The sequence below is a fragment of the Aythya ferina genome (assembly GCF_964211825.1).
Source record: "Aythya ferina genome assembly, chromosome: 13".
NCBI lineage: Eukaryota > Metazoa > Chordata > Aves > Anseriformes > Anatidae > Aythya > Aythya ferina.
In genome coordinates, this window is record NC_140311.1 from 14,532,802 (window position 1) to 14,754,640 (window position 221,839).

Here is a 221,839-nt window from a genome sequence, read left to right on the forward strand (position 1 = left end):
ACCTGTTTTCTCCAAACCTGCACCGGTGTCCCTCTTCCAGCAGTCTCATAACAACTCCCAAGAGCACAGCCCTCCCCAAAGTTAGCCAGCAGTACTGAAAGATCTCCAGCCAGAACGTGCTGCAAGAAAACAGGCACTTCTGCAGGCTTCTTTGTTGTTGGTAAGCGGGAAAAGCTTAGAGAGGCACACAGCACGCTCCCCTTTCAAAACCAGTAATGCACATGTGCAGGAAGAAGACATTTAAGTTAGAAGAATCTGATTTTATTGGTGCAAACATTAGAATTCTAGGTGATGGGAAATATTAACAAGTGCTCAGAGCAAGTTCTCCAAGATGAAGGGGTACACACAGTCAGCAAGAACCTGCTGCCCTACTCCTATTGCAGCAATTAAATTCTGGAGCTCAGTCTTCGTGGATGTTGAAAAGCTTTGCTACTTCATTGAGATCAGCATGCTCCTCCCCATCTTTGATGATCTGGAAGAAGGAAGCTTGCATTAAAACCTGTATATGCTATAAAAAAAAAAACAGCACTGCAAGCCCTACACAGTCACCCAGCCAATGCCACACATTTTAGATCCTCTCTAAAAGCCTCCTGGTGACAATATATTGTCTGTGACAATAACTGGAGAGTGATCTCCCTGTCCTTATCTTAAACCTTGAGCCATTTTTTCATTACATTTTCTCCCCCTCTCCCTTTGAGGAGGGGGAGTGAGAGAGCAGCTGTGTTGGAGTTTGGCTGCCCAGTAGGATAAAACCACAACCACCACATGACAACAGTATTTACTACAGCCAAATTGAAATGTAGCAATATCTGTCTACAACACAGACTTCACCAGCTTCTTTGTGAAGATCTTAATGGGACACGGTGTCAAAGACCTTCCTGAAGTCCACGAAGACGATATCCACTGCTCTGCTTTCATCTGCCAGACTTGACATTTCATTACAGAAGTTTATCTGCATTCAGTCAGTCTCATTTCGCTTCATTTGGCAGATTGGTTTTTCGACAAGCAAATCCCAGATCTAAGCACGCTGAAAGCAACAGTCCCCCTGTTCAGCATACTAGTCCTGTACTAACCTTGCGAGCTATAGGCATCCTGTTGAAGATATTCCATAACACAATTCCCACCACAACTTTGTCCCTGAGGTAGAAAACGACACCTTTGCCATAATCTTCTCCTTCCTTTGGAACGCGAGGCGTTGGTGAAGCACTTGGAGAAGTGGGAACTTCTGAAGCTTCTGCTTCGGTTTCACTTTCCGATCGGATACCTGTCCCTAATGTAAAGATGTCACGTCAAAGAACCAGTGCAGAAAAAGGCAGCAGCTCTCTACCTGCGGTGATAAAGGCAGGCTAAAGAGAAGGCTTCTCTAAGAGACTGAGGGGTGTTTTTCTTTGACTTGACGCCAGCAAAAGTTAGGATTCTTTAACACAATAACGAAGCAATCCTAACACAAAGCATAACGCTGACAACTCCTGGCTTCCGTCACCAAACACGCTGTAGACTCACCAAACGGTTTGGGTTGGAAGAGGCCTTCAAGATGGTTTGGGTTGGAAGAGGCCTTAATTCTGAACCCCTGCCACGGGCAAGGACACGAGATGCACTACATCAGGTTGCTCAAATTCCCATCCAGCCTGACCTTGAGCGCTTCCAGGGAGGGGGCATCCACAACTGCCTTGGACAACTCTGTCCAGGTATCTAACCATCATTGTAAGTAATTTATTCTTTCTATCATCTAAATCTACTCTCTCCTAGTTTAAAACTGTTACTTCTTTTTGTATCACTACACACCCTGGTAAAGAATCTCTTCCCCATCTTTCTTGTAGTCCCCCTTTAAGTAGCTTTCTGGGCTGCAGGCACACATTGCTAGCTCATGCCAAGTATTTCATCCACCAATACCCCCCTAAGTCCTTCTCCACATGGTTGCTCTCAATCCATGCATCACCCTATCTGTACTGATGTTTGGGATTGCCCCAACCCTTACAGGATCTTAGATTGGGACCTTGAACAGTCTCCTTCTTGCAGACTGTATATGCAAAATAAATATGCTTAGATTTGCACAATTTCTTTTGTGCATACCCTGATGAGTTTATTGCTGTGGAGGAAATTAATCTTGACTGGGAAAATAAAGTGTTTAATCTGGTAAATTAGTTACATGATGTGGTCTTGGTGAACACTGTTTTAATCATGTTTTAACATTAAAACCAGCATTCAAAGCTTGGTCTAGAAAAGAAGCTTACAGACGATGTGTCTTAGAGTGCTCTGCCATGAGATCAGACTGACTGTTGCCACTACACAGAACAAGACACAAAAACCTGCATGCACACAAACAGCTCCCAAGGAAGGCTGTACACCTACCTGATTGCTCCGTTGCAGATTTTGGTGTGTCCTTTGCTGTTGCTTTAGCAAAAACCCCTACTGTTGGTAAAGTACTGTCAACAAGTCCAATGGCTTCATACCCTACATCAGGGCCCAGATCGCTCCTAGGAATGAACCAAAAAAAAAAAAAAAAAAAGTCATTTATAGGATTAGCATTACAAATGTAGGGCAAGTCTAACCCAAGCCCTAATGACAGTGTCATGCAGGAGGGATCATGGCACACACACTGACTAACACCACCTCTGATGCACATGTAGTGCGTTTATGTGGCAAGGTTTTGGTATGGGGTGGAGGGCATAGGGGAGGCTTCTGTGAGAAGAATCCAGAAGCTGCCCAATGTTAGATAAGGGCCCCGCCGCTGGCCAGAGCTGAGCCAATAAGAGATGTTGTTTGCACCTCTGTGAGAGCATATTTAAGAAAGGGGAAAAAACTGCTGAGGAACAGCAGCTGGGAGAGAGAGGAGTGAGGATGAGCCCTGCAGACCCCACGGTCCGTGAAGGAGTGGGAGGTGCTCCAGGCACCGGAGCAGAAGTCCCCTGTGGCCTGTGGTGAGGACCATGGTGGAGCAGGCCGTGCCCCTGCAGCCCGTGAAGGAGACCACAGTGGAGCAGGTGGATGTGGCCTAGAGGAGGCTGCAACCTGTGGAGAACCCCTGCTGGAGCAGATTCCAGGCTGGACCTGTAGCCCATGGAAAAGAGCCCACGCAAGGTGTTTTTGGTTTCTTTCCTTTGTTTCTCACTTCTCTAGCTTGTTAGTAATAATAGATCTTCCCATCTTCCTACTGTTTTGCCTGTTATAATAATTGTTGAGCGATCCTTATGTCAACCCTTAATCCCTTTTCATTGTATTTTCTCCCTCTTTCTCTTCGAGGAGGGGGAGTGAGAGCGGCTGTGGTGGAGCTTGGCTGCCCACCTGAGTAAAACCACCACAGCATACATCAGTGTGAAAGAAGTAATCAAGATAGAGCAAATCTAAGGTCACCAGTTTCAGAAGAAACCAGCTTAGCGAATAAAAACTTAAAAACTACTCCTTTGGAGGAAATTTAACTAATTCCAAGAGCTGTGTATCTTGACCCTTTCGAAAAATTAAACATCTGACCTCAGGATATGGATATGAACACTGGTAGACAGTTACTTGCCTGTAATTACTAGTTGTACTAAATTGTAATTAGTCATAAGTACTTGCACTAAATTGTAATTAGTCATAAGTACTTGCACTAAATTGTAATTAGTCATAAGTACTTGCAGAAGTCTTCCGTGTTGCTTGCTAAGTACTAATGTCACTTGAGACAGGGTCAAGGCAGAAGCAAGTATTCCTCCAGGTTCTACTTAAGGCCATTTGACTAAATTTCTGGCACATTTGTTTTATAACCACTAGACTTAGCAGCACAGACAATTATTTAGTGCATATTTGAGAGAGTGCATTTAAAGAAGATTGAAGAGAACTGCATGTTGCTTTAACACCTCCTTGAACTGGGCACCAGCTGAATTTGAATGTGCTTATAGTAGTCGATTCAGCCGTAGTTTGGGACTTAGTAAGCACAGTCTGTCAGAAGTGTTCCCAACTATGCTGAGGACAAAGATGCATTACACAAAACAATATGGGTATCTCTGTATGTGCATTTCTAAATTACTGGTCATAAATCTCAAATACAGACTGGTGAGAATGAAAGAAATACCAATAACATGCCAGCCAACCGTACAAGGAACCCAGCTCAGCTGTAGCTTCACTGCAGTCAGAAAACAGAACGTTTACAAGGCATATTTTGTCATAGCTCCTACAACATGGCCAAATAAGAAATACCAAAAGAAGAACTGAACATTACCAGAACATGGACTGATGCCAGTAGGGCTTTGCAGCTCCCGTCATGTTTTCTCCAGCTAGTCTTCCACTCACAACAGCATGATCGTGGTGCTCTACACGTCTCCTACCTAGTTTGATATCATAGAAGCAGGCAGCATCCCCAGCCTTAAAGAGAGATTCATTCAGTGAGGACTGAACACAGACATCAAAAACTCAAACTAATGCACGAAAGAAAAAAGGCATTGGGAGGAGAACCAACTCAAATAATGAACTGAGTTTTCCTAACAACCCAACTCAGACCTGCTCCCGCTCCCCAAGGCGCAGAAGCTCCACCTTCTCAACATTTTTCACTGATCTTCAGAAAATTAAGACAGTATCAAGTACGCGTTTTTCAGAGGAGCCAGAGTCATGACTCCCACCAAAAAGACTCTAAATACTCCCATGAAACAGCGTAATTTGTGCTACATTTTAATTTACCCCAACTCCTCTTACATATTCAAAAATATTCAAAAATATGCATTCATTACCACAGTAACAAAACATGCTGTAGTGCATGAACAGGCTCCAAGGCTGCTGGCAGGGTATGCACTACAAGTGGCCTCACTAACTTGCTGTTATTCACTTAATTGAGGTACGTCAGACCCCACAATTCTGTGTGTTTTGACTGCATCAGCTTAACTAGCAGACAGAAAACTCCTCCACATACTCACCACCCAGATATTGGAGCGTGCCTGCAGCTCTGCATTGACCCGGAATCCTCCAAAGTCAGAATCTACCTCCAGACCAGCAGATTTCGCTAATTCCACATTAGGCTCCAGCCCTACTGCAGCCACAATGTGATCAGTCTCCACCTGTTTGAGAATTTATAATTACTATTCTAATTCTCTCAGTGGCCTCTCTGCAAACTTACCCACCCTTTGCATTTAAATTTACCTTTCGGCCATCTTTTAGTTTAATCACCAGTCGATTTCCAGAGACAGAGACAGACTTGACCACGGCGTTAGGCATAACATTAACACCCTCTGGAAACAAACGTAAGAAATGTAATTACTTCCTCAGCAATAGTCTTCACGTGAAGCAGATGTCCTTAGTGCAAACTAAGATGGAGGCAGTGCAAGAACCAGCTTAAGAACCGAGAGGGAGACTACCTTATCTTTACTGAAGCACAAGGAGAAAGAAATCCAGACAATAAGTCAGAAAGAGCTAATTAAATTACAGTTGAAAGTATATCTCATATGATGGCAAAGTCACATCCAGAAGAACTCCCTAAGACAGGTTCTCAGGCCATAAGGATATTTAATTACCTACTGTTCTGTTACAGCCAGACCCAGAGGTTCTACGAGGAAAGCTTCCACAAGGAGAAGAAAGTAAATCGGACCCATCAGTTACTGGGTCCTGTAGCTTGCAGCCCCAGTTTCCCTCCTTCCTCTGTCCCCACTCTACTGATCAATCCAGAGGAACAGATTCTGCAGTACATATAGGAAATGGGGAAAAAAAAGGTGTCTCAGATCTTACAGATCAATTTAACACTACACTAAAGGTGAATGCATAAGGCATGGGGCTACACAATCCTTCTCTCAAACTGATTCTAGGCCAACTAGATTAGGCTGTAAGAAGGAAAATTACATGAGGCTTAGAGCAACTCAGAACTTGCAAGCTGTATTGGCAGTAGGGATCACTCTCTGTAGTGATATTCCAGGTGTATCACTGGCATCACCATGCATATTTGTTTGCCCTTGCCAGACGAACAACTAAGAAGTGAGAGCCCTGGCAGCTCTGTGCTACCCAAACTGCTCAAGGGCAAGCCTGAAACACAACTTGTTCTGTTCTGCACTTGGGCTGCCTTGCAACGGACCCAGTTTTCCTGAGACTCCACAGGCTGAACAAGCAGAGATCTGTGTTGTACAAAGAAGAGTTACACAACAGCCACTGATCTAAGCATCACAGCTCAGCCACTTGCAGAGGAGGAGCACTAAGACACAGCTTTACCTCTTCTGACTTTCTCTGTGGTCCAGTTGCTCAGATATTCAGGCAAGATTTTGCCCATATTGCCATTTTCTGGAAACAGCTGAATCACCTCCAGGCCTCTGGTTCGCGCTGAGAGGAAAGCAAAGAGCAGACTTCTTACATCTCATCAATAAAGAGCAGTAGCACAGATTTCAGGACACAAGCTTCACTTTGCTTTACACAAGGAGCTTGGCAGAGGTCTCCAAAACTGGGAGTTCTGGCCCCCACATTTTCCACAGGAATCAAAAAGTGACCATCCACTTTGTCACATACACCTGAAAACTCTAGGATAACAGACAGCAAACTTCAAAGTAAAATGCTTAACATCTTGGTTTCTTATTGAAATCCTGCAGAAATTAACAGTAAAAGTTTATTCAGAAAGCTGTAGGCATTTGACAATTAAAAAAAAAAAAAAGTTCAGTGTTCAGTTTGAAGTAATTTTATGATGCCTTTTAGTATGAGAGCACAAATATATTACTTTTTACAGGGTGGAATGACTTCGCGACATGCACTGGTCTGCAAAGCTTACAGAAAGCCCAACTTACAAAAACATTTGTAGTCAGGGTCTGCTTGACAGCTAATGAGAGAATTGAAAACCAGGCCAGCCCATATAGCCAACAAAAGGCACGTGCATTAAGGTTATTTCAGACAAATCAAAAATCCGTGTGAAAATTCAGCAGCTGGGGAATGAAAAGGAAGCTTAAAATATCAGGCTGCTTGCACTCAGTGTCTGTCACTTCTGTAAAGGTGCCAGATAAAGCAAGCTGCCTGCAGAGGCACACTTACCTCTTCTTCCCAGAGCACAGGCCAGCTCACTACCAAGAAAGCCACCACCAATAACTGTGATGGATTTGACTTGTCTTGAAATCTTCTCCAGACTTTTGAAGTCCTCGACCTGAAAGATGTATTCCCATTTCAAATATCCTCAAATAGGAAAGGCAGCAGGGTAAATTCTTCAATTTCTCCCTTTGAAATAAGAGTAGCCCTCTCCTCAGCTTAGAAAATGGAAGAAGCACATCTCCCTTGTTCCTCTATCATACAAAGAAAAACAACCTCTGGCTTCCCAGTCTTGGTGCAAACTTTTCCCTGTCCAGACAGCCTCAGATTCCTAAGTTTCCCCCCCCAGCTGTCAAGAGAAAATTAGAAGGAAATTTCCAGACACAAATGATCTGAAGTACATGCAGTATTGTAAGCACACCACAGATCACAACACAACTTTCCTGTGCCACTGTTGATCAAACCAAACCTGACAACAACTAGACCACAGTGCAAGTCCAGCACAGAGCAGCAAGATTCCATGGGACTCATAGGTACCTTAAAGGAGGCTGTAGCGAGGTGGGGGTTGGTCTGTTCTCCCACGTGCCTGGTGACAGGACGAGGGGGAATGGGCTAAAGTTGCGCCAGGGGAGGTTTAGGTTGGATATTAGGAAGAACTTCTTTAATGAAAGGGTTGTGAGGCATTGGAATGGGCTGCCCAGGGAAGTGGTGGAGTCACCATCCCTAGAGGTCTTTAAAAGCTGTTTCGATGTTGAACTTAGTGATATGGTTTAGTGGAGGACTTGTTAGTGTTAGGTCAGAGTTTGGACTCTGTGATCTTGGAGGTCTCTTCCAACCTAGACGATTCTGTAATTCTTATTATTGATTCATTCCCTGAACTAGACTGAGGAGAAACCTGTATATCTGTTCTAAACCCCACATTTTCAAGAAACGTGGAGCTTGTCAAGAAGAAGAATCTCTACTGTGAAAACAGAAGTCCACCAACCAACTTCTGTGTCTTTTATTCACTTTCTCCCAAGGCACAGGATGAAGGTGAAGAAATGCCATGAAGAAGACACATGCATTAGTTTATAAGCTCATCAGAAAACTACCCAAGCCAATCCCAGAGCTAACACAAACACTCGACTTCATACTCCACTAAAAATTCAACATATGAGAGCAATTTCTGTTCCGTTTCAGACTAAAGGCTGACCTCTTACCCATATGATGCAGAAATACGGCATACACTTATTCAGGAGCGGTGTCAGGCTGGAGCACTAACCTAACTTACACCATCTGATCATTGTCCTGAAGGCACACGATGCTTACAGTCCAAACTGACTTGCAGTCTTAGATGAAAACCATAGATCTAATACTGCTCATGCGTTTAAAAATGCTTGGAAGGTACAACAAAGCCATACAGGAAAGAGACTAAAACCAACACCATAACACAGCTCTCAGGCCTGAGGTAAGGGCGAAGGTGGTGTCTGAGACTCTTAACTTGTTCACCCACCCAGAGAAAGGAATACACAGCAAACACACTCCTGTTTTTATCAGCTGAGGGAAGCTGCTGCCATGGCAAGGCTGTCCTAGACCCAAAGCAGAAGAGTGAACAAGCTGAAAATCATGGTAGTGGTTTTAATTTCTTCAACCTCACCACAGGACTAGCAGAGACTGGAGCTTACCTTTCGGAAGAGTGTCAGCCTTTGCTGGACATCTTTTCCTGCTCTTTCAATGGCGGGAAGATTCCTTGGGGAACCACCTGAAGGGGAGGGTATAAATAGAAAGAGAGACTAGTGACTGCTGGCCCTGTCACTGTTTATCTAGTCAATGCAGAGCTAACTTCAGTCTGGACTGTGATTTTCAAGCTGTTACAGTATGTTCTATTCACTGTTGTGCTCCGGGTTTTTACCATGAAAGATTTCCTGTGCAAGCAGCAGGTGACCCAAGTAACACAGAAGAAAAATAAATAGAAATCCAATGCTATACACTTCGTTCCACTAACTGGAGACAGTCAGTCCCACTCCATAGGGCTGCAGAACTGCTAGGGGTAGATGCTAGAGCAGTGTTCTGCCAAGGTAAAAGTTGGTTCTCCTTGCTACTGCCACAGGCAGGATTTGAAAGTGTTGAGCTATACAGGAGTTCCTTTACCCAGCTGCTGGGGAAGTCACCTTTTCCTCCTTTCCTACCGATTTTCAGAGTAAAGCTTTGAACGTCCCAGAGAATCTGACTCATGCAAGGCAAGTGAAAAATCCCATGGCACATTTGTTGGTCTGACTGTCCTTCATGTGACTGCTCGGCGAAGAGTTTGATACGCATGGCAGGAACTTCCTTGCCAAGTAAATGTCACTGACATAAAAAGCCTGACACAACACAGAGTAAGGAGGAGATGAGAACAAAACACACACAAAAAACCCTTACCGGTGGCAATCAAACATTTATCATAGGATATCTGGGAACCATCACTGAGTTTCACCATGTTGCCTCTAACATCCATATGCACAACCTGCAAAATTAAACAAGCAGGAGAGCTCAGGCTTCTGCCCACTGTAATTCCATCCATTTGAGTTAAAATTGCACAGACTACTGATTAGAAAACTTGTAACATTCTCGCACCTTTAAGTGGCTACTATTTTTCTACTGGGAGGCAGAAGGGGGAGGGCGGGGCAGGCAGGGAAGGGAGAAGACTGGAAGGAGAAATTCAAAGAGCTTCTTTTGGCAGCAATAACAGATCGGGCCGATCTTCCCAGGATCTGAATCTAGAAGTGATTCAGCAGTAAGAAGACTGAAATCACTGAAGTCTTATTTTAGCAATATACAGAAAATTGAGGAGACAAATACAGTAGAAGCCTCACCATGAATTCTTTTTCACCTTTCTGCTGCCTCTGTACAATGCTCATGCTATGATCCGCAACTCAGATGACACTCTACTCTCTTTACCTCTCCTTCTAGTTGATACATAGCCTAGTTCCAATTTTGCCACACCTTGTTTGTAAACTGTATATATTCTCATCCCATGCACATACTCCAATCTCATCCTTCCTGCTTCAACTTCCCTCAGATCACTACTATTTTTCATAGCTTTTCCTGCTTTCAAGCTTCACACATGCTGTTCTTAAGATTAGGGTAGTCCCAGATTCACTGTATAAATTTTTCACATTTTTCATATTCTCCTTCTCAGCCAACCCCCCACAAGGGTTTACAGCTGCTACTTTTAAGCTTAGACCATGGGTTTTGCTTGGTAAGAGCTGTATGATGATAGAACAACAGCTAGTGATGCACTCACCTTCTTGCCACAGAGAACTGCTACTCCACCATTTTCTACAAAAGGCAGATCGCGAGCAGGCACATAGAATGACGGCGGCTGGAAATATATGCTGAAAAAAGCTCAATTATCAAATGAGTTCCAGTTTCTCTCTGACACCAGCTATCTGGAAATTACCAATGATATGAAGACAACTCTGTGCACCTGTAACAAGCTCCAGAATTTATTTATTTTTAAAAACTAGCAGCTTCACACTGTTAAGTTCATGTATTTACTTCAGTATGGGTTTATATCATAAATGTCACAAGGATCCAGTGGGATCCTAGGTTTCTTGAGCTCTGCTCTGAACTGTGAAGCTATACCCTCACCTATACCACTAACTTATTTCACAGGATTTCTCCCAGCAGCATATGATTAAGGGAATCACAGCAAGTTTCAAGTGATGTTTAGCACTAAGCTAACACAACGTACTAAGCAGCACGTAACTGCCACCTCTGGAACATCTCAGCATCTCTGAGAAGCCCCTTTCCACATGCCTGCAGCCTCTTATTGTGGAGTCTCTTGGACTCCACAACTCAGATGGTCCAATGCAAAATATCACACAGGTTCTGACCACAACATGCAACGATCTGTTCCTTCTTCAGTCACTCTACTGACAATGAACACATCCATGCACAACCCACGGCTCTCTTCATCACAGGGAAACATGAAGTCTACTCAGTGATCTGTTTAAACAGCATTGCTGCTGTGTTCCTCAGAGCTCTCCAGTAGCTCTCTCACAAGAACGCTTTTATCCTCATAAACACTTTCATAAACACTCTTCTTCGTCTTTGCTAAGCGACATACCTCCTCTCCTTGCCATTCCACTGTTTGAATCGCAGAGTCTCCGTCACATTTGGATCATCTGAGAACCACAGTTCTTTGGAAAGGGGTGGACGCATGTAGGGCAATGCAGGATCTTCAGACACAATCAGCACCTTTAATTGGTCATTAAACTTGTCAGTTGAACTGATGCAGGCAATGCCAACACACACAAGGGCTCCGAAGCAAGCATGGTATTCAGCCATCCACCCAACTCTGCTCTAGAACAGGGCATCTCTTACCCGGGCACCAGGGTCACGAGCCCGAATGGACCGGGCAGCAGCAAAAGCAGCAGTTCCTCCACCGATTAGCAGGAAAGGAACATGAGATGGGACCTCAGGGTGAGCTTCTGGAGCTGCAGGTGACATATTAGACATTTTACTACAAATACAACATGAAAAACTGCCCAGCAGCAAAGAACAGAGTACACCACCAGACATCTTTCACATACAAATTTCCTTTGTCAGACTGCCCTTCAAATACTTTCTCCTCCCTTCCCTTCCAGCCCAATATAGTTCCCATGAACCATGCTGCTGCTTCACTAAAAGCAGGCTCCCCACATAACTCAAACTGGCATATTTTATCAAACAGTTTTTCTAAGCTAGATCTGCACAGCTGAGCTCAAGGACTACTGAGAGTTTTAGAACAGGCCAGCAGCACAGCTTACATCATTTAGCTCATCTGTTATAAATCTACTTTTCTCTGGTTTAAGAGTTTGGGAGGAGTAAGAACGATCTACATAGCAAGTTTGAATACTAACATTTGGACAGCCTGTTAAATGCTTGTCCAGCAGACTCTCAAAGAGTTTCATTTTACTAACTGATCTATTTAAGAATGCTGCTTATGTTTGCACAGCTCAGTGAAGAGGCTGCAAAGTCAAGACCCCCAAAGTTTGTTTCTGGCATTGAACATGCAATTTCAGAAGCTTCAGATATCATCAGGACATTCTCTGTAGAGTATACTCAGGATAATGAAAACATGCTCAGCCTCTACTTTGGCCAAATATTGTACTAGAAATCCAACAGTCAGGTTTTATAGTAAATCTGTTGAGTTAGCAAGAGAGACAGCCAAAAAAAGTATTCAGGAGAAAAGACCTCAGAATTCTACATGACAGGGTTGCCATTCAAATCAGGAACCAACGTCAAAATTATTTGGGAAATACAATCTGCTGAGTGTTTGATCTAGCTACATTTCCTCAGCACCTTTATGGACATAAATCAAGACCAAAACTCTGCACTGGACAATCAGTTTATAAGAAAACAAAATTCTCAAAACCATACCAGAAATCCTAAGGTATATTATTCTTTAATTGCATTCCAAAAGGAGTCCAGCTTTTGAATTCCTACCAGAATACCTTTCCCCTCACACACAGGTACTGTTTCTAAACAACATGCAGTTAAATTGTATGTAGGAATAAGTCAAACATTACCATTAAGACCTCACCTGCTGAGCCCTGAGAAGCAGCACCTGTATGTGAAAAAAAAAAAGTCAACACTGACTTAATGCAACAAAACACAATCTAACAAGGATAACTTTAGGAAGCTGCAGTTCAGAGCTGATTCAAGACCACGTTATTAACAGACTCATCACCATAAAGGGGCAGAGACTCCAGAAACATTGACTTACAGACCTCTGCTTCAACACCTAACCTCTCACTCTCTTTTCCAGCCTCAACCCTGATAAACATGCTTTATCCTCTTCTTCAGACCAAAGCAATTAATTTGCTGTCCTGTTTCCAGGATAATATGTTGGTTTCATAACCAAGTGACATAGAACATGCTATTTTTTACGACCTGAAGCCACTCTTACTATGAAATACACCGTTCTTTGGCCCAACAGCTTAGACAGGGCCACACAGTCTGCCAGGCATCAAGAGCTTCACTAATTGTCAAGATTCCTCCATTTATACATGGCCCAAGCATGGTACTCATTGCAGCCCCAGCCTACTATGCATGGAACAGGGACATGGCACAGCACTGAGGGTTTAGTGTTGGCAGACCATACTGTTCCCTTGGAATGTCTTTGCCAGACCAGGTAAGGGTGAAAACCCAAAGCAGGACCTTTTCTCCTTTCATCATGAAAGGTGTAAACTGCAGAAAGAAACCCCGAGAGACACACTACTTTTATCTGTAGGGATGTGTGTAAGGATACTTCATCTGTAACACAGAAGTTATGCATCAGGGGAAGCTAGCACCACATTCCATGCTGAGCAGACAAGTGAATTCACAAAAAAACAAAACAAAACAAAAACAAACAAACAAACAAACAAAAAAACAGAATGCACTAAGAAGCATCAATGCTGTGAAGGCACAATTTATGCTAATCTGTGGTCTGAGAAGGGCTCTGTTCTATTTGTTTTAGGAGTCTCAAGTTAAGAGCTTATGGAAAATAAATCTAAACACAGAAATAACAAGCTAGTACCCACCAGGAGATGATGCATTTTCTTGGGATCGTGCTGTTATTGTTGTGACACGGCTGGTGAAACGCTCTTTGTTTTCTCTTAACGTTTTGTACACCTAGAGATAGACAAGAAAACACCTTGTACGTGTTACAGCGTCAAGGCATCATTCGGCTTCCCGCACCTGTAAACTTCTGTTTTGGATTATTAAATGTTGAAAAGTTTATTGTAAGGCAACTTTTCCCTTAAGAACTACATTATTTCAGAACAATAAATCTGTAAAATTATTTGTCAATGTCCCTTGAAATTATTTGAGGCCAGGGAGCACAAGGATGGCTTAACTGAAGTAAATAACTAACTTGGTATGGCATTAAGGTACCCTCCCTCCACCCGCTCACCCAATAAAAACACATTTATTTAAGCATCTTACATAAGCTCCTGCCCCTGTGACTGTTCCTCCTACAATTAAGTAGAACAGTAGGTTGCTGCCAGCTTTGCCAGGAACACCTGAAGACATTAGTGATCTAGAAGGGTATCTTAGATGATGACACTGCAAAACTGTAGGTGAAGACAGGCAATGAGAGAAAAGAGAGGGAAAGTGCTGAGTATTAAGAAGAACTCTTGATTAAACAGATCTTGGGAGAAAGAGAGTATGTTTTCAGTTACCTTGTCTGTCAAAAATGAAACAAAAAAGAAAAAAAAAAAAAAAGAAACATTGGTGCTACAGGTAGAAGTACATATACTTACAGTTTTGGACTCAGAAGATAAAGACCTCTTAATTATTTAAGTCATCTTTCATGTTCAAAACAAAAGGTCTGGCTCAGATGAAGCACTGATTTTCCAGTGTGGACTAGGGGAGGGAGCTGGGAACACACATCTCTCAAGACTATCTAATAATGTTTTCCCTATTACAAGTAACAAAGATTTTGCTTTTTTAGCTTTTAGCAGATGATGAGTGGAGTTTAAATTAAATGTTTGTGTGTATATATATATATATATATATATATATATATAGTGACAGGTCACAGCTGCCCATGGTTTCTGGCCCTTCTCCAGAATTTTTACCCCAACCTTCTTTCCAGCTAGACAATAACCACAGATGTTCACACCACTAAAATGCTGCTCTATTTCACAAAGAAGCTTTTCACACTCAGAGGTGTATCTCCTCCTGAATGACAGAGCAAAGCTTCTTCTCCTTTCAAGTCCATCAAGACATTTATTTGGCTTCTTAATCAGTTTTTCCTATAGCTGCTGTCTTCAGCTCAGGCAAGACTGCTGCTGCTACTCAGTATGAGTTGGCAGATGGAAGAAGCACAAAAGGACAATAAGGGCACATGAAGGAATATTTAATAGGAAAACATACTTTTCTTCCATGCACTGTTTTGAAATTCTATTTATTTCTCAGAAGTCTTCTGCATGGGGAAATTTCATTAGGAGAAAAATCACAACTCAAACCTTTTAAATAAATATGATCTTCAAAGAGGAAAAAATCTTAACAAAGATTTGTATAATGTAATCTTAGGGCCTGTCCCCTTCTAGGTAATGCTTTCACTCTTCAGCTGTCGGGGAATGTGTTTTACTCTCTAGGTTAGGCTGGAAAGGTTTACTCTTTTGAATCTTTGAGTCAGACATAAACGTGTGCTTCTCAACACTGTGTTGATTTGGTATACTTACACAAGCTAAACACTAATGTTCTGAATTGAAATCTGTCAAATAAAGGTGTGCTTTGGTATTAGCAGCATATACCATCAAATTCTCACCAAACCATATGCTACTGTCACATACAAGACAACAGATAGAGCTGTAGTTAGTAAAAATGTGTGCCTTTATAATTAATAAAAACAAAAAACCACCACCACCACAAAAGTAAGTTAATTTCCAGATAGTTCAGTTAGCTCCCCTCTATCAAGTTGACCAAAGGAAGAAATAGCTAGAAAGATAAAAAGCTAAGGAAAGTTAGCTGAAATACAACAAGCACTTGATAGGAGAGCATAGCTTTTTTCTATGAACTACCTTTCTACTTACATATACACCCGCTCCTAACGTTGACAAGCCCATAATAAGGGCAAAAACAGAACTACTGCCTTTGCCCCCAGGCACATCAGAGCTAGCCACTTGTCTGCTCATCTGTAGTCCTATGGGCACATTCCAGCGCTGCAACAAGTTGCCTAAGGAATACAATTTATTAGACAAAAACATAAAAAGATTGTCAATACAGAGTTGTGTTTTAAAATTAGAGCCCAAGTCATTTCTGAAAATTAGTAAATAAGCTATTTGTTTGAAAAGCACAGTATCATGTCACCGCAGTGATTTATTCTATGCCAGAACAGCTACAAGACTGCTCCAGGCACCTGTGGATACCACAAATACAAGCAAGATCAAAAACTACTACAAGCCAATTAATAGCAAGACCATCTGCAGTGAAGATCCACGGACTACCTCCTGCTGAAGGAGCCTTCCAGCCATGTATCACTGGGAGAGTACATCAGAGATATGTGTGTACTGTGCATTTGCTTTTCTTACTCCCTGCTCTTCTGTCAGGAGCAGGTGCTGGTCTAAAGAATCATTTTCTCATATTCAGCCAGAACTTGCTGCAGTTTGTACCCATTGCCTCTTGTCCTCTTGCTGGGCTCCACTGAAAAGAGTCTGGCCCATCCTCTTGACACCCTCCCTTTGGGTATTTGCACACGCTTACAAGATCCCCTCTGTCTTCTCCAAGCTAAACAGGCCCAGCTCTCTCAGCCTCTCCTCGCATGAGAGATGCTCCAGTCCCCTCATCATCTTCATAGCCCTCCACTGGACTTGCTCCAGGAGCTCCCTGTCCCTTTGGTACTGGGGAGCCCAGAACTGGACACAGGACTCCAGGTGAGGCCTCACCAGGGCTGGATGGATGGGCAGGATCCCCTCCCTCGGCCTGCTCACAGCACTCTTCTGAATGCACCCAGGAGACCGATGGCCACGAGGGCATAGTGCTGGCTCACAGTTAACGTGCTGTCCACCAGGACTCCCAGGTCCTTCCCCGCAGGGCTGCTTTCCAGCAGGTCAGCTCCCAAGCTGTACAGGTGCAGGGGGTTATTCTGCTGCAGGACTCAGCACTTGCCTTTGTTCAACTCCATGAAGTTCCTCGCTACCCAAGGCTTGAGCCTGCCCAGGTCTCTCTGGCTGGCAGCACAGCCCACACGGTATCGGACACTCCTCCCAGTTTTGTGTCATCTGCAAACCAGCTGAGGGCGCGCTCAGCTCCACCGTCCAGGTCATTGATGGATAAGCTGAACAGGACTGGGCCCAGTACGGCCCCGCTGGGGGACACCGCTGGCTGCAGGCCTCCAGCCAGACTGAGCGCTGCTGATCACAGCCCTCCGAGCTCTGCCCTGCAGCCACTGCTCCAACACCGAGACACTAACATAGCCGCGTTAGGACAAGCAGTAGGTACGGTTATACCAACAAAAAGTCAATTTGCCACCAGTTTTCTGAGGAACTACCACCAGGAGGAGGCTTTTGCTGATAGCAAAGGCATCCCAAACGAAGGGCAGCAGCAAGGGCTGCCAATCCAAATGCAGCCCAGTAAACCCTACAAGCAAGACAACAAGCACATCTACTTGAACAGCCACATACCGTTTTATTTTAGGCTGAAGTATGAGATTGAACTTCAGTATTTCAATTAGACCTTTACCAGCGTCACAGCGACGGCTGAGCACTGCTTTAACACCGCCGGCCAGCTGTGCCCGGGCTTCTCTGCAGAACACGTTCCCCCTGACACAGAAAGCACCTTCTGCCTGCTTCAGTGCTCGTAACACACAAACCGCTACACCCGCTTCATTTCCTCGCATATATCAGCGAGACAGAGCTGATTTGGAAGCTGTGAGCATCCAAATGGATGCGAGTAAACCAACCCCAGCTACACTACGGCTTCCTTGAACACTCCTTGGGAACTAATGCACCTCAGCAGCTCCCTTGGGGCACGCCAGCCCCGCAGGCGCCGCTCGCAGCTCCAGCACCACATTTATTTTATTTTATTTTTTTCCCTGACAGGGTTCGCAGCGCCCACCTCGCGCCGCTTCCCCTGCCGCAACCCTTTATCTTCCCAACGCCTCCCTGCGCGGCAGCACCGAGCAGCTCTCCCCTCCCACCCCACCTTCCCGGAGCAGCCCCCTCACGCCTCAGCTCCCCCCGCTCACCTGCGGCGGGGCCGAGGGGCCGCAGCGGCCGCCGCGCCCCGAGGGCTGCCAGGCGGCAGCACAACATGGCGCCCGCCGCCTCGCCGCCAGCCGGCCCCGAGCAGCCGCCCCGACCCCCGCCGCCCCCACGGCGCACGCGCGGCCGCCCGGCTCCCCATTGGCCGCCGCCGCCTCCCCCCCTTCCCGCGCGCCCGCTCCGCGCCGCCGCCGCCATGTTGCGGCCGCTCCGCCGCCGCCTCAGCGTCCCGCAGCCGCCGCTCCGCCGCTCCTCCTCCTCCGCCTCAGGGCCCGGCCACCGCTGCCGCCCCCTGCTGCTGTCGACGCCCATCTTCTACGCCAACGGGCCTCCGCACCTCGGGCACCTCTACTCCGCGCTGCTGGCCGACGCGCTGCACCGCCAGCGAGGGCTGCGCGGCGCCGGGCCCGGCCGCTTCTCCACAGGTGAGCCCCGGCCCTAACCTCCCGCTGCTGGGCGCTGCCGGCTCCTCACGGGGCTCCCCTGAGGTGCCCGGTCGCCGCGGCTCCCCCCCCGCCTCCGTGTGTGTCCCCTCACGGCCCTGTGGCGTTTCAGGTACCGACGAGCACGGGCTGAAGATCCAGCAGGCCGCGGCTGCGGCAGGGACGTCGCCCCCGGAGCTCTGCGCCCGCGTTTCGGCTCTGTTCCGCCAGGCCTTGACCCAGGCAGCGGTCTCCTTCACGGATTTCATCCGCACCAGCAAGCCCCACCACCAGCGAGCCGTGTGTCACTTCTGGGGTGCCCTGCAGGAGCGTGGGGCGCTCTACAAAGGGTCTTACGAGGGCTGGTACTGCACTCCAGATGAGTGCTTCCTGCCCGAAAGCCAGCTCGCTGAGCGTACGGACAGCCAGGGGCGCACGTACAAGGTGTCTTCGGAGACTGGCCATGAGGTAACCATAGTGCATCTGCATAAGCACTGCATAACTGTCTGGTACTTTGTTCTAGGAAAATCTGAGGACATTTAGTGCTTCCCGTGGGCTTTGTAATTCGTGTCAGTTGAGATTTGCCTATGCCTCAAAGAATGTCTCTCTGCTGCGTCTTATAGCCGTGTATGGCTGCATAAGGGAGAGATACCAATGGGATTCTAAACCCCAAGTGAATTTTAAATTTCAGCCATGTGGCAGGCATGTGGATTCACCCGCTGCTGAGTTTCACAGGCCATTGGCTTGGAAACAATGTTCTGAAGCGGTGATGAAAGATGTTAGATGTGAGGAAGGATAAAGCTGTTTATAACTGAGCTGTTTGTTGGGTGCCCAGATTTTCAGATGACCTAGTTAGTGAGGCAGTTTCATTTGGCCTCTAGATATTTTTAATTAGTCATGTGTCATTACACGGGGTTTGGACCTAAATTAAACACAATAAGAGTACCTGCCTGTGGTTTAGTCTCACAATTGAATGGTGCAGCCAGGAGTATGGGACCTGACCTAGAGTGTCTCTGCCACTGCAATTTCTATAAGGTATCAGGAACGTGATTTAATACAATTGTGGCAGATAATCATGCTTCAGAGCTAAGCAGAGGTTATGCTCCTCTGATATTTGTACTAGATTGGGGCACGTGAGCATTGGTTCACACAGAAAGGAGTATGTTATGAAATAATCTCTTGTTAGGCACCTAATGTAGTTGGGGCCACGGAGAACGAGCTTTCAGGCAAATAAATCATTCCTTAGATCTAAAATACAGGCAGCAGGCTTCCACACCCTGAGAACAAGCTCCCTGAAGCTCCCTGTACCTATGAAGAGATCATCAAGGGGATGGAGCCAGGTTCTTCCAGTGGTACATGACAGGAGGGTGGGAGAGAATGGTCACAGGCTGAAACCAGAGGTTCAGACTGGGTCTAAGGAGAAGTTTTTCCCCATGAGGACAGTAGAACAGGCTGCCTGGAAAGGTTCTGTGACCTTCATCTGTGGTGGTTTTCAGGATGCACAGGTGACTGCTGGAAGCAGGAGGCTGAACTACCCTGTGTTCCTCAGACCAGGGCTGGATGGAAGACGACAGGGAATATCAGCTCTGTGCACAGTGCTACTCCTGGGCAGTGCTGAGAGCTGATACCCCAGAGTTGAAGAAGCTTATGGAAAATGATAAAGAATTCAGAATTTAAAGAAAAAAAAAGTTTGTGTAACTTGTTTATGATTTATGCAGGGAATAATATGTCTTTTGGGGTAACCTTTTAATGAAGTAAGCAAAGGTAGTAGCAGCTACAGACTGAAATTAGATAAACTGAAGTGCAACATACCACTAGGGTGGTGTGTTCTTTACTGGTCATATTGAGAGTGAGGCACTTTCTGGCTCAGCCAAAAATTGTTGGATTCAGCGCTAGAAAATTAAACTCTCCTGCATGATGCTGTCTTATTTTAGAGCCTTAGTCAGCTTTAAAAAATAAGAATCCTGACCTTCCCACAGATCTCTTGAGTATCTTTACACAATTCACTTGTATCTTAGGTACCCACAAAGTTGTCATTGTTTCAGCTATGTTACATAATTTAAATCTGTGAGAGAAGAGCTGTCAGTACTTAGACATAATTATAGGCTAAAGTTGGCAACTAAAATGCATTAAATCTTAAATGGAGGAAAAAGAGTAGAAGCACCTAGGAGAAAAGCAAGAGCACCCACCAGGAATGTTATTTTGTCTTTTTATGATTTTCTCCCGTAATCACAAAACTACATTTCTAAGAAAGTGTATTCTTGTCTCCGTTGTTCTTGCCTGATGACACACGAAGGCAGCTTGTAGAAAGGTATTCCTTCCCTGGGGGCATGAGGATCCTTCAAAGCAGAATCCCGGGTGCCTCAGTTCTTGGGTGTTGCTTTGGGGAACCTCGGGAGGTGGTGTCTTTGGAGAGGAGGTCCCTCTAGGCATAGAACTATACCAGGGCTTTACGTGGTAGGGAGCACACCCAAACACAAAGGGAGCATGTGACAAAATCCCCGCTGAGAGTGCTGTGTGCAAATTTTAAAACCATTTGCAGTGCATTTGGACTGTAATTCTTTTCTCTCCTGTTTTTTTCAGGTGCACTGGACCAAAGAGGAGAATTACATGTTCAGGCTCTCTGCATTCCGGGACCCATTGCAGAAGTGGCTCCGTGACAACCCCCGTGCCGTTTTTCCCGACCCTTTCTACCAGCGTGTGCTTCACTGGCTGGGAGACGACTTGCCAGACTTGTCTGTCTCTCGTGAGAGAAGCCGGTTGCAGTGGGGTATCCCTGTCCCCGGTGACTCCACGCAAACCATTTATGTGTGGGTAGATGCTTTGGTGAACTACCTGAGTGTCGTGGGCTACCCTGAGACACATGGCGAGTGGTGGCCCGCTGCGCACCACGTCGTGGGCAAGGACATCCTCAAGTTCCACGCTGTCTACTGGCCAGCGCTGCTGATGGCAGCGGGGCTGCCACCCCCCGAGCAAATTCTTGTGCACTCCCACTGGACTGTCCGTGGGCAGAAGATGTCCAAAAGCCTGGGCAACGTGATCGACCCTTCCGCTTGCATTGGACAGTACACGGTAGATGGATTTCGGTACTTCCTGCTAAGGCAGGGTGTACCCGAGCGGGATTGTGACTATTATGATGAGAAGGTTGTTAAGGTACTGAATTCAGAACTGGCAGATGCGCTTGGGGGACTTCTGAATCGGTCAACAGCCCTTAGCATTAACCCCAGCAACACTTACCCTTATTTCTCAGAGTCTTGTTTCCCAAAGATCTTGGATTACAGGGAGACAAAAGCCTTGGGTAGGGCTTCTGCTGAAGACTATGAGTTTGTGGTGTCTGTGGCTTCTCTGCCGCTGCAGGTGGCTAGCTATTTTGAAGATTTCCAGATCTACAAGGCTTTAGAATGCATTGCTCTGTGTGTAAGGCAGACCAATGGTTTCTTCCAGAGACACAGGCCTTGGAAACTCAACAGAAATCACCCTGCAGAGAAGCTGTGGCTTGACACCATCATCCATGTTACACTGGAATGCCTGCGGGTCTTTGGGACTCTCCTGCAGCCAGTGATCCCATGCACTGCAGACAAGTTGCTTTCCAGGCTGGCTGTTGAGCCAGAAGAGAGAGGTCTCTCAAATTTGACGTTTCTTCCACGTTACAATGGGAAGCCGTGTCCCTTTGAGGGGAGACAGCTTGGACCTGACACCGGCGTCTTATTTCACAGACTTGAGAAGTCAAGTCAGCATCAGATAGAGAACAAGAGGCTATAGTCTCTCACAAATAGCTTTTGTAAATAACAGCCTCCAGGAATGCCCAGAAAACGTGATCTATATTGGAGCATGTCCCTCCCATCTCTTGGTGGTAAAGCAAATTAGATAAAACAAAACTGAGCAAGGCTGCGCTGCCCCCCTCTGGTCCTTTGTAGGTGATTGCCAGAGGCATCTGCCTGAACTGGTGTGGTTGTACGCAGCTGGGCAGCTGAGCTCCACCACAACTCTGCTCTCACTCCCCCTTCTCAAAGGGAAAGGGGGAGGAAATATGAAAAGGGCTCAAGGGTTAAGGAGATAAGGAGATGGAGATCACTCAACAATTATCGTCACAGGCAAAACAGACTCAGCAGAGGGAGAAACTAAAAACGCCTTCCTCCCATCCACCCTCTTCTACCTCCCCCCAAGTGGCACAGGGGAAGGGGAGCTGTGGTCAGTCCCGAACACTTTGTCTATGCCACTCTTTCAGTCGCTCACTTTGTAGAATCACAGAATGGCCCTAGTTGGAAGGGACCTGAAATCATCTAATTCCAACCTCCCTGCTACAGGCAGGAGTGCCACTCACTAGGTCAGGTACGCCAATGCCCCGTCCAGCCTGACCTTGAACACTTCCAGGGATAGGGCATCCACAGCCTCTCTGGGCAACCTGTTCCAGTGCCTCACTAACCTTAGAGTGAAGAATTTCCTCTTAATATCTAATCTGAATCTATCCCCTTCTAGTTTAAGACCATCATTCCCCCTTGTTCTATATTTATCTGCCTCAGTAAAGAGTCCTTACCCATCCTTTTTATAGGACCCTGCTGAGTATTGAAAGGCCTCAGTGAGGTCTTGGAGCATTCTCCAGGCTGAACATCCCCAGCTCTCAGCCTTTCTTCATAGAAGAAGTGCTCTAACCCTCTGATTATCTTTGTAGCCCTCTGGACTCACTCTAACAGGTCGACATCTTTCTTGTGCTGGGGACACCATGCCTGGATGCAGTACTCCAGGTGGGGCCTCACAAGGGCCTCCTCCAGGCCACATCCACCTGCTCCACCGGGGGCTCCTCCACGGGCAGCAGCGTGGAGATCTGCTCCATGTGGGACCCATGGGCTGCAGGGGGACAGCCTGCTCTACCAGGGACCTCTCCACAGGCCTCGGGAACTGCTGCTATGTGCCTGGAGCGCCTCCTGCTGCATTCACCTTGGTATTTGCAGGGCTGTTTCTCACTCCTCTCTCCCAGCTGCTGTGGTGCAGCAGTTTTTTTTTTTTTTTTTCCCTTTCTTAAATCTGCTGTCACAGGGGCACACACAATGTCACATATTTGCTTGGCTCTGGGCAGCGGTGAGTCCATTTGGAGGTGACTGGAACTGGCTCTTAGCTGACATGGGGCAGTTTCTGGAGTCTTCTCCCAAAGGTTACTCCTGCAGCCCCCCCACTACCAAAGCCTTGCCATGTAAATCTAATACAACGGGGAAGCAGACACACTCAAACTACCTGTATCAGCTGGGCTGACAGCTAGGGAGGTTTCTGGGGTAACACCTTGGGGGTACACCTAAGCAGTGCAGTTGGTAGCAGAGAATAAACTGAAGGCACTGCCTAGGGTTTGAATATGGCTGCTTTGTTTCCTGGTGTACTTTAAGGGACATGAAAATGGGTTGAGGCAAAATGCTTACCCCTTAAAACAGGGCGTGCTATGTGCACTGCCTTGAGGTTCTGTTAGAGAGCCCTTTTTCCTACGCATATCTTTACAAGGCAAATAACCTGGGACGCAAATGGCAGGAATGCCAGACCTCCTGCAGGAGTAGAGATGGCAAATGACAGCTAGAAACAACCCTTTACCTTAAGACCCTAAGGCTATTGGCAGATATGACCACCTAGTCCAGAAAGGGGTTATTTGGTCATGATCTCCCATTCAGACTGATGCTGTTACAGAGCTGTGATGCACATTTCCAGTAGCTATGTGCTGCTGAGAGCAGGCCAGTGTTCAGACTGAATCTGTAGGAGGATTAGTGTCCCTGAGAAAGGGCTCTTTCCGTGGGCACTCTCGGCAATGACTGTCTCTGCTCACACGGGGAGCTGATGTCTTGGTGTCCCCTTGACTTTGCCCTAGAGGTTTTTGGCTAGGCCAGGACTGAAATGTCTGGAGGTAATCAGAAATTATTTCCTGACAACACCTCTGGGGTGTACTCCAACTGTTGAGTCCATCAGCTGAATTTCCTTTATGGGCCAAAACCTTCGATCAGCTGATGTCTGCGTGAAATCTGTCCCAGCTTTTGGCTCCTTCACTTCTCACCAAGTACCTCTGCTGCAGCAGACTCGTGTCCTGGGCCAATTTTACCAGGCTCTGACCTCTCCTGGAGGTGTCTGGGCTGCGTTATGAGACAGCAGGTGTACCCTCCCTCTCCCCTCAGAGCACCGTGGGTGTCTGCAGACAGATCAGGGCAGGGCTGGCTGCTTCCCCCTCGCATTGCTCTTGTGTTTTATTTTTTTGCACAGAGCATCCCATCGCAGACAGAGAAACCGTGCAGGACAGGGAAAAGCGAGACCCCGTCCACATCGCCTCACGGGCTCGCCTCACGGGCTCGCCTCACGGGCTCGCCTCACGGGCTCGCCTCACGGGCTCGCCTCACGGGCTCGCCTCACGGGCTCGCCTCACGGGCTCGCCTCACGGGCTCGCCTCACGGGCTCGCCTCACGGGCTCGCCTCACGGGCTCGCCTCACGGGCTCGCCTCACGGGCTCGCCTCACGGGCTCGCCTCACGGGCTCGCCTCACGGGCTCGCCTCACGGGCTCGCCTCACGGGCTCGCCTCACGGGCTCGCCTCACGGGCTCGCCTCACGGGCTCGCCTCACGGGCTCGCCTCACGGGCTCGCCTCACGGGCTCGCCTCACGGGCTCGCCTCACGGGCTCGCCTCACGGGCTCGCCTCACGGGCTCGCCTCACGGGCTCCGCTCGGCGCCCGTGACGCGGGGCGGAGCCACCTCAGCGCTGGTGCTCGGTGCCGCCGCTCGGTGCCGCCGCCCCCCGGCCGCACCGACCACCTGATCCCGCTCCGCCCGCCGCAGCCGCAGCCTTTGTGTGAGGAGCGGGGCTGCGCGGGGCGGCCCCATGAGGCGGTGAGGGATGGCGGCGGCGGCGGGCGGCGGCGGCGGGCGGCCGCCGGGCCCCGACTCGTCGCTGGAGCCCTACGTGCAGACCCGCATCTTCAAGATCATCGTGATCGGCGACTCCAACGTGGGCAAGACGTGCCTGACCTTCCGCTTCTGCGGGGGCACCTTCCCCGACAAGACTGAGGCCACCATCGGCGTGGACTTCCGCGAGAAGACGGTGGAGATCGAGGGCGAGCGCATCAAGGTGGGCCGCGGCGGCACCCGCACCCGCACCGCACCCGCAGCGCACCCGCAGCCGGGGCTGGCGGCGGCCCCGCTCCCTGTCACGGGGCCGAATCTGTGCCTGCCGGACACCCCTCGGGGCTCTCCCGTTCCCATTCCATCCTGAGGGAGGGCCACGGGAAGGTTTTCCCTCCCCGCGCTGTGGAGACGTCCTCCCAACACACCGCTGCTGTTAATAAATAGCCACGTTGCTTTTTTTTTTGCTATTTATATGCTGTTTGCTTGAGTCTGCAGGGGGGCTGAAACAATAGCTCGGAGCGAGACGCTGCAAGCATCTGGCGTAACGGGGTCCTCACAGCGCCAGGCCGGCCCCGGCTTCAGAGGCTCGACCACAGCAGCAAAGGGGTGAAGCTGTAGGGAGCTGGAGGAAGGAGCTGTGTGCAGAAACCAGAGCACAGCTCACACAGAAACCACGAGAGCATATGGCTGTAGGCTGGCTAGAGGCTTGCTGGAAAGCCAGGAGCTTGCACTAGCTGGTTGCAGCGGGCCTGACAGCTCTGATGTTAATGCACAGAAATGTTAGCAGGCAATCGGAGGATGCAGTTTCAAGGGAACTAAAATAGAACTAATTTGCTGTATGTACACCAGCAACAGTAAAGAAATGCATTAGCTCAGAGCTGAGGAGATCTGCAGATCAACGAGCAGTGGGTAGAAAACAGCTTGGGAAGCGCAGTTTGCAGCAGATCTTGGCCTACCTGGTTAGGTGGATCAGTACAAGCAGCAGTCTGTGTGAAAGACTGACTTCTGGAATAAGCCCATACTGCTATATTTTGCAGACAGATGGAGAATCAAAAGTTGAGGGGCTGATCACAGCGAATGTAGGGCTAATGTTGGATGATAAGAACTTTAGTTGTGCTTTTAAACTGACCATGATTTTTTTTCCTCTCTTTAAGACGAAAGGTGTTCATTTCCCCACCGTGCCTTGCCCAGCTCCATCCAGTGTCCCCTGTCTGTGTTACAAGCTATAGTGCAGGCTGGCATGAAGCTGTCCTATGGCCACTAGCTTGGAAATATTGCCATGCTTTCTACCTTTGGATATTACTTCTGCTCCAGCAAGCAGGACTGGGAGGCAGGGCAGCAAATTGCCCTTCTCCTAGGACCGTGCATCCAAATGGGGAGGTGGGATCAGTTCCTTTAAGTCGCACTTGTTCCCAGCAAGCACCTTGGTGACAAGGGGCCTGGGGCTCCTGCTGCTGCTCTGCCCAGAACTAAACAGCCTGGGATAAAGTGGCATGGAGATGAACGAGAGGTATCTCTTTGTTGCCAACATTTTTACTCTCTGAAAGATTGTGGGGCAGGCACTGTCACAATTCAGGGTGGTTCAGGTAAATCACAGTAATTTAGAAATTGCCAGCTTGCAGCTTACAGAAGTTCTTACAGAAGAGCAAGGTGCGGGTTGGAAGGGACCTCTGGAAGCCATCTGGTCCAATCCCCCTGCTGAAGGAAGACCACCCAGAGCAGGCTGCCCAGCACCATGTCCAGGTGGCTGTTTAAGATCTCTAAGGAGGGAGACTCTGTAACCTCTCTGGGCAACCTGCTCCAGTGCTCTGTCACCCACACAGTAAAGAAGTGCTTCCTGAGGTTTAGAAGGAACTTCTGCTGTTGCTGGGCAATGCTGAAAGAGCCAGGCTGCTTCTTTGCACCCTCTGTCCAGGTATTTATACATATTGATAAGATTGATTTATCACATTTATATATATACATATTTATAACACTGGTGAGATATGCCCTGGACCTTCTCCATGCTGAACAGCCCCAGCTCTCTTAGTTTCTGATACAAGAGCTGTTCCAACCTCTTTATCATTTTGAAGGCCCTTTTCATTTCCATGTCTCTCTTGCACTGGGGAACTCAGAACTGGACATGGTACTCCAGATGCCACCCCAACAGTGCTGAACAGAGGGGAAGGATCACTTTCCTCAACATGCTGGCGATACTTTGCCTGGCACACCGTTATCCTTCTTTGTGGCAAGGGCACGCTGTTGGCTCATGTTCAAGCTGGTGTCCACCTGTACACCCAGGTCCTTTTCTTCAAGGCTGCTTCCCAGCTGGGCAGCCCCCAGCATGTCCTGGGGTTGTTCCTCCCCATGAGCAGGACTCTGCACCTCTCCTTGCTGAACTTCAGAGGGTTCCTGTCAGCCCGTTTCTCCAGCCTGTCCAGATCCCTCTGGAGGGCAGCACGGCCCTCTGGTGAATCAGCCCCACACCCCACTTTCGTGTTGTTTGCAAATTTACTGAGGGTGCAGTCTGCCTCCTCACCCAGACCATTAACAGAAATGTTGAGCGGGAATGGACACGGTTTTGACTGCTGGGGTACTACGTTCATTACTGGCCTCCACCTACACTTTGTACCACCGACTGCTACCCTCCAGGCCTGGATGATCAGCCAGTGTTTGATCCACCCCACTGCTCATCCAGACAGACTTCATCAGCTTCTCTGTGAGTATCTTATGGCAGACAAGTGTTGAAAGCTTTTGTTGAAAGCGCACGTAGGCAATATCCACTGCTCTTACCTTGTCTAGCAATGCCTCTAGGCCTGTTTGCCTGACTACCTGTTCACTGGGATGCTTTTTTTGAATATTAGCCAGCTTTCTTGGGCCCATCTTCTGTCTTTCCTTTTCAAAATTCATCATTGTGGTCTGAAATTTTGCCCTACTCCTTCCTCTTGGGATCCTGAGTTCCACCATCTCATGGTCAATGAGATGGCTTCGACCATGACAGCCCTTCCTTGTTGGTATGACGCCCAGCAGAGCACCTCCTCGTCTCCTCTGCCACTTGGGTCAGGAATTTGCCACCAACGCTCTCCAGGAACCTCAACAGCTCTTTAATCCTAACCCTTAAGTTCTCATTTGGCTCTTTATCCATCCCCTGGCAGAGCACCACGTGGGAACATTGCTCTTTTCTTTGCCCTGCCTCTTCTGTACTGTTGCAATTCTGTCGGGTTCTTTTTTATGGCCTAGGGTTAGGTGGGCCAATGTCCTGATCTGGTGCAAAAATGTTTCTGAAATGGGAAGCATTTTGTGGCATTTGTTTTGGTGGTGGGGCTGATGGTGAAGTGCATTAGGAAGAGGAGGGCTGTCTGGCAAGGCGTTTCAGTCAGGTAAGTCATCACGCAGGGATTTTTCTCACTTAGAGCACACACAATTAAAGGGCACTGTCAATTCTTTTGAATATAATGGACCATTTGCAATGACTGAGAAATGGGATATGCCATGTAGAGCCTAGCCCTTGTCTGAGAGTATTGAAAATGAAGGAAAGTGCTGATGTGATCGCTCTTACTAGATGAGCTAGGCTTACTGTTTGAATTACACAAGCATACACACTGTCATACACAGCCTTGGACACTGCCAGCATATGCCCCCAAACCTGTAACTCATCCAACAACCCTGCTTCATCTAGATAAGAACTTGCCCCTCTCAGTGTGCTGGCCTTGCCCGTGTCCTGGAGATGGCTCAGTGCTGTTGCTCCATGATGCACTGTCAAAGGTGGAACAGCAGGAAGCCCTCCTGCTTTCCGCAGCAAGTTAAACACACCGACGTACTCGTGAAGCAGCAAGCCCTGCCTCAGGGTGCGCACTCGGTGCTCTGTGAGCCTCCTTTCCGTGCGTGCCTCAAGGACACTGTGCTTTGCTTCCTAGGTGCAAGTGTGGGACACGGCTGGCCAGGAGAGGTTTCGGAAGAGCATGGTAGAGCACTACTATCGCAACGTGCATGCCGTCGTCTTCGTTTACGACGTCACGAAGATGACTTCCTTCACCAACCTCAAGATGTGGATCGAGGAGTGCAACGGGCACGCGGTGCCCCCCCTCGTCCCCAAGGTGCTGGTGGGGAACAAGTGTGACTTGAAGGACCTGATCCAGGTGCCGTCCAGCATGGCCCTGAAGTTCGCTGACGCTCACAACATGCTGTTGTTCGAGACCTCAGCCAAGGACCCTAAGGAGAGCCAGAACGTGGAGTCCATCTTCATGTGCCTGGCCTGCCGGCTCAAGGCGCAGAAATCGCTGCTCTACCGCGATGTGGAGAGGCGGCCGGGCCGGGGGCACCGCCTGGAGCTGACGCGCGACGCCAACGGTAAAAACGCCTGCCCGTGCTGAGCCGGGCGGCCCCGCCGCTGCTACCAATAAAGTCTGTGAGGCTGCACTGCGCCCCGCCTCTTGCTTTGCGCGGCCCGGTACGGCCCGGTACGGCCCGGTACGGCCCGGTACGGCTCAGCCCGGCCCGGTACGGCCCGGCCCGGCCCGCGGGAGCGCGCATGCGCGGGGGTGGGCGGGCTCCCGCGCCCCGCCGCCGCCATGAAGTAGGTTGTGGGGATGATGGCGGGGGGAGGGAGGGAGGAAAGAGGACACGGGGGTAAGGCCGGGTGCTCCCGGTGCCCACCGGTGCTCACCGTGCCCTCGCCCCCAGCCCGCTGACGAAGGTGAAGCTGATCAACGAGCTGAACGCGCGGGAGGCGGAGCTGGGCGTGCAGGAGGCGGTGTCGTGGCACGCCGAGTACAAGGACAGCGCCTGGGTCTTCGTCGGTACGGGCAGCGGGGGGGGAAAGGGGGAGGGGGGGGGGCGGCTGTGGCAACTCTCAGATCCCGGTCCCGGTCCCGGTCCCGGTCCCGGTGCCCGTCCCGGTGCCGCAGCGCCGCTGCTCTCCCCGCAGGTGGGCTGCCCTACGAGCTGACGGAGGGGGATGTGATCTGCGTGTTCTCACAGTAAGTGCCTCGGCCCCGGCCCCACAGCGATGGGGCCGTGCCCGTGCGGCTGCTCGGGGCGCTCACGGTGTGTTTCAGGTACGGGGAGGTGGTGAACATCAATCTGGTGCGGGACAAGAAGACCGGGAAGTCCAAAGGCTTCTGCTTCCTGTGCTATGAAGACCAGAGGAGCACCATTCTCGCTGTCGACAACTTCAATGGAATCAAGGTGAGTGAAGCTGCCTGCGATGCGGCTGCTTTTACTCCTGACGAGTGGTTTGAGCTGGCCCTGCGGTTCTCTGGTGTCCCACGGGGCGCAGGGAGTGGGTCCATAGCTTTGCTAACTACGTGACTCCTGTTGCAGATCAAAGGAAGGACAATCCGAGTGGACCACGTGGCCAACTATCGGCCTCCCAAGGACTCCGATGATTTAGATGAGGTCACAAAAACACTCCACGCAAAGGGCTGTGGAGTTAAAACGCCGCCTCATTCATCGTCTGATTCTTTGTCAGAAGATGATGATGTGCCAGCAAAAAAGCAAAAAGGTGAAACATGTTCCTGCCAGTCTTTACTGTGGATGGGTGGGACTGCATGGGTCTCCAGGGCCCTTAGCTCATGGAAGCAGCATCAGTGGGAACAGCAGGAATAGGTGTCTGAAATGGCTTCTGGCCTGAAGTGGCTTCTGGCTTCCAGGATGAGCTGATTTGGCACGGTGATGTTGGCGTGGGGTGGGGGTGTTGGTTATTCTGAAATCAGCCTGGTGCTTGCAGCGTGCAGAGGAAGCTTCTGTCACACACCTGGGCTGTCTCTGTGACAGGCAGTTATGTCGTCTGGGTTTGAGACCTGTCTTTACCGCATCCTATTCCCCTATCAGTACAGTAGTTCAGTACTGTGCTGCACAGATTGAGGACACGGGATGGGGCCTTAGTATGGGGGAGAGGGTGGTATAAGTCAGGTAGAGTCCTAGTTTGAGAAAAGTGGGTTGAAGGAAAGAAAATAAGCGCAAAACTAAGGCTGGAGACAAGATGTTACACAGCTGAAGAGATGTGTGAAAATGAGAGAGGCAAAGGGGAGTGAAGAGGGAAGAGAATCATTGTCAACTCTGTTGACAATCTGACAATGGATCTCCAGATCCAATGACATTCTTGTCGTGTGTACATTGCTTAGAAAACAATTTACAGTAGATGCTAAGCATTGCAAAAAGTGCTCAAATTCATGAGAGCAACCTAGCTGGAGATAACACAAGGTGACAAATGTTAAAGAAGGACTTAGGGTGACTCACATTGGAGAAGAAAGGTGTCAGGTTTGGCAGTAGAATAGGATATCTGGGGTGATAAAGAGGCTGTGAAGTATGAAGCTTGGGCCAAGGGTGGGAGGAACTCAAAATGGGAGTGGAGTTGGAAAGGTGCTGTGGTGCTAGGTAGCAGAGCTTGAGGAGCTGAGCTAATGCTTGCAAGACTGCCCACCCCTGAAGATGAATCTTTTGTTTCAGATAAAGAGAAGAGTAGACAAGAAAGGCAAAAGCAGAGCTCGCAGTCTGTGAAGAGGGCAGCGTCTGCTGAGGAGGCACATCCTAGAATCAAGATTAAAAAGGAGAAGGAGGATCCTGCTTATGACCGATATGCCAGTGGGAGTCATCAGTCCTGGAATGGGTCTGAGAGGAAACATGCGAGCAGGATGCAACGAGAAGAGGAAGAGCAGAGGCATCAGAGGCAGTCGGAGAGAAGAGGAGAAAAGAGCTCCCAGGAACACAGGGGACAAAACAGTTTGCGGGAAGAGAGAGAAGAGACTGGCAGGAAGAGTGAAAGGCACAGCAGCAGGCGAGAAGAGTCCGAGGGGACCAGATCCAGGGACCAGCGGGAGAGTAGCACCAGAGAGCCCCATTCCAGGCACAGGGAGCGGGGTTCCACTAGAGATTCCAGCCACTACTGAGCTCTCATGTGAGCACCCCTTAGGGCTATGGCTGCTCCCCCTGAGACAGCTGTGCTCCTTGAGCCTGGACAAAAACCTGTGCAGGGCTTCCTGACACCTCTGTGTGGATACCCCAGCTGGTGCTTTCGCCTCCCACAGCTTCGACTTTGTTTCTCATTTCACTTCTCAGACAGGGGTCTCCTTGCTGTCTGTGCTGGCAGGCACCCTGCAGAGCAAAAGTGGTTGCTGAGGGTGGCAGGGTGCTGCTCTCCAAACTGCCCGGCACCATCCTGGTGGGAGCATCCCCTGTGTCTGCAGTGAGAGGCTGCTGGGTGCCTGCAAGCCTGACACGCTGCCTGTGTGTCCTGGGTGCACCCAGCGCATCTTCCTCGTGTGATGAACCCCAAGAGACGTGCTGTTGAGTTAGGGTGCTTTATTTTTGTGTTTATTTTTTTAAACTCTTCTTAATAAAACTGATCGTTAACCAGAAGAGAGAACTGAAGCAGCACTCTCATTTCCCGGTGTGCTTTGTTTTTTTTGTCGTACTGTGTTCAGGATGGGGGAAGGGGGGGGTGCACGGCGGGGCCGCGGCCTCAGCCCGGTGCCGCCAGGGGGCGCCGGCCGCCGGCTGCGCGCGCCGCCCGTGCCGGGGCGGTTCCCGGTTCCCGTTCCGTGCCCGTTCCCGTTCCCGTCGCCGCTCCCGTTCCCGTTCCGCTCTCGGCTCCGGTTCCGGCGGCGGGGCGGCCCGCGGCCATGCCATGTCCGCGCTGAGCTGGAAACCCTTCGTGTACGGCGGGCTCGCCTCCATCGTGGCCGAGTTCGGTGAGGAGGGGTTCGGTGGCGGGTACCGGTGATCCCGGTACCGCTCCCGGTTCGCTGACGGGCGCTCTCCCCGCAGGCACCTTCCCCGTGGACCTGACCAAGACGCGGCTGCAGGTGCAGGGGCAGAGCGCCGACGCCCGGTTCCGCGAGGTGCGCTACCGGGGCATGTTCCACGCCCTGTTCCGCATCTGCCGCGAGGAGGGCGGCCGCGCCCTCTACTCGGGGTAAGCGGCGGGGCCCGGGGCCGAGAGGAACCGGGAAGGGGGCGTGGGGGCGAGCATCGGGGTACCGGGGCCTCTGGCGGGTTGGGGCCGCGGGGGGGTCACCGGCGTGTGGGGCCTGCGAGAGCAGCGTGCACGGCCCAGAGTCGTCTGGGTGGGAAGGGACCTCCGAGATCACCCCGTGCAGCCTGACCTAGCGCTAACCAGGCCTCCACTGAACCACATCACGCAGTTCTACATCTACACGGCTTTTAAAGACCTCCAGGGATGGGGACTCCACCACTTCCCTGGGCAGCCCATCCCAATGCCTCACAACCCTCTCAGTAAAGAAGTTCTTCCTAATATCCAACCTAAACCTCCCCTGGTGCAACTTTAGCCCATTCCCCCTCGTCCTGTCACCAGGCACGTGGGAGAACAGACCAACCCCCACCTCGCTACAGCCTCCTTTAAGGTATCTGTAGAGAGCGATAAGGTCGCCCCTGAGCCTCCTCTTCTCCAGGCTGAACAAGCCCAGCTCCCTCAGCCGCTCCTTGTAGGACTTGGTCTCCAGGCCCCTCACCAGCTTCATTGCCCTTCTCTGGACTCTTTCAAGCACCTCAATGTCCTTCTTGTAGCGAGGGGCCCAAAACTGAACACAGGACTCGAGGTGCAGCCTCACCAGAGGGGACAATCACTTCCCTAGCCCTGCTGGCCACACTGCTTCTTGTACAAGCCAGGATGCTGTTGGCCTTCGTGGCCACCTCAGCACACTGCTGAATTCGGTTCAGCCGGGTCTCGTTTGTTCCCCTGCTCAGGATCGCCCCGGCGCTGCTGAGACAGGCGTCCTACGGCACCATCAAGATCGGCATTTACCAGAGCCTGAAGCGGCTGTTCGTGGATCGCCTGGAAGGTCGGTGTCGGTGCAGGCAGGTCTCTTCCCGCAGGAGGTGCATCACGGAGCTGTGCGCTTTCTGCTCTGTGTGGTCTGGCTCCTTCCTTTCTCTGCCACCTTTCCCAGCTACAAATTGTCAAAGAAATTGAGTTGTTTTCATCTTCTGCTGCGCCTTTTATTTGTATAATAACAGCAAGGACAGCTTTCAACATAGATTTGAGCCTCACTGTGCTTGGCACTGCCCACAGTCGCAGAAATGACCCTTAAGCCAAACACCTGCCCCTCCAGACAGACCTTTACTTTCCCCAGCGTTTATCTCTGTTTTGTGGTTTCAGAGCCCCCCACCCCAAAACAAAAACAAAAACAAAACAAACAAACAAACAACAAAAAACAACAACAACAACCCACCCTCTTCCTGTGTATGGCTCTACACCCATACACAGGGCTGCACACCCCTCCTCACTCGCTGTTGCAGCGTTTCCAGTTGTGAGTACTGTTGTTTGAATATTTGTCTTCCTACAGGCCTGGGGCAGCCAGTGGCCTGGTCTCCGCTGGAAAGTGCGGTGGTCAGTACCAGCAAAGGGCCATACCTTCTTCCAACATAACTATCGCTCTAATACTGGGCCTGGAAGTCTTAGATTATTTTTTTCCTCTTCTGGGACTAATTGCATCTAACTTTCTCTGCCTGGGTCACCTATTCTCTGTTTTCTCAAGGCAGCCACATATTCAGAGTGTGGCCAGCTGGTGCTCCAGGTTAAAAGTAATTTGTATCAGGTTGCCTTCAGAAATGTTTAGCTGCCCCACTTTGTCTACCTCTGTCTTGCCGTTCTCTACTGTGAGAGATGTGTCACTGGGCACTGAAATCAGATAATTGTTTAGAATTTTCATGTGTAGAGGCATTTTCCTTGTCTGCTCAGCTAGAATCATCAGTCAGACCTGCTTCTCTCTGACAGCGTGTTGCTGTTTCAGCTTCTACTTTTTACCTCTGGCAGCTGAGGCAGTTGTGGGGACAGCTCTGCCTTGATCTGATTACAAGTTGCCAGTTTCTGCTTGTGCAGCTTCACCATGTGATTTGAGAGCTTACCTTTTCTGTTCTTTCCAGAGCTTCTTGCTTGTTCAGTACAATCTATACACCTTCCCTTTAGACCTTCAGAATCTGACATTCTTTTCTTGGTTGCAGATGAAACGTTGTTAATCAATGTAATCTGTGGAGTGGTTTCAGGGGTGATCTCCTCTGCGCTTGCCAATCCAACAGATGTGCTGAAGGTAAGAAGTATATGTGGCCAGAGACAGCTTCCTTGTTTTGCTGTGTGCTCCTGCCTTCCAGTGAAGATGCATCTTTCCCAGCTGCGGTGACATGTTCTCTAAGCCACTACTGGCATTATTTTTGCTAATTTGGGCTTGTTGAGAATGGGAGTAGAAGCCCAGAGCCGATAAAAAAGAGTAAAAAAAAAAAAAAAAAAAAAAAAAGGCAGCTCCTAAAAATCAAGAAATCTGTAAATCTTTAAGGGGTCCAGGCTGTGTTACCTTAGCTGGGAAAGGTGAGTGGGGTGGCAGCCAGCCATCAGAACTTCTCAGCTCCATTCCCTTTGATGACTATGCTTAGCTTTGTTGATACAGTTCAGCCCTACCTGTTGTGTAGAGAGTCTGGAGAACTTTCCCATACTTCCCCCTTGTGTGGTTCAACCTTCTCGGGCTGCCTTCAGAAGGGAAAGACCATGCCTGTCACTCTGTGTTGCTTGAATTTTTCACTGCCCTTCCACCCTGTTGCTGTCCCTCTGCTTGCCTGCCCTCATCTGCTGCATGGTTTGCAGGGAGAGATTGTGTGGGTAGTGGGAGAGCAGTGTCTGCTGTAAGTTTCCCCATTATTCCTTACCACCAGAAAGTCGCTGAGCTGCTGTCCTTGTCCCCCTTGTAGCAGACACTGATGCTATCCCACTGACTTGTGCATTTCTTTCAGATTCGAATGCAGGCTCAAGGCAGTTTATTCCAGGGTGGCATGATTGGCAGCTTCATCGATATCTACCAGCAGGAGGGTACCCGAGGCCTCTGGAGGGTGAGCACCACCTGATGGATAGTTGTGTTGAGGTTATTCTGCTCTTTAGACAAACACGCAAGAGGGGAAAATAGAATAGAGAAGAAATGGAGCCCTCTTTGTTGCTGGTGTGTGCTGCAGACAGGTTGCAGTGCAGAGACAGGTCCAGTTCAAATTGGATTCCACTGATCAAGCTAGTCTTGTTTCTCTCTGGTTTGGGATAACCACTAGGTAGATCGTGGCTCATAATTTGGCACACTGAAGAGTTGTTCCTGGTTCCAGTGACTGGGAAGCTTTGTCATGATAACATGGGTTTCCCTGAATTACTCGGGTGATGTTAGAGTTCCTGTGAAATGGCCAAGCTCTGCATTGCTGCTGTGTTCTCTGTGACCTGGTACTCAGTGGAATTGTAGGTGCTTTTACCTGTTTCCTGAGGGGGTGGTTGCTAGGTTATTTCCCAGATGGAACATAGCACTTACCTAAGCTCATGCTTGTTCTTTCCAGTAATTGTTTTGTCAGTTCCCAGATCAATGTCCTGCCACTGACAACTTTTGTAATACACGATCATCTCCTAAATCAACAGTGCTAGCAAAGCAAAATCTAGTTGCTGGCATGTAGCAAGGAGGACCTGGTCCTGGGAGGACTCCATCTGGTTCTCTAAACAGCTGCTGGTTTTGTGGTGCAGGATCTCTTTTGGTGTTGAATCCCCTGGGTACTGTTGGGTGAGGGAAGATGAGTAAATTGTAGCCTAATTCCTGTGTGTTAGTGGCTGAGAGGAGAGAAGCAACATCTGGTTAATCTAGCTGGAGTAAAACTGTCATGGTGCAGGATGGAAGAATCCTTCTTAGCTTTGGAGTTAATGCTGGGAGACAGGGAGCTGGTCCACCTCAAAAGCTGCAGCTGTAAGACAGGGTGAGGAGGATTCCGGGTAGATTGTCAGAGAAAGGCTCCTGACAGGGGAGTGGGAAGAAATGTTATACTAGCTGCAGGCCTTCGGGCAGCAAACTGTGCTTGTGACTGATGTTTGTGCCCTGCAGGGTGTCGTCCCAACAGCCCAGAGAGCTGCCATCGTGGTTGGGGTGGAACTGCCAGTCTATGACATTACCAAGAAGCACTTAATTCTATCAGGCCTGATGGGCGATACAATCTTTGCCCACTTCGTGTGAGTATTTGCTGCAGCTGCTGGACTCTCCAGGCTTGGCAGGGTGTGTGGAGCAGAGGAGCAAGCTGGGATTTGGAGTGAGATCTGTTTGTAGAGCCAAGTGCTCTGGAGCTGCCAAGAACAAGCTCAATACTTCTGAGAGATCTGGTGTGTTGATTGGAGCAGCTCAGGATGCCCAGCAAGTGTCCCTAGAGAGATCTCCCCAGAGAAAGGAACCTAATGAACCCTTTTGGTGAAGCTACAGCTTGAATTTAGCTCACTGAAGACCAGACATGCTGTTGCTCCATGTCTCTGCCCTGGTACAAACCGGGCAGGAGTTTTGGTTGTGTAGCAATCAGTTAAAAGAGCTGCTCCAGTCCTAGGTGCTCATCTCGGCAGACAATGTCAGCTTGCAGCCATTGCTGCAAGAGTTTTGTGAAACAGAAGTTTGCAAAACTGACCAAGAGAACGCCCTGAGCAACCTGACCTAGTTTTAAAGTCAGCCCTGCTCTAAACAAGGGGTGGATTAGAGACCTCCCAAAATCTTTCTTCACCTACATTTTCCTATTATTCTTCTAGTGGACACTTTAGCTGGAGGTGCTGCAGTGCTTCTGTTGGGTTTGCCTGCTGTGGGCTGAAGGTGACAAGCACTAGACCATATGTGCAGGGAGGAGACTAGCAGCTGCATGCTCCCTCTTGCTGTCTTTGGTCTTCCTCCCTCCTTCCCTGCCATGAAGAAATGTTTGCTCTGGGGAGAAGGATGTGCACTTCCAAGAGGCTGCCTTCAGGTCTGTGTCACCTTGTCAGCACGAAGAAACCCTTGCTGGACTGCAGAATGCAGACCTGGCAGTGGGCTCTGACAGGGACTTAATCAGACGAAACTGAGCTTTTACTTTCCTTAGCTCTCTGGGGTCTCAGAGTGGTGTGATTCCTTTTTCTGGGTGGGAACAGAGAGTACAGCTAATGTTTATTGCTAAATACCCATCATAACATTCAGTGAAAGATACTCTTGTGCTTCTGTCACGGCCTTTCTGAGCCAGATTGGCCATACTCAGCTATTCCTCTCTGATGTTTTGGTGTATGTATAGTTCCAGTTTTACGTGTGGGCTGGCTGGGGCCATTGCTTCCAACCCTGTGGACGTGGTGCGGACACGGATGATGAACCAGCGAGCAATTGTGGGCAGCGTGGAGCTCTATAAGGGCACTCTGGATGGTCTCGTGAAGGTAAGGAGGTAACAGGTGGGCAAATTCCTGTTTTTTAGAAGCTGGCCAAATTCAAGCTGTTGAAATATGGGCTGGATGAGCAGACAGTGAGGTGGATCAAACCCTGGCTGATCATCCAGGCCTGGAGGGTAGCAGTTGGTGGTACAAAGTGTAGGTGGAGGCCAGTAATGAGCGTAGTACCCCAGCAGTCAAAACCATGTCCATTCCCATTCAATATTTCTGTTAACGGTCTGGGTGAGGAGGCAGACTGCACCCTCAGTAAATTTGCAAACAACACGAAAGTGGGGTGTGGGGCTGATTCACCAGAGGGCCGTGCTGCCCTCCAGAGGGATCTGGACAGGCTGGAGAAACGGGCTGACAGGAACCCTCTGAAGTTCAGCAAGGAGAGGTGCAGAGTCCTGTTCATGGGGAGGAACAACCGCAGGACATGCTGGGGGCTGCCCAGCTGGGAAGCAGCCTTGAAGAAAAGGACCTGGGTGTACAGGTGGACACCAGCTTGAACATGTGCTCAGTGATAGCATAAGAGGCAATGGGCAGAAACTGGATCAAAAGAGGTTCCTTCTAAACATCAGGAAGGAATTCCATACTGTGTGGGTGATGAAGCACTGGCATATGTTTTCCAGAGGTTTTGGAGTCTCCTTCCTTGGAGGTCTTGAGCAGCCATCAACCTTCTCTGGGTGGTCTTGCTTGAGCAGGGGGATTGGACCAGATGGCCTCCAGACATCCCTATCAGCCTCAGCTGTTCTGTGATTTCCTACAAGATACACCACTGTTCTGAGCAGTTAGATTGCACTGTGAGAGAACAGACTTGTCAGTGTTCCAAACAAGAAAAGGGTCTAGAGTCACTTTCCTGGGATCTCCTTTGCCAGCTTGAGCATTCTTCCAACCTTACGGGAGAAAGCTTTGTTAGTGAATGCTGTGGTTTAACCCGGCAGGCAGCTAAGCACCACACAACCTCAGGAAATGTTTGCTCACACCCCTCTACCACAGTGGGATGGGGGAGAGAATAGAGAGGGGAGGGAAAAAAGTAAAAACTTGTGGGTTGAGTAGTGTCTCATAACTGATACCTCCTCTCTCTTCGCAGACATGGAAGAGCGAGGGATTCTTTGCACTCTATAAAGGCTTCTGGCCAAACTGGCTTCGGCTCGGTCCCTGGAACATCATTGTATCCTTCAGTGTGCTGCTGGGAGGCCATGAACATGGACAGGCAGGGGAGGACAAGCTGTAAGTAGAAGTTCAGAGCAGACACGCTGACGGTGTACCTCTTTGTCTTCCTCGCAGTAGCCCAAAGTGAACTCCCTGTTCTGCTTGGACAGATGTAAACCGATGTGGCTGCAGATGGTTCAAGTGCCAAAAAATGCCACCGTTGGCGACTGCTACTTCTAAAAGCTCTGTAGGTGGTTAGTGCAGGGACTGCCAGTGCAGCAGCGTGGATACTTTCCTGTAAAGTAAGTGCTCTCAAGTGTTTGGCTTTAAACTTTCCATTTGGCTTGAGCTGCTAGAGGTGCAGCAGTTTCTGGATTGGCTCCCATTTTTTGGGGAAAGCCTGGTGAATTTCTGCCCTTAGGACAGGTGCTGATCTGCTCTGCAGAATCAGCACTTCCGGATTGCTGTAATGGTCCTTCTGGCCCTCTGAAATTGTGTATACAGCTTATTTTAAAGAATTCAAAATTTAGGAAGTCCCAGTCTGGGGTTAGAGTCGCCTCCCATTCTCAGTGGTCTTGGCAAGCCTGGCCCAGCTTGCTTCTGGGTCAGTCTCTTCCCTCTTGGTAGCTCTCCTGCAGCTCTCTTCCACCTCTACAGATCACTTTATGCTGCCTGGAAGAGGGACTTTCCCACGGGCTTTCTGTGCTGATCTACCTGCCTTGCCTTGTCAGGTATGGCCTGGTTATGAGGGAGGTTCAGTGCAGCTGCTATATATATATTTGTCTGTCCCAATTCCTTAACTTTCTCTTCAGTTTTTTATCACATATGAGCAGTTGAAGCGACTTCCGTTCTGAGAGCTGGCTGCATTCCGTGGGTGTCATCTTCAAGACTTGCAGCAGTATTTTGCTGCAGCCTTCCTCTTCATTTCACCATCCCCGTCTTTTGATGTGTTGGTACATGTGGGTCTGGACTCTCCCCCTCCCCCAAATGCATGGTCCCTGGAGCATGTTCTGGCTGAAGTATAACTGAGAGGCTGATTGCAGGTACTGCATGTTGTTTTTTTTCACACAGAAGCAAGTATTAACTGTGTACAAGTGTCTGGGCCTGAAGCAATATCTTCTGTGAAGATCTGTGCATTCCAGTGGCCTTTTGATGCAGCTGTGGTTAGTTGTTTGGCTCATGTGCATTGTTCTGCCGTGCCTGTGGGGTGAGGCTGGAGGCTGGAAAAAGGGTGCTGTCATGTTTTCTTGCAGATCTGTAACCTCATTAAATTATTTATTGACTGGATGGTATGAGTTTGTGTTTGTGCAGACTTACAGTAGGTATATTTTCCAGAGCAGATGGTGTGTCTGCCTTTGGGGAGAACATGAAGTATTTTTTTCTGCACGATGTGTATCTTTTTTTTCCCCCAAATATATATTTTTTTCTTATCAATTTTTACGTTTTGTTGTAATATAAAAGTTTCTAAAACACAGTTTGTTACTGTCAGGAAATTGTTACCTTAGTTTTGCAAAACCTCAGTCTCTCATAACCTTATTGTTTATATTATTTTAAAGCAAAGTAAATTGATTTAAAACTGAACTCAGATGCCCCACTTTAAGATGATGGTCTAACATTTCCAGTGTGAAGCAGAACATCAGGTTATTTTCATCATTCTCTTCTGTGTTGTTTTGTTTTGTTTTGTTTTGTTTTAATGCATATGTCTGTGAAAGCAAACAGCTTAGGTTTTCCTATTTCCTTCCTTCTTTATGGGGAAGCTTTAGTTTGGATGAAGGTCTCTTGTGACATACAGCAATGCTTCCTGTTCACGAGCGCTGTAAACCGCGATTTTCTGTGCAAATTGCATAAGGAATGTTCAGCTGAACTGAGGGAATTGTTTGCTGTGGTTTTGCAAAGACCTAGGTGTACTGTACTAGCTGAATGCATAAGGAATTTGACTCCAGTAAACTCCTGAACTTAAATCATGCCATGAACAGAGTAGCAGCCTGTAGGTATTCCTACAGGGCCACAGCTCCTTCTCGTAGGGCTGGGAGGATTGTTTTCAGAGTTAAACCACAATATACCAGAGACTGGGAACAGTGGATTGAAAGAAATGGACAACATGCATATGCTTCACCTTGCTTTACTCTTCAAGAGAATTTCTAAACATTACAAGTAAATAAATAGTTACGTGGTGGATGAATATGAGTCCATTTGAGAGATGTAATTTAACTTCAGTTCCATATATTCTTTCGGTTTTCTTTGGTGTTCCTGTATCTTCAGTTCTGGAGCAGTTTCTTCTGTGCAACTCCATGCTATATTGCTGTTGTTAATTTTTGGACTGCTCATGTGACAGTTCTTTGCTATCGGCTGTTGCTAACCTGTTTTGTTCTTCAGGCTGCCACAAGGAGCTCCTCAGAAATGCATAAAGAATGTATCCATGGCCACTTTGTTGTTTGTATTTTTCAATGCGAGGTGCTGATGAGAGACTCTTCTTTCCTCCATCTTTCCTTTGGGTCAGCTTCCCCACATGGCTTTGGAGATGCTCCTTCCACTTGCTTGAGTGGTCTTCAGCCCCTTGTGGTATCCCTTAGCTGAGCTTTCACAGAATGTTAGGGATTGGAAGGGACCTTAAAAGATCATCTAGTCCAATCCCCCTGCTGGAGTAGGAACACCTAGATCAAGTCACAAAGAAACGCCTCCAGGTGGGTTTTGAATGTCTCCAAAGAAGGAGACTCCACAATGCCCCTGGGCAGCCTGTTGCAGTGCTCTGTCACCTCACCATGAAAAAGTTTCATCTTGTATTTAAGTGGAACCTCCTATGTTCCATTGCACCGTCTGTCAAAAATGTGGCCATGTGTCACCCTGCCTCACTTTGTCAATAGTAACTGCAAGTAAATGTGTGGTGGTGGTGATCTCTGCAGATGTGGCACTGAGGTGAAGGCTGGTTGTGAGCTCTGCCTCACGTTACGTGCCTTACCACGGTGCTAGCTGTCTTCTGAAGGTGCTCATGAAGCCCTTCATCCCCAAAGCATCTTGCCTTTGCAGCCAACAGGGAAGAGAAGCTGAGTCCCTTTGGGTTTCTCAGTTGGTGAAAGACGAGTATGTGGCCAGGTATTTCAAAAACAAAAAAGAAACCAAAAATCCCAACCCTTAAACCTCGGTGGTAACTGCTTGTGCAAGTGACTAGCACTGTCAGAAATGTGGCATTTTCGAAGGAGGTTCGTTGCCTCAGGTTGTTCTTCCTGGAAAAACTCCCTAAATGGGTCTTATTCTCTCAAGCGTGTGTGTTGTTGTTTTTTAGTGTTTTCTTAGCCGTACCAAGTACTACGTGAGAGCATGGCTGAGTAGTCTGTGTACCCAGTTAGTCAAACATGTTGATGCAGATCCTACAATTGCCTCAGGAAGCAGGGGTACCTGAGCTACCAGGGCCACAGCTGCCCCCCTCTGTGTTGGCCATGTTCATGCCCTGAAGGCGTTACCATCTCTGCCTTCAGTGGCTGTGCCATTCTGCAGTGTGCCTGTGTGCCGAGGCATCTTCCTAGAGCATTCAAGGTCATAACAGGGGCAGTGGGTGGTGGTGGGCTGCGTGGGCTATTCTGCAGCAGAAATGTGAACTGGCACTATGGGAAGGAGGAATTGCTGCCTGTGGTACCTGCTGGGCCAGCTGTGGTCTCACAACTTGAGGTCTGTGCTGAAGTGATGGTCTCGTGAAAACACCTGCTGAGTCCTGAAATGGGGTGGAGGAGCCCCTGCGGAGCAGGCTTGCCCTCTCACCAGGAGTTATGTATGGGACAGAGCAAAGATACGTCCACAGGGAGGGAGCAGCTCTGGTTTCTGTTTGTGCTTTGTCCCCAAGCTGTCCTGCCATTTCTCTAACTTCCTGCCCGCCTTGATCCCACGCTGTGGAATTTGGACTTTCCCCCATCAGGACTAAGGCACCCCAAATGTTTCTTTATATGAGACTCCCCAAGGTCCAGGCCCACAAAGGCTGGGCAGGGGTAACAAGGTGGCTCTGAAGCACTCCTGCCACCCTATTGTCCATGGAATTACAGCACCATGCTGGGGACTGGCTGCACCTCTCAGCTCAAACCTACTGTTACCTCTTCCCAAGTGTCTAGCCCTCCCTCTCTGGGGTGACCCCAAGGGCTCTGGGGAAGGTGATCAAGGAAAGAAGTAACCACCATCTATACAAGGTGTCAGGAGGGGTCCTGCAGCCTGGTGGGAGAGAGGCTGGGGAGAATAAATTCACCTGGACAGGAAAAAAGAGGAGGCTCTAAGGACACCAAAGTTCTTCCCCATGGCTTTTTGTGCTGTGCAGACCCAGGGTCTTCACAGGCCCATGGTTCTGTTCACAGTGGCCTCAATTTATGTTTGCTGCATCCTTCCTCCCTGCTGCAGTATCTACAACCTGCCCTGTACCATGCTCTGCCCTTGGCTGTGTCCTGCCCTTGGTTCTACTCTCAGCCTCTCCCCAGCAGCCTGCTCTCCTCAGATTGCTATTTGACAGAGGAAGTCTTTACCCTTCCCTGTTTCCTCGCAGCTTTATTTTTTCCAGCTCACGTGGCAGGAGAGGTGGCTTGCGGCCCTTTGTGTAAAGGGATCAGTATTGTCTCCTTGGCCTCACGGGAAGAGGCTGCCCTCGGTCTGGCAGTGACCCTGCGGAAAGGAAGGCCTGTGAGCTGTGCCACCTCTGCATCCCGTGAGGGTTGTACAGTTGTTACTGCTTGTTCTCCTTCATTAGCACTTGGGTCAAAGCAGGGCATCGTCTCTGCTCAGGTCTTTGGTGCTTGGCTGGAGGTGCCCACCTCCCGATGTGCCATCACAGCAGCACTGCTGGACAGGGAGGAGCGACCAGGGTACGATCCTAGTGCCAGAGTGGACTGTGGCCTCTGAGCAGGTCTCACGGTCATGCTGCAGGAGATGTTAGGAAGGCCAGTGACAGCATGGGCAGCCCTGGGGCAGGAGATGCTGAAGAAACCTGTGCAGGGGCTGCTGTGCTGCCAGTGGGGCAGGGAGCCAGGGGAGCATGAGTGGGCTGTTTGTGAGAGCAGCGTCAGCCTGGCCTTGCTCGGGCTTCCTGCCCAGGTGCTCTCTGCTCACCCTCCTGCTCCAGGGTTGTCTGGAAACGTGGCTGAAGGGGAGGGACCTGCGTGGGCACAGCGGGTGCCGTGAGTGCACCAGTCCCTTCCAGCAGGCAGCTGCACAGCAGAGCTCTGCTCCTCGGCCTGCGACACCACTGCACCCGGTGCTCTCACGGCACTACCTGGAGAGTGAGGGGCTGCGCCCGCTGCTGCCTGCTTGCTGAGCTGTACGTACCAAGAAGTACCAGGTGAGGGATGCTCTAGGATCGTGGTGGAGACACACAACCTTCAGGCTGTGCCCCACAGTGGACAGATATGGCTAGCTCGGCACTGGGAACCATCCTGGCTGTTCTGGCCTCGCTCATCATCACTGCCAACGTACTGGTGGCCATCGTCCTTCTTCGCCTTATCCAGAAGAGCGGCTACAAGGGACACTATTTTGTCCTTAATCTCGCTGTCGCAGATGCCATGGTTGGCTTCACGGTCATGGGTCTGGTCATGGATGAGTTTTCTGAGCCCTTTTATCCACCGCAGATCTTCTGTGTCCTGCGAATGGCTTTTGTGACTTTCTCTTCTGCTGCTTCTATCCTGTCCCTGACTCTGGTTGCGTGTGACAGGCACTTGGCAATCAGAAAGCCTTTCCACTATCTCCAGTTGGTCACGGGCTTGAGGGTTGGGGTGCAGCTGGTGGGGCTCTGGCTGCTTGCCACTATCATTGGCTTCCTCCCAGTGTTTGCCCCAGTCTTTCAGAGGATCTCTGCCCAGGAAAAGTGTTCCTTCTTTGGAGTCTTCCAACCCACCTACATGCTCACTGTCTCCTGCATCGGCTTCTTTCCAGCACTGTTTCTCTTCATTTACCTCTACTGTGACATGTTGAAAATTGCCTCTGTGCATGTGCAGCATATCCGTGAAGTAGAACACGCGGGGCTGGCAGGGAGCTGCCCCCCACCCCACACCACTAGCGACATGAAGGCCTTGCGCACCGTGGCTATCCTCATCGGGTGCTTCGCGCTGTCCTGGTTGCCATTCTTCATCGCCAGCATCGTGCAAACTGTGTGTACCAACTGCTTAACCTACAAAGTCATTGAGAGCTACCTCTGGCTTCTGGGACTGTGCAACTCCCTCCTGAACCCCCTGCTCTACTCCTGCTGGCAGAAGGATGTGCGGCTTCAGTTCTCCCAGCTAGCTGCCGGTATAAAGAGGAGGGTCCTCCTTCACTTGGGCAATCGCCACCGTTTCCCCGGCAGAGGCACCAAATCCCTTCCTACCGTGTCCTGCTTGCGGCTCCAGGACTGACGTGGTAAGGAGTAGCAATCACTGGCTTTCTGGGTTATCTCCTCCGCCACAACCATGAACTTGGGGTCCGCCAGCTGTGGAGGAGATCCTGGACAGGGTGGGACAGGACTGGATGCTAATTCCCAGACATCAGCATGGCCAGCATGGCTGGTTTTGCAGCAGCTCCAGGGCAGCCCAAATTGCAGGTGCACAGCGCGTGTTAAATTTTGCTTGGAGAGCACTCAGCAAGAACAGCCTCGTGTCTGCTGGGACCAAGCCCTTGGCACCTACTCCATAGGTTGAGATCCTTCACCTTTTGCTGTCTAGGTTCCCCAGTCCATACCTGGGGTCCTTCTGCACTCCCCTCTGCCTGCAGAGTCAGCTGTCAGGGTCAGGTCCCCCGGCACCTGGGGCAGGGCTGCTCTCACTGTGTTGGCTTTGTCACCCTTGGCCAGATGCAGTAGAGACTGGGAGATGTGTGCACATCTGTCCAGGACCACATGTGCTCCCAATCACTGCCCTACTTAAATCAAACTCAAAATCCTACAGATGCAGTCAGGGCTGTCCCCCAAACCTGTCCCCTGACTGCAATCAATCCTGCATCTGGAGAGGTGGCAGGTTCATCCCTCCCCCAGGCTGCACCCGCCTCAGGCAGAGGTGAGGGGTATGGGCCTGGGGTCTCTGCTGTGGTGCAGGGGATGCAGTCAGGGCTCTGCTGTTCTTCAGCAGCAGCTGTACCTGCACCAGAGCAAGTGCTGAACAACCCCAGGCACTGCATGCCTGGGAGAACTGCAGGGCAGCACAGGTTGTGCTGTCACTGTTTGGCTTGAGCTGTAAAGTGAGTTAATGAGTAACCACCTGAATGCTGAGCTTTAACAAAGGAGCAGGAAGAAGACCTTGGAGACAGGGAAAAACCTGTGCAGAAGGGCTGCTTTGTCCCACCAAGGCTGTAGGATTGGTAATGGGACTGCAAAGGTCCCTCTATACTGACGCACAAGGTGGGTGCACACAGCATTTGTTCATGTTGTCTCACACTGTGGTGATGGCCAGACTGCTGGCCCTGCCAGAGGCTATGGTAACATTTAATTGCTTTTTGTTAAATCACATCCATTTAATCCACATAGTAATAATTTTTCCCTTAAAACTGGTTTCTTAGCTAAGAACTCACTCTTCATCTGAAGATGAGGATGCTATGCATAAAATAGCAGCTGCTTCTACCTCTGTCACTTGCCCTTCTAATAGATATGAAGGCTCAAGGCCATATCCTGTATGCGTGCAGAACCTGCCTTGGTTCTGAGGCCATCCCCATACCAGAGGAAGAGAAAAAAATAAAAGTGCTCTATTAAAAACAAACAAAAATCAGTGGGCACTCTGGCACTCATCTCTCTGCCTGGGAAAGGCCTGAGACCAAACAGCATTAATCAGATCCTGTGCCTGGCTGTGTGTTAGGGGAAGAACCTGAGATAAGGCTCATGTAGGATAGACCTGGCTCTGTGTCTGTGAACTGGTGCCTTGCAGGTGGATTTAGTGGGTGGAACCAGTCTGACTCAGTTCTGGGGATCAGTGCATCATCTGTTTGCATGATGTGTTTGCTGCGTGAACTCCAACAGCTGTTGCTTTGCAAAGCTGACCTGTCCTTGCTAAGCATCTGACGATGCTGAAGCCATCCTCTGCCTCCCTCACGCGTGCTTCACATGCGAATACCCACTGTGAATGGAGATGCTTTGCAAGCAGGCCTCTTGCTGCTTTCCAAGCTTGCTGACTGCTGCATCCACTGCTGTTCTGCTGCCCACAGCGGGCCCAGCCACAGATAGGGTTTGTGCCTGGCACAGATCTGGAATGGGTGGCTGTCACGCTGGGTGCCCAGCAGCAGTACCCCTGGATGTGTGGGCCTGCAGCCACCAGGGAGCCCCTGTCTGCTGCTGGGATTACAAGCTCTGACCACCTCCTCAGTGCCAGAAATGCCGTTGAGACCCAGGGTGGTGGCTGGATGGGGAGATAATGCCCTTCTGCTGATTGTGGGGCTGGAGAATGTAGTCATGCTGGAAACAGAGCATCTAGAAGAGGATCCCTCGCTGTGCCCTGGCGCTGACCTGCCTGTCCTCCCTCTTCTTGTTCCTGGGCTGGAGGTGGTGCTCTCAGGAGACACCTCAGGACCTGACGGGGCTGTTTGTGGTGTGAAACAGTGCCTGCCTCTGCACAACCATCCAGGTTGGAAGAGACGTCCAAGACCACACAGCCCAACCTCTGCCCTAACACTACCAAGCCCTGCCCTGAACCACATCGCTATCCCGTGTCCCAGAGAGCGCCCGTCCCCAGCTCTGCCTCATGGTGACCGGGCACCGAGCCCTGGGCGTGCGGGGAGGCCGCGGGGTGAGGGGGGCCCGGCCGTGCTGCCCCGGCACCATGGGGAAGGAGGCGAGGAGCGGCTGCCCTGCCCGCTGTCCCCCCGCCTGGATGAAGCCCGTGCCTGCGCTATAAATAAACAAACAAACAAACAAATAAATAAATAAATAAGTTTATTAAGTTTATAAGTTTATTAATTAATTCAGTGGAGAACGAGGAGGAGGAAGAGGAGGAAGAGGGGAGGTGCCTCCATCCCCGCCCCTCCCGTGGCGCAGCCGCCATGGGGCCGGGCCGGGTCCCTCAGAGCCGCCCGCGGATTCCGCCGCTATCCCGGCGTGCCGTGCGCGCGCGGCCCCTCCCCGCCCCCTAGCGACGCGGCAGCCAATGGGAGGCCTGGGAGAGCCGCGCGGAGGGGCCGCGGCGCGGATGTTCGCTGAGGGCGGCCGCGGCGGGGCCGGGCGAGGGCCGGGGCCGGGAGCGGGGCCGGGATCGGGATCTGGATCAGGATCAGGATCGGGATCCGGATCCGGATCGGGGCCGGGCGGTGAGTAAATGCGGTCAGGGCCGGGCCGGGAGCGCGGAGCCGTGTCCCTGGCGGCCGGCGGGCGGCCTGCGCTGCGTCCGGGCTCGAGTCGGGCCTCGGGAGGGCCCCGGAGGCAGCCGGGGGGGCTGTGGGGGGCTTTAGGCCCGTGGGCGGCCGCCGAGCGCTCGGTCTCGGCCGGTTCGGGCGCGGCTGCGGGGCGCAAACGCGTCCCCAGCGGCACGGAGCGCCCCGCCCCACGGAGCGCCAGGAGGCCGGCATGTACAGCTGTGTACATGTACACAGACGGCTGCACACGTGTTGATTTGGTGCTTTACGCATTATACTCCAGCTTTATGCTTCTGTGCTTCTTGCTGTCTTATTTGTTTTACTCCTATTTTGGTACATACCTCGAGGTCCATCTATTAGCAGCAGACACTCAGATCATGCTGTACATAAATGCTTTTGTTCTTTAATGCCGTGTTTCTTACACGAACACGTCAGTCCTTGGATAGATTGCTCGTTACTCCACACGCTTCAGTCATTTTTTATCTCCCCTGTACTTGTGCAGCTGCAGTAGGTGAGCACCACGTTTTCCTGACCTGCAGAGCGTTGCTGCACAGCAGTGGAATGACAGGTAAAATGCGAAGGCGACCTGAGGTAGCTGTTTGTCCAGTAAACCTGAATTCCTTCCCTGCTACTCCAGCTTTTCATCACTTACCAGGGAGTGTAGTGATAAGATGAGCATAATGACTTTAAACTAAAAGTGGATAGGTTTAGATTAGGTATGAGGAGAAAAAAATACTGTGATGGTGATGAAGCCCTGGCACAGGTTGTCCAGAGAAGCTGTGGGTGCCCCATCTCTGGCAGTGCCCAAGGCCAGGCTGGATGGGGACTGGAGCAACCTGGGCTGGGGGCAGGGGGTTGGAACTGGGTGATCTTTAAGGTCCCTTCCATCCCAAGCTGTTCAGTGATTCTATCTTCTGCCGTCTCTGGAAGCTGAGGAGTTGTTTCCTCTGTTTCTTGTTATTACATTTGGGGCACTCCGTGATATCTAACTGCAAAGCTCTCTGTGTTAAGTTGTTGAAAGCTCCGTCTGAGCCACTGTAAGGTCAGGTTTCTTAGCTTAAGGTCATGTTTTTGGTATCAGTGACTTCAGCTCGTAGAAGGGGTGAAGTTCAATCTCCAAGTAATTTCAAAGATAAGGTGTTGCTAGAGAGGCATTCTGAATACCTTCCAAAGATGGTGTGAGATTTCTCACCTAATCCCCAACTTTTCTGGTGACATTCTTCCAGTGCCAACGTGTTCATCCCAAAGCAGTGTTCTCCTACAACACCCAGCTGCTCTGCTCTCAGCTGAGGCTGCAGTTCTGGTCCTCATGCTGGTGCTATAGCTGTCCTGTGGCCTCTGGTCTGCTTCTATCTCTCTGCAGATGCCTTGTTTGGGGAGCAGCAGCCATCCCTATAGGCCAGGTTTGTGCAGGATTTGTGATGCTCCTGGCTGCTGGCTCTGCTGGAAGCTGAGTGGCTGTTCTCCTGCAGAAGGGAAAGCTCTGGGGAGATGTTACAGCAGCCTTCCAGTACCTAACGGGGGGCTACAAGAAAGCTGGAGAGGCACTCTATCAAGGATTGTGGCAGCAGGACAAGAGGTTATGGCTTTAAACTAAAAGAGGGCAGGTGTAGGTTAGGTATAAGGAAGACATTCTATGCTGTGAGTGTGGTGAGGCACTGGGACAGGTTGCACAGAGAAGCTGTGGATGCCCCATCCCTGGAGGTGCTCAGGGGCAGGCTGGATGGGGCTTTGGCAGCCTGGGTTGGTGGGAGGTGTCCCTGCACCCCCTGCAGCGGATTGGGGCTGGCTGGTGTGTAAGGTCCCTTCCAACCCAAACTATTCTGAGTGTGAATTTTCCAGGGGAATTCACTCTCCTGCTCCACCCCAGTAGGTTGGTGTCAGAGGGTCAGTTATTCCTGCATCCCTTCACTTGTAGAAACACATTTCATCTGCTTGTGTGTATAATTCTGCAGAGGTGATAGAAATGTAAAACTGCTCTTGACAGGGATGAGTCTCTGAGCCTTTCACAGTGGCATTTTAGATTGTGCAAGTGTGAGTTTGTGTGTTTGTGCAAAGGTGCACGTATTCATTTCCGGAAATACTGGGAGTGAGGTTGGCAGGGTGGCTTCTGGAGAGCTTTGTATCCCAGCTGGACGATGAGCTGTCTGGGATTAGGCGTGTTCCTCTCCGTGGGCTGCAGCTACACGCTGCACACCTCTGCTTCCAGAGTATGTCTGCACATTGCCTGGAAGTGCAGGTGTCAGCGTGGAACAACTTCTGGATGCTGTGTCACGGGAAAAGTGGTTTGGCAGAGCGATGTGGGCATCCTAAAAATACTCCTTGCTGTGAAATATTTGGAAATTTGTCGTGGTGAAGCCATGTAAGCTTTGTGAGGACTGTTGAGGGCTTGCCACAGGGAAGCAAAGAGCAGGCGATGGTGGATGTACATGTGTAGGTATGTCGTGTTTCCCTTTCTCTGTTTATAACAGGAAACAGAAAGCACGTCACACACAACTTGATCAAGTCTCCGTGTTTTTGCTGCTGTGTTGGCAGTGGTTTGTGAATACGTGCCACTTGAAAACACTGCAGGTGGACCTTTAGTGTTACGAATGTTGTGTCTTTGGAGGCAAAGAAGAGAGTAAGTCCTTACATCTCCTTTTTTACAGTGTCCTGCTAGAATAAGCTTGCCTGAAGTTATTTCTTTTCCACTACAAGCTTCCAGAATCCAGAAGTGGGCTGTGTGCCTTTTATCTTCAAGTATTACCAGGACTTAATCTTTTGTGCAAAGGCAACTAACTTCAGGCATGCAGATGGGGTTCGTTTAGCTGCATGCCAGTGCTTAGAGCATTGATGTATGAAATCCCTCACGGATTCAGATTTATTACTGTTAATCAGTTCTCCAGCTGCTCTTTCACCTCCTTGCCCCACGCCCAAGAATCAGCCCATTGGTGTCAGTCACTGGAGACTGATGGTGACACATGCGGCTGCAGTCTGTAAACTGTCCTAACCTGTGCTCTTGATGCCTGGGCTGTCGTTGCCTGCTGGTGGGGAAGTGCAGCGCTGGTTTTACTGACCCACCTTCCTTTCGTGCTCAGTGGCTTTTGTGGGGCTGTACTAAGACAGGAGCCTTGTGTGGGAGCTGAACCATCCGCCTTTCAAACAAACAGATAAGCAAACTGGAAGGGGCAGGAGAACTGGCTGAAACACTGAAGTATTATCAATATCTTGCCATGTTCCTTGTGCAGTATGCAGGTACCGTGTGCGTTTCGTGGCATTCTCTTGAGTGTGCGTTTCTCTGAGGCTGTCTGGATGAGAGTTGTTAGAATAAAGGATTATGTGGAATTGACAGGAGTAACTATCAAAAGCATGTTGGTCTCTTCAGTGTGCTTAGGCAGCTTCTCTATCAAATGTGTGTCTGCTAAACTAATTGTTATAAAGCTCCAGCTGTTCACACAGGAGTACAGCAGAAAAGAGTTCACAAGCCCAACAGTAGATTTTAAACCTGGGAACTATTTCAGAAAGCAAATGTTTGGTGTTGAAATGTGACTTCAAAGCCTTGGTATCTTGATTCTCTCCTTTCCTTTTCTTGTTGTTTTCTTTTCTCTGTGTTTTCTAATTGGTTACTGTCGGTGTTCCATACTTTTTCTTCCCAAATTTATTTCTTTAGATGTGAAAACAAGTAGTATGTAAGCAGACGGGAGTTTGTATTCTGCAATTCTGTTTGTTTCTGGGTAAGAAAAGGGACCACTGCCCAGGTTGAGAAATACGTACTTCCAACATTTGCCAATGTTGGCAAAAGGTAGGTCCGTATTTATAGCAAAGCCTGCGTCAGCCCATTTCTGTTCTTCCTTCTTTATGCTGAGGCAAGTGGGAAGCTTGGTGAACGGTATAAACTTTTATAGACCTTCTAAGTGTGCGATTAAAATACTTTTAGGTATATGAAGGTGTCAGGGTACTCATTACTACTTTTTTTTTGAGTTACAGGGGATGAATTTGTGCACCTGCTTTTCGTTAACTAATTGGATGTCAAGACATTGGAGTGCCTAAACGGCGGTAGCATGAGGTTGCTGCTAGGGCGTGCATCCTGGGTGAACTGCTCTGCCTCTAAAGCAGTGCTAGGCTTGTGCACAGAGCTTGTGCTGTCATTTAATCAAATGTTAGCGAATCCAGCAGGTAAGATTTTTGCACAAATGTTAAGTGGAAGCCCCGTTGAGGTACTGTTTTAAGGAATACAGTTTTAAAGCACACCCAGCTGTGCGCAGTTGCGTTTTGGGTAGAATTGTTGCTGGCATTTCCAGCTGTCAGTAATAAGAATGATCTGTAAAACAATGCTTTTCAGTTCAAACGAAGTTGGTTCTCTCTTTTTTTGCTGGTCATTAAGCCCAATGGCCAAGTTCTGTTAGCAGGAACGACTGGTTGGAAAATGAAATCTTGTCGAGGGGCTGGCATGAGACCCAGTGAGGATAGATCATTCTGTTCATTTATGCCTGGAACATCATGATCTTCCCTATCTCTATTCAGGCTCCTTCTAAACGTGTGCTGTGAGAGCTGCAGCTTCCATCTGTGCATGTATTTGTGTCTGAGGGGATACGGATTGGAGCTAAAGCTCAGTGTTAGTTCACAGACAGTATAACAGGGAATTGTTCCTGAAAGTGGCTGCTGGGCACAGCATTCACCAGTTGTAGGGTGAAAATTTTGGTATAACGAGGTTTTCCCATAATGCGTGATTTCATTATGTGAGCAACAGAGAAATGGACTCTGAAGCACACTGAAAATCTTCTCCCTGGCTTGGTTTGTTCTGGGAACAGAACCCATGCTGCAGGAGCGCAGCAGCAATGTGCTCACTGTGCTGCTTCTGTTCTCGGTAATGCTGCCTCTGTTGCCTCTTGGCCTCTGCCTTTCTTCGTCTTGGGCAAGCAAGTGACAGCTTTCCCAAGCTGGAAACTTGGGAACTTCTCAATATTTAGTGTGTTGTAACAGCAATACTGTGGGCAGGGAGGCCGCAGTAGGACAAGGGAGATGATCGTCCCCCTGCACTCAGCCCCGGTGAGGCTGTGCCTCGAGTGCTGCGTTCAGCTTTGGGCCCCGCAGTACCACAAGGACACTGAGGTGCTGGAGCATGTCCAGAGAAGGGCTACGAAGCTGGTGAAGGGTCTAGAGAACAAGTCAAGGAATGGTTGAGGGAACTGGGGCTGTGTAGTCTGGAGGAGTCTCAGGGGAGCCCGTATTGCTCTCTCCAACTGCCTCAGAGGACGTAGGAGTGGGACGTGGGGGTCAGTCTCTGCTCCAAAGCAACAAGTGATGGGAAGAGGAAAAAGGTGCGCCAGGGGAGGTTTAGGTTGGATATTAGGAAAAAAAAATAATCTCAGAAAGGGTTGTGAAGCGTCGGGACAGGCTGCCCAGGGAAGTAGCTGAGTCACCATCCCTAGAGGTATTCAGAAGCCCTGTAGATACGGTGCACAGGGACGTGGTGCAGGGGTAGACTTGACAGAGCTAGAATAAAGCTTGGATACAATGATCTTAGAGGCCTTTCCCAACCTCAGTGATTCTGTGACTCATCAGCTCCCGGCTTCTTCAGCTTCTGAATATTTCTGGCTTGTGGGATTCTTGTCAGAGTCTATTGAAAGAGGACAGTGGGCTTCTCTTCCAGAGCACTTGGACCACGTGGCAAGTAGGTTGTAAGTGCAAAGGGTTAGCTTTCAAACCAAGGAAGTCCTTTCTTTCTATTTTCATCTTTTGAAGAGGTTTAGGCTGTGTGGAAGAGCACATACAATGAGAAGGGCAGCTCTAAAACAGTTCTGACATTGAGAAATAATTTGTTTGGCATAAAGCAATTAACTGGAGTGAGTTTTATGACAAGAGTGCAAACTTACAGTAATATTTTCAGACACAAAGCATGATTTGAAGCCATAATGTTTTCGCTCTTTAAATCTTAGCTTCTAATTCACAGTAAGGAATCTTTGCTGCCTCAGCACTGCCTCAAAGTGCATCCTATGCCTGTGAAATACCAGTTGAAAAAATGTTATAGAGAAGTCAGTCTCTTGTGCTGGAAATCTCTGAGCTATGTACTAGTTCTGGGTTTTATTCCTACTCTTGTCCCCTCGTTGTACTGGTATTGCCGTTTTATGATTGCTCTGTAAGACGTGTCAGCTGTTGTATGGCTTGAGGTTAAAAACAAACCAAAATCCTCCAGCGGGGGGAAAATGAGGATTTTAAACCTGACCTCTTCACTGATTTACTCCCAGTGTGGTCTCACAAATATTGCAGTGGCGTGACCTCAGCCATGGCTTGATGAGGCGGTGAATCTGGAGCTGAATTCCTGGTACCAGTGCCCCCTTAATCATGCCCTGTGGGGTTATCGCTGAGCATTAATCTGACACCATGAATTTGTGCTAGTGCAAAAAATGCTGCTGCATTCACGTCTGGGGATCATGTGTTGCATCTGTTACGGATCATATCAGATTATATTTAATGGGGAGCCCATAAATAATATTTTTTTTGGGAGTGGGCTATTCGTGTGATGTCTGGAGCAAGTCCATGGTCCGTTCTCCAAGGACCGTGGTGTCTCTGGTTGTCCTTATAATGCTTTTGTTGTGTTGTGCCCACGTTGCTCACAGCCAGCGCCTGGACCTTGATATTTGGAAATGTGTTTCGTTAGGTGATGCTGAGCTGGGTGCATCCTCATCTTTTAGACAGTCATTGAGTTCAAACTGAACTTCGTTTGCTTCCCCCTTCCTCCCAAAAAGCATACAAACAAAAAAACAAACAAAACCCACCTCCATTGAACTTTAATTCGTGTTACTGTTGCCTTTAGTCTCCCACCTACCCTTCGTACAGCTTGTGAAGGTGGGTTTAGGTCATTTTGTGAGCACGAGGTAGCCTGTGATAGCCAGGGATGAGCAACCTCATTCCTAACATCTTCTGGTGGCATGGGATGGTGTTTTGTTTGCTTGTTTTGTGTCGTGTCTGTCTTCCCCCTTACAGAGACCACAGTGCTGTGGTGCCTGGTGCTAGCTGCTGGAGGCTTGCCCTTCACCAGGAGAGAGGGGTTTCATTCTGTCAGTTCCTGCCTTCCTCTCCTTCCCTGCTTCAGACCCTCTCTGCTTTGGCACAGGCTGCTAAGATGCTCAGAGCTCTCCCTGCTTCTCTGGCCACAGCTGTTGGAAGCTGCTTCCTGCCTGGTGGTATGAGTGAGCAGGTCAGTTTAGCTTCATATTGGTGTCTTATTCCATCTTCCAGTTTTGAGTGAATTCCCAAATTGTGAATCCCTTTGTCTTCACATTGAGAAAACCGAAAAGTTCAGCCATCATCCGTGTCTGCCTGAGCATTTATGTGATGCTGTCTGGCTATGGCTAAGCAATAGCCTCATTTGCTGTGTTTTTTTTAAACATCTGGCAGTTCTGCACTTGATCCAACTAAAACCTAGTGCTCAGGACTGGACGGGATACCTTGTTGGTGCCTTACAGCTTGGGTTTTAGAAAAACGGTTTAGGAGATGGTGCTGGGAACCTAATGCTGCCACAGGAGGTTTCCTCTTGGGGGGAGGGAAACCCCAATCTGTAGCATGGTGGAAAAGACTGGGGTAATGCTTACGGTTGGTGTGGCGTACCTGGGGTGTTGTGTCCAGCTCTGCGAGGCACTTGTGGATGTAGTAGAGTGAGCCCAGTGAAGGGCCGTTAGATGGGATCGTAGATGTTAGTGAGATATGAGAACTGGGGTTGTTTAACCTGGAGAAGAGGCTTGGGGTGGGGAAGATATCTCTTATCTCTTGATAAAAAGGTAATATCTCATTTATCTCTTATCTCTTGATAAGAGAGGTAAATTTCACAGTTGCTCTTTTTATTTTCTATTTCTTTCCTGTGCACAGCCTCTCTATTTTTAACCTGCTGCATTCGTGATTTGTTTTCCTGAAGCCTTGTGACCTCCGTGATATTTTGACTTTGGAGTATTGAAGAAACAGCATTGTAGGCATCTCGCATAGTCGTGCGTGACTATTGTTGGCTGGTGCCAGCTGAACAGTGCTTGTTTTCTTGGCTGCTTCTTGCATTCTCACCTTTCAGTAGCTAAGAGAAGAGCCCCCTTAGACTCTCTGTACCCACTCTCTTGTCTATTTACAGCCATACACAGCAACTGTATTTATTAGCAAGTTCTTGGAAGTGGAATCCTCTAGAATAGAAGTCACGGCGCTGCCTGCAGCTTGCAGTGTGTCCAGGGAAAGGTTCGTATAAATGAAGCTGTTGCCGTGTTTCAGCCTATCAGTGCACTGAGGCAGCATAATTGTCATCTTTGATACTCTTGCAGTTTTGCTGGGTTCTCCCAGGAACATATGGCTTAGCAGAAATGCAGCTATTTTTATCACTTCATGTTAGTCCAGATTTTTTTTTCGCATTGCCTCTGTGTTCACGGTGAGTTTGCTGAGATGAAGATAAATAAAACTGAATATTTTAGTGTCCCTTCAGTCTTGCATCCCTGCAAGTGCTAGATGAAACAAAAGGTGGAACAATGAACTCAGAGCTCAGTTAAGGGCAGTATACCTCTCTAAAACTTGCTGTGATTGTTTACAAAATACTTTTGTACCTTTTTTTTTTTTTTTTTTGAGAAAAAGGCCATGGTAAAGAGGCAGAAAGGGTTAGGGACATGTTCTTTAGGCACATAAATGACACATAGTTGACCATCACATCATTTTTCCATAACAGATCTGTGGAGAGCGATAATTGAAGCTCAGAATTACTCTGGAATGGTTGTAATGCCTTGAACTAGGAAACACACTGCAAGCTGCAAAGCAATATTTCTTCAATCACCTTTGGTTCAAATTTGCATAATTAGCTTTTCTTCATGTATATAGTGGCTGGATGTGGTTTGTCTTTTTGTTCTGTTTCCTGATATCCCCTAGAGGGCTGTAGATGTTGCTGAGTTGATGAGGTCTCTGTCCATACTGGAGGGTAGACATCTTAGAAGTATGCACATAAATAACTGCATTGATGTTGGTGTCCTGTCCTGAACTGGGTGCTGTCCTGCTGTCCTCTGGATCTGGCGTTTGCATGCTCCGGGTGTGCAGGTGGAAGCTTGAGTGGGCAGAGAAACTGAAGCAGAGCCCTCTGTATGTGCAGCCTGATCTGAAGTAGCTGGTTGCCTGCTGGGGCTGTGTGAGCACAGGTGGAGGACTTCAGCTGCGAGTCCCTGAAGCGCTTGGACATCTGTGGTGGATGGGGGGAAATGCACAAGCTGTCCCGCCAGCGAGCGTTTACTTTCCTTCTGGCAGCTTTTGTTCTGCTTGATCATATTACTCTTCCTTAACTGTTGCTCCTTCTTCACGTGTAGCGTGGTAAACACAGCATTGGGTATTTCTTGGGAAAGCCAGACTCAGCACTGAAATAACTTGTCCTGCCTGGAAACGGGGATGTTTGTGAGTGAGGAAAAACTCAAAACTTTCAGGAAGCACAACAAACATGGTGCTGAGTGATCAGCAAAGTAATTTTTAAGTAATATTCAGACTATTTGTTTCTTGGTATTTCAGAACGTGCTTTATGGCTAGAGAATATTTAAGAAGTTACCCTATTTTTAACACCTTATTCTGGTCTTTATGGGTCTGTTCGGGCCTTGACATCTCCTTCAGTTGGGAACCATCCTGGAAAGCTGGGTAACGTCCTCCAAGGATCATGGCGTAACTCCGCTTGTAAGGTGGATGATGGGCAGCTCAGTCTAAAACTGGCATCGTGTGCTATCAGAGTTTGTGTTTACAGTAAATTTTGTGTGTGGATCTAAGCCTGCCACGGTTCCATACTATGTGCTGTGTCAAGCATGTCTTAAATAGCTGTAGAGCTTTTGCTCAGTACCCTCTCACTGCAAAGTAGAAGAGGAGGCATCAGTTCCCCTGATGGAGCTTTTAGGGTGGAGTGGAGGTTAGAGCAAGGGAAGCAGATGGGAGTTTTCTGTGGCACAGAAGCAGGCGAAGGAGGTCTCAATTGTTCACACCATCTTAACTGTTCTGGTTTTATATCTTACGGGGCCTGTAGGGTACCAGTTGTATCTGGGACTGGGCATTATCTTTTATTACTGTGATCCCGAAGCATCACAAACCATAACAACTGTATCTGAATGTGTTTTTGTCTTTCAGGCTTAAACCATCTGTCCTTTGATCCTGCCAGCAACAGCAAATCTTTGCAGTTCAGCAGCACGAGTGGTGCACGGGTGTTGGAAAGCCCAACTGAGAATGGAAATGATCCGGGCAAGAAGAGGAAGAGAACAAACATTCCTCCAGGTGAGCTATGTAGCAGCTCAATATTTGGCAATGGACAAGACATCTGCTTAAGTGCAGACCAAAACCAGCTGCTGTGCTAAGACGTCAATGCAGAAATTGTTCTGTATTGGATAGACGGAAATAAAGTTGTGGTCTGGTGCTGTTTGCAGTCAGACCAGTGTTTGTGTTTCCATTCTTACATGGCTTTGAATCAGTCATCTTTAGTATTTCTGTGTAAAAATGAAAGCAGTTTTGTATTTTTTAAAAACCATTGTGGAATCACTATACCTGTCCCAATAGATTTTTTTTTTTTCTAATTCAACAATATCTCAGTATTAAAATCATGACTATAATGAAAAGTAGTCACTTAGAAGGCAGAACGGTCTGAATGAATGGAGATATTCATGGTTAAGAGAATGTAATAAAACCAAACTTGTTGAAGCTATTATTGTCTATTTAATACTTTCCCTTGTCTGTTTTGCCCTAAGACATCTCTTTTCAGCCAAAGTAAGGCTCCTTTTCCTTTTCAGAGTTATTAAAGAAGATAGCTTTCTCATCTTCTTGGAGACATTTTCTCCAATTGTAGAACAAGACATAGCTTTAATTTCAGTTTTGCAGTGCATAGTGTGATGTGTTATAAAATCATTACCTGCCTCTATTACCAAGAAGCTACGAACATCAGGAGTTCTTTGGAGGTGTGAGAGCCTGATTGTTCTGCTTTCGAGTTCAGTTAACATATTGATGGCATGTGAGTGTCTTTCACTCCAAATGTACCTTGCAGTTGCACACCTCTCCCAGGTGTGTTACATGCAGCAAGTGTGAGACCTGTCTAGCGTGACAAAAAGAGAACTGGAGGGAATTTGCTTTTTCCCTCTGGAAAGGAGGTGATGGCTTCCACTTTTGTGCTATCAAATATATCTCAGGTGAAGTGAGACTTTGGTCAATTTGCAAGTACAGGTAATGTAAATGTAGCCAGTAGGACTGTCCCCTGTCCAAAAGCAGTCCTAAAGGACTGGCTCAAGTGGGTGGCATCAGGATTTTTTGTTCTTTTCATTATTTCTCTGGACCTTTTGCCTGTAAATAAAGAAGGACTTCTGGGTGATGTGAAGATTGGAGGCCCTCTTGGACATAGCGATCACTAATTAATAGAGTTTTTGATCCTTGGAAAAGTAAGGAGGAGGCTTAGCAAAGCTGCCACCTTGGACTTCCAGAGGGCTGACTTTGGCGTCTTTAGGAGACTGGTTGGCAGAGGCCCTTCTTCTCACAGATAACTAGTGACAGCACTAGAGGGGATGGCCTCAAGTTGCGCCAGGGGAGGTTCAGGTTGGAAATTTGGAGACATTTCTTCTCAGAAAGAGCAGTCAGGCATTGGAATGGGTTGCCCAGGGAGGTGATGGAGTCACTTTATTGGATGTGGAGGGAAACAGGGTGACAAGACATGAGGCAAAGGCTGAGGTACTTATTGCCTTCTTTGCCTCGGTCTTTAGCAGCAAGACCAGTTGTTCTCTGTGTACTCAGCCCCCGGAGCTGGTAGATAGGGACAGGGAGCAGAATAAAGTCCTCATAATCCATGAGGAAATGGTTAGTGAACTAGTACAATAAACTTTTCTGTGCAAACAGAAAGAAAAGCATTTTGTCTTGGTGGTGGTACATGGAAGTAATCAGCTAAAGGCATGGTTGACCCCACTAAATCACTGCACATCTGAGTACTTAACATGAAGCCAGATATTTGTATAATGCTAATGGTTCCACCCGGTTCCCCAGGTAACTTTGCTAGATGTTGAGTAAATAACAGTGGAACTGCTGCTGCCAGAAACATTGTTCTCTGCTTCATTTCTCCTTTTAGAAAGGAAGATATGTCTTCAAATGGGAGTGGAAATATTCTCTGCTTGAGCAGACTGGCAATCTCCAAATTCAGTGCGATTATGGCAGTTTATGCCTGCTGAACATTTGTCCCTTCTTCATAAATTCTTATTTTTAATCAGTGTTCCTTCAAGGTCCCTTAGAGCTGTGCACTGTAACAGACAAAACATAATTTATGTGCTTTTGGAAGTCAGTTCTTCCATAGACTTGCTTCCCTGAAATGTCATCTACTTGATTTTTTTTTCAGTTGGCCCTTTTCTATATGTTAGGGTCAAATCTATTTTTGTATGCTGATACCTCACAGCCTTCTTGAGTAACATATGTCCAGCAGAAAATTTAAGATATGCACTGAGCTCTTCATCACCTTTTTTCTCTCAGCAGATAGTGGCAGAAATCTAAGCCTAGACTCCATTCCGATGGGTTTGCCAATGTCAGACCCAACTGCCTGGGCCACTGCGATGAACAATCTAGGGATGGCTCCCATGGGAATGACAGGACAGCCCCTCCTGCCTGGTACGTGAGTTATCCAGACTGTGTCCATCTTTCCTTTCAAACAAGTCTTTGGGAAGAACCTATTTCACCTTAGTTAATGTTTTTTATATGCAGTAGGCATTTAATGCATTTCACACACAGCTTATAATGTCTACAAGTGATTTATTCAAAGGTCAGTGTTTTAAAACTGATGCTTTTATGTCTTTTTCTCCTGCTCATGTGCATGTGCCAAGTGAAAGTCAGTAGAAGTCTGTACTGGGAGTGTATACAAGTTTGAGGCCAATTTCCCATTCCCTGATGTAAGAATGGGGAAGGCTTTTGGTCTTCTGAGTAGTGTTCATCCTGATCCTTTTGAGAGAAGACTTTGGGATCAGGAGTTCTGCAGCCAGCACAAATGACTGAGAATGTTTTAGAAGGAGCACAATGTTTTTTCTGATCTGATTGCAAGAGCAGAATGCTCTGGTGAATGTGGATCAGTTCTCAAGCCTGATGATAGTTTGAGGTTTAGACCAGTCATATTTGTAGTATCTATATAAAAATAAAAAGAAGAGAGAGACAGTGGAAGCTTGAAATGCTGTGGACCATCTTTGTTTAAAGCCAGGAGAGATTAAAGTTTCAGGTGACAGTAAGCAAAAAAAATGGCTAAAAATGCTTAAGAACTTACTAGCTTAATACTGTTTCTACGGATGAAGTAAAGCATGTAGTTGGGAGATGCTTTGACAGGATTGCAGTATCTAAAATGAATATACAGCATCTTTCATGACATCCAGGTAAAGCCAGTCTTTGTATTAAAGGTTATCAGTTTTCACCAAACAAAACAGCACCTTCCAGGCCTGTTTCTGAACTTGTTAGACTCCTTGAAGACTTTTTTCCTCCTTTTTTATTTTTTCTTACAAATGGAGCCTGACTCTTCTGATTTTGCTTCTTAAGCCTCTCAGGTGCTGGTCTGTAGCCACAGGCTTAGCTTCTTAACAGGAAAAGCAGACCTCTAGGCAAGATGGCAAGTTGTCCAGCATTTGAATATTGCTGGTTGAGCAATAAACAGTGGGGGTCACCACAGATCCAAAGATCACAGGTTCTGTTTCCCTCTGTGTACACGCTTTCTACCTTTCTTTACAGTGTGGTTGTTCACTACCCCACCAGTTCTTCTGCTTCTGATAATCCTATCAATTCACACTTTTTAGGAAGCTGTAGGTGGAGGTTAATCAGGGAAACACCTGCCCGTCCTAGATTTCTTCTCCTTCCAATTCCTCAAGCTCCTCTGCTACTGTGTTCCTCCATTAGAGATTTTCTCTGATTGGCATCAATTTCCATTACTGTTAACTGACCTTGAAGGAATAACAAATTATCAGGACAATAGGAGACTGCATGCTCACATTGGTATGAAGAATTACAGAATATGAAAAAATTAATTTAGAGGCTTACAAAAGCAGTAGCAGCGAATTTACTTGTCTGTTCTGGATATGTGGCAGGTAGCCCAGAGTAGGGCTGGGAGGAAGAGCCACCGTCCTTGCCAAGGATGGTGAGCAGGTGGCTGAAGCACACCATGTTTTGCACCTTTTGCTGCCAGCTAGTGTGATTTCCCTGCAATAGCATTGTGAACCTTGCTTCCCAAAGACGGAAGACTTGGCTGTCATCAGTTCTGATGTTTAACGACACACTCTATTCCTGTTTTTTTTCCTTTGTTCTGTGTCTATTTTCTGCTGGCCAGCAGTGAAATACTCTTGATCTCATAGGTGTACGTATGCCAAACTGTGCAGAGATGACAAGCAGGACCTTTAGATTCTAACACATGGGCATTTCAGCAGCCTGCATTTTGCAGCAGATCACGGCTGCTCCCTATCCCCCATCCTCCCTACTGTCTCAGCAGTGTGAGCTGTGGCCATTCCTCCTCCTTGCAGATGCTTTTTATGGTTAGTAGTGGGCAAGGGCCAGATTCTCCCTGCTGATGTTTCGGAGTACAGCTCCAAGAAAATAATGAGTTTCTTTGCCATTTCAACAATGATTTCTGTGGGAAGATACCAAAGCTGTGTTTATCATAGCACACGCTGTGAAGAAGTGATGGGCTGTGGGCGTGTGCCAAAATGGCATGGCTTCATCTGTGCTTCTTAGAGGGGTACCTCAGGACCTGCTCCATTACCTGCACCATGGGCAGGGTGTGGTTGAGATAGGCAGTATTTGTGAGAATGGCTTAAAACTTCACAGCTGGGATTGAGTTTGCTGGCATAGGTGTCACTTCTCTCCTTTTTGGCAACAAGCATCCCATTGTAAACCTTTGAAATCTGAAAGAATTATTGCTACTCCAAGCCTGTGAGCCAAACCCCAGCCCAAAGAACGCTTGCGTGGAGGATTGCAGTAGAAGAAGCAAATCCTACCCCACGATAGCAGACATACAGGTATGTCATTGATCATTCAGCCCCAGCCTAACCCTAGATCTGAAAGTCGTACCTTGCAATCTATTTCCTCTGTAAACTAATAACCAGTGTATGTTTCAGGGGAGTTGTGTGGCACCAGCATATGTGCTGATCCTTTTTTTAGACAAGTGAAAATACTGTTTAAAATAGCTGCAAACAGTGCTGTCTGCCTGGTCTTTTCAGCAGCATAATTTCTCAAATCTACATGGAAGTTTAAATACTAAAATTCTGTAACTTCAATGTCACACATTGCAAGCCAGGTATCACAGATTAGATACCTCATCGTTAAGTGATTGTGAATAAACCAGTGTATCTCATAAGGATAAAATTCACATGTATCTTTAAATGCATTTTTTCCACAACTGGCTTCAGGAAAGTTTATTTTCCCTTCTCTGAAAAGTCTGTTTCATGGCAGAGGATTTGCTTCATGGCAGAGGATTTGGGTTTGTGCGATGACACTGTTCATGTGTGGTGTGAAATGGTGATGCTTGTACTGCGAACAAAACAATGTACATAAACTGTGTAGAAATGCAGCCCCAGATAAAATATTTTAAAATACAAAGGAAAATAAAATTCAGCTACCAAACTCAGACATCCCATTTGTACGCTAAAAGCTGTCTTGCATTCAGATTATTGTTCAGCCAAAGCTTTTTCTAAGTAGTATTTGCAAAGAGAAGAATACAAAGCTGCTTGCCTGCCTAATGGATACGAATAGAATCTGAAACGATGCCAGCTTAGGATCAAAGGAGAGTGCTGCCTTGCACCACTCAGTTCTGCCTATTTGTAATTTTCATCTGTGCCTTGCAAAACAAATCTTATCTGCCTACATCTGAAAAAAGCAGCCAGATTCAGAGGTTCCGTAGTACTCAGGATAATATATTCGGTGGTAGTGTTTTGTGGTATTTTGGGGATTGCCTAGATCCTCAGAGTTTCTTCTGCTACAGAGAGAGGAATGGTGGTAGACAGTAGAGAAGATGATGTGCACCTGCAAGAGGAAATTATTCGTGAGATCTCAACCTGATAGTACCAGCTGGCCCTGGTGGTGTCGGTTGTCTTTACAGTTTAGCTGCTGACATTCTCAAACTCGTGAGCTTTCTTTCTAAGGAATTTATGTATATGGTTTCTATTTTTGTTGCATGCAAGTATTGCTTCCCCAGGGCTCACAGCTTCAGAACAGATAAAATACCTCTTGTTTGATAATTCTCTTTAGCTTTAGTTAGCATTGGAAGTTAAATGTAAGAGCAAAGTCAGAATAAAATGCTACTTATTCAGATATAGTCAGAATACTAAATAAAGCCTAGAAACAAGTTAAGCAGAGTAAAATGTGTGTTACCATCGCAGGTTACACTTAATGGTAAAGTATTTCCTTAAATGCTCCTGTGCCTTTTACCCAGATTTCTTCTGGCACATTCTTAGCTGCTGAAATTCCTACACTTGTCTAGTGCACCATGTCACAAGCTGTCTGCACTACTTAGCTACTTAATAAAATTGAGCTGAGTTTGCTTTTACACTGTTTCCATACATCATAGATTTTTTTGCATGGGCAATATAATACTTACTGGGAAAGGCTTTGATGCTAGATAAGAGATGGTATCTATGGAGTAGAAAGGGAAATAGTTTATTTAACTGAGAAAGTCTATTTGGCTGAGGCAATTGACATAGTTGTTTTTTTTTTTATTTTTTCTAAGGGTATAAATGTAATTTTCTGGTGAATTATATGAATTATATCCCTCTGTGTTGTTGTTTATTCGGTTAATTTTCACTGATGCATGTGGGTGGAGTACTTAATTTGCTGTCTGAATGAACAATTGCTGTATAAGTCCAAAACTGACTCCCTAATTCTCTCCCCTGTTTAGATTTTGATCCTGCTCTTGGGATGATGACTGGAATCCCTCCAATCAACCCCATGATGCCAGGCTTGGGGATAGTCCCTCCTCCCATTCCTCCAGATATGCCTGCTGTGAAGGAGATCATTCACTGCAAAAGCTGCACTCTCTTCCCACCTAACCCACGTAAGTGTCTATTTATGTTTTATCTTCTTTCTGTCTGTATATGAATATGTGTGTGTAAAAATATGTATATAAAAATGTGAGAATATGAGAGAAGAGCCCTTGCACTGCCTGGACGTAGCTGCTGTGGGGTGAGTCACCATGCTCAAAAGCATGATGCTGGAAAACAGGTGACAGAGCTGCAGGAAAAATCTGCTTTTGTCCTTGAGTGTTTGTAATTTCAATAAATAGTGTTTACAGTTCAGTTAGATTAATAAGGATTGGGATGGAAAATATTTCAGTCCCCAGAACTGGAAACTACACAGCTGAATAGTGGTGGGACATAAGTGCCAGCAGCAATATTAATAGCTCTTGTCTGCTGGGGAAAGTGTTGCTTGGCCTTATCCCATGCTTGCAGCCATATGCCTCTGGGGGAGCGTTGCTGTTGCAGTTTTTTTCTGCCACATGCTGGTGCACGTGCATTAGTGTGAAGACATGCTCATGAGCTCTGTCTCCCGATCCTGAAAAATCTAAATAACAGGTGATTTCTGATCTCAGTGGTTTTGTCTCATGGAATTAAAGGAATGTTTCCTCCTTTTTTTAGGGTTCAGAAAAAAAGTCATTGATGCTAATGCTATGGTTGTTTTGCTTTCCACAACTATGTAGTGGCTGATTCAGAAAACAAAGCTCGTTTGACAAATAATGTTCAGTGTGGACTGCATGCTGCAGCAGAAACTCAAGAGCAGCCTTAACCAGAACTGCAGTTACCCAGCTGTGTTCCACATGAGCATGGTGGGAGCCTGAGATAGTGAGCTCTAGGTGGTGTTCTGCAGGAATCTGCCTTCTAATGCACAGTAGACCTTAAATCCCCATAATGCTTACCATCTGGGCTCCATTGGCTATCTTCCTCATCAGAAGAAAATGAGGAGCAGACTTCCCTTTTTTCCCCTGAGATTTATTACAGGGCTATCACGATTGTGGATTCCATCTGGATAACTTGAAATTGTTCTTGAACCTGACTGAACATCTAATGACAGCTTTCAGCACTTCTTAGTGGAGGCTACCATGTTGGCATGTACTATAATGGGTGTATCAGATTCCTCTTCCTATTAGTGTTGCTCCTGAGGAAGGAGCTTTCCTACCTGACTTCTTTCTGTGGTCCTTATTCTGTAGTGGGAATCAAAGAATGTTCCTGCTGGGAACATGTCATTCTTGTTTTCTGAGTTCTAACCTAAATCACATAGGTAATTACATAAACATCACTTTTATAGGTGGTATCGATCTGTGTGTGCAGGTGTAGCTCGAGTAGGTAAGTGTGAAATGTGTACAGCTGCAGTACAGAGTTTACATGTAGTTTAGTTTTGCCAAATGATGGTGTGAAGCTAGTTCCTGGTCTGCTAATTAGTAATAAAGTGTTGTGGCCATGAGAATCTATTAGAACTTTTAAGAGTGCTAAGTCCAGCAGACAGCTGGGTGGTAACCTGGAGCTGGTCAGTATCCTGCCAAATACCACAGTGAGACCTGTTGCTGCTCTGGGGAGAGTGGGCTTACATTCTTTGCCAGAAAGCAACCTCAGAGACCATGTCTTCATGCAAAAATAAAATGCAGGTCTGCATCTTTCTGAGTGTTTTGGTGGCCTCTCTTTCTGGGGTCTAGGTTGCAATCTTACCTATTCAAACATTTTTCCTCTGCTAAAGCTAGTTATCACATGAGGGAGGATATCATAACGAGCAGACCACTTTCTTCAAGCTTCTGTAATTAATGTTTCTTGAGTTTGGCTTGCATTCCTGCTTGTAGGCTTTATAATGCTTCCTTTTGTTGTATATGTAATGAAAAACATGAACTGTGCAAGCTGCTCTCAGAGTGCATCATGTACATCTTGCCATAATTTTGTATTGGGCCTACATGACATCTAAGCAACACTGTTGAGGCTGTTACATACTCAGGAGGGACCTTCTCAATACTGGGTACTCCTGTTAGACATGGAGCAAGGTTTGGTATGTTCCATGGAAGTGCACAGCACACTTGGACACCTAGGAGACTGGGAGGACAAGGCTGTAGTTACAAAAGGCACACTGGGCAAATGTTCCTCAACACCTTAACTGTATTAATTACACCAGTGATCAGCTCTGTCTCCTCACTGGAAAGAACATATGAACTCCATGGGGATGTTTTATTCTCCTTTGATCTTTTTGACTGGTGCTGGGGCCTTGGTCACTCCTTGTTACGTGACTGTCTGCAATACAATTAGTTTTTGACTTGAAAAATCAGAAATATGTGACCTAAAGTGATTAACGTCGTCCATAGAGCACTGTTGAGCTGTGGCACTGCCGTGCTGTATTCTTACTCTGAGCAGACCAGTAGCAGTGGGAGGCTGTTGGCAGTTGAGCAAGGACATAGTTCTTGGCCAAATCAAGATTCAGGAATGCATCTCACGTTTGCAGGAGCCTGTACCTGCTGTCAGCAAAGTTCATGTCAAGATGTAACAGTTGCTTTTGAATCCTCCTTACTTGTAGCCAGCTTAGCAGGAGCAGAGGTTGCAGATCTACTACAGCATTATCAGTGGGATGCTGCTTGTACTGCTTCATTTATCACTTCACTAAACTGACTCTGATTTCAACAGGAAGGTGCTATTGCAGAGGGAGAGGGCAGGCCTTAGAAGTCTTAGTTTTCCCTTCAAAGAAAATAGGAAAAATACTGAACACTCAGTAGTGTAGCCATTTTGATGTGCTTGCCATGAGACTGGATTTCCCACACAAGGTACTTATTTGCAAGATGTGTGAAATGAGTTAACAGCTTTTAATGGCCCCTTTGCCACCCTGTGGTTGAAATGGGGCACCTCCACTTGGTTCACGTTACTGGGGTTGACAGGAGCTGCACATGATCACGTTCCCTTTTTCTGCTTTCTGCGGTGGGTACCAACATATGGCAGAGCCTGGCGTGAGCCCTCATGTTAATGCAAGCAACTTGGCAGCAAGCACTCCCCCAGTCTTCCTGAGATTGCTGTGTGCCAGGTAGCCAGAGCTTTGCCTGCAAGCAGGGCTTTGCTTGCCTTGTTTTCAGAGAAGGTGCCAGATCCTGTGAGCTGTGCTTACTGCCAGGCCAGCAGCGAGTGAGAAGGACACCCAGTAAAGCATCAACAATAAATTTTCAAGTAGAAAAATAAACAAAAGTTATGAACTGGGAGAGAGAAGTACGAAGTGCAATCTCAGGCATACTTCTCCCCTGAGCCTGTGTAGCTCAGCCACAGTGTTGGGGCCCTGCAGAAGTCTGTGGGGCTGTTCCAGGTAGGAGAGCCTTGAAATTCTTGATTGGAAAGAGAGGAATTTACCTAATCTTTTCAGAAAAATGATGTTCCCTGGAAATATGATGCTAACTATGTGGAGAAGATGCAGATTTTTTTTTAGCTGCATGTCACTATATAATTCACAAGAAGGTGCCACCAGATGGCACCCAAATCTGATGGGCTCCCAGGAGTGAGAGTCTGTGATGTTCCCGTGCCCAGCATTTTAAGTAAAACTCTGGTAATGCCTAGTCTTGTGATATATCAATTAGTATACCATTCCCTCAAAACAAAGAACAAAAAAAAAAAGAGAAAACTAATATCTAACTGTCCTGGAAACAGCTTTTTATTTGTAAGTAATGCAGAAAGTGGTGTTCAAGGATCATCCTACTGTGGAAGGATGAAAAGCTGACAGCTCCCTCACTGTCTGGGCAGTGCCTGTCTGTAAGAGACCACAGCAGGGTAATTAAGCACAGCACGGATTATCTTACCTATCCCAAGCATACCCGTCCCTTAGCACACTGGCCACAGTCCAGTACCATACACGTTATTCAACCAATAGATCATGGAATGTTGTTCAAGGCTCTAGTCTTGCATCTCTGCATCCAGTGAAAGATACCTAAATAAAAATAATATCGGATTTGGGGATCACAGTGTGGGCAACTGAAGGTTGTTTCAAAACAATCCGCAGCGCTTTGCAAGGCTTTCCCTGACTGCAGAAATCCTGCCAGCACACTCTCAGGGCACAGACTTTACAGCCTGCAGTACAGCTTTAGAATCCTCTGTATATGTTTTCTACTTACTCTGTATGTTTGGACAGTCCCTGAAGCTGTGTTTGTGTAACACCTCCTGTGATAACTTTTTGAGGTCCTAGCTGCTGCTCAAGTTTTATGATAGGAACCAGTGAGCCTTAGGCAAAGTGTTTGGAGAGCTTCACACTCCTGAGATCGTTTGTTTGGAAACAGGATGGTAAATGTGTTTGCTCTTGTTGAGCACCTCAGCAATGCTTGTACAACTCTTTGTTAATCAAGTCAAATACAACTAATCATACATGTGCTAGTATGGTTTGCGAGTATTTGCTAATCATACATTTGAAGGAATCCAGGACCCCTGTTAGGGCACATGGGCAAATGAATAGAAAGTGTTCTGACAAACCTAACCTGGCCTCTTTTCTTTCTGTTGCTGTTTTCAGATCTGCCCCCTCCAGCAACAAGAGAGAGGCCCCCAGGCTGTAAGACGGTGTTTGTTGGAGGACTGCCAGAAAATGGGACTGAGCAGATCATTATGGAAGTGTTTGAACAGTGTGGAGAAGTCATAGCTATTCGGAAGAGTAAGAAGAATTTCTGTCATATCCGCTTTGCTGAGGAATTCATGGTGGACAAAGCACTTTATCTTTCTGGTAGGTGTATTTTTGTCTTATCCGGTTGGCTTTCTGGGCTGCAAGTGCACGTTGCCAGCTCATGTTGATCTTGTCAACCAACACCCCCAGGTTCTTCTCATCAGGGCTGCTCTCAATCCATTCTCCACCCAGCCTGTGTTTGGCCTTGGGATTGCCCAAATTTTTTTTGATTCACCTCCCTGTCTATCTAGCCCATATTTTAACAGCCTCTCTCTGAGAATCACCTCCAGAGTTCCACTTCCAGAGTCACTCTGTGCACTAAGCTCTTCAATAAACTCTTCTGTTCAGGGACTTGCTGGCCTTGTGGGAGTTGCAGGTGGGTCCTGCTAGGTTTATGGAGCCTGAGATACTGCCCTGTGCGAGCCACCTGTCTTACCTGAACGCTGTTGTCATCACCACCAGGCTATCGCATCAGGCTGGGCTCCAGCACTGACAAGAAGGACACTGGGCGCCTGCATGTGGATTTTGCACAGGCTCGGGATGACCTGTATGAGTGGGAATGTAAGCAGCGGATGCTGGCAAGAGAGGAGCGCCATCGTAGGAGGCTGGAAGAGGAACGCTTCCGTCCGCCCTCCCCGCCTCCTGTCGTCCATTACTCTGACCACGAGTGCAGCATCATTGCTGAGAAACTAAAAGGTAGGTGGTTCTGTGGGCATGCACGTGTCTGCACGGGTACTGAAGTAGGGAGTTGTATTCTCCAGTGGTATTCTTACTGAACTGAGGTGATGGTGTAGTTTTGTAACTTTCCTCGTGCTTCACATTGTATGTTAAAAGTTTACACAAAGAACAGCTGGTGGTGATTACTTATAATATTAAGGAAATAGAAAATATAGGGGGAAAAATGCTGTTGGACTGTTATAGAGATGGATTTAAAAATCTCATCACTTATATTCTGGAAGAGGTGGCATAGACTTCCCTTTTGTGACCCTGTAACAGCTAATACAAGGATGTGTGCTGCTGGACTTTTTTTGTTTTAATATCAAGAATACATCTCTTTCTCCCCATCTGCAGTTGTGACAGCTGCCACATTTGTTGTGTATTTCTTTATCATCTACCCTCATCTAATTTACTGGCTCTATGATGATCCTGATTTTTTAGTGTTTAATATAAATTAATTAACTGCCTGGGCGGAAGTTTTTATTTGTTGGTCTTTATTAGAATATGAATTTTGGCAGTGAGACAGGATGGATAATACTTTTTTTTTTTTGCTTTCCCAAGAAAGACCATTCAAACTGAGCCCTCAGGCTGCACACAAGCTGCTCAGTGTTGCCTGTGGCTTCTGAGTATAAACAGAAGATTCTTATAAGCCTTACTGCACCAGTGCGTCTCCTGTGCCTAGCTCTCAGCTCTGTGCCATGAGCTGCTCTCCCAGCTATCTCTTTTTCAGAATTGTCTTTTTGTAAAAACGAAGGTATATTTTAGTACAATGGTTTCTTCCAAAATTTATGTATGTTAAAATGACTGGCCTAAGTCCCAAGACCTTTTATGAAGCCTAAACCGAATCTGTAGCCTGACTCTTCCAGTGAGAGAATATTTGCTGTCATGAAAGAATATGTCTAAATAGGCATATGGAGTTTTCCAGTAGGTTGTTAGCAGTTAATTTTCTCCTCTTTTTGTGCCTCGAAAGACAGTTTGCTGTCAGCTTGGTATTAGACTTGCATTCCTTTGTGTAGTCTTGTGTTTGGATAATACTGCGCTTTCAAGAATCCAGATTTGCCACTATAAGACGACCTTTGAAAGAGAGTAGTTCAGTGACATCAGGGAAAGGATCTGAAATCTATACAGGCAAACTTGCACTTCCATGGTCTAAAGATGTCCTTTCTTGCTGCAGATGACACAAAGTTCTCAGAAGCTGTACAGACCTTGCTAACCTGGATAGAGCGTGGAGAAGTGAACAGAAGGACTGCGAACAACTTCTACTCTATGATTCAGTCGGCCAACAGCCACATTCGCAGACTGGTAAATGAGAAGGCAGCTCATGAGAAGGAGATGGAAGAAGCTAAAGAGAAATTCAAACTTGCTCTCTCAGGGATTCTGGTTCAGTGTGAGTAGTATTTTTGCACTGAATGTTGGTTGTCTGTTGTTGTAGAGAAGACACTTAATTTCTAGAGTCTGGTGAGGTCATACTGAAAAAGTTCCAGGAAAAAGAAATGGCAATCCTTTTTACTCAGCTACAGTTAATTTATAAGCATATGTCATTAACTAATCAGAACTTTGTTGTGGAACTTTTCATTGACGTCAGAGTCCACATCTTGGGGGAGGAGAGCATGAATTCCTAATTTTTTTCCTCTTTTAATTATAGTCTATTAGAAATTCTATCATCTTTTCAACATTGCACTTCTGTATACAGACAAGGTAAGTTCCTGGTAATCTGATGCCTCAGCGAAATGTACAGGATTTATTCACCAAAGGTAGGATGCAGTAGAGTGTTCTCAACACTCTGTTCTCAGTCACAATGTAAGAAGTTAGTGTAAACGTGTTGCAGAGTAGAATTTTGAACCTGGGTCTTTCAAGTCCCAGTACTTTATTAAATCATGAAATCAAGGAAGAGTCATTGGGTCTGTTCCAGAATGTGATTTATAACAGTTCCTCAAATCACTCATTGCCTCTTACACATCCCTTCTTTAAGTAAGTCTGATTATTTTAAGAGTACTTTTTCCATAACTGTACTAAGTCTCCTTGAGCCCCTTGGCTAGCATATGAACGGTATTAATTTTGGTTTTATATTCAGTAATTTTGGCTGTTACTTATCTGACACTTGATTTTTATTATTATTATTTTTTTTAATTCTGTAAAAAATATGGGCATGTGGTCCAGAAGACAATACAGTAAGCACTGCACAGTAAGTAGTAATAGACAGCAGCATGCAACTCATCTCTACAAAACAGCTAGTGGTATCTGAGACACTTTCAGATTTATTAGTTAATCTAAATAGCAGAGAGATAATTTTATTTCATTAGAGTTATGCCTACTACAAGATTACATTTGTGGGGGGAAAAAAACAGCTAGGTGTGCTTTCTGCTGTTGGGTGAATTCTCATCCTAAGAGAGGCACTTCATATTTCCAAAATACCTCTGCAACTTTTTTAGAAAAATATTTTAGAAGGAAACCTAAGGAAACAAAATATTTTAGGAGGAAACCTAAGGAAACAAAAAAGTTGATGGCTGATGGATTGGATACAGTTTTCAGGCTGGTGCAGTGTTCTTTAGGACTGGACCCCTTGGGCGAAAGAACATCCAAAGTGCTAGCTTTCACAGTTGTGAGAGGAAATGTTAGAGAGCGCATGCTACCTAGGTGTATCTGTTGCACTCACAAGCAGTGTTGCTCAGTGTGTTTGAGTGTTTTGTTTTTTTCAGTGCAACATCTGCCTTCATTTTTTCCACTTGAGTGCAGATGAAGTTTTCCCAGTTGATCGTGGCCTGGTGAAGTCCATACTTTCCTTTCCAGGCACAGAGTCCTGAGCATGGCTTCAGCACAGTACAGTGTTATGACAAAAGGTTAGCCAAACCACCTGCCTGATTCCACTCTTTTACTCCTTTACTCCTTTGTTCGCCCTCTCTGGATGATATTCTGGCCTGATTTGACTGCTGATTTGATACTACAGTCGAGCAGATAGTGGCCGTGTACCATTCTGCCTCCAAACAAAAGGCTTGGGACCATTTCACGAAAGCTCAGCGTAAGAACATCAGCGTGTGGTGCAAACAAGCAGAGGTTGGTAATTTTCTATTGTGTTAGATTCTGCAGCCAGTCTCTTTCATGTCAGGATATTGATTTTATGTTTGCACAATGCTCACATGGGTAATGACGTCTTAATTCACAGTGTAAGATGGGAATTACTCAGTCATCTCTTGTGTTGCAGGTAATAAATTTGCTCATTGTACTTCTGATACTAGAAGCAATATATTGATCTGTATGCCAATTGCAGTTGTGCACAATAATAATAAATATAGATCTGTTTTCTACTGTTTTTAATGTTAAAGCAAGAAGTATTTCTAGAGAGATACTAAAGAAAACAAGTATCATCACTGAGATCAGCTTTTTTCATGTTTTTCTTGAAAGATTTGAGAGATTGAAATAATTGCAGCTGGACAGTCTTGAAAACTCGAGGCAAGTTGTTCTCATATTCATATATTTATGTCATGCAGCAACATTGTTAGTGAAAAAAGGATTTAAAAATGGTGGCAAGGGTGGGGATAATGGAAGAAGGAATGTTATTCAAACTGCTGTTCCTGCAAGAGGAAGAATAGTCTTCAGTCCCTTATTTGATCTTCTGTGATTCAGATACAACATCAGAAAAAATAAACCTAAGATAAAGAAAGATTGTCTCTGCAAAGTGATGATTTTGTCAGATATTTTTCCTGGAGTCTGAGATGAAATATGTGCTGCCTTCTGTCACCTGTGTAGTAGGGATGTCCCGTTGCTTGGCTGCACCTGGCAGTGGAGCACATCTTGATGCTCTGTGTCCGGCCTGAGGAAGGCTGGAGGAGATTGTTATGCTCCTGGGAACGTGGAGGGCTTCCAAGAGGAACAGAAGAGCCCCATGGTAGGTTAGAGCTCTTCTTCCATAGAATCTCATTTTTGTGTTCCTTCCTAAGAAAGGTTAATGCTCAAAGTGGTAACCGAAGTGTTGTCACCTTGGGGTATGAATAGTTTTAAAAGAAAAAGCAAGAAGTTGTATTTTTCTTGCTCATTAACCTTTTTAAGTTGGATGAGGCTTGAATCAGTTTTTACTTCTGGCAGCACACAGATGTCTTCTAAGTGGCAGGAAAAAGCAAATGACAACAAAACAAAAACCTGCTATGAAAATTACCTGCCTTTTAAAGTAACCCTGCTGTGTTTAGATAGTAATTTTTTATTCACTGTGAAAACGCCAGCAATTTAGAGATGATGTTGTCATTTATGTTTCGAAAATTTGGCAAAGCATATGCTTTCTCATCTCAGCATAACCTTAAGATGATTTACAGCCCAGTTGGTTTCCAGTGTTCTCCAAACCGAGCTGAGAAGAATATCAGCCTGAATGCATGAGGTAGTGTCCTTGGCTGAGGGACTTGGGAAATGGATGTTTAGCACTATTGTCTAAGTGTTCCCATGACAGATGTGTAAATAGGTGATGGTGTCTTGTCTCCATACACTGCTGAGTAGTCAGGTTTGGGTGAGAAATCCTAGTCTGCTTGATGGCTTTGGATTTTCTTCTTTCTTTGTTTTGGTTTTGTTGCTTGGAAAGCAAAGGTTGCTGACTGCTGGACCTCATTGCATGACTTCTCAGTGCCCTGTGCAGTCATTAGTGGATTTATCCTCTTGAGATGGGGATAGGAGAGGTAGTGGATGAAGAAGCGTTTGCCTGATGTTGCCCAATAATTCTCTGGAAGACCAGATGTTTTGACTGCCTGTTGTGGATCAGACTCAGTATTTCTAGCAGTATTTTCTCAATATTTCTAGTTTGTCTGTATAGATCAGGTAGAACTGAAAGTCTGGAGACACTTCATGACACCCACCCCAGTGCAGGCCGTGGTAAAAGATGTGCATTCTGAAGTGTTTGTTTATTCACAGTAAAAAGAACTCAAATATATAAGCAGTAAAATAGCAATTAAAGAGGAAGGATAGCTTTTTAACCACAGCTTCTTGTTCAGTTGGTCTTTCAGTGTGACGTTGAAATCCTGTTCTGCAATGTTGTGGTGTCTGTCGCAGAGGTCTCTCCTGGTGGAGCACCAAGCCAGAGAGCACATAAATTCTACTCAGATCCCAGGAGCATGCCAGTCTAGGCATGTAGCTTTCTGCAGGACACTTGTGCACCTTTCATGCACTTTGGATCTTGCTGAATGTTGTAGAACAGAACTCATATGTTGATTTCTTTCAGGCATTTGAAGGTTAGGCTGTACTAAAGTCCCCTGTGTGGTTAGAGCACCCCAGTGCTATGTAGTATGTTCTGAGGGATATGGAAGGAACGACTTCCATCATCACTTCTTTACTGATAGTGTTCATAACAGGGAAGAAATGGCACGCAAATATTTTAAATATTTTTTTAAATACTCCGTTTTTTGTATTAAAAAGCTACAGTATTAAATGAGTTCACTGATTATGTTAGGTAGCTACAACTCCGCAAGAACACCGTAGTTACCAGCCATGACCTGTGATAGCTCCAGAGCTGTTCTGTAGCTTATCACCTCATGAAGTCCTAAACCCGTCTCAGACCTGTGTGGATCTGCCTGGCCTTGTTTCAGTGTAAAGCAAAACAGCTTTGATTAAACCACCTCTGAAAATGTTACTCTGTGTTTTCAGTCTTAACTGTATTAAGATCACATCTTTTTTTAACTAAGCCTGTAATAATGAGCGTCTAAGGGGAAAGCTTTTATTTTCTAAAGGATGATAATTTCTGTGAAAGATGTGTGTTTACTCTAGGGCATGTGAAAGAAGTAGATGAGTGTATACTTTCATATAGGACAGATTTTGCAGGGTTGCTTTGGTGAAATGGTGCTTAATCCAGCACTCTCAGGTGCAAGTGCAAAGCACTTGTGACATACATCATCCTTATTTTCTAGTGAAGTCAAATTTAACATTTAATAACCATTGATATTCCAATTTATATGTAATATTACCAACAGAAGAAGTGCATCAAGTATCTGATTAAACCTCTCTACACATATCCCATCTGCGCATGCATAAATAAACGATAGATCTGAGCTAAGAACATGATTTGTCTGCCAAGCAGAAACATGATAAAGTTTTCTATTTGGGTTCTGTTTATTTCTGTTAGGAACATTCCTATGACTTCTAAGATTTGTCTTCCACACTACTCATGCACTGTGGGTAGTACAGAATTAGTGACACAATATCTTCTCTGTACATTCTCCTTACAAGACTATAACACTGTAGAAATTGTATACTAAAGGAGAATTGTTTGGGGATGTGGACATATCCATCGCCTTGCTGCTCTTTACTCATCATCATATGGGATGTTGGAGAATAAATTATGATAATTTTCAGTAAGGTCGAGCAATCATTTATTTATTTATGTGGATAGAGATCAGGAAATTCATAACAATGAGACTGATCAGTGGAAAAGACCAGAGCCTTTATTTGCTTGGAGGTTAAGCAGCAACTATGTAACAATTCCTTGGTTATTAAAAGGAGTGTATTAAAGAATGTAGCTCACTGAACAGACTAAGTTTTTGTAGGAGAGAGGCTCTTTAAAAGGAAGTGCACTTAACCAACCTGTGTTTGAGCAATGGGATTGGGCTTGATTCTTTTCCCCTGCTTGGCACCAGGGAAACCACAGTTGCATTGCTCTGTCTGGCTTTGCCCCCCTCTCTTGTCTCCAGCCACCCATATGAGAAAGATGACAGTGAATCAGTGGCAGCCCAGCAGGTATCTGCCAGGATGTTAAAGGAGCTGGGCTTTTGTAACCTGGGGAAGAAGAAGCTGAAGGGCCACCACCAGCAGCTTTCCACTATTTAAAGTGGAATGGCCTGAAGCTGCAACAACGGACAGTTCAGGATGGATATCAGGAGACAGTTCTTCACCCAGAGGTGGTCGGGGACTGGGACAGGCTCCCCAGGGAAGTAAGTGGTCCTGGCACTGAGCCTGCTGGAGTTCATGAAGCATTTGGACAACACTTGATCTGGGATTGCAGGGAGCACTTCTTTGAACAGGGCAGGGATTAATTTAGATACTTTGGGAGGGACTGTTTACAGCATAAATCTTCCTGTGATTCTGTGTTTTTCTGATGTATTGAGTTCCTTATTACAAACTGAGAAAACAAGTTTATTCCAAAAAAGCCAGAAGTCATCTTTCACCGTAAAGATCTTTTAACATCAAACTTAAATTTGTTCTAGGCAAAGTTGACAAGTTGGTGGTAACTGTTTATCCAGAAGTCATTTGTGACGGTGGGGTAGGTATGTGCAGGCCGCCTTTCAGGATAGCTGCAACCTGAGAAAAATCTAAATATCTGTAGAGCTGGATAATATCCCACTTTGGTAAAAACAAAAAACAAACAAAAACAAACAAACAAACAAAAAAAAAACTGGTGATTGATCCTCCACAATGACTGTTTTCCTGGGAATTTTGCATCTGTGAACCTCCCCATGAGACTGCACTTCTGAGACTTCCTTTCCAAATCCCACTTAGTCAATCTTTTCTTAGCAGATGTAAAGGAGGAGCTAATGTTTTGTTTTATACCAAAAAAAAGATAGTTGGAGAGTCTTGATTCAGGTTATGCCTCCTCTTTGAGCCCTAGCACTTCTGTTTTGTGCTTGCCTGAGATTGCTTACCGTGACTGGGGTGGGAGTGCTCTCTCCATTTGGAGTGGTCTTTTGTTCCAAGGTAAGTTCTCCTAGTGCGAAGAAGCAGTGAGACCAGTGGTGAGGCCTCTTGCAGAGACACTTGCTACTAGGCTCAGCTTTCTTTCCCTTATCAGGGTCTTTTCTTGAAGGAAGGTGGACCCCTAATATGCATCTTCTTGCTACAGCTTTTGTTGGAATTAATCCTGTGGGTGATAGCATCAGAGGAAAGCCCAGGGCAGGCAGCAGGTGTTTTGGAGCTGCAGCCAGCCCTGTCCCTCCTGCTTTGGTCTGCCTTGTTCTTACCCTCTTCCCAATTCAGTCTCCAGGGTATCCACACACCCAAACTGAAAGGATGTGCATTTCACCTGTTGGCTGAGCTTGGTTGAGGTGTGTTTGGTGCTAGCAAGCAGAGTTTTTGAAAGCTTCAGGCCGTTAGAGTAAAATCTGCAAAGAGCTGAACATTGATTTTATTTCAAAAGTAGGTCTTCTGTGTCTTTTCTCCTACAGCTGTTTCTGGGATGTGTAATCTGAGTGAAGTTTGGGTAAACTGACATCAGGTAGGGAGACTTGGCCAGCTGTGCTAGCCTCTAGTGAGTATTTTTGGCACCTCTGTTGTCTTGAATACTGGCCATCGCTTTCTGAATATCTCTTGTGCTGCCTTTGTGCAGGGGGGTAAGTCTGGCTAAGTATTTCCATGTATTGCCAACAGGGCAGTGTGGGTCTGTGCAGTTCTCTCCAGCCTGAGTAGGGGACAGAGCTGAGGGATGGGTGAGTTTGGCTGGCTCTGCCTGGACAAGGTGAAAGGCATGGAAAGGACCCGTGAGCAGGAGCTGGGGTCTCTCAGAGGGCACTGTCGCAGTTCCTTTCTGATCCCTAAGGTGGAACAAGGCTGCGACAGAGGAGAGAGGATCTCAGCAACTGCAGAGGGAGTCACTGTGGTGCAGGCTGAGCCCTGCTAGTTGGCACGGATGCAGAAGGGAGAGAAGCTTCAAAGCTCACCAGGGTTGATATGAGTTACGAGGTGGCTGGGCAGTGTCTGGCCTCTACCTGTGTACTTGCAATTCCATCGTCTAACTGGCACGATCTCCATCTCAGGTAGGTTTTGTTGTAGCCATGCGGCAGCACAGAGGAACAGAGTGAGGCAGCACTGTGGATCACAGCTATGATCACACTGCAGCATGGCAAGGTTCATGGCACCGGGCACCGTGTAGGCCAGTGCTCAGGAAGGTGCAGAGTACGTTGTATGGGAGGAGAAAGAAATGCCAGGGAGGTGTGTCAGGTTGCATACTGTGTATGTGAGGAGGGGATGGCACTAGCTGCAGGACAGTTGTACAGTTTTCAAGCAGGGCATGTGGGGAACAAAGTTCACCAAGAAAGAACCCTGCAGACAAGGCTAGTTGCCTGCCCTGGGGTGAAGAATAGAAGGAAGGTGGAGGAATCAGTAATGCCAGTAGTGCCGACAGATTGTCTCATGCTAGACATCGTTCTAGATTTAGTAGTCAGTGCCAAAAATTTCTATCGTTTCCCTTTTCTTGTATCATGGAGTTGCAGTTTGCAGACTTAGATTTCAGCATTTCTGTATCCATCTGGTTGGTTCCTTATAATCTGTATTGAAAAAAATCTGCTTTCTGAACCTTAGGAAATCCGTAACATTCATAATGATGAACTAATGGGTATTCGAAGAGAGGAGGAAATGGAAATGTCTGATGAAGAAATAGAAGATCCATCAGAGATGAAAGAAACAGAAGAATCAGGTAAAAGCACTTTTTGCAGCTCTTCCATAAAACACATGTCTCTTCAGTGGAGTCTTTTATTAGCCTCACCCAGATCTGTTTATCTGCTGCTGAGGTTTAAAATTTTGCGTACAGTCTAATACACGTTCTGCCTTGTATTAACCTCGTTAAACTTGTGTGTATTCATGCAAATTCTGAAGGACAAAGAAAAGGTCATAACACTGTGCCAGGACTTTAGAAGAAACTAAGAAACCTGCTGCAGACAAGCCTGGTACTGATGGACTTCAATATTTAAGCAGTGGGTTTTATAGCTATTTATGTTCGTATCAGATGCTTTACCTTGGCTATTACTGCTGTTCTTCAAACCCCTGATGTCTTTTTGAATTTGCTGCTATATGTTCTGTTGCAGCAAACCCTACAATCATAGATATAAAACATACAAAATGCTCTTCCTTTTGCATTTGAAGGTTATGTTATGAGAGAGAGCAGAGGGCTGTTTCTCCCAGCCAGCTGTTATTTTACATCATTTATCGTGGCTCCATTTGGTGCCTGGCTTCTCATTCATTCCTTTCACATAGATTTTGCATTATCGTAATGCTCGAAATACCTGTCACTTCTTGATTGTTTCTTGTCATATCCTACTTAGTTGAAGTGAAGCAGCAAGGTAACGGCTGCAGATATGTATGTGAAATATTAGAATATTTGATATTTTCTACTAAGGAGTTGTTCTTTGTCCAGAGCAGCTTCTTTCCTAAAGAGACATCAGGAACAGTGGTTGCGATAAATTTATTTTGTTTATTTGGGTTTGTAACTGGTAGCTGTGAGCCACAGAGCTGCCTACACACTGTGGGGAGAACACATCATGACTTCTTGTTCCCAACTCTGCTTTGTCCTCCAGCACTGGTGTCACAGGTGGAAGCCCTAAAAGAAGAAAATGACAGCCTGCGCTGGCAGCTGGATGCCTACCGGAATGAGGTGGAACTGCTGAAGCAGGAGCATGGCAAAGCAAGCAGGGATGAAGACACAACCAAAGAGCAGCAGCTGAAACTTCTCCAGCAGGCTCTGCAAGGAATGCAGCAGGTGGGCCTAGCTTTTTCTATAGCTGTGGCCTTGCTAGAAAGGCAAAGGGGCTGTCATGCAAAGCATGGGCACAAACAAAGGCATTTTGTTAACTTCAGTGGTAAATGAGAGCAACTTTCTGTCATTTCTGGTATTGCCAAAAAATAAAACAAAAATCTCAAAACAGTGATTCGAAATGAGCTGATAACAGTTGCATGAAAACAATCCATAGTTATGGATTCCTTGTGTGCTGTTTGCCTGACCACATTGTGACTTTTGAAATACTGAGTCTGTGCCTACCTTCCCTTGTAACCCTGTAAATCCTGCCTGCAAGCACGAACAACACAGGGGGAAATCCAAAGCTTGGTTTATTGCCATTTCTAAAGTTTACTGGATTTTCATTCTCTCAGAAACTGTAGGATGTGTTGTTCTTTGCTGTTTTCCTTATCTAAGTATCAAGTGTTTTGGGTCCCTATACACGTTAACAGTTTTGTCTCACGTATTAAGCCAGACAGATAACCAAAACACAGAGTTCAGCTAATAGTTCAGTTAAGCACGTTATTAAAATTAGAACTTGAAGAGATATTGTGAAGGTTGTGATTGTTTACTGGATGCACCTGTGGTAGGAACTAATTGCATTGGCATTTGTAACACTGGAGGTGGCAGAAGCTTTCTTTGGTCACTGTCAGCTATCCATGTGGGAGGAAATGGCAGGGGCTGCAGGACATAATAGATTTTCCTTTGTGCAGGTGTCAGGGAATTAAGGCTTCTCTAGGTACCACTGCCAGGATAAGTAATCATTCTGGAAGAGCACTCTGGAGGACCTACCCTGAGGAAAAAAGATGTTTGTTGTAAATATTAGCAAATAGTGTTTTATTACAAATAATTTTATATATTTTTTTCTAGATGAGATAGTACTTTTCTGAGCTTGAAAGAAAGGATTAACTGAAATACCTATGTCTGTATCCTGGTTTGACCTTGGAAGGCTGCTAACCTAAAGACTTAGCCATATTAGTGTTTAATCTTCTCTCATCCTGGTGCCATGATCTTGCCCATCTCTGAAAGGCCCAGTGGTAGTAGCAGTTTTCTGAGAATCATTTTCTTCTAGCTCTGTTGGGGAATCAATCATTTTTTTTCCTCTGTTGCCCCTATCAGATTCTTGGTTTGTTCAGTAAGGTCTTTGTACTCATGTGCGTTCAATACAGACACATTCGAGACTACAAGTTTGTTCTCAGAGCAGACCATTGTATCCACAACCACAGCCTGGTTATCCTTGATAGGAAAATCATTCTGCTCATCTCTGAGATGCGGTTTGTGATTCACTACACCATCTTTCTTCTTAGCTTTGCGTGTCAAGGGAGTGCACGATGTGTTGTGGCAGCTGCTGCAAGCATGCTGAACTGCTGGACTGATGTCGAGTGTGGGAGCACTCATCACATTTTTCTGCTATGCTGAATTGTGCAAATAATAGCACAAATTTTATTAACAGTCATGCTTTTTGTGTATGCTAATAAGCAAAGAAATTGCTTGGGTATAGAAAAGATTTCTTCTTTTTGTGTACCTAACCTTTTAATTGTTACAAATATGATCTGTCAGGTCTGCATGGAAGAGTGTTTATTCATTTTATATTCTTTAAATAATAGGAGGTGAAAGGCTATGAACTGTGTTTAACTTTTCTTTTCCAGCATCTTTTGAAAGTACAAGATGAATACAAAAAGAGAGAAGCTGAGCTAGAAAAAGTGAGAGAAGACAAACTAAAGATAGAAACATTGCTAGAAACCCTTAAGGAGCAGGTATGTGACTTCCCAGTCCTTCCTTATTCTCAGTAGTAAATGCAGTCCTTGGATTTCATGGCCTATGGCAGGTGCAGGGAAAAGCAGAGTGTAGGAGATGCCTAGACCTGACTTAGAAGCAGTCTTTAGAAAGCTGGAAAAACTTTCTGCTTAATTGGAGGTTGCGTATTAGTAGTGAACTTGCTGATTGATCCATAAAATAGCGAGAGAATCAACAGAAGCAACTATATAAACAAAAGACTGACTTTCATTTTGTAGGGTACAGTGGTATTGTAGCTGAAATGTTTTTTTATGCAAACTAAATTTTAAAAGATAAGAAAAAAACCTCAATTATCAAACATCAATATTAGAGACATGTTTTGATCTGACCTTCATAAAACACCAATGAATTTAAAGTTTTTGTCAGTGTTATAATATTCTTATACTTGCTGCATTTATTCTGAACATAAATGCATACTGTTTATTCTCAGGTATGATCCATTCTGTATTTTGTGGGCCCACATGTGAATCTAACCTTTTTGGATCCTCTCCTCTGTAGCATGGACTCAATTATATGTGTACCTACAGAATAGATGAGAAACATTCCAAGGCACTTCTCGTTAAGGACCGTAGAGCCAAGTGCTAGGTCCTTCCTCTGAATTTCTATCTTTTGCCCCACCATTCGGTGCCACGAGCTAGGGAATATAATAAATACTTGTCTTTCCATTAATTAAAACAGAGTTTGAATACCAGTAACCTTCAGTGCAGGAGCTTTGGTGACTTTTTGTATCAAAGAACAAAAATAACAGACTGTCATCAGTAATCTTTCCTTTTTCTTAAACTCTGTGTAGCAAAGCACAGTAGACGAAGAGGACAAGGAGAGAGATGCTATTGATGGCCAAGGGAATGTAAGTCTAAGTTTCTTTTCTGCTGCTTTAGTCAGAGTATTTTACTGAGGGAAGTAGTGACACCTCATTGTAAATTGAGCAATCGTTTAGCATTTGATTTCTTCTGAAGTGTACAAGCATAGTACATATGGACTGTCTATGTATGTACAAATGAAACAAGTTAAACTATCCATAGCAGCTTCTAGATGGAAGAGCAGTAGGTATTTCCAATGCTCTGGTGTAGAAATGGGCTTTTGTGTGCAAGGTAATTTTTTGCATTGTCTTTTCAACTAGTCTTTCCAAGAGAAAGGAGGCCATGCATTTTCAGTATGACATTACTGGCTGAATTACGGTTCCTATATCAATCGGAAGCTAGCTTTGTTTCCACAAAGTGCACACCATTACTTTCTGCTGCAGAAGCAAATTATAGCCTGTTTAGGCTAGGACTGCGCAGTTTCAGTCCTGTGTAATTCACAATTGCTCTAGAGTAAGAAGCTAATCAAATCCGAGGAGCCATTTAATTCTATCTTTGTTATTGGCTCATGTCCAGTTCATTTTACTAGTGACTGAAGGCTATTTCCAATTATAGCTGCCTGTATCTCTCAGACCACTGGAATTCAGGCTATAATTTAGGAATAAAAGTCAGTCATGCTTTTAGTGCAAAAAACAAGTATTTGCTTCATGTGTAGTCTTACATTTATTTGGGGGATAATAAATTATGCAAAATTCTGTTTGATTCCAGTACCACAAACTCAAGTCAAGGACAGTCTGATCCCAAATCCTTTGCATCCAATAGGCGCTTGCTTAATCATACTGCCACTGTTAAGGCATTTGAAAAATGAACATCTGTGTCTCAAGTAGTCACTGCAAGACTTCCTTTCTAGTCTTTTTGTTTGACTGGTTGAGGAGTTTGTTTGTTTTTGTGTTTTTAAGGCTCTTGCAGAGTAGACATCATACCAGTGAAACAGGGACAATGAAAGTGCATGTTATGGCATCTTACTTTTACTTTATGGGCTTTAATCTAGTTTGGTAGCTCAGACACGCAGTTTCCAACAGCAAAATAAACATCAGTGTGTTTTGTTGGAAGCATTTTGCGGAATAAACAATAGATAAAGCAATGCAGTGACTCACAGAAACAGGAAGACAAAAATACAAACACCGTCAAGTCTTACTGAGCTGCTGTAAGAGTGTGTAAGAGTGACTGCTGTGCTGTCAGTGTTTGAAATGGGTCCTCTGTGTTTGTTTTTTTTCTTCAGGAGAGCAGTATGTCCAGAGTTTGTGCGTGCAGTCAGGAGAAGGAAGGTCCAGTTGAGAAGACACTGAACAATAGTCCTGTGAAATCTGAACGAGAAGCTCTTTTAGTTGGTAAGGCCTTTTGATGGACTTGGTGACAATGTTAGAGACCGGGACTGAATGGGAGTTGCTTCAAATGGCCTCACAGCTTCCGCTGGCCACCTTTTGTTCCTTGGGTTATGCCAGTAGAGGTGGGAGTTCTCACAGCCTTTAGTCTTGGTGGTGCTCAGGGTTTCACTTGGTGCATTGCTCACATGGAAATCTTGTGCCATGCACTTTTCAGTCACGACCACGGTTATTATTGAAAAATAACCTAATAACCTAACACTGCATGCTACAAATATTCAACCAAAAGCCAGTAGATGAAAAAAAATTTTGAAGCACTGAGTGGGAGGAAAAGAAGTTCTCTTCTTGATGGGACAAGATAGCTTCTTTCTTGTCACTCATCCTAGTTCTCTTTGGCCATCCTTCCACATATGATTTGAGAACAACAAAAAATCATTTACTGATATTCAGATGGGTCTGTTTGTGCCAGATCATGGTCTGATGTCTGCACAGAAAAAAAGGGGACTTTCAGGAAAAGATCATAGGCACTACCTTTTACTTCAGATGATGGTCAGAACTACAAGTTAGTATTTTGGATTTACAGTTCTGCCTGTGAGCTGGAAAAGAGTCTCTGTGGGACAGGTTACAAACTTGTGCTGCTCTGTTTAACTGAATGCTGCAGGACTTGTGAGATGGGACACACATATCACTGCTTGATCTCTCCATTTGCCTTTTCCTGCTCCTTGAAGTGATACATCTGGAGCACAGCTTTCCCTCTTCTTTAGCCTTGAATCCCCACATTTATGATAACCTCTTGCTGAATTTTGACAAGGATCATCATGGGGCACGTTACCATTACTCAACAGGCATCGAGAGCAGTGAGGTCTGTTTTAAGTGCTAACCAATTGCATCAATTAGCTGTTGTTTCCTTTGCAGCCTATGGGCCAAACTTCACTGTATTTAAAAGCAAAAATGCCTGATAAGATCCCTGTGTTCTGTACTAGCAGTGGCAGGGAGCTGGGGTTCCTAACTAACTCTTCTCAAGAGAATGATGTTTGTGGTGTTCCTTTTTTCCAGGAATAATTTCAACGTTTCTTCATGTGCACCCATTTGGAGCAAGTATAGAGTACATCTGTTCCTACCTGCAGCGCCTGGACAGCAAAGTAGGTGTACCAATATCTCCATTTCCCCGAGCAAGCCTAGGCAGCACGTTTGTGTTCTGAGTGTGTAATTTTATTCCTGGGTATGATGCTGGTTGGGAGTGAGGACTGTAAGAGCTCGTGTCCATTACCTGGAATAATTTGTTGGAAGAGGACAAGGGTAGGGGGTGAACTTTCTTCATAGCTTCTGGCTTAGCCCTTATAATTATCCCAGCTTAATGTTAACCTAAATACGGAGCTGAAGGTGATGTTATTGTTAATGTTTGTGTGTGATCCTGCTCGTAAGTCAAGAAAACCCTTTGACACTAAGTGTATTTTGCAACAGTGAATCCCATGTTTAAAATCTGCATCTGAAATGTATTTGTGTTTATTCTGTTTGTTTACTGCCTTTGTTTCCCTTATCCCTACGACTTCCAAGATAAAAGAGAAAATAACTTGCCCCGTTCATACTGTTCATTATACTGCTATGCCACTGTATATATTCTATCTAAATTGAACATACTTAATGTCTTTGTGTCTCTGTGCAAAGTTTTTCCATGTTTCTGATCACGTGGCTCTTCATCAACCCTTTTCTGTCTTTGTTTTGACACTTAGAAGTGAAGTCATTTTTAGGAGGATGCTGTGCCTTACACTCTGAGAGCATAAGGATTGAACCACAGCCCCTGGTACAGAGGTCTGTGCAAAGTGGAGGGATCAAGTTCTTGGTGCAGAGCTCAAAAAGGGCAATAACAAGATGAGCACTTATGCGTTTTCCTTAGTACAAGGAGAAGCTGCTGTTTCCTGCATTGTTTCTCTATATTGCTGGCTTCAGACTCCTTATCAGAGTAAATGGGGAGGGACTGACCTCCCAATTAGAGGGGTTGACCTGACCTCATGGCGGCCTGCAGCTATCACGAGGAGAGCGGAAGGGCAGGCGCTGAGCTCTGCTCTCTGGGGACAGCGACAGGACCCGAGCGAACGGCATGGAGCTGGGACAGGGGAGGGTCAGGCTGAGGGTTAGGGAAAGGGTCTGCACCCAGAGGGTGGTCGGGCACTGAGACAGGCTCCCCAGGGACGTGGTCATGGCACCGAGGCTGCTGGAGTTCATGAAGTGTTTGGTCAACACTCTCAGACATAGGGTCTGATTTTTGGGTGGTCCTATGTGGGACCAGGAGTAAAACTCTGATTCTTGTGGGTCCCTTCCTGCTCAGGATATTCTGTTACTGTGTAAAAAGTTTTGAAGGTACTAGCAAATTGCATCTTGCTATTCTACTCTACTGATTTACTTTGATCGTCTTCCTTAAAGTGCTCCATGAACAGGATAGTTACCAACAGGGGAATCATCTCTTGTGCCTGGAACTTTCTCGGGCTGCTTTTGTTTATAACTTAGTGCTTAATTTTCCCCATTCTAAGAAAGTGATCAGGCTCACTCCATCCCTTTAATGACATACATAATAGTTCATCTTCTCGTGCAAGATCTGAATTTGTCTGAGAGGCAAACAGCTACCTTTGTTTTCCTTTGGAGCTCCTAAAGGAATGCTGCCATGTATTTCATCAGACTTCTGACATTTCCTGTTTGTGATTTAAAATGTAGGAAAGTGCTTCACTTCATTGGAAATTTCTGCTTAGCAGCATTTCTGCTTAGCTTAGCAGAAAACTACAGTGAAAAGCGCATCCTTTAGTCTCTGCAATGCTCTCAGTCCTTTTTATTGCTTGCTGATGCTTGGGTAACCTGCTAACTTCAACAGGATTTGTGTGTGTGATCTCTTAGAAGGTCTTCCCATTTCTTCCTCAGGGTACATCTTAATGTTCTTGTCTTCATTACTGTGAAAGCTAGGTAGTAGTTGTGGTTTTTGTTTTTAAAGTCTACCTGGTTTTGGCTTGAGGTTGGGCAGGTCTAAAGAGAGCACCTCCCCACTTCTGGGCAACACCTGTTTTGTTTTTTTTGAAGCCTCCAGCAAGGAATAAAGGAATATCTTTCCCCTGTTCACTGCCTATCAGTCTCACCAAGTAAGCCACCAGGTTAGCAGACAGTGCAGAGGTTAAAAGGGCAGTTTGGAGCCTTGAAATAATCCCAACAGAACTTCTCCAATACTACAGTGAGCACTGCAAGTGCTGATGAATAAAATAGATGATGGCTATCTTGGGGTGTCTCCTATCTGCTCCATGTTTTAGGTTGAACTTCTTCTTTACCAAACCCACTGTCAGCCTGAGCTTGTGCTTTTTCTGTGTCTTAAAACTTTAAAACTGTCGTTTCTACCTGATTGGAAAACAGAATGATGACAGAAGTGCACCTCCCAAACACAAACCCATCTTGCAAAGCAGGTGCTCTTGATCTTTATCACATGTTGAAGAGTTTTCATGCATTCGCACACTAATGAAGCCTTAAAAGTGAATATACATTCTGCTACTTCGTTTTCTCAGTGGTAAATGGTAGCCTGCCCTCTTGAAAATAAAGAACTTTTCGGCCTAGCTGAGTCCTACCTGAAAACTGTGATTCTTGCTGGCATACGGTGAAAACGACTGAGTCAAAAGAACTTCTTTGAGAGGGTCAGAGTCAAACATGACTTTGAAGGACGGTAGGAGAAATGACTCAAGATTATCTGTTGGAAAATCCAGTTATGCATTGTATTAGACAGCATGAAGTGGGATCAGACTTGACATTACAGAATTGTTGCACTGAAACCACTGTGTTGGAGGTGGAAATGAAGCAGCAGCAGGAGGCATTGCTGAAGTGTGTGGTCCATACACACCAAGCTTGAAGCACAGCCCCTGAAAACTGACAGTACTGCAACAGTAGGACTACAAACTATGCAAGCTCTAAAGGGAATTAAAACCAAAAACAGTTACTGCGGTAGATCAGCAGAATATGTAAAAAGATGTCACATTCCCTGCAGTCTTGGAAAATACCCACATTTTCATCCAAAAATGTATCCTAATGTTTCACCTATCCAACAGGAGGATGAGGTTATTGTGCAGAGGTAGCTCTGAACATGTGTCAGAGCAGTCTCAAACACACAACAGAAACAAACTTGAATTGTTATTAATACAATAAATAAATTTTTAATGGTTCTGCTGCAGTAAGAAAACAGGTGCAGGCAATTGGACATAAGGTGGACACAGCCTTTGCAGTTTTTATATATCCTGAAACTTGCAGCATCTTACAGGTTTTTTTTACTTGCTGAACTTTAATTGTATCTAGTAAATGCCAGAACAGTCAAATTTGTTAATTAAAAGTCTCCATAAGTTCCCAATTTCCTCGATTTCTGTATGCACTAGCTGAGAACTCTTTCTCAAAGCAGTGGTAGTAGTATTTACTGTTCAGTTACATAAATGCTTGGGAGTTTTTAATCCATTATCTTGCATTTAACAGTGAAAAACACTGGACGTTCTTTTTACCCTTTATTTATTTTTTAGTATTATAGCTGCAGCCATCTCACCCTGAAGTGTGACAGTAGCACAACTCATGCCATCCCAAAGATGTCACCATTAGTATTTGGACAAGAGATCTAGGGAAATCCTAGATGTTCCTTAGCAATTAAATGTTCTTGAGTTCGATTGTAACCAGTCATTTCAGGGCTTCTGTAACCAAAAGTATCCTCTTTTTTTAGTGAAATTTTCCTTTTGTTTTCACAGATTTGCACCACTGAAGTGGAAGTTCTCATGACCAGACTTCAAACTACGTTCAAACAGGAGCTGAGTGGGGTTGGGGCCAGTTTAGAGAAAAAATGGAAGTTTTGTGGTTTTGATGGGTTGAAAACAACTTGAGCTTCAGTTGAACTGACTTAACACTGAAAGCAACAGCAGGATGTGTGTGTCAAGAAAACTTAGGATGCCTCTTACCTCTGTTTATGACGATTATCTTGCACGCATGGGATAATATATAAGTGAAATTTTAAGTCCAGAGAAGCTCTAGAAGAAACTTGAACTGCTGGAGCTTCTTTGATCAGATATTTTGTTAAGAAGCAAAGTGCTGTTTGATACATTTTGTGTACAAAGTTCATCTGATATTTTTAAGCCCATTGTGTTGACCACATGTTTTGCCAATGTTGTATGTGCTGTGTGTGCCTAAATCTCTCATCCTGTACCTTCTTTTTACTGGTAGGAACAGCCATAGACTGTCCACTAAAGCACCAACAACAAAAAAAATAACTTTCTGGTTTCTAGAACCACCCAGAGGGAAAAAAATGACATTTTTTTTAGACATTTATATGACAAAAAATGAGGTATGTTTAAACAGAAGACGACTTAGTTGGCTCAGAGTCGCTATGAGCCTAAGTCAGATCTTTTTCAATGCTCTTTTCTCTACTGAAGATTTAACTGTTAAGCTAATGTGAAGGCAGTGTCACTAGGAGTGTGATTATGGTGGTTTCTCTGAGGGTTTGTGCATTGCAGAACCAGTCTGTAAATAATTTTCGATGTAGGAGGTGTATTGAATTTTCTACTGATCTGGGTAGAACAAAGGGCCTACGTCAGACCTGTATTTTTCTAACAGCTTACCATCAAATTTCTCCATCCGCTTCGTTTTTGAGACTGAGCTTCAGAAGGTGCTAGAAAACAGCACAGACTTTTCTCCTCCTGAATCTTCCCCAAGGCTGTACCTCACATTCTCAGTAAACATCAGCCTCCCCAGCCCTCTGCAGAAGGTTGGTAAGATATAGGGTAAAATGCTTTAAAAAAACAAACAAAAAATCTAAAACCAACCAAACAAACAAAACCGTACTCTGTCATCAGAGAGAGCTCTGGCAGTGGATGCCTCCTGGAGCTTTCGAACCTAGTGAGAGATCTGCATGTAGCTCATTTTGGCACAGGCAGCAGAAATGGGTGGAACAAACCTTTCTGTTGGGACCAGGCTTCCCATGGGGGGTGAGGGGGGAAACTATCTGCTCACTTTTGTTCCTGACACTGAAGGACTGCTACACTGGAAGCATATGAAAATCCTTTTTAATAACTCTATTTGTGTCACTACAGGTGAACATTGTATTTTTAAGGAATAAACATTTTTAATGTTCAAATCTTGGCTTTGTTGCTTTTTTTTTTTTTCCTTCACCCAACTTGCATTGTCTGCTATAGGAAAGGGAGTGCTCCATCATTAAAATGAAAGGTTTGAGGCCAAGCCCTCTGAACATGGGGCTTCACTGTCCTTGCAGACATCTGCTCTTCAGCTTCTGCCCCATAGTATAGCTAGACGCCAGGCTTCTTGCTGTGCACATCCTGGTCTGCTCTTGAAAAGATCAAGAGTCACTTTTTGTCACCTACCAATCATCTGGACAGGGACAGCTTTAGGTGTGAGGAAAGTTCCCAGCTTCTGGAAAGTTTCAAGTGTTGACTTTCAGAAGTGCTGGGATTTGAATCCAGCTTCCCCTACGCTGAGCTAGGCTCTTGTCCTCAAAAAAAGCAGACCTTGCAGACTAGGCACAGCTGTAGTGACTAGGAGGCAGGGTAGAAGCCTGCTGCTGGTGGCTGAAGTAATCCAGGAGCAGAGAGATTTGGGGTCAAATCTGGGCTGACACAGAACTTGTTAGAGAACTCGAATCTGCATGCAGGACTTGGTTTCACCTACAGCAAAATTCAGGCAGGATGCCAGAGCTTGAACTGGTTATAGGATTTTAAAATGAAGAGTAACAAATGTGACAAAGGTCGGCACTTAATGCTTATATTGGGGGGCAAGTGAAAACTGCGGTCCAGAAAAGGGTGGCAGAAGGCAGGTTTAGGAACTGTCTGGACAGCTAGATTCCACTGGAGCAAGAAGGTAAATCAACCCAAATTATGAGTACTTTTACAGCCTCTCCTGCCACTAATACTAGGAGTCCCGAAATAACCCTTGCTGGTGCAGCAATGGCGTAAATATTAATTTTAACTGTCTGTGCTTCTCAGTTACCAGTGACTAGTAAAGAGGATTTGAGCCAGCAGGAAGGTATGCAGATCTTTCCTGGACGATTTGCAGAAAAGGACTTAGGATTTGTGTAACCTGGGAAGAAGAGTTCATGGCTGTGTGGACTCCTGCTTCTATGTCAGCACTTGAGACCTCAGTCACAGTCCTCAGCAACAAATGTGGTTTTCCTATGGGTTCCATTTAGGCAGCTCCAGCTGCTTTCTGCAGTTCTGCCTTTTAATCCCGTAATTCTTTCTGGGAGTTACTTTCTGTTACTTTTAATTTGGGGTTGTGATTAGAGCTGGATTAGGTTATTTCTGGTGAATGCTTTTGTCAGGGTTGTAGCTATGATGCTACAAAGCATCATATGATGCTACGAAGCATCACAGCTCCAACCACAGGCTGAGATCTGAGCAGTACATCATACCTCCATCGGCAGGAGCCTTTGGAAAAAAAAATAAAAAAGAAGATGCACCCCCTGGGACTGGCACAAAAGTAGTGCATTGCATTGCACTGTATCAGCTGACGTCCTGCACTTAAGGACATTTATATTGTGTGGGATTCTTTTTCCTGTTACCGTATCTACACTGAAAGCCTGTGGTGCTGATGGGGCTCTGTGTTTTCCAGCAGCGCAGTGCTTGTGCAGCCAGGTTTGGTGCAGCAGGGCACCAGTGCTCGTAAAGACGAGACTCCACAACAGGGCAAACAGCATTCCTGTGCAATGGATGCCCGTTTTGGAGGTAGCTGCAAGCTTGGCTGTGACTCCTCAAAGAGTAACTGCTGCTAAGGAGGGAAGCAGTTCAGCTGCTGGCAGCTGGTGCCCTGCCTGCTGTATCACAAGACGCCGAGCCTCCCTGGGCAGCTGGAAATGGCAGAGCCAGGTCCCAGATAAACAGGAGGCATCTAGTTTAAAAAGGAGCCTGAGGATAACCTAGGCGTTCCTGGAGAAAGATGCTCTGGAAACACGAGAGCTGGTCTAGGATTGGGTGTGTGATCATGCGTTGACTTGTGAAGTTTCAATTTTAGGTCTCGCCGTGCATGCTTTGTGGCTTGTTGTAGATCGGTAAGGTTCTCTGGGAACCGTAAGCACCACGTACAACACGTCATACAAAACGCCAGCTGTGCACCTGTGCTGTCAGGCCCCTGAGCTCTGTAATGCCAAAGCTTTGCACAGGATTTTGGTGGCCCCTCAGGTCCCTCATGGGTACAGAGGGCAGCCACGTGCCTGGCCCAGCCTGCCCGTGCCAAGCGGCACTGAGAGACGCAGTCATTTCCAAGAGAAGGTGATGGACCAGGTCAGAGCGTGGAGAGCCAAGACGAAACCCAGCCACTTCACAGACCAGCACCTAAGCAGCAAATTTCCCTTTCAGGTTTAATCTGCCAGAACAGCTACTGCTTTTGTGGCTGTCCTAGTTATTGACAGATAAGGGTAGGGAAAGCATGGGGACAGGGGATTGAGCAACGATCCTCTCTGCCAAGGAATAAACACTGTCAGGCGTGGGAAGTGCTGTTCCTTCCCATCTAACCCTGCCCTCTATCTCAACACAACGTTTCTGGCTCTCATTTCTCTTGGCAGAAAATTCATTTTCTCACCACCCTTCTCCTCCCCTTGGCTGCATTTAGATTTTCTTCCCCATCACTTCTCATCCTCACTGCACGCAGGGAAGGTTCCCTCACCCTTTGGAAGGGCTGTGCAGGACACGGTGAAGACGTTGCTTTAAAATTCATCATCTCAAAGGAAAAGAAAGCGAGCCTGGGCTGTCACTGATCATGCTGTAAGAAGAAAACGAGAAAGGTAAATGCAAGTCCTTCCTTCCAGCTGGAAAGAGGGCAACTTTACTTCTGAAAATGGGGAAGAAAATGCAGCTCTCCGGGACTAGAAGGGGCAGCTAAGCTTAGCTTTTCCCATGAAATTGTTTAAATAAGACCTACTCCTAAAAATAAGCATGGAAAGTCATTGCAGAGAGGAAGTGCAATGTTAGCATTCCCAATGAAAAACTTTTTATTTCTGTTTTAGGATTAATCCAATTCCTTTTATGGCATCCACCTCTGAAGGAGGATTTGTAGTACTCTGGCTTTTCCCCAGCTGTGTATGAGCATTGGGTGTTCCCAATCTAGCTTGCTCCTGTGAGCACAAACATGAAGTAATTGCAAGAAGTAATGCCAGGTGTTTTGGCATTAACCATTAACAACAAGTTTATCTTAAAGCTGGTGATGGTGACATTCTCTATGGCTATTCTTGGAGGGTGTAGACTAGCACCAGATAAGCAGAGGGTTTCTATGACTTGCTGCTTTCTCTCTTTTCTGCTCTCTATTCTAATCTGGTTTCCTCCTCCTTTCCTCAAGGCAGCTGCATCCTCAGAGACTCTGCTCAGACCATTCTCTCAGCTCAGGCATGGGCTGTGAATGTGGGCTCTGTCTGGATCTGTGAGCTTCACCTACAGAAAGGTAATTCCCTTTGGTTTCACTGTCTCAGGGGCTGTCTCTCCATCTGCAGCATTTGCTGGTAGCAGAGCTCACGTACTGCCAGGAGCCTCCTGGTCAGGCACCGCTTCTGCCCATCCCTGACTTCTGCAGGAGCTGCAGATCCTGATGTTGTTTAACAATGTAATAATGAAAAAATCCCTTTTCAGGCAAGGCATAAATGCCTTTAGGGGCTGTGCTTGACTTCAGATTCCAGTAGGTGTAGTGACTCTCTGGGCTCTTTGCTAACGCATCCCCCAAGCTCCAAAAGCTGTAGAGTGGTCGCTGCTAAATCTGGCTGTATGCAGGGTTAGCTGCAATGCATGTAGCATTGCACAGCTCTCTTGGGGAGATTTACCCTGATCCAGTGTATTAAACAGCTGTGAGCACCTGGATTGGTGCTCAGGTTTGGAAGGTTTTTAACATACAGCAGTGTTGAGCAGTACCAGGAAACTTGGCTGTATTACATCTCGTTTTTGTCACCAAATCCTAAGAGAGACATATAGTTTCTGTAATAAACTTTAACATTTTTAAGAATATCCAACCCCTACAATTCTGTGATTCTGTGATCTTTGCCTTTAGCTGAATTCCCTTTTTGGTTTCTCCTTCTGGGGAGTTTATAGCAATTTATTTATTTATTTATTTTTTAAATTTATATAACTTTCTAAATCTGTTTAAGAACTGGAAACCTGGCCAAAACAAACACTATGGCTGACAACATTCCTCCCCAGGCACAGAGGATGGAGGTGTGCTGGGGCTAATACAAGAGCCTGTGCAGGCTGCCTGGGCCAGCTGCTTGGGCCAGCGCTTCTGAGCATTTTCACCCTCATCACTCGCTCTAGATTTCCAGAAACTTTTTTTTTTTTAAAATATTTCTTTAAAAACCCTCCTTGGGAAAGCTCCTTTGTAGCCTGTACTTTGACTACATCTTTTCTATGTACATGCTACTAACCCAGGTCATTTCTTCTTTTTACTGCTGCTTTTTGCTCTTTGGACTGTGGCTTGTGTTTGATGGGTGCCAGCAGAGGTGTTGCACGGAGTGCTGAAGGATCAGGGAGCAAGGGCAAGACCCACCACAGCCTTTCTGCAGATAACAGGGAGAGGCGAAGTTGCAGGGAAAGCGATCAGCACCCACTGCCTGGAGGCTGATGACACGCCGCCTGGCTGGGGATGGGGCATTCAGCAGTCACCTGTGCCCCGTGTGGGGCTGTGAACTGTCAGCTATAGCCCATCCACTGCTGAGAGTAAAGACATTGAGGATTTGACCCCATGGGTTTATGATTCGGAAGAAGCAGAGCTCAGTGTTAATTATTAAATTCAGAAATTAAACTATTTATAATGGGGAAAGAAGGCAGAGAAGAACAGTTCATGAATAAAATGGGGCCACAAGTCTTATTTAGTGGGATGTGTGCTAATTTTCAGATTTTAGAGGTTTGTAAACGATACTAAATCGGGAGGTGCTCTTGACTCTCTCAAGGTGGAGAGGCCTTGCAGAGAGATCTTGACAAATTAAAGGTCTGGGTAATCAACAGCTGTTTAACAAGACAAGATAACAAGGTAAAGTTTAACAAGACAAAACAAGATAAAGGTTATCGATGGAGCAATCGGCAGGGTCTGTTGGAGGGTTGGGACAAAGCAAGGGGAGGTGCCTGGGGAGCTGGGACATGCTCAGGTCACCAGGAGGTTTTTATCAGGTGTTAGTTCTGGGAGGGAGAAAAGGAGGCGTGGAAGGCAAGGAAAGTCTGAGTCTGAACAAATCCAGAGCTGATCCCAATGTAGCTGTAAACAAATGCAGCTGAGCGTTAGGTGTGCGAGGATGTGATGAGATGGAGGGAGAGCCCCCTGGCTTCAGGAGTTTGTTTGCTGAGCAAATCTCAGGTGGAGAAAGGGGAAGAGCAGCATGTGAGATAAGGTGTTAGACCAAGCAGGGATAAGTGGTGCTTCTGTTCTCCTCTCGTGAGGTTTTGTCAAGCTTTGGAATTGTTATTTGTTCTGGTTTTGGTAAGGAGATGGCCAGACGTGTCTATCCTGACTTTGCTCACATGGAGCATGGTCCAGGTGCTGACACCAGCCAGGAAACGTTCCCCTGGTGAAGAGCTGCCAATTGCCAGCATCAGGACTGTGGCTCCTACTCTGGCTTGCTAGGATGTGCCCTGCCTTGTGTACGTGGGCCTGATAGTGTTGGGCTTCATGTGAAAACAGAGGCAGCCAGAACTAGCCAGAAAACTCTGCTAATCAGTGAGATGCCTCAGGGAGCCTGCTGGGTCTCAAGAGCCAGGACTGAGATCCCTGATGCCTCCAAAGGCCTTTGCTTGGAAGGGCAATGAGCCAGTGTGTCCAGGGCACCTAGAGATTAGCAGGCTCTTTGGAGAGGTGAAAGAGGGGCAAGTGTCCTTTGCACTTGGAAAGACACCGTGGGACGTTTTCAGCAGGTGTGTCTGCAATGTGCTCCTGAGTCTTTTACTTTTACATGTATGTTTTTCAGAGGACCTTTATCTCAGCTCTTCTGCCAAGCTAAAGCACTGAAATGCGGCCTGTGTCCCTACACAGCCTTTCAGAGTTGGAAAGAGTCAGTCTGCAGGAGCTAGCCCTCTACCAGCTGCAGGAGAAGCTGCTCGTTGGAGATCTCAGCTTGGCTAAAGGTAGGGGATGGGAGAGGATGGCTTTTGCCAGGGAAGGAACAATAGCTGAGCCATTATTGTTATTCATCCTCATTCCTGCACTTCATAATGTGGGATCATGTTTATGGAATGACATTTGTGACACTTAAGGGTTTTGTTCCATTTATTTTTTTTGTTTCCTGTTTTGGTATGAGCCTTGAAGGCCTAATGAGCCTTCTAAGGAAGGTTTGTGTGGCTATAGGAGTGTGAGAATATGACCTTGTCTGTTGTTTGCCTCTGGTTCTCCTAATCCAAAACAGATGCAACATGATTCAACAAGGTCTTCCAGCAGGGCCGTCTTAATTCCGTTGGGATGGGACAAGCTTTGCTTTGTGCATCAATGTTCAGCACAAAGTTCTGACGCTGGGATGGGGCTTATGCAAGGCTAGAGGACATGCTACCGAAATTAATGCTGAGATAAATATAGAGGTTCCCCAGGGACTGTGCTCCTCTACCCTAGCCTATGAAGAAATACAGGCACTATCTGCGTTCCCAACTGCCCTGATGTCTTCACATCTAACCAAACAAGTGCAATGAGATGGGGATCAGTAGACCAAGCAATGAGATGGGGATCGGTAGACGCCTTCCCAAACTGTACTCATTACTTAACAGTGGCCAGACCAGCTCCAATGCACTACACTGTATTTTGGCACCCCAGTAGGGCAGAAAATACAACTCGTGTAGTTTTCCAGCTATACAGTCACCTGCTACCAGCAGAGCGGTTGCAGGAGGAGCCTGGGGGTTCTCCAGCCCCACTAGAGCACCAGCACCAGCCAGGTGCTCTTAGACATTAAAGCAAACAGCCACTTCCAGGATTACCCTTTTGAACTGCAAAGGAAACATGATGGGCACTACAATCTCTTTTTGGCCAATTCTGCAAGAATAAGTATGTGGCTCAAGCAAGAGGTGAACAAGAAAGATGAAATCTCTGCAGGAGGTACATCTCTCAGTGAAAAGAGGTCATCCTTGTCTTCCAGGTTTGAAGTGGGCTTTGTGTTACTCTCTCACAGAGACACCAGCTCATGCCTTCTGGGCAGGGGGAGCTTGGTGGTTTCTTTACTACCTGCTGCCTCATGGTTTGTTTCCATTGGGAACATCTGGAAAGCTTTAGGAGTGGAGTTACTGTGATGGTGTTTAAGCAGTGGAGTTTTGCTGACATTTTTCTTCCTTATCTTGGTACTGTTTTTGGCTCTGGGTTATTCTTCATCTTCTTGCTATCTAGTCATTTGAATGAAACAACACATGTGGTGCAGTACAATGGTTAACGTAGGCTATTCTTTATACAAATACTGTTCATACCGACGTGTCTCTCTTCAAAATCTTACAAAATAACCCAAACATTTATATAAGCTGTGTCTAGGAAGAGAATTCTTAAGGAGTACAGAGCACGAGCCAAGGTAGGATGATGTGTTCTGGCTTGATTTAGTATAGTTATTGGATGAATTTTCAGTTCATAGTTACAATAAAAAATGATGACTGATGCTCCTGAATGTATAAATTGGAGCATATTTAAATATGGAACTTGACTGTCTAGGATCAGGATGGGACTTCTGGGTGGCATGTGTTTCATCTAATGAGTGTGGCACTGCTTTGTCAGCTTCACAGCATTCACTCACCCAAGGGAGGTGCCTGTGGCCACGCTCAACTGGTGAGGGCGCAGAAAGGAAAATGGCTTTAAGGTGGGACTGATCTAAAGCAGCCTAATGAAGCATAGCTTTTGCTTTCTCTTGCCCCCATAGTTGGACCTAAAGGCAGTAAATCTATCCGCCAGAAACTGGAGAGCTTTTCAAAGGAGAAGAAAGGTGAGCAGCCTTCCTTTTACCCAGGTTTTGGTCATCAACTCAAACAGAACTTGTGATTTTTTTGATGGGGCTGAGATGGGAAGTGTTCAAAGTCAGCAAAATGTTTTGTCCCAAACAAACATTGTTTTGTTGTTATTTCAGTGTGGTGTGTAATCAGAATTACACAAACATGAGAGCATGTCGAAGAGTGCATACGAGTGTGTGCATGAACATGCATGTGTAAAGATGTTCATTTGCTTACCTGCACATTTTACCCCTAGTCTTGCTGTTTTGAGTTTTGGTTTCTTTTCTGGTCCCTTGAAGGATATCAGCTGGAAAGTGGGGAAAACAGAAATGTAGAGTACAGTCAGCTGGGAACAAGCACTTACCATTTATTTTTTTTTTTCCACACAAGTACGAAGTCTACTCAAGGTGATTTTTAAGTCTGGTATTTTATATCTGTTATTCTCTTCTGAAGGCTAATTATTTTATCCAGATATTCACATAGATCCTTGGCAGCTGACCTGTGCTGCACTTGCTCTGTCTTGTTTTTTCACTGATAGCAATACTTTCCAATTCCTTCCATGATTTTTTCCTAGACTATTCTCCTCAGACCTTTGGGATCCCACTTTTCCAAGTCATTGCCAATGATCGTGCATACAAGCAACTGCAAGAAACCGTGAAGAGTAGCCGCCGGCTGTGCTTGGAGGTGGAAGCAACAGTGACAAACTTTCGGGCACAGATGCAGAAGAGGTCCCAGCTGGGCAGGAGCTGCTGGATGGTACCTTGTGAGATGTTCCCTGAAGAGCCTCTTTCCCCAGCTTTTCCTGACCATAGCTCTTCCTGGAGTCAGAGAAGGGTACGATTGCAAAAATGGACTAAGTTCTCTGGCAGACATGTCATGATAGTATTATAGGCTGGGGGAAGCCCTTGCTTCTGCAACAAATCTGGTTTTCCAGGGTCTGTTCTTAATGAATGTGTGTTATTCATGCTGTGTCCCTGTCTGCCCTCAGAGAAATGAGGTGGGCACAGTTCACACACTCAGGGGCCACTTCCACCCAAGAGATGGACTGTGAGGGGTGGGCCAGTCTCTACTGGCTCATCTTGTATGGAAGCAGAAAGCTGAGGAAAACCAAAGTTACCAGAAGGACATGGCCAAATTCCTGTCATGACAGATAAGAAACAGGCTTCTTGGCTTTAGTTCTGTTTCCTGTGTGGAGAGGTGGGTATTAACTTGAATTTGGTTTGCTTCATCTCTTTGGAATAGAGACCCATCCCACCTCCTGCTGTGTCCCTGTAAATCCTGGTGTAGAGCAGCTCCAGTGTAGGTAACTAAATCCAGTATGTTGCTCAATCAAAGATGAAAGATTTGGGGATGTTTCCTCTTTTCCCATGTCTGCATGCAATATGGGCTCTGTCCCAGAAGGAAGGCTGTGTTTAGAAACACCTCCCACTAGGAGCAGTGCGCATAAACAGATGCGTGAGAGATGGAAATTGCTTCTGTGATTCTATTGCAACCCTGGATAGGCTCCTTGTAGACATCTGCATTCATTTGGAGGTGATACTTACCTTTCCCACAAACTTCTGAGGTCACAGCAATGATGGTGCAGTGGGATCTTGTGGGGCAGTTCCTGCCACCCCATGAATGACCTCTCCTCCATCTCAGGGGGCAATGTCCGTGGACTCCATCGCTGACCTGAGTGACAACAGTTCCAAGCTGCTGGAGGCACTGCAGTTGTCACACCCCCACGAGCTGGATCCACGGAGAAGCCTGGGCAAGAAAAAGATGTTAAGCCTCAACCCCATCACCTGGCAGGTCCCACGGATTGTGGACAGATGTTGCAAACATATTGAAACATATGGTAAATACAGATTTCTCTCCATTTGGGTGGTCTGTCCCACAGCAGGTTGGTAAAACCCATTGCAAGTGCTGGGCCAAGGCAGTTTGGCCTGGAAGTTCCCAGCTACAGGAGGAGATGGCTGATTTCTGGGGCAGGGTACGCTGCTGAACAGTCACCCAGGTAGAGTCCTCCAGGCTGAAGGCAGCCATTGGATTGAGAGGTGAATGTCACCTATGTGTATTGGTGACCCTTTCCTGGTGTGCCGGCCTTAACTTCCCCTGCAAATCCATTTCAAATCTCAGAGTGACCGTAAAAGTGGTTTTTCCTCCCTGATCCACAGACAATCAAATCTTATGGCTTCAAAACCTTTCTTCTTATCCCCTCTGCCAGAAATGGGGAAGGACACACTGCCTCATGTGCAGGTGAAGAGAGCTGTGTCCGTGATATTTACATGTTGAGGTGCTCTAAGGATGGGATGGGGCAGCAGGGAGCTGTGAGAATGCAGAGCACTAACCCACCTGTCCCACAGGTCTCCAGACAGTGGGCATCTTCCGAGTTGGGAGCTCCAAGAAAAGAGTTCAGCAGGTAAAGTGAGACACTTACTGCATCCTCATATTGTTAATATCATATCCAAGGGACAAATACCCATATGGGAGATGAATGAATACAGCAGGTGTTGGCATGCAGAGTTCTAAAATATCACAGGCCATGCTGGAGCAGAATATCTGTAAACTGCTGGGTCCTTTTTTGCAGCCATGGAAAGCAGGCTTCATCTCTCCAAGCTGCCTTTAGCATAGGAGCCTCCTTCCCCTGGTGGCACTTCAGAGCTCCCTCTGGGTTCTCTTCACCAGCCAAGGCGCTCCCTCTGGTCAGTAGCAAGCTTTTGGGCTCTGGCATGCTTTCTTGCAGTAGCTCTGCAGAGGGAGAAGTTCTTGACAGCATTACTCATATAAAAAGGAAGAACTGACTGTTGCTTTTATTCTTCTCATTTCTATCTTTAAGCTGAGGGAAGAGTTTGACCACGGGCTGGATGTTTTCTTGGATGAACATCAAAGTGTTCATGATGTGGCTGCTCTGCTCAAAGAGTTTCTTCGAGACATGTCAGATTCATTGATTCCCAGAGAGCTCTATGCAGCCTTCCTCAGCACAGCCTGTAAGTACCCACATCAGGACCGTGCCTCAACTGAAGTGCATCTTCAGTAATATATGCGGCATGAGCAATGTATAGGAGGAGCTGGAAGCTACTGTGCAGCAGGCAAATCATACCTTAGTTGCCATCACAGAAACGTGGTAGGATCATTCCCATGACTGGAGTGCTGCAGTGGATGGCTATAGGCTCTTCAGAGGGGACAGGCAACAAAGGAGAGGCAGTGGTGTGTCTCTCTATATTAGAGTGTTTTGGTGTTGTAGAGCGTGGGGCCTAGCCCAACAGTCTGCACCATTAAGGATTTCTTTGCCCAGGTCCACCTACCCTCCATATTTAGGGTGACTGAGTCTTTGGGCTGCTTCCATCCTCACTCTTTCCTGGTCTTGTTCACCATCTCTTTGCCTTCCCCTTTCCATCCTGGAATTTGATTCTCCACATCAATAATCGCATTATAGTCCATCTGATCTAGGATGGTCTTTGGCTGTGTGCTGTAAAATACCAAGTGCAATTTCATTATAGATTTTAATGGGTTCTCCGAGAGTTTCATCTCTGCAAAGAAAGGATGAAAGACTGGCCAGAACTACATCCTTTACTGTAGAGGGTAGGACACCAGTCTGGCTCCCTCCAGAACTTGTTACTGAGGATTTAAACTAGGGCTGTCCAGATAGAAATATGTGTATAGCAGGCTGGAAACTGCACTAATGGTGGGTTTCTCTCTTCCTAGCCATGGAAGTCCCGGCACAGCTGGCTGTGCTTCAGCTGCTGCTCTTCGTGCTTCCCCCCTGCCACAGCGACACACTGCACCGCCTTCTGCGGTTCCTCAGCAAGGTGGCCCAGCATGCCAAGAGCTCCTGGGGCCCCGATGGCCAGGAGGTAAGGCTGGCCAACAAAGATCAACTGCATGAAGAAGATTGTTCAAACGTTGTTGCTTAAAACCCAGCAGAGTTTCTTGCAAGCCTTGGTTATTCCTTTGACACCTTGGGTTCACGATGGCTCTCTCCTCTGGCTGCTGTTGAGCCAGCCAAATGCTGAGGATTTTTTTCAGTTTTTAGCCAATGTTTTAATTAGATCTATTAAAGGTGACAGTTCAGGCTGCCCTCTGTTGTACAGCTAGCTAGGGACCAGGTTTTGCTCTTAAATAAACTGGGGCAGGCAACATTTAAAGAAGAGGAGGAGGAAAAAGAAGGCTTATAAAACCAATTGTCAATAAATTTCCTTTTCTATGGTGAGTCTGGGTTGCTCTCAGTCCAGTTAAGTGATTTTCAGGATTTCATTAACCCCAGAGAGACTTGGCTGCACACCTGTAGGCAGCACAAGGGACCTCTTTAGTATTCTACTTCCAGCTTTCATGAAGAACTCACCATCATGCATTGAGGTTGATTTTGGTTTCTCTGGACAACTTGAGCTCTAAGTCTCTCCATGATGGAAAAAGACTGTTTCCCCCCCCGCCTTCCCCCCCATATTGTAAGACAATATAGAAATATCAGCTGTTAACTTCTAGCACGGGTTGTGAAAGTGAATTAGAGGGAGACGAAGGCTCTGATGCAAAGAAGGGGTGAACACGTACTCCAGCACCACACACCCTTCAAGCTAGCCCTGCATTCAGAGAGGACCAAACTGGACCCAGATCAGCACTCTGTCCTCACTCAATAGCTCGTGTTCCTGTCCTAGGGTGGGTGAGGCTATCCTAGGACATCTTGTGCCGGTGCATACATAATCTGTAATTTCTCTTTGTGCTTGCTTGCTAGATTCCTGGGAATAAAATGACAGTTTCAAACTTGGCCACAGTCTTTGGTCCCAACATACTGCAGAAAGAGAAGCCTGGAGAAAAAGATTCTGGTGCCAAGGACTTTGAAGACAGCACTGCCATCATACTGGTGGTTCAGAGGTTGATTGAACATTACCAGACCCTGTTCATGGTAGGTGAGGCTTTCCCAGGACAGCTTTTCTAGACCTTTTCTTCCCATCTGAACAGTTTTTTAATAGTAGCAAGGACGTATTCACAGCCCCATTTAACAGCAGGTAACTTGAGTCAGCTTGTGTAAATGTGATTCATTGTCCATGACACATGTGAGTATTAATTTGGGATGGACCCCCCACCAGGGGAAGAATTATCTCTTTATCAGAATTGGCCATGCTGTACCTTGACCTGTGCCCAGGCTCCATCCTCTCTCCACCCTCCTGCTAGATTAGTGGGTGGGTTTAGTGGGTGACATTAGTGGTAGGGGGATGGTTGGACCAGGTGATCTTGGAGACCTTTTCCAGCCTTAATGATTCTATGATTCTAATCCTCCCTTTCCTTGAGTCAGGCTCTCTTTGGTTGCCTATTTATGGCCTAATCTTCTGTGACTAACCTCCAACCATTCATCACATCTCACTCTCTGTGAAATTCCACTTAGGTCTTACTTCTACAGGTCTGTGAGCAAGTACTGACCCAGCGTCCTTTTGGCTCTGCAGCACAGGGCCCTGGCTGTCTGCTTTTTTTGGCTTCAGAGAGGAGGAGGTGCCATGAGCAACTGTGTTTGTGTATCCCTCCCAGGTCTCTCCAGAAATGCAGCATGACATCTTAAGAAGACTGTTTCAGACAGACCCTGATGTCATTGACTACCTCTTGCGCAGGAAATTCAATACTGTGCTGTAAGTCATGCTCGAGGTACAGCTGGGGGGCATCTCACTGCACTGTACAGTAACACTCAATGCACTGCTGGCAAGTCAAACACGAGTCCTGCTGACCTTTTGTGCACTCCCCTCACTATCCATCTTTCCTGTTCCTTCCATCCCTTTTAGTCATAAGCTACCCATCCAAAATCCTTCATTTTCTGTGTTAATTCCTTCTACCAGCTGGAACATCACGGCTTCTCTGTCCCTTGGACCTGCTTATTCCTTTCTTCTCCCTTGTCTGTGTCACACTCTCTCAGAATTCCACCATTGCACACTTTGCTCTGTGTGTATCTACACAGCTCTTGTCCTGCTGCGCTCCCAGTCCCTTCCACTCCTCCAGGCTCTTAGGATCACAGAATGATGACTGCTCCATTTTCAGCTCCATCACCAGCCTCCTGCAAATTTTCTTCACTCTTGGTGTTGTCTGCATTTCTGATCATCTTTTTTTTTTTTGCCTCTCTTTCATCTGTGTGAATAGGCATGTGCACGTATCTGTGTGTGTCTGCCAGCTACGTCTGTAAATCTATTTCTTGGCTGCAGGATAGGATAGTCCCATAGAGACTTGGGGTCACTGTTGGCAGTCCTGTGGAAGGGGAGTTTGGAATAGAAGCACTTTGAAAATCCTATTTTTTTTTTTTTTCCTTCCTTTCTTAGGAGCACAGAAAGTGAGGATTTGACAGAGGAGCATGTTCCAACCCCACTGTCTGGTCAGGCCCTGGAAAGCAACTCTGTCTCATCAGAATTTTACAGCAATATCTCATTCCTAAACCTGGATGTTGACATCTAGCAAGCCTGGGCCAGGCCCTCTGCACTGCCTTCCATGGACAAAACCGTGCAACATTTCTACCACAAAAATAAGTTCTCTATTCCACTTTGGAGGAGTGGAGAGATGAAGGGTGTATAAATATTTGTGGGAGCATCTCTGCTAACAGTAGGCATGCCAAAATGTTCTGGTGTAGGCAGACCTGCAGCAGGAGAGGTTTGCTTGTTGCCAGCAGGACGGGTTTCCTGATGTGGGTTTATTGCTAGATGGCAGCAAAGAAATCTGCGTGCTTGTGCCTTGTGAGCAAGCCAAAGAGCGATTGGCATGTCCTGTAGCCTCCTTGTACATCTGAAGCAGTGCCTTCAGCACAGCACTGCCTCTGTGGTCTGCTGCTTCACAGGAGTTTGTCCCCAGAGCTGTGCACGACTTGCAGCTCAGGGTTACCAACACACTGGTTGGCAGTGGGACTGCCTGGGGAAGACAGCCTCTCCCCCTCTGAATAACCACCAAAGCACTGGGACAGCAAACTGGAGCAGGCTGAGGAGCAGCTGGCAGAGGTCTCTAACAGCTCCGTGCCACGCTCAGCAGATGGGACCTCCAGTCGCCTGCTGGGATGGGTGCTGTGCAGACCGGGCCAACACGGCCTGAGACACAAGTGGATGGGGATTGCCAGCAGGGCAGTAAGGATAGAAAAATGCAGTTCAACTTCATGCAATTTGTGTTTTGGTATCCCATTTGCCATGTGTTATCCTGTCACTGCCTTCCTCCCTCCCTTTTTTGAATTCAGGTTTCCAACTGCTCATTTTATAGGCATAAAACACTTATTGACCACAAAGTATATAGCTAATGTAGTAAGTAAGAGGGAACAATATACTCTGAAGATCATGAGCTGCTTTTTCCTTGAGTTAATATTGAGGAAGAAGACTGTAATGGATTGTAGAGATCCTGGTGGATTTTTTTTCATGATCTTTGTCTGAGAAATGTCTGGTTTGGTTTGTTCTGTATCTATAAAGTTTTGTGTTCAGCTGACTTTGGGAGCCAGGGAAGGTCTTCTGCTATCGCCCAGCCTCTCAGACTAGGGACAAATTTACTGCCACGGTTAAGTTATACTGCTGTTCTGTTTGGACAGAGGCACCCTCAGGGCAATGCCATGGTGTGTTGGAGGTGTGAGTGCCCAGCAGTGATGGGCACTGGGAGCTGTGGGGGTTTGTGCTTTGCTCTATCTGGTGTTAGTTCAGGGTTTGGGTGAGGCTCTGTGGCCTTCTGAGTGGGATTCCCAGGAGTCCTGCTCCATTTGGACAGCTGGGAAAAAAGCCTGGTCATCATCTGGGATGTGGTCACATCCAAAAAATGGTTGCACTGCCGATGCTTTTCTACACGGGAACAATTGTGGGGGTGACAAGCCAGGGAAGGGGTGACACGCAGGGTCCAAATGCTGATGCCTTGCCCTTCTTGTGAGCAGGGAGCCCACAGCTCAGCTCATGTACCCTACACCTGCTATTGAGGGGTTATGGCTTTGGCCACCCTTTGTAGCATCAAGAGGCTTGTTAAAAAATGTGTGAGCCTTCTTTGCCATCAGTCAGGGAGATACTACCCTGTAGCCTCAGTTGCATCTGTCTAGGGGATGGTGCACTGCTCAGGGTTGAACTCTTGTTTTGAAAAGGCCCCTTCCCTGCACATGGGTACAGTCAGTATGGGTGGAGACAGTACCTGGAGAACAGCAAGCTGGAAAGAGAAGAGTGTGCTGAGAGATAGCTGGTGAAAGCCTCCACAAAACTGATAAACTTCAGAGATTAGCAGTGCTGTTGAATCTGCAGAAAACAGATAAACCCAGGACACCATGAGTCTGCTGAATGCTTCTGGGGCCACTAAGCACACTCAGGCATCAGCTGCGTGACCAAGACCGTGTCCAAGGAGGCAGCAGCTGCTCTGTGCAGACAGTCTGCAGGATTACACCTGCTGCAAGAGCAGACCCTCCAGGGGACCTTCCAAGTTTCTTCCTAAAAGCCTCTGGCATGTCAGTGAGATTCTCTGTTCCTCGGTCAACTGCCAGCATTGGTCTCGCTGTTCCCCTGTGGTTTAAAGGACTGCCAAGGACAAGGTGTTCTAGTAACTGTTGCTCTTGGCAGATCGGGGAAGGGGGAATATACAGCACTAGGACACCTTTTCTTTGTCCCTTCTGAAAGGGAGCATTAAGAAGGGGAAAAATCCTCATATTGGGAGGAGTCATTACAAACACTCACCAATAATTTTGAATCCAAGAGACAGCAGATGATCTCTATAGCTTTAATTGGATAAAAACATTCAAATCATTATACCAAGCTGAAACTTGGACTGCAAATCAGCTTTTTTTTTTTTTGTTGTTGTCATGTGGGAATATGAAGTGTCTGAGTTCTGGATGTATGGGGAATGGATGGATAAGTCTTGGTAAGTGCAGCAGGTTGGTGAGATATTCTGGGAAGGACCTTCCTAAAAGTGTCATGTATGGGATTCCTTGGGGACTGAGTAGTATGTAGCATATTCTAATGGAGAAGGTTATGGAAGAGGTGAAGGAAAGCTACAAGTGTGAAGTAGCAGTAGTGGTGATGCTGGTCTGGAAACTCATAATGCACAAAGGGGAGGGACACAGACAAGCAGAATGGCACCACTGCTAGCAGTGCTGGAGGCAACAAGTCCACTGCCTGTATGTGGTGCTGGCAAGACTGAGGCATAGAAAATGGACAGAGATGGCACAAACCTTCCACATCCCTCATCTTTTTTCATTGTGGGAATTTTCATTGTGGGAACATTGCAAGAACTTTGTTGCCTAAACATTTCAGTAGCTACAGCTGTTTGTGTGCTTGCAAAGGAGGAAGCCAGAACCATCACAACTGAAATTAGGATCTCAAGCACAGTAAAAAACAGCAACATGCTTTATGTTCTGTCATGACCTGAGCACAACATGATCACACTGCTTTCTAGGTAGGGTTTTTACTTGTCACTAACGCCAGGGGCACCTGATCTAACACTGAAGTCAAGGGTGAGAAATTCAGACATCTATTTCCATCATGTTTTTGATCAAATTTTTTCAGTATCAAGAAAAGAAAAACAAAACCGGATCGAACATTTCACTTTAGCACGTCACTCAGAGAATGGTTGTGGCATAGATTAATGCTATCAGCACCATTGGCTTCCCTACTTCAAGTCCTCTGAGCTTTAATTTCACTGAGCTTTCCATATGCCTCTCTCTAAGAACCAAGCACTGAGCAATTATAGTGGATAACATGCACTCTACCATTTTCTCTTGAAGATGCAAGCAAAACACCAAAACATCCCATGCACTTTTGGGAAACACACTCTGCAGAGCCACACCAAGTGTGAGGAAGGAGAGATGTGCAGATTGCAGATGGTTTGACCTACAGGTCTACGCTAGACTGTAGTGTCAAGCTACCTACCTGCATAGCCCCCTTGGAAGCCACACAGGGATTTAAAGGTGACCAAAAGGTTTGTGGTCACCACTGTGCCTTACAGTAGACAGCCTAGAAGAGGATTAAGTCAGCCCTGTAAAGGCTTCCTGGCAGACAGGCTGGCTGCCCTCAAATTTAATTTAAATGTGCACACACAAACTCACTGTTGTATTTCTCATGCTGATTCCCTGGGGCCATGGGAAGAAGTGCAAGGCATTGCAGAGCCCTTTTCAGAAAAGCCACTACAAAGAACATTGAATTACTGTTCAAGTTTATGATAACCTGAAGGTGACAGGTACTCTGAAATGCTGTTTGCTTTGCTTTGCAAGAAAATTGCTTTTCAAGTTTGCTTTTCCAAACACTGCAACAGTGGTGTCTTTTGCAGTCACCTCAGGGAAATCCACCTTTTAAAGCTGGAGTTTTTTATTACAGAAAATGTAAAAAACATTGTGCAAGGACTTTCCACCACGTCACAAGACAGAACTGCTTAGTACAGGATGAACATCGGGATATTGCTAAAATCTCCACTTGAGGGCAGTACAGCACCTGTATGCATACTGCTTTCTGCACGTGAATTGCTGTGAATTGGGTTGAAATGTTCTGCACCACCCTGCACTGAAAAGAATTAGAGACACTGACAAATGCTGCTGACATCATCGATTTATTGGTATGGCTATCCAAAATGATATAAAAAAAATAATACTAAAGATACCGTCCATCTGCAACAATAAACTAGACTCTACTCCTCTGTAATGCCTCATCTGTTAGAGCCACCATCTGCCTCTTATAGCTACTGGAACCCAGGCAGGTGGACAGTTTTAGTCGAAATTGAATCACAGTGACAGAGTAGTATCCATATCCACAAACCAGCAGCAAGGGGCAGTGAATGCCTTCCTCTGCTCTGCAGTGTACATTTAATGGGAAAGGTGCAAAAACATAGGAGGCTTCCCAGCACGGTCCACAATGCCAGGCAATCTTCTCTGGATGACGTTCCAGTATTTGTTTTTGTCTCTTCGTCAAGCAGTCAGACAGTTTGATGGTTGAGGACCTCTTCTATTTGCCAATCGTTGGTGCTGAAATTATTCAGCTCTAGGCAGAACAGTGGTGTTTGCTGCACCCATCGCTTGTGGGAATGTGTTGTAGCGTTGTCCAGACACGGACCTCTTAGCATGAACACTTACGAGTAAAACTGAAGAACAGGAGCTTGCCTGTATAGACTTACACCTGGAGCCACAAAGGTGTCAGCATTACCTGATGGTTCTGTACAGGACTAAGAGACGTTCACCCTTGTTGCGAGTCAGTTTTTCAGGCCAGGGCAAAACTCAAGGGCACCATCAGCAGTCCGGCTTTATGACAACTTACAGACATCAGCCCACTGGAAGTTAAAAACTGTCTCTTTTAGCTGCGAAGAGCTGGGCTAATTGATCAGCACAGGCAGCTAGGGCTTAAACAAGAAACGGTGACCTGGTGAACTGCATTGCTATCGAGGGATAGGAACCGGCGAGGTTTAAATTCAACCTGTATCTATGGAGCATGGTGGGGGCTCTGCTGGGAGGACGAGCTGGGGAAATCCTGCTGAGGAGCTCACTCGTGGGTCAGCAGCTCCGCAGCAAAAAGGACAGCCCTCAGGAGAGGACACAAAGGCAGAGATGGCTGTAGGCTATGGATTTGTGTCATGCAGCTGTGCCCGTGCTGAGCACACAGACGTGCAAGGGGCTAAAGCACACGGATATAGGCGAAAACACACGGATATAGGCTAAAACACGTGCTGCAAAGCAGCCCCTCACACCCCGAGGGCCTGAGGCAGCCCGAGGACCTGACGGGCACGGCCGGGGCTGGGCTGGAGGCGGCCCCGGGGGCGGCCTCGGGGCGGTGCCGCCGCCACAAAACGGCCGCGGGCCCCGCGCCCGCCCCGCCCGAGCACCGGCACCGGCACCCCGAGACGAGGTGAGCGAGGGTGGCACCGGCACCCCGGGGAGGGAGAGCCGGCCCCGGGGAGGGGAGTGCTGAGCCCTCGTCCCTTGTCCCAGCGCCGATCCGGTGGCTGAGACCTCCCCGGAGCCGCCCCGAGGTGGTGCCCGGCACGTCCCGGCTCTCAGCGGGTCCCTCGTGGGTTTCCAGCGGGCTTTGGCTGCGGCTCCGAATAGCCCAGGGGCCTCGCTCAGCCCTGCTGGCATCTCACCCGAGGGCGTGGGGTGAAGCTGGGGCAGGATCAACAAAAAGCCGGTGCCCTATTTCAGCGGTGCTGCTCCTGAGGGCACTCGGTGGAGGCTGTTCGCCTGGTGCCTGTCCCCAGCACCTCACTGCCTGGTTTCTTGCTCGCAGCGATGGCTGACGATTTCAGCGACCTGTTGCGGGAGTTCGATGAGGCGATGGAGGACTTTGCGAGGGGCCCCGCACGTCAGTCCGAGCAGCATCTGGAGGAGCTGAAGAGGAAAGCGGGCCACAGTGTCTACGACAGCGGCATCGATGAGCTGGAGAGTGAGTCTGGAGCTGGGGGGTAAGGAGAGGTGTGGGAGGATGGTGTCCAGCAGGATGGAGCTGCTTTAAGAGCTGTGGGGTTCTGCCACGGTAAATTGCTCAAGCTCCCCGCTGGCTTAGCCTCTGGGCTGCCCATCTGACCCATCCCCTGAGGGCTGGGTGAGTAAGGCTGGGAGGGCTGTGATTACCATGGGATCTTGGTCCAGGGCCTGCCAACGTCTGCTTCTGTTTCTGCTGGGTTGGCTTCTGTAGGACCACCAGTAATGTGAGAGAACAGGGGATATCAAAAGGAAGCAGCACGCTGTAGTAACCCTGAGGAATCCCCATGGCCATGCCCAGGCAACCTACAAGCATTCCTTGTAGCCAGGGAAGAGCAGGTGGGCTGGGCGAGGGTCAGGGTAGACCAGGGTCCTATTCCATCTCTGTCTCTGGTCCTTGTTCCGTCTCTGGTCCTGCAACTTGTTCACGAGGTGCCTGTGGCCTTGAACATTGACTGACACTTTGCATCTGCAGGTACCAGCACATCCCCAGCAAGCAGTCTAAACTCCAGCGAGGAGGATCTCAACACACATGCCAGCGCTTACCCCTCTAAAGGTAAGGCTAAAAGATCTGTCTGAAAGGCTGTCTGCCAGGGTTTCCTTGGGCACGTTTGGGAAAAGTCTTTAAAACAGTGAAGAAATTCCCATGTCTGGCAGCTGAGGTCACCCCTTCCTGGCTCAGCAGCAGTGGACCCTGCTCTGTGAGGGGTGTGTGTGCAGGTGTGCCAGTGGTGCACTGCAGGATCTGGAGGTGGGAATGAGCCTTGAGGCCCTGGCTGGATCCCAGAAGAGATAAGAAGTTGGATTGGTATGTTCCCCATCAAGGCTAGGCTGGCCAGGGGTCTCTTTAGGAGGGTCTTGGCATGAAGCTTTGACCTGGAAGCACAGGATCTTACAGGGATAAGAAAACACAGGGAACTTGTCTTCTTCACATGATGTACTAATCCAATTCCCTGACCTCAGCTGAGTCCATGCTGACTTAGCTCATATCATGCGCATGGGAGGATGTGTCCCTGCCTTTCTGTTTTCTCTGATTACAAGCCTAAATTGCCACTGGCTGCTGTACAGGATGCTGATCTGCATGATGCCTGTTGGCGCTATCATAGCCCCAGAGCCCAAGTCTGGAACTGGGAGCAGAGAGGGTTGGGTTGGTGGGCTGAGAGGCTTTGCGTGGAGGCACATAGCGCTGGAGGGTGGAAAGATTGTATCTGCAAGTAAGAGTTAGTCCTGGGGTTTTCCTTTCTGTGGTGTCTTTGGGCAATATTGTGGGTGTGGAACACCCACCCCCTCAACCGTCTATGCAGCCATTACATAAACCCTTGACCACACGCTTCCAGGCAGCCTGCAAATTTACACATGACTGTTGTGAAAAGAGCAGACAGCTTGAGCAACTGTAGTCAAAACCAAGGGGCAGAGATCTTCTCTTAGACTAGAGGAGGGGAAGAAAGAAAGGACTGATGGTGTCTGTTTCTGTTCCCTAGCTAAACTTGGAGACACACAGGAGCTGGAGGAGTTCATTGCAGATCTGGACAAAGTATTAGAGGGTACGTACACAGCCCTGGTCACCACACTTTTGGCACAGACATGGGAATGCTTCTAACACACCAGTGTGGTTTCTCCAGGGCTGGCTGTGATCTTCCACTGGTGTGGATCTGGGGTGTGACTTATCCCCTCTGTCTCAGGGTGCCTCTCTCCTGTAGTTGGTCTGACTGTGCTCTGGTGTTCCCTTGTTCTACGAAATACCCCCAGGTAGCTGCATCCAGCATAGCAGGATGAAAGAGCCTTGGAGAAAAGTAGCTAAACATAGCATTATGTAGGGCTATTGGCATTTTCAGGAAGATCTCAAGACATTTGTGGTTCTTTACCTCCATCATACCTGCTCAAAGGCTTTTCTTTGCAGCAGGCAGCAGAGTGGGTGAGCAGGAGGGGGAAGAGTATTTGTACTAGTGGTATGGCCCTGTGGAAATATCCCACGTGGAGTGAGGAATGTGAAGATTCGGGCTTGATAAGTATCACCTAGCAAATGCCACTTGGGATGTGTTGGCAGTAGGCAAGTCCTCTTAGGCAGGTTTACCCAGGCAGCGCTACAGTATTGTAAGGTGAGTCTCCAGGAGCTTTCTAGCTGGGGAAACTGAGTTATGGGGTCCACAACTCCTCTCTAAACGGGCTCCCGAGTGGTAGGCTAGAGTTAGAATGTGATTATTTTTGTTCCTCTCCTCCCCAGAAAGGCTACATAGGTCACAGTTCTCAGTATCTGTTACTTTCCTTCCCTTCTGAGTGTCCAAAATGAGTTGGCTGGTGAGGAAGTGTGACTCAGGACCAGCAGAAGTAATACTTGGAGTCAGTAAACCAGGAAAGGTTTACTCAAGGGTAGCCCTGAGAGCAGCTCTCTGCTCTAACCCTGCTGCAGGCGATGCTGGATATAGTGGTGGGGATGTACAGTGTGCTGTGCAGCCTCCCCAGCTGAGGTCTCACCACTTCTTTCCTCATTGCTCATCCTGCAGAGATGTGAGATGTGGCTTTGGAGCGTTGGGAGGAGCATCCACAGTAGATGCACGCAGCGCCTCCCTGATGTACCCTCTGCTTCTGTGCCCCGCCGCTCCTCTCCTGAGTGGATGACAGCTCTTCTATGCCATGGGACGTGCTACTCCGTGTCAGGGAAAGGCAAGGAAAACCACAAGCATGGACTGATCCTGCCTGAGCAGGCCAGCCTCCTCCAGCCTGCCTTCACAGCTGCCTTCTGGACCAGCTGGGATGCGTTTCTGGGACTGTGGGGTTGGGGTGCTGGGGCAGCTGTGCTTGTGCCAGTCTCCTGGCACTGATGGGCTCAGGCCTGTGGCAGCTCTGTGTTCGTGGCTTGTTCAGGCCCTGGGGCAGGGCAGGCTGCTGGGAGGGCAGTGGGAGCCTGAGGGTGCTCCTCCCTGGTGGTGTGGGCACAGCCATAGAGCAGCTCTCTCCTCAGCCTTGCTTTTGGCCCGCTGGGAGATCTCCTGTGGTCTGCTGGCTGGAGTGGCACAGGCAGCTCTGCTGTAATGTCATCACAGGCACCAGACTCTGCTCTGTGAGGGAGGGCTGGGCATCTGCAGACCAAGTGGGTTTGGGGAATTCATGCCACTGAAGCCAGAGGATGATGGTGGCATGGGAGGAGATGAGCTTGCAGTGCTTCAGTGATACCTTGGTGTCCTCTCCTGGTTCAGGAAGCCTGTTTCTGCTGTGGTATGCCATGCAGCAGCCACTGCTTGCCCTTTGCTTTGCATGGGTATCTGCAAATAAGGCCCCTGCCTGGACCCCAGGTACCTTTGCCCTGCCTTCTGCTATAAACACTGTAAAAATGATGTTGTACACTGTACAGTTGCTGTATTTTTATGAACGGGATTTTAAATCTTGGCACTTGTCTGTGTTTTTTGTCCAGCCTGCTCCTGTGGGCTCCTTTCATCTTTGGAGCTGCCTGCAGGTGGGAGCAAACACCGCTCCAGCCTTGAGTACTGCCAGCCAGTGGGCTGTGAGTAGTTGTGGAGGAGCTCAGGATGAGCTGAGCAGCCTGCCCCTGCCCGGAGAGGGATGGGGGACTCCACGGGGACACCGTGGTCCTCTCTGCCCTTGCCTTGGTAGCATGGGGAAGCCACCTGAGGTGGGGGTGGGACAGGAGGAAAGTGCCTGGGGCAGAATCCCCTCTGTTCCACCTCCATCTGTTGAGGAGGTGATGAGCCATCTATTTTACCCTGAAAGGACATTGTAGGGCGTATTTCTTGACTGGCCTAAAGAAACAAGAAGAGAACAAGATTCCTTGCCATGGAGCCAGGTTTGCAGCTGTGTGTTTATTCCTGATATGTTTGGAAAGGTGAAGATGTCCGTGGGTAACACCGCATACAGACACTGCTCTTAGCAGCTCCTGCTCGCTAGGGGAGAGGCCCTGCTGATGCTTCATTTGGGTTTTCCCCTGCACAGAATTTTCCCCTACAGAGAGGCTGCCTTTTGAGTAGCATGATGACTGGGAGGAACACAGGGAGACGTTGGGGTGGGGGGAGGCTGCTTGCTTCAGCCGTCGATGCTGCCCTTCCTTCCCTGTGACGTCCTGGTGAAGCACTGACATGTGCAGCTCTGTTGCAATTGTCTGAGCAGGAAATGAGACAGATTTAGCTTCTCCCCTCACCCCTTGGTTTACGCGATACGCTGATGTCGAGGCTACTGGTCATGCAGTCAGGCAGCTCGGGTGCTAATTCTGTCCCAGAAGTCTGCTGACAAAATGCTGATCTGGTGAACTCGAGCACTTGGGCAAGGAAGCAGCAGGGCTTGTGAGCTGTCGGAGCAGAGCCCGGCAAAGGGCAGGCTGTGCATGGGACAAATTCTGCCATTGCTCTTCCCATGCTGGGTGATGTGGCTGCAGAGCTGCCTCCCAAAACGGACCCCTGAGCCCTCAAAGGGCAGCTCAAGGGTGGGGGTGACAGTGGTGCTGGGGGGCTGGAGGGGGCGATGCTGCTTGAAAGCGTTCCCATGATCCTGTCCTGGGGTGTGGAGCACCCTGCTCTGCAGGGAGACTCATCCCACACCAGAGGGGCCAGGGCAGCAGAAGCTGCCAAGATTGCTCACATTGTCTGCGTAGTGGGTGCCCGGTGATGGCAGAGCCCCTTGATGTCACTGGGGGTGCTTTTTTTCCCCTCTGATTCATTGTGTGCAGGAGTTTCACCCCTGCGCGCTCTAACTCTGAGTGTGGTGTTTATTCCACCCACGGTCCCATTTTCCCTGTGAGTATCACTCACGCGTTACGTGCACGTGTGGGAAGGGTGTTAAAAAACCTCGCTGGCCGATTGCGTGGCCTCCCATGGAGTGGCCGTGGTGCTGGGTGCTCGTCTGGGGCACCCCGCGCTGCCACGGCCCCAGCTGCTGCTCGCTGGCTTTGCAATAGTGCCGCAACTGTTGCTAAGCAACTGCATATATATGTAAATACTCTCAACCCCCAAAATTTGCTGCTCTGAATACACCCCTGCAGCAAAATAACGCCGTGACGTGCTGCAGGGGTTGTTTGTTTTGGGTGCTCTAGGAGAGGAGCTTGGTTGTTTCCTGGCCATCCAGCCCCTCGAGTCAGGTTGGCCACGTTGATGCAGCCCGTGCTACGAGGCTGGTAAGGCCAGGGCACAGGAAGCAGAGGCAGGGAAAGTGAGCAGCAGCCCCCACCCTGCCATCCGGGGGGACACCCAGCCCTAGGCAGGGCATCTGCGAGGCTTCCAGCCATGTGTGTTCGCTGCAGTGCGGTCTGCTGCCTGGTAACCCTTTTCGTGTTTTCTTAGCAGCAAGAACGCAGCACATGCGGGGCTGACAAAGGACGGGAAGTGGCTAACCAGAGCCAAGGCAATCGCAGCCTCCTGCCTGCACCTTTTCCTACAAGCTCAGCTGCAAACATAGCCTTCGCAGAGAACGGGGGGTTTGTTTACCTGTGGAGCAGGCACTGCCCTAGGAGCAGGTCTCATACGGGCTCTCTTTGAGTCCCTCCAGCTCCAGGCTGGGGGCATTTAGCTCCAGCCGCCACGCAAGATAACAGAGGAACAGTTCTGTTGGCATCCTGGAGGCCTGAACAGCTGTGTTGGGATGGAGGTGAGAGATTTAGAAGAGGTGGCCCACAGAAAGATTTGTTGTACGGTGGCCTCCCTTCAGGTTTGTGGGGAGGAGGGCAGGCACGCAGATGCCTTCTGTCTGTATGGAGGCTGATGGAGCAGGACGTCCTTCCTCAGATGGTCCTTGATGAAGCTGTTCCCACATGGAGAGATCTCCCCCACCTCAGTGGAGGGTAAAAGGAGTTACCGCTGTTCTTCAAAATAAATTACAGGTTAATGGACTTCTCCCTCACACTTCTCCCTCATCCACACATAACCAGAGCTTTCCAACCCTCTCCAGACTGCCTGTGGTCCTGCTCTGAGCCCCACCAGCAGTGCTCTCCCATCCAGCAGCCAAGTGAGTGTATTTGTACAGTGCTGCCCAGGGCTGGGTGCTCTTGCTGGCTTGGGGACTTGTGCACCACGCTGCATTTCAGAGAGTAACCACATCCTTTATGGGGAGGGAAGTATCTAGAGCTCCAGACAGTTGGGCTGGCCACGGTGATGCAAAACGTTGTAACTATTTTGGGAGATAACTAACCCTAGGGATGATGCCTGCTGCTGCTTCTCTTTTCTGACAAATCTTCTGGCATGTTTTGGGGGGATCTTTCCACGTTTATGGAAAAGGGAGATACAGGGCAGTTTCATGTCCTGGTGTAAGAGCATATTTTTCGGCATGCTTTCTTTTTTTTTCTCTGTCTCTTGGAGAGGTGCTTGGGGGCAGGAAGCAGATCTCCCTGTAATTCCCCTCCCAAAAGCACGGCTCATTGCTCTCCCCCTCCCCAGCCCATCCTGTGATGTTTTTATGATATGAGTTTGTCTTTGCTGCTGCGAGGCCCCTGCCTTGCCCTCCCCTCCCTGCCTGGGGGCTGTTGTCCTCAGCCCTGGCATCATCTGCAGGGCTCATGATGCTCACCCCTCACTGTGCCTGATCATCACAGGCAGATACAGGTTCCTGGGGTGCAAGTCAATCCTGAGGAGCAAGGGAAGACTGGCATGGTGACCCTGCCTGCCTCCAGCCATCTCTCTTGTAAAACATCAGTGGCCTTTGGCCACCCCAGAGTCACCCCTCTGTGTTATATGGGGTGGCTTTACCTCCTGCAGTGGGAACCTGCACCTAGGCAAGGGGCAAAATAAGAGTAGGTTTCGTCTGCTTCAACAGCTCCTCGGAAACAAGCTTCCTTCCCAGAACTGAAAGGGGTGGTGTAGCCCAGAGACACCACACCATCATCTCTCTACTGGCCTTGACCACAGCTTCCACCTTGGAGACAGCAGATCTTAGCAGTGATGCCGCAGGATGTGAAACCACGGAGGGATCCAGTGAGGAACATAGGGAACTAGGGATTTCAGAGGTTGTCATCATGCTGGAAATTCCCCAGAGCAGCCAGCAGGAGGGAGGCTGGTTGGAGCAGAGCTGTGAGGAGAGCTGTCATTTGGGCTGACGAGTTCAGATCTCCGCTGCAAGCGAAGGGAATGTGGCTGCAGAACACAGCAAAGCGACCCTTACAGGTAACGCAAGAAGCTGGGGCCTTTAACAGCCATGGTGTGGTGTTACTGAGTTCCTGAGGAACTTACCTGTGAGGAAGAACTGGAGGAATTTGGCAAAGCTGAAATGTGAGGTCTTCATCAAACACAAGGTGTTCAGGAAGCCACTCTGAGCGTGCTTCCCCCCAGTCACCTTGCAGCATCCTTTACAGCCCACAGAGGCGTCCCCAGCTACGTCAGCCCTCAGCAGGATTTTTGCCAGTGAACAGTGAATCTCTCCTGGGCCATATTTCAGGATGCTTTAGGGCCTGTGAGCTACATCCCTGGTCCAACCAGAGCCTGAGGGACTTTCCCTGTGTGAACTCCTTCAGTGAACAGCTTCATCCCCACAGTGAGCAGTGCAGTGCTCTCTGACGCCCGCCTGTACAGACTGCAGAGCAGTGATATCTGGGGGCTGACTTCATCCCCAAGGTATCCAAAGGCACAATACAGGCAGCAGCAGCCAGCACAGCATCCTGTCTCCTCACCTCCCTAGGTCACTTCCCTGGATTGTTCTGCTCTGCTAAGGACAAGGGTTGGTTGCTGGCCGTCCCTGGAGACAAGGAATGGACAAGTGTCGTATGTCTCTTGGCCAGTGGAATCTCATTCAATGGCAAAGCTTACCTGTGGCACGGGACAATGGCACGGGAAGGTTATCCTGTCTCTCTTGGCTTTCTTCTGCTGCCCTTCCTCCTACTTCTTTGGGAGCTGCTCTCCAGCATTCCCTACCAACAGCAATGTCAACCAGCCCCAAACCAGGGGCACGAGCCTGCTTTCCATCCTTGCCAAAACCCTTTGTCTGATGTTGGAAAGGCTGGCTCAGGTTAGGGCAAAATTGAGGGAGAACAGAAGAACACAGCTGATCCATGCTCAGGCTCCCTGCTGGCTTAGATGACATTAACCTCACAATTAAACTAATTAAACTAATACCAGGATGATCCAGTCCTGTGTCACCATCCCTCCGGCACCAAGCCTGCATCCAAGCCCACCAGCTAAGCCTGCAAATTCTTTGCCTCAGATTTCCTGCACTCAGAGGTGCGCAGCCTTTTCGTATTATTTGATCTTTGTATCTGAAATACCTTTTCTTTTGTAATTCTTTTAATTGTTTTTGTTAGTACGATGACCAGCCACATGCTTCTTTCCCCACTGTATCACTTGAGTTTTCTTGTCCTGCCTGTCCTACCTCTGTAGGATATGTTTAGAATTTAAACTTCAACTCTTCTCACGTTTTGCTGTGAAGCTTGCTTGCTTTGGACGTGTTCCTTGACATCTTCTGTCTCCCAGATGCGTGCTGGCTGTCAGTAATTGGAAGATCAATGTTGAGTCAAATTGCTGATAGATGACACGTACAAATACCATGTGGATAAAGCATCCTCCCTGCAGCCTCGCATAGCACAAAGAATCTACTCTTTCCTCTGTGTGGGTAGCTTGGACATGTCTAAGGGTTCCTCTGCTCTGTCTGCATCACAGGGCCAGCAGCTCTGTCCCTGAACAATGTCCTTGCAGAGACACTTAAGAAGCCAGTTGTTTCTCTCCTGAGGATTGTCTCCGTTTATCCCCAGCACAGGGGATGCATGCGGCTGAGCTCTGCATTAGACAGGCAGCAGCAGAAAGCGCAGTAAAGCAGCAGCAAGAGGTTGCGCCTCTCTCTGGGTGTGCTCTCCAGGTGGGATTCCAGATCGAGCTGGGATTCCTGCTCAGAGCATGGCAGGAATTCATCCCAGGGTCTTGGACAAGGTGGGCAGCACAGTGGCAGGTGAGGAAAAGGCACAAAATGATGCTGAGGAGCAAATCTTGCTGTGCACAGGGGGTGTCAGGATGCTGGATGCTCCTGGCCCTGCTCCTCACCTCCCTGTCAGCCCCAGCCAGCCACGTGTTTCCAGCTTCTGCTATTTCAGGGCTTCCTGTTTCCCTAAAACAAGTGTTTTCCCAGCACGCTAGGGACAGAACAGGCAACTGTGGGGCTGTCACTGCCTTCATATGATGGGTCTGACTTTCACATTCAGACAGAGGAATTTTTCTTCTGGTGAAGCTCTCAGGCAAGTAGCATCGAAAACAATGGACAGGAAAATGGGTCGAAGTTGCCTGCCTTTCCCTTCCCTGGCTCCTTGGTATGTGTATTGTTTGTGCGTGTCTGCAGCTGTCTGTGAGTACCTCCAAGTCTGGGTTTCTCTTCCCCCATTGAGCTGCCCAGACAGGCAGCACAGAATTGCTTCTCTCTGCCAAGAAGAGCATGACAATGGCATCGTGGAGCAGACCCCTCTCCTTTCCATTCTTCCCTAGTTCCACACCCCTGCTTCTCTCTCCCAGATACCATTGCTTTGCAGAAAGTCTGTTTTCTGCTGAGGTTTCCAAGGTTCACCACCCTGTGAACCTTTCTCTCTGATTGTTCCAGGCCTTTTGCATACTATGCAAGTGAAAAAATAAATTCCGATTTCCAGGAGGAATAAACGAGAAGTCTATTTAATGGGAAAATCTCTTTTCCCACCTGGAAACACCCTGATGGGAGCTTTTCAGCCTGCCTCAGGACTCTTGTCAAGGAGTCTGGCAGGCAGTTGTGGGTGGGAGCTGTACAAGAGGAGGACAGCCAGCAGCAGGAGGAACGCCGAGGTGGTACCTGCTGGGGCTGCCAGTCCCATGGGAGCTCCGCAACGGGCTGCACAGGCCTGGGTCAGTAACTCAGAGGAGTGAGAAAGAGACCAGAAGAGCAACGAGGGCAGGAGAGCCCTTACCGTGTGCTGGGCCTCTGGGCAGAGCACAGAGGCTGCCCGTGCCAAGCTGGCCATCTCTAGGGAGGGAGTTGTTGGCTGCCTGCTACTCTCCATCAACCCCAATGCACTGAGCATGGGTGGAAGAAGGTGGAAAGCCAAATTCAGCAGCCTCAGCTCCCTTGGAGGCAGTCAAGAACATGCACCAGCCCAGTGCATGTCTAAAGAGGAGAACACTGGGTGTACCACATCTTGCTCGTGCTGTGGGATAGTACAGGGATGTGGTGGGGCTGGCTGTGTCCAGTAGCACAGCCTGGAGTTGAGGCCAGAGGAGCTGCTGTTCATTTCTTACCACTAATCACTGGGGGAACCTGGCCAAGCTGTGTAATCACAGAAGATCAGAAAAATCCAGGGTTCACCCCTTCGGGACTCGTGGCAGGGTTTTCTTCTTTTAAAGGACTTTCACATACATGGCATGATGCCCATGCCATCTTGTATGGCAGCTGTTATGCTAAAACCAGTGTCTGTACTCCCACATCCCTAAAACATGAGCATTGCCAGCCCCACCATGATATTCACCCTCTTTACACCTCACCCCCACCTGGAGTGACATGGGAGGCCTGAAGGTACCAGGACACTGGGCACTGGGTGGAAGCCTTTGAATAAGGGAAATGAATTCTGAATAAGGGAAATTAATTTGAATAAGGGAAATTTAATTCTGCCAGCCAGAATTAAAAACTTCTCCGAGGGGACAGCAGGGAGTGCAAGCCAGGTGCTCGAGGCCGTTCACAGACTGCAGGCTGCTCCTGGCTGCACCATTGCTGCCCTCTAGTGCTGCCAGCATCTGTACTGGTGCCTGCTCCCGGACAGACTGGTGTGACGGGTGAGGGACCTGGGATGGGGTATCTGGTGGCCTGCTGTAATAGGAGAGGCTGTTTAAAATCTGTATCACACAAGAATCCGGGGATTCTGCCTGGGAATGATTTGTACCAGGTGCTGGGTGCACGACACTTCACCCCCCCTAGCTGCTGCTCCAAAGAGCTTAGTGGGGTTAAGGATGCCACAACACTGAGGGTGAGTATGAGGGGCTGGGGGAAAATGTCTGTAAAACCTGCACAAAGATCATCAAGTTCAGCTTCTGGCTCCACAAAGGGCCACCCAAAAAATCAGGCCATATTTCTCAGAGCATTGTCTAAACACTTCTTGAAGTCTGGCAGGCTTGGTGCTGTGACCCCTTCTCTGGGGAGCCTGTTCCAATGCCTAAAAGGAAGGAGGAAGCAGAGGTTTGCTGGACGTAGGACATGCTGTGTGACAGCACTCATGAAAGCTGCAGAGCATTCCACCGGAGTGGACAGCACAGCCCCTGACACCCCAGTCTGAGACACAAGTCACTGCCTCAAAAAGCAACAGTCCTAAAACCCAACTATATTGGCTCATTAAAATTCTCTTTTCTCCTCCAGGCTTGTTCCCTTCGGAGACAGGAGCAAAGGGGAGTGACAGGAGACGGAGCCTTCCCTGGACCCCCCCAGGGGCATGGGAGCTGCCAGCTATGTGCTGCTGCTGTGCTCCAGAGGTGTTTAACACTTGCAGGGTGTTAGCAGAGAAGCTGTTTCCCAGTCCAGTGCCTCTGGTGATTCTGATCCAGGCTGCTGTCACTGTAGCAGTCTGTGGCATGCCTTCAGCTTGTTTCTTCCAGGCACCTCAAAACACTTTCCCAACATTCACAACTTTGTCATTCTCTTCCTCTGACTCAGCTTTTGGGAAACTGAGGCAGAGAAAAGTCATCTGTGACATACTGGGTTGTACCCGCTCTACATCCCTGCCTGGGCTCTCTGGGTTATTCCTGGGCGCAGATGTGCTGCTGGGTGCAGAGCACAGGCTGGACCCTGTTCCTGAGGGGGCCACCATGGTGACCTGACACCAAACGAAATACTGAGAACCACCAAGGTTAAGGCACAAGTGGTCTGAGGGTCCTTTGGGCACAGGAAGCACTAACACCTTATGTAAATATTTGGTGTGTTGATGGGGGGAGGTTTAACTCAGCAGGCAGCGAGGTGCAACACAGATGTTCACCCACTGCCCTCTCCCTGAGTGGGGCAAGAACTAAAACATCAGCGTGTTCCCAGCGTTGTTTTGCTCCTAAATCCAAACCGTGGCACACACCATTTATATATATATATATATATATAATAACATGGACCCAGCATTTATAAGCATGAATTTAGCTGTAGGAAGTTAGGGGCAGAACGGGCGCTTGTTTTTGGGGACTTTTCACAACTTTTACGACCAGGAGGCGCCGGCCCGCAGGGGGCCCCCTCGGCCCCAAGATGGCGCCTCCCGCGGATGGGGCCGGAACGGGAGGGACCGGAACGGGCGGGGAGGGCCGGGGGGCGGTGGAGCGGGGCCGGGGCCGGGGCCGGGGCCGGGGCGGGGCTCGGCGGAGCGGAGGTGAGGGGCAGGGGTCGCGGTGATGCCTACGGGATGGGGACGGGCGGTGGCGAAGCGCCCCGGGGCTGCCCCAGCCCCGCGTCCCCCCCTGTGGGTGCAGGCAGCGGCTGGGAGGCAGGGTGGCGTTGGGCCCTGAGGTGGCCACCGGGAGATGAATCCAGGTTCTGCCTTAACTGTTTCGAAATCCTCTTTATTCTTTTAAACCGAAAGGGTCTTTCTCCTGGGGAAAAAAAAAAAAAATCTCAGGGAGGTCGTCGGACGACGCCCGGGCTGGGTTGTGCAGCGCAGGAGCGCCCGGTGGTGCCCACGTTTCGTGCCGGGAGGCAGGAGCCGCGTCCCCCGCCAGGCACTGACGGTGAAGGGTCTGGAGGGCAAAATGTGTGAGGAGAGGCTGAGAGCCCTGGGTTTGTTCATCCCCGAGCAGAGCAGGCCGAGGGGAGGCCTCATGGCGGCCTGCAGCTCCCTCACAGCGAGCGGAGGGGAAGGCGCTGAGCTCTGCTCTCTGGGGACAGCGACAGGACCCGAGGGGACAGCATGGAGCTGGGACAGGGGAGGGTCAGGCTGGGGGTTAGGGAAAGGGTCTGCACCCAGAGGGTGGTCGGGCACTGGGACAGGATCCCTAGGGATGTGGGCACAGTCCTGAACCTGCTAGAGTTCAAGAAGCATTTGGACAACGCTCTCAGACACAAGGTCTGGGTTTTGGGTGGCCCTTTGGGGACGCAGGAGTTGGACTTCATGATCCTTGTGGGTCCTTCCAGCTCAGATATTCTGTGAAATTGAAACTATTATTGCAGTAGTTTTGGTGGAGGGCTTGAACAAGAAAGGATTTGTAATGCTTCCTAAAGATTAGGCTTTGGCTTTGTCCTCTAGGACGTTGATGTACAGGAATATTCTTTGAGCTGGCTTTTTTTTTTCCCCCTCCCGTGGCTTTCTTATGATCATTTTGGCAGTTGTGCAGAAGAATTGTGGGTTTTGACATACCAATCCTTGAAGATTACTCTCAAAACTTTTAGTTGGCTCCTGAAGCTCCTTGGTTGTTGGTGGAAGAACTGGAGTGTGGGTTTGAACACCGGAGGAAGCTGATGGTGCTACTGAGAGCCTTGTGATTCTGTTTCCAGTGGTTGAAATGGTTTGCAAACGTAGTGCAGCTTGAAGACAGCAGTCCGTGTTTTGCTGTGTCTGCATTCCCATCGTACTGAGGATGGCAGCGCGGCCTTTAAGCTCCTTGGTACGAATATCTTCGCATCAGTAGGTAACACGTTGCTGTGAACAGCCATAGGAGTGGGCATGGTTTAGATTCATCTCCAGGCTGGTGTGGTCTAAGTGGCTGCATGCCACCTGCTGTAGCAGCCCAGCTGGTGGGCGTTTAGGCAGCTGCAGCCTCATCTTTCTGGTGATACTCCTGGTCTGTTGGAAATGGTTGCTGAAATTACCCCTACCTGGTTCTGGTGGTAGTTACAGTCAAGGTCTGCAGCTTGCTGCTGGGGATCAGAGAGAGCTCGCCTTGCCTGCCTGAGCTCATGGCAGCACAGCTGGCTCTGGGTGGCGTTTGTCCTTCGTGGTGGGTTGTGAATGAAGGATGGCTGCTTGTTTTCTTCCTCTGGCTAAAAATAATTGCCATAGGAAGCTATAGGTAAGCCAGTATGCTGCTGGAGGAACAGTGGAATGTTGTGACTACAGTAGTTTGCACCTTGCAGCAGTGGTTTTTGGAAGTGGCAGGCTGTGAAGTAGGAATAGCTGCACTTCCCCCTAGAAGCGTTGTCAACTGTGCAGTGCAGGAAAACTCTCCCTGCAAACTGGTGCTCTGTGGCAGAGATGCCTCTCCAAGCATCCAACAAAGCCAAAGTCTCCGGCAGCCTCTCCCCAGCGAGGCAGAGCTGTGTGTCTCAAAACATGTATTTGAGACTCGGCAGGGATTGCTCAGAGCTAAACGTGTAACTGTGTGCTGTATCTCCTTACTCTGTTTTGACAAGGTAAAGTGGCTCATAGAGGAGGCAAGATTGCTAGTCTTGTCACCAAGGATGGGAGTGAACAGCTAATAAATAATGAGGATGTGTTCGTGGTGATTAGCCAGGTATGTTGGTAATAGAATTTCAGTCACACTGCTCTGAGAGAACTATCTCATGATGTGGAGGAGAGGCAGTTGGAGGAGGATCGCTAGGCTGTTGGTTTCTTGCTTTTTTATCTGCTAAGAAATAAAACTGTTCAAGGTAAGCTTGAACAAAAAGGGCGTGTGTTATCCAAGTGCTGGTCTTAGCAGTGATGATGATGTAGGAATCCTCCAGGCTCAGGCTTGTCTCAGGTGACCTGAAGTGTAGGGTAGGTGTCAGCAGGGAGGAGGAGCTAGCGCCCTGGGATCAGGGCAACCTGCAGCAGTGCCTAAGCAGCTGGAGGATCCTGCTGCGTTTGCTAAGAGGACGCAGCGAAGTCCACACCAGCCTTTTGCCAGTTCTTTGCTTTGAAGTGCTCAGTCATGTGAGGTATTGGGGTAGGCTGGGGAGGAGAAGGATCCAAAGCATCTTACTTAGTTCTAGCTTGCTGCCTGCGTTGGGTGGGATGACTGAGGGAAACCTCCCTCCCTTCTCTCCTCCACTGTGATTTCTTGGTGCTGAACCTCTCGGGCTGCATCAATCTAAAACTTGATTCTCAATAGCAAGGTGGAAAGGCAGGTTTAAACTAACACAGTGTGAGAATGACTTCCCTCAGCAATGTTTAGCCATCTGCTAGATCAGGCTTTATATGCAGTCCATTGCTCAGGCTTGGGTTCTTCCCAGAAGAAATGTGAATCTTCTCAGTCTGTAAGGAACGTGTTCTGGGAGTCTGTATTCCTTACTCCTTGGGAAAATGGTGTTATCTGCTAAATTCCTATAAACATTTTAGAAACTGCTACTGGAAATGAAAATTGTCTCTTTCATTGTCACGTTGTTGTGGTGTAAATGCCTGAAGTAACTAGGAAAATAAAACTAACATTCACATTTTTAAGGAAAAGGTACAGCATTGAAGAGGCTTTCAGGGTAGGGCATAACTGCTTTATCTGAGCGTTCCCTAGGCTCCCAGCCTTAGATGCTATCGCGCTGGGGAAACTTGGTGTGCTAGCTCTAAGGAACAGCACGGAGCATAGAGTGGAGTGGAGACACCACGGCTAGGCTCTGTAATCAGATGGGACCTCGATTGTTCTTGTGCACAAAGCTGCACTTTTTGCCACCCTAAGCCAAAGACCTGTCATGTTTTGACAAATGCTGTACCCTAGTGTACTTTTTGCTCATTATAATATCATTATAATACCAAAACACACCTCCATCCCAAAAGCTACCCGCCTCCAAGGTGCGACCACCCCTCACTGAGCATGCGCTCTGAATTCCTCGGAGCCTATTACTTTAAACGGAGACGGGAAAACTTTACACCAATCATAACTAAGATATGCTTGACTAGAGCCACTCAAGCTCCACCTAAAAGATAGAAAATAATATAAATTGGCCCAAGAGAAAGGGGATGTTAGGGAAGATACCACCGTCAGGGGAGATACCATCCCGAGGACAACATCCTTAGGACCTCCTGACTCTTGGGATCAGTCGACGGGCTGAGCCTCTCTTCCCCCCCCATTGGGACGCCTTTGGGTGAGATCTGAATACTTGCTTATAAACCTCTATAGAGTCTTTGATCCTTTTAACGCGTTTATTTCTAGGCTGCGCACCTGTAACATCTGTAAACACCTGTAACATCTATAACACCTATAACACCTGTGTATTTCATGCATACTAGCTTGCTTTTGCAGACAGTCACTATCGCCGGCAATCCAAAAGAACCTGATTATCTGTTGCTGTAATAAACCATACTTGATTGCATTGTGATAACTCTCATTGAGTGCAACGAGGGTGAGGGTGGTTATCCGTGATAGTTCAGTGTTCTGAATCTAACCAGACCCCCAGGCGGTTAATGCATTTTTGGTGAATGTCCGAACGGACCCCCAGATGGTTAATGCGTTTTTGGTGAATGTCTGAACGGACCCCCAGGCCGTTAATGCGTTTTTGGTGAATGTCTGACTGGACCCCCAGACGGTTAATGTGTTTTTGGTGAATGTCCGACTGGTTCAGTAACCTGAATCTGACCGGGCCCGTAACGGTTAATCAGCTACACCCCTTAACGCGACAGTTGTGTTCCAGGTTCAAACATAAGAAGTTTTCAAAATATAGTTAAGAGCTAAAAGCTGATTTTTGAGTCTGTTGATTTACCTGTCCCACTGTGTTACCTCTCTTTCCAGTACGGGCTTAATGCTTGTGTCAGCTAACATTAAACTGGTCTTCTCTAGTCCGTACTGTGCTGGTGCTAGAAATGGAGGTAAGAAGCAGGAACTCTTGGCAAAGCTGACAGGAGGAAACTTTAAGAGAAACACGAAATGGGCAAATTCGTCAATTCCCTTTGTGAGCGCAGTGATGTTCTTAATGAGATTTGACACAACTTCAATAGGGGCCTTCCCTTTTACTACTGTGTAGTTCTGAGTCATAGAACTGACATTTACTGCTGGCAGTTCATCATCTAGTAAAGGCTGGGTGTCCAACCTGTGTCTACTCACCTGAGTAAGTTACTTTTTCTTTTCCAGCTTACAGCTCCGAGAAGCATCAGAGTGAAGGAAGGAGTAACTGAGCCTGTGGAGAAGATACTGAAGCTGTTTGATGGGTAAATCCTCTCCTAATCCTCTCCTAATTTTGGTTCACCTCTCCTGGGGATGTATGCTGGTGCTCAGAATCGAAAGCTTGCAGTGATTGTTGGACTAACCAGCTTGCTGTGATGTGGACTTCCCAGCAGATATTTACAGAGGATGGTGGTCTGTAGTCCAAGAACAGAGTGCTGCTTAGCACTAGAGAAGAACACTCTCTTTTAATTTTTTTCTGATTCTGCTGGAAGAGCAAATGGTCACAGGTGGCTTCCCTCTTGATTTGTTTGGGTGCTTGAAGAAAAATCCTGTCTGAGGAGGCGTCCAGGAATAGACAGGGTGAGAAATCTGTCAGCCAGAATTTGGCAGTCTTTTAATACGATACGTGTAACCAGCTTCTGGATGTTGTTAGCTTTGGTTTGTCGAAGTTTTAAAGCCTTTATTAATCTTGAAACTTGTTCCTCAAATCTCTTTGTAAGCGGAATGAAATAAAGTATTTAATTTTTCATACTCGTGCAAAGCAGGTGTTTGTAAAATGCTAATAATCAGCAGAATTTCCTAATTTTCAAGATGCTTCTTGTTTAGTTCTGCTATCAGCCAAACTGGTCTCCTGACCTAGCAGAAAGAGTAGGGATGTGGGACTGGACTGCAAATGCTGGTACGTGGCTGGAATATTTCAATAGAACTTTTTTTTTTTCCAATTTCTTCACAGAAGAACTTGAAAACTACAGGATTTTCATTGTTGTTGTTTAAATACTGTTTGAACAACAGTGATATGAAATAGATAATGATTTTTAATTGTGATGCAGCGGGCTAATCAATTTCTTGGCTGCCAGAACTGCCTGCTGAACCGCCACTTTATAAAATAGTCTCCTGTCCTCTGCATGGTGACAGGTGATGTTTTTTTTTGGCATAAGACCTTAAAATAGGTTGCACTAAAATACATTTGAGCTTTGGATTTGTCTTTTTTTAGTTGGTATTTGTTGTTTGTTTCGGTGTTTTTTTTTTGTTTGTTTGTTTTATTTTGGTGTGTTGACGATTTTGTGGAAAACTGTTGTTCTCTGTGAACTCCAAAAGCTGAAATGGATTGGGAGGAACATCTGACACCAAATGTTTGTGTTTTTGTTTTTGTTTTTTTTTATTCATATACTTGCATTGCACCTTCTCTGCTCTTCATATACCATACACACTTAAAAACATAACAGCAAATTTCCTTCAGTCATTCTGTGGATTTTGTGAGTCATGAACTGAAGCTACCAGGGAGCTGGTAGCTGAATGCCTGCACCAGGCGTTGTTTGGGGCCGTGTCCCTGAGCATGCAGCAGCTCTGCAGTGGGGCAGTGGCAGGTGGGTTTGTTCTTGTGGAGGGCCACCTGCTCTTAGGGAGCTTGGAAACACCTTTCACAGCCTGTAGGCTTGCACTACTACAGTATGGGTTGGCACAGGGATTTTAAGTGCAGGTGATATATTTATTTACCTCAGAATGGTTTTGTAAATAAGTATTTTCAAGAATATGTCCGGGCTTTGGTGGTGGCATTCTCCCCTCTGAGCTAGGTGCTTTCTTCAGCTCTGTGGGTACTTAAGGCTGACCTGTTTTTTCTGCACTTTTTCCCTGTATCCACCCTGTGCCCCTCAGCCCCAACACCTGCATTATCCTGTATTATCTCTTTCCTTCTCATGTGTTCCCTAATTTTCTTGCTCCATCGTTGTTGCTGGAGTCATGTGGAAGGCAACACCTGTATCGGGTGGTATATAGTCACTGGTGAAAGGTGGCAAACCAGCCCCCTCAAATTCATAATCTTTACAATTTTTATATAGGGATACAGCTGATCCATGCAATATGACAAACACCCAGTGTTCCTAGGCCTTCACTTTCATGGCCTTTGTGGGCAGCTTCACTTAGGTGTCCTGGAAAAATCGAAGTGGATGAAGTCTAATGGTGTGGGGAGCCTCTTTGGTAAGGAGCTGCCTCTTAGGCTGTGCTTGCAGGCTGCATTCCAAACTGAGTGCTAACGAGGAAAGAACTGAGGCTGGCTGATGTTGCCATCAGGCTGGCCCTGAACTAATCCAGCTGGTTTGTCCATGACTTTGAATTCAGGGCTCAGCCCCTGACTGCAAAATTTGTCATCGGGTGCGTGAGTTTGAATATTTATATATATTTTCCATCATGTTTTTAATTATTCATGCTGATATAACAACTTACTCTTTTGATTATGCAGCGTAGCTTCATCTGTATTTATTTCTGAAGTACTGCAAACCCTGATTTTGGAAGATCATTTTCTGAATGAGTCCCTTGAGAATGGAAGTACAAGGAGACCACCCGTCTCCTAAATGTAGTTTGAACAGCGTTCAAAAGCAAAACAGATGAGTGAGCTTCCACAGGGCCCTTGGGGAGCCTACTGCATGGTACAGAGTAGACGCAACAGTTAAGGTAACTGTGATGATGGGAAGCTGTAAAGCAGATGATTTAGATGTTATATGCCCATTCCTGTTTAAGCTGCCAAAGTTTGTTTAGTACTTACAGTGTCAGGGGAATGCTTGGACACTGTGAAGTGGTGTGAAAAGACCTTAACCGTTATTTGAGGGCTTGTTGTGGTGACACTGGTAGTGTTATCTCATAGTTGTTGTTCTTCTGTATAGCTGAGTCTTGCAAGGTGCCTGTCCCCGCGTGCTTAACCATGTGAAACCATCAAGGATTTCCTCAACAGCAAAGAGACTGTCTGCACAGAAGGTGGCTTTTGCAGCACCCTGTTGTTATCTGAAGACCTAGCTGTAGAGTAGGGCAAAATGTCCTGTAGTTCTCCAGCACAGAGCTGTCTTCCATGCAAGCTGCCTGTGTCTCTGTATGGCTCTTTTTCAGCCGAATTCAGGCAATTAAGCAGAAAACTCTCAAGAAATTAAGAAATCAAGATCTACTAGTGCTAAGATCTACAGAGGATACATAAAGTTGCCTTTGTAATAACATGTGCTACAATAACACTTTAAAAAAGATTTTCTGGGATATTTTGTAGCAAACAACATGGAAGGTATTCAGCAAATGTAACAGGAAGATCAGAAACCCATGTGTTGACTGGGTAAGGAAAGTATTCCATCACCAGCCTGGTTCTAGAAAACATTATACTGCTAAATACGTGGGCTTTGTGAGAAACTTGCTGGAAATTAAGTAGGGGGTTAGGCTGCCTGCTTCTGTGTGCTTAGCTGCTTTACTCTTTAGAGAAATATAACTTTTCTCCAAGGGGCTATGGCAGTCTCTTTATATTTTGAGGGAGCTGGAGCTCTGGGTAGCTACAAGATGTTTGTATGCTGAAATGTTTTATCTCCTTACACTACCTGGCAGCTGCCTTCTGTTGCTGGAGAGTGGAAAGGGAACTGTTGAATGTGCATCCTTGTTTTGCAGGGGACCAAAATGCCTGCAGAAATCTGGTGAGTCCTGACAGCTGCTTCAATATTTGAGTCTGTGAGTTAGCCTTTGGCTACCCTGTTTGTGTACCAGCTTGTTCTGGTTCAGTGAAATGGGTTTCAAAACTGTAGAATTACAATTTGCTACACGTCTAGTGACTACAAAAAAAGAAGTGTGTATATTTGGGATCAAATAGTCAGTCTGAGGTAGTGTCTACAGGCAGAATGAGATCCATTGCTTTGAGAAAAGTGTATAAAATCAGCGGCATGGTGTGTGCTGAGAAGCTCAGGTGTATTTCATGGAGAGGGAGATGCTTGGAAGTTAACTTGTGTATACAACACTCAGGGCTTGGCTACTGAATAGTATTCAGTATGTGCCAGGTGCAATTTTCACTGTAATTTGGTAACATTTCTTTGAATCACTAACCACAACCTCCCTAGGGAAATTTAGCAGTAGTTCTTTTCAGTCTTCTGGTTCTCCCCCTATGACCTCCTTAAAATTGCAAAGGGAAGTTAAGTATTGTTTTCTCAATGAGAATTTTGGGCAAATTGGGTGTGTTATGTTTTCTTTGTGCCTCTGAAAATTCCCTTTTAAGTCTGTTGTAGTTTATATTTCAGTAATTCGAGCTTTTTCCTGTATCAAGCAAAAAGAAATGCAGTCTCCCCAGAATACATCTTACTTAACACCACTTTATGCAGTTTGAATTTAAGGGTGTGCTATGAAACGTCTCGTAAAAGAAAATGTAAAAGATAAGGTAAAAAAAATAGATTAGATAAGGTAAAAAGATAACACTGCTGGAAGAAATACACCACTCAGCACTTAACAAAAGTATGGAGTGACTCTTTTTCAGCCGAATCTTTATGCAAGCTTGAAACCAAAGGGGACTATAAAAAGTAATTGGAAATTTTTGCTCAAATCTTACCATTGTAACCATGATGGTCCTTATAAAAAATAATTTTTAAAGGTGGTGTTTAAGCAGAGATGATATTTTATCAGTGGTTATTTGGCTTTTTTGTCTGAAAAAGTTTTGAGCATCAGCTGTTTTCATCAGATCTGGAAGACTTCAGCTCCTTAACGTCAAATTCTTGTTCTTTTTGAATTCTAGTAAAATAACTAAATGCAACAGATACAGAAATAATGGGGTGATTACACTGTTGTAAGTCACATACTCAAAAGAAAAGATCCTCTGTAGTCGTGTTGGTTGCACAACCAGTGATTATGGTTCCAGTAGCGTGACTATGAGGAGGTTTGTGCTTAACCTGAAAAGCGAATTCACAAAGCATTAGGTGTGTGGCTTCAGTAACTTATTTTAGTCAGGAAGTAAACATTTATCTGCGTCTTTAATAAACTAACTGTTTTTTCTTGTTTATCTTACTTGTGTCAACAGGAGAGGACCAGTATTTAAAAATGCTGCTGCCTGGCACATCATGGTTTTTTGTGGTACAGAATGGTCTTGCATGGTGAAGCACAGAGAAGCTAAGGTGTAAGGGACTGAGGCTGCTGCGGTTGGATGGTAGATGGTAACTCGGTACAGGCTAAAGCTGAGTTGAACGACTGGGATGTGCCTTTTAGAGCTGCCACAAGCCCTGGCACCCATGGGTGCAGCCTACAGTAGGCATAACTACAACCTCAAACTTGCTGGACAAAAGGTGAATGCCAAACTGAACGTAGGGGCTGGTGCCTCCTGATGCTTGTGGGGGCAGGATGGAGGGAGGTGCTGCAGCCTTCAGGCGTGTGAATCCATTCAGTGCCATGGATCTCGGACGCCTTGACTCACCTCTACTTTTCTTAAGGGTGAAATTTGGCTGTAGCTACTTCAGCACAGTGCTGTGGCAGTCTTATGTTGGAAATAGTTGTCAAGAAGCCTACCTTGCGAATGAAAACAGGCCTGTAGGGTTGTTCTGCTTCCTCGAGCTCTCTTAGTAAAGAATTTGGCTGCGAGGACAGCTTTGGTTGTGATCCAGTTCAACTAGAGATTTTGGCAGGAGGTGACTTCAGAGCCATTATCCAAGATTTTGATGTTTTCAGGATGAAAAGCACATCTGATCTTAATGCTGCAGCAGTCTCTGTGATGAAAAACGTGTGCTTAGTCTGGCTGTGTCATTTTAGGATCATGCTCTTCTGATTTGCACTGGGGAGGCTAGATAAATTCAGGGAAATCTGATTTTATGTTCTTGAAGGTTTGCTAACTTGAGGATGGCTTCCAGATACATTTTAATCATCACTTAGCTACACAGTTATGTTTTAAAAGCAAGACTGTAGCTTGGTTGCTGCTGCTACACAGACATGGGATAGTTTAACCTTCTAACATCCTGATTTCCAAAGAGGGCAGTAGTGGCAGAGAAGCTGTCAATTCCATACTGAAACATGGAAACTCCTGTAAGTAACTGAATTTGGTCTAGAAAATACAGAAATCTTTACCAAAAAAAGTGTGTGTATGTGTATCCTCAACAGCCTGCTGCACAGCACAGTTACAAACTGCCTGTAAATTTAGGGTGACCTGTTTACTGAAACGCATGGTGTTCCATAAACATGAGGAAGGCTTTTGGGTCACATCTTATTCAACTGAAGGGCAGAAAGATGTGTGAGGACCTGCAACTCGTTTTCTTGGAAACTAGGTGCTTTTTTTTCTCCAGTTGCTCCCTTAAAGAACTTCTTTTCCAAATACATGTACAGGTGACGTGCTAATGTTTGACGTGTACCTTCCTGGGGATGTCTAAAGGAAGACCAATGAATTTATCCTCTTGTTGCTTTGCTTTACACCACCTCCTTTAGTTAGAGAAGCAAGGGCATCCTTACTGCTAGGTGGATGTAAAATGTCCACCGATAGGTTTCAAGTGGGAGTACAACAGACTGTCCTTGCAGATGCAAGCAAAGGATGGTTTTCTGCATCTTCAGGCAAGAAAATCTGTCCTATGAAAGAAAATTATGCAAAGGTGGACTGTCTGGTAATAAAAGTCATTCTCACATGCTGCCCAGCCCTGCTCCGGAGTAAAAGGTGGTTTCCCTCTAGCAGAGGAAGAGAACAGAAACCCTTGGAACTCTTCATCCTGGGACTTAGTACAAATAAGCAAATGGCAAGTGGCAATGAAGGGAAAGCCTTTAATGTTACACAGCAAAGTGTAAGCAATAGATGTGTGTTGGCCATTGCCCAACACTGCAATGTGTACACTCACAAACTTTAATGTGAGTTAAATGCGTTGAGTTCCCTAAAGGTACTTGGTACTTGAAGAGGGACTTTTCAGGCCTGCTTGTAACTTTACATGAGAGAAACATTTCTTTTTAAAAGCAAAAATCTGCTTTCAAGCCTCAAAATGCCCTTTCTCTCGACCTTCTCAGATTGGCCAGATTTGGCCTCCTGAATTTCATGTAGAGTTGATCTGTCGGTTATCTAATCTCCTTCAGTATCTCCCACAATTCAGCAGAAGCATGGGGGTTTTTTCTTGTTCGTGGTGACCCAGGCTTTACCTTTGCCATTAGTAGTCCCTTGTACTTCCGTAAGTGTATAGAGGAAACGATGGGTGGTGTTCTCTCTGTTGGAAAATGGAAAACTCTATCTTGAATTTGAAGGCTGAAACTTCATCTTGTAATCGTCTGTGATGTGTTACAGGTAAAACAGCACACGGAAATCAGAAGGCAATGTTTTGAGTCACATCTTGACAAAACCCTACCCTGCTCTGCTGCAGGAAGGGCAGCATGCTCATGGTGTGTGCACACAATTGCAAGCTATTTTGCTTGTGCAAGGGGCCATGGTTATGTTGAAAATAAGAAAGGTACAGGATAGCCATGCCAGTGGAGAAGTATGTGGTGATTCTTGTCTTTTTACTGTGTTAACCTTGGAGCACGTGTGTAAGACTGTGCTGTTGCATTCCTACAGATTTGTTTAGCTTGTGGCTTTGAAATGAAAATGGAAACTATAAAAAGCTTGGAAGGAAAAAAAAAAACAACAACCCAGTGAAAACAAGGCAGTCTGATTTGCATCTTGGTGTTTGTTGTGTCTATATACAATGAAGCATCCTACAAAAATGGGAATTCCTGCAGAAAAGCACTGAAAGGTCTGTGATCACAGTAAATCTGCTGGTCAGACTGCTTTGATTTGGAGCCACGTGCTCACGATGACCTGCTGTGTTTTTGACCAGCCAGCTGAGGAAAATGAAATTGTGCTGAAGGTGCCATTCCTGGAGAATGACACCTGAAAATTTATTGCCTTTGGAGTTGTTGGGCACTCGTGCCTTCCTATAATGAGCGTAGGGAAGAGAAGCAAGAAGAGGAGAAAAAGCAAAGCTGTTAGAGAAAGCTGGGAGACAAAACAGGAAGCTCGCCTGGGCCCAGGAGCTGTGTCAGGCCCGTAGTTAGTGTCACAAGACAGCAGCCAATTAAGCAGTCCTCTGGAAATGCGAATGGTAATTGTGTAGGGCCTGGGCTGGCTTTGCTGTGGGTTTTATCTCCTGAATCACTTCCTGTCAGAGGAGCTGGGTGGATTGCAATGTAGAGCATGTGGGTTGGAAGCAGAAGTGCCTGGTCGGGGAGGAGATGTAAGCAGCTTTGGAAACAGAAGTGGGTATTGTGAAATTGGAGGTGCTGGCTGTATCTCGAACAGGCGGGTTATTTGAGCTGCCACAGGTGTTTGCCGTGGATAAAACAGGAAGAAATCCCACCCTCTGAGAACACAGCATAGCAGCTCTGAGGGAAGTCAGGGTCTGTCGACCTGTGTTTGCCTTCTCACAGCCTTCCTCAGGTATCTCCTTGTGCGGCAGGCTGGCCTTGCTCTGCATCTCCGGCTGTTGGCAGCCATGGGTGGGCACAGCAATCACAGCCTGCAGGGGCCCAGTTCAGAGGTACAGCTAACAAAAAAAAAAAAAAGGCAATATCAACTGAGAGGGGATCTTATTAGTATTTATAAATGCCTGAGGTGTGGGAGACAGGGATTTGGCCAACCTCTTTTCAGTGGTTTGTGGGGACAGGACAAGGGGCCATGGCCACAAAATGGAGCCCAGGCAGTTCCACACCAACACGTGAAAGAACTTCACGGTGAGGGTGACGGAGCACTGGGACAGGCTTCCCAGGGAGGTTGCGGGGTCTCCTTCTCTGGAGATATTCAAGGCCCATCTAGACACCTACCTGGGCAGCCTGCTCTAGGGAACTGCTTTTGCAGGGGGGTTGGACCCCATGATCTCTCAAGGTCCCTTCCAACTCCTGCAATTCTGTGGTTCTGTGATCAACAAAAATATTTAAATGGAAATTTACTGTTTTATCAATGGAGGATTGAAAGCTGTGTTTGCTCTATCAATAATTAATAGGAAGAACCATTCCTCAGCTTTTAGGAAGCGGTGCAAGGTGATGTCACATACTGAAAAGAAGCTCTCTGTTGGAAATGTAATCCACTTTCAGCCTGCAAGCACTTGTGGAACTGCTTCTGAATTCACATCGGGTGGGAAAGCCCTAAAGGCAAGAAAAGCTCCCTAACCCACGCAGAGCCTGTGTAGCCTTGCCAATGGCTGTTTAGAAACCTGTTTCCTGCAGAATTTGTAGGAAACTTGAATATTGTTTACAGATCAGTGGCCAGTGTTGGTTAGTTCTTTTACTTCCCATGGTGTCTTCACTTTTGTTCATAAAAAGCTTGCTGAGAACTCCTCTTTGAACAAGAGCTTATCCTGTTGCTGTCTTACAGCATCTTAAGAAATTTTTAATATGAATTTGCCACCAGTCAGAACAGGACCTGGTAACCAGAGATGATTTAGCTGCTTGATGCTTAGTGATCTCAATGCAAATTTGAACAGACTTACTGACTGTTAAATGTGACTTGGCAGTGTTATAGCACAATTCCTTAAAGCTATACCTAGTGTGATTAATATTTCAAAGAGCTTGAGAGTGTACAGGAAGAGGGAGGGACAACGAGGTTTCCTGGATAGGCCAATTGATGCAGCTGATAACTGGGAGGAAGTAGTAAAGAAAATATATTACTAGTAATGAGTTATGATTTACTGTTGGTACCAGTGGCAGCTGAGCTGAACTTGAATGAAACAGTGCTTTGTTTTGTTTTTCCAGATAATTTTTGGAGGACTGACCCTAGTCTTGCTTTGGGTTGGAAGTAGAGTGCCTCTGCTTCCATCTGTGTGCCTGGAAGCTCCCTGCATCGCACGGCCACGGCTGCTGGTCCCAGCTGTCACTTGCTTTGATTCACACCTGAGGTTAGCAGCTGTGCTGGTGTAGAAGCTCATGCGCAGCTCCCTTTCATGCAAGTAGTTCAGAACCAGCTTCTTCCAGTCCTATGTGTTTTCCCTGTTTCAACTGATGGAGACAGTGACGCAGATAATATGATTTAGCTACAACTACAGAGCTGTTCTGTGAGGTTTGTGCTGCCTTGTCTCTTTCATGTCCTTTTCCCCATCAGTACTGAAAGGTGTAATGGCAGGCTTTGTACACTTGTACACGCTTTCCTCTTACTAAGTGCTTGGTGAATAAAAGCAGTAAGCACGTTCTTACCTGGTTTATTTATTTTTTAAATGTGCTCAAGCCCAGGGATTAGGAAGGAGCAGCATGCACAATGTTTGTGCTTGTGAAGGTTGTCAAAACTTTTCTTGGAAATACCAACTTTATAAAGTTTTATGATGCCTTTGCTGAGATATATGCCTTTTAGGTACTGATGGGACAAAGTATTTGTAAATTAGTCTAAAAGTTGGGTTGTGGAACAAATCTGCACTTCCTTGATTGTGATCTGACTAACGAGGTCTTTATCTTCACATGACGTACCACTGTGTTCTCCTCTGAACCACTAGAAATAAATAGAGGTTTCTTCAGACCTAGGACACGAACAGTTGAAACCTGCTAAAACTTCTGGCATTGTATGTGTTATGTGTTTTTGTGGTTATTATGTGAAAAACACCAGGAGAGGTCTTCAGTTGCTTGTTTTCCTCTTCCATGAAAACTAATGCACACACACACTATCCAACCCTGATCTTGAACTTGAAGAAACTCAGGAAGCTTTCCTGCAAGCTCACCCTGTCAGTACGTTCTGCTTCCATTCATTCTTCTGACTTGCTCCAGGTAGCTCTGACAAAAGCTGTTCAAACTTCTGGTACAGCAGGAGGAACTCGATTCAATTTCTTATTTCTCGAAAATCCCTTTTATGCAAAGCGTGTGCTGCAATAAGCCATTTTTTTAAAATCAATTTCGGATAGTTGTAGAGGGTTTTAATCTAGTAAATGAAATACGGAGACATCTTGATTTTGGAGCTATGCTCTCCTGACAATTATATGTGATTGTTAACAGTCACAGAAATGAGTCTTACTCTGAAGGAAAGTCTAGTTGCTCATGAGCTGGATGAAATCAGCTGTGACTGTGATGTTTGCCTCCAATTGAGTTTTCCACTGTACTGGGCTGCGTGACATAAGTGAAATGATGAATTATTCAAGACGAGGTGAGAGTAATGCAGGCTTAAAGACATCAGGTTTAGGTCTCTGTGTGCCTGTCAGTGAATAAGCATACCTGGATGGCAATTAATCTGTTAACGTGCTGTGTGGATCAGCCCAACTCATGCAGGTGTCCAGGAAACCTGAAACATTGCAGGGTTTGTGTGTTGTGTTCTGTGTAGTGTTACCTGGTAAAACACAGCGATGTTATCTCGCTATAACGATGTCAGATCATAGCATAGAATATCCTGTTGTGATTTACCACTCGTCTCCTCGGGGCTTGTAGGATTATGTTTAAAAATAAACAAAGGAACCCCATATAAGTGCTAACCCTCCAAGTGTTTGCATTTAGGTTGTGTTGGGACCCTTCTGTGTAATGATGGATGCACTGCTTGGGAAATTGAGGCATTGCTAATAACGTGGTTCATGTATGGAAAGAACATCCCATTTTTACCTGAAGTTCTTTGTATGTCACATCCTTCACCTGGAGGGAGCCAAAACACAGCTTAAAAAATTCTGCTGGTTTTCAGCTCCCCTGGTGGTCCCCTCATGTGTCTTTTGGGTCTTCGTGACACTTTAAAAGGCTGCCCTGGTATCTGAACTGAAATCTTGGTTTTGGGTGGGGGCAAGCTTAGGTTGCAAGGAATGCTCCTGCTAGGGAAAAATTCAAAAGGGGAGAGCTCCTCTTGCATTTGGCATGTTTATGCTGTCCACTGTGGTGGTAGCATCCCTCCCGTGGGTGCTGAGAGCTTTGCGAGGGGTAGGATGCTGCAGAACAGCCCTGCTGCAGCAAAGGGTGCTCTGCTTTTTGTCCCAGTGCATGCAACAGAGTTCCCTTCCCTAGCCTGGGGCTATTTGCTTTGGCACTGTGGCAGGGCATAAAGCTGCTTAGTTCAAATCTTTCTCTAAATCTCTGTGGCTGTTGCAGCAGGTGTTTGAAGTAATCTCTGTTGTTCTGCAATTACAGCCTGGCATTGCCTTCCCTTAGGTGGCTGGACCCGGGGTAACCACAGGAGAAGCACGTTTGAAGATCTTCTGAAGTCATTACCTCCAACTTTGTATGCGTGGTCTTGTGATGTTTAGCAGTGAAAGAAGAAATTACAATTCTCTGCTAAGATCAAAAGTTTCCTTTTGATCTTTTATTAAAATCGGAAAGAAAAAAAAAATCCCCTTTCCTCTGTCTTTTTGCAAAGCACCCCGAGTGTGCTCTGCAGCTCCATCCCACATGGAGGTGAACCTGAGGGTGAGCTGAGAGGGTTGCTTGGGTACCTCTTAAACCTTGGGGCTCATCTGACCCAGGCCTCCAAGTGTTTTTCTAGCGAGCAGCTCTTGCTGATCACTTCCCTCTTGTAATTCACTTACAGCCCACATGTAGGGACCTGAGACTATGAGGTTTACGTGTCGTGGACTGTGATATGAGGAAGTCTGAAACAGCTTGCTTAGTCTGCCAGTGCACTGAAGTTTCTCTCGTGGAGTGAGCTCCTCTGCCATGAAATGCCTTCCTCCTTCTTTGTTTTCTTACAGCACTGTGAGCGGCTGGAGTGATGATGTTGTAGTAAAGCTCTGCTGGCACCAAGCCAGGTATTGACACAGCAAGTATTGACATAATTACATGATTTCCTTTTTTTTTTTCCTCCAGTTACAATTGCTTTCTCATGTGTTTTTCATTTGCGTATGGCTGAATCTTGGCATGGTGCAAAGGAACGTGCCTGGCTGTGTGCAGAGATCCTGTGGGGACAACGTGGGGCTCTGGAAGAAATGTGAAGGTGGGAGTGGGGAGGAAAAAGTGCCCTGAACTTCAAAGCTCATCTTTGGTTCTCTAATCTCTGAAAAAGAGCAGTCTTGTGATCTGGGCTTTGGTTTTTCAAATTAAAGTAGCCGCTAGGTGGTAAACTTGCTCCTTCCTCACAGGAAGAGTGACTCATGAAGGCAGCTGATCAGAGTGACTCTGTGCTCTTTTTCAAGATTTATTCTTCTCACAGAACGTCCTTGTGCTGGTGGTGGAGCTGAAACCAAGCCTTGTATCAGACAGGGAAGAGAAAGTGTTTTGGAAGCATTCAGCGTCCTCTGACTTCTGAAAGTTTCAGGTTTGCATGCTGGAAGAGCTCCTGCAAGCCCACAGCGTGGCTTAGCAGCAGCCAGGGGACGGGGAAATCCTGCTGGTGCCAAGGCAGTGCCAGGACCAGCACTCCAGCGAGCAGGGGAGCAGATGTACCGCACGTGAGAGGTGATGTTGAAGCACGGACTAAGAGGAGCCTGCAGGATCTGGTGTTGATTTGTGTGTTGCAAGCGATGGAGCTGACACCAGACTAGGGGTGGTTCTGTCCTGCCAGGATGGCAGTGGGTGCTCTCGCTTCCTGGTTGCAGTTGTTGTCACCAGAGTCACTGCCAGGCATTACAGAGCCAACTTCTTCAGACTTATTGCTTTGCTTCCCTTTGCCTGATTGAGATGGAAAGAAGTAGAAGAGATTAATGGAAGCATCTCCAGCAGGATGGCTTCTTATGCCCTCAAGCCCTGGAAGCACCCAGAGCCTTTTGGTACGTATGCCTGCCATGGGAGAGTCCTGGAGAGTGCATGAACCGTGCCAGCAGTTATCCTGTGATCTGGTAGGAAACAAGCAGCAGTTGCCCACTTAAGTATTGTGGTAAATTAACTAGAAGATAAGCGTGAGAACAGTTGTGTCTTTGTGTGCGTGGTTTAGCCTGGAAAAGCTTTGCTTGCCCGTAGAGGGAGTATTATTATTATTATTTTTTTTGGCTGGGTTGGGGGGGAAGGTGATTTAAACTTGTATCTCTGAGGGCTGTTGTAGGACTTGTGAAAGAAACACGTAATTGAATTGTCTTCTGTGTCCTTTTTTTCTGCAGGCTAGATGTTATCTGGGTTCTGTTAGGACTGAAAAGTGTTTTGCTTTTTGCTTTTGTTTTCTAAACGGTGAGAACAAATGTGGAGATAAAGAGGCAGGAACGGGGAGCTGACATAACTCCAATTCCTTCTTCTTAGCACAGGCACTTGTGCTTCTTGTCAGACAAGGGATTCAGCTTCTAGCAGGCTATAAATTTATGCTTTTAGTGCAGATAGAATACATGAATATGGACCTCTTTTAAACCTACTCGCACATCTTGCACAGCCATACTTGAAAATACTTATTGTGACACACAGGCACAGACTTTCTTGGCTCTCTGGAATGCATCAGGCTGTGTCTGCTGGGAACTGGCGCCCTGCGCTTCCTAGGAGCAGGTTGTCTGAGGGACAGCACAGCATGCTCTTGAAATTCAGTTATATTGTTAGCTGGCAAATAGCTGTGAATCCTTAAAAAAAAAAAAAAAAAAAAAAAGAAAAAAGAAACAAACTCAAGTCTTCGGTTTTCTGCTGATCGAGGTATGTCTTTGTGCTCGCAGAATGTTAAAGGCATTGTTTCTGGCAGGGCAGAGTGCAGCAGCTCACGTGCCTTCCTGCACGCCCATCAGCAAGGATTCAGCTGATGAGTTTGCATCGGCAAGCGCTCGGCACTTTCTTTACTCTGTGTTGTGCATCAGTTTAATGAGTAAACAGGGCTTAAAAGTTAAGCAACGTTGTGTTCCACAGGGTAAGGCTCAGTAAAGAGCTCAGTGTGTCGCTTAGTACAATGTCAAGATATTTTTGGGTGGTGTGGTGCCTTTTTTTGCAAAAGGAAGTGCTTTCTGCAGACTGTGTAATTCATACTGTTTGCAAGTGCTGTCTTTTTCCCTTCCTGAAATAAGGCTGAGCTGCATGTTTGGTTCCTCTCTAATTCTCTTGAAAAATATGTCTGTTTGCGAGAGAAAAGCGAACGTGGCCTATCACCTTGTTAAGGTGAAAAAATCTCCATTTTTCAGGCTGCAAAGTCTGTTTTTGAGGCTAAGACCTGATTTATTTTATTTTATTTTTTTTTCCCAAATTATGTTAGTATTAAGCATTCAGAGTTAGTGCTCTTAGTTTCCCTACCATACTGGGGAAGAGGACGGGAGCCAGGTCTTGTGTCATGGTCTGGTCCAGGCAGCTCCTTGAGATGGGCAGGGCAGGCAGCAGGTTGGGGACACTTCCTCAGGATTATTTATGAAGTTTAATTGCACACTTCCATGAGTGACCTGCGTTTTGAAGCTTCATGTTCGGGTAGTGAATAGTCAATATTAACTTGGGTTGTTTTGATCATTTGTGTATATCAGGACGGGTATTTCAGTGAGTGCAACCCGTCTGAAGAACATCACCCAGCTGTGTTTGTGGGGTTCCTTCCTCCCTTACGAGTATCTTTGTTGGAGTTTCACATGCGTCTCACATGCAGAAATTATTTAGAAAATACACCAGTGGATGTTACGTGCCTTGTCTAACATGGTGTTGACCAGAGTTGTTCTTTACCTGCTATTAGAGTGGATTTTTTTTTACTGCTCTGTGTGGTATTGATCAGCAAATATAAATTGATTTGCAGTCTTTGTGGGTCATACAAAGACAAGTATTTGGAGAAAAAAGGAAATACTTTCAGTGTCTTTTTAGACCAATATCTGTAGAAATATTTGTTTCTCTGTAGAGAAAAATATCGGAGGCATTCAGGCTGCTCTTGTGTTTGAGTTCCTAGTTGCAGAAGCTTGTGATAACTCATGCATTGTTACTGGATGTTGGACTTTGTATGCATAGCATTCAATTTTCCAAATGATCACACTGACATCTGATTCACAGGAGTGAAAACTGGTGGTGAGTGACATGTGACAACACGTACGGGCTACGGTCAGCTGAAATATTGTCTGTTCCTAGTTCTTCAGGGGGATTGCTCTTTGCTTATAGTTTGTCAGTCTCATTGCCTTGATTAAACCTGTCCCATGTCTGGCAGCTGGCTCGCTGTGATTCAAAATCAGTTTTAAGCACATTTCATACACTCCCATTTTCAGTTTAACTGAGCATCACAGGAAGGGGTTTACAGTCCTGCTGTCTGTAAGGTCAGGAGCTCACATCCTGCAAAAAACTAATACTGTGCTCCTAAGCTGCAGTGTTTAGGAGCTATTTGCTGTGCTGGCTTTGCAGGCCACAGAGCTCAGCAGCAGGAGGAGAGGCTGCTGTTGGCCTTTTCCTCATGCGTGCTGGATCTGTTGTATGTGCTGCCCTCATTCCGAGCTGGAGAGTTAGCACACCTGCACGAGCTGTCTGGAATGCACTTACGGTCCCAGGACAGGGTCTGCTGCGTGCTTTGGTACTGTGCATTAGTGCCTCCTGTCCTTCGGGACAGAATGCCAACTAGACATCCTTCCAGTTGGTTTAGAAAATGAGTCTTCATGTTTGTGCTCTAAAAAATGTCCCTTTTTTTCAGGTTTGGAAGTTCTGGCCATGGATCAAAAAGGTTATCGACGAGAAAGTTTCCAGAGCAGCACCAGTGATGAAGATATGCTAGAAATAGCAGGAGCATCTCTGGACTTCCCCATGGCAGATGATGACCCACCACTCGACAGAGAGATGGGAGGTAATATTCATGCATCTCTCTGCTTCTTCTTTTTTCATAATGTCTTTTAGTAGGATTTAACGTAAATATTTGCTCTGTGGGTCTCACTTTCCTAGTGTGAAAGACTAGCATTTTGGCACCAATACAGGTATTTTGCAGCATTCCGCACTGCATTATATCCATGAATAGATTTCTGCAGAATGCTCATGTGTCATGCATGCTTGGTATCTGATACCGCTTTTTTAAAGGTGGTTGATGGGAGGTGTGCGTCCAGTACAAGCAGAAAATATCTGTAAAATAAATGGCAATTGCAAGAAGCAAGTGATTGACTGTAGTGTGGTGGTGGGGATGCACTGCTTCTTTAGCTCTAGTGTCTGAGCTGCCTACTACTGGCTGTGTGCTGCCAGTGGCAAGGAGGAAAATTGTTCTCTTTAGCCATCTGTGTGGTCATCTTACTATAAAACGTAGCACATCCTGTCTCATCACTTTGCTTTTAAGGTTCCTGAATAGAAAAGTTTCTGTAACTTCCAAAAGTAGCTGCTGTAGGGAAGAGCTGACCATGCTATGAGGGGAGTATCTTTATCACCAGTGTGAAAGGTGCAGATGATGGTGCTGAGTGATTCCTAGGGGGCTGTGATATGAACAGAGACTGCCCCCTCCCCTTCCTGTCTTCCTTACTGACAATTTTAAAGGTTGTCCTTGGCCTTGCTGCAGTGGAGAGAATCTCAAAAGTTTAAGGGAGTAAAAGGATTTGACGTTGAGCAGCGTGAAACACTTGGCTTCCCCTGACACCTCCTGTCTGTCAAGAAAGGATCTGTTACTACTTCTATCTAAGCCTGAATTAGTGAAATTCATGGGGGAGAGATGAATGTACATTCTTTTGCTGACCTTTGGCACTAAATAAGGGAGGTATACCCGATTTTTGTCTTCCGTGAATTACCAAAAATTAGTCTAAAAGTGAAAGTATTTTATTTTGGACAGCCAACTGCAAGTCTCTGTGACTTCCCATAAGCCTTTTGTAATCTTTCTCCCATCCTTGTTTGCCTTAGGGCAAAAACTAAAAATAAATCTTTCTATTTTGATTCTTGACTGTGTGATCTTGAGGTAGTACAAATGAAGAGACTTCCTCAAATGCTTGTCACCTGCCAGTAGCTGCTGGGGATACTGTGAGCACTGTGTGGTTTTCTTCTTGTCTGGGCCCCTTTCATCGCCTTCCAGGCTCAAGCCTCCCAGGCTCAAGCATGAGAAGAATTATTGTTTCTGTATCAATTGCATCAGCTCTGAGTGATAAGTGAAACTTTGTGGTTATGAAGTTCTGTAAGTCTACAAAGGGAATATGTGAAAGATGTACATCTTGAACGTGTTATTTTGTGGGTTATGCTGACTCCATCTAATGTGAAAGACAACAGCTAGTACTGACAGGTTTGCTCTGTCACAGATAGCAGGCACTATACTCCTCCAACCTGACCTCGTGATGTCCAGGACTTTTAGAAACAGACATATCACCGAATGGCTGAGGTTGGAAGGGACCTCTGAAGATCATCTAGCCCAGCCCCTATGCCAAGCAGGATCACCTAGAGCACATTGTACAGGATGGCATCCAGGCAGGTTTTGAATATCTCAGGAGAAGGGGACTCCACAACATCTCTTGGCAACCTGTGTGTCCGGGAGTTCACTTCAAAATTCCTCACATTTAACATGAAATAATAACTTGTGCCTGAAGTTCTTATGAACATTCGTTAATTATGCCTATGTGCAGAATTAGATACATAAAAATAATTGCTTTATGCATGTTGTTAATGCATCTCCTCTGTCAAGATGCTTTTTCCGTAGCTGTTTGGATATGAGCTATCTGAAGTTAAATGTTTGTGTTTAATATTTAGAGAGAATGCGCTAAATTATTTCCCTGACTTCTTGTAAGGAAATTAATTGCTCTATAGAGTTTCAAAGCAGTGGTAGATAACGTAGCTTTCAGTGGTAGATAATTTGTTTGTTTTGCTGTTTGCCTGAAACTCCTCTGCTCTGAAACTTCATCCCTTCTTTATCCCCTCAAAATGTTTTGCCACTTGTCTGAAACAGTACTCAGTTGTTTCCTTCCTTGTTTAAGCAGGATTTTTCCATCTCTGCTCAGTGCATTTGAAGGCCTGTGACGCCTACTGTGAAAAAAACTTGGTGGCAGGAATCACTTCCAGGGAAGTGGACGTCAGTTTAGCACAACTGTCCTTGGAGTGGTTAAGTATGCCCCACTAAAAAGTAAATTGGAATAAAGGTGGTGGGGACAGCACTTGAGGAGACCACAGACGGCTACTCTGCAGTGTAACAACTGTTTGTCTGTTTCTTGCAATTTTAGCAAACTTAATCATGGAGAGAAGCAGTTTCAGCAAAAAGGGGCTCTTTCTGTTAACAGGAAGTATAAATCTTTGCTGGTTTTGACATTGAAGGAAAAGAGGAAATGTAAAACGGGAAGTAGTTGCCTCCCTGAATACTGGTTTCAGTTCTCTATGGATTTTCCCTACTGAATTCAGAAAATGTTTGCTGACAAATACTTGGGTGTCAAGTGCCCAGCCTGTCCTTCAAAGGTGTAGCAATGACATGTGCTTTACCTGAGCTGGAGATGTGGTAATTGAAGTTCTCTTGTGGTGGTCTTCTGCAAACTTGTGGTTGGGACCTGTATTTCTGACGTGCTGCGTTTGCTGTGAGACATTGAAGAACGGAGGTTTTTTAGTGATGCCATTTGAAACCAGAATCCAGCCCTCTTTCACCTTCTTCTCCAAGACTAGCAGTGTCTCAAACTCTCCTGCGAATTAGCTGTGGCATCTCAAGTATGCAAATGATTGCAGCTGGAGCTTTTAGATCCTGTGAAATGACTTGAAGAAGAATCACATGCTCTTTGATAAATTTGTATATCTGGATTGCATTTCACAGCTAGTGCTCTTTCATGCTTTCCTCAAGAGCCCTGACTAATGAGAGGCAGGATTTTCTTGCTGTGTTATGGAAATGGGCAGCGGCAGCCTTGCACGTGGCCTGTAACATGTGATGCTTGTATTGGAAAAATATCTTTTTCACAGGACCTATACAGAGTGTGAGACTTTGTTCCGAACTGGAATTTGCATGTATGCACCTACTTTCTGAAGTCTTGAGTTCTATGAGAGCTTGATATAGTTGTAGATATTGAGTTCTTCAGGCTTGGTTCAGTTGAAATGATTTGCAAGACTGCAGGTACTTTTAATGCCTTGTACTGTGCTGTCTGCCTTAATGAAAAGTCACCATGAGTAGCACAATATATTACTCTTATCTTTTTTTTGTTTGAACTTCAGCATTTTGTCAATAAATAATAACAGATAAGTCTCCTTGCTTTTACACAATGTGCTTGAGAATCAAACTTTGACAATTCCACCATTTCCTTTCTCTTGTTTGGAAAACCAGCACATTTAGCCATTAGCAGTCTGTATTTTCATCCAGTTGGTCTTCTGTGAGAGAACTTACCCAGTGATTCCCAGAAAGCTTTATTTGTGTAAGACCCTCTGAAGAAGATTCTGTAAAAAGCTTCAGGGATACCCAAATACATTGTCAGTTATGTCTGTGGTCCTGTTGCTTTTTGGAAGAAATGCAAGATTTACATGGTCTGATTCCTGTAACAAAAGCTCTGTTGGAACAGATGCCTTAGCAAATACCAAGTCTCCTAGTTCAGCTCTTGCTTCTGTTGTTATGAGGGTAAGTTGTACTTGATATTCCTTTTCCAAACTATTAAATTTGTATCTACAGATAGTTTTCTTTGAACAGTAGTTCTGGTTGGGTGTGTAAGTTAGTCAGTGATGCCAACTTATTTTGCACTTTTCTTTCATGGCTCTTCCTCAACTCATCACAGTGGTGAGGCAGGTACTGGGCATGGGAGGAACAAGGTACAGTGCTTGGGTATCACAGTAGCCTCTGGATGTACTTTAAACTGTAGGGGACAAAAGCAGGACTGTGTTCCCCATTTCTTTAGAAGAAAGACTTAAAACATTTAAAGGCTGGAAAGTTCTCTTTTGTTGTACGACTTAAGAAGTTTTTTCTTTTGAGCTCTAAGGGAAGAATAGAGCATACTCCTAACACTACTCTAACTCTCAAAAGTGTTGCAGGATAAGCTAATAAGCAGGATAATAAGTTAATACATGGGGCTGTGAGAAGAGGACCAGCTGAAGACAGGCTGAAGACAGTCCTGGCTGCCAGATCTGCTGTTGGAACCATAACATTGAATACATCTGGTGGAAGTGGTATTGTCAGCTCTCTGCAGCTGCATTTGCTAAATTCAGACCCGCAAGTCCACATGTTACTGCTGTTGCTTCATCTGGTAGTGCTTTTGGCATATTCTTCAGCTGCATTTGTCCTTGAATTCCATATTGCCAGAGCAGTAGGAGGCCCTGCTGAGCCTCCACCCGGCACAACGATAAGACCAAAGTTAACATTTGTTAATGTGTAGTGTGTCAGACTTGTGAGACAAGGTTTAAATGACAAGTTATCACTAGTAATTGAAGCCAGGAAAACTTAATCACGAGCCCCTTTGAGTTCTTATGTATATTGAATGGCAAGATAAATAGTGCTGATGAGGCCCTGGAGGGGCTGCAGACAGCACAACGACATATTGCTTGAGGGTAAAAAAAATAAATGAATTGTCTGCCTGCTAGAAGGCAGTAAGCAAAGAGCATTGCCACTAGCCTTTTAATGAGCAAAATGTTGACAAAGTGGGAGAAGAAAGACTTTGCAGTGCATCCGTGACTGATCCCCCCCGCTCAGGAAACTCCACTACTAGATCTGTTTTCCTGCGATGTAGTTTGGCTTGGTCCCAGGCACGTGTGCCAGGAGCATCGTAGCCCTTGCTGTCTCATCTGACACGTTTAACTGTCAGTGCTTGTGGTAGAGGTCATCCCTCCACAGACAGACTGCGGATGAGGTTGTTAGTTGGCACTTTCTGTCAGTCTTTGGAACTGGATCATTGGGGTGAAGGGTATCTGGAAATTCTCAGTGTGCAGCTCTAACCCAGCCGACTTCAGAGAGCGAAGAGCGTTAGCAACAAGTTATTCAGCATCTCAAAACCCCTGCGCAGTCAGCTTCAGCCATCTGCACACTGAGCCTGTGCAGCACAGCAAGCAGGCGGGTATTCATGCTGGGGAACGTGTGCTGCCAGTCAACATGTCCCAAATGCTGTCAGAGGAGCAGCTTCAGGATGAGACCTCTTTCCATAAATCAGGAGCCACAATCCGTGGATGTAAGTCTGCTCTTTGCCCTTTCTTCCTTGCCTGCAAGTGGGAGCCTCTCCCTTGTGCTGATCCTGCCCCTTCCAGGCGGTGGAAGGGCTGGCTCATGTGACGGTGGCTGCTGACGACATGCTCGGGGAGCAGGGAGAGCCTAGCGCTGCCCGCGTTTGTCTTCACCTGAGTCCGAGGGAAAAGGATGAAGCGAGAGCTGCCGTAGAGGAAACAACACCCCTTTTCCCTTGACTTGCCTCGCCGTGCGATGGGCTGGTGAAGGTCCTTCTGCAGGAAAAGGAGCGTCTCCGTGAGGGTAAGGGGACTGTTTCCAGGGAGGAAGGGGAACACATCTGCCTGGAGACGCACACTGCAGAGGCTGTGAGGCAGCAAACTGCTGCTCACGGCTCTCAAGCTGCTCTGGTTTCTCCTCAGACGGAAGGTTTGATTGCAAAGGGTGAGCAGCCAGGGCGGTCTGTCAGATTTCTGCTGTGTGATGATCATGTACGGCAGTTCTTCCTTTTTGTCTGAAAAAAAAAATATAATCCTTTTTCCATATGTGTTATGGGAAAAAAGGACAGGGACACCTCTCTTGCAGGTGCTGTGCTGGCAGGCCAATTAATTAAGTGCTGCAGGTTTCCTGTGTTGCAAATGACAGATGCCTGTAACTTTAAAGAGCACTGTTCCTGGCTTTAAAAAAAAAAAAAAAAAAAAGGCAATCTCTAAAATGGAGCATTAACCCATTTAGGGAAGAAGAGGTGATCCAGAAATAAAAATAAAATCTGTTTAAATATGAGCTGTGTTTCTCTGACAGGACTGTATTGAACTTGCTGTCTCTTGTTTTAAATACTGATTTGGAGGTACATATGTTAGGAATTGGAGAGACCTACAGGATCATCTTGATTGTGTTTTGACAAGGCATTACTGAGCAGATTTTCCTGATTTATTCCTATATGAATTTCCTAGCATTCCTTATTTGCAACAAGCTGAGGCAGGAAATATGATCTCGATAAATATTTATGGCTGTCAGCCATTTTATAGTTTAGTATTAATCAGGGGAAAAAAAAATAAGGACGTTTTCTCATTATCCTTTGTGAAATAGACTGCTTTCTTGTATTGCTTGGGGACTTCGGGGTTCTGATTCGGCGATGTGAAATCCGGTCACTTTAGGCATGGACTGAATGGGAGCAGTGTCTGGAGAGCAGGTTCGGTCTCCAGAATGCACCTGGCTGTTCCTGAGCACGCAAGTCAAGGTGAACTGTCCTTTCTGTGCTCGACCTCCTTGCAGAGACTCACGGTGCGGTTGCTGGCTGCCGCATTGATGGAATGTGGAGGCCGATACCTGCGTGACTTTTGGCCCTGTTTAACAGGGCAGACCTGAGGATTCAGTTCCAGCAGCCCCTTTTGCTTGCTGAGCAGTGCTTTGTACTGACTCTGTGTCCTTTAGGTCTGGTCCATGTTGCTCTGTGGTAGCTCTGAGCTGGGAGGAGGTTCCCACGGCAGCTAAAAGTCATGGGCCTGGGCAGTTATTTCAGAAGATCGAGCAAGGAATGACACCAATCTCATCTTTCAGCAGAAAATGCTTCTCAGTGTTGTGTCAGCTTGGTTTAACACCACTTCTGATACTTTTCCTTTGGCCTTAATTTTTAGCTTGAAGAAAGACTGTGGTAAGTGTCCCCAAATAAACTGAGCGAACAGTGAAAATGTGCTGTCCCCAGTATGGATGTCTGAAACGCTATTGTACTTCCAGAAGTTTGGGTCATTCCTTTAGGAAAGATAACAGACTGTTATGACTGATCTGCTTGGTTTTGAGAGGCGTGTCCAGGAGCTGGTAGTTCATCTCATTTTACATTTCTCAAGGTGGAATTAATGTAGTCTTAGGATAACTGGGCGTGGTATTAAAAAACAAAACAAAACAAAACTCATCACCCACACTTAGCAAAGCCTCAAAGACCTCCCAGTAGTGTCGTCTTGTTGTTTCTGTCTGAAGCTGTTCTAAAAGTGATGTTGCAACGGTGGTTCTTTTTGTTTCATCTCTGTCCCCTAAATAATGTCTGGATGGATGCTGACTTCACTGTCTGCTTTTAACAGCATTAAGGAAACTTTGCTGGATGTACTGAATCTGTTGCCTCTACTGTTAGTCACAAGATTTGTTTTTAGTGCCACTGTTATGGGTGGTTGAGGAGTTCTTGGTCTGTCAGGTCTGTAGAATAGTACTTGGGATTTCCACTGGGCACACTTGAATGGGGAAGTCTTTGAAAGCATTGATACCAGTTTGTGTATTTTCTGTTGAGTGCAAAAATGTTGTTGAAAGCAGAGTACTTCCAGGCTCTCAACAAATGCGTACTGTTTTCTTTACAGTGCAAGTTGGGTGGGTTGGATTCATGGTCTGTGAACTCCACTGGTTGGGGAGATCTCTGAAGCAACTCACTTAACCTTTTTGTTTTTTATCCTAAATGAAGAAAGGATTTTTTCTTTTTCTTCCCAAAGTAGGTTATTTTGTGGTACTTTTCAAGTGCACTATGAGACTGATCTTGTTTTCTTCGTTATTATTTTTTTCTTAATGCCTTCTTTGCCTCAGTCTTTAGCAGCAAGACCAGTTGTTCTCTGGGTACTCAGCCCCCTGAGCTGGTAGATAGGGATGGGGAGCAGAATAAAGTCCTCATAATCCATGAGGAAATGGTTAGTGAACTACTACACCACTTAGACATACACAAGGCTATGGGGCCAGATGGGATCCGTGTGCCGGTACAGGGGGAGCTGGCAGAAGCGCTCACCAAGCCGCTTTCCATCACTTATTTATCAGCAGTCCTGGCTATCTGGGGATGTCCTTGTCAACTGGTGGCTAGCAAATGTGACACCCATCTACAAGAAGAGCCTGAAGGAGGACCCGGGGAACTACAGGCCTGTCAGTCTGACCTCGGTGCCAGCGAAGGTTGTGGAGCAGGTCATCCTGAGTGCCATCATGCAGCACTTGCAGGACAACCAGGCAATCAGGCCCAGTCAGCATGGGTTTATGAAAGGCAGGTCCTGCTTGATGACCCTGATCTTCTGTGAGAAGGTACCATGCTCAGTGGATGAGGCAAAAGCTGTGGATGTTGTCTACCTAGACTTCACTAAGGCATTGGAACAGGCTACCCAGGGAAGTGGTTGAGTCACCATCTCCGGAGGTCTTCAAGAAATGTGTGGCTGTAGAGCTTAGTAGCAAGGTTTAGTGGTGGACCTCTCAGTACTAGGTTAGAGGTTGGACTGGATGATCTTGGAGGTTTTGTCCAACCTCAATGATTCTATGATTCTATAAATGAAATACTAAACATTATCTTTTTTATGTGGGAGTTTTAATACTTTTCCATTTACTGCCTTTCAATTTTGACCCAGTTTTTGTTTTATCTTTTTTATTTTTTCCTCTGAATAACTGTAAACACTTCATGTCTTACAGAACTGCATCTAGATTTATTCTCCTGTCCAAGTCTAATAAATCAACCTTTCTACCAAGAGTGTCTTCATCTGTACACCCTTTGTTTTAGGAAAGGTGTTTTTTCACTTGAGCTTGGTTTGGATCATAACTGTCAGTGAGTGAAGGCTGCAGTTCAGAAGAGCAAAAGCTCTGCAAAGAACAGTGTTGTCAGCTATCAGTTCGAAGAAGCCCTTCCTGGTTTGTACTTCTGAAATAGTCATTTTTCTTTAGTGTGATTTTTTTTCTTTTTTTTTTTTTTAATGAAGAAGCAAACTGCACCGTAGCAGTTCAAGGTAAAGCTTAGGAGCTCTTTGGCTGTTAGGGCCATTGAGAGAGCCTTTGGGAATGAAAGTAGCATGAAAAAAGCTTCTTGAGGGAGTTTCAAAATTAGTATTCAGTATGTAAAGTAGCATCATTTTATCTTAAGAGGACACTTTTGTATACTGGAAAATACTGTAGGGCACCTTTCATCTCCACTGAAATTTAACACACTGTTTCTTGCAGTAACCCAGTGAATTTTTGCCCTTTCAGCATTTGGTGGCTTAGCAAGAAAAATACATGGAGTAAAATTAATGAAGAATTCTGGTGTTATTGACTTGGAGCAGAGGCCTCAGTGCTTGCACAAGCAAAAGAATGAAGCTTGGGCTGAATTGCACAGAAGAACTTGTTCTCTTGACAGAGTGACATGGAACTCCTTGATTTCCCTGGCTAAAGTTTAAAAGACTTTTGTTTTGTTTCCCCACCTACCCCTATGTGTTTCAACACCGTCAAACTGCTTGAATGGGGCTTTAAGAAACAGGTTTTTAAAGGAGCAAGGACTAAGTGTTACGTTAGTGGGATTTCCAAAGTTTCTTTTCAGATCAAAGGTGCCAATATTTTATTTTAGGAGCAAATAAAAGCAGGAATAGAGTTGTGAATGTTTTCCAGGTGGAAAAGATTTAAGTACATTTTCCAGGGGAGTTAAAAACCACTCAGGTCCAAGGTTTCTGCCTTAGAAGCCATAGGGGCAGCTCTGTTCTGCTGCTTTTCTGCCTGGCGGCCTTTTCCTTCAGGTGAGCAGTGAGGAGGGCAGGGTGCTGGGCAGGATTTTCTCTCCCCTTACTCACTGAACCCCGTGCTTTTGGGCAATTTGCCTCCTCTGCCTCTTACTTCATTTGGAGGCCCTCTTTGCTGAAGGTCTCTGTCCCAACTGGCTGGAAAAAAAAATAAATCCCTTTTGTTTAGGCAGTAAAGCCCGTTAGGCAGCACTGGTTAACCACCGGTGTCGGAGGTGTCAGAGAATTGATCTGTGCTGAGGTCAGTGGTGCTGCTCAGCTTCCCAATGGCTGTTTCTAGCTGCTGGACGTGGGGAAACATCTCCCTTGAGGCACCTGGTGCGGAGCACGGGAGCTGGAAGCCCTCATGGGAGGAGGAATCGCGCGGTAGAGGAATAGGCTGAAAGGTGGCAGGGCCCTGGCTTCTGGACACAAAGACAGCACCAAGCGGCTGGGTTTAACCCACTTCCTGTGATGGAGTCCAGAATTATTTTTATTTAAATTTTTATTTTATTATTATTTTTTTTTTGCTTGGCAGACGGTGTTGGAACTGTAGGAATGATGCTTAGGAGGTTTTGCTTTGAAGCATGGGTTTGAAGCTGTGCAGAGCTTTTTGTATGCCATCTCCAGATGGACAAGGTCAACCCCTGTCACGCTGTAGGTTAATAGTTTTCTGCAAGCACTTACTGTGCCTGCCCCACACCCTTGGGCTGTGCTTCTAACTGTGAAGAGATTGTCTTGTGACCCAAATTTTGGGAGCTTCCCTATTCAACATCATGGGCTGGAGCAGATCAGACAAAGTCAAGTGATTTGTAGTTGGCTGAGTATATTTGACCTGGAAGGAGACAGCAAGCTCTTCAGGTAACGGGAAAACAGGGCTCTTCTCAAGCTCTGATTGCTTTATCTGTTTTGTGTGCACTGTCTCCCCTCAAGTGATGGCTGGGGAGGATCAGGTGGTCATTTGCTTCTCCCTGCTGCCATTCACAGTCTTAGTTTGGTTCCTGCTTTATTCTTCCAATGGATCTCACTGAACTCCCTTCAGCTCTGGTAGAAGTCTTAAATATTTATTCAGTTTCCCTTCTTCCTTTCCCCACTGTTTCCCTCAAGGGTCAGAGTACAGCCACAGTATGCCCTGGATTTAGGGAACAGTTCAATCTAGGTACTAGTTTACTTTGGTGGTTCCTGAACAAGTGTTTCCAGAAAAGAGCCCATGTCCTTATGGACTGTTGAAGCTGGGGACGTGCATATGGGTGCTGAGCAGTTAATCCCTGGGACGCTTGCCTGGTGCATGTAGCTGAAGGAATAGCTCGTAAGCTGTTTACTTACCCTGAAATCTGTATTGTTCCACTGAAGTCAGCACTTTAGTGATGTTTTTGAATTTTTTTTCTAAAAAAGGGGGAAAACTAAGAAATTCTCAATTTTTCCCCCCTCACTCCCCCATCAGGATTTTCCTCATATAATGGAGGAGAGATGAACGGCACAAGCAAAATGATGGATTTCCTGGAGGAACCTCTTCCTGGTGTGGGGACCTATGAAGATTTTAACACTATAGATTGGGTGCGAGAGAAGTCCAGGGACCGGGACAGGCACAGAGAGGTAACATTTCTTACTACTCCTTGCTAGCACCGAAGGCGAAACTATTAACTTGCTTAGAGCTAATCTGAGTTCTAATTACCTTACTAGGGAGCCAGTTACATGATAAATATCAAGAGATTGCTGTAAGGGGGATACTGAAAGCCTCTACCTTTTGAGGAAAAGGAACACTAAATTGAATGTGTTGCAGTTTACCCATTGCTACTTTTCTGTCCAAGGCTTTATTTTAAAAGCTTTAATGATAAGTTTTTTTCTGATATATGGCTTAGATGCCTTGATCACTCATTTCCTTATGCAATGTTAAACTTGCTCAATTCTGAAGCAAATCAAAACTTACAATCCTAGCCATGGAAGATGCACGCATTGTTTAGAAGAATTATATTACCATTCCATGGATTATATGTAAGAATATAAGCACGCATGACTCCATTATACACATTGCTTATTGATAAAGAAATGGGATAGTCTTCCTACTGAAGTTCGTGCTGCATGGTTGAGAAAACTGGAACAAATGCTGCTTCTGGAATTAAAGGAATCTGCTTCGAACACAAGGGTTGTTTTAAATAAATTACTCATGTCCCCAGCATGCTCCTGATTCATGAGAAACCCTTGTTGGTGGAACTTTTGGAGGGTGATGACTGAACTAAACTTTGCTGTTTACTTGCCAAAATGTTCTTTGATATTTTATTTTTGAGCCTTACAAGGCAACTCATCTTAAACAATCGTAGTGCACAAGCTGAGCTCCATCCTTGCTGGTCAGTGTGTGGGAATTACAGTACAGTGCCCAAATCCCAGCAAGTACAGACCCAACTAAGAGGCCCCAAGCCCAATACCTACTGTCTCCCAAAAAAAAACAAACTTTCTATTAGTGCATTATGAGTACAGACTCCAAATCTTCTCAGATGCGTACATACACACAGACGTGTCAAACATGATGTCTGTGAGTTTGGAAAAGGACAATCTATTCCCTATCTACAGAAAGCCTTTTTTTTATCAGAAGAAGTTGAAATCAGGTGAAGACAAAAATTACTACTGGTCAAAGAGATGTATGTTTGGTCAAACTGAAACAAATACCAAGGCAATAGTTTTGGCCACCACCTGAACTCCCACCTTCATTCGGTAGCAGTGATGCTGATGAAGAGTGCGGCATTTGAAAGACAAAATCTAGCGGAAAAAAATGAAAGTCATTGAGGAAGAGAGGATTCTTTCTCATTTAGTGAGAATTAGTTGTTTTCCTCAGTGTGCCTTGTCACCAGGGAATGATGGTGGTGTGCTGGCGCCAGGGCAGCGGGCAGGCTGCTCGTGCCCCTTCGTGCCATTGCCAGCCTGGCAGGGCCTGGCCAGAGGAGCTCGCTGGCCTGAGGCCTCTCTGTGTGGCTCTGAGTCCCTCTTCCAAATGCAATCAGCATGTGTAGGTTCCAGGACTCATAACTCATCCACACTCTGTCGGTTTGAAACCTGCTAACCTTCTTGTAGCCGGCTGAGGCTGATTTATGGCAAGCAGCGCTTGGCAGTCTGCTGTGCTCGAAGTAACAGCTAGTTTGTATTACAAATATTGAGGGAGTAGCTGAAGACTTCAAGAAGTTGGTGACAATTTCTGTTTGCTTCCCAGTTGGTGTGGTGTCAGTACCTGTGAGGCAGCACGGGTAAGTTTCTGGGGGCAAAGTGCTATGAGGGTCCCTCGAGCATTCACACTTGCTTGTGGCATCAGGCTACTAGTAACTTCTTATTGCTAACAAGAAACATTTTAAAAAGACTAAAGGGTGGAATTTCTTTTCTTCTTATTCAAAAAACATTTAAGAGGAATATGTTACATGAATGCTGGGAAGAGTGGAAGTATCCTTGATTAATTCTTGTTCATGTCTGAATTGGAGCTGCATTGGACTATAACAGCTGTAAACCCAGCTCCTGTCTGATGTTTTCCCTCTTGTCCCTCAAAACGGAATGTACTGTGATCGTTGTAGTGAACATTAGGGGTGTACCTCCAACACACAATGCTACCAAGTAACTCTATTTACAGGGAATTAGATCAGTGTCCTAATGGATTTTTTTATTTTTTTTTTTAATTCTTCTAGATTACCAGCAGAAGCAAGGAGTCAACATGGGCCCTGATACACAGCGTGAGCGATGCTTTTTCTGGCTGGCTGTTGATGCTGTTCATTGGGTTGTTAGCAGGTAAGAGCAAACCTTAATATAAAACCTGGTTCTGTACCATTGCTACTGATTCCTAAAATGAACCCTGTTATATCATTAAAGCAGGAGATTTTGTCCTAGAAACAAGGGCTGAGGAGCTACACTGATACTTATGGCTCTGCGTTATTTTTAAATGCCCTGAGACCCTATTCGTATAAATACCAAGATACAAAACTCAGACTGAAGGCTGTCCTGGGGACTGTTCTTGATCTGATGCTGGTACAGAGCTCTGGAATAATAATAGGTAGCAAAATGGTGGTTCAGAGGGAAGTATTGTGCTGTGAATCATTTTTGCTGAATGCTCTTTGACACTGGAGAGGCTGATGTCAAGGAGCATTAGATTTTATTCCCCCCCCACTATACTTAAGAATAAAAGGTGAGCAGTATTTCTTGAAGTCGGGCTTCTTTCAGAGGTTGACTGGCTGAGACCTTTTATATTATTTCAGAAGCAAACTTTGGACCCAAGTGCAAAAGTAGTAAATCAGTTGGATGCAAATCTTGATAGAAGGCAGCTAAACATTCATCATGAGGGATGAAATTAAGTCTTCTGTTAAATATTTACATAGGAAAGCTGCTAGCAAGTTTTTCATTAACTGGAAGATTTGCTAAGTGTTTAGCGTTGCCTCTGGGGCCTCTGATCATGCAGACCAGAGGTCTGTATTCCTGGCTTCTGTGTTAACGTGGCATTTTACCTGAGAATAGAGCCAATTACAGAATTTATGGGGGGGAGGTATAGGAGTTTTCCTTAACAGAAAAATATAAGATTGCTTGAAGCTTTCTTTTTTTAAAATGTAAATTACTTTCCATACTGACTCTCGGATTGTATTATTTGACGTAGTTGTAACTTTCCCCTCTGTTTCTTTGTTAGTTGTTTGGTTTCTGTTTTTAATTGGGATTGGAAATGTTTCCTCCAAATTCAAAGTTATTCCTTGCACAATCCTAGCGTTGTTAGCGTAACTTGTGGATTTCAGCTCTTGTGCTGGAGACCAGTTACATGTTTTATATTTTTCGGAAACATAAAACCCTCCTTGGCTCTGTCTACTTTCCATGATATATTTAGAATGTCGTTGTTCAGTCTATTTGAGAAGAATTAATTTCTAGTGACTTAGGGTAGGTTTTAATGCAGTTTCCTGGGGTCAGCCATGGAAATGTTGTTAGCCACACTTTGTTTTGTGACCTACTCTTTTCAGTGTATGCTTAAGCAGATCTTCCCTTTAGCCCCCTTAAGAATAAAAGTTAATTGTAGGCAAAAATATCAGTGCTGCTCTGTTTGCTGGTAGGTGAGTCAAAGTAGGGGCAGACTGTAACCTTCAGATATGTGAGTCTGCATAAGATGGTTATTAAGTTTTCACCTTGTTTTTTTTTAACCAGGTTCCTTAGCAGGTCTGATAGACATATCTGCCCACTGGATGACAGATTTGAAAGAAGGAGTGTGTTTAGCAGGCTTCTGGTTTAACCACGAGCATTGCTGCTGGAAATCCAACACAACCTTTACAGACAGAGACAAGTGTCCCGAATGGAAGAGCTGGTCACAGCTTATTATTGGCCATGGAGAGGTAACGTGTGCCTAGAACTGCTTTTGCCACTGAATGTCCCATTTCCCCAGCCTGTATTGTCTCTTGGTATGATCTGTATGTATATGCCAGAAGTGCTAACTGAAGATATTTCAGTGACTTAAATTTGAATGTTGGGGTCTTCGAAGGGTGTGAATAAACAAGTTACTTACGTATTTTCCTCAGTGGGGAAGCAAAGCATCGGCACATTTACAAGTGTACTGCTTTAGTTGTGTTTGAGACTTACTGCTTAGAGAATGTTTTTGCCCATGAACACTTTAAAGGAATGCCAGACAAGCTCAGGTCCCATGTTCTGGATAGAGCCAAGTTCTGGCAGTTCTATACAGTGGAGCAGCCAGCTTGACTGGGACAGTATTTGTATAACTTGTTTGCCATTTTATAAAGTGGTCTTCGGAAGTGTGGTTGGCTCACGTTTCTGTAACCCAGCAAATGTAACTTGTCCTTGGAACTGCAGACTTATTACGATTCCTGTTATTTTTGGCTGATGATAACTGTATTTTTTGATTACCTGCTATTTCTGTGAGCTTGCTTCAGTGTACTGGTTTGACGTAATCTCAGTTGAAGTGATACAAATTGGTTAACTTTCTCTGCATTACAGGGGGCTTTTGCATATATTCTCAACTACTTGATGTATGTTATCTGGGCTTTGTTATTCTCCCTTCTTGCTGTGTTACTTGTGAAGGGCTTTGCTCCTTATGCCTGCGGCTCAGGAATTCCAGAGGTGAGCAAGAATGAAAGTGTTGTGGTTTGTTTTTTTTTGTGTGTGTGTGTGTGTGTTTTGTTTTTTTTTTTTTTTTTGGGGGGGGGGGTGGTGATGTTAGTTTGTGTTAAGGTGGGGTAGGGATCCACCATCCAATAATGCTTGCCTGCTATGGACTAATACTTCCCCATATTCTAGAAATGTATAGTGGCTTAATATATGCTTTCTTCTCCAAACTGTATTCCTGAAATGTGTCTAGTACTTAAGTCTCCATAGAATCCCTTTAAAAACTAAAATAAATTTTACTAAAAGTAAATGCAATCTACAAGAGATACAAACAAAAGTGCACCACTTGTGGAAGACTGCAAAAGCAGCATCAGATTATTTTTCAGTGGGAAAAACAGTCCTGAAGGAAGGACTCAAAGGGCACCCTCTGTAAAGGGCACCTTCTGTCTTTGCATGTAGAGGTATTTTTACTGACTGTGTTTTACTTTTGATAGCTTGGGGAGGGACTGTGAAAGCTGTAGGGGAAAGCTGAAGGCAGGTCTGGGAGAGCCTAGTAAAACGGGAGCTCTGACCAGGACTTGAATGAAAGCCTGTAGAGCTCTGTGTGCTTGACTTCCAGATCAAAACTATCTTAAGTGGTTTCATCATTAGAGGCTACTTGGGCAAGTGGACGCTGATCATCAAAACCATTACCTTAGTGTTGGCGGTGTCCTCTGGCCTGAGCTTGGGAAAAGAGGGCCCCCTGGTGCACGTTGCCTGCTGCTGCGGAAATATCTTGTGTCATCTCTTCACCAAGTACAGGAAGAATGAAGCCAAGCGCAGAGAGGTAAAACGATACTGTGCTATTGTTAAACAGTTGAGATAGCATGGGAAAGCTGGTGGGTTTGGTGCTTTGTGATGAATAAAAGTTCTTGTTTTGGCACATTCTCGGAGCATCTCAGTTCAACGCTTCTTTGGAGCAAAAGCAATGTCAGTGACACTGCAGCTTTTCCCCAGCACAGGCAGTCATCTCGTTTGTGATAGGAGCATTCACTGGTCCTAGCCCACTTTTGCACACCCAGTTTTGCAATGTTTGCTTGTATTTGTCATACAACCTCATAGACTAAGACTGTTTGAGGGACTTGGACCTAGCTGTAGGCTGAAGGGCTTCACTTTCAGGGACCTTCTGCTGTTGTGAAGGACATGGTGTAAGGACCAATTTAACATTTTATGTGAAGCTCATGTTTCCTCACAACGTAAGGTTTTTTTCTGGACAAGTCACTGGAGAATGATTAGGGTGAAATGCCTACAAGTACTGGCCAACTTACCTTCTGTTAAACACAGCAATGGCAGAATCCACACAGGGAGCAGGTGAGGTGTCTTCACGACATCTCTAGTTATACTTTGTTCTCTTCTGAGAAAGGGTACAGATGTGAGGCAGGCAAATGTAGTAGCAAAAGGCATGTTCTGGGAAATGGAAGTGCTGCTGTTCTGTTTTACTAAAGCTTTATCTAGGGTGCAAGCATAGCATGAAATCAGGTGAAAAAGAAAAAGGTAATTGCAATCAATGTCAGCTCTACTGATTTAGAGTTGGAACTGTTTAAATGGCAATGCTTTTTTTTTAAAGCTATTTGTGGATTGCAATAGAATCTTTAAGGTTGAAAAAGACCTCCAAGATCACCTAGAATATTTCTTAGGGAATTAGCTCAGTTCATCTTTTCCCTGTTGTCTTTAAAACAAGTCAGACATTAGCTTATTCGGTGATCATTGGATATAAAATTCACACACATTTAAGTAGACATCCGACAAAAAAAGGGGAAAGGTTTTGAGGGGAGAGCTAAAAATGTGTGACTGACTTCAGTTTCTTTCATAGGTTTTATCAGCAGCTGCAGCTGCTGGTGTGTCTGTAGCTTTTGGTGCACCGATTGGAGGAGTGCTCTTTAGTCTGGAAGAGGTAACACCAGCATTTTCTATTAGCTCTGGTGAGCTGTTTTATTGCAAGAACTGACCCCGCTGGTTTTAAAATACAGTCCACTCATAACTGCTTGGGTGTGGAAAGGAGACTCTGTTGAATACTGATTGGTGGTGTATTTACAAGGTCTGCCAGGCAACTTAAACTTTACTGGGGTTTCAGGTAATTCTTATGAATACTGTAGAATTTATTTTGAATGATGTATATCTCTGGCTTTAAAGTAAACCTGCTGTTTTTCCCTGATCTGTCCATGCTCAGCAACACTGACTGCTCACAACCACAGCCTCTGTCATTCCATATGTCCACTCTCTCCAGACAGCTCTGTCTCAGAGTACCTCAAAACAAACTTACCTTGCTTATCAAACTCTTTTTCTTACCAAGTAATTTCTAATTCATGTTCTTTTGATCCAGACATGAAATGGATCACCATTTCTGGCTTCAGGGCCTAACTCAGAGAAAGAGTGGGATGGTTTTGCTCAGCTGAGCAATAGTTGTGCTCAGCTACTATGGCAAACACCATTGTTTGGCACTTCTGGACCTTGCAGAGCATGAAAGGCAAATACTTATCTGGTTTCAGCTCATAGGCGATTTGTAGCAACTTTTATCTGAGTAAATCATCTACGCTTCAGGAATCATAGAGGGCATTTGCTGCAAGTATGCACACCAGGATCCATCCTGGCCATTGTAGTCTGTATAGAGGGGACCTCATAATAAGTCTTGGCTGAAGGGGAAGGTACATCAGTCGTAGTCCTTTCAGTCCTCATTTCACACCAGTCTCAGTCCTTTCTTGTACTTCATGCAGTAGTGATGTTACTGGGCACCAGTCAGGGTAGCGACAAGTGATTGAGTCTGCTTTGTTTTTCCTTTTTTAGGTCAGTTACTATTTTCCTCTCAAGACACTATGGCGTTCCTTCTTTGCTGCTCTGGTGGCTGCGTTTACTTTGCGCTCCATCAATCCTTTTGGGAACAGCCGCCTGGTTCTCTTCTACGTGGAGTTTCACATGCCCTGGCATCTTCTGGAGCTTGTGCCATTCGTCCTTTTGGGAATATTTGGTGGGCTTTGGGGAGCTTTCTTCATTCGCAGCAACATTGCCTGGTGCAGGCGACGTAAGACAACCAAGCTTGGTAAATACCCTGTGCTGGAGGTGTTTGTAGTGACTGCCATCACAGCCATCCTGGCCTTCCCTAATGAGTATACCAGAATGAGCACCAGTGAGCTGATCTCTGAACTCTTCAATGACTGTGGGATTTTGGACTCTTCCAAGCTCTGTGAGTATGTGAATGACTTCAACAGCACCAAAGGGGATGACCTGCCAGACCGAGCTGCTGGCCCAGGAGTTTACACAGCCATGTGGCAGCTGGCTTTGGCCCTTATAATGAAAGTCTTCATCACAATCTTCACCTTTGGCATGAAGGTGAGAGTTACCTGTAAAGCAGCTCATGTTCTTTTCATCTGATGCAGAAACCCTAGAATTTTATCTGTTTAATAAACAGACATGTTTTTCTCTCCAAGCCCTGTTGAGGAGAAGAAATTGTGCTTTGTAGGGGGGTGATAGATGGCAATTATTTGTTCCATTGTGAGTAACTGAGCACAATAGAAATCTTTTATCCTGTGTGTGGCCACCATGTGCAGTCACTGAAGCTGCTAGGTTAGGGATTCGTGGCCCATTTTCCAGACATTGAATGCTTCTAAGTTGTCTTTACTTAAGCCTTTTTGATACTTCCATTGTATCTCCCCTTTCCTAATTGCAAAGCAATTGAGATACTCATTTGTAAATGCTTAAGATTTCATCAATCAGACTGTTTTGCTCTTGTTCAGTGGCAGTCTCCTGAGTGGTGGATATACTGCCTAGGTCTGAGCTTTCCCTCTGGGCTTTATCAGATGGATCCTACCCTGTCCCACAGTCCCGTGAAGGGATTGTCCAAAAGAGGTAGCCCTGCCTCAGAGGTTTGCACCTCGTTGTTGCACTGAGGTTGTCGCTGACATTCAAGGGCAATCATCAAAACTGTGAGGAAAAATACACTGTATGAGAAAGCTATATGAAAAATATGTAAAAGGCACAAGGGGGAGATTCTCTGACTTCAAAGAACAGGAGCTTTTGAAATCCAGGAACAGCTGAAGTGCAGAGGTGAAACTTGCTGGCAGTGGCCCTACTGGGTATCACTAATGTGCTAATTACAGGCTCTCTCACTTTGAAGGATCGTGTGTATTTCATAAATAAGTACAAGTACATGGTTAGTTGGAAAGGCACGGGGGAGTGTTAGTGGTGTGCAAATGAAACTTTGTTTTATTATTCTGGGAAATAAACTTTGATTTTTAGGAAAATTTTTGAAAAAAAGCCTTTCCTATTTCACACTAAACTGTTGTGTGGGTCTTTCTCCTGCTCAGAAAGAAGTAACTGCAAACAATTCAAACTCTGTTACAGAGGTTTTAGAGTGTGGTTTGTTTCAGTGAGGGACAGCATTTGGCATACCCAGTGCTGTCCCTTGTTCCCTCCAAGGATACAAGGAGGTGTTGTCCCACCACCTTTTTTGGTGCAGGAAGGGCAAAGATGATGAAGCATGGCATCTGTGCCATTTTTAACTTTAGAATAACCTCTAAATCAGTCTTGTTTGAACTTCTGTCACTAGTCTTTGAATACTGCCTCCCTGAGAAATGCCTTATTCACTGTTGTGCTTTTTCATAGGTCCCCTCGGGGCTCTTCATCCCAAGCATGGCAGTAGGTGCTATAGCAGGAAGATTGCTAGGAGTAGCAATGGAGCAGCTGGCCTTTTACCACCACGACTGGGTCATCTTCAGTGGCTGGTGCAGTCAAGGAGCTGACTGTATCACTCCAGGCCTATATGCAATGGTTGGGGCTGCAGCGTGTCTAGGTAAGCAACAGATTTCTTTTTTAAGTCCACGCTGCATGTTTGGGTGTTCGGTCTACTTTGTGGTAGAACATATAATGTGTTTCCTATTCTATTTGCATTCTTTTGCCAGCACCAACCTATCACTGGACATGATAGGTTTCCATGGGGAATCTCCTGAACATGCAGCTAGAACAAATGAGACTGTCCAGGGACTTTAGATTCCCACGTAGGGAAGCCATGTTGTTAAGAAAATTAATGATAGTAGCCAGAGGATGTCAAGATGCCACTTGTCTTTTTGCATGGCCTATCATAGGGATCACTCCATAAATCTATTCTATCAGTGTAAATGTGTAAGGCCCTTTCACAGCATGACAGACTATTTTGCAGGTAGTTCACTTTCTTTTGTGTTTAAGTAATGGGATGACCTTCCCAGCAAATTGTCGTTGTGAAATATTTCATTGATATGTAGTCTTAAGAAGTAAGTTTTAGACAGATATACCACATCATTCATGGATCTCTGCAGTTCAGAAGATGTGCTATACAAGGGCACATGCCTCCAGGGTATTTCTTATGACCTGATTTGAAATGACTATGGCCTTTTAAGGTTGCTTCTCAAAAGGACGCAAAAAAAAAAAAGTAGCAGAAGGCCCCATAATCAAGATATTTTGGAACAGACAGATGGTTTTAACAGTATGTTCTGTTCATGTTTGGCTTCCACTACGATGCTGAATGTGATGCTTATTTTCTAGCTAGGAGTCCAACAGTACAACCTTTTACTGATCTAGTACGTTACCTAGATGCATTGGTGGAGGACAGCTGTAGCAACTGTCAGAACAGCTCTACTGGTTGGAAATCCCCGAAAACATGCTAACGTCTTCTGTCTTCCTGTGTTCTGTTCGTAGGAGGGGTGACCCGAATGACAGTGTCACTAGTGGTCATTATGTTTGAGCTCACGGGCGGACTGGAATACATAGTTCCTCTGATGGCAGCAGCCATGACCAGCAAGTGGATGGCTGATGCTATTGGGCGGGAAGGCATTTACGATGCCCACATTCGTCTCAATGGCTACCCTTTCTTGGAAGCCAAGGAGGAGTTCTCGCACAAGACACTTGCAATGGATGTAATGAGACCACGGAGGAATGATCCTCCTCTGACTGTCATTACTCAGGACAGCATGACAGTAGAAGATGTTGAGACCATAATCAATGAAACTACGTACAGTGGCTACCCAGTGGTGGTGTCACGGGAGTCCCAAAGACTGGTTGGATTTGTTCTCAGGAGAGACCTCATCATTTCAATCGGTAAGTGCAGGAAGGCAAGATGCTATGCAGATAAACAGTGCAGTTAGAGGCCTTAAATGGCACCAACTGTAATTGATTTAACGAATTTAAACACTCAGTGGTGATGGTGGATATACTTAACGGAAGCCTGCATCTCCATCCCCCTGCATGTCTTGAGTGTGAAGGGACAGCATGACTTGTCTATTGCAATTATAATGGCTGTGCTACCTGCAAAAATCTTGTGAATCTTGTGAAGTATGAGACTTCTTGTCAGCAAGATCTAAGCCACCTTTTCTTTTGGATGACTCTGCAGAAGGCTTTCTTAACTGCTAACGTCTCAAACCTTATTTTATTTAATTAGAGGAAAAAGTTTGGTTCGTGTACTGAATGTTGGGTCACTTCTGAGGTGGTGCTATCAAACCTGTAAATATTGATACTGATGTTTTTGAGGAGAGTCTTTCCTTTCTCTGCACCACTGAAAACCATCCCAATCTTTGCTCATTTCACATGTGCTCCAGCATTGTTCTGAGGCAGTTGATGTGTGGTGCTGGCAGAACCTGGTAGACACTGTCCTGGCATCTCCCACGTGCAATTTTCATCTGTAACATGAGAGTTGAGTTCCTTTGGAAACAGCATTGTACAAAACAGCGTTGTATTTTACAATTATTAGGGCACAGTTAGGTTCCTCTTGCTCACATATTGCTTAGAAGCCTGTAAGTAATGTTTGTAAACGTGAGGTTTGAGTACAAGTTGTGATCATGTTGCCTCTTGCTGGTTGTGTGAGGCAGTGTTTCTTCTGTTGATGAGGCGGGAGAAATCTGTGTGTTAGGGTTGAGGAGTACATTGACGTGTAGGTCTTTAAAAAAAAAATAAAAAAAAATGCACTTGCTCTATAATGAAGATTTGGGTATAAGGGAGTCAAGGTCCATGCTCCGTGCCTGTTTAGTCTGTATAGATTGTATTCAGCTGGACCTGAGGCTCCAAGCATCTATGCTAAGCTTGAGTGAGCTGGAGTTGCTCCCATGCCTACTCACATTTCCTTACACCATCGCCAGGCAGAATCCATGCAAGCCCTGTGGTGAGCTGGATGGAAGACCTGATCCAGCTGCATACATATCTCAGTCATTGCTCAGTTAGCTTCCTGCAGATCGGTCCCCTGTTTTGGCTCTCTGGGGGGACACAAATGCTGGTGAAAGAGAGCAGGTGAGAGCACGTTTGCTGGAAGGAGGATGGCAGTTCCTTTGGACAGAAGCAGAAAGTGATCACAGAAACAGCATGGTTATTAAGGGCTGAACACATCTGAGCTCTGTGGTGTAGTTTAATGTGCTGTCTTAGCTCCAGCTTGATGCTTCTCTGTATGGAAGGTTAGAATTGTTGGTCCTGAGCTGAGGTTGTACCATGGCACAATTAGTTTCTATAAGTTACTTGCAGCTATGAAACAACCTCGTGTGTTCCCTCTTTTAAGGTAAATTGTCAGTGTCAGTTTTGCATACAATACATTCTTCTGGAGTATGTAAGTATTGCTTTTCTGATAAGTACCTGGTCAAATGCTTACGACAAAATGTGATGAAATACAGAAAAAGTGCACTATCATACTATTTATTTCCTTCATTCTGTTAGGATACTTCATGGTGTGACTGAATTCTTGGGTTTGCCTTGTTCTGAATCTCTTGGAACTCCTTAAAAGTAATTTTTTTTTTTATCCAGGATGCATGGAAAATGGGATTTAGCTTTTGACAGCCTGCTCTGAATATCAGTCTGGTGTTCAGATGCCAAGCCATTCCCAATCCAATGAGTCCTGGAATGTAAATATCAAATTGAAGCTGCGATACAGCAGACATCCAAATTGCCCATGGAGCAGGAGTAGGCACTATTGCAAATACCTGAATGGTGTCAAGTACTTAACACCGTGTTGATTTTTTTCTATTCTTGACCCTGGTCAGGGGACGTAGAGCTTGAGCCAGTAGGTTAAGCATTTAAAGAAAAAAAAAAAGACTTATTTTATTAGTCAGCTTCCCTGCACAGGTCCCAAATCAGTGACTGGTAAAAGTACAAATCATTTCACTGCCTGCTTAGGTCATTCGTTACGTGTTTTGAGAAACAGTGCAAGTGAAGTGAAGGAATGGACCTCTAAAGCCATTCCAATGTGGCAGAGAGAAAAGGATATGTTCTTCAACTTAGAAAAGGAAAGGTTGTTTAACCGAATATTTATTCTTCTAGAAAATGCCCGGAAGAAGCAGGATGGAATTGTGAGCACTTCAATTATTTATTTCACTGACCACTCTCCTCCACTGCCTCCAAGCTTCCCCTCCATGCTGAAACTCAGGAGCATCCTGGACCTCAGTCCTTTTACAGTGACAGACCAAACACCCATGGAAATTGTCGTGGATATATTTCGCAAGCTTGGATTGCGCCAGTGCCTGGTTACTCATAACGGGTAAAAAACAAAACAAAACAAAAAACAACTACCTGTAGATGCAGTCTTGGGCCTGAGTCCCAATAGATAGTGCTGGATTAGTTGGTGTCTTTGAGCTGTTTATAGTAGGAAAACTCCATGCAGGAGAGCAAGATGGCAGTGGGTTTGGAACTTTAAAGGTCCCTTCCAACATCAAACCATTTGATGATTAAACATCTGCATCTCAGTCAGAACTTCAAGTGGCCTCTGATAGGTAGAACTGAATATCAGTTAGAGCAAAAGTAATCTGGGGGGGAAAAAAAAAAACCTGAAACCACTGAACCTCTTTCAGTTGGATCAGTTAGTTATACTTAAAGCGTAGCTATTGAGACTACCAGCACTTAAAATGCAGTCCTAAACATTTAGGTCGATCTTTTTGGAGACGGCAGGTGGGTGCTAATAAAAATCGTGTCTTGGTTATAAGTCTTACCTTTTTCAGTATAAAATACTGATAGAGTATCTGTCTGGGCTTAGAAGCACTGTACTTTGCATGGAGAGTCAGCCTTGTGATCCAAACAAGTACTGCAGCTACTACAAGGAGTTAAAACTCTCATATGAGAAACTATGCAAGAGCAAGGATATGTTCCTTGGATGTTGATGCACTGAAAATGTGTTTTAATTTTTCAGGAAGCTACTTGGAATCATTACCAAAAAGGATGTACTAAAGCACATTGCACAGCTGGCTAACCAGGACCCAGATTCTATACTCTTCAATTAATGGCAGACTTGTAGGTGTTGTGTGTTAAACACAAAAGAAACTTTATAGAAGAACCTGGATATTCTTTCCTATTTTTATTGAGACCTTGGAACTAATTTCAGCATTTCCTTTCATGGAGCTGAAGAAGATAATTTTTTTTCTACAAGATAACCAATTGCACTACATAGTCTGTGGAAAATTAATCTTCTTTTTAGAAGAAAAAGACTACATTGCTTTTGTGAAGTTGCGTTGGAAAGATTCCATGAAGAAGTAAAAGCAAAATGCTACAGAATTATCTCTCTCCTTTTTACTTTATCTGAATTCTTGTTACTAATGTGGGGAGGAAAGACAAGGTGTATACCTTCAGAAATTTTGAAGGCGGATGATTTTTGCACACAGTATTAAGGTGGTGGCGGAAGGATGCAGTTGTAACTCAGGGGCAGTGTATTTCCAGTGAGCCAATTAGTGAAAATAAGAACCTTGTACAGTCAAAAAAAAAAAAAAAAAAAACCATACAAAATTGTCAGGTGGTTCTGTAACTAATTCCATATAAGAGCTCAACTCCTCAATTACCGATATTGGTTAGTGAAGAATGTTTTGCTGAGAGAATGAAAAAAAAATCCCGCGGAAGACCAGTCTTAAGACTGGGTTCACATTTGGATTGGGAAAAAGTTTATTTTGATTAATCTGCTGTGAATGTATTTAATTACTCTCTGATGCTAGCTTGCTAGGAGAATCCCGAGTAGGAGAAAGGAAGAGTTAACAGTTGTATTCTTGTCATGCTCTCTTATTTTAGATATATGCACAAGGATTTCTTCTTGATTTCTTTTGAGCATGTAATAAAATTGCAAGGACTGAATCCTAAAGCCCTGGCTTTACTGCACTTCCAAGTAAAGTCTGATCATATTAGTTATTGTGCAACTGACCTCTTCCCTAAGCAGCAGTGTCTTATGTTGCTGAGGATGTCTTAATGGAGACTCCTGGGCCCGGAATGTTTACATGGATGCATTTTTTTTTGTTGTTCCCTGCTATTCTCTCCAGCCCTGCACCAAACTCAGGCTCGGATCCTGGCTCTGGGATTGAGAACACTGCCACTTTATGTATGTTTGCCACTCAATGTCTCTTGTTTCACTAACTATGCAATAAGAACCCTGCCTGACAACTGTCAGCAACATAACTTGTTCCTGAGAGTTGCTCCGTTCCAAGTCTGTGCTCCTTGAATCCCTGTTCCGATTAATTTTCTGTTAATAAAATTGTGACAGTTAACTGGAATTCTGAACGTATGTAAGTTCCTTTTGGGGATCAGTGTAATTGTGGCTTCATGTCTGGGTTGTCAACATGAGGCTGCTGCTTCTGTGCAGTATAAACTTCTTCTGTGGCCAAGTGGGGCTCCTGAATAGAGATGGCTAGAGATTTTTGCAGTCTTAGGCTCTCATAAATATAAATATATTCCTCATCTGTGCTTGGAACAAAAGCCAGCTTATTTATTTTTTTCAAAGCCATCCAACATCAAGTACCTGTTGCCGCTACTGTAACGTGGTAGTGAGGTGGAACCACTTGAGTTTGTGTATGGCTTAAAGCTGAATCAAGCCAAGATGTTAACAATGGATGAAAGATCTTATGTTTGTAAAGCAAATGCCACAACTTTGTGGTGTTTTTGTACAACAGCAGATGGTTTTCGAGTCATCTTAGGCTCGAAACAAGGATACTGTGTGCCCGTAAGATGCTCACAACTTGAAATGCTTTGCGGTCTTTCTCTCCTATGACTGTCAGCAGGCTTTGTCTGGTGGTGGCAGAAGCTTTGCCTTTAAATGCATTTTGCCCTGTTCTGAGAGGGTTGTCCTCTGCTTACCAGTAAGAAGGATGCTCACGAGCCTGGGTCTGAGAACAGGGAAGAAGCCTCCTCTTTTCCTTGCAGGCTTCTTGCAGAGGATATCTGCACCGAAGGAGGCTAGGGGTGCCTGTTGCATGCTGCTCAGAAAGCTTTGTTCTCTTCGGCACGCGTGGGACACCAGGAAGACCTAAGCTTTTGTTTTGTGCCTTTTTTTTGCTTACTTTGCAATATGCAGGGAGTCTCTAGCTTGAAAAATAAAGACCCTGTTATAATTAGATCTGCAGTACGTGACAGCTTATTTCTCTAACAGCCATTAACATGTAACGCTGGACTCGGTCGCTGTGGTAAGTGCCTTTATCAGGGAAGGGAAAGGGAGGGACTGCTTGTGGGAAGGCTGCAATAGTTTTAGTCCAGCATGTCAGGTGCTGACAGGAAAATCCAGTCGCAGGCTGGAGTGTCACAGCTGGCTCGTGCCCTGCTTCCAAAAGGGAAGCTCTTGTGGAAATTGGCAGGTCAGAGAGAGCAGACCTTCAGAGGAGCCAGCCTGTTGTGTGGGGGTGGGAGCATGGCAGCCAGAAGCTGCAAAATTAATTTTGGGGTTTTTGAAGGTAGTTCTGTAGGTAGCGGGGGCCAAAGAGCCATCACAGTGTGCCTGTCACATGGCTTTCTGACGTGGAGGAATTGTCCTCGAAAGGTTGGCCTGAAAAAATCATACACAGGAAGATGAGAGTGTGAGAAAACACAGGATTTGTGGGACAGTCTGGTAGAGTTTTAGAGAAGGTGAGTCCTTGATGGAGGCAGGGTTTCAAGTCCTCACAATGCCAAACCAAACATCATTAAGATGGGCAAATAAAAAAAAACCAACGTTTTGCAATAGTAAAAGACCTTTTTTTTTTTTTTTTTTTTTTTTTTGCAAGCTTCTGAAGAGGAACTTTCCTCTTACTTGAACACATTTCTCCACTCTTACATCTTTTTAGTATGAAAACAGATTTTTTTGGTGAACGAGAATATAGTTTAATGAATGGAGGTCTGGTACGTGTGGGTAAGGTGAAAATAGAAGCTCGGAGTGATTTCATAGCTGCTCTGTAAGTGAAAACCTGCTGACCGCATAAAACCAGTGGAAGTGGTTTCTATGTGAAAATAATAATAATAATTTCAGCTCCAGCTGTGTTTCTGAGCTGTAGTTTTCTATGGGGGAGCTTGCAGCAAAATTACATGGTCAGTGTTACTGCATTGGCTGCAGCAGTGATGTCAGAACACAGGGCTCGTTAGGGCGTGATGCTGATTTGGGTGGATAGCTCTGTACTGGGACTGATGCTCTCATTTCTACAGGTAAGATGTTGTTTCCAGAGACTCCCAGCTGCTTGGTGTGAGCTTTTATTTAATGGAGCTTTAATTCCTACCAAAATGTGTTGAACTGTTTCATCAAAAAGTCAGGGGAGATATCATAATCAGTTTTTTGAGCTCAGGCATTTTCTACCTTGTCTGTAACCAATGGTGCTGGTTTGGAAAAGGGTTTCCCTGCCTAGGGCTGTTCCAGCTGCTGTTAAGGGTTTTGCCCTATCCTGTTCTTGCTTTTGTATTGTTTTACTTTCAGAGCGACTCCAGGAGGAGCCCTGGAGTTTCTCTTCAGCAAACAGCTCATTATACAAATCTGTACACACATACTCCCCACCCCCACCCCCCCGCCGTGAGGGTAATTTTATATTTATGAAATAAATTATTTGGGATCGTTTTGGAGAGGCTTAAATGCCTGCTGGGCCTTCTTAAGGGTGGGTTGTGAGTTGGAGCTTGTTGATTTTTTTTCCTCCCAGGAAGCGTAGTGCTGGGATTTGAACAGGGTGCACAATTCCCGAGGTGGTTTGTTACGGAGGTACGGGGCTAGTGAGCTGAGCAGCCAGCACAGGAGAAAGAAGCCCATCTTCTCTGCCTGCCCGCAAACAAACCGCTGTTCTCTGAACTTTGTCGCCGTGAAATGCAGTGTGTAACGTGGCCTGGTGCCAGCCCTTCCCACCCTGCCAGCCTCCCCGCTGGCGGTAGCCCGGAGTGGCAGGGTTGGGACTGGAATCAGCACTTAACAGGTCCTGCTGATGGGCAGGAGGGAAAAGTGAGGGGCAGGTCTCCTCCTGCCTCTGCTGTGCCCCAGGGATGCTGTGAGTAAAGTAGGTGTTGGAATCCTTTTTCTTGGGATCCCTAGCTTGGGGAAGAGGAAAGCAGCCTTTCCCTCCGTGCTCTGCATACCTGGGTCTGGATCAAGCTGCCTCAGCTGTTTTGCTGCATACAGCTCGCACTTCCCAAAGGGAGAGCACGTTCAGAGCCAGGCTGTGCTGGCAGGGAGGGCTGGGACAGCGCCAGAGGAAGGAGGTGATGTTTGTGTGAGGGAAAATGGAGGAATGACCGAGCTGCTGGAACCAGTTTCATCGCTTCAGCAGATCTGAGATTTGCTGCTCAGAGTCCAAGGTCTTGGTGGTAAAAGGAAAATCACTTTGGGAGGGCAGAGAAACTGTGTTCGAAGCAGTCTCCCTCTTCTGGTTCACTGCTCGCTCATGTTGCAAGAGCATTAATGTTTTCCCATAGGTAGGGCTGCTTTAAAGAGCATGCTGCTTCCTCCAGTTACACCAACCCTTTTTGCTGAAGGAAATAGGTTTGCTGGGTTTCGTTTTCCTCTTCCAAGGCTTAACTAAGGCTCGGGGATGAGCTATCTCAGAGCAGGACTGCACTGTACTGTGAGATGTGCAGGGAAGTGGGGTGGGAGCGGAGGTTCAGGAGGAGCAGCTGCAGGACAGGGAAAAGCGCCCTGAATTTTTGTGTCTGGGTGTGTGCAGTAGTAAGGACATAACCTCCCGCATGGGCTTTCTCTTTGGACGCTTTATTTACAGTGTTCCAAGAAATGATTTCCTGGGGTGTTGACATGTTTTTCAGCGTGGATTTCCTCCTTACGTCTGAGAAATTGTGCTGGGCTCGGGACTTGAAAGTAAAAACAGATCTTGTTTGGAGGGGAACAAAAGACTTGGATGTAGTGATGAGCTGGTTAATAACAACAGAGAGGAGGAAAAAAAAAAAAAAAAAAAAGAAACTATCAGCCCCAGAATTTATTTTGAGACAAAGGGCAGCAAAGTTAGCATTGTAAACGCCCTTGGCTGTCTGGCAAGTTTGTCTGAGCTGTCTGCGCAGCCACACGATGAACTGAAAGCAGAGCTCTGAGACAGGGAAGATAAGGCATTACTTGGCAGCAACTACAAGGAAGGAGCATGCATCTTGATCAAATAAACATGATGAGGCCATGAGAGTTAAGGTCAACCTGAAAATGTTAATAGAGCTGTTGTTGCATCTTCCGTCCCCCCTATTTATTTTTTTTTAAAGCATCAGGTTTGTGAAATGTCACCTGGCAGGGATAGCAGGCGGGGAGCAGGGAGGTTGTGGCAGGTGAAGGGGGGGCAAAGTGTTTTTTTATTTTCTGGAGCAGTTTGGTGACTGGGCTGCTAGTACTGAGGTTAGTTACTGAGTTTTTTTTTACTGATCCTGTTCCCCGAAGCCACAAGTTTCTCCCAGGCAATGCAGGCAGGCCGGCACACCCCCTGCACTCACCTGACATCGCCTCTGGCTCTGCCTTGACAGTTCCAGGAAGAAATCACTGCAGGGCAAAGTAACACTGCAGCGGGCAAACAGATGAGTAACGAGACAGATGGCATTATTTTATATGCTCCTAGGTGGCAAAGTGTCTCTATTTATGCACATGTGCACGCACATATAGGCATGTACTGGCTTTCTGGTGTAAAATCCATGACATGAAGTAGACCAAGGTCTTTCCCTGGTGCTCTCCATGCCACCAGAACTTCACCCTGGGACGGGTGAGGAGATGAGAGCCATGCTTGCTGGGAACATGACTTTGGACTTTGCTTGAGGTGCTGTGGTGGATAAAAGTACTCTGCAAGCTGCAGTGCTATGTAGTGCTTCTGCCTGTGGGTCTCAGACTTTTAGAGAGACTGACACACTGGGTATCTTGTATGGGTGAGGTAGTTGAGGCACAGATGCTTAATGAGTGCCCAAGTCTTCTGATGAAGAAAATGAGTAGTGCTGGCTCTGTGCTCTCATTTATTGGCTAACTCAAAGTGCTTGTTCCATCTCTGGCAATTATAGAAAAATAAGCTAATGAGCGCTTAAGCAGGTTGTGGTTATGACCTCAAAATCTCTTGGTTAAAGATTCCCTGTCCTCTTCATGTCTTCAGGGTGTTCTGCAGGTATTCCTAAAAAAAAAAAAAAAGATCTTTCTATAGCGTTGTACAAATGAGATCACAACCTGGAGAAAGGCACAAGCCGAGTTCTTCCTCCAGGCAGCCTTTGAGATGAAGACATTCAGTTTCTGAGGATGGCTGTGCGTGTGGCCGTCGGGTTGACCTTGCCCAGCCACCAGGCCTTTCAATTAAAATCAAACTTAAAAAAAATCAGGGCCTGTTCTTTGTACCAGCAAGCATTGAGGCACCTTTGCTTGGTGCTGGAATCATCAGTGTGTCTGTGGGAATGGGACTGGAGTCTCCCTGCCACGCTGGGTGGGATGTGCACAAGCAGGAGATTACCCCCTGCCTCCCCGCGTCGGTGCGGTATGGTCTTGAATCCAACACCTCTTGCTGTTTGTTTTTTACATTTGGTTTTAATTTGGGAAACTTCCAACCATTGCCCTTCTCCACAGCGCTGGTGCAGGCAGCAGGGCCCCGGATTTCTTCCCCGGGTTGTTCCCTGCAGCACTAGCAGTGCCTGCCCTCCCTCTGTTTATCCTGGCGGCGGGGCTTTGTGTCCTTGCTGATAATGGGGTCATCTTGTGTCTGCAGCTGGTGAAATCCCAGGGCTGACACAGAACACCCCCCTTTGTGAGGCAGAGAGGGGTTTCTGGTGATGGTTGCTGCAGTTCTACATGACTGCAATGCTCGGAATGGAGGCTGGAGCACCTGTAAAATGCTGCTGCTGCTTTACCAGAGAAACCAGGAGCAGCTGGAGTGCACACCTGGTTCCTGAGCTGTCTGAGAGCCAGCAAAGGAAGAGGTCTGTACCTGGGATGTCAGAGGTGCAGTTGTCAGCAGGTCTGGTGCTGGAGGCTGCTTGCAAGCCTCTCACCCCACGGCTGGGCCCTGTGAAGCACACACAGACCAGGGGGACTGGAAAAGCTGCAGAGCTGCCAGAGGTGTTGCAGTGCCTTGACAGGACAGTCCCAGGCCGAAGCCAAGCTACCCCTCGCTGTGCCAGCTAATTTTTTCCCCTAGTCTGTCACTTCGCTCATTGCCCAGTGGTGCCTGGCTCTCAGCAGACTAAGGAGGATGACACTTGGCCTGATGCTTTTGTAGTTCGTCTTGTATAAAAAAAAAACTCTGCCCACAAATCATCTCCTGCAGATCCGAGTTGTCTGGTCGAGCTCTGAGCTCCCCCAGCTGTTGCCAAAGGCAGCTCAGGGGCTGAGGCCACAGGAGCCCAGCTGAGCTCGGTGCTCTTGGAAGAGCCCTGGGAGTCCGATTCCTGGCGCTGGTCAGCAAGGCAGCCCAGAAAGCAAGAGGGAAGATGAGATTGGTAAGAATACAGTCCCATTTAAGTGGTACTTCTTGAGGGAAGGGTTTTGCAATAGCGCCAGAAGCCCGCTGGTCTGTAAGCGTGCAGCGAGGACTGGCGCGGTTGGGGATCTTTGCTAAAACAGGATTGCGTGTGACACAGCTGTGCTGCAGGCTTCGCTGCTTTGTTTGTGTTGGGCAAGAGCAAAACATGACGGTCAGAGACGAGCACGCTTCGTGGCCAAGCCTTTTCCATCTGTGAGGCCATGGGACTTCCTCCAGAGAGGGGCTGCTGGGGCTGAAGCAAGGCTCTGCAGGGATGACACAGAAATGCCAGCAAGGGGAATGCAGGGGGTGCTGGGCATGGAGCAGGGTGGTGTGTGGGGGCAGCCAAGGATGGAGACAGAAGGCTCAGGCTGGAAAGCTGTGGGATGGGCAGCAGGAACAAAGAGCAACTCTTGCCTAGCTTCAGTGTGGAGGGGAACAAGCCCATCTCAGCACCCTGGGGTTTGGCCCTGGCTTGGCTGAGCTGTCCCAGGTCCCAGCAGCCTTGGGCTGGGCTTGGCAACCCCAAAGCAGAGAGAGGAGCAGCACAAGGACTCCCACTACCCCAGAAAACTGGGAGGTAGCCCACGAGATGCCAGCCTCCTGCTACTAGTGGGCGAGAGCTGATGGGAGCAGTTGGTTTCCTGCATGGCATACCCAAGCATTTCCTTTCCCAGCACCGTGGAGGAGAGCTGCAGATGGCTCAGGATGGTGCGGAGGAATGGGGTGAAGGCTGAATGCCCCAGGTGGGCTCAGCTAGCGTGCACCTCCCCATGGGGGGCAGAAGCAGGGGTGCATCTATCTCTCTGGGAAAGCCTCAGGCATTCCCAGGGGAGTGGCAGCAGCTGCCCTGGCACAACCTTGGCCTGGGCTGCGGAGCCGTTGGAGAGATTAGGGATGCAAGATGGGACAGGACCAGCGACTGCCTGCAGCGTTCACTGGGGTCTGCCTGCAGCTCTCAGGGATGGAGCTGCTGGAAACCACGCACGCCTGCTCCCCAGGGCAGCCTTGGCACTCACGGCTCTGCCTTGATACCTGAGCTGCTTCACTGCTGCCGCTGGCGTGCTAGCACGGTGTCTTGGGGCAGGGGGGTCAGGCTGGGAGCAGGGCAGGGCAGCAGGGCTCTGCTCAGGCAGGTGAGGAGGTACGAGGGCTGAAGTCTGCAGCAAGCAGGGGGCAAGCCAGCCCGCTGCTCCCAGCCTGTGCAGCACTCTGCCTGCTGGTATTTTGTGCTGGATTATCTGCCGTGGCAAGGAATGTGGTGTGGGGGGGGGGCAGACAGGGCTGCTCTGCAGCGAGGGGGGCTGCACAACACTCAGATGCTCTGTGGCATGTTAGGGGAAAGCAGGGGAGCTGACTCCGTCATCAACCTGTCAAGTTTGGGCAGCACTGGGGCTGTTCAGGGGTATAGGGCTGGTTACGCAGGGTGAGCCTGATGCAGAGGTGCAAGACCAGTGCTGGAGTACAGGATTTATTTAAACAGGCACTGAGACCCCCGTGCCAGAGCTGTGCTGGCAGGAGGGGTACTTGCATCCTTTGTGGGAGTCTGTGCCGCTGGCTTGTCCGTGCAGAACAACTTGCACGCCAACAGCCTTAATGTGATACAGAGTACACAAGTAATTACAAAAGTGGGCTACATCCACCCAGTGCCCAAGACAGCTCTATCTATCATGTTCTGCTTCAACAAGTCTTTTGTGTCCGTCACATCCTGGGGGTTTAACAACGGGGGTTTGGTCTTGTCCGTGCTCAGCTCCATGCTGCTGCTGCTGCCTGGGCTCAAGCATGGCCTGAGCTGAAATTGTGGAGGGTAATGACCGCGAAGGCTCAGGGTGTGAGCAGGAGAGCAGCTGTGCTGGCCCAACAGGGCTGGGAGAAACAAAACCCGAAGGTCAGAAGCACCTTGGCTTGGCACTGTCCATCTGAGCTGCACCATGTCCCGCAGGCTGGACCAGCTCATCTGCAGCACAGCTTAGCATCAGGGGGCTGCGCACCCCTCCGTGCAGCCCACTGCTCTCACACAAGGCTCATGGGGAGCTGCCCCAGGCCAGGCTGCTCCCAAGGAACAGCTGATCTGGGGGTTCAGCATCTCCTCAGCACTGTCAGGGGTTTGGGTGGGCCACAAAGAAGCACCTGAGGGGGTCTGCGGGTGCTGGTGCTTGTGCCAGCTGCTGAGGACCGGGCCAGGGGCTGAAGCTCCCCCAGCTTTCTGCTCTTCTGCCGGGCTTCGCCGGGCTCCTGGTGGTGTGGTACTCTCGGCGTGATGCATTCACATCTATTTGGGGGTGGAGAGAAGATGCTGAGCGAGACGTGCTGTGCCCTGGGCTCTGTGGATGCAGTGCCACTGAGGACGTCTAATCCACCGAGGCAAGGTGCGCGTCTCTGCCACGTGCCTGGGTGTGGTTGTTTGTGCTGGTAATTAGTCCGGCTCTGTGCCCTGCTCTTTGGCTCCTCAGAAACTGATTGCTGGCACTGGCCCAGGTTGCTAACTATCCTGAAATGAAACTCCTTTGCTGCTTTCTGGAAGCGGGTGCTGGAGCTGCCCTGAGCCCGCAGGCTGTCCCCTGATGCTGTCGGGGCGGCGGGCAGCCCTGGAGCAGTGCTCACCGTGCCACTGCTCTCTGCTAATCCTGACTTCTGCCCCAAACGCCTCCAGCTCAGGCTCCCTGAGCCTCGCAGCCTGGTTTGCTGGGCCTGCCTGTGCCAAACGTGGATGCAGAGTTGCAGGGGGTTGGTTGTCCTTCCACAGGGAGAACTGGTCTCACATTTGTGGCTGTGACCCTGTGCCTCTGCTTTGTGGAGGGTTGGGGGGGTGGTTACAAGGTACACTGGTGGTGTGGCTCTTGCTGGGTTCCCTGCAGTCTCACCCAGCTCCAGCAGACACGCAGGGACCGACGCTGCACCAGGCCCCCCAGCCATGTGGCTGCCGTCCCATACAGGTGAAGGCAACGGGACCAGGAGGGGCTCTCCATTCAGAAGCAGCTCAAATAATAGCTGCTGCCCTGGGCCGCACAGAAGAGTCGACATGGCAGGGGCACAGGGGAGGCGTGAGGATGAGGAGGCAGTCACAGGTCGAGCCGGAAGGCCCCGAAATAGCTGGCTGCTGCGTCGTTGTAGTCAATGGCCAGCGAGGAGACCGAGACAAAGAGCTCATCGCCGGCCTTGAGGTCAAACAGTCCCCCCTGGTAGAGAGCGTGGAGGCCGTAGTCTGCTTCAGGAGCCCAGCACTTGGTGCCGACCCCTTTGAGCAGGAGGATGGGCTGGCTGTAGGACGTCTTCCAGTTGATGCACTGCACGAGCTGGGGGCCGGAGAGGCGGGTGCTGGCCCCCTCGCTGGGGTAGCGAAAGTAGATCTGGGAGTAGACGTAGTACTTGCCCGCCTGGTTGACCCGCAGCCGGCCGTCCCGGTAGGTGATGTTCTGCAGGTGGGAGTGGATGGTGCCGTCCTCCCAGCGAGCGATGGCGTGGCGGCAGGACTGGGAGAGGTTCCCGAAGCGCTTGGAGATCCCTGGGGAGAAGGAAGGGTCACCAAGGGGAGGGCACTGCGCTGGGAAGCATCCTCTAGGGGCAGGAGGAAGGGACGGGGTGGCCCTTTCACTCTCCCAGGGTCGTGCAGCTTGGAGTGGGGGTAGAGAGTGTGGCCTCAGGCTGGAGACACGTGCACTGTGCTTGAGGTGATCCTGTTTGGCAGGGGGGTTGGACTAGGTGATTTTTCAGAGGTCCCTTCCACCCTCGGCCATTCTGGAGAGGAGAAACCTCTCCCCATCTGCCACCAAACGCAACCTCCCACGCTGAGCCCCATGCCCTTCGTGTGAACTCTCCTCCCCATTCCCACCCTGGGAACTCTCTAGTGCCCTGCTCGCCACCCCCAACTCACCATCCAGGGCCAGGCTCTGCGGGCGGAGGGTGAGATGTGCTGAGGGTTTGCCAGGTGTTTTGGGAGGAACCTGTCCCTCCGAGGTATTGAAGTAGCTCTTCTGCGCCTCTGCGAGGAAAGAGACAAAGGGCTGTAGAGGCCAGAGTGCATGGGGACCCCCAGACCCGTGCCACCAGAGCATGTCCTTAGTGACCAGAAAGATCTGGGCAGGACTATGCCTCGCTGACCCTACAAAGAGGGTGTTTACTTGGGGATGGAAATATCTGGTCAATTATTATCTCACAGTCTGTGCTGCCCCTTTGGTAGACAGGCTCCCCAGGCTGCCCCTCCAACCCGTGCCGAGGGATGTGAGCCCCTTCCCTGCCCGGTGGGACAGTCTGTGCCCCCTGTCCCACCCCAGCTCACAGCCGTGGGGCTGTGCCTGGTGGGGTTTGCCCCCAAGCAGCCCAGCCTGCTGGCAGCCCTGGCCACAAGCTGAGCAGTGCACGCGTGGGCTGTGGCTCCCTCTGCCCAGCTGCATTTTGGGTTCAAGCAAACAGATCCTTGCTTGGCAGCACCAGGGAGCGGAGCCCCGTCCCCTGCCCCAGGTGCTCAGCCAGGACGAACTCACCCTTCACGCTCCTGTGGGCCATGTTCTCCGTCACCTGAACCATTAGAGAAGAAAAAGAGCCCCATGGTTTAAAGGTTTTTAAAGGTGCAAAGGACATTCCCCGCTCCCCAGCTCCTCACATCTTTTCCATTTTTCAGGCCGTGCCTTTGGACCCTACCAGCTCCTCGATGCAGAGACCTGCAGAGGGCCTGGCGTGCAGCTGCACTGCTCTGATCCCGCTGAAATCAAGCCTCTGCCACCCCTTCCTGAGACGGATGGGGAAACTGAAACAGGGAGACAAGCAGGACCCCTCCTCTGGTGTGTCCCACCCTCCCCAACCCCACGGGCCCATGCTCACCACAGCCACGTAGGCTTTGATGGTGTTGGCCAGCTTGAGGCAAGACTGGTCGCTGATCAGCTCCTCCAGGTTGGAGCCCTCCTGCTGCTGGTTGATGAGCTGCAGGCACCTCAGCTCCTCCAGGCTCCCTTGTGACTGGGCTTTGAGCTGGAACAGAAACACACAGACGTCCATGAATTGCACAGAGCAGGCGAAGGCAGTATGTGTGAGTGTGATTTGGCTGGTGGATGCAGAGGAGATTCCCCTGGAGGGGATGTGTATGGGTTCAGCTGCCTTTGGCCTGGCTCCTGCAGCGTCAGGGGTTCTCACGCACCTTCCCCCTTCCAGGACTGAGCCGTACTGGCTGGAGGCCGAGCACTCAGCCCAGGCAGGTCTTAAAAACTTCCTAGTCTGCTAGCTTGTGGTTTGGGATGGGAAGCCTGCCTTCCGTACGATGTGAGCTGCTGCATGGTGAGCTGTGCCTCGCCAGCTGGCTTGGTTCTGACCCCAGTATCCCAGTGGGGTGAGGTACTACAGCTGACAGGCACGGCCGGCTGCTGGGTTGCTGTTCTGCTGTATAGGGTGTGGGAAAACCAAGGCACAGATGGGACAACTGCCCTGAAATCAGCGTCCCAGGAGCCAGGAACGAACACAAGCACCTTGCCCATCCCACCTTTATCACCTTGGTCTGTCCCAGATCAGGACACAGGGCTTGGCCTCGATGTCAGTGTCACCAGCATCCTGTGCTTCCCAAGGGTCCCTGCCTGCTCTAAGCCCTGCAGCTCCCACCAGACCACTGCCTGCCCCTTGACTGGGATCAGCGGAGACTCTAGTACCTGCAGAAAAGCTACGTGAAATAAAACAAAAAGTATTTTTTTTTTCCTATTGGGCCAACAGTCAGTCCTAGCGCTGGCGGGCTGGATTTGGATTTTTGTTTCAGAGGTGGGCTGCAGCGATGAACGCAGAGGAAGTGGTGTGGTGGCTCGTACAGCTGGATGACTGCAAAAGGGTGAGCGTAGCCCGAGCAGTTTCGCCTCATGTGGATTTGGCCAGCGAGGCTGCAGTCGTGCAGGGACGTGCCTGTCTGAGTGGGTGGATGCACAGCGCCTGCTGAGGAAGTAAAGCTCCAAGCAGTGGAGCTCCACAACACGAGCACATGCTCAGTCCCAGCATAACCACGGGCACCGCAGGCACCGCAGCCGCACGCTTTATCCCTCTGCCCACTAACAGCTGCCTGGCACTGACTACAATGCTAATTGCCTCGAGGCTGCCTGTGCCACCAGCACTTCTCATTTTAGAGGGTAGCCGCTCTGCCCGCCTTGTCTGGCTCCCCTCCTGGGAAGCATGCACAGGGTAAGGCTTTGAATTAAGTGAAAAGCAGGAGAGAAAATTCTGTAAAACTGGGGGAGGGGGGTGGCAGGGGGAGGACCCGGTGTATGCGTGTGCACTGGGGTGAGGACAGGCTGCCTGGGTTGTTCAGAGACCCCAGGTGTGCTGAGCTCTGATTGCCTACACCTAGCACTGATCCCGTGCAGGGACCTGCTGAATAGCCTCCAAAATCATCCGAAAAGGTAAATTCAAGTGGCAATCTGCCTTCATACATTCCCTGAGGCTCTGTCTGCCCACATTTCCGTTCTCTCGCTGCTGCTTTTCATGTAAATCCTTCCCAGTGGGTGCCACATGGGATCCAGGCACGGAAACAAAGCCTGGAGGGGAGTCTGCTCCAAAGGATGCTGGACCGGGCACCAGACAGGCTGTTCCTCCTGCATTCAGGGGCAGAACTTTTCCCATTTTTTCGCCCTCTGTTGTGGTTTTGTGCCATGCTTGGCACTCCAGCGCTCTTTTCTTGCCGACGATCCCTCCATCACCAAAGCTGACGGTTACCAGTGGTGGAGCTGCCCAGAAAGCTGCTTGGCAGTATTTAGTTTCCCTTTCTCCATAGCAAAGAGCTCTTCTCATCGGTGTTTACCCTCCTCAACCCTTCCACTGCTAGGGGATCTTAGCAGGGACAATAGTGCGCGTAGCTGGGTTTGCCAACAGGATCAGGTTGTTGCAGCAAGGACAGCACCCGTGCGATGGTCAGGGGGGGCCCTGAAGCTCTTGGGACCAGTGGTCCCCAGCAGGCAGCAGTGGGGCAGGGTCATACCTGATGGCTACGTGCTGGGACCGAGCAGGAGCTCCCCATCCAGCTCCTAAAGAGGCTTTAGCAGCCCTGCAGGGTGCTGAGCCCCCTTCCCCGGGGCTCGGGGCGCCCCCTCCCTGCCTCCCGGGGGGGGCTCCTGCCCCCAGCCCGGCTCCGCCACGAACCCCGAGCCCCCTCCCGGTAGCGGCAGCTTCGTCCCGGCGGCGGGCTCACCTTGGAGATGGCCATGGTGAAGTAGACGAAGAGGCCGGTGGTGGAGGCGATCTGCAGGGCGACGATGGCCATGACGGCCACGCTGCCCCACAGCGGCCCGCAGCACCGCCGCCTCCGCCGCTTTCCCCCTTCCCACCGGGGGTCGCCGCCGGGGCCGTCCCCCAGCATGCGGGCCTCGGAGCCGCCACCGGCAGCGGAAAGCCCGTACGGCCCGGCCCGGGGCTGCTGCGGGGCCATGGCCCGGCCGCCGCCGTGCTCCGAGGGGAAGGGAGCGGCGGCGGGGCGGGCACGGGGCGGGCCCCGCCGGGGGTGGGCCCGGGGCCGTCGGGGAGCGCTGGGGAGAAGCAGTCCCGGGTCTGGGTGCTGGGCTGGCAGAGGGGAAAGGGTGTTTGGGGGTTCTCTAGTGGCCGGCTGGCGATCCCAAAGCGTTCCCAGCTGCTGGGAAGGGTTGAGATGTTGGGAAAGCAAAAGGAAAGGCCGGAGGAGGGCTGCTGCCTGATGGCCCCGCGGTCAGGTGTGACCCGCTGTTGTTAGCTCTGCAGTGGGAGTGAGACCTGAGTGAAGCACAGCAGAGCTTTGGCTTTCTCTCCTCTAAGGATGGGGCACAGGGAAGCCGTGGTCTGTCACCCGGCCCCAGCAGGCAGCTGTGGTAGCACCGAGTGGTGTGCTGGGGGCAAATCTGTGGCTTGGGGCAAAACAGGGCCTGACTGTGAGCGAGAGGCTGGACCCTGGTGAAACCCACGATGGGAGAAGCTGCCCCGTGGCCCATCGCCCTCCCAAGTCTTCGTGCCACAGCCACCCTCGGCAGGGACACAGTGGCTCATTTTTCTAGCACTCTCACACGATGAATGGCATTTTTTCCTTTAAGAAAAGAACTTGGCCCACTCCTCATCCTGCCTGCCAGAAGTGGCACTGTCTTTTCCACTGAATCCTGAAAACGCTGTCTTTCTGCAAATTTCCAGCAGGGAAGCCCCAGTGGCCCACATGCTGCTGGTCAGGATTCAGGGAGAGGGAGCTATTCACAAGTAGGATCTCATTAAAAGGAAAGGAGCAGTTCCAGCAGCTCTTATTACGAGACATTATGGCTGCTCTGATCCCTTTGTGTGTCTGGGAGGGAAGCATCAACTTCCTCTCTGGTCCCTATTTGCCGTGGGCTGGGGTAAGGAGGGATAGGAATTGTCCTTCCCTCAGTGCCAGAGCAAAAGCTTGAACTAAAAACCTCTCAAGCATCTTTCCAGTCCTACTTTAATACTGCAAACTCCTCTGGCCCATACAGGTGGCCTCATTGTTCCTGGAGCACTGGATTTAGAGCAATCATCCCAGTGAAGCAGGTGGTCCCCATGCACTGGAAGCGACCCCCAGGCCGCCTTCATTCTCCTTTCCTCATCATCCCTGGCTGTCTGGTCATGGCACCAGCCGTTCTTGGTGGCCTGTGGATGTTCCTGGCTCATGCTGGTGGCCCTTCCTGGCAGCAGGTGTTGTCTCTGCAGCAGTTCACACCCACTGTGGAGGTGCTGCACCCTGGCAAAGGGCTGCTGAGCACCCAGGCACAGGAGCTAGAGGTAGAAGGTAGTTGTTTTTTTTGTTATTATTTGTTTGCTTGTTTTTGAGGGAAAAGCTCTTTGTTGCCAGGAGTGCTCATCTGTGCAGAGGTCCATCTGTGCCGCAGCAGCAATGCTGGGGAACTCCCCCCCTTCCCAGCTGCTCACCCATTCCCACTCTTCCTCGTGTTTCTTGTAAAGCAGACACTTTTGTTTTGCAGGTAACGGCTTCCTGCCACAGCCCCTGGGCAGGTCTCCCTGTGGGGTTGGTATTTGCTCCCTCCTTGCCCCTCTGGCTGATGCCTGTGCCCTCATCCTTCCTCTCAACCCTTACTCTCTGGACCCAGCACTGCAGCTGGGTTGGCAGGGCACGCACCCCAGGAGCAGTTTTGCAGCGATCTCCTCAATGGGAGATGCCTGATTTGCTCTGAATTGATGCTAGGGTCACAGTCTCAGCACTTTCATATCCCCAAGCCCAATTTTAGCCCTACGTACGCACAGATTTCCAGTAATCCCTGCAGCACTGGCCAGGCACGTCAGGCCTCTCCAGGCTGCTGGCATGCCCTGCATGCAGAGGAGCCACGTGACGAGCAGTCATGACCTTCCAGACATGGGAAAGTGGGTAACTGGTCACCTTATCTGCTTTTATTGCTTTATAAAAGACTTCACCAAGCCTTGAATAATGCAAGCTCCGTACAAATGTCTTTAGATCACTGATCTAATCATGCTGTGCCCAGAAGGATACTCCTGAGACAAGGGGATCTTGCAGCCAAAAAGCACCTGCCAAATCAAGTGGTTTCCCTCAGCTCAGTGCACGACACGGTGCCCACAGCCTGCGAGAGACAGGCATTGCTCTGCTCAGGCACCAGTGTGGGCACTGTCCCTGCTCTGGCAAGTGTCTGAAAGTGGGAGACAAGTGAGGTGACATGCGAAATGCAGTGATGGCTGTTGCCACAGGCAAGGCGCTTCTGTTGGAGCTGGGGAAGGGCACTCAGCAAGGAGAAAGGTGGCTATCCATTTCTAAAAAGGAGATTGAACCCTCCTGGTTGTTCTTCCCAATAAAAAGGCTCAGTACTTCCAGAACCAGGTTGAGTGAGTAGAGGCAAAACCAGAAAAAGGTGCGTCTGTGGGTCGAAACACTTGCAAAATCTTGCCCTAGTCTCAGGCAGCGATTCTGCCTGCTTGGGTGTTGGAGGGCTGCATGCACTGAGGGATTGCAGGAGCCCCACATGCACGGGGCAATGTTTGCCTGTCAGAGCCGCCAGCCAGCCAGCATGGGGAGAGAGCAGAGATGGTCATACTCCTGCTTGTGGTGGAGATGGACTTGAGGAGCCAAATGCATTTGCAATTTGGGACATGGATACATGTGCAGAAGCAGCCTGGGTGCTGCTCACCCATGTGCTGTGATCCTGGTCCATTTGTTGCTCTGTAGGATGGGGCAAGCACCCAGCTGTGCTCTTCTGGTGAGTAGATGCCTGGAGCTACAAGAACTTAGTAGCCTGGGGCTGCGCTCTGTGCCTTGAAGACAGGAGGTTTGCAAAGCAGCCAAGCCTGTGAGTGAGGGCAGGACCAGAGCTTTAGCTGTGCAAAGAAAATTGGGTGGGAGCCAGATGAAGAACTGCCTCCTGAGGCTGGCTGAGTTGTTTTTTTACTTTTAGTGTTTCCTGGTCTGTGCAGCAGGAGAGTTGGGCCAGCTGAGCCTGGCAGTTTGTTTCCTCAGCGCTGGGTGATGCAGAATCAGTGCAGAAAAGCAGGAGAGAGTGTTTTGCTGGGATCTTGCTTGTGTCATCAGCAAGGCACTGGAGGGGGGGAAACTAGGCAGAGATAGCCTGTATAATGCAAGTTGTGTGGGATTTTGCACTCTGCCCCTTAGATTCACTTTGGCTTTGCTTCAGGTATGCTGGAAAAATGTGCAATTCAGTCACATTAGTTTCCCAGGTTTTACAGATAGTATGTGCAGGGTCTGTTGGGTTAGCCTAGACTGGACTCGCCCACACCCCCCTTGGGATGGTCAGCAGCAGAGCATTCCTTCCCAGTTCCCATCTTCTGCAGCAGAGATCCAGACCCAGGTCTCATTTTCCTGAGGCTGTTCCTTTAAGGCAAGCCCCAGCCTGGCCTCGTTTGCCTGAGCAGCTGATGATTTCTAACATGTGTTGGCCCCATGATCTTCAGTCAGGAAGCAGCAGCCCCCCTGGGATGTGAAATCAGCACAAGCAACTCAGGAAGAACTTTGCTAACCTCCCTGGCATGCTCTCTCTAACATTCGTCTTTTGATTTGAACCAGTGAATTCCTGTGCCAAGCCGTATTTGAAAGAAAAAAAAATAAAAATAAAGCCTTTTCAGCCTCTTCACACCGTAATTCCAAGTTTCAATGGGAAGCTCAGGGCTTCCAGCTGATGTACTGGATCAGTTCACCTTCCTGAGCAGGTCTGCCCCAACCACGTGGAGAATGCGCTGTGACATCTGTGCCTGACATCTGCGATCGGTTCTGGGGGTGGCAGGGACCAGCCCCGCTCCCTTGGCCGCTCCTCTCCTGTGGCCCAGCAAAGCCCGGGTGGTTCACCCCCTCCTTGGGGCACTGTAATATTTTACCAGGTAGCAGGAACCTGAGAAACAGGAAGATGCCCAGCTTATACGATGCCCTGGTATTTTTCTATCCTGGGGGATGCTGCAAATGCTCTGCTGCAGGGACATGCCCCAGCTGAGTGTGCTCTGTCAGAGGGAGGAAACGCTGCTCTGGATGCAAATTACAGAAAACAAAAATAGCAGGAGAGCTCCCAGGCTGCTTATTATGTGGAAGCAGTGCAAAGGGATGGATGCCAACGTGAAATGCGTTCATCTGATTCGTGTCAATATGGAACAATGCTAGGGCCGCATGGTATGAATGTGACCTTCTGTCTTACATAGCCTTGTATAACCACAGGTCTCAGAAAATCAGAATGTACATGTATATGGTTCTTGTATCTTGCAAAGGAATAGTCCAGCAATTTGTGTCAATAGGGGATAAGAGAACAAAGGGGTTTCAGAATGACTGCTAACTATTATGACTATTGCATGGGACACTATGCAAGTCTCAGATATCTGGCCAAGAGATTAAGGAGAAGGGGAAAGCTGAAGGATGACTAAAAGTCAAAGCTTGCAGGGGATGCTGCACAAGTCTCTGACATCCGGCCAAGATGGACAAAGGAGAAGGACAAGAAAAAAAGCCTGGGAGGAAGACTACGAGCCTTCAGCATGAGAGATCCCCAGAGGGACCACCAGAGACTGATACACATGTGCCAGTAGGAGGGTTTGGATTCCGGGAACTAATTATAATAACCCTGCCTTTTCTAGAAGTAATAATGAATATGTAGGAGCCTAGGAACATAAAAACCAGCTGCCTGATGTGACTGGTGTGCATCTTGGTGGAGCAGAGACTCCCGACGCACCCAGCGCTGTTTGCTTACCTCTATTCCTTTAATAAATTGTAAACTTTGATTGTAACCCTATTTGGGACTTCTTGGGACTACTTGGGATATGATCCTGTGTGATGTGCACTATGTGACCCTGCTTGGCAGGGGGGCTGGAGCAGATGACCTCCAGAGGTCCCTGCCAACCTCAGCCATTTCTGTGACTCTGTGATTCTTTGTCATCAGGACCAGGAAGGGGCAACCCCAGCAGACATGACTCAGCACCCAAACAGCATGACTCAGCACTCCAGAAATGTTGTCTAACAATGCCAAAGCGTTGATACAGCAGTAACTGGGTGTCCGGTTTCTCTGTGGGGTCAGCAGTCCCGATCTGCCTAAGGCCACTGTTGTACCAGCAGAAAATCTCAGCCAAAGTTGTCGTGATGGGAGGAACCTGTGTTTCTGAGAGATCCTCGGAGAAACTCTTCTCCCTCAACCCTTGAGCCCTTTTCATTGTATTTTCTCTCCCTTTTAGGAGGAAGAATGAGAGCGCAGATGTGGGGCTTGGCTGCCCACCTGAGTAAAACCACCACACACACACAAGCAGACCCGGCACAGACACACACAGTGTATGCTTTCTTTTTGAGGAACACAGCCCCTCTGCTTTGTTCCAGGGAATCTGGAGAAAAACGCAAACCATATGGAGGCTGCGGGGAGGGTGGGTTTCAGCAAAGCAGTAGCTGAAGCTGACTCAGAGCTTCCCACCGCAGGTTTCCTGCTGGCTCAGGGCTTTTCCAGCCTTCCTCCCTCCCCATCCCCAGAACCATCCAGCTCCTTGAGAGGGGGCTGTTTGGTTGGATGGGCACCAGCTATCCCTCGCTGGACAGAAACTCCCCTCCCTAGAAGCTGTGGTGGGGAGCGAGTGCGTGCATCCTTCTGCCAGCGGGCAGGGTCTGGGTTGGCTCAGCTCAGCTCTTCTCCCACAGCACCACCCTTCCTGGCTCAGCCCCAGGATCTAATGTTGTACCCCAAGGGAAGACGTCGCCAGCTTAGGTTGAGTGGTGCCTCCCCTGAATGGTTAAGCTGGGATACGGCACCTGGCTGCTCCTGGGCTGCAGAGAATAAAAGGAAGCTCCGCTGGGTTGTTTTGACTCATCCTCTGGGTTTTGCAACCTCCTGGAAAAGCAGAGCATCAAAAAAATAATAATAAAAAAATTTAAAAAAGGAACTAGTAAAAAAAGAAATCAGGAAAGCAGCCCACTTTCCTAGTTCTCCTTCTGTCTCCTTCCACACAGCTGACTCTGCTCTTGCTCTCGCTGTGGGAACTGAAACCCAGGGACAGCACAGCAGAAGGTGTTTTGGCTGCTCCTCTGTGTCCGTACGTCTCCTGTTGCTGCCCTTGTCTTCCTGCCACACCAGATTACATCCATGAACATCCCTGCGTGAAGGGAAGGTGTCTTGCAGCGGAGGAAGGATGATCTAGAGGCACCTGCTTCAAGGGTCTGCTTCCCCTGGGCCAGCCAAACGTGGTGTCAAGCTGCGTGCTAGGGGAGGGTAGAGAGGGCGGCTGGTTCATTTTCTAGCCTGGCCAAAATACCCTCAGAGCCTTTTCTTTCAGAGATGCAGGCCTGGGACGGGCTGTTCCTGTATGTTTGGCAGGCAGCCTGATTTCTGCGAGGTGGGGAGAGGAGACCAGGAGCTTGCACAATGAGCTGAACATGTCCTTGAATGTAGCTAGCAGCCTGGGCTCACCTTGCCTGGGGGATGTGCAATGGGGCTGGTGCCTGGCAGTAGGTAATAGAAGCCTTTTCCCTCTAGGCAACACAAAGACCCTGTGTAGGACCCCAAACCTCCCTGTGATGGCTCCAGCAGTCCCTTGCCCGGGCCAGGGACAACAGGACAGCTTGCACAAAGTACCAGGACGACGCCTGCTGCATCATCACAAGGGGATCTCCTCGTTCCTGAGATAAGTGCTGCCTGCTCAGGAGCATCTGGCGGAGGAGGAAGGCCCAGTTTCTGCCTGTTCCACACTGAAACTCTTCCCCTCGCCTCGCCTGAGAGCTGATCTGCTTGCTCCCTCTACTGAACAGCTCGGGGCACGGCCGGGCATGTTGCTTCCCTGCCCGTGTGCACACCAGGGCCCGAAATTTCTCCTCATGCCTTCCACATCTTGTCTTCCTCTGGCCGTGCTGGGTGGGCTCCCTGGCCTGGCCCACCCCTCTCCTTCCAGCAGCCCAGGGGAGGAGCAGAAAACCTTGCAAGAAGCAGCCAGGACACCCTGGTTTTACCAGAATCTGTCTCAATCCCTTCCTGGGCCCCGCTCTGGAGATTGGAGAGGATTAATGTCGCCTGACCTTGAGTGGGCTTAGCACGCTGCTACAAAGCCTCTCAGGGGGTGCGAGGCTGGGTCTTAATGATGAGTAGAGGTTAACGAGTGTGCAGCAGGCACGTGGTGCTCGGAGCAGCCCCAGACCCACGGGCAGCCCTGGTGCAGCAGCTGATGGACGTCACCTTGCTGGGCCTCCTGCACTTCCTTGTATGTCAACAGAAACCTAACCTGGAAATCAATTTAATTCGATCAAATTAAGGCCAAGCTACATTTGATGGAGGGACTGCAACTCTCCAGACATGAGCTCTTGGCTTACTGGTTCTTGCTGGTTTTCAGAAGTGGGACTGGCAGTCCAGCTGCAGCAAAGCCAGGATATCGACCTGAAGGTAGGGAGATGAGGACGGTCTTGATTCCTTCTGAGGGCTCTTCTGTGCTTCTCAGAGGGGTGAGAGAGAAAGACTTTGTAGTGCTCTTTGTGGGATCTCAATAAGAAAGACCTTACAGCAAATGGTACAATAAAATAACTATTTTAATAAGTTGGAATAAAGGAGGAATATAAATGGTGAGCAAAATCTTACAAACCTTCAGATGCTGGGAACCTGCAGCATCAGGCAAACCCAGACGGATTTCCTATGGCACTGCAGAGATCCTGTCTGTAGAGAGGGGCTCCCCCAGCCCCACTCCCCCCACAAGCTGTGGGGCTGAGGGGCATGTTGTAGTGTTGTGGGTGTGCTGTAGGTTCAGTGGGGCGTCAGGAGCTGGTGGAGGCAGGCGGGCAGGGAGAGCAGAAAGGGGCAGGGGGACATCTGAGGGGCTGAACGGAACTGGGAGGCATTCTGAGGCTCACTGGGGCAGAGGCATCTGGGGGACTGGGGTGGGCGTTACTGGAAGCACTGGGGGGCAATGGGGCAGGGATTCATAGGGGCAAGGAGTTAATGCAGGTGGGGGGTCCGTGAGGATGGCCACAGGGTGAGAGGAGCATTGGTGGGCAAATAAACGGGACAGGGAGGATGGGCTGCAGGAGATGGAGGATTCCAGGAGGTCAGAGGGGGTCGGGAATGGCAGTCCTGTCCCGTGTTAATGTCTGTGTGAAAAATGTCTCTTGTGGCAGCTGGCCGAGCTCCCCGAGGCAGTGAGGGGCCCACAGGGCCTCTGTCACGGTGCGAGGAGGACAGCTCTGCCCCTCTCCAGCCCTGGTGGTGAAGGGTTCTCTGCAAGGACGCTCCCTGTCCCCGTATCTCCTGCCTGCCATGCCGCTCCCCTGTGTACTCTCCACACAACCGTCTGCCCCACTGCTCCCAGTCCGAGTCCTCCACTCCCAGGACTCCCCCTCACCTGATCTGCACAGATCTCCCTCCTGGGCCCATTGCCTACCCCCCAGAGCCCCTGGCTGCCCCTGCCTTCCCCACGAGAGAGTCCTTCCCTTCCCAGGAGAGCGTCCTACCTCTCTCCTGCAGGGACCTGAAGCTGGAACACCTCCAGGATAGCGAGGACAATGTCAGGGTCTTCTCCCTGTTCTCCAAGAGGGTGTCCGTGGAGGCTGCCAAACCTCCAGCTTAAGCAAAGGAGCCCCTTTGCTGCCATTAACTGGTCCTATAACCTTCGTATCTGCTATGTATACATGTACTTGTTTCCTGGTAATAGCAGGAAAAGTTTTTATTCATATATACCTATTCGCCTTATTAATCATAATAATAATTATGATTATTATTATATGGTGAAGTTTGTTGATTTGTAATAAATAGAAATGTTTATTAAACAAACCCTCTGTGTCCTCGTGTACCACAGGATCCTACAGACTCACTGTGGCAGTTGCTACATGCCCACGAGCTGGGGAGTTTCCCCCCTTTTAACTTGTCACCACAGAAGCCAAGCAATGGGGCAGGCTGTCCAGGGATGTGCTGCTGTCACCGTCCTGGTGACAGGGCCTTTCCCAGAATCACAGAATCACTTTTAGGTTGGAAAAGACCCTTCAAGATCACAAAGCCCAACCATCAACCTGCCCTACAGAGTCCACCACTAAACCATACGCATTAGTGACACGGCCACACAGCTGAATCCCTCCAGGGAAGGTGACTTCAGCATTTCTCCAGGCAGCCTCTGCCAGTGCCTGACCACCCTCTCCATGAAGAAATTCCTGATACCCAATCTAAACCTCTCCTGGCACACCCTGAGACAATTTCCTTGCATCCTATCATTTGTCACCTGAGAAGAGAGACTGAAACCCTCCTCGCTGCAATCTCCTTTCAGGTAGTTGTAGAGAGCCACGATGTCTCGCCTCAGCTTCCTTTTCTCCAGATTAAACAGCCTCAGTTCCCCCTCATAAGTCTTTTTTTTTTTTTTTTTCCAGTCCCTTCACCAGCTTTGTTGCTCTTCTCTGTACTCGATCACACAGCTCAATATCCCTCTTGCAGTGAGGGGTTCAGAACTGACCACCACATTCGCAGTGCAGCCTCACCACACACAGGGGCCGTTCCTTTCCTGGTCCTGTTGACTGCGGTGTTTCTGCCACTCTTGGCCACGCCAGGACCCACTCCTGGCCACCTCAGCATACTCTGGCCCACGGTCAGCTGGCTACCAAGCAGCACCCCCAAGTCCTTTTCTGCTGGGCAAATCCAGCCACTCTTCCCCAAGCCTATATTGTGTTGTGGCGACCCAAGTGCACCTGCCCTTGTTCAACAGCACACAACTGGACCCATCACCTCAATCCAGCCTATCCAGGTCCCTCTGCAAAGTCTTCTGACACTCGAGCAGATCAAATTGGCCTAAATTGGTATTTTCTGTGAGCTTGCTGAGGGTACAGTTGATCCCCTCATCCAGGTCATTGATAAAAACGTGCTGTGGTTTAACCCAGAAGGCAGCTGAGCACCACGCAGCCGTTTGCTCATTCCCCTTATCTCCCGTAGTGGGATGGGGGAAAAAATAAGGGGGGGGGGGGGGGAAGCAGGTAAAAGCTCACGGGTGGGGATAAAGACAGTATAATAGGACAGTAGAAGAGGAAGAGGGCACAGCATGCCTCTCCCACCGACAGCACCTGCAGAGAGCAGGTTTGGAGGTGATATCCATCCTTGGAGTGCCACAGCATTTTTCTGGGAGAGCCCTGAGTGCCCTGGGATAGGGCTGGGACCAGCAGCGCTGCAGGCAGGCCATCTGCCTGGAGACCCTCAGGCTCCCTTCCCACCCTTCTTTCTGATTTGAGCCCAAGACCCTGAAGATTTCAGCGCTATTCTCGATTATTTGCACTGCTTTACATCATGCTTGCACCATGTCGTAGCACGGTGGTTCAGCAGGAAACCTTGCCGTGCTCTTGGGGCAGGGACAGGAGCATCTCCAAGAGCCATCTGCCCCCTTGAGAGACCTTCCTTTGCTGCTCTGGTGCACCAGGGAGACTGCCTGCTTGGTGGGACACAGCTGAGGCTTTCCTTCAGACCTGCAGGTCAGGGCATTCCTGCTGGCAGGGCTTTGCCTCCGGGCACTGCAGAAAGCCAAGCTGGCAACCTTCCTGCTACTGTGGTGAAGGCAGGGGCAGGTAAATGACCACGGTGCTCAGCCAGGGTCTTTCTCCATGCTGAATTCCTGCTGCTGGAGAACAGTTCTTGAGCTTTCACCAGCAAACACCTCGTGTCGTTTTCTGCTCAGTTTTGCCTCGAATTGTGCTATTAAAACCCTCCAGAGCTGGCTGGTGAAAAGGCTGGATGAGGAACTGCTCTTTACTCACTGGGTGGCTACTGCAAAAAAAAAAGAGTTCCTTTCTCCTTTGCCACCCGGGTCAGGGATGCAAAGGCTCTGCTCTTTCACTGGCACTTGTGGGAATCTCCCCTTTAGCCGAGCTGGAGCATGTCCTGGCACAGAGCGAGTTTGCTTTCTGCACCAGCAAACCCATCCTTGGGGTGCCTCCCTCTGGTATTTTCTCCAGGCAGAGCCTCCAGCTCTCAGGGGGGGACCACTGCTGGTATCAGCACCAGAGCTGCAGCCCAGGAGGGACCAAGGACGTGGGGCAGTGTGTGCACAGCCCCTGCCCTCGCTGACACAGCCACCTGCAGCAGGTCCATGCAGTGGCACAGTACTGCTGTTTCCTTTCAGGTTTCCTTGTACTGGCTGGGGTGCAGAGGGATGCCCTCACCAGTGCTGACCCCAAATCCCTGCACGAAGCTGGCCCTTGCAGAGCCCGACTTTTCTACAGCCCAGCTGTAGGGCCAGGCCGTGGTTCCCAGCTATGTCCCGGAGCTCGCGCCGACAGCCCCTTTCCACAGGTACCGAGCTCTGGACCAACTTTTCTTGGTCAAACCATGGCCCCTAGGGCATGGCTGCACCATGCAGAACAACGTCCCTGCTTCCTGCAGCACTGCAGCCCCCTGCCGAGCCTGTGGCTGATGGGGACAGCAGGAAAACCCACCCCAGCCCTTGCAGGGGCAGCAGCATTTTCCCCTCCCTAGCATCTGGCTGCCCTCTGGGAGGCTGTGGGGCAGGAGTGCCCCAAAGGGATGAGAAGGAGCTGGGCGTCCCTCCCTCCGCTTCTCCCACAGCTCCTCAGGGCACAGAAGGAAGCAGACATGGGACAAAGGAAAAGAGGCAAGACACAGGGGGCCTGATGCAGGTTTTTTCTGTACAGAAGTGTTTTTGACACCACAGCCTGTTGCTTATAATAAAACAGAAATCAGAAAGAGCAGCCAGAATACACACCCAAAGGCAAAACCCCTCGGCTTAAAAAAGGAGATGCTGGGCCCCTCAGGGAGTGGAGGCCAGCAGCTGGGAGTCCAAGGGGAAAGGGTACACCTGCCCTGGCTGGGAAGAAACACAACACAAAGAAAAAACAAACAAACAAGAAAAAAAAGAAAAAAAAAGAAAAAAAAAAAACAGAAAAAAAAAAAACAACACCCATTGCTCCCGCTGCTGAGCAGGGGAGAGCCAGAAAAAGAAAAAAAAAAAAAAAAACAACAACCAGATTGTCCCGTCCTCAGAGTCCTGTTAGCACCTGTACAATAAAACTGTACCATCTACCGGGAGCGGAGCAGCCCTGCCCCGTGCCCCTGTGGCTGGCACCAGCGCGCCGTGCCCGCTCTCACCAGTAGAACTGCTCCCAGTGACACAGGAGGGGCCGTGGAGTGAGGAAAAGCCAAGCAGACACAGCGCAGGGCAAGGGGAGGGGGGTTCTGCAGTGGTGAGAGACCCCAGGGGGAGACAAGCTGCTGGAAGCGTGGGGTCTGCTCGGGGTCTGCTCGGGGTCGCAGGCTGCAGCTGCCTCCGCGACAGCCGACGGGGACTGAGGGCAGCAGAGGGAATGAAATGCGGGAAGGAGCCTGGTGAGAGGACGGAGCAGAGCGGCTGGCTCTTGGCTGGCAGGTGAGAGAGTGCCTTCAGCAGAAGCTGGCTCCGAAGCTAAGAGCAGTGACTGTCCCCAGGCTCTCAGCCGAGGTGTGAGAGTTCTGCAGCTCAGGGGCTGTGCTCCGGGGGAGCGCCAGCCATGGGGAGTGTTGGAGAGGGGCCGGAGGAAGCCCTCGTCCCGTAGCCCGCAGCTCACATAATCACAGTGATACAGACTCAGCAAAAACAAAAGGAAACATTACAAATTAAATACTAATTAAATAAATACTATGGAAGACGTTGGGGGCAGGGAGGAGGGCAGACAGAGAGGCGCAGTTCCACAGGGTCAGGCAGGAACGTGCAGCGGCACCCACTGCCCTGCGCTTGCAGAGCTCGAGCTGGTCACTGCCCCATGAGCTCCAGCCCACCAAGCCCCACAGAGAAGGCTTCACCTCCTGCTGCTGCTGGATGGGGCTGCCAGAGAGCTGCAACCACCGCTGCTCATCACAAAGGGACCCTGGGAAGTCCTTGGAGGCGAGTGTCCTCTCGCCCCAGCTGGCACCGAGGCACCGTGAGGAGGAGGAGGACTGGCTGGCCAAAGACTCGGGTCCCTGCTGCTGGCGCTGAGAGGGCTGCTTCCCGTTGGTCCTTATTATTGCCTTGTAATGCAGGGAGCGACCTGCCCCCGTCAGCTGCTCCAGGCCTCATACTCCACCGCCGAACCCAGTAGCTGCAGCAGCTCGGGCTCGTAGTGCACCAGCTCCACTGTCTCTGCGGCACCCTGCGCTGGCTCGGGGCTCTCCTGCACCTCGTCCTGAGCCAGCACCTGGCTGAGGGCGACCTGGCGCTGGAACTCCGCCCTGGGCAGCGTGGCGACCTCGAAGTGTGGGAAACGGGCCTGGAATATGCGGGAGGACAGCTTCAGGCGCTTGAGCACGTCGGAGAAGAGGAACCAGTTGCTGGGCCTGCGAGGACAGCAAGAGGATTGTGTGTTATGGGATGTCCCGGCAGCACCCCCGGTCTGCGGTCACCGGGGGCTCCATTTCCCTTCCAGCCATTTCTCCTGGTCACCGTAGTTGTCCCAGTGGCTGGGCAGAAATTATCAGGAGTAGAAATTTGCTAGACAGAAGAGAGGTACTTTTCTTGCTCCCTCTTCCAAGTCATCCTTCTCCCCTCTGCAGGCCAAGGAAATGCAATAACCATCGTGTCACAGGAGAAGGGAGGAGTGCTCCAGTGCTGTGACCTGACTCAGACTCTCACGACAGGAGAAACCATCTTGTCAGACCCATCAATGCAAGCTGCTGCTGACTATTGCTGCAGAAACCTTTACATCAACCAACTGGGGCTTTAATTTTTTTATTTTTTTGAGTAAAAACAGTCTATGCCATGCTTTCTTATGAGATGGCATAAGACAGGGAGTGTGCCACAAGAGGGTTATCCTGCCTCAGCAACAGCAGTTTGCTGCTACTAGGAAAGCTGTCCTAGTTCCACGCCTCTGTGTCTTTACATGTAGAACAAGGATAAAGGTAATTTCATCCATTTGCAAGCTCTGAGATCTACAAGACGAATACATAACAAGCTAAACTCCACACTACCTGTCTCCTTTGCAGCTTGGGCTCTCAAGAGTTTCCTCAAGCACACATTAATTTTCAATACCTGAACATTTCACATTACCCCCAACCTGGAGGTTAACCCTCAGGCCCATGAGCCCCCTTCTATTGCAGCATTAATGTCACCCAAATTCTCTCTGCTGCGGGAAAAGAGACTCACCCGCGAGACACTGACACCTGGAGGTTATAGCTGGGAAGCAGCGGCTTGTCTGAGAACTCAAACATGAAGTTGTCGGGATCTTGCTCCTCTTCCTCCTGGTCTGAACTTCCCGGAGGGTTGAGCAGAAGATCGCATCCAATGGTATCTTTCCCTTCTGCAATAAGCAAAACAGACGTTGGTATTGCTCAGTTTCACTCTAGCCAGTGCTCATCACTCCCTGGGGCATAACTCCGGACCAGCTACCAGCACAATCCCACACGCATGGCCCCACAACACCACAGGTGTGAAAGGTAAGTCCCAGGGGCACCTCCTGCTCTCTTTCCAGCCCCTCATCTTGGAGAAACTCTCGAGAGTGCAAGGCTGCTCCACAGAGCGAGTGAGTTATGTAGGAAGAACATCTGACATTATAGCGACCTTCAGGTTTACACTGATCCCGCATGAGACAAGGGACTGCCTGCTGGCAAGATGAGACACTTCAACTTGGCAGGTATTTTTTGGGGTCAAGCACACACTCTCCGTGAAATGGCCTCAGCTCTCACCCCTTTACTAGCACAGCTATTTGCAGCCTGGAAGAATCTGTACCAGCCAGGAAGGAGGTGAGTGTACAAGATGCTTTGTCTGCACAGATCCTATAAAAGAAGGCACTGCTCTCTGCTCGAGTACTCTGCCACCCAGATCCCACTCTTGACAACTGTCGGTGGGTTATCTAGAGGTACATGTCAGTAACTGTGTCTAAATAAGGACTGCAAGACTGTGCCACCAAACTGTGCAGTAGATCTGAAGCTTACTAAAACAAAGCAACAGTAAGTGTGATTTCATAGATTTCTGGCATAAAGCTAGCTTTTCTAGGAGGTTTCTGAGCTCCAGCAGGATTTGCTTGCACGTGTTGAAAAATAGCTTTCTGCCTGGGTTTTATTAATAAAAGGTATGAATAGTCTTGGGTTTGCAGAGCCTGCTGAGATAATATAGGATAACTCCAAAAACTTCCAGAAAATAGAGTGTAGATTTAACAGAGCAAAGTAGACTAAATGTGCTGATAAGCAAATAAACCAATCATGCAAAAAAAGTCCAAGACTACATATGAAAGAAAAGGCTGCCAAAAAATCTTACGGTGTGCTGCATGAGCAAGATCCAGGCACCATACTGCTCTGCAAATAAACGCAGCACCTAGCAGGAATGTTATGTTAATAGACAACCTACAGCTGGTGACAGGAGGTGTATTCACACATGGGTCTCAGGAAAAAATTAAATAATGTCTTGGTCCTGCCAAGGAAAAAAAAACATCCTTAAGAAACAGAAGAACTTCGATCTTCAAAAGTTGCTGTAGGAAAGGGCAAAAATAAGTGACATGAACATTGCTCTGGTATCACTGCTAGGCAAAGCTGAAATGCCATTGCTGAAAAAAAAAGACAAAAAACACCACGTTTCTTGAACTTGGGAAAAAAGAATTAAATGCATTTAATGTGGCAAAAACAATGGCCCAACATCTCTCCTGAAAACTGCTCACACTCAGTCCTGTCTGTTAACCTGAGTGACGGCTGCTGACGAACAAGAACATCCTGTGCCACCACAAGACAGAGATAATCAGGCACAATAATGCTAGTCCCAGGTGCAGAACAAAACCCTGCAGTGGGACTTAGTATCATGAGCTACAGGAACATAAAGTGTATGATGCTGACGAGCTTACCATACCCAGACCTTAGAGATCCCACACCCTCGTTTGTCTCATTTTCCTTTGGCCCCCAGAGATTTGCAGATCTAAGGGAAAACGCAGACAACATTCCTGCCTCAAAGAATAGAAATGGATCAAGCAGGGGCCTGGAATTTTTCCTCCATTCTGAGCAACATGTAACATTCAGTGGGTAGCTCTGTTGGAAAGGGAAACTTTGGGTCAATTACTCTGCAGCAGGTACTTCGCTGCCCTGGGGACCATCTGCTGTCAGGAACCAGAGGTGACTATTGAAGAAAGGATTACTTTCCAGCTGGGTTCATTCCTTGCTGCATCTTGCCCCACAGACTCGCAAAAGCAAGTGAAAGGGTTACACTGGAAACGTTCCGAGCAGAGAGGTGAAAGGAAGGACAGTAAGACTGACCATCTGACAGCAGCGTGCTACAACTTCAGCTTGGGATCTCTGCCTTCTTCTCTCTGAGCCACAGAGGGAAATATAGCTTGTGTGATATCATGTCATTGCGTTTCAGAATATTTCGTGGTCCCATCTCTCTTGGGATCATCAGCCTCAGGTCTGGGAATAACCTAAGTTCTCCCAAGTGCTCTGTGGAAGTAACCATTGAAGTCTGAAGCACCTGAGATGCATCAGCCCACCCAGCAATGGAAAGATCTTTCCACTGGAGCGAGGCTGAAAAGATATTTCTCAGGAATTGTATAGGCAGTTTAATGCTGGATTGGTCTGACTTGTTAACCAACTTCAGGCAGCACGGGATAGAAGGAAGACAAAGCCTGATAAATGGCACCGTGTGAATGACAAGGACCCAGGAGACATCCACAGCAGACAGGAGCTAGTGTGAAGCCCCACTGGAAGAAGCAGGATGTGTTTTAACAGAGACCGTTGTCTTTCTCCATCCTCAATGAAGAAATGCTCTGAAGAGCTCAACTGAGGTCTAGGGGAAGGAAATGAAATGCTGTCCCCAGTGCTTCCTGCAGTGCCCTTCCATGTATTAGCCAAGCATCTCAGCAAGTTCCTTGTGAGCAGTGAACTGCCATCACTGATGGCATCCCAATACCCCTCATCCCCCCAAAGGTTAGCCAGATGAAAAAAAACAAAACAAAAACACCAAAAAAACAGGTAAAAGGAGCTTTTTTTTTTCCCCATACAGGACAGAAATGTTCAAAGATATTCACGTCTATGCTATTAGGTGTACAAAAAGCAAAACCAAGATGGCACATTCCAAAATTACTTGCATGTGGCAGTGGGCCCCCTACAGGGTACAAGAATTTGACAGTGTACAATCTCACACCAGGATCTTGAGGAGGAAAGGACACTGATGAATGGGGTACAAGCAGATACTCAAGCACGTAAGCTCTCTGGGCAACCAAGAACTCGGCATGCTGTAGTAAATGATGACAGCCACTCTCTTACCCAGCAAACCACACAATTTCTTTGTTTAGCTCAGAAATCCAGGTAGGAATCAGTGATAAGTCAAAAGGGGTAATATCTTTGGAATATTTAAGTGAAAGAGAAGCTACTTTTCTTTTGGTCAAGAGGACTCTTCTTAAAGGATTGTAATAGCTTCAAGTATTAGAAATCCATTAGAAATCCAGAGGAAGGAGGCTGTGGTTTTAACAGTTTCTTTGGCCCAAGGTTGCACCTAGGGGTGAGCAACTAAAATCAACAGCCTTTTAGCTTGGCAGCAAAAGTAACCCAAGTCTCTACGAAGGACTCGGAAGTGATGAACTATCATCTTGGAAGTGGCTGGGAGGGATTCCACAGAGGGAATCACCAGCAGCACCTGGAGTCTAGTCTTGCTCACTGTTTGCAGCCTGCTTAGAAGGACCCCCAGCATGTAGTTTCCCAAAGAAAAAGTCCCTTTCAGGAGCAGTGGGAACTCTCAGCATGCAGCATTATGTCAAAATAGCTGAGATGTGATTTGGGAGGGAAGACAGAACCGAGTGAATGATGCGTTATTTCACAGACACAGTTCTCTCTGCTCTGCTGCTGTAAATTAAATGGGATTGACTGAACTCACCGAGTACAGAGCTGCTGTAGAAGTCCCATGCTGTTTGAGGATCCCCATCAGCGCGCCCCTGGAGATCCAGAAGGTAATCTAAAGAGGAAAATTCGAGATGATTAATGCTTATCTACTGGTCACATTGTGATCCTGGCATACATATCCATTGATCCTGGGTAAGATACATCATCTCTGTTGCTTTTTCTCTGCTGCAAAGTTAGGCAGTATGGCAGAATCTGAACCATAACTTACTTGTAAGAAGGGTACTTTCACTCAGGATAATACAGCATTGCCCTGGCCCAAGAATATAAAATAGAAGCTAAAAGGGGAAAACAACTGACAACACTACATGGGCTGGAAAGGTTCTTAGAGTCATCTCAAGTTCAAAATTGCATCACCAACATGTGCACATAACATTAAGCCTGGAGGAGCACAGACAGACAACTGGCAAACAAGACTTTTTAGAAACTGGAGATTTTCTGCCTTACATTTATCTGGGAACCACCACCATTTACTCCATCTCTCTCTTCCTCACTGTTGTGTAGAAGCCCTGACACTCATCTTACTTCTATTTAAACAGTATAGAAAGACATTGCTGTTATTCTTGCCTTGCACATTAGAGGTCAAAAAGTGACTTGTCTCTTATTTGGTAAATGATATATTTGTCTATAATTAAAAGTTGGGTGGTAAAAACATAAACACAACAGGACAGAGCTAAAATTACTCAGCCACTGACTGCTCGGGCACTTCTAAACCCTTCAGCACCCAGACTTGGTCCTGTATGCTGCCACACAGAAGCACTGCCACCCCAAGGCTTGGCACCTACCGCAGAGGAAGCGCTTCATCACATCACTGGTGGCAAGCTTCACAGCTGTCTGCCCAGAGTAAGTGGCCAGAGTGGGATCAGCACCATAAGAAAGTAGAAGCCACATGGTTTCCAGGTTGTCATTTGCCACCGCATCATGGACAGGCCTGCAGGGACAGGAGCATTATCAGAAAAAAAGAAGATACTGGAGGAGACTGCAAAGCAAGTTATCCATTTTGGGTTAAAACAAATCTAGTGATGACCGATAGCTCTTCTTGATAAACACGTCCTGCTCACTGCCTCCAAACTTTTTGGTGCTTCCCCAGAAGTGCCCCCTCCCCTCTTCCTGACTTGCCTTGTGCCATCCTGCGCACTGCAGTTCACGTTGGCGCCGTGCTCTAGCAGGATGTGGAGGATGTCGATCCATCCTCGCGCACAGGCTTCGTGCAGAGCTGTGTAGCCAGCATTGTCACGATGGTTCACGTCACTGCTCTTTTTCTGCAGGCAATAGAGCACCACATCCTACAGGAACGACACCGTTGCAGGCCTGGTTACACACAAACCAAAATAAGGCAGCGCGGTACGCAAAGCAGCCAGGGGCACCAAAACTCACCTTGTAGCCCAGGCGAGCTGCTCGCTGCAGAAGGGTCTCCCCTGCATTTTTGTTCACTATCAGCCGCCGTGCTTCAGGAGGAATGTGCTGGGCCACAGGCAACTCAGGGGAGTTCCCTGGGCTGACACAATGGGATTTACAAAGTGGCCACGAGTCCTGGGGCTTCTTCGGAGAGCGCATTTTGGGCTGGATCCAGCATCCTTTCACCTGGAGAAAAAAAAAAAAAAAAGGAAAAAAAAATGAATACAACTTCTTAGCACTTGCAGGCATGGCTTGCAGACAGGAAACACCCTCTCATTTCTCCCCACCAGTTCAAGCCATACCTTCCCCTCATCACAGATTCCTGCCAGGTGTTTGGTTTTACATTTGCGTTTTCCTGATGGTTTCTCTAGCTCTTCTTGGACAGGAGAGCTGTCTGAGCTCTCCAGGAAAAAGCCATTCCGAAAGTCTGCGTGTCCTTGAGATTTTCGGGGGGATGGGGAAAGCCTGCTCCTCAGCTGTAGCTCTGTGCCTTTACCCTGCGCAGACTCCTTCTGCTTCCGGTACCTAAAATCTAAAGGAGAAATGGGAATGATGGAGTTTCTGTAGGTACAGGAGCAGCAACCAGTCAAAACAAAGCGTTCATCTCTGATGGCCACACACCCAGAAATCCAGACCACGGTAGAGGCCCCGTAGCATGACACAAGCAGCAAATACGCAAATTTTCCCCATCAGGGATGGACTCAGCATGGACACAAGAAGCACAACAGCAGACAGCCACCCTAGTCTGAAAAGACCAAACCTGCTGAGATCTGGGACTCTCACACAACTCACTGAAGTTTTTCTTTAGAGAACGCAGTTTGTCAGCACGTCTGTCAGCATGTAGTGGAGTAACTGCACGCTTCCCTTCTATCTGCAAGGCTAAGCAGGACTCAGATGGGGTACCCCTTAGAGAGAACAGGACATCCAGGAGGCATCCCCTTTTTAAGCTGTCCATGAACAGTCATTGCCTACAAAACCAGACCCTACCTTGCCCTCTCATGTCTTCCCCTTAAGCAGGGCATTAGGGTTTCAATTTCATATGCATGGAGGCAGGAAATACTCGAGTGCCTCAAGGGAAATCCAGGCTTTCCTTCCTTTCACAATGCAGAGCTGCGGGGTCCTGTTCATCGTGGAAGGACACGCAATCTGCTTCACTGAAATAGCAACATCCCATAGCAAGGGCACGACAGCAGTGAGAAAAAGCACGGAACCAAACAGCAAAGCCCCGTGACCAAATAACCACCCTGCCACGAATGATAATGTACAGCTCCCTCTGCTGTTTCTGAACAGTGTCTGAACGAAACAGGTTACAAAGGAAGGGCACTGTGCAGATCGAAGGAGAGCAGAGGCATCTGCATGCAGCTTTTCAAAATCATAGTCTATCAAGCATGGCTCTGTCTATGGCTTTGGGCACTTTGTGAACAAAGCTTCATTTCTAGGTGAAGAGCTAGGAAATGCCCCTGCGGGTTACTTCAAGGGATCAAGAGGATAATCCTCAGAAACATAATGCTCGGGTCTGTTAGGGACAGTGCGTGAATGACTGATCCTGCTGCCTGCAGCACCAAGGCAGGTTTTGTAGGTGTCCGGGAGCAGCTTCCAAGTCATGCTAAGGCTTCACCACATCAACCAGAACAACTGAGGAGTGCAGAAGCTACCTTACAAAAAAGCTGGGACTCCTCTGCCTGGTGAGAAGGCTGAAAGGAGGTGGCTGAAGTTTGTAAAAATTACAAATGGGTGGATCAGCCGAATGGAGAAATCTTGTTCACACCCAGTCCTGCTGTGCAAGACTTAGGGGCACTCCATGAAATGAGTTAAAAAACACGGCTTTGCACAGCAAGGACAGAACCTCGGGGCTTTGCTGCCACCCAGGGGTGGTGGAAGCAAGTATCAGCAGGACCTGAAAGGATTCAGACAAATTCTTGGCCACGAGGGCCATAAATTAACTACAAAAGGCCTGGTTAGGGACAGCCCCAGTTTAGCTGCTCTGAATGCTGGGGAATCCCGGCCAGCTGAAGCCTGGCTAAAGCAGTGCTCAGGGCTTGCCCTGCATCGCCTCTGTGCTTGCTGCAGTCAGGAGAAAACCGCGGGCTAGACAGACCCTGGCAGCATGCTGGATGTTAAGGCTGCAATGAAGCAAATGAAGCAATGGCTCTAGGCCACAATTTCCAAATCTGACATAGAGCAGCATGTATATCTGAGGACCAAACAACCAGTCTGTACGAAAAACTGGCTTCTGGGCAGAAGACAGGCACTTTTAAGATGTGTGATAAAGCTCCGGGAGAAAATTCTTCCAAATGCTGCTGCATTCAAACTTCTGCAGGCTCTGTTTGGAACAGCCTGCAGTGGGAGACAGCCTGAGAGAGTCTGGGAGAGAACTGCAGAGATGCCAGGAAACCCATCAGAACTTTGCTCCTGATCACACAGCATAAAGCTAGGCTAGAGCAGAAACAGCTCGGGAGGACAGTTGTCATCTCTACTACTACTCCTAGTGCCTCATCAGCATTACAGCTTCTCTTGGGGGCTGATGATCTGAGCACTGTGCTGCGCAGCAGACAGCAGCAGTTGTGCAGCCACTACCTCGCTTCTGAGGGATGAACTGGGGAGCTGGCACAAGTACTTCCCCCAACAGCATGGCTTAGACGTGCTCTTCTGCAGCCCTACCAGAAGTTACCCGCAGCAGACACACCGGTGAGCTACCAGCCCTCTGAGACACCTGCCTTTTGGTGGATCAATCCCATCCTTACAACGGCTTCAAAATGCCCCCTGCATGGGCAGAGAGAAGGGAGGACAGAGACTGCTAGATCTCAGGGGAACACAGATCACAGATTTCACTGTGACCACACGGTTGGGGCAGTTTGAGAAGAAAATGGAAGAGCAGAGGTAGAGCAGGAAGCAGGACACAAGCAGGTGGCACGGCTTCCTCAAGGCAGAGCTGCCAATACAAACCACAGGGGAGGATTTCTCTGTCGCCTGCAAACACTCTGGCTTTGTTAATCCTTACGGTCCTTGGTACAAGCTTGCAAGTTAAGTTAATAAAGCAAAACAGAGCACACAGAAGCCTAGTTGAACCGTGATGGTCCTGTCTCCCTCTGCTTTAGCTGAGAACGTTGAACACCGCTCTCAGGGGTCCATGCTTGTCCAGAAATGTTTCACTGTGCTACCTGGTCTGATCCCCATCTTCCCATGCCCTCTGTCTTAATCTGAGGGTGAGATCAGCGCCTAATTAGCCACATAAGTTGACGTTTCATGCTCAAAAATTTACTGCAAACACTTGTGAAAGAGATGATCGGTTGAGTGGCTCACACTGTGGACATCAAGCCCATTGCTCTGATTGTGCTGACAAAACCCTGTAATTATTTAGAGGGGAGAAAAAAGGAGAAAAAAAAAAAAAAAAAAAGCCTTGGGCCCTGGCCTGGTACCAGAAACTCTTCCGATATTGTACCTGCTTTGGATTTTCGCCTCCTGTGGGGGAAGCCCACTCGTTCTTCCTCTCGTTCAGTCAAGTACTCCCCTGTCTGGTATCTCCGACTTTTCTGTCGTCTCCTTTTCTTTCTTTTGATGTGGCTGTCATCCTCCTCCTCGTCGTTGGGCTCCCATAGCTGCCTGGGTGCTTCCACTCTCCAGGGCAGCTCCCGGGTTCTCCTCGCATGACAGCTGCTCCTCTCCGACAGAGACCTGTCCCTGGCCCTGCGACTGTGATAGCGTGATGCTCGGTGGGATTTCCGCAGCTTGCGACGTTTCAAGGACGTCTCTTCCTCCTCCTCTTCCTCCTCTTCTTCCTCATCCTCCTCCAACAATGGTAAAATGCCTTGCCCAGTCACATCACACTCTCCCATCACGCTAGCTGACGAGCCAGCGATGCTTCCTGCAAGAAAGCGCAAATTCTAGCTGACAAAAAAAGCCAAGATCTCTACAAGAAAAACAAAACAAAAACGTGAGGCAGGACAGAAGGCAGGCACAGGACTTCGTGAAGAGGGAAACGCTCACAATCCACCCGGGATGCCAGTGACCTGCCAAGGAGGTGAAGCGCCCAGAAGGGCTGTCTCAGTGCCTGGGATCCTGGCACCAACTCACCCGACTGACTGCGTGTCCGGCTGCTCAGCACCACCGGAATGAAGTCCCGAAAGTTGTTCTTGGGCTTCTTCTCAAGGCAACCTGTGGGGAAAACCACCCCTTGAGGAGACGCGCCACAGATCCCTGCACACACATCTGCTGGCCTGGGACGGGCAGTCCAGCAGCTCATTTCTGCTCTGTTTAGGATCCCAGTTTGTGGTAGGAAACCACCAGCTCCAGAGGCCATTCTGGAGACCTACAGCTCAGTCCCACAGCACCAAGTACATCCCAAACCGCCGCAGCCTGACCCTGCAAGAACACACTGCCTTTCACAACAGTACCTTCCTCGTGGCTGTCCCCACGGTGTGCCGGAGACGGGAACTCTGTCTTCGCTGGCCTCCTACGCTTACGCTTTACCCTGAGGCTGTTGTGATCCTTCACTGATGCCAGGCCAGTTCGGCCTTCTCGCTTGCTGAGTTCGTGCAGATTGTCGTGGTGTTTTCGCCACTGTGAATGGAGGACACAGACTGAAGCTTGAGCTGCTGATTAACGGTGCTGGAGGAGCAAGGGAGAAGGGACAAAACACCGTCCCCCGCTCATCACGCTGGTGCCCTCCGGCATTTCTGACAACCCAGATCCATTTTTGCTCTCAGCTGCCCACAGATACGGGGTATTTCCGACATGAACCCACTGCCAGGCAAAGCCAAAGAGCGCGGGCAGAAAGCCCTGTGCTCTCCGCTGCCCTCCCCCGTGAGAGCTCCCTCCTCACCCCCAAGCTCACCCTCTAACCTCTGCAGTAACCCACCAGCCCCGGCCAATTCCCGTTCCTCGCGGCCCCTCACCCACCTTCCGGCCGTGCAGGCTCTGGCTCCCCAATTTGCTCGGGGACTCCTCGCCATCCTGCGCTTTGCACTTCAGTCTCTTTTGCGCCTGCCTGGCGTCCCCGTCGTGCTGCCGCTTGGATTTGCAGCGCACGCTGCCCTCTTGCTTGATCTGGCCCACGCCTTTCAGCTTGACCTCGGCAAAGGCCTGGGGAGCAGCCCCAGCTCGCAAGCAAGTCACGGATGCAAAGGAGACGTCGCACTCCACCCGCTCCTTCTTGACCCTGCACAGATCCACCTGGCGCACGCACTGGAGGGGCTCTGCAGCTGGCGGCTGCTGGGAGCCTTCGCAGCCCAGCTCCTTGCGCTGGCTCGCCGCGGGCGCCTCTGGAATCCCACGCAGGCTCTGCTGCCCGACCGCGGGCAGATCGTGGGACAAGTAGGCTGCTAACACTTGGTTTTTAGGCTTTGCATCCGACTGTTTGAGGCTACAGCTCCCCTGGGGAGTCTCAGTCTGTACACCGCCCTCTTTGCTGGAGTCAGCTTCTGGTCCATCGCACTCTTGACTCTTCTGAGGGTTGTCCACCTTCCCCTTTCCCCCCTTCCCATCCAAAGCGGTGGTCTGAGGAGACGGACCTGCATTCAGCGGGGCTGGATTGGCCTGCTCCTCGCAGAGCTTGGGCAAGGCCCGGCAGCTCTTGCCCTTGGAGGCAGCTTCCACGGGTGGGAGCCTGGGCAGCCCCTCCGGCAGGCTCTGGGCTGCGGCGCTCGACTCCGTCGGCTGCACGCTCAGGAAGGTCGGGAGCTCGCCTGCACCAGCTGGCTTGCAGGAGCTGCTCTGGTTCGGGGGCAGCTGCCCCGTCGTGGAGATGCCAATCGAAAGCAGGGGGGTTTGATGATAAGGAGACCAGCCAAGAGGCAGGAGCTGAGGATTGGAGGGTTTTCCGTTCACGGGGCACCGCGGGTACACACTTCCCTGGACGGGGTTCCAGGTGGAGATGTCCTTGGACTGACATAAAGGAGCTCCCGGAGTAGCTCTGCCGTGAAGCCTCCTGGCAGGATCCTGCTGTTTCTCTGCTCCAGCTTGGTTGGCTTTCTTCCCGCAGGGAACCCCAGTGCTTCGAGGCTCTCCCTGGTCGATGATGGAAATAGGCTCCTGCTTGGGAAGGTGGCGCGGGTCCCTGCTGAAGCTCACGCCGGGGTCCTTGCTGAGCAGCAGGGAGGCAGGCACTGGGTTGGCGACGCCGACGTAGGTGCCCGGAATGGTGCTGATGAGCGTGGTGTTCTTCACCCAGGAGCCCTGCTCTCCGTTCCGCAGGAAGTCGGGGAAGATGACGAAGGGCGGGGTGGCGCTGAGACACGAGGTGACGCTGCTGCCCGTGCTTTGTGCTGCACGCTGGGACTTGGACAGGACCGTGGTGAGAAGCGCTTTGCCGCTGGTGTGCACGGGCGTGAGGATGGGCATCGGAGGCGTTTTGCGCTGGCTGGGCGGAGGCAGCTTCTGGCGATTGGACTTGGAGGAGAGATCGAGCGGCATCTCGCTGCACTCCGGAGAGGAGACCATCTCGCGCTCCAGCTGCGGAGGAGACTTCAGAGGAGAGACTGAAGTAGCGGTCCCCGGTGCATGCGGCTCAGGCGCTGCCGGGGCTCTGGCGTGCGTGCCAGTGCCAGAAGAGGGAGCAGTGCTTCCGCACGATGCTGCCGGTGCAGGCTGGCTGGGCGAGAGGGAAGGGCCGGCTGTGGACGGGGGAGCGCCCTCGGCAGCGGGCTGGGCACCACTTCCACCTGAAGGTGAAGAGCAGCTAAGCTCCACAGACACCACTTTGGCATCTGGAGCCAAGGGCCTGGTGACAGAGAAGGTGTAGGGGTAGGAGCGCAGCTCTGGGGAAGCAATAATGCCTGGAAGGCAACGCTCGTGTAGGTAAGAAGGCAGGACAGGGAGGGTGAGCGTGGAGGAGACCCCTAAGGTGCTTGGAAGCGTAGCCACAGTGAGCGGCTGCCCGCAGCTAGGTGGTGGGATGTACACTAGCGACTGGCTTGGGCTCAGAACTGTCCCAGGCTGAAAGGACAGGGGCACTTTTTGCATAGCAGGGGCCTGAGATGTGGGAAAGCACACTCTACTCAAGGTAAAAGTAGCAGGGGTGGAGGCTGAGGTGTTGCAGCCGGAAGCAACCACAGACAACGTCCCTTCTGCCAGCACTGCTGGCCCTTGTGCTCCAGTGCTCAAGGTGGTTTTCTCCTTCCCAGCAGGCTCGCTCTCTGGAGCCGCAGAGCAGGCTGGAGGAACGTCAGCCTGCTTGTCACTGGGAGGATCTGCAGGTGTCCAGGCAGCATCAGCACCACTGCTCTCCTGCTCAGCGGCTCTGGGGATCGCAGGCTCCTGCCCTCTGCCATCCCCCTGGCTTGCCAGAGGGCCCTGGACGTCATCTTTCACAGTCTTTCCCACACACTCTGCGTTCGGGTTGGGATCAGGCGGCTGCTCTTCCAGTTTGGGTCCAAGCTTTTCCTCCACCTTGCCGTCTGCATCCTGGGCACCGCTGCCATCACCGCTGACCGCTGTGAGCTCCACCTGCAACCAGAAGGGAGAAGATGACCCTGAAAAGCTGTGCAAGCTGGTTCAAGCTCCTAGCGAGGCAGGCAGGACGTTCTCCCCGTGTCCTGCGGGCAGGGCTCAGGAAGGCCACGCCAACAGCTCTTTCCAGCTTAGAGCATCGCTCTAAGTGCACCTGGGTGCATCCCTCTGGAGGGGGGGGCCTGGGTAGCTGTTCCATCAGAGAAAAGGCCTTCTCCTGCCCCCGATGGGCATACAAGGAGCTCACCTTGGAAAGGCTGCTGCTGACACAAAACTCTTGAGACCCCAAGTGCTGGGAGCTGTTGGTTTTAGACTCCTCATCAGAAAGGGGGGCTCTCCTGGGGGAGGAACAACAAACACAGCGTTACCACACCCGGGGCCGACCCCAAGACCCCCCACACCCCGTTAATAGGGACAGCAGAGCAGCCTGCGGGCAGCAGCAGCGAGCTCCAGCTGCTCACCGGGGCTCCGAGGGGCACCGGGACGGGGCCCGGGGCCCTGCTTCGGGGCCGAGGCGGCTCCACCCCGGCGGGCAGCGAGCGAGGCGCCAGAGGGCGCCCGAGCCCGGGCGGCCCAAGGAGCTGGACAGCGGGCGGCCGCCCCGCCCGGCCCGGCCCGGCCCGGCCCGCGAGGCCTCGGCTCCCCGCAGCCCCCGGGCCCGTGCCCGTTCCCCACGGGGGAAGCCGGGGGCAGGTCCCAGCCGCCGGGCCCGGGCCCCGTGGGCTGCCCCGAGCGGCCCCTCGAGGCCGCCCCCCCCCCCCCCCACCCGCCCCCGGTGCCTCCACACAAGGGCCGGGGCCGGGCGGCCCGGTTGGGGCTCGGAGCCCCGCCGGGGGGTGCTTGGGGAGAGCGAAGCCCCGAGCGGTTGAGGAGAGGCGGCTGGAGGGCGACGCCGTCCTCCGGTTCTTATCTGAGGGCCGCAGACGATCCCTGCCCGCGCTTCTGCCCCAGATGAGGCTGAGCTCTTCCCTATCCCGCTCTTAGGGCTGGCGCTGGGAGGGCTCGCTGCCAAAAGCCTCCGCTGAGGAAGGCAGGGAGACAACGGGCACGCGCTGCCTGTGAGCCTGTGAAGCCTTCCAGGCTCTGGCAAATGTTCTGGATGTGTGGAGCCTCCAGGAAGGCACTGACCGATCGAGGCTCACTCTGAACCTGCCCCATGTCTTGCTCTCAAAACCAATCGATGCTGCCTCCAGGCCACTAATCCTCCCTCAGCTCCTGTTTGGTGGTGGCATGTCACCGCTCTCCCACCGGACCGTTAGGTCTGCACTGACCCCCCCCCCCGGGTCACTGGGAGCTCTTCTTAGTAGCCTGGCTTGCGGTGGGTCAAGCCTTTCCCTTCAAGCCTCTTTCCTTTCCCTTGCGGTTAAGGGCACAAGTCTGATGAAGCCGACGGTGTGCACAAACAGCACAGCCCTGAGACCCACCGGTGCAGCCGGACACAGCTGAGGGGTCCTCTGCAGAGAGCAGAGACCTCACCCCTTGGCCTGATCCCCTACTAAAAGCAGCAGCCCCACCGGAGCCTCTCTCCCAGACCCCTTGCTCACGTCCTCCACCTCGTTCCCCCGGCAGGCCACCCACGCACCTCACCTCTCCTCGTTGAGGCCACACATGCGAATCCGCTCTGTGCTGGTCCAGTTGTGCACCCCGCTGTAGAGAGGTGCTGTAGAGATCATGACAACTGCTCGTCACCGACCAGGGCCTGCTGGGGCTCGAGGGGCCACTCTGCCTACAGAGAGAAAAAAAAAAAAAAGAAAAAGCGTAAACCAGAGGTTTGGTAACTCCTGCCAGGACGAACATTCAACCATGGTTATCCCTGCTGCATCATCAGGCAGGGTGGGTGTAATGTCCGAGATGCTTCAGGGCTGGAAGGCGACTGGAAGAAATAAGCAGTGCCCCAGGACGGGATCCACAGTCCGCTCATCCTCTTAATCAAAGATCTTTATTGCCAAAAAGCCTCAGGCTACCGCCTCGCGAGTTTCACGCAGGTGAAACCCCACGCACAGGCGTATCCTTTGCAAGATTCCCCCGGTTTTCTTCCCGCTCCGGAGGAACCTCCAGCACAGGACAGGGCGCCTCGAGACAGACCTTCGCCCACGACCATGATGGCCTGTTCAAACACGGACACCCCCGAGGCTTCGTATTACATCGATAAACCAGCATGTGCCGGGTTCAACGCGGAAAAACTCAAACGAGGAAGCAGCTGAGGAACCCGAGGCGGGGGGGGGCAGAGGCTTGCCGGCAGTGCCATCGGACGTGCCGTGATGCAAACACCTCCACGCCTCAGCACAACAGCACCTTCTGTCGGGAAGGTGCCGGTATTCAGCGGAGGTACGGGGTGAAAGTGGGGGGGGGGAAAACACGAGGAAACACAGAGACTTGCGAGCATCCGCGATGCACCGTCGGCTGGGTGGAGCTTTCGAGGGAGGCTATCGCAGCCAATCGTGCAGCGCTGGGTGTTGGAGCATTAAGGCAGCTTTGCTGCTGAAGTCGTATCAGGGAAAAGGCGAGGAAAAGGAGGAGAGGATCTACGGCACTACGCAGGTCGGAGCCAGCAAGGGACTGCCTGCAAACGGCGGAGATGCTGCCAGAGGGGTTCCCGATCCCGATGAATTGTAAACACGTGAAGGGAAAGCAGGCAAAGAGGCAGAGGGGTGTTCTTGGTGCAGCGGGGGAGAGTGGGAAGAGGCTAAAAGGGCCACGTGATCCCAAATCTCCATCAGTTGTCTTTTCCCTGACAAAATCCTGGCGACGCAAGCTGTGAACAGGACAAGAGGTGGCTCGCATGATCCCTTTATGCTGAGACCAGCTGCAGAGGGACCGTCAGGCCGAACTGACTGCACCCCCTGGCCGCAGCTGCTGCCAGGTGTCCTCGCCTAAGCCCGAGGATGCCAGTAGGGATCCTCCGAAAATGGAAAAGAAAGACCAGATGCGTAGGAGAAACGGGGGCAAGGCGCTTTGCTGGCTAAAAAAGAAGCGACGGACACATCTGCACGGACGAGTGAGCAAAACGATGGAAAGGGGAGCCACGAGAAGAGGGGGGAAGCTACTAAGAGCCACGCTGTAAGAAGGAAGAAATACTCTATCATGGAAGGGGGAGCTGGGCCAATTCTAAGGCAGAGAGCAGGGTCATACCCAAAGAGAATGAGAGGTGGCTTGGAGCAGGAAGGGGAGGAGTCTTTCGATGCTTGGAGAGAAATGCAACATAAAGGAAATAGGGGAACAAACAATCTGCGGGGATTTCACCATCTTAGGCTAAACTGAAAGAAGGGGAGGAGAAAGTTTCTGCCCCTGAGCACAGTGACAGGACAGCTGTTTCGGGAGGACTGGGAAGGGACCTTCTGTGCGAGTGGGGAAGGGGACGCACGCGGCTGCGTGACGCAGGACGGGAGTTTGGAGGCAAGCTGAGGCATCAAAACAAGCAGGGAACAGGCACGGCCCGAGAATGGGTCTGGCGAGGGAAGCAGTAACAAGACGATGCACGGGGCTGGCAGAAGGGACATGTTTTGAGCACTCGAGTAAGAGCCGGCCAACAGAGGAGGCGGGATGGCCACTAGAAGAGAGACAGGGGGGCACAGCCACGGAGACGGACGCCGTTTCGTGAATTCTTGGTCTCTGCCCTCTACGGATGATGCGGGACACGTGCCAAAGACACTCCGCAGGGAATGAAAAAGGAACAAGGGGAAAAAAAAATAAAAGGAAAACCAAGATTTCGAGTATGAGAAGGGATAAAACACGGGGAAAAGAGCAGGCACGTTCTCAAACATGAACTGGAAGGAACGGCAAAAGAAGAGCATCCTTCAGAGCACTGACTAGGAAGGTTGTGCAACGCCGAGCCAGAAAGGGCAGCTGCAGGGTGCCTGGATCGAAGGAGACTTGTAGTTGAGTCAACACACGCAAGCCCCTCTTCTACGCTAGTTCAGCTTGAAACGGCTGTAATTAAACCAGGAGAAACCCCTTGGAGAACACAACTAGGGCATGGGTTCTCCTACGTGCCTTTGAGTAGCAGAAAGCACTGCAGCCCTTCTCTCCCTTCGCCCCTTCAACCACGCCACTGAAACCGTGGGGTGCCCCGGCAAACTTGACCAGGTTGCTGATCTGTGTTTAAAAACGGATATATTTTATTTTATTTTCCCCCTGGCTGGTTGGGTTTTAACCCATCTTAGCTCCTAGATCAGGTTCACCAGGAGGGAGAGAGGGCGCAGCCTGGCACAGCATCTGTTTAATCCAGAACCTCTGCCAAAAGAAGTGTGTATGAAACCACAGTCTTATTTTGATTTAGCTCAATAGGTGCCCGGCCAATTCTAATTAACTCCAAAGAAAATGAGTTTAAAGTGAAATAAGACCATCAACATCACATTTTGCACGGAGAGAGGCTCATCGTGTGGAATTAACGTTCGTTCACCTCTCCAAGCAAAGCGTGCTCTAGGAATTGCCAGCAAGAAAGGTGCTGAACACGTTTGTCTTCGACAGCAAGCACTCAGAGAGATTTTCAGGGAAACGAACGCTAATGAATTAACTTCATTAAAAGCATAGTAATTTATTTATTTTTTTTTTTGTTCATTACAACAAAACCCCTTGTTGCTCTGCAGATGGACAGGACGCTGCTATGCAAACCAGTCTGTGCCGGGCTCCAGAACCAGCGAAGCATTAGGTGTCTTTTTTTGTGGTAAAAGCATGCTTTTGCTCAAGTTAACTGCACATGAAGTCCCCTTGAATGAAGTCAAGACTTAACCCAAGGCTGAAATACAGCCAGACAGTCTATGGAAACAAGTTTCCTGAGATGAAGTTCTTTGGGAACAGATCCCTTCCCGTAATTATCTATAGGGAAATCCTCCTTGCACAACATCCCAGCAGCACCGAGGCAACACTAGTTGTCAAAGGATGGCCAAGCTGAGGCTGGCAGGACAGGCTGCTTTTAACTTTTTTTTAGATCTCCATGCCAGGCACTGTTAAAAATCACGCCTGCTCCTCACCCTCAGGGATCCTAACTCGAGCTGCCAGGCTTCCTGACTAAGTTTCTGACTGCGACGCTGCCCCTCACCCTGGCATTAACACGGCAGAGGTGTGAGAGGTACTTGCGAAGGAAAACGGGTTTGCAAACGGGAAATAACAGCGCAAATAACAGCGATTCCCCAGCCAGCCCAGCTCCCCGATCGGCCGCGATGCTCAGCCCCTCCGCTGCTGGTGCTGGCAGGCGCCTAGGCCAACTTCTCGGGGCTACCCCCAGCCACAGGGAACATGGGGTTTGTCTTCTTCCCGACAAAATCCACGCCATGTTAGTTCGCTGCTGTCAGCGTGCGCCCTAAGGGCTGTCACATCCCTGCTGTCAGCTGGTGCAGCCCTGATTTCGGTGCCCCTGGCCAGCCGGAGCCGTGGTGCTGACCACGCTCTGCCCCTGCATTGCCTTGGGTGCCCCCAGGCAGGTACAGGGCGGCGTTTTTCCCCCGTTCCTCACACAGACAGCTCGCGCCAGCCACTTTGTCATGCTGCAAACTCCTTCAGCTTTAGGACCGTGCTGTCTTTACTCCCCCAACAAGCTTTTTATGTATTTTACCGCTCTATACATCTCCAAGCATTGAAATGGCTCGGATTTTCAGATGCTTACCTCTCCTCTCCTCCACCCTAGCACCAGCTACGTGCCGACCCATCGCTGCTGTCTCCACCGTGCCCTGCCTAGGCCAGGTAGGAGCTGACAGGCACCAGAAGAGCAGCAGCCAGCCTCCTAAAACCTCCCAGCTGACGGCGCAAGGCTTCCCTCTGCTCGGGCTCTGGGCAGGTAGGAGAGTGCTGCGCAGCGCCCTCAGGCAACGCGGGGCTACAGGTGCCAGCAAGCTCCCCCAGAGCGAACGGCAGCTCCAGCACCACACCGCTCTCACAAAGCAAACCTCACAAGGCCAAGGGCAAGCTCTGGAGATGCCACTTTGGGTCACTTTGAGCAGACAAAGAGATGCACCCGGCTGGGGGCCGAGCTCTTGACAGGCACGGCGCAACGCCGCCCCGACGTCGGCTCTGCTTCCCCGCTGCATAACTGGGACAGCGGCTCAGAGAAAGGGAAGGGAAGGGAGATGTGCCCGTCTGAGCGCACTGGAAAAGTCCGGCGCATCCCTCTGCAGCAAGAGATCATCGGGAGGACGCAGTCGCTGGGATTTCCAAGGTGCTGTACAGCGCGGCTGGCCAGGGGGCACTGTGGGAGGCCGGCAGGGATGCACTTTGACCCTGGAAACACACCCACGGGAGACACCTTTGTAACACTCCTTTCCCAGAGAGGAGCAAAACCCAGAACGCCACTTTTTCCCCCTGCGATGAAAGCGTAAAACGGTGTCAGCTGCAGGGAAGCCGAGCGGGACTTGCCCTTGGGCATTCGCCGCCTGCAACCCGCTTACTTCGACGTGAGCAAAAGCAGGGGAATGAGGAGGAACGTGCCCCTGCTGCCCCTCGGTGGGGCACGTACGGGTCAGGAGGAAACGATCTGCACCAACGGGGACAGTCTCATTTGCTCACGATAGTTTGCTCACTTTGGCAATCTTCGTTGCCATTAGTAACACAGGCTAGAAAATATATATATATATATATATTTTTATATGCAATTGTCAGGCGTCCATTTGAGGGACACGGGTCCAGAGCAAGTGCCAACCGGAGCGCTGCCTGCAACGCATCTGCAGAGATTCAGCCCCAAACGGTGCTTCAGAAAACCCCTCCAAAGAGAACCGCATGCAAAAAAAATAAAGAAAGAAGTAAATCACGATGGTCCTCTCCCAGGACGCACACAGGGTATCGTATGCAGCAAAATTAAAAAAAAAAAAAAAAAAAAAAAGACAGCGCTTTATTGTGCGTTTCTCACAGAGAGGTCAGAAATTGTGGCCAAACTGACTAGCAGAAATTGCTGGGAGAACAAAACCCAGCGGGGACAGGTCTGTCACCCTCTGCTTGGGTGGAAGCAGAGAGAGACAGACCCCGGCCCCGGCAGCAGCCCCGCGCTGGGTCTGGTCTCCCTGCACAGCCCCGGACCGCTGCGGTGCTGAGCCAGGCTTTGCCCGCACGCATTTGCTTAAGCTGCTTTAAAGACACAGTAACACCGTAAGCAATTATAAATACTCGGCGCGATGAATTGAGGGGGGAAAAAAAAAATAGAAAGAAAAAGAAAACCCATCCCTGCGTAAAATAATAAAAAAAAAAAAAAAAGAAAAGTTTGTCGCGCATCAAGCGCTCTGTGAGTGGGATGTCCCAGCTGCAGGACAGCTTCTGTCACTAGAGCCTGACTTGCTCGAGGCAACGGGGCTGTCCCATGAAAGCCCATCCTAGTGGATTTTAAAGGGATGGGGGAAAAAAAAAAAGCCACTACACGTGGCTATTTGTAAAACGTTTTGGAAACCGCACCTGGAAAGGCCCACGGCGCAGCAAACCCCGCAGCACCAGAGCCCAGAGGTGCCCGTGGTGGTTTCCTCCCGAAGGCCAAACCACGCCAGGGCCCGGAAACCTTCGCAGGAATGCTTTTTTGGGAACGGGCGGAGAAGCAGCAAGCAGCACGCTGCCTTCCCCGCTGCGCAGCCACCGGGAGCTGCTGAGCTGCACCGCCGGCACTGCGGGACGGCACGGGGCAGGCTGCGGGGTGCCGGAGCCCTTTCGCCTCGCTCGCTGCCCCTCCGGCTCGGGCAGCGTCCAGCGGAACAATGGGGTCCCCGGCAGCGGATGCAGAGGGTGAGGAGCAACTCGGCAAGGACTCGGAGCGGAGCAGCGCAGGAGCAGAGCCGCAGGACTCCCGGCGATGCTCTCCCGAACGGGTTTCACCCCGCGGTCAGGCGAGGACACGGAATCGGTTCGCCGAGCGAGCCGCCGGCTACCGGCACGCCGCCGGAGGAGTTGGGTTTTTTCCTCTCCGGCAGCAGGAAGCGCCTCCTCCCGGTGCCGCTGCCTCCTCCCGGTGCCGCTGCCTCTCCCGGTGCCTCTCCCGGTGCCGCCGCTCACCTTGGGCAGCGGGGAGCGGGGCGGGGGCCCGGCCCCTCCCGGCCCCTCCCGGCCCGCGATGCGCTCGCCCGGCCGCGGAGCCAGCGCCGAGCCCGCCCCGGAGCTGCGGGGCCCCAGCGGCGGCCTCAGCCCCGCCACAACCGGGCGGGGACGGAGTCCGGGGCTCGGACCCACCCCCCCCCCCACCCCCCTCCACGGCCCCGTTCCCGTTCCCGTCCCCGTAGCCCCGCGGGGAGGCCGGGCCCCGGCAGCCGCCGCCGGGGGTGGGCGGCGGAGGGGAGGGAGGGAGGGAGAGGAGGGAGGGGGGGGCTCCACCCGGGCACTCCGCGGCCCCGCCGAGGCCCAGGCCCCGCCGCCCCCGGGCCCGTCCCCGGTTCAACAGTTGGCCCCGGGGCCGCTCGCCGCAGCCCCGGGCAGGGCCGTGGGGGGGGGCCGCAGCGGGGCAGCCCCGAGCACGGAGCCGCGCTGCCCCCGGGGAGGGCTCCTTCCGCTAGCGGGGCCGGGCCGGGACGGGGACTCCGCCGCCGGCTCCCGGTAACGGGCGGAGGAACCGGGAACCGGGAGCGGGAAGCGGGGCAGCGGGGCCGGCCGCGGGGGCCCCCACGCCGCCAAACTCCGCGAGCGCCCGGCGCCGCCGTCCCGGGTGCGCCGCGCCCCGCCCCGCCCCGCCCGGCCCCCGCCGTGCCCCGGGACCCCCCGGTTAGCGGCAGGTGCCGATCCCCGCTGCCTATCCCCGGTGTCGATCCCGATCCCGGTCCCGGTTCCGATCCCGGTCCCGGTGGCGGTGCCGCCGCGCCAGGCTGGGCACGGGCACGCGGCGCCGTCGCGGGGCAGGGAGCGGAGCGCGGAGCGCGGCGGCCCCGGCGCTGTCACCGCCCGCGGCCCCCGCCCGCCGCCGCCGCCGTTCCCCCCCCCTCACCCCCCCCTCATCCTCCGCCGCCCGCCCCGAGGTGTCCCGGGACCGGTTTCCATGGAGACCCCGACCGGCGGGGCGCGGGGTCGGGACGCCCGCCCCGTCCGCCTCGCCTCGCCTCGCCTCGCTTCGCCTCCCCCCCCCCGCCCCGGTCCCTTCATCCCCGGTGCCCCCCCCCCACCTTCCCCAATTCTCCTCTCGGTGGGCTGCGGCCGAACGGGCCCCGGGGGGGGGGTGCCCGGGCGGAGCGGGGCCGGGCGTCCGGTGCTGGGGGGGGGGGGGGGGCGGTGAGGGGGCGGCGGGCACGCACCTGTTTCCCGAGCCGGGCTGCGGTGGAAAGGGGGCGGCGGAAGCGAGGAGGGCCCCGTGGCCGAGGAGGCGGGGGTCGGCGGGACCCCGGCGCGGCGGAGCGGCGGTTCGGCGGCGGCGGAGCCAGCGGCAGCGGCAGCCGGAGTGTGAGGGCGAGAGCGAGCCGCCGCCGCCGCCGCCCGCGGGAGCTGACGGGAGCCGTAGTCCGGCCGCCGCAGCCCGGCCGCCCGCCGCGCCGCCCCGAGGACTACAAATCCCGGCGTGCCCCGCGGCCAGCCCTGCCCGTGAAGGGAGGGGGGGGGGGAGTGGGGGGGGGAGCCAGCCGAGTCCGGAGAGGGAACGGGAGGGGAGGGGACAGGGAGGGGGGGGACGGGGAAGGGGGGGGGGAGGGAGGGGGCTCCGCGCCCGGCACGGCCCGGGGGAGGGGGCGCGGGGAGGGAGGGGAGGGGAGGGGAGGGGAGGCCGCTCCCCGGGTGGGGAGGGGCTGCGCGGCTCCGCTCCGAGCCCCACGGGCGGCCGGCGGCGGTGGCGGAGCGGGGGGAGCCCCGCGGGGACACGGGGACACGGGGCTGGGAGGGGGAGGGCGAGGAGGAGGAGGAGGAGGAGGAGGTGGAGGAAGGCGGCGGTGGTGGTGGTTTGGGGAGGGGGGGGGGGGGTGCGGGAGCTCCACGCCCGGAGCGTGGCCGGGCAGCCGGGAGGAGCCGCTCCCGGTGCCCCCCCCCCCCCTCAGCCCCCTCCCCACGCCGGGCACAGCGAGAGCCACGGCGGGGCCGCAACTTTCAGCCCGGCCCCGGGGCCGTGCCCCCACCCCGCTCCCCATTCCCCGGTCCCCTCCGGTCCCCTCCGGTTGTCAGCAGCCGCCCCCCCCCCATCCCCTCCCCGGTTCTCCCCCCCCCCCCACACCGGCCCCGGCCGCGGCCTCCGAGCGGCCCCGCCGCGGGCCCCACGCGTGGCAGCGCCGCCGCCGCCTCCTTTGTGCGGCCGCTTTGCGGGCTGTGCCCCCCCCCCGGTACCGGGAAGGGCACGGAAAGGGAAAGGACCCCCCCCCCTAAAAGCACCCACCCCAAAAGCAGCGGCGGTGGGACGGGTGGGAAGCCCCCGGGCAGCCCCCGCCGCTCCCGGCGCCTCCGCCCGGCTTTGCAGCCCCCTTTAATTTGCATTGCAGGGTAATTAAAAAGCCACTTTTTATTTTTATTTTTATTTTATTTTTATTTTTTTTTAATGAGAGCCCCCCCAAGTCCCGCAGCCAGCCTCGCCGGGGATGCGTTGCATCGGGACCCGGGGACGTCATCACACGATTCGCACCCAGAGGCTCCAAAATCCTGCGGCTTTTACATTAATCCTCCTTGAAAATGGGAGATTTTGGGGCGTCCCCACCAGGTGAGCCCTGAGGTCTCCCCGCAACCCCCATGGGCAGCAC

At 48.4% G+C, this 221,839-nt stretch overlaps 12 protein-coding genes and 1 long non-coding RNA gene across 48 annotated transcripts; 10 read left to right on the forward strand and 3 right to left on the reverse strand.

Moving 5' to 3' along the window:
• Positions 1-239: 239 nt before the first annotated feature.
• Positions 240-17,748, reverse strand: AIFM1 (apoptosis inducing factor mitochondria associated 1). Of its 7 annotated transcripts, XM_084534787.1 has the most exons (18): positions 17,642-17,726; positions 15,489-15,631; positions 13,894-14,021; positions 13,491-13,581; positions 12,509-12,532; positions 11,308-11,420; positions 11,051-11,181; positions 10,226-10,316; positions 9,361-9,445; positions 8,625-8,701; positions 6,970-7,078; positions 6,166-6,273; positions 5,110-5,198; positions 4,887-5,027; positions 4,199-4,341; positions 2,353-2,477; positions 1,074-1,270; positions 240-472 (listed from the first exon to the last, which is right to left on the reverse strand). In XM_084534787.1, exons 3-18 carry the CDS (start codon positions 13,978-13,980, stop codon positions 401-403), a joined length of 1,683 nt encoding a protein of 560 aa, XP_084390913.1. In that variant the 5' UTR covers positions 13,981-14,021; positions 15,489-15,631; positions 17,642-17,726; the 3' UTR covers positions 240-400. The 7 variants fall into 7 exon arrangements, with proteins under 7 accessions (XP_084390913.1, XP_084390909.1, XP_084390911.1 ...); XM_084534783.1 differs by lacking the exon at positions 13,894-14,021 and having other exon boundaries at positions 17,642-17,747; XM_084534785.1 differs by lacking the exon at positions 15,489-15,631.
• Positions 17,749-17,825: 77 nt separating this feature from the next.
• On the forward strand, positions 17,826-23,425 carry MARS2 (methionyl-tRNA synthetase 2, mitochondrial). Its single transcript, XM_084534791.1, has 3 exons — positions 17,826-18,082; positions 18,213-18,547; positions 20,663-23,425. Exons 1-3 carry the CDS (start codon positions 17,854-17,856, stop codon positions 21,839-21,841), a joined length of 1,743 nt encoding a protein of 580 aa, XP_084390917.1. The 5' UTR covers positions 17,826-17,853; the 3' UTR covers positions 21,842-23,425.
• Positions 23,426-24,778: 1,353 nt separating this feature from the next.
• RAB33A (RAB33A, member RAS oncogene family) lies at positions 24,779-29,722 on the forward strand. Of its 2 annotated transcripts, XM_084534819.1 has the most exons (3): positions 24,779-25,170; positions 28,844-29,276; positions 29,610-29,722. In XM_084534819.1, exons 1-3 carry the CDS (start codon positions 24,940-24,942, stop codon positions 29,615-29,617), a joined length of 672 nt encoding a protein of 223 aa, XP_084390945.1. In that variant the 5' UTR covers positions 24,779-24,939; the 3' UTR covers positions 29,618-29,722. The 2 variants fall into 2 exon arrangements, with proteins under 2 accessions (XP_084390945.1, XP_084390944.1); XM_084534818.1 differs by lacking the exon at positions 29,610-29,722 and having other exon boundaries at positions 24,780-25,170; positions 28,844-29,343.
• Positions 29,463-32,285, forward strand: RBMX2 (RNA binding motif protein X-linked 2). The gene is made up of 6 exons (XM_084534809.1): positions 29,463-29,502; positions 29,610-29,725; positions 29,854-29,905; positions 29,984-30,113; positions 30,249-30,429; positions 31,377-32,285. The coding sequence occupies exons 1-6, from the start codon at positions 29,498-29,500 to the stop codon at positions 31,814-31,816; spliced, it is 924 nt and encodes a 307-aa protein (XP_084390935.1). The 5' UTR covers positions 29,463-29,497; the 3' UTR covers positions 31,817-32,285.
• A 127-nt stretch (positions 32,286-32,412) lies between these two features.
• Positions 32,413-40,542, forward strand: SLC25A14 (solute carrier family 25 member 14). Of its 5 annotated transcripts, XM_084534815.1 has the most exons (11): positions 32,421-32,617; positions 32,694-32,841; positions 33,633-33,727; positions 34,890-34,975; positions 35,670-35,765; positions 36,782-36,906; positions 37,465-37,673; positions 37,974-38,109; positions 39,194-39,274; positions 40,068-40,214; positions 40,327-40,542. In XM_084534815.1, the coding sequence occupies exons 1-7, from the start codon at positions 32,554-32,556 to the stop codon at positions 37,562-37,564; spliced, it is 714 nt and encodes a 237-aa protein (XP_084390941.1). In that variant the 5' UTR covers positions 32,421-32,553; the 3' UTR covers positions 37,565-37,673; positions 37,974-38,109; positions 39,194-39,274; positions 40,068-40,214; positions 40,327-40,542. The 5 variants fall into 5 exon arrangements, with proteins under 5 accessions (XP_084390938.1, XP_084390939.1, XP_084390941.1 ...); XM_084534813.1 differs by lacking the exon at positions 37,465-37,673 and having other exon boundaries at positions 32,418-32,617; XM_084534814.1 differs by having other exon boundaries at positions 40,068-40,542.
• A 3,720-nt stretch (positions 40,543-44,262) lies between these two features.
• Positions 44,263-48,172, forward strand: GPR119 (G protein-coupled receptor 119). Of its 2 annotated transcripts, none has more exons than XM_084534806.1 (2): positions 44,263-45,618; positions 47,723-48,172. In XM_084534806.1, exon 1 carries the CDS (start codon positions 44,634-44,636, stop codon positions 45,612-45,614), a length of 981 nt encoding a protein of 326 aa, XP_084390932.1. In that variant the 5' UTR covers positions 44,263-44,633; the 3' UTR covers positions 45,615-45,618; positions 47,723-48,172. The 2 variants fall into 2 exon arrangements, with proteins under 2 accessions (XP_084390932.1, XP_084390933.1); XM_084534807.1 differs by having other exon boundaries at positions 47,780-48,172.
• Positions 48,173-48,363: 191 nt separating this feature from the next.
• Positions 48,364-91,410, forward strand: ENOX2 (ecto-NOX disulfide-thiol exchanger 2). Of its 5 annotated transcripts, none has more exons than XM_084534777.1 (15): positions 48,364-48,483; positions 58,627-58,770; positions 60,991-61,125; positions 65,375-65,530; positions 69,982-70,188; positions 70,591-70,824; positions 72,020-72,232; positions 73,793-73,899; positions 80,107-80,221; positions 81,099-81,280; positions 82,945-83,052; positions 83,883-83,939; positions 85,175-85,283; positions 86,334-86,419; positions 90,032-91,410. In XM_084534777.1, exons 1-15 carry the CDS (start codon positions 48,366-48,368, stop codon positions 90,161-90,163), a joined length of 2,103 nt encoding a protein of 700 aa, XP_084390903.1. In that variant the 5' UTR covers positions 48,364-48,365; the 3' UTR covers positions 90,164-91,410. The 5 variants fall into 5 exon arrangements, with proteins under 5 accessions (XP_084390903.1, XP_084390904.1, XP_084390907.1 ...); XM_084534778.1 differs by having other exon boundaries at positions 60,994-61,125; XM_084534779.1 differs by lacking the exon at positions 48,364-48,483 and adding an exon at positions 51,622-51,762.
• A 2,401-nt stretch (positions 91,411-93,811) lies between these two features.
• ARHGAP36 (Rho GTPase activating protein 36) lies at positions 93,812-106,615 on the forward strand. 5 transcript variants are annotated; one of them, XM_084534828.1, is made up of 12 exons: positions 93,854-94,065; positions 94,617-94,718; positions 97,219-97,375; positions 99,133-99,195; positions 99,774-100,033; positions 100,841-101,036; positions 101,545-101,600; positions 102,018-102,168; positions 102,887-103,035; positions 103,911-104,081; positions 104,702-104,799; positions 105,478-106,615. In XM_084534828.1, exons 3-12 carry the CDS (start codon positions 97,261-97,263, stop codon positions 105,608-105,610), a joined length of 1,392 nt encoding a protein of 463 aa, XP_084390954.1. In that variant the 5' UTR covers positions 93,854-94,065; positions 94,617-94,718; positions 97,219-97,260; the 3' UTR covers positions 105,611-106,615. The 5 variants fall into 5 exon arrangements, with proteins under 5 accessions (XP_084390955.1, XP_084390954.1, XP_084390953.1 ...); XM_084534829.1 differs by lacking the exon at positions 94,617-94,718 and having other exon boundaries at positions 93,812-94,065; XM_084534827.1 differs by lacking the exon at positions 93,854-94,065 and having other exon boundaries at positions 94,563-94,718.
• Positions 106,616-107,862: 1,247 nt separating this feature from the next.
• Positions 107,863-114,938, forward strand: LOC311444057 (regulator of cell cycle RGCC-like). 2 transcript variants are annotated; one of them, XM_084534832.1, is made up of 5 exons: positions 107,863-108,013; positions 111,358-111,513; positions 112,027-112,107; positions 113,033-113,095; positions 114,056-114,938. In XM_084534832.1, the coding sequence occupies exons 1-5, from the start codon at positions 107,965-107,967 to the stop codon at positions 114,061-114,063; spliced, it is 357 nt and encodes a 118-aa protein (XP_084390958.1). In that variant the 5' UTR covers positions 107,863-107,964; the 3' UTR covers positions 114,064-114,938. The 2 variants fall into 2 exon arrangements, with proteins under 2 accessions (XP_084390958.1, XP_084390959.1); XM_084534833.1 differs by lacking the exon at positions 107,863-108,013 and adding an exon at positions 110,859-110,979.
• Positions 114,939-123,797: 8,859 nt separating this feature from the next.
• Positions 123,798-171,027, forward strand: LOC311444058 (H(+)/Cl(-) exchange transporter 5). 15 transcript variants are annotated; one of them, XM_084534846.1, is made up of 15 exons: positions 123,847-123,983; positions 128,423-128,499; positions 128,626-128,815; positions 144,606-144,755; positions 155,898-156,049; positions 158,122-158,221; positions 159,611-159,795; positions 160,412-160,534; positions 161,139-161,345; positions 162,372-162,452; positions 163,343-163,885; positions 165,158-165,344; positions 166,226-166,624; positions 168,824-169,040; positions 169,686-171,027. In XM_084534846.1, the coding sequence occupies exons 4-15, from the start codon at positions 144,623-144,625 to the stop codon at positions 169,774-169,776; spliced, it is 2,418 nt and encodes an 805-aa protein (XP_084390972.1). In that variant the 5' UTR covers positions 123,847-123,983; positions 128,423-128,499; positions 128,626-128,815; positions 144,606-144,622; the 3' UTR covers positions 169,777-171,027. The 15 variants fall into 15 exon arrangements, with proteins under 15 accessions (XP_084390969.1, XP_084390972.1, XP_084390973.1 ...); XM_084534847.1 differs by having other exon boundaries at positions 128,629-128,815; XM_084534848.1 differs by lacking the exon at positions 123,847-123,983 and adding an exon at positions 124,436-125,050.
• A 7,583-nt stretch (positions 171,028-178,610) lies between these two features.
• On the reverse strand, positions 178,611-184,583 carry LOC311444060 (tumor necrosis factor ligand superfamily member 10-like). The gene is made up of 5 exons (XM_084534850.1): positions 184,328-184,583; positions 181,993-182,139; positions 181,656-181,689; positions 181,046-181,153; positions 178,611-180,676 (listed from the first exon to the last, which is right to left on the reverse strand). Exons 1-5 carry the CDS (start codon positions 184,562-184,564, stop codon positions 180,234-180,236), a joined length of 969 nt encoding a protein of 322 aa, XP_084390976.1. The 5' UTR covers positions 184,565-184,583; the 3' UTR covers positions 178,611-180,233.
• Positions 184,584-191,432: 6,849 nt separating this feature from the next.
• Positions 191,433-196,794, forward strand: LOC311444062. Its single transcript, XR_014697637.1, has 2 exons — positions 191,433-195,912; positions 196,003-196,794. It is a non-coding gene; the product is annotated as an uncharacterized lncRNA (long non-coding RNA).
• A 351-nt stretch (positions 196,795-197,145) lies between these two features.
• Positions 197,146-220,559, reverse strand: BCORL1 (BCL6 corepressor like 1). The gene is made up of 14 exons (XM_084534851.1): positions 220,421-220,559; positions 212,820-212,958; positions 211,480-211,570; positions 208,686-211,229; positions 208,181-208,346; positions 207,861-207,941; positions 207,229-207,651; positions 204,089-204,318; positions 203,766-203,972; positions 203,508-203,674; positions 203,174-203,319; positions 202,366-202,443; positions 198,661-198,814; positions 197,146-197,855 (listed from the first exon to the last, which is right to left on the reverse strand). The coding sequence occupies exons 2-14, from the start codon at positions 212,903-212,905 to the stop codon at positions 197,579-197,581; spliced, it is 4,650 nt and encodes a 1,549-aa protein (XP_084390977.1). The 5' UTR covers positions 212,906-212,958; positions 220,421-220,559; the 3' UTR covers positions 197,146-197,578.
• Positions 220,560-221,839: the final 1,280 nt, after the last annotated feature.

Excerpts from the sequence above, each read along its gene's own strand:
- AIFM1 (XM_084534782.1), bottom strand. The coding sequence starts at position 17,708 with ATGTTGTGCTGCCGCCTGGCAGCCCTCGGGGCGCGGCGGCCGCTGCGG. Across the intron at positions 5,028-5,109 it reads AACTAAAAGATGGCCGAAAG|GTGGAGACTGATCACATTGT; the intron begins GTAAATTTAAAT and ends ATTCTCAAACAG. Across the intron at positions 1,271-2,352 it reads ATCTGCAACGGAGCAATCAG|GGACAGGTATCCGATCGGAA; the intron begins GTAGGTGTACAG and ends TCTTTACATTAG.
- MARS2 (XM_084534791.1), top strand. The coding sequence starts at position 17,854 with ATGTTGCGGCCGCTCCGCCGCCGCCTCAGCGTCCCGCAGCCGCCGCTC. Across the intron at positions 18,083-18,212 it reads GCCCGGCCGCTTCTCCACAG|GTACCGACGAGCACGGGCTG; the intron begins GTGAGCCCCGGC and ends GTGGCGTTTCAG. Across the intron at positions 18,548-20,662 it reads CTTCGGAGACTGGCCATGAG|GTGCACTGGACCAAAGAGGA; the intron begins GTAACCATAGTG and ends TGTTTTTTTCAG.
- RAB33A (XM_084534818.1), top strand. The coding sequence starts at position 24,940 with ATGGCGGCGGCGGCGGGCGGCGGCGGCGGGCGGCCGCCGGGCCCCGAC. Across the intron at positions 25,171-28,843 it reads TCGAGGGCGAGCGCATCAAG|GTGCAAGTGTGGGACACGGC; the intron begins GTGGGCCGCGGC and ends TTTGCTTCCTAG.
- RBMX2 (XM_084534809.1), top strand. Across the intron at positions 30,114-30,248 it reads ACAACTTCAATGGAATCAAG|ATCAAAGGAAGGACAATCCG; the intron begins GTGAGTGAAGCT and ends CTCCTGTTGCAG. Across the intron at positions 30,430-31,376 it reads GCCAGCAAAAAAGCAAAAAG|ATAAAGAGAAGAGTAGACAA; the intron begins GTGAAACATGTT and ends CTTTTGTTTCAG.
- SLC25A14 (XM_084534811.1), top strand. The coding sequence starts at position 32,554 with ATGTCCGCGCTGAGCTGGAAACCCTTCGTGTACGGCGGGCTCGCCTCC. Across the intron at positions 32,618-32,693 it reads CTCCATCGTGGCCGAGTTCG|GCACCTTCCCCGTGGACCTG; the intron begins GTGAGGAGGGGT and ends CTCTCCCCGCAG. Across the intron at positions 32,842-33,632 it reads GGCCGCGCCCTCTACTCGGG|GATCGCCCCGGCGCTGCTGA; the intron begins GTAAGCGGCGGG and ends TCCCCTGCTCAG.
- GPR119 (XM_084534806.1), top strand. The coding sequence starts at position 44,634 with ATGGCTAGCTCGGCACTGGGAACCATCCTGGCTGTTCTGGCCTCGCTC.
- ENOX2 (XM_084534777.1), top strand. The coding sequence starts at position 48,366 with ATGTTCGCTGAGGGCGGCCGCGGCGGGGCCGGGCGAGGGCCGGGGCCG. Across the intron at positions 58,771-60,990 it reads GAGAACAAACATTCCTCCAG|CAGATAGTGGCAGAAATCTA; the intron begins GTGAGCTATGTA and ends TTTTTCTCTCAG. Across the intron at positions 65,531-69,981 it reads TCTCTTCCCACCTAACCCAC|ATCTGCCCCCTCCAGCAACA; the intron begins GTAAGTGTCTAT and ends TGCTGTTTTCAG.
- ARHGAP36 (XM_084534829.1), top strand. The coding sequence starts at position 97,261 with ATGCGGCCTGTGTCCCTACACAGCCTTTCAGAGTTGGAAAGAGTCAGT. Across the intron at positions 104,082-104,701 it reads ATTACCAGACCCTGTTCATG|GTCTCTCCAGAAATGCAGCA; the intron begins GTAGGTGAGGCT and ends TATCCCTCCCAG. Across the intron at positions 104,800-105,477 it reads AGGAAATTCAATACTGTGCT|GAGCACAGAAAGTGAGGATT; the intron begins GTAAGTCATGCT and ends TTCCTTTCTTAG.
- LOC311444057 (XM_084534832.1), top strand. The coding sequence starts at position 107,965 with ATGAAGTGTCTGAGTTCTGGATGTATGGGGAATGGATGGATAAGTCTT. Across the intron at positions 111,514-112,026 it reads CGGCATCGATGAGCTGGAGA|GTACCAGCACATCCCCAGCA; the intron begins GTGAGTCTGGAG and ends TTGCATCTGCAG. Across the intron at positions 112,108-113,032 it reads CAGCGCTTACCCCTCTAAAG|CTAAACTTGGAGACACACAG; the intron begins GTAAGGCTAAAA and ends TCTGTTCCCTAG.
- LOC311444058 (XM_084534834.1), top strand. The coding sequence starts at position 141,780 with ATGGCTTCTTATGCCCTCAAGCCCTGGAAGCACCCAGAGCCTTTTG. Across the intron at positions 163,886-165,157 it reads TCTTCACCTTTGGCATGAAG|GTCCCCTCGGGGCTCTTCAT; the intron begins GTGAGAGTTACC and ends GCTTTTTCATAG. Across the intron at positions 165,345-166,225 it reads TGGGGCTGCAGCGTGTCTAG|GAGGGGTGACCCGAATGACA; the intron begins GTAAGCAACAGA and ends TTCTGTTCGTAG.
- LOC311444060 (XM_084534850.1), bottom strand. The coding sequence starts at position 184,564 with ATGGCCCCGCAGCAGCCCCGGGCCGGGCCGTACGGGCTTTCCGCTGCC. Across the intron at positions 181,154-181,655 it reads GGCCCACAGGAGCGTGAAGG|AGGCGCAGAAGAGCTACTTC; the intron begins GTGAGTTCGTCC and ends CTTTCCTCGCAG. Across the intron at positions 180,677-181,045 it reads GCAGAGCCTGGCCCTGGATG|GGATCTCCAAGCGCTTCGGG; the intron begins GTGAGTTGGGGG and ends CCTTCTCCCCAG.
- BCORL1 (XM_084534851.1), bottom strand. The coding sequence starts at position 212,905 with ATGATCTCTACAGCACCTCTCTACAGCGGGGTGCACAACTGGACCAGC. Across the intron at positions 198,815-202,365 it reads CTACAGCAGCTCTGTACTCG|AAGGGAAAGATACCATTGGA; the intron begins GTGAGTTCAGTC and ends TGCTTATTGCAG. Across the intron at positions 197,856-198,660 it reads CAGGTGTCAGTGTCTCGCGG|GCCCAGCAACTGGTTCCTCT; the intron begins GTGAGTCTCTTT and ends CTGTCCTCGCAG.